This window comes from Dendrobates tinctorius, unplaced genomic scaffold, assembly GCF_039654945.1.
Source record: "Dendrobates tinctorius isolate UK_male_01 unplaced genomic scaffold, ASM3965494v1 ptg000208l, whole genome shotgun sequence".
NCBI lineage: Eukaryota > Metazoa > Chordata > Amphibia > Anura > Dendrobatidae > Dendrobates > Dendrobates tinctorius.
In genome coordinates, this window is record NW_027361875.1 from 4,408,308 (window position 1) to 4,696,665 (window position 288,358).

Below are 288,358 nucleotides of genomic sequence, written 5' to 3' on the forward strand. Positions count from 1 at the left end.
GATCTACCATTATGATTCCCCAGATCACTACGAGCTCCTAGATAGCAAACATGTATAGGTTCTTTTTTATTTTTAAGTGGTGAAAAATAAAATTCAAAGTTTGTCCAAAAAAGGGTGAGGGCCTATTTTTTGTGCGCCCAGCTGACGTTTTTATTGATACCATTTTGGGATGGATACAATGTTTTGATCGCCCATTATTGCATTTTTTTTGCAATGTTGCAACAACCAAAAAAAACGTAATTCTGGCATTTTGATTTTTTATTTTAATAGAGTATAATTTAATAGAGAAGATGACATAGATTATAAGCAGCTCATTCCATCGTGTGTGCAAACAGGAAAAATACTTGTTTCAATAGATTCCTTGTGTGATAGGCTGGTGGTGGGGGAAGGGTATAGAATTGTCATTTTTGCTTGGAGATCTATGCTCCCCTTGTGGATTCCATACTGGATACATGTAGCACTTGTTGCCTAGGAGATAAGTGACTACTGTTCGTATAAAGGTCACTTTATTTTTATGCATTTACGTGTTATATAAAACTTTGTTCTGATATAATATATTTCCTGTAATAACTTTGTACTGCCGCAACTCAGTTTGCTTTTTCTTCTCTATTTCTCTTTACCAAGCTTAATTACAGAGAAGGAACAAACTGCCGTATATAAATGGTCACCTACAGAATGTCTATACAAGTTACATTTACATTATCACAGGCTGGAAGTTATTTCTATGGTTTCTATGGTACCACAGTATACTGAACTCGCTGCTTGTAAGTGTTTAAGACATTTGTGAATTGGTAAAAAAAAAAGATACAGCAAAAATATAGCAATAAAAGTGCAGTATTAAGCCACAAAGTTACATATAATATTACTCACTGTATTGTTCACAGTCATTGCCTTGTGGTTACCACTATAAATATAAGACATGTATTATTCTTACTAAAATAGTGCCATCATATTCTGCAGCGCTTTACAGACAACAGCATCACTGTACCCATTGGACAATCTAAATTCTATGTCATAGGTCTTTGGAGTGTGGGAGGAAACTCACACAAACAATTGGAAAACATACAAACTCCTTGCAGATATTGTCCTTGGTGGGATTTGAAACCAGGATCCCAGTGCTGCAAAGCAACAGTGCTAACCACCGAGACACCATGCTGACCTGATGTACAAATGACAGGTGCCACCCTCTCATACATAAAGCTCAGAGCCATGTCCCAGCTATGGGTGGCTATAAGGACTTGCACAAAATCAGGGGTATCGTGGATGTGTACCTGCAAACAATCCTGATTTTGCTGGGGCAATTCCACTGGTCGAACTGCAAAAGAGGAATGGCTTATGCATACCCCACCCAAAAGTGGTAATTCAGCTGCATTCTTTGACATTTTTACGATTTTTCTCAGTGATCTTAAGGATGGAATTTAAAAAATCTGATATTGGGCAGTAAAACTTTGGTAATTAAATGTTGATGTATATTGATTTCCACTTACAACCATAGGCCACATCTTCTCTTACTTATAGAAGTGCTGCACACTGTCTGGATCAATTTTGGCACTGGCCCCTTGACAAATAGCCTACCCTCCCACTAACGTATAAAAAAATAGAATTTAGACCTACCAGTAATTCGGTTTCTAGGAACCTTCCACGACAGCATAGGAGGTTGTCTCCACACCCTAATGGGGGACAGGAAGCACAAAGAAGTTAAAAGCCCCTCCCACCTCCTACTCGCCAGTGACTTACAACTAACACTATAGCACACTATAGTTACCTTTAGGGTGAGTGCACACAGTCCGGAATCATCTGCGGATTTTTCTGCGCGGATTTGCAGGTAAAACCGCAGGTAAAGTGATCTGCGGTTTGCCTGCGGATTTGCCTGAGGTTTTCCCCTGCGGTTTGACACTTGGACAATGGAACAGGTGTCAAACCGCTGCGGAATCCACAGAAAGAATTGAAATGCTGCGATGTAAAACCACAGCACATCCGCGCAGAAAAATCTCCAGCATGTTGCACTGCGGTTTTTAAATCCCATTGATTTGCATTGTACTGTACAATGCCTGCGGATCTGCAGCGGATCCGCAGAGGCAAATCCGCTGCGGATCCGCAGCAGAATCCGCAACGTGTGCACATACCCTTAGGCTGTGTGCAGACGTACTTTTTGGCCCTGTGGATTTTTCCACGCAGAATGGAAGAAATCCGCAGGTCAAATGACCTGCATTTTTCCTGTGGACTTCTTCCATTTTTCATGCGGTTTTCTTGCGGTTTTTGTGCGGTTTTCCACTGCGGTTTTCTCCCTGCGGATTTGGTGACAGGGGAGATGGAAAACCGCACAAAAGAAGTAACATGCTGCAGATTTTGTACCGCAGGAAAACCGCACGGAAAAATCCGCAGCGTCTGCACAGCGGTTTTTTTTCCATTGATTTTAATGCTACTGTACATCACAATGCGGATATGCAACGTTTCTGCGCAGTAAAATCCGCTGCAAATCTGCATCGTGTGCACACAGCCTTAGACTCTCAGGAATTATCTAAGAACATAGGGAGGGAATTAGTGCTGTCATGGAAGGTTCCTAGAAATTAAATTACTGGTAGGTCTAATTCTATTTTCTCTAGTCACCTTCCACGACAGCATAGGAGGAATACCAACCAATTCTGCACTAGGTGGGGACAACGGCCTGGAGAACTTTCCGGCCAAAGGCTACATTCCTATTGGACAATAAGTCCACTCTATATTGTCTGGTAAAGGTAAGATTTGAAGACCAGGTTGCAGCCCTGCATATCTGCTCGGTGGATGCGCCTGCTCTCTCAGCTCAGGAGACTGAGGAAGACCTTGTCGAATGAGCCTTTGATTCCTGGTGGGGGGGTGTCATGTTCTGGACCAGATATGTCTCAGGTATGGCCCTTTTGATCAAATTAGCGATGGTACTCATTGCCACTTTTTCCCTTTATTTTTACCCGATGGATGTACAAATAAATTTTGGTCAACTTTCCATGGTTTGGTTTGTTCTAAGAAGTGCAAAATTGTACGCTGAACATCGAGAGTATGGAATTCCTCCTCCTTTGGATTTGTTGGATTATGGCAAAAGGAGGCGAGGACGATGTCCTGCGAACTGTGAAAATCGGACACTACCTTAGGAAGAAAGGATGGATCAAGAAGAAGAACTATAGAGTCATCTCTAATTATTAAATAAGTTTCATTTATGGATAAAGCCTGCAATTCTCCTACACGTCTTGCTGTAGTTATGGCGACAAGGAAGGCTGCCTTGAATGAAAGGTGCTAAGGAGTACAGGAAGACAGAGGTTCAAACGGTGGCTGTGTGAGACCTTTGAGGACCAAATTTAGATCTCAAGAAGGGACATCAGTTTGCTTCCTGGGATGTAATCTAAGAGCTGACACCATGAACCTTTTAATGCAACGATGGTTGGCTAAGTACTGATCAAATACATAGCTCAGGGCAGACCTGAACCCTCATGGTACTGAGTTTAAGGCCTAATTCTAGCCCTTTTTGTAGATAGTCCAATATGTGAGAAATATTGGGGTGGAAAGTGTAATATCCACACGTTATGAAGAATTGAAGAATTCAAGGTATTAAACTTTAGATATGTTTTATTCTTCGTCCTCCAGCACACAGCATAACAGTTGCATTCCCATGCTACACAGAAGTGAAACTGAAACTTCCCTTCTCTTCCCTCTTGTCTCCACCCCCCAAGTCCCATAAGTCTGGCTTGCTTAAAGAGACAGATCTAATTATTATACATTACATCATCCCCTTTTTTTTTTTTTTTTTCTATAAATAACCCATATTACTGATAAATGCAACAACATGAAAACGTCCAAAGAAATCATATGTCCGTTTTGTCTTATTTGTTCAATTCCAAAACCAGAGAAAACAAACAAAAAAAACAAAAAACAAAACTGTAATTACACTTCTTCAATAAGCCTCGATGGAGCTCTTCTCTCTCGTGTAGGATAACGTCTGGGCTCATTGAGAGGGTTCATTATTGATGGACCAGCTACCTCTTGTTGGTCCTCTCCACCATCGGATACCAAATCTTCCACCAAAGAGAGTTCATTGTCATCATTCTGCGGTATGACTTTAAAATATGAAGAATTTCGCGTTATGGAGTGTCCATCTCGTTCAGCTGTGATCATGCTGCCTTTCCTTTTAGTAACATAATATTTTGCAGGACCATATACAGGTGAGGTCTTGTTGGTTGGTCTTTGGCGTACCACCACGACATCCCCTCTTTCGATGGCACTTGACTGTGTCCTTCGCCTTCTGTCTGCATAACGTTTCATGGCTTGTTTGTTGGAGAAATCTGTGGATCTCACTGAGGAGTCACTCGGTCGGGGATGGCTGGTCACATCAGGGAGACGTATACGCAGGGTTCTGCTGAACATTAAATGAGCTGGAGCAGCATTAGTAGTGGAGTGTGGCGTATTGCGGTAATTACGCATGAATTTGTATAATGACTGTTTCAGTGGGATGTGCTCCAGACTCGCTGCCTTGATACTTTTCCCCAGAGTGCGCATAAAACGTTCCACAATTCCATTGGCTTGCGGCCAGCAAGGTGTGATTTTCCTGTGATTGAATCCCAAGTATTCAGAAAATTGTGTAAACACATGTCCATTGAATGGAGGTCCATTGTCTGTTTTGACCACTCTTGGAATACCATATGCCGAGAAAATGTCGTCCAGCTCTGGTATAACATTATTAGCAGATGTTGAAGATATAAATGAAATGACAGGGTATCGAGAATATTCATCAATTGTTACGAGAATGTATTGGCCATTTGGCAATGGTCCATATATATCGACTGCCACTTCCTCCCAGACAGCAGTGGGTAATGGAGACATTTGTAATGGCTCTAAGGTTGATGATGGAGTGATTAATTGACAAGTAGAACAGCGTCTAATCTTTTCTTTCACCAAGTGATCCAAGGAAACCAGGGGAAGAGTCTTGAGGAGATCATTTGCATATTCCCAGTGCCTTCTGGGATAAGTGAAGAGTCTCCGTGAGCTCAACGATCACTGGGTTTTGGCCGTTGCAGCTGAAAAGAGGAAATCGGAGAAACCGCGCGCCAACAGAAATCTCAAGATGGAAGAGGCCAGGAGCCATTTGGTGAGCTGCATTTCTTGCTACATGTTCACAGATTTACCAGTGGAAAAGCCAAACTTCACATGCCACAAATGCAAGCTTGTGACCCTGTTGGAGGAAAAGTTGCAAAATCTCGAAGAGAGGTTAGCTACGTTGAAGATCATTAAGGAAGGTGAAGAGTTCTTGGACAGAGCAGAATTATCTCTTCATGTTACAGAAAGAGAAGAAATTCGAAGTGCACCTGAAGAAACAGAGGAATGGAGACATGTGACCCAGAGAAGCAGGAGGATCAGGAGGCAGTCAGCACCCATACTGCTCAGGAACCAGTACCAGGCTCTCACGCAGGAAAACGATGAAGAAATACATCAGGATAAGACTTTGCCAACAAACAGCAACCTTGTACGCCTTCAGAGTCCTCCTGGATGGAGAAAGAAAAATGTTGTGAAGAAGAAACGGAGAGTGGTGGTCATGGGGGATTCCCTGTTGAGAGGAACAGAGGCCGCTATCTGCAGACCGGATATAACTTCAAGAGAAATGTGCTGTCTTCCAGGTGCAAAAATTAAAGATGTGTCTGACAGGATATCAGGACTCTTCAGACCTACAGATGACTACCCATTCCTGCTACTACATGTGGGGACAAATGACACCGCAAGAAACGACCTGGAAACCATCTGCAGAGACTTTGAAGACTTAGGCAAGAAAGTGAAAGAACTAGGAGCGCAGGTGGTCTTCTCTTCCATCCTCCCAGTGGATGGCCATGGAACAAGGAGGTGGAATAAGATTCTGCAGGTGAACAACTGGCTACGTCGATGGTGCCGTCAGCAACGATTTGGATTTCTGGATCACGGAGTGAACTACTTATACGATGGACTACTTGCTAGAGATGGGGTGCACCTTACGAAGACTGGAAAGCAGGTATTTGGAAGTCGCCTTGCTACACTTGTAAGGAGAGCTTTAAACTAGAACAACATGGGAAGGGAAGCAAAAGACCAGAAAAAGCCATACACCTGACAAATGCTACTGAGAACTCTGCTATTAGAAGTGGAAAGGAAGAACAAAGACGAAAGAATCTAATTAAAAAAAATATTGGAGAAGGAGAAACCAATCACAAACTAAAATGTTTCTATACTAATGCACAAAGCATGGGCAACAAACAAGGAGAATTGGAACTACTAACACAGGAAAAGAAATATGATGTCATTGGAATCACTGAAACTTGGTGGGACAATACACATGATTGGAATACAAGACTAGAAGGATACAACTTATTTGCAAGAAACAGACTTGATAAACGAGGAGGGGGTGTCGCATTGTATGTTAGAAATGCGTATATCTGCACAGAGATTGAAGCTTCAGAGACTGGGAGTTCTGTGGAAACTGTTTGGGTAAGAATACAAGGACAGAACAATGGAAAGGACACCATTGTAGGCATTTACTACAGGCCGCCTGTGCAAGCTGAAGATATGGATGAACTCTTTATGCATCAAATGGCCAAGTTCTCCAAAAAATATGACATAGTTGTCATGGGAGATTTCAACTATCCAGACATTTGTTGGGAATCTCTCTCAGGCAAAACTAACAGGTCAAGGAAATTCTTATCCTCTCTTGCTGACAACTTTATCTTCCAAAAGGTAAAGGAGAAAACAAGGGGAACTGCTACCTTGGATCTAATCCTTATAAACAGGGAGGAAATGGTTGAGGAGGTAAAAGTGGCTGGGACCCTAGGAGGTAGCGACCATGCTATTTTAGAATTTTGGATAACTAGAGGCGGAAGACCTGTGAAGACTCAGACGTCAAGGTTAGATTTCAGAAAGGCAGATTTTAAGGGATTCAGAAAGAGAATTGGAGGGATCCAATGGCTGGATATCCTTAAAGACAAAAATGTCCAGGAAGGATGGGAAATCTTGAAAAATGAAATTCTCAAAGCACAGTTGTTAACAATTCCGAAAAGAGGGAAGAATAGGAAGCATTTAAGGAAACCAGGATGGATGAACACAGAACTTAAGCACATGCTAAAAAGGAAGCAAAAAATGTTTATAAAATGGAAAGAAGGAGGCATATCTAAAGAAGAATATAATGCTGTCTGCAGAACCTGCAAGGCACAAATCAGATTATCTAAAGCTGAAAATGAATTGAGGCTTGCAAGAGATGTCAAAAGCAATAATAAAGGATTTTGGGGATATGTCAAAAGTAAAAGAAAAGTCAAAGATGCTATAGGATTTTTACAGGATGAAAATGATGAAATGGTAAGACAGGATGTTGAGAAGGCTGAACTTTTAAATTCCTATTTTGCATCTGTTTTCTCTCAGAAAGGAAATGTAACATCAACTGTTATTCACTGTCCTATTAAGGGAATAGAAGAATCCAGGATATCTATAAACAGAAAGATAGTGAGGAAACACTTAGCTAACCTAAATGTATTCAAGTCTCCAGGTCCAGATGAATTACACCCCAGAGTACTGAAGGAGATAGCAGAAGAAATTTTTGAACCCCTCTCCATAATCTTTGAAAATTCTTGGAGAACAGGAGAAGTGCCAGAAGACTGGAGAAGAGCAAATGTTGTTCCTATCTTCAAAAAGGGGAAGAAGGTGGACCCAGGCAACTATAGGCCGGTGAGTCTGACTTCTATACCAGGAAAGATCTTTGAACAAATTATTAAACAACATGTATGTCAATACCTGGATAAGAATGAAGTGATTAAACAGAGTCAGCATGGGTTTGTAACTAATAAGTCATGTCAGACTAATTTAATTTCCTTCTATGATGGTATTACTGATTGGGTGGATCAAGGAAATGCTGTAGATATAGTATATCTTGACTTCAGCAAAGCATTTGACAAAGTCTCTCATACAATCCTTATTGAAAAAATGACTAAGTATGGAATGGACAAGGCAACTGTTAGGTGGATTCATAACTGGCTTAGTGATCGGACCCAAAGAGTGGTCGTAAATGGCTGCACATCCAGTTGGAAGAATGTCTCAAGTGGGGTACCACAGGGCTCTGTCCTGGGCCCTGTATTGTTCAACATCTTTATCAACGATTTAGATGAAGGAATTGAGGGTAAACTGATTAAATTTGCTGATGACACAAAGCTAGGAGGGATAGCTAATACTAGAGAAGAGAGAGAGAGGATTCAAAAAGATTTAAATAAACTGGAGAAGTGGGCAGCAACTAACAGAATGGTTTTTAACAGGGAGAAATGCAAAGTACTACATCTGGGCAATAAAAATGAAAAAAGCATATATAGAATGGGAGGAATAGGGCTAAGTGACAGCACATGTGAAAAAGACTTGGGTATACTAATAGATCACAGACTGAATATGAGTCAACAGTGTGATGCAGCAGCAAAAAAGGCAAATGCAATTCTAGGATGTATTAACAGAAGCATACAGTCTAGATCACGTGAAGTAATTATTTCCCTCTACTCCTCTTTGGTCAGACCTCATCTGGAATATTGTGTCCAATTTTGGGCACCACATTTTAAAAAAGACATCAACAACTGGAGCAAGTTCAGAAAAGAGCGACCAGAATGGTGACCGGTCTGCAAACCCTGTCTTATGAGGAAAGGTTGCAGGATTTGGGAATGTTTAGTTTGCAAAAGAGAAGACTGAGAGGAGACTTAGTAGCTGTCTACAAATATCTAAAGGGCTGTCACATTGTAGAAGGATCAACTTTATTCTCATTTGCACAAGGAAAGACTAGAAGCAATGGGATGAAGCTGAATGGGAGGAGACACAGATTAGATATTAGAAAAAACTTTTTGACAGTTAGAGTGATCAATGAGTGGAACAGGCTGCCACGAGAAGTGGTGAGTTCTCCTTCAATGGAAGTCTTCAAACAGAGGCTGGACAGACATCTAACTGGGATGATTTAGCGAATCCTGCTTTGAGCAGGGGGTTGGACCAGATGGCCCAGGAGGTCCCTTCCAACTCTACGATTCTATGATTCTATGATTCTATGATTTGGGAACCACACTTTTTCTCTGAGTAACTTCTTTGTGCCAACAATTCCTAAATGACCTTCATGTGCTATCTGTATGACTAAGTTACGCAAAGTCTTAGGTACAACTAGTTTGGTACCTCGAAGAATGAGGTGTTCTTCAGTGACTGATAATTCCTCACGTACGTTTGAGAATAGTTTTAACTCTTTCAGATCAATCTCAGAATCAGGAAATTTTTCCTTTTGAATTTCATGCCACCTTCGATTTTGGATGATTTGTATTAGGGCACAGAGTGTCTTGTCTTTTGTTGTTTCATTTATAAATTGATCAAGAGAAAGTGCTTTTGGCACGGCATGATCTGTAACAAAACGTAGGTATTCTTCAATGGAGGAATGCACAGGTATATCATCATTAGTAGGATGTCTTGAAAGATAATCAGCCGGATTGCTGTATTTTCCAGGTTTGTGAACAGTGTTATAGTTGTAGTCCTGTAGACGTAGGCCCCATCGTTCAATTCAGAAAGATAGTGAGGAAACACTTAGCTAACCTAAATGAATTCAAGTCTCCAGGTCCAGATGAATTACACCCCAGAGTACTGAAGGAGATAGCAGAAGAAATTTTTGAACCCCTCTCCATAATCTTTGAAAATTCTTGGAGAACAGGAGAAGTGCCAGAAGACTGGAGAAGAGCAAATGTTGTTCCTATCTTCAAAAAGGGGAAGAAGGTGGACCCAGGCAACTATAGGCCGGTGAGTCTGACTTCTATACCAGGAAAGATCTTTGAACAAATTATTAAACAACATGTATGTCAATACCTGGATAAGAATGAAGTGATTAAACAGAGTCAGCATGGGTTTGTAACTGATAAGTCATGTCAGACTAACTTAATTTCCTTCTATGACGGTATCACTGATTGGGTGGATCAAGGAAATGCTGTAGATATAGTATATCTTGACTTCAGCAAAGCATTTGACAAAGTCTCTCATACAATCCTTATTGAAAAAATGACTAAGTATGGAATGGACAAGGCAACTGTTAGGTGGATTCATAACTGGCTTAGTGATCGGACCCAAAGAGTGGTCGTAAATGGCTGCACATCCAGTTGGAAGAATGTCTCAAGTGGGGTACCACAGGGCTCTGTCCTGGGCCCTGTATTGTTCAACATCTTTATCAACGATTTAGATGAAGGAATTGAGGGTAAACTGATTAAATTTGCTGATGACACAAAGCTAGGAGGGATAGCTAATACTAGAGAGGAGAGAGAGAGGATTCAAAAAGATTTAAATAAACTGGAGAAGTGGGCAGCAACTAACAGAATGGTTTTTAACAGGGAGAAATGCAAAGTACTACATCTGGGCAATAAAAATGAAAAAAGCATATATAGAATGGGAGGAATAGGGCTAAGTGACAGCACATGTGAAAAAGACTTGGGTATACTAATAGATCACAGACTGAATATGAGTCAACAGTGTGATGCAGCAGCAAAAAAGGCAAATGCAATTCTAGGATGTATTAACAGAAGCATACAGTCTAGATCACGTGAAGTCATTATTTCCCTCTACTCCTCTTTGGTCAGACCTCATCTGGAATATTGTGTCCAGTTTTGGGCACCACATTTTAAAAAAGACATCAACAAACTGGAGCAAGTTCAGAAAAGAGCGACCAGAATGGTGACCGGTCTGCAAACCCTGTCTTATGAGGAAAGGTTGCAGGATTTGGGAATGTTTAGTTTGCAAAAGAGAAGACTGAGAGGAGACTTAATAGCTGTCTACAAATATCTAATGGGCTGTCACATTGTAGAAGGATCAACTTTATTCTCATTTGCACAAGGAAAGACTAGAAGCAATGGGATGAAACTGAATGGGAAGAGACACAGATTAGATATTAGAAAAAACTTTTTGACAGTTAGAGTGATCAATGAGTGGAACAGGCTGCCACGAGAAGTGGTGAGTTCTCCTTCAATGGAAGTCTTCAAACAGAGGCTGGACAGACATCTGACTGGGATGATTTAGCGAATCCTGCTTTGAGCAGGGGGTTGGACCAGATGGCCCAGGAGGTCCCTTCCAACTCTATGATTCTATGATTCTATGATTCTAATTCGTGCAGGCATTTTAGCTCTGGGATTTCCAAAAATTGTAAGAAGTGCTTGATGATCTGTGACAATGGTGAAGGGAGCTCCATAGAGAAATAAGTGAAAGTGTTCACATCCCCAGACAACTGCCAAGCTTTCTTTTTCAGGTTGAGAATATTTTCTTTCAGTGTTTGTTAAGCTCTTGCTTGCATAAGAAATGATGTGAGGATTTTGATTGTTATCCTTGTACTGCGCTAGAATAGCACCCAGTCCCACGGGACTGGCGTCCACAATCAGTTCAGTTCGAAGAGCTGGATCAAAATAAGCCATAGTAGTTGTCGAGCAGAGTTCATTTTTAATTGTTTCAAAAGAGGCCTGACAGTCTTGGGACCATTGAAAAATACAACTTTGTTTTGTAAGTTCCCGTAGTGGATTGCTGATTGTTGAAAAATTCGGAATATATCTAGCACAGTAACTTGCCATTCCAAGGAAAGAACGCACTTCACTGGCATCCTGTGGAATTGAGGCTGTTCTGATAGCTTCCACTTTCTTGGGGTCTGGTTGTACTCCTTTTGCCGAGAAGATGTGACCATAGAATTCTAATGAACCCTTGTCAAACTCGCACTTCTCTTTGTTTAAAGTGAATCCAGCAGAAAGCAGACATTCGAAGATAGCATATAGAGCACGATTATGCTCAGCTTGAGTTTTACCAAAAACCAATATGTCATCACTGTAATTAAAGGCATTTGGGATGTGTTGAATGACACTCCTTATTGCATCCTGAAAAATTTCTGCTGCTGAGCAGACTCCAAAAGTCAATCTTTTGTATCTTCTGAGGCCCACATGGGTGGAAAATGTGGTCAAGTATCGGGACTCTGGACTCAGTTCTAATTGATGATATCCCTTATTGAGGTCGAGCTTTGAGAAGACGGTGGCTCCATTTAATAAATGAATGATGTCATCAATCGTAGGTGAGATATGTCTTTCCCTCTGGATAGCGGTGTTGGGCAGGCGCATGTCAACACACAGTCTCACTTGATCAGGAGTCTTTGGTTTTGGAACTACCACAAGAGGAGAGACCCACGGAGTGGGACCAGTAACAGTTTCAATAACGTCCTCATCCATGAGTAATTGGAGTTCCTTTTCTACCTACTGTCTCAGGTGAAATGGAATACGCCTGTGAGACTGGGCTACTGGACGAACATTGTCATCCACATGAAGGTGTACTTGAGAGTCCTTTAGTTTTCCCAAACCACTAAATAGGGAGGGAAAGCTGTTCACCATAGTTTGTACATCCATATCCGCAGGGTCAGTTATGGTATGAATAATCTGGATGAGCCCTAGCTCCAAGGCAGTATGATAGCTGAGAAGACAGCCTCCCGATCCTTGTAATGTGTGGAAAGTGGTTTTCTGCCTGTTTTCTTTATATCTAATTTCAGCATCAAATTGTCCCATTATAGCTAGAGGTGTTTTAGATCCATAAGGAAAGATTTTAGTCTGCACTTGTTGTAAGACTGGCCTTGTTTTCAATTGTTCATATGTAGTGCCATCTATGATATCCACTGAAGCTCCTGTATCTATTGTAAAGGTAATGTCAGTGTTGCAGATTGAGAGTGTAACACAGGGAGACTGTACTGAACCAGTGACAGAGGTAGTGAACACATAGTTCTCAGTCGCAGACATTTCTTCTGTGTCCTGATTTATCACTTTTACCTCTGCAGATTTTGTCATAGGCAGCGGAGGCTTGTAGTGCGCTGATTTGCAAACAGCTGCAAAATGATTCCCTTTTCCACATTTACTGGAGGTTTGTCCCATAGCTGGACATTTGTTCTGGTGGTGAGGGAAATCCTGTCCACATCTATAACATTTCTTCTGTTTCTGGGCTTGTTTGTCTGGTAAATTTTTCTGTTTGAGATTATGCACATGTAATTTATCCCCATTCTCCATTACAGTAGCCTGATGATCTGCTATTTCTATAGCACGGGCCATTTTGAGTAAATCATGTAGAGAGATATCCTGCTGCAGAGCCTTACGCCTTAGGTTATTAGACGAGCAGGTGACAATTATTTGAGTTAGGATTTCATCATCTACATCTGTAAAGGCACATCCATGTGCTAACTCTTTCAGTCGTGTGACATAAGTGTCTATGGACTCTTCTGGAAGCTGTTTGGCAATCCTGAATTTATATCTTTCATATCTGATGTTCTGTTTGGGGTTGAAGTAGCCAGTGAGAGCTTTAGTGCAGTTGCTGTATGTGTCTGTTTCTGCTGCAGGTAACGTACTGTATATGTCATAGACTCCTGTGCCTGCACAATGCAGGAGCAAAGCTCTCTTTCTTTTCTCCTCCTTTATGTCCATGGCTTCTAGGAAATTCTCAAATCTGTTTAGCCATTTTCTCCAGTTATGGGAGAGATTAATGACATCAGTCATATCAAATTGTGGGAATGTGTGCAAGTAGTCAGCCATGATAGAGTCTCTCAGTGGTGCTGGCGTGTGAAGCGGTAAAATATAGTCTGTACTCACAGCAGTAGGTGATTATATCCCATCCTCGTCGCCAGTTGTAATATCCACACGTTATGAAGAATTCAAGGTATTAAACTTTAGATATGTTTTATTCTTCGTCCTCCAGCACACAGCATAACAGATGCATTCCCATGCTACACAGAAGTGAAACTGAAACTTCCCTTCTCTTCCCTCTTGTCTCCACCCCCCAAGTCCCATAAGTCTGGCTTGCTTAAAGAGACAGATCTAATTATTATACATTACAGAAAGGGTCAGGTAGATTAGGAATACACCAGGATGAAAACCTCTTCCACACCTTATTATAAATAGCATTGGTGACTGGTTTCCTGGACTTTTGTAAAGTAGTACTTTGTCCGAAAGCCCTCATGCATGCAAGACCTGAGCTTCAGCAACCAGGCAGCTAAATTCAGACTTTGAGGATTCGGATGATGAAGAAGTCCCTGCAAAAGAAGGTTGGTGTTATGATCACCTACCCAGCCAACACTCCCATGTCGTCGAACTATAACGACGACGGGGTATGCATCCCAGGTGATCGTGGAATGTGGACCGACTGAACCACAGGGGGGGCCTGGGCTAGGGAAGGGTAGCGACCAGGGTCTGTGGCAGCTGAGCTTGTGGACAAGATGGCCATATGCAGGACTAAAAGACACCGCACAACTTTAGGTATGAAGAAACAAAATTTACTGAAATAAAGCAAAAGACATGTAAACACCAGGTTCTGGAATATGCACATCCTGAAGGAAACACATTTCCGGTTGACAGGCGAAGCAAGAGGTCATCACGGGTTGATGCAGTCCAGGGTCATCTGGCACAGGCATACTAGGATGGCCTCTCTCAGGCCTTAGGCGTAGCACAGGCACAGCAGGAAAACATCAGACACCGACCTTGGACTAGCTTCAAACGATGGCAGGAGGTCATCACGGGTTCACTCAGTCCAGGGTTATCTGGCATGGGCATACTAGGATGGCCTCTCTCTCAGGCCTCGGGAGTAGCACAGGCTCAGCAGGAGAACATCTGACACCGACCTCAGGCAGACTTCAGATGATGGCTAGGGTCATCACGGGTTGATGCAGTCCAGAGTTATCTGGCTCGGGCATACTAGGATGGCCTCGCTCTAAATGTCCCGTCACACCTAGCGACGCTATAACGATCCCGACAGCGATACGACACGACAGGGATCGTTGCCGCATCGCTATGTGGTCGCTATTGAGATGTCAGACAGTCCAATCTACCTAACAACGGAGCAACGATCTAGCGTGTCATAGCGACCTTTGTAACGATGTCGGGAACGCTAATCCCCACCTTGTCTTGCTTCTGAGTCGCTAGCGAGGTCGTTAGGCTAGGTGTCAAACGTGACGATACAAGCGACTCAGCGGGACATGAGCGACCAAAGAAATGTCCAGACATTTCAGGCACGATCAGTGATACCCGGCAGGGGGGCTGGTCGCTGGTCACTGTCACACACAGCGATCTCGCTGGTAAGATCACTATAACGTCACAGTTCTAGTGACTCAGCAGCGATCTCGCTAGCGATCTCGCTTAGTGTGACAGGGCCTTTAGGCCTCAGGCGTAGCACTGGCACAGCAGGAAAGCATCAGACACTGACCTCAGGCAGACTTCAGACAATGGCAGGAGCCATCATGGCTAAGTCCCCAGGGAACCGGCAGGTCATTAGAACATAAGCAAGACACGGATAGCACAGGTCCAGGAATGTTGGCACTACAGAACCGGGCATCGCTGGTCAGGTCCAGGACTCGCTGGCGGGATCGTCACCGGGGAAACAGAGCTGGAGACTCCTGGAAACCACGGAGGAGGAATCCATCCAGGAACAGGAGCGGGATCTGCTCAAGAGCACAACTTGGGCCACCGGAACCACGGACTGGACATCTGGACACAGGCTAGACATCGGAACACGGACAGACATCCAAACTCAGGCAGGACATCGGAACACAGGCTGGACATCGGAACACAGGCTGGACATCGGAACACAGGCTGGACATCGGAACACAGGCTGGACATCGGAACACGGACTGGACATCAGGACATCAAAGCACAAGCCGGACATCAGGTCATGAGGAAGGACATCTAGATATCAGGACATCAAGGCACTAGGCGGACATCAGGTCTCAGACAGGACATCAGGACACCAGGCGGACTTCAGGACATCAGGTCTCAGGCAGGACATCAGGACTCAGATCTCAAACAGAACATCAGAACACTGGCATCAGACTCCAGACATCTGGCAGCGATCGACAGGCTCGGACATCAGGCTGTGGACATCAGGCTCCAGACATGAAGCAGCAGTCATCAGGCTCAGGACATCTGGCAGCGATCGACAGGCTCCAGGCATCGGGCAGGGAAGGATATGATCCGGACATCAGGCCGCGGTCATCTGGCGGAGGACAAAAGGCCACGGCCATCAGGCTCCGGACATATGGCAGCGACCTAAAAAGGAACTCAAGCGGTCTGGTGCAAGCCCCGCCGGGTTGGACTGGAACCGGCCAGGGATTGCACTGAATAACAAGCTGAGGACAGAGTAGCAGAAAATCAGCAGACACACGACTCCTACTTCCAAGATGAACCCAGGTTAGAGCACAGAAAGTCAGTTAGCAAAAAGTCACAGCAGGAATCAGGACTAGGACTTCATACCACAGCAGAAATCAGGACAAGGACTTTGGTACCAACGCATAAACGGGATAAGTCCAGGAACTCAGACATCAGCTGTCCCAAAGCTGATAACAGACTGAACAGAGACGGATCTGAGTATTTTGCCCCCAGAGCAGGTGGAAGACAACCATCAGCTCACCTAGAACTGCAGGCAGGACAGGTGCTGAACGCCAAACAAACATAGCAAGACTCAGAAACTTGATGCGAAGCTCTGGCAACACCCCACAGGGCAGGGAAACTTTATATAGGAGCTGCCTCACAGCGATAGGCTGGAGCAGCAATTCTAGCACACACCCATTCCTCATAAAAGCAGGGGAGGTGTGGCCGCGGTCACCGTAAGCACAGCCAGACACAAATCAGCATTGCAAAGGACACCTGGCAGGGGCTACAAACCTGAACACACTTGGTAAATCATGCACAAGTGCAGAGGATGTTGCAACCCAAGGATAGTTTTCCACAGCGGCAGCCAGGGACCGCACAAGCGGGTGGTCATGCAGCACACCAGAGCCACACACGCATGTACGGCTATGCAGTGGAGCCGGGAACTGAGCAGCATCCACACAGGTAACTGACAACAGCATTCCAGCTCATTAGGGGGAAAGGAGGGAAGGGTTAAAGCAGAGATATGCAGAGTAATGCCGGGTAAACAGAATGCAAACATAGCGGCGTTACAGTTGGCGTCTGTGGTTGGAGGACACCTTTAGGTGGCCAGAAGAGCCTCCTCCACCACTTTTAGCTCCCTGAAGTTGGAGGACCTAGCACATATCTCTGGAACCCAGTGTCCCTGGAATGGGGTATGGGATACTATGACACCCCAGCCTCTCTTGCTGGCGTCAGATGTTATCATGACCAGAGTTGATTGAGACCAGGTTACACCTGTGCGAAGATTTTTGGGGCTCAACCACCAAGCTAGGGAAACCTTTACACGGCCTGGAGTCTGAACCCTCCTGTTCAATGAGTTGGGGTTACCGTTCCAGTTCTCCAGAATATTAGCTTGTAGAACCCTGGAGTGGGCCTGAGCCCAAGACACTGACTAAATACAAGCGGTCACATAGCCTAGGACAGACATGGCCAGTGTTGGACTGGGGTGCCACCTGCATACAAATTTTACACCACCCTCAATCACAAATTTACCTATATTTCTATATAATAAAAAAACTGGGTAGTTTGGTTAATGAATGAGATGCTGTTTTTTTTCTTTTCAGAGTGAATAAATTAAATTTTGCCAAATACTGCCCTTACATTGTGGTCGGGTGCCCAGATCTGCACAGGGGCCCAACGGGAGATTCCCTTGTTCCTCTATGGGCCAGTCCGAGCCTAGACATGGCTTCCCGAATGGCCTATGACTAGGAGATCATCCAGGTAATGTACAATGCAGATGCTCTGTCCCCAGATGTATGACACTGCCTCTGACGCCGCTGAGGAGATGCCAAAAGGGAGCACATTGTACTGATAGTGCCTCATTTACTGGTTCTGTTGGACTGCAAACCTTAAATATTTCCTGTGCCGTGGATGGATTGGCACATGAACTACTAACCCTAATCTCAGCCCTAACCCTAACCATAGCTCTAGTCCTAACCCTAGCCCTAGTCCTAACCCTAACCCTAATGGGAAAATGGAGGAGATGCCAAAAGGAAGCACGTTGTACTGATAGTGCCTCATTTACTGGTTCTGTTGGACTGCAAACCTCAAATATTTCCTGTGCCGTGGATGGATTGGCACATGAACGACTAACCCTAATCTCAGCCCTAACCCTAACCGTAACCCTAGTCCTAACCCTAGCCCTAACCCTAACTGGAAAATGGAAATAAATACATTTTTTTTATTTTATTATTTTTCCCTAACTATGGGGGTGATAAAGGGGGGTTTGATTTACTATTTATGGCGGGTTTTTATGTTTGGCAGCTGGCAGCTGTCACACGCTAAAAAAAGCTTTTTATTGTAAAAATAGTTTTTGCATCACCACATTTTGAGAGCTCTAATTTTTCCATATTTTGACCCACAGAGTCATTTGAGGTCTTATTTTTTTTTTTATTTGTAATTCTTTATTTATTGATTTTTAAAGAAACACTACAAATTATGATTACTGACACTTAAATCATATATGGTAAAAGTCCTTAAGTACCTGTGGGATAGATAGGACATAAAATTTGCAGTGTTGAGTTTACATAAAATGAAAATAAGATTTTTAAAGAAACGGAATAACAAAGTAACGTTCAGGTGCAACTAACTGGAACAGACTGGCGACATGTCGAACTATGCGTAATATGAACGAAATTGGTTTTCTACCTAGAGAATAGAAAAAATTCAAGGCTGAAAAGCTTCTATGTTTTTTAGCTCAATGGGGCTCGAAGGAGCCCGACCACCGTGAACCCCCAAGTCATTGCAGAAAAAATCAGAACCTGGAATCTAGTTCCTGCCATTCCATTTAATCCAGGGATCCCAAATCTTCAGAAATCGGTCGTGGGAAAAGGTTTCCCAGCTCGAGAGTTCCTCTAGTCGAAAGATCTCTCAGACTTTCACTAACCAGTCCCTGTGTGTTGGTGGAGATTTTTGCTTCCATCTTAAAGCTATTAAGTGTTTTGCGGCACCCAGCAACAAGGGCAGAAGATCATGTTTTTTAGGTTTGAAATTGGTGGAGGGGAGAGATAAAAACACCTCAGAGGCAACACAATCCAAATGCAACACACCCAAGGCCTTCAAGACATCATTGATATCCCTCCAGAACTTTAAGATTTTCTGGCAGGTCCAAAAAATGTGAGTAATAGTACCTCTCGATTTTTCACGTCTCCAACACATCGGAGAATCAGATAGGCCTAAATGAAAGAGCCTCTCTGGGGTGTAATACCACCTTGATAAAATTTTGTATGCCGATTCCTGTAACAGGATGCATCTCGAGAAGCCATGGGAGTAAGAACAAATCAATTGTTTCTCTCTTGGTGGCAGAGTAATGTTAAGTTCTCGTTTCCAGGAATAGAGAAATAATGGGGTGTAGTTGTTTTTAGATTGAAGGAGATTATCATATATTTTAGAGGTGAAATAGGTAGTTTTATTTTCGTCAGTAAGTCTAACCAGTGCCAATTAGGTGAGGGAGTGGTTACTTTTCTGATATGTTTCATATAGTGGGAGACATGGATCTGTTGAAGGAAATTATTTGGGTGCTTTTTGGCTTCTTGAGGCCAGAAGTTTTTACAGAGAATCTTGTTATTCAAAAGGTGGGAGATTGGTTTATTTGGTAGAGATTCCCATAAGTCATAGGGATCCGTAAAGTCTGGGTTGTAAATATATGGGATTATCCCTATTGGCATTCTATTGGCATTTTATCAAGAAAATGGCAATCTGGCGGGAGGTTTGGGACCAACAAATGCCTGGTCAAAATGGACGTCAGAAGAATGTCATCAAAATTAATTTTTGAGGTGGAGTAATTTGTCCATATTAGTTTTTTCGCATCTATACCCAATAAGTCGATGTGAGTTTAATACATCTGATAGATCAGGATTCCCAGTTTTATCCATCTGGTCAAGTGTATGGCTTGATAATAAGACACCAAATCTGGTAAACCCAACCCCCCGCCCGTCTCGGTAAGATTAAAGTCCTAAAAGGGAGCCGAGCTTTTTTGGATTTCCAGACGAATCTGGCTGTAATTTGATTTAGCGATTTGAAGAAAGATTTCGGTAGGGATATTGGGACCATATTCATCACATAGAAAATTTTAGGTAAAACATATGATTTAATTACGTTGACCCTACCCATCCAGGAAATAAAGGGAAGGTCATAGGAACTATGGAGGTTTTTGATTTTCCCCAGTAAGGGGGTGAAATTATGTTGGAAAAGGGAATGTGGATCTTCCATAATGAAACCCCCTAGATATTTAATTTTTTCCTTAGGCCACTTGAAGGGGGTAGTCCTTTTAAGTACAGAAATAACCTATGTCTCAGTTGAAACATTGAGGGCCTCAGACTTATCCAGGTTTATGTTAAAGTTAGAGTTCTCCAAATAAAAAGAAGATTTCAAGAAGCTTTGGGATGGCGGTCCCTGGGTTTGAGAGCATCAACAATAGATCATCTGCAAAGGCTGCCGCCTTCACTTCAATTCGATTAATCCTGATACCCTCAATGTCTTTGTCTTGTCGGATGGCCTGAATCAACGTCTCCATAACTAGGACGAATAAGGAGGGGGAGAGAGGGCAACCCTGCCTGGAACCGTTCCTAATTTTGAAGGAGTCGGATAGAATTCCGTTCACCCTGACCCTGGCTGTCGGGTAAGCATATAGCGAAAATATAGTTTCAATAAATGATGGTGGAAAGGCAAATTTTTGCAGAACACAGTTCATATATTGCCAGCCAACCCGGTCAAAGGCCTTCTCAGCATCAGTAGAAAGGACTGTGAGGGCCTGTATGTTTTGCATATGAGATAGTCTGCAGAACTCTTGTAGAGTTGTCTTTGTCCTCTCTTCCACGTATAAACCCGGCCTGGTCAGGGTGCACTAGATCTGCCAACACCAAATTAATTCTGGAGGCCAGAATTTTGGCCCACAACTTAATATCCGTATTAAGAAGTGATATAGGATGGTAATTACTGCACTGCATTCCGTCTCTCCCCTCCTTGGGTATAACTGATGTATGCTTCTAGTGATTGTGGTGGGGGAACTGCACCTTTTAAAAAAGAGTTGAAAATTTCTACTAAACGAGGGATTAGCGTGTCTGCGAATCTTTTATAATATATTATCGGGAAGCCATTGGGGCCTGGAGTTTTTCCATTTGGAATTTCTGCCAGTGTGTCCTTAACCTCTTGTGCTGTAACTTCTTTCGTAAGTAACGATTGCCCCAGGGGGGAAATCTTAGGTAGCGAAAGCTGGGCTAGGAAATTATGGATGTTCTCTAGCCACAATAGGATCTTTCATGGACTCTGGTGGGGCCAAGTTATATAAAGAATCGTAGTAATTCTGAAAAGCGTCTGCTATTTCGCTTGACTTATCCACCCTTGCGCCACCACCCGTATCCACCTGCTTAATAAAGTGTTTCTCCTTTTGTTTCTTTAGTAGTCGGGACATAAGTTTGCTCCCTTTGTTCCCATGCATGTAAACCTTTTGTCTACATCGGTCAAATACTTTAGCTGAGGTTAAGTTGAGTAGATCTTTGAGTTTGCAGCGCAGGGTGGACAACTCTGTTAGGTCACGGTCGGCCCCCCTTTTCATGAATCCGTTCCAGAGTGCTAATTTGGTGTAGGAGAGAAGAAATTTCTTTCTCTCTTTCTCGTTTAACATGAGTCCCTAATGCAATCAACTATCCCCTGAGGACCGCTTTATGTGTTTCCCTAATTATGAGGTTAGTTTCTCCATCTAGAGTGTTCTCCCTGAAGAATCTAGCAATGTGAAAGTTTAGTTGGAGCAGATGCTCCAGTTTTCCTAAAAGAGACTCATTCAGTCGCCAGGTTGTAGGAGGCCGGGGTAACGAAGCAATTCGTAACTTCATGAAAATCGGTGCATTGTCTGAAAGTGTTATGGAGCCTATAGAGGTGTTTAGGATCAGTGAGATTGCTGAGGTTTGAATCAGCAGGTAATCTAATCTGTGGTAAGAATTGTGTGGTTTTGAATAAAAGGAGTAATCCTTTGTTGTAGGATGAGCAATTCTCCATGGATCGATCAGGCCAAGTGTATTTAATTTATTCAGAAGGACTCTCCTTTCATTTTTTGGAATTGAGGATTTACCGTTAGATGCATCTAGGTTCGGGTGTAAGGTTAGGTTAAAATCACCCCCCAGGACCAAGAGGCCCTCCTTGAACAATGCAAGTGTATCCAAAGCCCCAGACAGCCATCTCGCCTGTCCAGTATTTGGAACATAGAGATTCCCAAAAGTAATTAGTGTGTTTGCTAGGAGTCCGTTTACAAATACATATCTTCCCTCTGCAACAGTAAGACAGTCCTTCAAAGTGAAGGGCAGTCCCCTCTTAAATGCAATACTAACCCCTTTTGAGGACGAATGAGAGCAACTGTTAAACCAAATTGGATATGGGGAGAAGGAAGTGTTTGGTACTCTGCCTGCGTTGAAATGTGTCTCTTGTAGGAACAATACCTGAGCATGATTCTTCCTTAACAGAGAGAGAATCTGGCTATGTTTTGCTGGAACATTAAAACCCTTCACGTTAAAGGAGGCCACGGTGATTGAGTGTCCCAAAGCCTGTTCAGCTCTTGACATAGATAATATAAAAGTCTGTCGCCGTCATTAAGCACCTGTGGAAATATAACATAAAAATCAACACAAAACTATTAACAAAAAACTTTCTCATCTTCAGCCGGGGGGGTAGTAGGAACTCTATTTTGAAGACGAGACATAACGGGCCCAAACAGTGACTTAGAATAATTGTGAAAGATCAGAGTACACTGGGGAAATATCCTAAAACCAGTACAATTTTGCATAACTGTAGAAAAACGATACAATTGACAAGAAAAATTTGACCACCAAAACTCAGGTAATCCCCGAGTCCCTTCATAGAGAGCAAACCAAAGAGTTCTGAGGCATTTCAGGTTAAGCCATGTAGGTCGCCCTCACACCCAGGGTTGTGGGGTACTCGGTACCAGGCCCGATGGTCCTCAATGGGAGATGTCACGGTAGCTGGAACCCGGCCCGTGGCCCTGAGCGCCCATTGTAAATGTTCAGTGTCAATGTGTAAGTCGTGACGCCACCTGTGGTGTTCGGCAAGGTAGATGTTAAGCCAACGCTGCAGACAGTTCCTCTGGGACAGATGGTGTGGTGCAGCAGTGATGGTATAGCCCTCCACAGGCAGGGCTGTAGTCCCAGGGCAGAGTGAATGTAGCGACACTTAGATGGTGTAGTGTCGGGCGCAAGGGATGTAGCAGTGCTGGGCGAGATGACGCAGGAATAATTGGAGGACACCAGGGCATGTAGTTCCAAAGCTTTACTCACAGTCTGTGGTGGCTCGAGAGCCCACATCGGTGCCGTGTCCTCTGGGTCAGGAGCTCAGTCAACCTCCAGGCAAGATAAAGTACTCCGTTCCAACACTCCACCAACATAAGTGCCTTTTCTGAACGTCTCCTTTTGCGCTGAGTTACACTGGAGTTCTTTCTGTCAGATGTTCCTATGAACTCTACTTGTACAGACAGCTGTAACCTGCTTCGGGGACTCTCTGCTACCAAGCCCCGGCTCTCTATCTCGTTACTGTTGTGCCCCCAAGTCTGATGTGGGAATAAAGTGATGACAAACTTCTATTCCTCCGGTGTCTGTTGCGGGACCATAAGTATACAAACAACCTCGGGGACCGGACCCCGGCTTTGCGCCTAGAACTTGAGAGGGATTCTTGCTATGATTGAGTCCGTAGGAGGCAAAAACAGAAATGCTAGCTAAGTCCAGAAAACCAGAGAGGTTGGCAGCTATCGGATTACAGACCCCTGAACCTATCAACACAACTAGCAGTAGCCGTGGGGGGTTCCTACGATGCCCTAGACCCCTCGATCACAGCCGGAGGACTAAATAGCCTAAAGACAGAAAGGGAAATCTAAACTGCCCCAGAGCAGACCCCAAAGCAAAAGGCAGCCCCCCACATATAATGACAGTGAAGCAAGAAGAAAGAACACAACACAGACAGAAAGAGAGACTGAGCAAAGACGGGGCCCAAGCTAACTAGATAGGAAAGGACAGGAAGGCTGCTGTCTGCAATCCGTGAAAAACCCTATGAAAATAAGAGCCAACAGACTGACAGTGAAAAAGGCCCTGAAGACGCTAGGCTTCAAAAAGACTATGTCAGTACTCAGGAATATTCTGAAGACAGAGCAATCGGCAAAAGGAGATTCAGCTCACCCCAGCAGGGAATGGCAGAATCCAGAAAAGCAAGGCAAACAAAAACAAAACACAAATGCTAAAAGGCAAAGCAGAAAAACTTAGCTTTAGAGGAGCAGGAATCAGACTGGTCTCCTAGAAGTCCACGGAGAAATCACCCGCAGGGCAGAAGGGCGTCGGCAGCCTTATATCCAGTCCGTGACTCCACTCAGCCAGTCATCATCATTAGGCTCAGGTGCCTGATAATCAGGCTCATTACCTTCCTTCACCAGAATAGGGAGTTCACCTGACCTCAGTGACGAAGGGGAAAATGAACTCACAACAGTACCTCCCCCTTGAGGAGGGGTCACCGAACCTTCAACCACGCCACCAGGGCGATCAGGGTGAGCCCGATGTAAGGCACGCATCAATCTTTTGGCATGAATATCAGAGGCAGAGACCCAGGAATTATCCTCCTGACCATAACCCTTCCACTTAACCAAATACTGGAGTCTCCGTCTAGCCAGACGGGAATCCAGTATTTTCTCTACCTCATATTCCATGTTACCTTCAACCAATACAGGGTCCGGAGGTGCCACCCCAGGAACAACTGGTTCAACAAACCTCTTCAACAAGGACTTATGGAACACATTATGGATTTTAAATGTGACAGGAAGAGCCAAACGAAAAGAGACCGGATTAATAATCTCCAAAATCTTGTAAGGTCCAATAAATCTAGGCTTAAACTTAGGAGAAGCCACCTTCATAGCAATATTTTTTGATGATAGCCACACCATATCACCAATCTTAAACTGGGGACCAATGGTCCTATGTCGATTGGAAAACCGCTGGGCCTTTTCCTGGGAGAGAGATAACTTATCCACCACTTGGTCCCAGATCTGGTGCATTCTCTCCACCACAGTGTCAACACCTGGACAGGCAGAAGGCTCCACCTGCCCTGAAGAAAATCGAGGATGAAACCCAAAGTTACAAAAAAAAGGTGACATCAAAGTGGCAGAACTAGCTCTATTATTTAAAGCAAATTCGGCCAAGGGCAAAAATGAAACCCAATCATCCTGATCAGCGGAAATAAAACATCTCAAATACGACTCCAAGGTCTGGTTTGTTCTCTCTGTCTGCCCATTGGTCTGAGGGTGAAAAGCAGAGGAGAAGGACAACTGAATTCCCAGCTTGGAACAGAAAGTCCTCCAAAATCTATGCACAAACTGAACTCCTCTGTCAGATACAATGTTCTCAGGAATCCCGTGCAAGCGAACCACCTGTTGCAAAAACAGGGGCACCAACTCAGAGGAAGACGGCAACTTAGGGAGTGGTACAAGATGAACTATCTTAGAGAACCTATCACAAATCACCCAAATAACAGTCATTCTTTGAGAGACCGGCATATCAGAGATGAAATCCATTGAAATATGGGTCCATGGCCTCCTGGGGACCAGCAAAGGCATCAACAACCCACTAGAGCGAGAACAAGATTTAGACCGGGAGCAAGTCCCACAGGACTGCACAAAATTCCTGACATCATGAGACAAGGTGGGCCACCAAAAAGAGCGACTCACCAGATCTCTAGTACCAAAAATACCTGGATGACCAGCCAATGCAGAGCAATGAACTTCAGACATCACTCTCTTCTTCCACTGGTCAGGAACATACAACTTTCCACTGGGACAACGCTCAGGTTTGTCCTCCTGGAACTCTTGCAGAGCAAGTCTCAAATCGGGCGAGATGGCAGAAAGAACTACCCCTTCGCCTAAGATGGTAGCAGGCTTGGTCACCACAGGAGAATCAGCAAAGAAGCTCCTAGAGAGGGCGTCTGCCTTGACATTCTTAGGCTAATTTCACACTTGCTTTTTTTTGCAGCGTGTTTTTCCCGCAAAAAAACGCATTGAAAAAACGCATACAAAAGCATACAACTGCTGCGTTTTTTTCAAGCATTTTTATGAGCATGCATGAAAAAAACGCAGCGTTTTTATGCGTTTGTATGCGTTTTTAGTGAGTTTTTACCGCGTTTGCGTTTTTTCCAAACATTAGGTGGCCCCTCACACTAACCCAAACCATGACTTTACTAACCCTAACCCTGACCCTAACCCTAACCCTAACCCTGACCCTAACCCTAACCCTGACCCTAACCCTTAACCAAACCATACTTAACCCTAACCCTAACCCTGACCCTAACCCTATCCCTAACCCTGACCCTAACCCTGACCCTAACCCTAACCCTAACCCTGACCCTAACCCTTAACCAAACCATACTTAACCCTAACCCTAACCCTAACCCTAACCCTGACCCTAACCCTTAACCAAACCATACTTAACCCTAACCCTAACCCTAACCCTGACCCTAACCCTAACCCTAACCCTGACCCTAACCCTGACCCTAACCCTGACCCTAACCCTGAACCTAACCCTAACCCTAACCCTGACCCTAACCCTAACCCTGACCCTAACCCTTAATCAAACCATACTTAACCCTAACCCAAACCCTAAACCCTGAACCTAACCCTAACCCTAACCCTGACCCTAACCCTAACCCTGACCCTAACCCTTAATCAAACCATACTTAACCCTAACCCAAACCCTAAACCCTAACTAACCCTAACCCTAACCCTAACCCTGACCCTGACCCTAACCCTAACCCTAAACCCCCTTAACTAACCCTAACTCTAACCCAAACCCCTAAATTCCATGGTTAACAAAAAAAACGCATGTGCAAAAAAACGCATACATAAGCATGCCAATGCGCACATATGCGCACCCATAGACTTATAATGGGTGTCTTGCATTTTGTGCGCCCGAGCGCATACCGCAAAAAAACGCATGCGCGGAAAAACGCATACAAACGCATGTGTATGCGCACATAAGCGCATCCCATGCAAAGTATAGGAAAAAAAAACGCATGCGCTATTTAGCGCTAAAATACCGTGAAAAAAAACGCAAGTGTGAAACCAGCCTTAGTTCCAGGAAGAAAAGAGACCACAAAATCAAAACGTGTAAAAAACAAGGCCCACCTAGCCTGTCTAGGGTTCAAGCGTTTAGCCGACTCTAGGTAAATCAAATTCTTGTGGTCAGTGAGGACCACAACTTGATGTTTAGCTCCCTCCAACCAATGTCTCCACTCCTCAAATGCCCATTTCATGGCCAACAGTTCCCGATTCCCCACATCATAGTTACGTTCAGATGGAGAGAACTTTCAAGAAAAGAAAGCACAGGGATTCATTTTAGATGTTACAGGATCCTTTTGGGACAAAACAGCTCCTGCCCCAATCTCAGAAGCATCCACCTCTACCTGGAACGGGAGTGAGACATCAGGTTGCCACAAAACCGGGGCGGAGGTAAATCTTCTCTTCAGCTCCTGAAAGGAAGAAACAGCCTCCGGAGACCAATTCAACACATCAGCACCCTTCTTAGTCAGATCAGTCAATGGCTTGACAATACTAGAAAATTTTGCTATAAATTTCCGATAAAAATTAGCAAAACCCAAAAACTTCTGGAGGGCCTTCAAAGAAGTGGGCTGAACCCAATCATAAATGGCCTGTACCTTGGCCGGGTCCATTTCAATAGTTGACGGAGACAAAATAAATCCCAAAAATGAAATCCTCTGTACTCCAAAAAGGCATTTCGATCCTTTGACATACAGGGAATTCTCCCTCAAGATCCGGAACACAGTCCGAATATGTTCCACATGAGAATCCCAATCCTTGGAGAAGATCAAAATATCATCCAGATAGATAATCAAAAATTTATCGACAAAGTCTCGGAAAATATCGTTCATGAAGCACTGGAAGACAGAAGGGGCATTAGTGAGCCCAAAAGGCATCACCAGGTACTCAAAATGTCCCTCCGGAGTATTAAACGCCGTCTTCCATTCATCCCCCTGCTTAATACGGATAAGATTATACGCCGCCCTGAGGTCAAGCTTGGTAAACCAGCAAGCACTTCTAACTCTAGAGAATAGATCCGAAATCAGGGGTAACGGATACTGATATTTAATAGTAATTTTGTTGAGGGCACGATGATCAATACAAGGCCTTAAAGAACCATCCTTTTTGGCCACAAAAAAAAACCGGCACCTAAGGGTGAAGAGGATGGTCTAATATGACCCTTCTCCAACGCCTCCTTAATATAGGACCGCATAGCCTCGTGCTTGGGTACAGATAAATTGAAGAGCTGACCCTTGGGAAATTTACACCCCGGGCTCAGTTCAATTGCACAGTCATAACTCCTATGAGGAGGCAAGGACGCAGACTCATTCTCACTAAATACATCATAAAAGTCCGCCAAATAGTCAGGAACATCATGCGACTGAGGAGAGGTGGAAAAAACCGGAGCCTCACTAAAGGCACACCGACAACCCCAACTCACCACAGACACAGATTTCCAATCCAAAACTGGATTATGAATTTGCAACCAGGGAAACCACAGAACAACGGCATCATGCAGACCATGCAACACCAAAAATCTGCAATTTTCTTGATGGTCTGGGGCGACCCGCAAGACCACCTGGGTCCAAAACTGAGGTTTATTTTTCGCCAAAGGAGTAGCATCAATCCCCCTCAAAGGGATAGGCGTCCGCAGAGGTGTCATCGGAAATCCACAACGTTTAGCAAAATCCAAGTCCATTAGGTTTAGCGCTGCTCCCGAATCCACAAAAGCCTTGGCGGAAAATGTGGACAGGGAGCAGATCAGAGTAATTGCCAGAAGAAACTTAGGTTGAACACCACCAACAGAAAACGTGTGTGCAAAGCGTTTCTCTCGTATAGGACAAACAGAAATAATATGCGAGGCATCTCCACAGAAAAAACACAGCTTATTACACCTTCTGAACTCCTGACTAGAGTTGAGCGAAACGGGTCGAAAAAATTCAAAAGTCGCCGACATTTGGCAAAGTCGGGTTTCATGAAACGAAACCCGACCCTAGGATGAGGTCGGCCACGAGGTCGGCGACTTACGCGCCAAAGTCGCGTTTCAAAAGTTTGTTTTGCGCTCTTTTTCAGCCAATCAGGATCCACGGACACTGTGGGCAACGTGATGACATAGGCACGGGTCACCACCATCTTTCAGAAGGGCATGCAAGTGATTGGCTTGCTTTGGTGGGCGTCACAGGGGGTATAAAAGGGCGTGCACGCCGACCGCCATCTTACTTCTGCCGATCTTAGTATAGGGAGAGGTTGCTGCTGATTCTGTAGGGAGAGCGTTAGGCAGGGAAGAAGACAAAAAAACTGCTTCTGCTGCTAGCGATTTGGCCTGCACAACACACAAGTCACTGTGTGTGCAGTGCAAGGGGAGGCTATATTGTGGTGTATCAGTGGTGTTGGTTGTTGGGCTGCCTTCTAAGGCTTCCTGACACGATGGCATTGCTGTTTACCCACTGCTCCGCAAACTGCTTTTTTAAAAGCAATCCAATCTCCCTTATCCTCTCGTCACTTTGGTCACAGGCAGCTGTGCCATCGAGCGTGTCACATAGCGCTCAGATATCAGTGGGCCGCACACAATCCACAAGTGTCCACAAGTGTACGCAGAGATTCAAAATCTCCATTATCCTCTCATCACTTTGGTCACAGGCAGCTGTGCCATCGAGCGTGTCACATAGCGCTCAGATATCAGTGGGCCGCACACAATCCACAAGTGTCCAGTGTCCAAAAGTGTACGCAGAGATTCAAAATCTCCATTATCCTCTCGTCACTTTGGTCACAGGCAGCTGTGCCATCGAGCGTGTCACATAGCGCTCAGATATCAGTGGGCCGCACACAATCCACAAGTGTCCAGTGTCCAAAAGTGTACGCAGAGATTCAAAATCTCCATTATCCTCTCGTCACTTTGGTCACAGGCAGCTGTGCCATCGAGCGTGTCACATAGCGCTCAGATATCAGTGGGCCGCACACAATCCACAAGTGTCCAGTGTCCAAAAGTGTACGCAGAGATTCAAAATCTCCATTATCCTCTCGTCACTTTGGTCACAGGCAGCTGTGCCATCGAGCGTGTCACATAGCGCTCAGATATCAGTGGGCCGCACACAATCCACAAGTGTCCAGTGTCCAAAAGTGTACGCAGAGATTCAAAATCTCCATTATCCTCTCGTCACTTTGGTCACAGGCAGCTGTGCCATCGAGCGTGTCACATAGCGCTCAGATATCAGTGGGCCGCACACAATCCACAAGTGTCCAGTGTCCAAAAGTGTACGCAGAGATTCAAAATCTCCATTATCCTCTCGTCACTTTGGTCACAGGCAGCTGTGCCATCGAGCGTGTCACATAGCGCTCAGATATCAGTGGGCCGCACACAATCCACAAGTGTCCAGTGTCCAAAAGTGTACGCAGAGATTCAAAATCTCCATTATCCTCTCGTCACTTTGGTCACAGGCAGCTGTGCCATCGAGCGTGTCACATAGCGCTCAGATATCAGTGGGCCGCACACAATCCACAAGTGTCCAGTGTCCAAAAGTGTACGCAGAGATTCAAAATCTCCATTATCCTCTCGTCACTTTGGTCACAGGCAGCTGTGCCATCAAGCGTGTCACATAGCGCTCAGATATCAGTGGGCCGCACACAATCCACAAGTGTCCAGTGTCCAAAAGTGTACGCAGAGATTCAAAATCTCCATTATCCTCTCGTCACTTTGGTCACAGGCAGCTGTGCCATCGAGCGTGTCACATAGCGCTCAGATATCAGTGGGCCGCACACAATCCACAAGTGTCCAGTGTCCAAAAGTGTACGCAGAGATTCAAAATCTCCATTATCCTCTCGTCACTTTGGTCACAGGCAGCTGTGCCATCGAGCGTGTCACATAGCGCTCAGATATCAGTGGGCCGCACACAATCCACAAGTGTCCAGTGTCCAAAAGTGTACGCAGAGATTCAAAATCTCCATTATCCTCTCGTCACTTTGGTCACAGGCAGCTGTGCCATCGAGCGTGTCACATAGCGCTCAGATATCAGTGGGCCGCACACAATCCACAAGTGTCCAGTGTCCAAAAGTGTACGCAGAGATTCAAAATCTCCATTATCCTCTCGTCACTTTGGTCACAGGCAGCTGTGCCATCGAGCGTGTCACATAGCGCTCAGATATCAGTGGGCCGCACACCATCCACAAGTGTCCAGTGTCCAAAAGTGTACGCAGAGATTCAAAATCTCCATTATCCTCTCGTCACTTTGGTCACAGGCAGCTGTGCCATCGAGCGTGTCACATAGCGCTCAGATATCAGTGGGCCGCACACAATCCACAAGTGTCCAGTGTCCAAAAGTGTACGCAGAGATTCAAAATCTCCATTATCCTCTCGTCACTTTGGTCACAGGCAGCTGTGCCATCGAGCGTGTCACATAGCGCTCAGATATCAGTGGGCCGCACACAATCCACAAGTGTCCAGTGTCCAAAAGTGTACGCAGAGATTCAAAATCTCCATTATCCTCTCGTCACTTTGGTCACAGGCAGCTGTGCCATCGAGCGTGTCACATAGCGCTCAGATATCAGTGGGCCGCACACAATCCACAAGTGTCCAGTGTCCAAAAGTGTACGCAGAGATTCAAAATCTCCATTATCCTCTCGTCACTTTGGTCACAGGCAGCTGTGCCATCGAGCGTGTCACATAGCGCTCAGATATCAGTGGGCCGCACACAATCCACAAGTGTCCACTGTCCACAAGTGTGTGCAGAAATTCTAAAACTCCCCTGTCCTATAGACACCTTGTACCTTGTTTTACATTACTATATAGTTTGTTGGATTTTGTCTACATTTCTACCAAAAATGAGGAAGGCTGGTGGAAGAGGCCGTGGAATTGGGCGGGGGTTGGCAGCTGGTAATGATGTTGTTGGTGGTGGATCTGATGGTAGTGGCAAGAGCAAAATAGGACCAAATGCAGGAGGTGCTGACCCTGCGTCATCTTCTGTCTACATAAGGCCTCGAACGCTTAGTTTTCTAGGAGTTGGCAAACCGCTTTTAAAGGCAGAGCATCAGGAAAAAGTTTTGTCTTACATTGCTGACTCAGCCTCCAGCTCTATCGCCTCCTCTTCTTCAGTTGTAAAAAGTAAAAGCACTGAGTCGTCATTGGAGGCTCATGTTCATGAACCACACCTTTCCCTGTGTCCTTCACCCCAACCAAGATTGAAGGATGACGCAGGCCATACTACTGATTACTCCATGGAGCTGTTTTCACATACCATGCCTGGATTATCAAGTCAAATGGTGAATTACCCAGGTCAAGATGAATCTGACATGGAGTGCACTGATGCACAGCCGCTGATGGATGATTCTGCTGGTACATTCACTCAGAGCACTACATTGTCCTCGCAGTGTACAGAGCCAGATTTTGACCCTGATGAGACTCAGGTGCCCCTTCCCGCACACTATACCACCATACACGGTGACACAGAGAAAGGTGCACATGACATAGAAGAGGAGGTGATGGATGACCCAGTTGTTGACCCAGATTGGCATCCATTGGGGGAAGAGGGTGCTGCTTCCAATAGCTCAGATGAGGAGCATCCACAGCAGACATCGACATCGCAACAGCTGTTATCTGGCAGGCCCGGAGCACTCCAAAGACAGGTTCCAAACATCAAAAGAGTTGCTGGACAGCTTGTCCAGAGGGTCAAAAGATCACAGCGTGCTAGGCCGCAAAATGTCTGCCAAAGTAGGAAGAGTGCAGTGTGGCAGTTTTTTGAACAAAATCCTCATGATCAGGCCAAGGTTATCTGTTAGAAGTGCGCAAAGACCTTTAGCCGAGGGAAAAATCTGAAAAATTTGAATACTAGTTGCATGCTTAGACATTTAACCAGCATGCACTTGCAAGCGTGGACACAACACCAAACCTCAAGTGCCACATGTGCAACTGATCACAACGAAGGTAGTCAGCAACGCTACATTGTTTCCCCCACTGTAAGCACACCGGTTAGCACAGCAGCAAATGTTGAGGTGTCGTTGCAAGGCCACAGCAGTCAGGGAATCCCACTGTTATATCAACGAAAGACTGATTCTAGGCCATCAGAAAGAACACCAACTCCATCACCATCATCAACCCTCTCTCAGTCCGCCCTGTCCACCGCTACTTCCACCATATGCAGCTCTCAAGTCCAGCTCACCCTCCCAGACACTATGAGTAGGTCAAGAAAGTACTCAGTCTCTCATCCGCGTACACTGGGTTTGAACGCCCAAACTAATCTCGTTTGAGATGATGCCCTTTCGGTTGGTGGAAAGCACAGCTTTCCGCGAACTCATGGCCTATGCAGTACCACGCTATGACCTACCCAGTCGCCACTTCTTCTCTCGCAAAGCCATCCCAGCCCTCCACCATCATGTGAAAGACCGCATTGTCCATGCACTCAATCAGTCAGTGAGCGGAAAGGTGCACCTCACAACTGATGCATGGTCCAGTCGGCATGGCCAGGGCCGTTACGTGTCCATCACTGCGCACTGGGTTAATGTGGTGGATGCAGGGTCCACAGGGGACAGCGGTGGTGGGACAGTGCTGCCTAGCCCACGGTCTAGGAAACAGTTGGCTGTAGGCGTTCGACCCTCCTCCTCCTCCTCCTCCTCCTCCAGAAGCGACAGCTCGTCCACAGAGCGCAGTCGTACGAGCACTAGATCTGCAGCTGCCACTGTTGCACACGATGTGTCCCCCTATCGAGCAGCTAGTGGAAAGCGTCAGCAGGCTGTGTTGCAGATGATGTGTTTGGGCGACAGACACACCGCCGAGGTGCTGGCCGAGTACTTGAAGCGACAAACTGAGTCATGGCTGGGCAGTGTACATCTTGAGGCAGGCAAGGTAGTTAGTGATAACGGCCGTAATTTTGTGGCAGCCATAGCCCTTTCAAAACTCAGCCACATACCTTGCTTGGCTCACACCTTGAACCTGGTGGTGCAGTGCTTCCTCAAAAATTATCCGGAGTTAACAGCCCTGCTCCAGAAGGTGCGAAGACTGTGCGCGCACATCCGCCGGTCGCCTGTACACTCCGTTCGTATGCAGAAGCTGCAGCGATTGCTCCACCTTCCCAACCACCGCCTCATTATCGACATTGCAACAAGGTGGAACTCCACCCTGCACATGGTGGAGCGGCTGTGCGAGCAGAGGCAGGCCATAATGCATTTGTGGGAGGATACACGGCCAGGCACTTTGAGAGCAGACATGGAGTTGACAGGCGTGCAGTGGTCGAAGCTGAAAGACCTTTGTAAAGTCCTTCAGTGTTTTGAGGAATGCACACGGCTGGTAAGCGCAGATGACGCCATCCTAAGCATGAGCATCCCACTTATGCATCTGCTCATGCAAACTTTGACGCACCTTAAGGAGCAGGCGTCTGCAGCCAATGTTGATGAGGAGGAAGAGGAGGAGGGAATCCTTGATGACATTCAGCCATTGTCTGCTCAGGGACCTCTCCTGGACGAGGTGGAGGAAGAAGAGGAGGAGGAGGAGGAGGATGATGGGGATGATTACTTAGGGGAGGAGGATGCATCTCGTGGGGCAAGTGAAAATGTTGGCGTGGCAAGGTCTGGTACAGGGTTTGTGCGTGACTGGAGGGATGTGGATTTGCCAGAAAGTGCTCCTCCACCCAGCACTCGCAGTGCATCATTGACACCGGGAACATTGGCCCACATGTCAGATTATGCCTTGCGGATCCTAAAAAGGGACCCCCGCATTGCCAAAATGATGAACGATGACGACTACTGGTTGGCCAGCATCCTGGATCCACGCTATAAAGGCAAATTCCAAAACATCATGCCACAGGAGAACCTTGACCTAATATTGGCTAATAAACAAGCAACTCTGGTAAATCGGTTGCTTGAGGCATTCCCAGCACACAGCAGCGGTGATGGTTCTCACACGAGCCGTACGGGCCGGGGGCAGCTTGGCAGAGGTGTTCGTGGTGCACACAGCAGAAGTGGCGTTGGAGACAGGGGTTTCATGACAATGTTGTGGACTGATTTTTCAAATACCGCTCACACAACTGGTAATACTGCATCGATGAAAAGTGACAGGAGACAGCAGTTGTCAACTATGGTTACAAACTACTTTTCCTCCCATATCGATGTTCTCCCACACAGGTCATTCCCCTTTGACTATTGGGCCGCTAAACTGGACACCTGGCCTGAATTGGCCCAATATGCCTTACAGGAGCTCGCTTGCCCAGCTGCAAGTGTGCTATCGGAAAGAGTCTTCAGTGCAGCTGGATCAATCCTGACAGAAAAAAGGACCCGTCTGTCAACCCAAAATGTGGATGATCTAACCTTCATTAAAATGAACCACGCATGGGTTTCCAAGGATTTTGTCCCACCTTCCCCTGATGACACATAGGGTGACAGAAAAATGGCTTGCTTTGGTCCACCTCTTCCTGGTACTTCACCTATTTCGCCTTTTGCATCAGTTGAATGTCCAACATCAACATATGCCACTTTCTAAAACTCCCTAACTGTGCTGCCCCCCCCCCCCATGGCCGGGGTCACCACCTAGCACACGACACCGTGCGAGTGCCGTTGCCCTGGACAGGTGGGTAGGCCGACTCTTGGGCGCGGGCACTGGCACAGGGTCCCTCATAGTGCAATCAAGTGTCTCTGACGGTGGTGGTGCACACCCGCCGTCAGACACACCGCTGTACTATGAGGGGCCCAGTGCCAGTACCGACGCCCACGAGTGTGCCCCCCTTACTTGGCCAGGGCCCCAGCATTTGCAATCTTTACCTCTCCCTGCTCCTCCGCTGTGTAATCTGGGCCGTCAAATCCATACTGTGCCTGACACCGTCTGAGCCTGCCTCCTGATGTATAGACATATATTTTGAATGTGTACGCTATCCATACATGTTATCCGGGGATACGGTACCCCTTCTAACCTTTGTGCAATGACGTGCAATCCATACTGGGCATAACACCGTCTGAGCCTGCCTCATGCTGTATAGACATATATTTTGAATGTGTACGCTATCCATACATGTTATCCAGGGATACGGTACCCTTTCTAACCTTTGTGCAATGAAGTGCAATCCATACTGGGCCTAACACCGTCTGAGCCTGCCTCATGCTGTATAGACATATATTTTGAATGTGTACGCTATCCATACATGTTATCCGGGGATACGGTACCCCTTCTAACCTTTGTGCAATGACGTGCAATCCATACTGGGCCTAACACCGTCTGAGCCTGCCTCATGCTGTATAGACATATATTTTGAATGTGTACGCTATCCATACATGTTATCCGGGGATACGGTACCCCTTCTAACCTTTGTGCAATGACGTGCAATCCATACTGGGCCTAACACCGTCTGAGCCTGCCTCATGCTGTATAGACATATATTTTGAATGTGTACGCTATCCATACATGTTATCCGGGGATACGGTACCCCTTCTAACCTTTGTGCAATGACGTGCAATCCATACTGGGCCTAACACCATCTGAGCCTGCCTCATGCTGTATAGACATATATTTTGAATGTGTACGCTATCCATACATGTTATGCGGGGATACGGTACCCCTTCTAACCTTTGTGCAATGACGTGCAATCCATACTGGGCCTAACACCATCTGAGCCTGCCTCATGCTGTATAGACATATATTTTGAATGTGTACGCTATCCATACATGTTATCCGGGGATACGGTACCCCTTCTAACCTTTGTGCAATGACGTGCAATCCATACTGGGCCTAACACCGTCTGAGCCTGCCTCATGCTGTATAGACATATATTTTGAATGTGTACGCTATCCATACATGTTATCCGGGGATACGGTACCCCTTCTAACCTTTGTGCAATGACGTGCAATCCATACTGGGCCTAACACCGTCTGAGCCTGCCTCATGCTGTATAGACATATATTTTTAATGTGTACGCTATCCATACATGTTATCCGGGGATACGGTACCCCTTCTAACCTTTGTGCAATGACGTGCAATCCATACTGGGCCTAACACCGTCTGAGCCTGCCTCATGCTGTATAGACATATATTTTGAATGTGTACGCTATCCATACATGTTATCCGGGGATACGGTACCCTTTCTAACCTTTGTGCAATGACTTGCAATCCATACTGGGCCTAACACCGTCTGAGCCTGCCTCATGCTGTATAGACATATATTTTGAATGTGTACGCTATCCATACATGTTATCCGGGGATACGGTACCCTTTCTAACATTTGTGCAATGACGTGCAATCCATACTGGGCCTAACACCGTCTGAGCCTGCCTCATGCTGTATAGACATATATTTTGAATGTGTACACTATCCATACATGTTATCCGGGGATACGGTACCCCTTCTAACCTTTGTGCAATGACGTGCAATCCATACTGGGCCTAACACCGTCTGAGCCTGCCTCATGCTGTATAGACATATATTTTGAATGTGTACGCTATCCATACATGTTATCCGGGGATACGGTACCCCTTCTAACCTTTGTGCAATGACGTGCAATCCATACTGGGCCTAACACCGTCTGAGCCTGCCTCATGCTGTATAGACATATATTTTGAATGTGTACGCTATCCATACATGTTATCCGGGGATACGGTACCCCTTCTAACCTTTGTGCAATGACGTGCAATCCATACTGGGCCTAACACTGTCTGAGCCTGCCTCATGCTGTATAGACATATATTTTGAATGTGTACGCTATCCATACATGTTATCCAAGGATACGGTACCCTTTCTAACCTTTGTGCAATGACGTGCAATCCATACTGGGCCTAACACCGTCTGAGCCTGCCTCATGCTGTATAGACATATATTTTGAATGTGTACGCTATCCATACATGTTATCCGGGGATACGGTACCCCTTCTAACCTTTGTGCAATGACGTGCAATCCATACTGGGCCTAACACCGTCTGAGCCTGCCTCATGCTGTATAGACATATATTTTGAATGTGTACGCTATCCATACATGTTATCCGGGGATACGGTACCCCTTCTAACCTTTGTGCAATGACGTGCAATTCATACTGGGCCTAACACTGTCTGAGCCTGCCTCATGCTGTATAGACATATATTTTGAATGTGTACGCTATCCATACATGTTATCCAGGGATACGGTACCCTTTCTAACCTTTGTGCAATGACGTGCAATCCATACTGGGCCTAACACCGTCTGAGCCTGCCTCATGCTGTATAGACATATATTTTGAATGTGTACGCTATCCATACATGTTATCCGGGGATACGGTACCCCTTCTAACCTTTGTGCAATGACGTGCAATCCATACTGGGCCTAACACCGTCTGAGCCTGCCTCATGCTGTATAGACATATATTTTGAATGTGTACGCTATCCATACATGTTATCCGGGGATACGGTACCCCTTCTAACCTTTGTGCAATGACGTGCAATCCATACTGGGCCTAACACCGTCTGAGCCTGCCTCATGCTGTATAGACCTATATTTTGAATGTGTACGCTATCCATACATGTTATCCGGGGATACGGTACCCCTTCTAACCTTTGTGCAATGACGTGCAATCCATACTGGGCCTAACACCGTCTGAGCCTGCCTCATGCTGTATAGACATATATTTTGAATGTGTACGCTATCCATACATGTTATCCGGGGATACGGTACCCCTTCTAACCTTTGTGCAATGACGTGCAATCCATACTGGGCCTAACACCGTCTGAGCCTGCCTCATGCTGTATAGACATATATTTTGAATGTGTACGCTATCCATACATGTTATCCGGGGATACGGTACCCCTTCTAACCTTTGTGCAATGACGTGCAATCCATACTGGGCCTAACACCGTCTGAGCCTGCCTCATGCTGTATAGACATATATTTTGAATGTGTACGCTATCCATACATGTTATCCGGGGATACGGTACCCCTTCTAACCTTTGTGCAATGACGTGCAATCCATACTGGGCCTAACACCGTCTGAGCCTGCCTCATGCTGTATAGACATATATTTTGAATGTGTACGCTATCCATACATGTTATCCAGGGATACGGTACCCTTTCTAACCTTTGTGCAATGACGTGCAATCCATACTGGGCCTAACACCGTCTGAGCCTGCCTCATGCTGTATAGACATATATTTTGAATGTGTACGCTATCCATACATGTTATCCAGGGATACGGTACCCTTTCTAACCTTTGTGCAATCACATGCAATCCATACTGGACGTGAGAACGGCTGGCGAGCTGTTAAGCAAGCTACCGCACCTGTCCAGACAAGTACAGGGATTCCCTAGCGAGGAGACTTATTTGATTGTTTTCTATGTTGGGACAGCAATTTTTGGGGAGCACTATACTCTTGAGAATGATAGATGGGGCCCACCATACACTGGAACATTCCAAAGGTGGACATCAGACACTGGAGCAGCATTTACAGGGCCCATTATACACTAGAGCATTAGAAATGGGTCCCATTATGTTTGGAGCATTATTTGGGCCCATAAGACAGTGGAGCTTCATCCATGGGGACCAACATATACTGTAGCATTATGTGGAGCTCATCATATACTGTTTCAAACATTATATGGGACCAATGATTTTGTATGGAGAAATAGATGGGCCTCGTCATGAGATGTAAAAAGTGAGGTATTTTTCATTGTACTATACCGCTATTTCTCTGCCGTATCGGAGCATGATGAGTTGTGGTATGTGTTAAAGGGGCGCTCTTTCGCCCAGGGCACATGAAAACCTGCAGCCAGCCCTCCCCCCCCACAAATTTAGCCAAATAACCCCCATTTTTCAGTGCATAACTTGTATTATGAAGTTAATTAAGGTTGACAAGCTTAAGTAAGAAGAATTGATGCTTTTGGCATTCAAATGGGCACTGTAGGTGTGTTTCCTGTCCTCCTCTCACTGCCGACTTTTATTCCCCATTGACTTACATTGGGTTTCGTGTTTTGGGACGACCCCGACTTTTCCCTATAATCGGACGATCTTGCTCGACCCGACTTTTGGAAAAGTCGGGTTTCACGAAACGAAACGCGACCCTAAAAAAGCAAAAGTCGCTCAACTCTACTCCTGACGTTGCGCCTTAGACAAAGCTCTATCACATTGCATAGGTTCAGACGTCTGTTCAACCGGTGGCAACACCTCTCGTGCAATCCTGCGTTCACGTAAACGCCGATCAACCTGAATGGCTAATGAAATAGAATCGTCCAGACCAGAGGGAACAGGAAATCCCACCATAGTATTTTTTACGGCTTCTGACAAACCCTTCCGAAAGAGAGCAGCCAAGGCATTATCATTCCAGGTAGTAAGGACCGCCCACTTTCGGAACTTTTGACAGTACAACTCTGCAGAATCTCGACCCTGGTTCAATGCCAACAGGGTCTTTTCAGCCTGATCAATAGCATTAGGTTCGTCATACAACAACCCCAAGGCTTGAAAGAATGCGTTCACATTAGTCAGAATAGGATCATCTGGTTTCAAAGAAAACACCCATTCCTGGGGATCGCCACGCAGCAAAGAGATCACAATTTTAACCTGCTGCGCGGAGCTCCCTGACGAGTTAGGCTTCAAGGCAAAAAATAATTTACAATTATTTTTGAAACTCAAAAATTTAGATCGATCCCCAAAAAATACATCAGGTGTAGGGATCTTTGGTTCAACAGCATGCGAACGAGCAAGGTAGGTGGAAATTCCCCGCACTTCCACAGCGAGCTGCTCCACACGATCAGGCAATTGCTTTATCTCCATTGAGAGAAAAAAAAAAATTCCCCCTGCGGCCTCAGAGATATAGAGGAAAGAGTATACACACTCTTTTTTTTCAAACACAATTCTTTCCTGCTATTGAGTACCCTAGGATCTGCGGTATGGCCTGTGATTCTGTTATGATTGAGTCCGTAGGAGGCAAAAACAGAAATGCTAGCTAAGTCCAGAAAACCAGAGAGGTTGGCAGCTATCAGATTGCAGACCCCTGAACCTATCAACACAACTAGCAGTAGCCGTGGGGGGTTCCTACGATGCCTTAGACCCCTCAATCACAGCCGGAGGACTAAATAGCCTAAAGACAGAAAGGGAAATCTAAACTGCCCCAGAGCAGACCCCAAAGCAAAAGGCAGCCCCCCACATATAATGACAGTGAAGCAAGAAGAAAGAACACAACACAGACAGAAAGATAGACTGAGCAAAGACGGGGCCCAAGCTAACTAGATAGGAAAGGACAGGAAGGCTGCTGTCTGCAATCTGTGAAAAACCCTATGGAAATAAGAGCCAATAGACTGACAGTGAAAAAGGCCCTGAAGATGCTAGGCTTCAAAAAGACTATGTCAGTACTCAGGAATATTCTGAAGACAGAGCAACCAGCAAAAGGAGATTCAGCTCACCCCAGCAGGGAATGGCAGAATCCAGAAAAGCAAGGCAAACAAAAACAAAACACAAATGCTAAAAGGCAAAGCAGAAAAACTTAGCTTTAGAGGAGCAGGAATCAGACTGGTCTCCTAGAAGTCCACGGAGAAATCACCCGCAGGGCAGAAGGGCGTCGGCAGCCTTATATCCAGTCCGTGACTCCACTCAGCCTGTCATCATGATTAGGCTCAGGTGCCTGATAATCAGGCTCATTACCTTCCTTTACCAGAATAGGGAGTTCACCAGACCTCAGTGACGAAGGGGAAAATGAACTCACAACAGATTCTCTTCTAACCCTCAATCCTCTGTTCTCTTTCTCTCCTCACGTTCCGTACTAATCCTTTCCTTCTTATGGAGAGTCGGGCTTTCTTTTAGTGTTCCTTTCCTGTGCCAGCGGACCCAGATCACTGAGGTCGGCTGCAGCACTTTCCTTCCTTCATCCCTATCAGGGGATCTCCTTACACACACAGGTCAGACCTCGTCAAACTCCTATGACCAACTCCTATCCTCTTCCCGCTCTTTAGTGCAAACTAAACTCCACCCGCCTCCCAGCACGCTTCGTGTTCCAAGCAGGGAGCCACCAAAGGGTGCTTTGCTACACTACTGTGTTGTGTGGGATGCAGGTGTTGGAGCGTGGTCAGGGTCTCCACCTTACCTGAATGGTGGGGTACCACACCTCAGAAGGAGGTGCAGTACCTCTGTGGCGACTGAACCCTCGGGGCGCCACACATGTTTGGAGGAGGTCTTCTTAGCCTTTGGAGAAGCTGTTCTCTTTCTGACAGACCAGTCTGCTGGTCTAGTGATCTTCGGGATTCCTGCAAGTTTCAGTGCATTCGCTCCCAGGTCCAGGGGTAACCAGGAGGGAACTGATATAGGATCCATTTGTAGGATTTCCCATGAGTTCTCCAAGTCCTCTCCGGATGGTGACCTGACGACCCTCGTAATTAATCCCTACACCAAACGGAAAAAGCCATTTGAATCTTAGGCCCTTGGCCACTAATGCATCCGTCAGAGGTTTCAGCACTCTCCTCTTGGCCAGTATAGAAGGGGAAATGTCTTGGAAAATTTGGATGGTGGTATCTCTATATATCAGTGGGGAGTGCTCTCTGGCTCCCCTCAGAATTGCCGCAGTGTCGAGGTAACTGAGGAGTCCACAGATTATATCCCTCGGAGGCTCAGAGGACTTAGGTTTCGGTCTCAGAGCTCTATGGACCCTTTCAATAATGATGTTGTTTGCTCGGTCTTGTCCCAGAATAGCCAAGATCTCTTTGGAGACTTTGTTTAGAGACTCGGGAGCAAAAGACTCCGGAATCCCTCTCAGTCTTATATTTTTCCTTCTGCTCCTGTTCTCTTGATCCTCTATTGCAAGGAAGGCAGCGTTGAGCTGTTTTTGATGAGCAAGCAGATGATCGCCTAATGAGTTAGAAGCTTCAATCAGTTCAGTCTGGGAGCTTTCTAGTGCCTCCACTCTGTGGCCTATATGTTTCATGTCGGATCTTAGGCCTGCGATCTCCCTGGTCAAGGGTTTCATACTAGTAGCCAAAAGTTTCTTCATAAAATTTCGTGAAATGGGTGCCTGGTCACCCGTGTTCGATTCACCCTCCGACTCAGACTCATCTGGGCTTATGTCTGAAATTTCTGGTAGTTTAGTAGAGTCCATTTTAGAGTCCTGTAAGTTGTCTGAAGGCCACATTGACCTTGTTTTTTTGGTTAAGAATTTCTCTAAATCTCCCCCAGGTGTGTGTTTCAGATTCTCCCCGGTATTTCTTGGTAAACTTTTCGCCCGTATATTTTTTGAACGAACCATTATGAATGCAAATGAATATGGGCAATCTCCTTTCACTGTTCGGGCATTCCAGTATAATTAAGCAATCATTTCTAAGAAGTCAGCATAGTTCAATAGTGGCCAGCAGGTGGAGCTCTACAATCAAAAGTGTGCTCAATGTTTAACCCCTTCCTGACATGAGACGTACTATACCGTCCATGGGACCCGGGCCCCGATGCCCATGGATGGGATAGTACGTCTAGCGCGATCAGCGGCGCCCACGTGGTGAGCGCCGCTGATCGCGGCCGGGTGTCAGCTGATTATCACAGCTGACACCCGGCACAATGTGTCAGGGGCGGTCACGGACCGCCCCGACACGTTAACCCCTTGCACACCGCGATCAAACATGATCGCGGAGTACCGGGGGTTAAAGGGAAGCATCGGCAGGGAGGGGGCTCCCTCCGTGCTTCCCTGAGCCCCCCACGGCAGCGCAATGTGCAGCGTTGCTGCGGGGGGCTCCTTTCCTCCAGGCCCCCGAATCCAAGATGGCGACGGGGGCCTTCGGGGGCCTGAGGAAGCTGGCTTCCTCAGTGCCTGCAAAGCGCAGGCATGAGGAAGCCTTCTGCAGTGCCTGTGTCAGATCGCTGATCTGTCACAGTGATCTGTGATATGACAGATCAGCGATCTGTCACAGGACAGTGATGTCCCACCTGGGACTATTTAATAAAGTAAAAAAAAAAATAAAAAAAAGTGTTAAAATAATTTAAAAAAAAATCGCCAAATAAATTAGAAAAAAAAAAAAAAAATTCCCCCAATAAATCTATTTTTTGGAAATAATAAAAAAAAAACAATAAAAGTACACATATTAGGTATCGCCGCGTCCGTAATGACCCGCCCTATAAAACTGTCCCATTAGTTAACCCCTTTAGCGAACCCCTTTAAAAATAAAAATAAAAAACGAAGCAAAAAATAATGATTTATTATCATACTGCCAAACAAAAAGTGTAATAACGCGCGATCAAAAAGATGCATATAAATATCCATGGTACCGCTGAAAACATCATCTTGTCCCGCAAAAAACGAGCTGCAACACAGCATCATCAGCGAAAAAATAAAAAAGTTATAGCTCGCAGAATAAAGCGATGCAAAAATAATTATTTTTTATATAAAATAGTTTTCATTGCATAAAACCGACAAAAACATAAAAAAATGACATAAATGAGGTCTCGCCGTAACCTTACTGACCCGAAGAATAAAACCGCTTTATCAATTTTACCGCAAGCGGAACGGTGTAAACGCACCCCCCCAAAAGAAATTCATGAAACGCTGGTTTTTGTTCATTCTGTGTCCCAAAAATAGGAATAAAAAGCGCTCAAAAAATGTCACGTGCCCGAAAATGGTACCAATAAAAACGTCAACTCGTCCCGCAAAAAATAAGACCTCACATGACTCAGTGGGTCAAAATACGGAAAAATTATAGCTCTCAATATGTGGTGATGCAAAAACTATTTTTACAATAAAAAGCGTCTTTTAGCGTGCGACAGCTGTCAAATATAAAAACCGCCATAAATAGTAAATCAAACCCCCCGTCATCACCCCCTTAGTTAGGGAAAAATAATAAAATTAAAAAAAAAGTATTTATCTCCATTTTCCCGTTAGGGTTAGGGTTAGGGCTAGGGTTAGGGCTAGGGTTAGGGTTAGGGCTAGGGTTAGGGCTAGGGTTAGGGCTAGGGTTAGGGCTCAGATTAGGGTTAGGGGTGTGTTGGGGTTAGGGTTGGAGTTATAATTGGGGGGTTTCCACTCTTTGGGCACATCAGGGGCTCTCCAAATGCAACATGGCGTCTGATCTCAATTCCAGCCAATTCTGAGTTGAAAAAGTCAAATGTTGCTCCTTCCCTTCCAAGCTCTGCCATGCGCCCAAACAGTGTTTTACCCCACATGTAGGGTATCAACCTACTCAGGACAAATTGCAAAACAATTTTTGGGGTCCAATTTCTCCTGTTACCCTTAGGAAAATAAAAAATTGGGGGCAAAAATATCATTTTTGTGGAAAAAAATGATTTTTTTATTTTCACGTCCGAGTGTTATAAACTTCTGTGAAGCACTTGGGGGTTCAAAGTGCTCACCACACATCTAAATAAGTTCCGTGGGGGGTCTAGTGTCCAAAATGGGGTCACTTGTGGGGAGTTTCAATAGTTTAGGTACATCAGGGGCTCTCCAAACGCACATGACACCGCAGACCATTCCATCAAAGTCTGCATTCCAAAACGTCACTGCTTCCCTTCCGAGCCCCGACGTGTGTCCATACAGTAGTTTTCTCCCACATATGGGGTGTCAGCGTACTCAGGCCAAATTGGACAACAACTTTTGGGGGTCCAATTTCTCCTGTTACCCTTGGGAAAATGAAAAAATTGGGGACTAATTGATCATGTTTCTGGAAAAAATACGATTTTTTTATTTTCATGCCCTGGCATTATAAACTTCTGTGAAGCTCTAGGGGGTTCAAAGTGCTCACCTCACATCTAGATAAGTTCCTTAGTGGGTCTAGTTTTCAAAATGGGGTCATTTGTGGGGGGTTTCCACTGTTTAGGTACATTAGGGGCTCTCCAAAGGCAACATGACACCCGCAGACCATTCCATCAAAGTCTGCATTCCAAAACGTCACTACTTCCCTTCCGAGCCCCGACGTGTGCCCATACAGTAGTTTTCTCCCACATATGGGGTATCAGCATACTCAGGACAAATTGGACAACAACTTTTGGGGTCCAATTTCTCCTGGTACCCTTGGGAAAATAAAAAAATGGTGACTAAAAGATCATGTTTGTGGAAAAAATATGAATTTTTTATTTTCACGCCCGGGCGTTATAAACTTCTGTGAAGCACTGGGGGGTTCAAAGTGCTCACCACACATCTAGATAAGTTCCTTGGGGGGTCTAGTTTACAAAATGGTGTCATTTGTGGGGGGTTTCCACTGTTTAGGTACATTAGGGGCTCTCCAAAGGCAACATGACACCCGCAGACCATTCCATCAAAGTCTGCATTCCAAAACGTCACTACTTCCCTTCCGAGCCCCGACGTGTGCCCATACAGTAGTTTTCTCCCACATTTGGGGTATCAGCATACTCAGGACAAATTGGACAACAACTTTTGGGGTCCAATTTCTCCTGGTACCCTTGGGAAAATAAAAAAATGGTGACTAAAAGATCATGTTTATGGAAAAAATATGAATTTTTTATTTTCACGCCCGGGCGTTATAAACTTCTGTGAAGCACTGGGGGGTTCAAAGTGCTCACCACACATCTAGATAAGTTCCTTGGGGGGTTTAGTTTACAAAATGGTGTCATTTGTGGGGGGTTTCCACTGTTTAGGTACATTAGGGGCTCTCCAAAGGCAACATGACACCCGCAGACCATTCCATCAAAGTCTGCATTCCAAAACGTCACTACTTCCCTTCCGAGCCCTGACGTGTGCCCATACAGTAGTTTTCTCCCACATATGGGGTATCAGCATACTCAGGACAAATTGGACAACAACTTTTGGGGTCCAATTTCTCCTGGTACCCTTGGGAAAATAAAAAAATGGTGACTAAAAGATCATGTTTGTGGAAAAAATACGAATTTTTTATTTTCACGCCCGGGCGTTATAAACTTCTGTGAAGCACTGGGGGGTTCAAAGTGCTCACCACACATCTAGATAAGTTCCTTGGGGGGTCTAGTTTACAAAATGGTGTCATTTGTGGGGGGTTTCCACTGTTTAGGTACATTAGGGGCTCTCCAAAGGCAACATGACACCCGCAGACCATTCCATCAAGGTCTGCATTCCAAAACGTCACTACTTCCCTTCCGAGCCCCGACGTGTGCCCATACAGTAGTTTTCTCCCACATATGGGGTATCAGCATACTCAGGACAAATTGGACAACAACTTTTGGGGTCCAATTTCTCCTGGTACCCTTGGGAAAATAAAAAAATGGTGACTAAAAGATCATGTTTGTGGAAAAAATACGAATTTTTTATTTTCACGCCCGGGCGTTATAAACTTCTGTGAAGCACTGGGGGGTTCAAAGTGCTCACCACACATCTAGATAAGTTCCTTGGGGGGTCTAGTTTACAAAATGGTGTCATTTGTGGGGGGTTTCCACTGTTTAGGTACATTAGGGGCTCTCCAAAGGCAACATGACACCCGCAGACCATTCCATCAAAGTCTGCATTCCAAAACGTCACTACTTCCCTTCCGAGCCCCGACGTGTGCCCATACAGTAGTTTTCTCCCACATTTGGGGTATCAGCATACTCAGGACAAATTGGACAACAACTTTTGGGGTCCAATTTCTCCTGGTACCCTTGGGAAAATAAAAAAATGGTGACTAAAAGATCATGTTTATGGAAAAAATATGAATTTTTTATTTTCACGCCCGGGCGTTATAAACTTCTGTGAAGCACTGGGGGGTTCAAAGTGCTCACCACACATCTAGATAAGTTCCTTGGGGGGTCTAGTTTACAAAATGGTGTCATTTGTGGGGGGTTTCCACTGTTTAGGTACATTAGGGGCTCTCCAAAGGCAACATGACACCCGCAGACCATTCCATCAAAGTCTGCATTCCAAAACGTCACTACTTCCCTTCCGAGCCCTGACGTGTGCCCATACAGTAGTTTTCTCCCACATATGGGGTATCAGCATACTCAGGACAAATTGGACAACAACTTTTGGGGTCCAATTTCTCCTGGTACCCTTGGGAAAATAAAAAAATGGTGACTAAAAGATCATGTTTGTGGAAAAAATACGAATTTTTTATTTTCACGCCCGGGCGTTATAAACTTCTGTGAAGCACTGGGGGGTTCAAAGTGCTCACCACACATCTAGATAAGTTCCTTGGGGGGTCTAGTTTACAAAATGGTGTCATTTGTGGGGGGTTTCCACTGTTTAGGTACATTAGGGGCTCTCCAAAGGCAACATGACACCCGCAGACCATTCCATCAAAGTCTGCATTCCAAAACGTCACTACTTCCCTTCCGAGCCCCGACGTGTGCCCATACAGTAGTTTTCTCCCACATATGGGGTATCAGCATACTCAGGACAAATTGGACAACAACTTTTGGGGTCCAATTTCTCCTGGTACCCTTGGGAAAATAAAAAAATGGTGACTAAAAGATCATGTTTGTGGAAAAAATACGAATTTTTTATTTTCACGCCCGGGCGTTATAAACTTCTGTGAAGCACTGGGGGGTTCAAAGTGCTCACCACACATCTAGATAAGTTCCTTGGGGGGTCTAGTTTACAAAATGGTGTCATTTGTGGGGGGTTTCCACTGTTTAGGTACATTAGGGGCTCTCCAAAGGCAACATGACACCCGCAGACCATTCCATCAAAGTCTGCATTCCAAAACATCACTACTTCCCTTCCGAGCCCCGACGTGTGCCCATACAGTAGTTTTCTCCCACATATGGGGTATCAGCATACTCAGGACAAATTGGACAACAACTTTTGGGGTCCAATTTCTCCTGGTACCCTTGGGAAAATAAAAAATGGTGACTAAAAGATCATGTTTGTGGAAAAAATACGAATTTTTTATTTTCACGCCCGGGCATTATAAACTTCTGTGAAGCACTGGGGGGGTCAAAGTGCTCACCACACATCTAGATAAGTTCCTTAGTGGGTCTAGTTTACAAAATGGTGTCATTTGTGGGGGGTTTCCACTGTTTAGGTACATTAGGGGCTCTCCAAAGGCAACATGACACCCGCAGACCATTCCATCAAAGTCTGCATTCCAAAACGTCACTACTTCCCTTCCGAGCCCCGACGTGTGCCCATACAGTAGTTTTCTCCCACATATGGGGTATCAGCATACTCAGGACAAATTGGTCAACAACTTTTGGGGTCCAATTTCTCCTGGTACCCTTGGGAAAATAAAAAAATGGTGACTAAAAGATCATGTTTGTGGAAAAAATACGAATTTTTTATTTTCACGCCCGGGCATTATAAACTTCTGTGAAGCACTGGGGGGGTCAAAGTGCTCACCACACATCTCGATAAGTTCCTTATGGGGTCTAGTTTCCAAAATGGTGTCATTTGTGGGGGGTTTCCACTGTTTTGGTACATCAGGAGTTTTCCAAACGCGACATGGTGTCCGATCTCAATTCCAGCCAAAAACGTCAAATGGCACTGCTTCCCTTCCGAGCTCTGCCATGCGCCCAAATAGTGGTTTACCCCCACATGTGGGGTATCAGCATACTCAGGACAAATTGCACAATAACTTTTACGGTCTGTTACCCTTGGAAATATAAGAATTGAGGGTGAAAAGATCATTTTTGTGGAAAAAATATGATTTTTTAATTGTATGGCTTTATGTTATAAACTTCTGTGAAGCCCATGGGGGTTCAAAGTTCTCACCACACATCTAGATAAGTTCCTTAGGGGGTCTAGTTTCCAAAATGGTGTCATTTGTGGGGGGTTTCCACTGTTTTGGTACATCAGGGGTTTTCCAAACGCGACATGGTGTCCGATCTCAATTCCAGCCAAAAACGTCAAATGGAGCTGCTTCCCTTCCGAGCTCTGCCATGCGCCCAAATAGTGGTTTACCCCCACATGTGGGGTATCAGCGTACTCAGGACAAATTGCACAATAACTTTTAGGGTCCTGTTACCCTTGGAAAAATAAGAATTGAGGGTGAAAAGATCATTTTTGTGGAAAAAATATGATTTTTTAATTGTATGGCTTTATATTATAAACTTCTGTGAAGCCCATGGGGGTTCAAAGTTCTCACCACACATCTAGATAAGTTCCTTAGGGGGTCTAGTTTCCAAAATGGTGTCATTTGTGGGGGTTTCCACTGTTTTGGTACATCAGGGGTTTTCCAAACGCGACATGGTGTCCGATCTCAATTCCAGCCAAAAACGTCAAATGGCGCTGCTTCCCTTCCGAGCTCTGCCATGCGCCCAAATAGTGGTTTACCCTCACATGTGGGGTATCAGCGTACTCAGGACAAATTGCACAATAACTTTTAGGGTCCTGTTACCCTTGGGAAAATAAAAATTGGGGTGAAAAGATCATTTTTGTGGAAAAAATATGATTTTTTAATTGTACCGCTGTACGTTATAAACTTCTGTAAAGCCCTTGTCTGTTCAAAGTTCTCACCACATATCTAGATAAGTTCCTTGGGGGGTCTAGTTTCCAAAATGGGGTCACTTGTAGGGGGTTTCCACTGTTTAGGTACATCAGGGACTCTCCAAACGTGACATGGCGTCCAATCTGAATTCCAGCCAATTTTGCATTGAAAAAGTCAAACGGCGCTCCTTCCATTCTGAGCTCTGCCATGCACCGAAACAGTGGTTCCCCCCCACATATCAGGTATCTGCGTACTCAGGACAAATTGCACAATAACTTTTGCAGTCCAATTTCTCCTGTTACCCTTGGTAAAATAAAAAAAATTGAACCTGAAGTATTTTTTTTATAAAAAAAAGTTAGATGTTCATTTTTTTTAAAATATTCACAAAAATTCCTGTGACGCACCTAAAGAGTTAATAAACTTCTTGAATGTGGTTTTGAGCACTTTAAGGGGTGCAGTTTTTAGAATGGTGTCACTTTTGGGTATTTTCTATCATATAGACCCCTCAAAGTGGCTTCAAATGTGATGTGGTCCTAAAAATAAAATGGTGTTGTAAAAATGAGAAATCGCTGGTCAACTTTTAACCCTTATAACTTCCTAACAAAAAAAAATTTTGGTTCCAAAATTGTGCTGATGTAAAGTAAACATGTGGGAAATGTTAGTTATCAAGTTTTTTGTGTGCCGTATCTCTGTGATTTAAGGGCATAAAAATTCAAAGTTGGAAAATTGCGAAATTTTCAAAATTTTCGCCAAATTTCCATTTTTCTCACAAATAAACGCAAGTTATTTGAATGAAATTTTACCACTAACATGAAGTACAATATGTCACGAGAAAACAGTGTCAGAATCACCGGGATCCATGGAAGCGTTCCAGAGTTATGACCTCATAAAGGTACAGTGGTCAGAATTGTAAAAATTGGCCCGGTCATGAACGTGCAAACCACCCTTGGGGGTGAAGGGGTTAAAAAGAGAAAGTGGTGGCTCTATTTTTATGTCCATCAGACAGAGGATCCATCTGGATTTTGCTAGATCAGTTCAATTCAGCCCACTAGGGGATCAGCATACTGTATTTATTGCTGTAGTGCCTGTGTTATCTCAAGCCTGCCTTTTAGCTTGTGCTTCTAATAAAACGGGCTCCAGGTGTGTCACAGAGCTTTCCGACTCGCAGCGTGCGTGGGGCAGCCTGGAGCTGTTATGGTGTTAATATGCAGAGGATCAGAGTAGCGCTCTTATCTTTAAAGATGTTAAGTTGGCAGTGGATTAAAAGACAGCTGTTGGTGCAGGCCGACAGGCGGCGAGCTTTTCCTGCCAGTTCCGGGGCCTACCACGAGGCCTTCCCCTCCACCCCGTCCGTCACACCAATACGCCTCAGGAAGCCTCCCCCGGGTCTGTCCGCGAGGACGACCGCTGCAACTCCGCTGAACACAAAGCTCGCTGCAATGTCGGTAAGTGAGGGAGTGGGAAAGTAGGTAATGGAGGGTGGCGGGAGCCCCGCTGACCAGGTCCCAGGCTTCTCTTCGGCCTTAAATCTCTTCAGTGCCACGGGCGTCAGCAGCGCGTCCGGATTACGACTCACCAATATACCGTCCAGGTGGGGGGTAGAAGACTCTCTTTGTAATCTCCCTCTGGCCTCCGGCAGTCCTTTAGTGTGAGGGTAAGCTGTCCTCCAGGGAGCAAGATGGCGGACGGGAAGCACCTCTGCTAGGCCTCAGCTATCTCCCTCCACGCCGTGCCCCAGGGGATCAAGGCACTCCTCTAAATTTGATCTTCCTCAGCTTAATCCTCTGTCAGGGGACCGTTTGTGATTCAGATGGGCCACCAGGATTGGGATAAATGGCAGATTCTCTCTCTGTGAAAGCAGAGCCCAGAGGAGACACGTCTTGCTCCCTAGGCTGCTGGACACACCCCGAGGTCTAATTTTTTTGAAGGACGAGTTGACGTTTTTATTGGTACCATTTTCTGGCACGTTACATTTTTTGATCGCTTTTATTCCGATTTTTTGAACGCAGAATGAACAAAAACCAGCATTTCATGAATTTCTTTTTTTTTGGGGGGGGGGCGCTTACACCACTCCGCATGTGGTAAAATTGATAAAGCAGTTTTATTCTTCGGGTCAGTACGATTACAGCGATACCTCATTTATATAATTTTTTATGTTTTGGCGCTTTTATATAATAAAAACAATATTATATCAAAAATAATTATTTTTGCATCGCTTTATTCTGCGAGCTAAAACATTTTTATTTTTTTTGCTGATGACGCTGTATGGTGGCTCATTTTTTGTGGGACAAGAGGACGTATCATGATTATTTATATACGTCTTTTTGATCGCGTGTTATTGCACTTTTTGTTCGGCGGTATGATAATAAAGCATTTGCTTTTTGCCTTTTTTTAAGGGGTTCACTAAAGGTGTTAACTAGTGGGACATTTTTATAGGGCGGGTCGTTACGGATGATACTAAATATGTGTATTTTTATTGTTTTATTATTCACAAATAAAAAGAATTAGTGAATTTTTTTATTTATTTAGGATTTTTTTTTAAATTATTTTTACACATGAATTTTTTTTTATTTAACTTTATTATATTGTCCCAGGGGGACATTACTACATATTGTCAGATCACTGACAGGAACAGCAGGAGGCTTTCTCAGCGCCTACTCTCATATGTGATCGCGCTGTTCCAAGGGCCTCCTCCCTGCAGGACCCCGAAGGCCCCCGCAGCCATATTGGATCCGGGGGCCTGCAGGGAGGAGGCCCTCGGAACAGCGCGATCACATCATGCTGTTCTGAGGGTCTCAGGGAAGCACACAGGGAGCCCCCTCCCTGCGTGATGCTTCCCTATGCCCCTGGTACACTGTGATCATGTTTGATCGCAGTGTCAGGGGTTAATGTGCTGGGGGTGGTCCTTGACCGCCCCTGGCACATAGTGCCTGGTGTCAGCTATGATAATCAGCTGACACCGGGCTGCAACCAGCGGCGCTCCCCCCGTGAGCGCTGCTGATCGCATATGACGTATTATCCCGTCCATGGGAATTAAGTACCAGGGCACATGGGCGGGATAGTACATCATATGGCAGAAAGGGGTTAAGTAGTAAGTAAACTCTACCCCCAGCGTCATTTGAATTTCCCTCCTCCCCCTCAGTGTCGGCACGCCATTAGGGAGCCAAGAGGCACCGGAAGCGCCTGCGTTCCACCCTCGAATGCAAACCCCGGAAGTGACTCGCGTGGGGTCTGATGTCAATTTCGGGTCGCGATGAATGACATATGTGGCACCCCTGAGGCTCGTTCGCCACAGAGGTACTGCACCTCCTCCTGAGGTGTGGTACCTCACCATCCAGGTGAGTTGGTGGCTCCTGACCACGCTCCAACACTCACATCCCACACAACACGGTAGTTCATCAAAGCCACATTGTGGCTCCCTGCTTGGAGTGTAGCAGAGCACCTTTGGTGACTCCCTGCTTGGAACATGAAACGTGCTGGGAGGCGGGTGGAGTTGAGAATACATAAAAGAGCGGGAAGGTTTAGGATTACAGTTCAGTCAGTCGGAGAGTCACTCAGAGAGGAGTGAGGGAAGAAGATCCCTGAGAGAGGGATGGAGGAAGGAGTGCTGCAGCTGCCTCAGTGATCTGAGCCAGCTGGCACAGGAAAGGAAGGAAGGAGAAAGACATTGAACTGAAACCTGATCTTCCAGGAGAAGGAGAGATTAGTACAGAACGAAGGATTAAAAGGGAACAGAGGACGTGGGTTAGAGGAAGAACCCTGCCTAGAAGTTCTAAGCGCAAGGCTGGGGCCCGGTCCCCGAGGTTGTATGGACACTAATGGTTCTGCAGCAGACACCGTTGGAGTAGTGGACTGTAAATGCACTACTCCCATCTAAGACTTGGGGGCACAACAGCAACATTGATAGTGAGCCGGCATTCAGGAGAAGGAGTCCCCGAAGCAGGCTACAGCTGTCTGCCGTACAAGTAGAGTTCTTGGCAACATCTATCAGGAGGCACTCCAGTGTAACTCAGTACTGGGAGTACTTCACACCAAAGGCGCTATATGAGGAGACGTTCAGAAAGGTACATGTTGGCGGAACGTTGGAAGGGAGTATTCCATCTGGCCTGGATGTTGACTGAGTCTCTGACCCGGAGGACAGGGTACAGAGGCAGGCACCTGTGTGTACTACAGACTGTGAGTAAAGCTTTGGAACTACAAGCCCTGGTGTCCTCCACTGATTCTTGCGCCAACACACCCAGCACTGCTACACCTGGGTACCAGCTACTACCCCGCTTGTGCCTCTACCCCAACATCTACACTGCACTGGGACTACAGCTCCACCTGTGGGGAGCTTCACCATCTTGGCTGCACCACACCACCAGTCCCAGAGGATCTGCATGCAGCGTCGGCTTAACATCTCCCTTGCCGAACACAACAGGTGGCGTCATGAATAGAGTTGAGCGATACCATCCGATACTTCAAAGTATCGTATCGGATGGTATCGGCCGATCTTTAAAAAAAGTATCAGTATCGCAGATTCCGATACCGGAAGTCCCATTCAAGTCTATGGGACTTCCGGTATCGGAATAAGAAAAACCCTTTCCTGCCCTTGTACAGCCTCTCTGGGGTCTGTACGGGCCTTTCGGGGGGCTGTGCCGGCCTGCCAGGGGGTCTGTGCAGGCTCCGGTGGTCTGTGCAGGCTCCGGGGGGCTGTGCCGGCCTGCCGGGGGGCTGTGCCGGCCTGCCGGGGGGCTGTGCCGGCCTGCCGGGGGGCTGTGCAGGCTCCGGGGGGCTGTGCCGGCCTGCCGGGGGACTGTGCAGGCTCCGGGGGCTGTGCCGGCCTGCCGGGGGGCTGTGCCGGCCTGCCGGGGGGCTGTGCCGGCCTGCCGGTGGTCTGTGCAGGCTCCGGGGGTCTGTGCAGGCATCGTCTGGAATTTCCCACACAGCAATGGCATAAAGTGAGACTAGGGACTTTTTTTTTTTTAAGTGGCGGAGGAATACAGTGCGGAAGGATACCTACCTTCCGTCATTGGATTCCTGCAGCCCGTAGAGAACGGCAGCATCATCTGATGCTGCAGTTCTCTACCCAAGATCGTCGTGGGACACACTCGTGGACTGCTTCGGATCGTGGGTGAGTATTTTTGTGGTTTGTTATGTTAATATTTATTCCGGAAAGACAATGGCTTCGGGGAACAATGTGACAAGTATTGGTAAGTATGTTACTCTATGTTATATGTACTGTATGTCTATGTATGTATTGTATGAATGTATTGTATGTATGTAGTATATATGTGGTATGTATGTAGCATGTAGTATGTATGTAGTATGTATGTAGCATGCATGTAGCATGTAGTATGTATGTAGCATGCATGTAGTATATATGTAGTATGTATGTAGCATGCATGTAGTATATATGTAGCATGTATGTAGTATGTATGTGGTATGTATGTAGCATGTAGTATGTATGTAGCATGCATGTAGTATGTATGTAGTATATATGTGGTATGTATGTAGTATGTATGTAGTATATATGTAGTATGTATGTAGTATATATGTAGTATGTATGTAGCATGTAGTATGTATGTAGCATGCATGTAGCATGCATGTAGTATGTATGTAGTATGTATGTAGCATGCATGTAGTATGTATGTAGTATGTATGTAGCATGTATGTAGTATGTATGTGGTATGTATGTAGCATGTAGTATATATGTAGCATGTATGTAGTATGTATGTGGTATGTATGTAGCATGTAGTATATATGTAGCATGCATGTAGTATGTATGTGGTATGTATGTAGCATGTAGTATATATGTAGCATGCATGTAGTATGTATGTAGTATGTATGTAGTATGTATGTAGCATGCAGTATGTATGTAGTATGTATGTAGTATATATGTAGTATGTATGTAGCATGCATGTAGTATGTATGTAGCATGTATGTAGTATGTATGTAGTATATATGTAGTATGTATGTAGCATGTAGTATGTATGTAGTATTTTTTTTTTTTTTAACATTTAACACATTAGCCGGATGATGGGACTACTACTGTCCCATCATTGGCTAATGTGTCAATCACTGTCATGGTAGCAGGCATCGCCCGATGGGACTTGTAGTCCCATCGGACGATGCTTGCACAGACCCCCGGACATCAGCACAGCCCCCCGGCAGGCCGGCACAGCCCCCCGGCAGGCCGGCACAGCCCCCCGGCAGGCCGGTACAGACCCCCACAGGGTGCACAGACCACCGGCAGGCCGGCACAGCCCCCCGGCAGGCCGGTACAGACCCCGGGCAGTCCACACAGCCCCCCGGCAGGCCGGCACAGCCCCCCGGCAGGCCGGCAGAGACCCCCGGAAGGCCCGAAATGACGGCGCATCATGATGCGCACACACCGCGCATCATGATGACGTCAGGCCGTCAATCAACTGAACTTCCGATTCCGATGCCGAATTCCGATATTGAAAAAATATCGGAAGTCGGTATCGGAATTCCGATACAGCAAGTATCGGCCGATACCCGATACTTGCGGTATCGGAATGCTCAACACTAGTCATGAACTATTTATCAATTCTATTTCATTGTTCTTTCACCCCCCTTTTGCAATGGAACCCCAGGGCCACGTACCGGGCCACAGCTTCCGTGACAACTCCTATTGAGATCAACGGGCCCGGTGTTGAGTACCCCCACAGCCCTGGGAGGGCGATCCATCTTTCGCGTCACGAACAGGATGACGAGACCCGATGCCATCGGGTTCTGTGTGCCTAAGATTTGTTGGACTTGAAACTTTTGAGAATGTGCAGAAGACCCATTTGATAGACTGTGAAATGAACACTAAAAATGGCGACAGCCTGGAGAAGAAGGGCGTGATCATATGGGTGGTCCTAAGAAAAGAGCGCGAACTGTCCTGGGCCTTCCCTGTCTAAACTTCTATGCGACAGCAACTTGGCCCACCCCCCGAGGGGTTCGTCTACTGGCTTGGTATGGAGGAGCTGGAAGGAGACGCCGCCCCAAGAAGGAGGAGCGGAAGCCTGTGGCGGGAAAAGAGCCGAGACAGGAAGAACGCCAGAACACCATGATGGAAGAAGAGGAAAGGAGGCCTGCGGAGCGCAGGGAGGTTGAGCTGGATCTCCCTGGCGCCATGGCTGAAGGCTCAGACCCTGCTTCTAGGATGAATCAACGGCAGCTGGAGGAGATTGCCCGGCTGACCCAATGTTTGCGGCTGAGGCAGGAGGTCTTGTGGAGGCTGAACTGGCAGCACGCCTGGGAGAGGCCTACACCTGCGGTAACTGCCGCTGCTGCACCGGAGCTTCCCCAGGTAGATTCCACGAAGCCTGCAGCCACCATCACACCATCGGCAGCATCCGGAGCCCCTTCGCTGCCTCCACAGGAGGAATTGTATGAGGCCCCGGGAGCCGAAGCGGAGGAAGAAGAGCTCCCACCTGGACCTGACGCGGCTAAGCAGGTCCCACTAGAGACCCCTGCGGACCCGGAGCCGCCATTAGCTCCACCGCCATCCCCGGCCTCCCGACGAACGGCATCCACCGCCACTGTGCCTGCACTGGAGCAGAGACCGCGCCGCCGGGAGGCACCAGGTATATACCCCGGCCCTCCTAATGGGTTGCCCTCCGAATTCACGTTATCAGAGGCTGGCTTGCGGGAACTCGAAATGAGGCAGTTGGAAGAGTCAGCTGGGGCACTAGACTGTCGGAAATGGGGAGGTGGAAGAGGTCCTTACCGAGAAGGGTACGGCTGGAACAGGCGCGCACGATTCGGCATCTCCGGGGATTGGAGGAGTCCAGGCCGCTTTGGGATAGTGACCTCAGGATCCCTTGGCTGCCGAGTCCCCATGTGGTCGCCCATAAGCGCCAACAAGCTGCGGCATCCCTCGGTGCTAGCCCACGCACCAGTGCAACAGAGCCACCCACCAATGATGAACAGTTGATGGGTATCGATATGCATCATGGGTTCCCTTTACCACAGCTGCAAGACCCTAGGCGGCAGTCACACCAGCTGCCACAACCATGCCCTATGGCAAGCAACCAGCAACAGGATGAAAACACCCAAAGCTTCACCCCGTGTTGCGGTTCCAGTCCAGAAACCCCAGGAGGGGACAATCACTAGTTAATACACTCTTCACTTTAACTCTCATTACCCAGGAGGGTATTTGCACAGTTGTGCTTTGTTTCCTATTTTTGTACCAGTTTCTATTTTTTGGCTATCATGTTTAAGTTCTGTTTTTTTCCAGTGTTGCCCAGCTGTATTGGCAGCCTTCACATTTGAACTGTGGAGATCACGAACGTTGAATGGTCCAGAACTGTTGTTGTACATAGTTTGTGCCTCTTTAGGTGCTCTCTCTTGGTTTTACATAGGACTCTCTTCGTAAAAGAAGACCTACCTCGTTATAGGGACATTTCCAGACGCGATGGCCGGACCAGAGTCTACTTTTGCACTTATTGATAATGTTTGATGTTATCTCCTGAATAGAAACTAGAAAGTATTAGTATATGATGAGAATCCTGATGACAGATTTTATGGAAGTATCTTGAGAAAAAGACATAGTGAATGTTTACAGAACTTTGAATAAAGATGTTGAGGATGTGAATATAGAATTGAAAAGTACAGGTGACGAACCAGGTATTCATGGTTGTCGTCCTACGTTTAGAAGAGACAGTAGAAAGAGGAAAATGTGAAAGATAGAGGAAAGGAGATGTGTTGCTAGCAAATGTGAATTGATATTGAGTTTGCTTATATAGCACTTTAAATTAGGTAGCATAATTTAAAATTTAGACAGTTAAGTTGTTTCTAACGTTCAAGAAACCATGCCTCCTATATTCGGAAGTTTAGTATAAGACATGTTTATTCAGCATTACAAAATTTTGCATGTTCCTGTATTGTTAACTCTGTTTAACTTGCAGCCCACGGACGTGCTGTGTTTAATGGGGGGGTATGTGGAGCCCCTGAGGCTCGGTCGCCACAGAGGTACTGCACCTCCTCCTGAGGTGTGGTACCCCACCATCCAGGTGAGTTGGAGGCTCCTGACCATGCTCCAACACTCGCATCCCACACAACACAGTAGTTCAGCAAAGCCACATTGCGGCTCCCTGCTTGGAGTGTAGCAGAGCACCTTTGGTGGCTCCTTGCTTGGAACACGAAACGTGCTGGGAGGCGGGTGGAGTTGAGAATACATAAAAGAGCGAGAAGGTTTAGAATTACAGTTCAGTCAGTCGGAGAGTCACTCAGAGAGGAGTGAGGGAAGAAGATCCCTGAGCGAGGGATGGAGGAAGGAGTGCTGCAGCTGCCTCAGTGATCTGAGCCAGCTGGCACAGGAAAGGAAGGAAGGAGAAAGACATTGAACTGAAACCTGATCTTCTAGAAGGAGAGATTAGTACGGAACGAAGGAGTAAAAGGGAACAGAGGACGTGGGTTAGAGGAAGAACCCTGCCTAGAAGTTCTAAGCGCAAGGCCGGGGCCCGGTCCCCGAGGTTGTATGGACACTAATGGTTCTGCAGCAGACACTGGTGGAGTAGTGGGCTGTAAATGCACTACTCCCATCTAAGACTTGGGGGCACAACAGCAACATTGATAGTGAGCCAGGATTCAGGAGGAGTCCCCGAAGCAGGCTACAGCTGTCTGCCGTACAAGTAGAGTTCTTGGGAACATCTGTCAGGAAGCACTCCAGTGTAACTCAGTACTGGGAGTACTTCACACCAAAGGCGCTATATGAGGAGACGTTCAGAAAGGTACATGTTGGCGGAGCGTTGGAAGGGAGCATTCCATCTGGCCTGGAGGTTGACTGAGTCTCTGACCCGGAGGACACGGTACGGAGGCAGGCACCTGTGTGTACTACAGACTGTGAGTAAAGCTTTGGAACTACAAGCCCTGGTGTCCTCCACTGATTCTTGTGCCAACACACCCAGCACTGCTACACCTGGGTACCAGCTACTACCCTGCTTGTGCCTCTCTTATAACCCTACATCTACACTGCCCTGGGACTACAGCTCCATCTGTGGGGAGCTTCACCATCTTGGCTGCACCACACCACCAGTCCCAGAGGATCTGCATGCAGCGTCGGCTTAACATCTCCCTTGCCGAACACCACAGGTGGCGTCACAAACTATTCATCAATTCTATTTCATTGTTCTTTCCCCCCCTTTTGCAATGGAGCCCCAGGGCCACGGACCGGGCCACAGCTTCCGTGACAACTCCCATTGAGATCAACGGGCCCGGTGCCGAGTACCCCCACAGCCCTGGGAGGACGATCCACATGCGTGAGGGGAAGGAAGCAGGGGAGCTCAGGGAGGGCCCCGGCTATAGGGATCACTGGCCTGCTTTACCCCCGACGTGAAAGCAGGTGGGTCAGGAGGTCCCAAATTCACTACAGCAGGGTGATGGGAGCAGTACGGAGGAAGAGAGCGAAGCCCACAGACACCACTGCGCGGCTACAGAACACAGGTATACCGCATCGCCTACCACGCAGCATAACACAAAAAACCTCTCCATGCCCTATGGGGGACAGGAAAGACACTGGCGAGTAGGAGGTGGGAGGGGCTTTTAACCTCTTTGTGCTTCCTGTCCCCCATTAGAGTGTGGAGACAACCTCCTATGCTGTCGTGGAAGTTGGCTACAGAAAAATGTAAAAAAAATAGATGATCTTTCATATACATTCCATCTGTTTTTATACAGCAGCAATTATTAAAGGGAATCTGTCATCAAATTTTTGCCACCCAGTTTGAAGTTAGCTTGATATAAGAGCAGAGACCCTAATTCCAGTGATGTGTCACTTAGGCCACATGCACACATTCAGTATTTGGTGAGTTTTTTACCCCAGTATTTGTAAGCCAAAAACAGAAGTGGTGCAAATGTTTCTATTATGCTTTTTCTCTGATCGTTCCACTCCTGGTTTTGGCTTACAAATACTGGGGTAAAAAACTCACCAAATACTGAATGTGTGTATGTGGCATTACTGGGCTGCTTAGTGTAGTTTGCATAAAATCAGTGTTTTACTAGGAGATTATCACTAGAGGACCGGTAAATCTGCTACCCAGTAATCCTCCGTTTTCATGAGCTCAGTATAACCCTGCCCTTACCACTGATTGGCAGCATTCTGCTTATGCACAGTGAACACAAACATCAGCCAATGAGTGCTGTGGGCGGGGTTATACAGGGTTCAGCATTCAGAAGACTGCTAGATCTGCAAAATAGATCAAAAATACAACACACAGCCTAGTAAGTGACACATTGCTGGAATCAGAGTCTCTGCCCCTACATTGTACTGAGGCATTGATAGAGTGGTGGCCCTGAGGTGGCTAGTAAGTCCAATAGTACAGTGTATAGTACTTGTTAGTGAAGGATTGAGATGCAGCACCAAAAGGAATCCTTGAAACAAGATTGAACAGTGGGAGATAAAACAATGAAACATTATGTTTGCGCGCTGCCACTGGAAGTAGTGAGAATGCGGTACTTAAGAATAAATACCTTTAATTTAGTGTTTTCAAAATCACAAACTAGTTTTCGGCCTGATGAAGCCTTCGGTCCGGAGCTGCAAACCTTCTTGTGACCAAGACCAAATACAGCTTCCTAAAGAAATACATTGTATCCATAAAACTGAGATGCAAGACGGTTGATCCGTATGAATTTTTTTCTTGTGCTCCCATTAACATGAATAGGCGACTCTCATCCGAAATGTGGAAGAGAATAGTGGATGCTACAATTTATTTTACACAGAGATTCGGCCAGTATAAAACGATGGTCATCTGAATAGCTGTATTAAACAACATCGGTCCAAGTAATGAAAATTTTTTTTTCACAGACACCACCCGGACTGAAAATATGGACATGTGAATGTAGCGTGAAGCCGAGTTCAGATGGTCAGGTATTTCACAGTCCGTATAAGGCTGCAATGCAGGCCCAGCCTTCCTGTCCATATACAGTCCATGGAATTCACCAGTCTGACTGTGTCATATAATGCGTTGCTTAATTAAGGCTACTATACACATATAGCCAGGGCCAGCATTAGGGGCAGGCAGACTATGCAGCTGCCTAGAGCCCCCACTATCTGCTTGCCGCTAATTGCCACATAAATGCCTATACAATTGAAAGCCATGATGGAGGAGTGAGCGTCACGTGACGCTCCCTCTCCCATCATCCCCCTCTGTGTCTGACACAGAGAGCGCGATAATGTCATCACGCACCAAGCTGTGTCAGGCAGTGGAGCTGCTGAGGTGAGGAGATGCGCTGCAGAGGGGGACGAGGAGAGGTGATTATTGTATTTATTTATGGGGGCTGCATTATATTCTGTGGGGGCCGCATTACGTGGATTACATTCTATGGGGGCTGCATTACATTATATGGGGTCTAGCTGCATTACATTCTATGGGGTCTGGATGCATTACATTCTATGGGGGGCTGAATTACATTTTATGGGGGCTGAAATACATTCTGTGGGGGCTGGCTGCATTACATTCTCTGGGGGCTGCATTACATACGAGGGGCGATCCAAAAGTAATGATAATCAATAATAAACACAATGAATATAGTAAAAAAACATTTTTATTTTTCTACATTGTCTCCTAACAAGTCTATCCATTTAGTCCATCTCTTTTCTAAACTTAGAATTCCCTTCGAAAAAAATTCTTGATCTTGACCCTCAAAAAACTCCCCAACAGCGGTTATCACATTGCTATTGTCATCAAATTTCTTGCCCCGAAGGTGTTACTTGAGCCGAGGAAAGAGAAAGTAGTCACTGGGGGCTAGATCTGGCCAATAGGGGGGGTGTTCCACCAGTTCAAAGCCCGCTTCTTGAATGGTAGCCATGGCAACTGCAGCTTTGTGAGCCGGTGCGTTATCTTGGTGAAACAGCACTCCAGCCCGCAGTTTGCCACGCCTTTTCTCCTTGATAGCCTCCCGCAATCTTTTTATTTGTTCTGCGTAGTAGGAGCCCATAATAGTGGCTCCCTTCTCCAAATAGTCCACCATAATAATTCCTTCAGTGTCCCAAAAAACGGACGTCATAACCTTCCCTGCTGAGCTTGACACTTTGAATTTCTTCGGCGTCGGTTCGTCGGCTCGTTTCCATGTCATCGATTGTTGTTTAGTTTCGGGATCAAAGTGGTGGATCCAGGTCTCATCCATGGTCAAAAAACGTGACAAAAAATTCTCCTTGTCTGCTTGGAACTTTTCGACATTTGCTATTGAAATGTCAACTCGTTTCTTCTTTTGCTCGTCGGTTATCATTTTTGGCACCCAACGCGCGGAGACCTTTCTCATATGCAATTCTTTTGCAAGGATTCTTTGAATACTGCCATATGAGATCCCTGTGACCTCAGCTACATGCCTGATAGTCACTCTTCGATCTGCCAACACAACTTCTTCAACTTTTTTCACGTTTTCTTCATTGAGGCACGTGGATGGGCGTCCTTCGCGATGTTCATCTTCCGTCGATGTTCTTCCCAGCTTAATTTCCTTGGCCCAGCGTGCAACTGTGGAATATGGAGGAGAAGAGTCCCCCAATGTTTCCACCAAGTCGCTGTGTATGTCTTTGGTAGACATTTTTTTCAAGCAGAGGTATTTGATGACAGGTCTGAGCTCGTTTTTTTCCATTTTGATGTTCACTCCTTGGCAGTTCATATTCAAATGAATGTAGCTCCCGGGAATCGTGGCCTATTTAAGTGATTTTTTAGTGGGTACCTAAGAGAGAAGAAAACATTTTATTTTAATTTCTGTGTGCAATAGAAATAACCGATTATCATTACTTTTGGATCGCCCCTCGTACATTACATTCTTTGTGGCTTCATTACATTCTATGGGGGCTGCATTACATGAATTACATTCTATGGAGCTGCATTACATTCTTAGGGACTGCATTACATTCTATGGGGGCTGCATTACATGAATTACATTCTATGGAGCTGCATTACATTTGATAGGGGCTGCATTACATTCTATGGGGCTGCGTTATATGCATTACATTCATGGGGCTGCATTACATTCTATGGGGGCTGCATTACATGAATTACATTCTATGGAGCTGCAATACATTCTATAGGGCTTCATTACATTCTATAGGGGCTGGATGCATTAAATTCTATGGGGGCTGCATTACATTCTATAGGGGCCGCATTACATTTTATTGGGGCTGTCTGCATTACATTCTATGGGGGCTGGTTGCATTTCATTCTATGGGGGCTGGTTGCATTTCATTCTATGGGGGCTGGTTGCATTACATTCTGTGGGGGCTGGTTGCATTACATTCTGTGGGGGCTGGTTGTATTACATTCTACGGGGCTGCATGCATTACATGATATGAGAGCTGAATTACATTCTATTAATGGCTGCATTACATTCTATGGTGGCTGGCTCCAGTGAATTCTATGGGAACTGCATTACATTCTATTGGGGCTGGCTGCATTACATTCTATGGGGGCTGCATTACATTCCATGGGGTCTGACTGCATTGCATTATGTGGGGGCTGGCTGCATTACATTCTGTAGCGCCATAGCATGCAAATATGAAATATGAAATTGAATTGCATTACTGCACTAGAAATATGAAAAATTGAGAATGCTTAGCGCATAAATTGACCAATTCATGTGTACCTGGCAGCCACAAAAAGGGGATTCTGGTTTCCAGGACCTAACCTAATGCCAATCCTCTCTAAGACTAAAGTCTTCATCTGTATATGGAACCTAATGTGAATCCTCACTTCGACTGAAATCTGTCTCTGTGGAGGGGTACTGTCTTGCTGTAAGGATTCACATTAGGTTCCCATACAGATGAAGACTTTAGTCTAAGAGAGGATTGGCATTAGGTTAGGTCCTGTGTTATGAATGGGCCACCGAGGATGGCAGGAACAGGCTAAGCCACCAGAAAACCAGAGAGGTTGGTAACTAAGCAGATTGCAGACCCCTGATCCTATCAACACAACTAGCAGTAGCCGTGGAGCATTCCTACGATGCCCTAGATGCCTCAGCACAGCCAGAGAACTAACTAAGCCTAAAGCCAGAAAGATGAAATCTAAACTGCCCCGGAGCAGATCCCCAAAGGAATAGACAGCCCCCAAACATATATTGTCGGTGAGACAAGATGAGACACAAACACAGGCAGAGAACAGACTGAGCAAACAGTGGGGCCCAAGCTGTCTAGACAGGACAGGACAGAAAAGATACTGTCTGCAATCACACACAAAACCCTAAAAAAATCCAACACATCTGATATACAAAAAACCTGAGGCCACACGACCTCACCCCCGCTAGATCAGCACTTTGGTATGAACTGGAAGCAAAGCAAGAGATAACATAACAGGGGACTAAACAAACTGACACAAGCTCTAACATATAAGCGGGGCCCAGCACTGCCCCCAGCAGGGGGTACGCTGAACCCTAGCAACAAAGCAGAAAGCAAAAAAAAGGCACAACCAGATTAGATGCAAAGGAATAGCAAAAGAATCACTTAACTGAACCATGCAGATCAGGCAGGAGACAAAAGAACTCCAAATGCACAAGGAGGAAATCACCAGCAACCACCAAGGGAAGCCTGCTCAATTATATGCTCCCATCCAGTAATCCCAGATTCCCAATTATCGTCATCAGGTGGCAAACTTCCATCAAGCTGGCCAGCTCCACTACTCCCAGTAACCACCAGAGGGAGCTCCGGCTCAGAAGTCCGAGCAAGGGAATTCACAACAGTCCTGGAAATGAGAATTGCCTTATTGTGGCGGCCAGGTACACATGAGTTGACCAGTTTATGCGCTAAGAATTCTCAATTTTTCATATTTCTAGTGCAGTAATGCAATTCAATTTCATATTTTATATTTGCATGCTATGGCGCTACAGAATGTAATGCAACGAGCCCCCATAAAATATAATGCAGCCCCAATAGAATGTAATGCAGCTCCCACAGAATTCACTGCAGTCAGCCACCATAGAATGTAATGCAGCCCCCATAGAATGTAATGCGGCCCCCATAGAATGTAATGCAACCAGCCCCCATAGAATGTAATGCAGACAGCCCCGCTACAAAGTGCTGCTTTGATTTCTAAAATCCTAACCACTTTGCTGGAACTGTAAGGCCAGGTTCACCTAACATTAATGCAGTCCGTTCAACGCATAGCGTTGGCGGACTGCGTTAACGCTACTGGAACGCCTGCCAGGGCAATGGGGATTACTCGGTACCAGGCCGCTTTCTTAATGGGGCAGTATCACAGCGGCGGTGACCCGGTCCGTGGCCCTGGGCGTCCGATAAAAGGGGAGTATTTACAAGGGAATGAAAAATAAAGAGTTTTTTGTATTAAGTGTTTGTGACGCCACCTGTGGCATCTGATTGGAAGGGATCAGCCATGCAGTGCAGATACTCTGGGACTGATGCTGTGAGGCAGCAGAGTTGGAATAGGTCTCCACAGGCAGAGCTGTTGTCCCAGGGCAGTTGTGGTTGGTAAGGATGCAATGGTTGCTGATGATAGATGCAGCAGTGCTGAGTGAGTGTTGAGGCAAGAATTCAAAGGACACAGTGGTGTGCAGTTCCAAAGCTTTACTCACAGTTCTGGTGCACATAGATGCCATGTTCTTCAGGTGAGGGGCCCAGTCAACTCCCAGGCAGATAAAGTGCACCTTTCCAGTACTCCCTTCAGTATGTGCCTTCCCTGGCCGTCTCACAGTGCTGATTTCTACTCCTCTTCCTTCCAGCACCTCACAGTCACTGTCCCAGGCCAGCAGCCGCAAACCCTGTCGGATAACGTGACCCACAATATTTAGTTGATCCTTTCTGGCTGCCTTTCCGGAGAAGATAACTGTGGTAGTTGGCTGCGGCCCCTAAAGTTGCCACAGCTGTCGGCTTGCTAGCTGAGTATAGATACAAAACATTGGCACAATTCTATATCTGTGATGCACAGGTAGGATCCCAATCTGTGAATTTATATATACAGTGCCTTGCGAAAGTATTTGGCCCCCTGGAACTTTTCAAACTTTTCCCACATATCATGCTTCAAACATAAAGATACCAAATGTAAATTTTTGGTGAAGAATGAACAACAATTGGGACACAATTGTGAAGTTGAACAAAATTTATTGGTTATTTTAAATTTTTTTTGAAATTCTAAAACTGAAAAGTGGGGCGTGCAATATTATTCAGCCTCTTTACTTTCAGTGCAGCAAACTCACTCCAGAAGTTCATTGTGGATCTCTGAATGATCCAATGTTGTCCTAAATGACTAATGATGATAAATATAATCCACCTGTGTGCAATCAAGTCTCCATATAAATGCACCTGCTCTGTGATAGTCTCAGGGTTCTGTTTGATGCACAGAGAGCATCATGAAGACCAAAGAACACAACAGGCAGGTCCGTGATACTGTTGTGGAGAAGTTTAAAGCTGGATTTGGATACAAAATGATTTCCAAAACTTTAAACATCCCAAGGAGCACTGTGCAAGCAATCATATTGAAATGGAAGGAGTATCATACCACTGCAAATCTACCAAGACCCGGCCGTCCCTCTAAACTTTCATCTCAAACAAGGAGAAGACTGATCAGAGATGCAGCTAAGAGGCCCATGATCACTCTGGATGAACTGCAGAGATCTACAGCTGAGGTGGGACAGTCTATCCATAGGATAACAATCAGTCGTACACTGCACAAATCTGGCCTTTATGGAAGAGTGGCAAGAAGAAAGCCATTTCTCAAAGATATCCATAAAAAGTGTCGTTTAAAGTTTGCAACAAGCCACGTGGGAGACACAACAAACATGTGGAAGAAGGTGCTCTGGTCAGATTAAACCAAAATCGAACTTTTTGGCAACAATGCCAAACGATATGTTTGGCGTAAAGGCCACACAGCTCATCACCCTGAACACACCATCCCAACTGTCAAATATGGTGGTGGCAGCATCATGGTTTGGGCCTGCTTTTCTTCAGCAGGGACAGGGAAGATGGCTAAAATTGATGGGAAGATGGATGAAGCCAAATACAGGACCATTCTTGAAGAAAACCTGATGGACTCTGGAAAAGACCTGAGACTGGGATGGAGATTTGTCTTCCAACAAGATAATGATCCCAAACATAAAGCAAAATCTACAATGGAATGGTTCACAAATAAACGTATCCAGGTGTTGGAATGGCCAAGTCAAAGTCCAGACCTGGATCCAATCGAGAATCTGTGGAAAGAGCTGAAAACTGCTGTTCACAAATGATCTCCATCAAACCTCACTGAGCTCGAGCTGTTTGCCAAGGAAGAACGGGCAAGAATTTCAGCCTATCGATGTACAAAACTGATAGAGACCTACCCCAAGCGACTTGCAGCTGTAATCACAGCAAAAGGTGGCACAACAAAGTATTAAGTTAAAGGGGCCGAATAATATTGCACGCCCCACTTTTCAGTTTTTGAATTTCCACAAAAATTTAAAATAACCAATAAATTTTGTTTAACTTCACAATTGTGTCCCACTTGTTGTTGATTCTACACCAAAATTTACATTTGGTGTCTTTATGTTTGAAGCATGATATGTGGGAAAAGGTTGAAAAGTTCCAGGGGGCTGAATACTTTCGCAAGGCCCTGTATATATAAACTTGGCGCACACACGTGGATGCCAATGCAAATAGTGGCTTTAATAAGGTACAGTACATACAGTGACGTTTCGGTCTGTATTACCTTCATCAATGTACCCTAAAATGCACTGTGGACTAATGGCGGATGCCGCGTCTATGCTGGTACCTGCACTGCGCACTTCAGGACGCAAAACGGCTCCAAGCTGTCTCCTACGTTATCCAGGACATCACTGCCCTTATATTGAGAATCCATAGTGCATTTTATGGTACTTTGATGAAGGTCATACAGACCGAAACATCACTGTATGTACTGTACCTTACTAAAACCACTATTTGCATTGGAATCCACGTGTGTGTGCCAAGTTTATATATATATATATATATATATATATATATATAAATTCATGGCTTGCTAGCTGAGTCCTGATGTCCACTCTACTAGGCTAAGATGTCGAGACCCTTCAGCGATCTGATCCCTCCTCCTGACGTCCGTCAACGAGGACTGAGCCCCACGGGTGGCCTACGCTCTGCCTGTGCCTCTGGGATCCCTTCCCTCTTCAGGGAGTTCCTTCGAACAGTTTCCTTCCCAGCAACTCCTGCGGATAGGGAGCTGCTGTCCACACGTCCTCTCACTTCCTCCCCTAATGGGAACCATCTTAACTTCCTACAGTTCTCCCGCTCTGAACCTAATCTCCACCCACCTCCCAACCCCTTCATGAACCAAGCAGGGGTCATATAGGGTGCCCTGCTGCCATAAGTGTGTGTTGTATGTAGGTGATAGAGTGCGGTCAGGTGCCTCCACCTTACCTGGGTAGTGGGATACTACACTTCAGAATGAGGTGCAGTACCTCTGTGGTGACTGAGCCCTCAGGGGCGCCACACTACTCCATAACGCGATCGTGTTATGCGATCCCGCTAGCGCAGATGCTTCATCTGCGCTAGCAGTGACAGAGCCTTGGACGCTGCAGCCCGCGTCTGAGGGTCCTTCACAGAATGACGGCACATCGCTAACGCATGCCGATTATGACATGCGTTAGAGATGCGCTCGTCTATAGCAGTCTATGGGTGCGTTAATGCATCCGTTACATAGCGTTAAGGCCGCTATGTAACAAATGAGTTAAACACACCCCCCTAACGCAGTATGAACCCAGCCTAATACGCTGCTTTTTTATGCAGCGAAAATTCAAAAACTTATCAACACGCAGCCTAAAGGCTTCTCCACACATCCTGGCAATTCCTGTACAGGAAAACAAGTACTGGTGAGATCCATGGTCTGTGTACGTGTGACACATACGTGTGCCACCCATGTTTCACATACGTGTACCATGCGTGTGTCCGTGGGTAATGTACTGGCACCTGAGAAATAAAGTACAGTTCATACTGGGAATAGGACGAACTGTACCGCTTCTTCCCAGGTGCCGGTATGTGTCATGCTGACGCCTGTTCTGTGGTTTGGATACACTCCTGGTTTTGGCATACAAATACAAATCAACAATACTGATGTGTGACTAAAGCCTTAAACTTGGACCATACTCTGATGACACCCTGTTGATACCCTCAGGCTATGTTTCCACAATAAACTTTTGGTGAGTTTTTGATGCCGCATATTTTTGCTACTGTTCCAGCAAAGTAGATGGGACTTATAGAAATTGCCCTGCCCGCTGTGCTTCTTTTAAATGCGTAAATTGACCGGCATTGCCTCTTTCAAATCCACAACCTGTCAATTTCTCTTGCGGGTACACGAAGTTTTCTGTGCAGAACTTCCTTACAAGTAGAGTTGAGCGAAACGGGTCGAAAAAATTCAAAAGTCGCCGACTTTTGGCAAAGTCGGGTTTCATGAAACGAAACCCGACCCTAGGATGAGGGCGGCCACGAGGTCGGCGACTTACGCGCCAAAGTCGCGTTTCAAAAGTTTGTTTTGCGCTCTTTTTCAGCCAATCAGGATCCACGGACACTGTGGGCAACGTGATGACATAGGCACGGGTCACCACCATCTTTCAGAAGGGCATGCAAGTGATTGGCTTGCTTTGGTGGGCGTCACAGGGGGTATAAAAGGGCGTGCACGCCGACCGCCATCTTACTTCTGCCGATCTTAGTATAGGGAGAGGTTGCTGCTGATTCTGTAGGGAGAGCGTTAGGCAGGGAAGAAGACAAAAAAACTGCTTCTGCTGCTAGCGATTTGGCCTGCACAACACACCAGTCACTGTGTGTGCAGTGCAAGGGGAGGCTATATAGTGGTGTATCAGTGGTGTTGGTTGTTGGGCTGCCTTCTAAGGCTTCCTGACATTCCTGCATTGCTGTTTACCCACTGCTCCGCAAATTGCTTTTTTAAAAGCAATCCCAATTTTTTTTTTTGTCCTGCTGAGAAGAAAAAAAAACTGCTTCTGCTGCTAGCAATTTGGCCTGCACAACACACCAGTCACTGTGTGTGCAGTGCAAGGGGAGGCTATGTAGTGGTGTATCAGTGGTGTTGGTTGTTGGGCTGCCTTCTAAGGCTTCCTGACATTCCTGCATTGCTGTTTACCCACTGCTCCGCAAACTGCTTTTTTAAAAGCAATCCAATCTCCCTTATCCTCTAGTCACTTTGGTCACAGCTGTGCCATCGAGCCTGTCACATAGCGCTCAGATATCAGTGGGCCTCACACAATCCAAAAGTGTCCATCCAGTGTCCAAAAGTGTGTGCAGAGATTCAAAATCTCCCTTATCCTCTAGTCACTTTGGTCACAGCTGTGCCATCGAGCCTGTCACATAGCGCTCAGATATCAGTGGGCCTCACACAATCCAAAAGTGTCCATCCAGTGTCCAAAAGTGTGTGCAGAGATTCAAAATCTCCCTTATCCTCTAGTCACTTTGGTCACAGCTGTGCCATCGAGCCTGTCACATAGCGCTCAGATATCAGTGGGCCTCACACAATCCAAAAGTGTTCATCCAGTGTCCAAAAGTGTGTGCAGAGATTCAAAATCTCCCTTATCCTCTAGTCACTTTGGTCACAGCTGTGCCATCGAGCCTGTCACATAGCGCTCAGATATTCATTGGGCCTCACACAATCCAAAAGTGTCCAGTGTCCAAAAGTGTGTGCAGAGATTCAAAATCTCCCTTATCCTCTAGTCACTTTGGTCACAGCTGTGCCATCAAGCCTGTCACATAGCGCTCAGATATCAGTGGGCCTCACACAATCCAAAAGTGTCCAGTGTCCAAAAGTGTGTGCAGAGATTCAAAATCTCCCTTATCCTCTAGTCACTTTGGTCACAGCTGTGCCATCGAGCCTGTCACATAGCGCTCAGATATCAGTGGGCCTCACACAATCCAAAAGTGTCCATCCAGTGTCCAAAAGTGTGTGCAGAGATTCAAAATCTCCCTTATCCTCTAGTCACTTTGGTCACAGCTGTGCCATCGAGCCTGTCACATAGCGCTCAGATATCAGTGGGCCTCACACAATCCAAAAGTGTCCAGTGTCCAAAAGTGTGTGCAGAGATTCAAAATCTCCCTTATCCTCTAGTCACTTTGGTAACAGCTGTGCCATCGAGCCTGTCACATAGCGCTCAGATATCAGTGGGCCTCACACAATCCAAAAGTGTCCATCCAGTGTCCAAAAGTGTGTGCAGAGATTCAAAATCTCCCTTATCCTCTAGTCACTTTGGTCACAGCTGTGCCATCGAGCCTGTCACATAGCGCTCAGATATCAGTGGGCCTCACACAATCCAAAAGTGTCCATCCAGTGTCCAAAAGTGTGTGCAGAGATTCAAAATCTCCCTTATCCTCTAGTCACTTTGGTCACAGCTGTGCCATCGAGCCTGTCACATAGCGCTCAGATATCAGTGGGCCTCACACAATCCAAAAGTGTCCATCCAGTGTCCAAAAGTGTGTGCAGAGATTCAAAATCTCCCTTATCCTCTAGTCACTTTGGTCACAGCTGTGCCATCGAGCCTGTCACATAGCGCTCAGATATTCATTGGGCCTCACACAATCCAAAAGTGTCCAGTGTCCAAAAGTGTGTGCAGAGATTCAAAATCTCCCTTATCCTCTAGTCACTTTGGTCACAGCTGTGCCATCGAGCCTGTCACATAGCGCTCAGATATCAGTGGGCCTCACACAATCCAAAAGTGTCCAGTGTCCAAAAGTGTGTGCAGAGATTCAAAATCTCCCTTATCCTCTAGTCACTTTGGTCACAGCTGTGCCATCGAGCCTGTCACATAGCGCTCAGATATCAGTGGGCCTCACACAATCCAAAAGTGTCCATCCAGTGTCCAAAAGTGTGTGCAGAGATTCAAAATCTCCCTTATCCTCTAGTCACTTTGGTCACAGCTGTGCCATCGAGCCTGTCACATAGCGCTCAGATATCAGTGGGCCTCACACAATCCAAAAGTGTCCAGTGTCCAAAAGTGTGTGCAGAGATTCAAAATCTCCCTTATCCTCTAGTCACTTTGGTCACAGCTGTGCCATCGAGCCTGTCACATAGCGCTCAGATATCAGTGGGCCTCACACAATCCAAAAGTGTTCATCCAGTGTCCACAAGTGTCTGCAGAAATTCAAAATCTCCCCTGTCCTATAGACACCTTGTACCTTGTTTTACATTACTATATAGTTTGTTGGATTTTGTCTACATTTCTACCAAAAATGAGGAAGGCTGGTGGAAGAGGCCGTGGAATTGGGCGGGGGTTGGCAGCTGGTAATGATGGTGTTGGTGGTGGATCTGATGGTAGTGGCAAGAGCAAAATAGGACCGAATGCAGGAGGTGCTGACCCTGCGTCATCGTCTGGCTACATAAGGCCTCGAACGCTTAGTTTTCTAGGAGTTGGCAAACCGCTTTTAAAGCCAGAGCATCAGGAAAAAGTTTTGTCTAACATTGCTGACTCAGCCTCCAGCTCTATCGCCTCCTCTTCTTCAGTTGTAAAAAGTAAAAGCACTGAGTCGTCATTGGAGGCTCATGTTCATGAACCACACCTTTCCTTGTGTCCTTCACCCCAACCAAGATTGAAGGATGACGCAGGCCATACTACTGATTACTCCATGGAGCTGTTTTCACATACCATGCCTGGATTATCAAGTGAAATGGTGAATTACCCAGGCCAAGATGAATCTGACATGGAGTGCACTGATGCACAGCCGCTGATGGATGATTCTGCTGGTACATTCACTCAGAGCACTACATTGTCCTCGCAGTGTACAGAGCCAGATTCTGACCCTGATGAGACTCAGGTGCCCCTTCCCGCACACTATACCACCATACACGGTGACACAGAGGAAGGTGCACATGACATAGAAGAGGAGGTGATGGATGACCCAGTTGTTGACCCAGATTGGCATCCATTGGGGGAAGAGGGTGCTGCTTCCAATAGCTCAGATGAGGAGCATCCACAGCAGACATCGACATCGCAACAGCTGTTATCTGGCAGGCCCGGAGCACTCCAAAGACAGGTTCCAAACATCAAAAGAGTTGCTGGACAGCTTGTCCAGAGGGTCAAAAGATCACAGCGTGCTAGGCCGCAAAATGTCTGCCAAAGTAGGAAGAGTGCAGTGTGGCACTTTTTTGACCAAAATCCTCATGATCAGGCCAAGGTTATCTGTAAGAAGTGCGCAAAGACCTTTAGCCGAGGGAAAAATCTGAAAAATTTGAATACCAGTTGCATGCTTAGACATTTAACCAGCATGCACTTGCAAGCGTGGACACAACACCAAACCTCAAGTGCCACATGTGCAACTGATCACAACGAAGGTAGTTAGCAACGCTACATTGTTTCCCCCACTGTAAGCCCACCGGTTAGCACAGCAGCAAATGTTGAGGTGTCGTTGCAAGACCACAGCAGTCAGGGAATCCCACTGTTATATCAATGAAAGACTGATTCTAGGCCATCAGAAAGAACACCAACTCCATCACCATCATCAACCCTCTCTCAGTCCGCCCTGTCCACTGCTACTTCCACCATATGCAGCTCTCAAGTCCAGCTCACCCTCCCAGACACTATGAGTAGGTCAAGAAAGTACTCAGTCTCTCATCCGCGTACACTGGGTTTGAACGCCCACATTGCCAAACTAATCTCGTTTGAGATGATGCCCTTTCGGTTGGTGGAAAGCACAGCTTTCCGCGAACTCATGGCCTATGCAGTACCACGCTATGACCTACCCAGTCGCCACTTCTTCTCTCGCAAAGCCATCCCAGCCCTCCACCATCATGTGAAAGACCGCATTGTCCATGCACTCAAGCAGTCAGTGAGCGGAAAGGTGCACCTCACAACTGATGCATGGTCCAGTCGCCATGGCCAGGGCCGTTACGTGTCCATCACTGCGCACTGGGTTAATGTGGTGGATGCAGGGTCCACAGGGGACAGCGGTGGTGGGACAGTGCTGCCTAGCCCACGGTATAGGAAACAGTTGGCTGTAGGCGTTCGACCCTCCTCCTCCTCCTCCTCCAGAAGCGAAAGCTCGTCCACAGAGCGCAGTCATACGAGCACTCCATCTGCAGCTGCCACTGTTGCACACGATGTGTCCCCCTATCGAGCAGCTAGTGGAAAGCGTCAGCAGGCTGTGTTGCAGATGATGTGTTTGGGCGACAGACACACCGCCGAGGTGCTGGCCGAGTACTTGAAGCGACAAACTGAGTCATGGCTGGGCAGTGTACATCTTGAGGCAGGCAAGGTAGTTAGTGATAACGGCCGTAATTTTGTGGCAGCCATAGCCCTTTCAAAACTCAGCCACATACCTTGCTTGGCTCACACTTTGAACCTGGTGGTGCAGTGCTTCCTCAAAAATTATCCGGAGTTAACAGCCCTGCTCCAGAAGGTGCGAAGACTGTGCGCGCACATCCGCCGGTCGCCTGTACACTCCATTCGTATGCAGAAGCTGCAGCGATTGCTCCACCTTCCCAACCACCGCCTCATTATCGACATTGCAACAAGGTGGAACTCCACCCTGCACATGGTGGAGCGGCTGTGCGAGCAGAGGCAGGCCATAATGCATTTGTGGGAGGATACACGGCCAGGCACTTTGAGAGCAGACATGGAGTTGACAGGTGTGCAGTGGTTGAAGCTGAAAGACCTTTGTAAAGTCCTTCAGTGTTTTGAGGAATGCACACGGCTGGTAAGCGCAGACGACGCCATCCTAAGCATGAGCATCCCACTTATGCGTCTGCTCATGCAAACTTTGACGCACCTTAAGGAGCAGGCGTCTGCAGCCAATGTTGACGAGGAGGAAGAGGAGGAGGGAATCCTTGATGACATTCAGCCATTGTCTGCTCAGGGACCTCTCCTGGACGAGGTGGAGGAAGAAGAGGAGGAGGATGATGATGGGGATGATTACTTAGGGGAGGAGGATGCATCTCGTGGGGCAAGTGAAAATGTTGGCGTGGCAAGGTCTGGTACAGGGTTTGTGCGTGACTGGAGGGATGTGGATTTGCCAGAAAGTGCTCCTCCACCCAGCACTCGCAGTGCATCATTGACACCGGGAACATTGGCCCACATGTCAGATTATGCCTTGCGGATCCTAAAAAGGGACCCCCGCATTGCCAAAATGATGAACGATGACGACTACTGGTTGGCCAGCATCCTGGATCCACGCTATAAAGGCAAATTACAAAACATCATGCCACAGGAGAACCTTGACCTAATATTGGCTAATAAACAAGCAACTCTGGTAAATCGGTTGCTTGAGGCATTCCCAGCACACAGCAGCAGTGATGGTTCTCACACGAGCCGTACGGGCCGGGGGCAGCTTGGCAGAGGTGTTCGTGGTGCACACAGCAGAAGTGGCGTTGGAGACAGGGGTTTCATGACAATGTTGTGGACTGATTTTTCAAATACCACTCACACAACTGGTAATACTGCATCGATGGAAAGTGACAGGAGACAGCAGTTGTCAACTATGGTTACAAACTACTTTTCCTCCCATATCGATGTTCTCCCACACAGGTCATTCCCCTTTGACTATTGGGCCGCTAAACTGGACACCTGGCCTGAATTGGCCCAATATGCCTTACAGGAGCTCGCTTGCCCAGCTGCAAGTGTGCTATCGGAAAGAGTCTTCAGTGCAGCTGGATCAATCCTGACAGAAAAAAGGACCCGTCTGTCAACCCAAATTGTGGATGATCTAACCTTCATTAAAATGAACCACGCATGGATTTCCAAGGATTTTGTCCCACCTTCCCCTGATGACACATAGGGTGACAGAAAAATGGCTTGCTTTGGTCCACCTCTTCCTGGTACTTCACCTATTTCGCCTTTTGCATCAGCTGAATGTCCAACATCAACATATGCCACTTTCTAAAACTCCCTAACTGTGCTGCCTCCCCCCCCATGGCCGGGGTCACCACCTAGCGCACGACACCGTGCGAGTGCCGTTGCCCTGGACAGGTGGGTAGGGCGACTCTTGGGCGCGGGCACTGGCACAGGGTCCCTCATAGTGCAATCAAGTGTCTCTGACGGTGGTGGTGCACACCCGCCGTCAGACACACCGCTGTACTATGAGGGGCCCAGTGCCAGTACCGACGCCCACGAGTGGGCCCCCCTTGCTTGGCCAGGGCCCCAGCATTTGCAATCTTTACCTCTCCCTGCTCCTCCGCTGTGTAATCTGGGCCGTCAAATCCATACTGTGCCTGACACCATCTGAGCCTGCCTCCTGATGTATAGACATATATTTTGAATGTGTACGCTATCCATACATGTTATCCGGGGAAACGGTACCCTTTCTAACCTTTGTGCAATTACGTGCAATCCATACTGGGCCTAACACCGTCTGAGCCTGCCTCCTGAGACTTATATTTTGAATGTGTACGCTATCCATACATGTTATCTGGGGATACGGTACCCTTTCTAACCTTTGTGCAATCACGTGCAATCCATACTGGGCCTAACACCGTCTGAGCCTGCCTCCTGAGACATATATTTTGAATGTGTACGCTATCCATACATGTTATCCGGGGATACGGTACCCTTTCTAACCTTTGTGCAATCACGTGCAATCCATACTGGGCCTAACACCGTCTGAGCCTGCCTCCTGAGACATATATTTTGAATGTGTACACTATCCATACATGTTATCTGGGGATACGGTACCCTTTCTAACCTTTGTGCAATCACATGCAATCCATACTGGGCCTAACACCGTCTGAGCCTGCCTCCTGAGACATATATTTTGAATGTGTACGCTATCCATACATGTTATCCGGGGATACGGTACCCTTTCTAACCTTTGTGCAATCACGTGCAATCCATACTGGGCCTAACACCGTCTGAGCCTGCCTCCTGAGACATATATTTTGAATGTGTACGCTATCCATACATGTTATCTGGGGATACGGTACCCTTTCTAACCTTTGTGCAATCACGTGCAATCCATACTGGGCCTAACACCGTCTGAACCTGCCTCCTGATGTATAGACATATATTTTGAATGTGTACGCTATCCATACATGTTATCTGGGGATACGGTACCCTTTCTCACCTTTGTGCAATCACGTGTAATCCATACTGGGCGTGAGAACGGCTGGCGAGCTGTTAAGCAAGCTACAGCACCTGTGGTTTGCACACGTAAGTTTTTCATTTTTTCAGGAATGACGGTTAGGCCTAATTCCGGAACTGCGGTTGACCTGCACTTACTGGGAAATCATTGTTCGCGGGTAATAATTGTAATCAGTGATCCCCATCACTAACGTTGTTCAGCGGGTTATCTGCACCTGTAAGCGACAAACGCTGGCCTTTTCAGTGTAGCGCACATGCAGCCACGGACATGTAAGGGCATGACACACCAGTTATTGGCCAATCTCATGTGCCAGAGCCTCACGTGTCCCTCTAGTAAGCCAGACTCGGACCGCGGGGCATGACGGAGTCTCGTTCGTTAACGGAATTAAGCTTGCAATGTGTGCATCTGTTCTGTAGCTGGCATGGTTGAGGTTTCCCAGGTGGAGTCGAATTTAACCGTAGGCTCTACTCCTGGTGGTGCCCTTCTGGACATTCCTTTAAGGTTCAGCTTTGCAACCATACTGCCCACGTAAAACAAACACTTTGCCTTCATGAACGCTGTTTGGAGGGTCATGACTCGTGGGAATAACGCCTCCCAATCAGTTAACCTGCTAGAGAGATCCTTCGTTGCTCCCAAGCATGACATCACACTCCCTAGGAAGAAGGTAATGCCACTGTGGCGACCGTACTCCTGGGGGCGACACAAGTGCACTGATGCCCAGCCATTGCTCGATGAATCTGCTGGTACATTGACCCAGACCACTACATTCCCCTCGCACGCTACACGACCTGAATCTGACCCTGATGAAACTCAGGTTACCCTTCCCATATACAGTTCCATCTTACACGGTGACAAAGAGGAAGCTGCAGATGAAAGTGCAGGTTCGGCCCACCCGCCATCAGACACACCACCGTACTATCAGGGGCCCTGTGCCAGTGCCGTCGCCAACGAGTGGGCCCCCCCTGCTTGCCCAGGATCACAGCACTTGCAAAGTTGAAATACTGTGCAGTGAGATGGAAGATGGGGACGACGAGGAGTCCAGACAAGTACAGGGATTCCCTAGCGAGGAGACTTATTTGATTGTTTTCAATGTTGGGACAGCAATTTTTGGGGAGCACTATACTCTGGAGAATGATAGATGGGGCCCACCATACACTGGAACATTCCAAAGGTGGACATCAGACACTGGAGCAGCATTTACAGGGCCCATTATACACTAGAGCATTAGAAATGGGGCCCATTATGCTTGGAGCATTATTTGGGCCCATAAGACAGTGGAGCTTCATCCATGGGGACCAACATATACTGTAGCATTATGTGGAGCTCATCATATACTGTTTCAAACATTATATGGGACCAATGATTCTGTATGGAGAAATAGATGGGCCTCGTCATGAGATGTAAAAAGTGAAGTATTTTTCATTGTACTATACCGCTATTTCTCTGCCGTATCGGAGCATGATGAGTTGTGGTATGTGTTAAAGGGGCGCTCTTTCGCCCAGGGCACATGAAAACCTGGAGCCAGCCCTCCCCCCCCACAGTCTGTAGCCAAATAACCCCCATTTTTCAGTGCGTAACTTGTATTATTTAGTTAATTAAGGTTGACAAGCTTAAGTAAGAAGAATTGATGCTTTTGGCATTCAAATGGGCACTGTAGGTGTGTTTCCTGTCCTCCTCTCAGTGCCGACTTTTATTCCCAATTGACTTACATTGGGTTTCGTGTTTTGGGACGACCCCGACTTTTCCCTATAATCGGACGATCTTGCTCGACCCGACTTTTGGAAAAGTCGGGTTTCACGAAACGAAACGCGACCCTAAAAAACCAAAAGTCGCTCAACTCTACTTACAAGACTTTCATTAAGGGTGGAAATTCCGCAGGTAGAAAAAATGCACGTGTGTTTTGGGTGTGGAAACGCATCAAAAACGCATCTAATCCGCACCTTAGTATGTCAATAAAGTTATCAAAGCCAGTGCCAGGATGTATCAAAAACAAAAGCAGCTTTATGATACACCAAAAAGAATATAAAAGAACGCACACAAACACAATGTAAGTAACCTACTTTAAATAGGTGTAGAAATTCTGCAACATCAAAATCTCATCCTTATCAAACTTGGATCAAAAACACTGAAGAAATTCGGTTTGTTTTTCTCATACATATATATATATATATAAACAAAAAAAAAAGAGAATGAGCCGTAAGAATTCTGATAAGCAATCAAGGAAAGAAAAGCAGAAATGAAAGAGGCATTAAACCCTGGCCCAATACATATATCAGTTTCCAGTAACAATTTCTTTCCTTATGTGAGGTCTAATCAATATCATTTTACTAAATTTCTAACCCTGGAAACCAGCTTGACAGGTTCTCAGCATGACTCAGTCATTGAAACCTATGATGTAAAAAAGCAGGAATGTGTGAGCAGCAGGAAATAGCTCAGTACCACTTGCTGGCAACAGAAGACAGCTCCATCATCATTCCACCTGTCTGGCCATTCCTCCACACCCCCCCAGCAGTTGTGTCTGGGGAGCTGGAGGTGTGCACATCAGCCTCTCCTAATTCAGGCTACTGCATAAGGTGGAGCCTGGCTGCTTCTCCCTCCTCCTCCAAAACCATTTTGATAGCAGATCTACCATCTGGTTATTTCACACAAGTCTCTGTGCATTTTGTAAAGACTCAGAGAAGCAGGAATAAAAAAAAAAAATCCACATCCTGCTTCTCTTTATGATTTAAGGAGAGGTTCCAGGGCTAATCCCTTTAAGAAGAAACATCAGCCATGGAGGGAGAGCAGGGAACCTCCTGATTGACTCCAGCCTCCTCCCTTCCCTTGCTACTCACTGTCTATGTGCACAGGCTGCTAGCAGACACACAATGGCCAAACAATATGATGTGCTATTCAGATTACTTCTCATTGGGGACTCTGGGGTTGGAAAAACATGTTTGCTCTGCAGATTCACAGACAATGAATTTCACCCTTCTCATATCTCAACAATAGGTAAGATGTTTGTTTTTTGTCCTTCTGGGAAGCATCAGATGGTGATGAGCAGGGTTATAGTGTTTATGTTCAGACCTGCATCCATCGCACGCTATGACATATACCCTTCTAGACCAATCCTAATTTTTTTAATGTATTGCATTCAGTAATAATATATAATTTTATATTTTTGCATGCCTGTTTTTATGTCTGGAAGTCTTTTCTTGCAATGATTTTATTGATTGTTCCAAAATAAAGAACTCCCTTGTACAAAGTGCAGGGAAATGTTTATGTCTGTAGATACAATTGTTTTATTCATTGTTTCAATCCTGACAATGAATGTAGCGCAAACAGTGACTGTTCCTGTAAACCCCATTTTGGAGAATAGCAGTTTAGTTTTTGTTACAAGAATTTTATTTATTTTTTCCTGTGAAATTTAGTTCATGTCTTTAGTAAATTATCTCCTTCATGTAAAAGAACGGCTCAGACGATCGCCCCCACAGTAAATGAATTGGACTTTAGTCTGATAGGAGAACCTAGTTTAATAATACGGCTGCTAATAACAAGGCTTGTTTAAATCCAGACACTAATCAACAATTGTATTGTAACTGGGCTAATTGTGTACATTGAGGGCTGAGACCTTACTATTGATCACCTCCTGCCTGTGCCTGGAATTCCTCCTCCATGACATCATGTACTTTACCCTTAAGAACCCGGATAGAAAGGAATAGGATTTATGGCTTAAACTATTCCCCCAATATGTTAGGATGAGAATCTTTACTATTAGTAGAACCAATTTGTTAATTTACATCTCTCTCATTGCCATAGAAATCCGTCTACAGACAGATGTAATCTCTAGGTGGAGTCTATAATTTTACTACTCATAAGGTTATGGTTAAAGAGACTATCAGAAAAGGAAGACCCTTCTAAGGCTGCTTTCACACTTGCGTCGGTACGGGCCCGTCGCAATGCGTCGCTAATGTAAGTCTAAGGAGAAAAACGCATCCTGCGGGCAACTTTGCACGATGCGTTTTTTCTCCAAAACGGCGCATTGCGACGTACGTCACACGACGCTAGTGTGAAAGTAGCCTAAGACACCCTAAAATTGTGCATACACCTTTTTTTAATCGCTGCCAGCCAATGGCTCACTCAGCCAACCAACAGGTCAGACTTCTCCATAGACCTGCATGGTGAAAGGGAAGCCACTGGCAAAAGCTTGTAACTAGAGATGAGCGACTTTGCCTTTCTTAGGGTCTAGTCGGGTTTCATGAAACCCGACTTTCTCAAAAGTCGAGTCGAACGAAATCGGCAGACTATAGGGAAAAGTCGTGAAACCCAATGCAAGTCAATGGGGAGAAAAGTCGGCAGTGAATGGAGGACTGTAAACACACCTGGCATGAATTTTAACCCCAGAGGCGGCAAAATCTCTCTCTCCCTCTCCCGCTACGCTACGCTTCTCTCATTGGCTGAAAAAAGTCACGTGCAAGCATTCGGCGAAACCCGACTTTGACGCTTGGGTCGCCAACCGCATAGCCAACTTCACACTGTGGTCGGGTTTCGTTTCATGAAACCAGACTTTGGCAAAAGTCGGCGACTTTTGAATCTGACCGACCTGTTTCGCTCAACTCTACTTGTAACAGTGACTCCTTTCAAATTGAGCCTGTTGAAATTGCACATACCCGGTCCTTTTTATTTTTTGCTTTTACTCTGTTGGCTACTTGCCAAAAGAATGTCATAAAATCTAGTAGACATTTGATGGTGGACTAATCCCTCTCAAAACAACAGGTTTGGACGACCGTTTAAGGCTACGTTTCCACGATGAGTATTTGATGTTGCTGATTTTTCTGCACCCGTTAAATAGAAGTTTACTTGAATTTTTTTTTCCAAAAATATGCAGCTTAAGAAATCTCACCAAAAATTAAACGTGGGCACATAGCCTAAGGCTGAGTTCACACTGCGTTAGGGGGCAATGCGCTGACGGATCCGTTACATAGCGGCACTAACGCTATGTAACGGATCCATTAACGCACCCATTGCCCGCAATGATACTAACGCATGCCAAAATCGGCATGCGTTAGAAAGTATGCGTTAATTCATGACGCACCCTCGGGCGCTGCATGCAGTGTTTTTGGGTGTGTTGGCAGTAACGCACAGCGAACGGACCCGTTCGCTGTGCATAGAACTGTATGGGCTAACGCTAGGTAGCGCATGGTACCTGAGCGCTACCTAGCGTTAACGCATACCGTAAGCGCTAGGTCACTAAAGATGTCAAAATGTAACGGATCCGTTAAACGGATGCCCTAACGCAATGTGAACCTAGCCTAATGCATATGGCAGTTTTACTTCTGAGACACCGGAGAAAGATTCGCCGTTCACGACCCTCATCTAGAAGTGTAGAAAGAGGCTGCAAAGAGTCTTTCGCTATGGCAGACCGGGCGTTGTCAGACGGCCATATAAATCGGGCCGAGATTGGATCACCGAGCACGGACTGGAAGGCGGCTCTACCAATCAGAGCGTGACAGCTGCATAGAAATAAATGAAGCTGTCAAGGTTGGGTCAGGCGAGCCGCCGGCCAGTCCGAGCATTGTGTTCCCATCTCCATCCAATTTCTAAGATCATCTGACTGCACCCTTACCCAGAGCATTGATCTAAATTTGCAAAAATGTTAGGGATTGAGAGTCCTCAGTGGTTGATACCTTTTAATGGCTAACTGAAAACATGGTAACAAATTGCAAGCTTTCGAGACTACTCGGGTCTCTTCATCAGGCTAGACTAATACAAAATCTGAAGTCACATATTTATGCACAATACAGCCTAGAAAAAATGCAATAGATAAGACAAGTGATGTGAAGCAGAACTATCAATATGGGAGAGGGAGAAACATAAATATAAACATTGGACCAGTTCATAGATAAGGAGTCCGGACTCCTTATCTATGAACTGGTCCAATGTTTATATTTATGTTTCTCCCTCTCCCATATTGATAGTTCTGCTTCACATCACTTGTCTTATCTATTGCATTTTTTCTGTGTTGTATTGTGCATAAATGTGACTTCAGATTTTGTATTAGTCTAGCCTGATGAAGAGACCTGAGTAGTCTCGAAAGCTTGCAATGTGTTACCATGTTTTCAGTTAGCCATTAAAAGGTATCAACCACTGAGGACTCTCAATCCTGAATATTTTTCTGTCTACTGGCTAACACCGTACAAAGATATACATCTTTCCTGTATCAAAAATGTTAATGCTTTCTTTCTCTTGTGGCGCTACAGAAGAATATATCGCTAGCTGATTCATGCTGCCCAAACTGCAGGCAACATGGAACAGATCCTCTCTGCGTGATTTGCAGCCAGGTATATTTTTTTTCTGAAACGCTTTGGAATTTGAGTGGTTTAGCCTTAAAGATCCGGCTGGGGACCATATCCGGAAACCAGATTAGTTGGTCTACGCCCCCGTCCAACTCTTTGCAGAACTTCTGCATGTGATTGACAGGTTTATCCCTTATGTGCATGCGAGTCTCTGGCTATGATCCCCAGACAGATTTTTTTAAAGTTTTTCTCTAAAACAGTGTTTTGGAGAAAAATAGATAATCGTGCAGCCAGGAGTATCTAATTCATGCTGTTGGAAGTTTGAGCTGCACAAATCAGAAAAAAGGTTTCCCATATATTCTCACACAGAATAACACACAGACTGGCCATGGGACTCTCAACCCAAACTCGAGCCTCGTAGGCATATGTTTGTTTAGGTCCAGACATCCATGGTCAGTCCTTGCATCACGGCCCGTATTCAAACCAGGACTCGCAGATGAGTGAATCTGGCCTGAATCTGATCACTAAAGTTTCTAGGGCTTTCAAACCAAGTCTTAGGCTAGTTTCACACTAGCGTTTATGAGTGCAGCGACGGCCTGCGCACGGCCGCCGCTAAGCCCCGCCCCTGCCGCGCCTCCGCCGGTAGCTCCGCCCACCGGCGCATGACGCTGCATGCGCCCTGCGTCCCCTATCTTTATCACAGGGGGCGCAGGCCGTGCGCAGTAGGCGTTTGGCGGCGCATGCGCCTTTTTAACGGTGCGCTGACGCAACCAAACTGCAGCAGGTTGCGTTTGGCGCAGGTCGGCGCACCGTCAAAAGGACGCATGCGCCGCCAAACGCATACTGCGCATGGCCTGCGCCCCCAGTGATAAAGATAGGGGGCGCATGCAGCGTCATGCGCCGGTGGGCGGAGCTACCGGCGGAGGCGCGGCAGGGGGCGGGGCTTAGCGGCGGCCGTGCGCAGGCCGTCGCTGCGCTCATAAACGCTAGTGTGAAACTAGCCTTATGCATACCTGTCAGGACAATTATATAAAATAGGTCTAATTGTTACTGTATTACTAGGACTTGTACAACCATACCCCTATTTTCAGTAGTAACATTGTCTCTTGCCAGGTTTGGTGCAAACCGGCAATTATTTATTCACACTGACCGTTTTTATTAGGAGCCACTTTTTTTTTCTCCCCTCCGGGGTTCTTTTTGGCGACGTGTTCCCTTTTTTTTCTTAATTTTTTTTTTTTTTAATCTTTTAAGTCTGCTAAAAAAAAAGCGTGCTGGAAATATAAATTGAAGCTCTGAGAACTTGATCATTTGCTAACAAGAAGACTCATATAATTTAGCCAAATGCCGTCACTACGTGTCTTTGCAAGAGAGGTCTTCATTAGTGTCTGTGCTATGGCAAAAAGGTATTTGATTAACAGGCCATGTTCCAGAAAATCATCAGTGAATACCGTTGAAAAAGTTTTCACATCTAGGACTTGTTTAAACAAGTAATATGTGCTGTCCATGCTAAAACTGGATAGCGCTGACCAAGTTATTTTAATAGGACTGTTCAGATGGAAAATTTGTCTTCACGTGGACTGAGTCCTTGTGATGAAAAACACAGAATGCTCCAGTGTCTTCTGTATTTTGGATGAGATTAGCCCATTCAAATCTGAGCGCAGAAAACAAATCTGATTGCATCTGTATGGCATCCATTTTTTACGGATAAATTGCAATTAACATGCAAGGATTGCCTAACAAATGGGCTATCCCTGCATGTGTTTTTCGGCTGTTGAACAGCTATGAGACATGCAGCCGCGGCAACTAGAGCATAGTACTCGAGCACGCGGAAATGCTCAATTACTCCTCGAGCATGCTTGGATCACACTTTATCCGAGCCTGTTCGCTAATCACTAAATTGCTTATCTGAATCCAGTCTTAATAGGTATTCCCATCCGATAATTGATGCCATATACATCACATGGTGGAGGTCCAACCTCGGTGGGCCTTAATGATTTCCATAATATGTTGGTACAGAGCATTGGTTTTGGTATTGTATCCCTTGGGCCACGTTCACATGCTCAGTATGTGGTCAGTATTTTCCAGCAGTATGTGTAAGCCAAAACCAGTTGTGGGTGATAAATCCAGAAGTGCAGATGTGTTTCTATTATACTTTTCCTCTGATTGTTCCACTCCTGGTTTCGGCTTACAGATACTGCTGTGAGATACTGAATGTGGCCTTATACCGTTATCTCTGCTTAATAACTGTCTCATTCACCTGCTGTGCAGGAATAAAGAGTGCAGTCATGCAGAACTATAGCAAGATGCATTTCTGCAAAAAAATAAATTTATACTTTTAGAAATATACTGCTACCAAGTATTCGAAAAATGCTTTTTCAAGGAGGTTGCGGGGTTTTGTGCCACACCATCATAGTTTAGATTTATAGTTTTTCTGTTAAATTCATATAGTAATAACAAAATAGAACTCAGAATGCAGAATCTTGAGGCCCGCATACATATGCAAATGTCAGCTGATCTCGCCGATATCAACTGTTTCGCTGATGGTCTGATGTGTGTGGCGGCGCCAGCCGACTGATGGTTGGGAGTGATATCGAAATCGAGCATCTCCAATTTCAGACTGCCGATCGCATTGTTCTTCCCGAAATAAGCCACCGGCCAAAGTATCAGTCGGCAGCTTTCTCAGAGGGAACACAGATTTGCTCGGCCGAATGAGCGCTCCTGTGTATGGGAGAGTCGGCTGAGATGACTGTCAACCAAAAGATCAGCCAAAGCATCATTCGGCCGACAGCCATCCTAATGTGTATGGCCGGCTTAGAATACTGCCCAATTAAGACTATACAGTTTGGAGGTTGTTCACCCATATCAGATTTGCTGCAGACTTTTCAACAAATCTGGATGGTGTGATTTCTGCACCACGTGCTCCCATTTTCACAAAGGTGATTCAGATCTGGAACGGTCACTGAAACTACTGAAATAAATCTGTCATATGGGATCCATATTGTCGGAATGGCTGCCTGGGTAGTTTGCTTCACAATCAATAAGTTTATACAGGCTGTATTTTTTACAGCAGCCTCTGAATGGACTCTGGACTATCGCAAACAGCAAAGTATAGCTTTTCGTACAGAGATGAGGTCACCACACCAGGTGGTTATGTGAGTTGGCAGGAAGGATCCATTGTTTTCAGCAACTGCCAATATCAATATGTCAAGTTGGTGATGTCAACGTAACATCTGAAATTTGTAGTTTTTGTGACTTCACTTCAGTTTTACCAGGGTTAGATGAAGGAATAAAAAAAAAATAGACCTTGAATCGGGTATCAGATATTTGTTGTTGTTCATTAATGCATTATACAATATGTGGAGTAAATGTAGTAATAGTATCACTGACTGCATGTGAAGAATCTTTTAACAATTGAGCCTCATCATAAAACATATGTTGACCCAAGTTGGATGAGACAATATACAGTGGGGAAAATGCGGTAAGTATTTGATACACTGTTGATTTTGCAAGTTTTCCCAACTACAAAGAATGGAGAGGTCTGTAATTTTTATCGTAGGTTCATTTCAACTGTGAGAGACTGAATCTAAGAATAAATTGTACAATTTTTAAATAATTAAACTGTATTTTTATTGCGTGAAATAAGTATTTGATACAATAGAAAAACATAACTTAGGCTAGTTTCACACAAGCGTTTCTGCGTCTGCGCACGGCCGACGATAAACCCCGCCCCCTCCTGACATCACCGCCTATTATCGCACATGGCCACATGCGATCTGCGCACCCTATCTTTAATATAGGGTGCGCAGACTGTGCGCTGCCCGTGCGCTAGTAGGATTTTTGAGTGCGCTGTGCACTTTTGTAGGTGCACCGGTGTGCGCCGAACGCAGCATGTTGCATTTTGGCGCGCTCGGCGCATCCTTCAAAAGTGCGCAGCACTCTCAAAAATCCTACTAGCGCACGGTCAGCTCACGGTCTGCGCACCCTATATTAAAGATGGGATGCGCAGATTGCATGCGGCCATGTGCGATAATAGGCGTTGATGTCAGGAGAGGCGCGGCAGAGGGCGGGGCTTATCAGCGGCCATGCGCAGACGGCAGAAACGCTAGTGTGAAACTAGCCTTATTAGGTACAGAAACCTTTGTTTGCAATTACAGAGGTCAGACGTTTCCTGTGGCTCGTGACCAAGTTTGCACACACTGCAGTAGGGATTTTGGCCCACTCCTCCATACAGATCTTCTCCAGATCTTTCAGGTTTTGGGACTGTTGCTGGGCAACATTGAGTTTCAGCTCCCTCACAAACTTTTATGTTGGGTTCAGGTCTGGAGACTGGTTAGGCCGCTCCAGGACCTTGAAATGCTTCTTAGGCCGTGGTCACACTTGCGAGAAACTCGCACGAGTCTCGCATCTCAATATCCGGCACTGCCACCGTCACTTGGGACCAGAGTGTGCGTCTGCATGTATTTCTATGCCTACTGAAAGCTACTCCGGTCCGAGTGCTGGGTGTTGAGATGCGAGACTCGTGCGAGTTCCTCGCAAGTGTGACCCCCGACCTTTCAGAGCCACTCCTTAGTTGCTATGGCCGTGTGTTTCGGGTCATTGTCATGATGGAAGACCCAATCACGACCCATCTTCAATGCTCTTACTGAAGGAAGGAGGTTGTTGGCCAAAATCTCGCCATACATGACCGCATTCATCCTCTCTAAAATATGGTGCAGTCATCCTGTCCCCTTTGCAGAAAACACCACCAAAGTATAATGCTTCACGATTAGGACAGTGTTGTTGGGGTTACTCCAGACACGTTGAGTTGATAACAAAAATTATATTTTGACCCTCTTCCATGCCTCCTCTGGATCATCCAGATGGTCACTGTTGAACTTCAAAAGGGTCTGGACATGTGCTGGCACGAGCAGGGGGACTTAGTGTGCTCTGCATGATTTTAATCCATGACAGTGTAGTGTGATACAAATGTCTAAGTTTGAGACTGTGGTCTCAGCTCTCCTCAGGTAATTGATCAGGTCCTCCCATGTAGTTCTGGGCTGATTCCTGACCATTCTCAGAATCATCCTTACCTCACGAGGTGAGATCTTGCATGGAGTCCCAGACCAAGGAAACTTGACAGTCGTCTTGTGTTTCTTCCATTTTCTAATAGTTATGCCAACAGTTGTTGCCTTCTCACCAAGCTGCTTGACTATTGTCCTGTAGCCCATCCCAGCCTTGTGCAGGTCTACAATTTTTGTCCCTGGTATCCGCAGCTGAATCCGCAGGTAAAATGACCGGCGTTTTACCTGTGGATTTAGTGAAGATTTCCTGCGGATTTTGTGCGGATTTCACCTGCGTTTTTACACTTGAGGACTCTAGAGATGAGTGACTTTGGCTTTTTTCGGGTCGAGTCGGGTTTCATGAAACCCGACTTTCGCAAAAGTCGGGTCGAACGCAATCGGCCGATTATCGTGAAAAGTCGAAGGTCCGACTGAAACACGAAACCCAATGCAAGTCAATGGGGAAGAAAAGTCGGCAGTGAGTGGAGAACAGGAAACACACCTGCAGTGCCCATTTTAATGCCAAAAACATCAATTCTTATTACTTAAGCTTGTCAACCTTAATTTACTTTATAATAATAGGCATTGTTAGGCATTGAAAATTGGGGGTTTTGGCTAAACTTGTGGGGGGAGGGGTAGGGCTGGCTCCAGATTTTCGTGGGCCCAGGGCCAAAGAGTGTCAATGGGCTCCTTTAACAAATGCCACAGTTCATCATCCTCTGATACAGCAGAGAAATAGCGGTATAGTACAATGAAAAATACTTCACTACTTACATCACATGACTGATATCCATTATAAATTCTCCAATAGCTCCAAAAACGGACAGTATATTACTCCATACACTATTATGGCCACTGTCTAGTGCGCTATACAGAGTAATGAGGCCCATATATTTCTCCATACAGAATCATTGGTCCCATATATTGTTCAGTACATTACATGATGTGCTCCACATAATGCTACAGTATATGTTGGTCCCCATGGTTGAAGCTCCACTGTGTTATGGGCCCAAATAGTGCTCCAAATATAATGGGCCCCATTTCTAATGCTCCAGTGTATAATGGGCCCTGTAAATGCTGCTCCAGTGTCTGATGTCCACCTTTGGAATACTCCAGTGTATGGTGGGCCCCATATATCATTCTCCAGAGTATAGTGCTCCCCAAAAATTGCTCCCAACCTTTAAAACAATTGTCTCCTCGCTAGGGAATCCCTGTACTCTGGACTCCTCCTCGTCCCCATCTTCCATCTCTCTGCACTTGGACTGTTTAGGCAGAGGGCGTACAGACGTCATGTCGTCGCGCTCTCTGACCAGAATGTCACTGTCAGGAAACGCGGAAGACGTCACGGCGGTGGAGCAGGGAGAGGTAAGTATTTCAACTTTGCAAGTGCTGTGATCCTGAGCAAGCGGGGGGGCCCACTCGTTGGCACTGGCACAGGGCCCCTCATAGTACGGCGGTGTGTCTGACGGTGGGTGGGCCCTCCCACTGGCAGACACTTTTGCGTACTATGAGGGGCCCTGTGCCAGTGCCGTCGCCCATGAGTATGCCCCCACCTGCTCAAGGAACCTGCACTTTCATCTGTATCTTCCTCTTTGTCACCGTGTAAGGTGGTATAGTATGCGGGAAGGGGAACCTGAGTTTCATCAGGGTCCGATTCTGGCTGTGTAGAGTGCGAGGGGAATGTTGTGGTCTGGGTCAATGTACCAGCAGAATCATCTAGCAGTGGCTGGGCATCAGTACACTTGTGGCGCCCTCAGGAGTACGGTCGCCACAGTGGCATTACCTTCCCCCTAGGGAGTGTGATGTCATGCTTGGGAGCAAAGAAGGATCTCTCTAGCAGTTAAACCAACACACAACACAGTTCCCACTCCACGCCAGCAGGGAGAACTCTGAACCTGACTGCTGAGGAGCTGCTCTCTGTGGTCGGGAGGAGGGAAGTTAGGGCAGTGTCTGAAGGGAATGGGAAGTGTGTGGTCGTGAGAAGGGGAGCTGGAGGATGAGCAGAGTTAAGGCTCACTCCTAGCTGGAGCGCATGGTCCGGATTCCGGTCTCAGAGTTTGTAGGGACACTGACGGTCCTGCAGCAGAAACCGGAGGAAGTAGCAGCTGTAAATGCTCTGTTCCCAACTAAGGCTCGGAGGCCCCAGCAGCGACGTGTGTGAGCCAGAAGGAAAAGGCTACGGCTGCCTGCCATACGAGAAAGTTCCAAAAGAGAGTCAACCGGGGAACTTCAGTGAAATCAGTACTGCGAGTACCTCAGATAAGCACTAGAACGGAGGCCACACTACCTATCTGCAGAGAGAGAATTCCTAATTTGCTTCCAGGCTGACCAACTCCTCCATCTGTACTCTGGGTCCTGGACGGCACTTGCCAAGTACAGGTAAAGGAAATGCACGACTGTGTCTGTCAACTTTCTCCTGCGCCTGGCGCACGGCTCTGCTACATCCTGCACTGCACACCATCTACCAACTCTTTCATCTGCCCTGCGACTACGCCCTACCTGTGCAGGTCTTCTACATCTTGGCTGCACCACAACATCTGTCCCAGAGAAGCGACACTGCAGCGCTGGTCAATCTGATCAGAAACCACAGGTGGCGTCGCGTATCATTCACCTATAAACGTTATTCACCCCTTTGCATGGATGCCCAGGGCCACGGACCGGGTCACCACCACCGTGACACATCCCTCTGAGACACCGGCCCGGTACCGATTAACCCCACTGCCCTGGCTGGCGACCCACACTCCATGTCAGATCCATCTTGGACTGGGGAATTCACGATTTGACTTGATAACCCAGGCATGGTATGTGTGAGAGAGCTACATGGACTAATGTGAAGTGTGGCCTGCTGCATCATTCACTTTTGTTGGGGGTGAAGGACACAAGGAAAGAGGTTCTTCCTGATCAGGAGCCAGCACTTAACGACTCAGTGCTTGCATTTTTTTAAACTTCAGAAGAGGAGGGCATATTGGCTGGAGTCTCTTTCGGCAATATAAGCCAAAACCAGTTCCTGATGCTCCGGCTTTAAAAGCGGTTTGCCTACTCCCAGTAAAGGGAGCCTTCGCGGCCTTGTGGAGCCAGATGATGACGCAGGCTCAACACCTGCCTTAGGTGCTATTGCCACTACCAGCAGATGCACCACCACCATCAGAACCAGCTGGAAACCCCCACCCATGTTCACGGCCTCTTCCACCATACTTCCTCTTCATTTTTGGGAAAATGTACCCAAAATACCACCAGCTATATGGTACTGTAAAACGAGGTACAAGGTGTATATAGTGTTGGGGAGAATTTGAATCTCCCTAGAGATTTTAGGAGGCTGACAATGATGCTCTCAGTCCAAGTATGGCAGCAGGCAGCCTAATAAGCAGGACTGCTGCACACAAAAGTGTGGAAAAATGAATGCTTGGTAACTGTGCAGAAAAGAGGAAGAAAAGTATTTTTGCTTTTAAAAAAGCAGTATGCACAGCAGTGTGCAAACAGCAATGCAGCTATCAGGGAGCCTTATAAGGCAGCCTAATAACCAACAGAGCTGATGCACATAAATATAGCCTCCCCTGTCACTGCACACAAACTGTTGTGTTGTACAGTGAAAATCGCTACCAGCAGAAGCTGTATTTTTTTTTTTTTTTTTTGTTCTTCTTCCCTGCCTAACGCTCTCCCTTATTCAGAATCAGCAGCAGCAACCTCTTCCCTAATGCTAAGATCGGCAGAAGTAAGATGGCGGTCGGTGTTCACGCCCTTTTATAGCCCCTGTGACGCCACACAAAGCAAGCCAATCACTTGCATGCCCTTCTAAAAGATGGTGGTGACCGCTGCCCATGTCATCGCGCTGCCCACAGTGTGCGTCCTCCATCATTGGCTGAAAAAGGGTGCTGGAAGCATCATTTGAAACGCAACTTTGGCGCTCTGGTCGCCGACCTCACGCTATGGTCGGGTTTCGTTTCATGAAACCAGACTTTAGCGAAAGTCGGCGACTTATGAATTTGACCGACCCGTTTCGCACAACTCTAGTGGACTCCTATAATGGAAGAGGTGTAAAAACGCTGCGGATTCCGCACAAAGAATTGACAAACCGCAGCAAATCTGCGTGGAATTTTCTGCAGCATGTGCACAGCAGATTTGGTTTTCCATAGGTTTACATTGTACTGTACACCGCATGGAAAACTGCTGCAGATCCGCAGGGCCAAATCCGCTGCTGATCCACAGCCAAATTCGCAACGTGTGCATATACTCTTTAGACAGCTCTTTGATCTTGGCCATAGTGGAGAGGTTGGAGTGTGATTGAGTTTGTGGATAGGTGTCTTTTATATAGATAATGACTTCAAACAGATGCAATGTTAATGAGTACAAATTAGGAGGGTTCTTAAAGGAAAACTAACAGGTCGTCAGAGCCACAATTCTTGCTGGTTGGCAGGAGATCAAATACGTACTTCATGCAATATAATGCATTGAATTATGTAAAAATCATACAATGTATATTACTAGAGAGCAAGAGGTTCATACTTTGCAAAGAAGCATCCAATTGGACAAATCCTTAAAGGGGTTATCTACTATTGGACAACTCATTTTCAATCTGCCTAGGAGAAAAATAAATAAAAATTATGCTTGTCTCAAAGACAGCTGCTGCTTCTCAGCGCTGAATGCTGTGTCCCGCTGATGGGCTGCAGCCTCCAGAACTCTGTCAAACGGAACTGTTCCTGCTGATGGAGGCTTTAACACCAGTGAACATAAACCTCTTGCTCCTGTTGTATGTATTTTATGGCAGCCAGCTCCATACATTTTTGATGAGGACCTTCTGGCATCTCTGAGGAGATCAGGATGTATTATTTAAAAAAAAATGAGTTCCTTTCCAATGGATGAAAACAGACATTAACTACAGATCTGTAACTGTCACTTATTGCAGCCCAATAAATAAGGTGAATGTTTATCTAACTGCACTAATTACTGCTAGGTATGTTAGACCACCTAAACTACTTCATGCAGCACACTCCTTATGTTCCTGCCCCTACAATTGTTGTGCAGGACTAGAAAAACTTAGTGGCTTGTAAATGGCCTCCAAAATGACATTAATCAGGTGCTATGTTTTCTTGACACTATAAAATTTTTCAATACATTAACCTTACCTAAGATTGTGGATGTAGACCTTGGAAATGGAATTCCCGGCCCTTGAGCACTCAGCAGAGCCATCTCCGCAGGTCTGCTTGGTAGCTCTTCACTACCTTTTACAAAAAAAACCCAAAGGTTTGATGGAGCTGCTGTATTTTAGCCGCATCAACAATATTCTGGCCGCCGTCAGTCAAAGCTGATTGGCAGGAGCATCCAGTGTCCCACCCCTACTGATCAGATAGTAAAGGCTTGTGCACATGGCCATATTTTTGGTTTTAGTGCGATCCGACTAAACATTGGATCACACTCAGACCAATGTTGTTCTATGGCACCGTGCACAAGTAAAAATTTTTTTTCCTCTGATCAAGCCGGGACGAGGAAAAAAATTGCATGAGTTGTGTAGTCCGATGTTCGAATCGCACTCAGCCAAGTCAATGAATCTGCAGAAGCCGTCTGAGTGAAGTCCGATTTCCACGCACTGATAGTGGATTTTTTCTTCTCCATCTTCTCCTTGTCAGGAACACCGCATTGCTCTTGCTCACTGAGCCAGTGCGCGTGTCCTGAGTACAAAACAGTGCTCAAAGATACCTGTGGAGCGGGCAGCAGCGGTGATGATGCATGCTCCAGGACCTGAAGCACGTGACTACTGGGGGCATGGCCTAAGCTCCACAGAGCTAGGAGCTGCAGGGAAACTCCTAGAAAGTTAACTACAGGACAATGTTACCAAAGGGCATAGACAGAGACAGAAACCAGATCAAGCCTGGTCAAAACACGAGATAGCAGGGCAGTACCAAAGGGTTAGACAGAGCGAATAGTCAGGACGTAGCAATAGATCAGAAAACCGGAACGGGCAATGGACAGTACAATAGGGACAAACTGTAATGGAGTAACAATAATCAAGCCAGGAGGTCAGAACCGGAGAAGACAATAGTACCAAAACGAGAGGCGGAGTACAGAGTGAGGGAACAGACCGGGTCATACACGGGAAGCAAACAAGCAATGCAGAATACACGCACACCAGGGGGGTTGGTCAGACACACAGCCAGAATAACAGTATAGCTGACAGAGAATGCTAGTCTGGAGTGAGTATAAATACCCCTCCCAGATCCAAAGAGAGGCGGGCAAAAGTTAACCCTGTGAGAACAGGACATTAACCATGTCCTAACCATGGCACTCCTCATCCGAGAGCAACTGATCACACTATCCTCACACTGTGATCGACCTCTGATCAGTGTGATTTGCATAATCTGGCCGATTCTCTTGGTTGAGAGTATAAACGGTCATCTGCACTTGCCCCAAGGATAGGCCAGCAATAAAAAAGTAGTGGCCAAGCTCTTTAATGTTAAGTGTTCATAACCTGCAATACCAAAACTGTCAGTCACGTGTAGCGCTTTCTCTAGGAGAAAGTCTACATTTCTAAGTATAGTCAACCACTTTGTGTTGGATAAATCCACTGTAGCACCATTACTATTCTATAGCCTGCAACGTAGAAAGCCTCAAAATACAACATAAAGGTTCTTTATATCAGTGATGATTGCTCGCGCACTAATTATGCAAAAGAGAATGCCAAATATAACCATTACAGATTTTGTAACTGGAGTCTCGGCTGTCGAGCTATAACATGACATGTTCTTCTTGTTGGGTGTTATTACCATAAAATATAAGTATTATCTTGCGCTTAGAAACATGAATCATAGGAAGTATGACAAAGACTTTCTCTAATAACTCTTGGATAAGGGCATTGCACTCACGTCAACAAATAACTGACATTTACTAAGTAACTTAATGCTCTCTTCTTACAAGGAGAATATAGAGCCTTAAGTGTTAAGATTATAATATGGTTTCTGCCTTGAGTTGTACATCATAGCAGGCGTTGTCTTTACAAGCAAAGCTAATGTTGGCAATAAGTTCTGTAATTGGTGACAACTCCACAGAGGTATTGCGAAGGGTCCATTTACAGTAGACTATTTTGCAGCAGTAAACGACCCCTGATCGGTAAATATTGACCAATGTTCTTGTGTTTTTCATCAATTTTTGAGGGATTTCAAGTCCTAGGTAATGTCAATGTTGTGCCAAATTTAAGCCAATTTCTCATGATGGATTCCCAGTGCTCCATGGTTTATCTAATGCCGTGGAAATATATTCGTACCCTTCTTCACAGTTCATGTGCAGAGTTTATAACACATTTCTAGCATAATTTCCAACCTATTTTTCAACATACATAAACTTCCCAACCTTCTGCCACTAATAACTTTGCTTATTGCTGTCTACTGTGCCCCATCGCTACTTGAAAGATTGTGTAATTACTATTAACCCCCCCCCCCTTAAAAAAAAAAAAAAAAAAAAAAAAAAAATCCTAACCATAAAGTGAACCTAAAAACAATTGTGCCAGATGGCTGTCCCTATAAATAATGGTGCACCAGACAATAAATGGCAACTTTTGCACCCTAAATATTACAATTGACATCTTTTGTCCCTATTGCCCTGTAGATAATAATAATATAATAAATTTTATTTTTATAGCGCCGACATATTCCGCAGCACTTTACATTTCAGAGGGGATTTGTACAGACAATAGACATTACAGCATAAAAATAATCACATACAGTAGATTATAACAAATACCAAGAGGAGTGAGGGCCCTGCTCGCAAGCTTACAGTCTATGAGGAAAGAGGTAGACACGAAAGGTGGGTGGTAACAGTTGCCCTGATTGTATGGACCAGCCATAATGTTAAGTGTGTAACAGTACAGACACAGAGGGCTAATGGATGCATAAAGCATGTGGGAACATGATGCTGGGAACCTGGTTATGGTAAAACTTTTGGCTCTGCCACACAGGGATATGTTAGGTTAATGTGTTGAGGCGATAGGCCAGTCTGAATAAATGCGTTTTCAGGACACGCTTAAAATTGTGGGGATTGGGGACTAATCGTATTGACCTGGGAAGTGCATTCCAAAGAATTGGCGCGGCACGTGTAAAGTCTTGGAGACGGGAGTGGGAGGTTCTGACTATTGAGGATGCCAACCTCAGGTCATCAGCAGAACGGAGGGCGCGGGTAGGGTGGTATACTGAAACAAGGGAGGAGATGTAGGGTGGTGCTGAGCCATGGAGGGCTTTGTGGGTGAGGGTAATAAGTTTATACTGAATTCTGGAGTGGATAGGTAGCCAGTGTAATGACTGGCACAAGGTAGAGGCATCGGTGTAACGATTGGTGAGGAATATGATCCTGGCTGCAGCATTCAAGACAGATTGGAGAGGGGAGAGTTTTGTAAGAGGGAGACCGATTAGAAGAGAGTTACAATAGTCGAGACGAGAATGAATAAGAGAAACAGTAAGAGTTTTTGCAGAGTCAAAAGTAAGAAAAGGTCGAATTCTAGAAATGTTTTTGAGGTGCAGATGACAAGAGCGAGCCAGTGATCGAATGTGGGGGGCAAAGGAAAGCTCGGAATCAAGTATGACCCCAAGACAGCGGGCATGTTGCTGGGGAGTAATAGTGGAACCACAGACGGAAATGGCAATGTCGGGTATAGGTACATTAGTAGCGGGAGGAAACACAAGGAGTTCAGTCTTTGACAGGTTCAGTTTCAGATATAGTGAGGACATGATATTAGACACAGCGTTTAGACAATCGCCAGTGTTTTCTAGAAAGGCTGGCGTGATGTCAGGAGAAGAAGCGTATAATTGGGTGTCATCAGTATAGAGATGGTACTGGAAACCAAATCTACTGATTGTTTGACCAATAGGGGCAGTGTACAAGGAGAAGAGGAGGGGGCCTAGAACCGATCCTTGAGGAACCCCAACAGTAAGGGGAAGGTGAGAGGAGGAGGAACCGGCAAAAGAAACAGTAAAGGAGCGGTCGGAGAGATAGGAGGAGAACCAGGAGAGAACGGTGTCCTTGAGGCCAATGGAATGGAGCATAGTGAGGAGGAGCTGATGATCCACAGTGTCGAATGCTGCAGAGAGATCCAAGAGAATTAGCATGGAGTAATGACCATTTGATTTAGCTGTTAGCAGATCATTAGAGACTTTAGTGAGGGCAGTTTCAGTGGAGTGTAAAGAGCGGAAACCGGATTGGAGAGGGTCGAGAACAGAGTTTTCTGAGAGATAGCGGATAAGACGGGAGTGGACCAGGCGTTCCAGGAGTTTAGAGATGAAGGGAAGATTAGAGACAGGTCTATAGTTAGCGGCACAGTTTTGGTCGAGGGATGTTTTTTAAGTAGTGGATGTATGATGGCATGCTTAAATGAGGAGGGAAAAATACCAGAAGAGAGAGAGAGGTTAAATATTTTAGTTAGGTGAGGGGTGACAGCAGGGGAAAGGGACTGGAGGAGATGTGACGGAAATGGGTCACTGGTGCAAGTAGTTGGGTGAGAAGATGCAAGTAGCCTGCTTACTTCTTCTTCTGTGACTGGTTCAAAATCAGAGAGTGAGTTAGATGCAGTGGGGGAGGGAGGACAGTGCATGGTATGAGGGGATTTGGAGATAATTTCCTGTCGGATCTGGTCAATTTTTTCTTTGAAGTAATTGGCCAGATCGTCAGCTCGGAGCTCCGTGGTTGGGGCCTGTACTCTTGGGTTGAGTAGAGAATGAAAAGTGTCAGAGACGTTTCGGGTTATTGGACAGTGAGATGATGAGGGTGTTGAAATAGGTTTGTTTGGAGAGGTGAAGGGCAGTGTTGTATGTTCTAAGCATAAACTTAAAATGGATGAAATCTTCGTGTAGATTGGATTTTCTCAACAGACGTTCGGCGCACCTGGAGCACCGCTGCAGGAAACGTGTTTGCACCGTGTGCCAGGGTTGTCGCCGTCTGCGTTGTGGTGTTCTATTTATAGGGGGTGCAAATTCCCTGTAGATGAGTAATAATGATCCCTTGTGCCTCATAGAAGGTAATGATGCCCACACCGTTTTCCCTAGAAAGTAGTAAGGCCCCATGTGTGCATTCTAGAAAATAATGGTGCCCCCAGACAGTAAGGGTGTGTGCAAAACAGAAGCCTCGGAGACACCATCACATGTTTCTCAACGCAAGCAATGACTAGCCAGGTCTTTCCCCGGGAAGGAACAACCAAGGGAAGGGCAGTCTCCAATGAAGGAACCCACCTATGCCAAAACATGGTATCCATCCATAGACAGCTGTTTCGGGGTATTTGCTCCTACTAGCCAGTTTCCTACTCCACACTGATGAAGGGCAAATACCATGAGGTCAGTAAGGGTGTGTGCACACGCTGCGGTTCCGCAGTGGTTTTGGCCGCTTCGGGTCCAGTACCATTATTCCCTATGGGAATAAAAAACCGCAGTGCAGACGGTGCGGATTTTTCAGCGCGGTTTTTCTGCGGTTTTGAAACCGCAGAAAGAATTGACACGTCAATTCTTTCTGTGGATTTCGTTGCGGTTTGCCATCTCCTCCATTGTGGAGAAGAAAAACCGCAGAGCAATCCGCAGGTAAAACCACAGGTCTTTTGACCTGCAGATTTTACAAAATCCACGTGGCCAAATCTGCACTGCAATCCGCAGCGTGTGCACATACCCTTAGAATGCTTCTTAAAAGCCGCTTTATGCTGTTTTGAATGTTATACTGCACTTTAAGGTAATAATGCACCCTGATTACTCTTTCAAATTTTGCCCAATTACTGTCCATTTACAGTAAGATTTGACCTACCTACCCCCTTAAAAGTTTGTCTATCGTTAAAGTTTTTTTTTTTTTTTTCTTAGGCATTGGTTGGTATAATATAAGGGCATTCTTGCCTGTTGCCCCCTCAACTATCCAGCACTGGCTACTAGGGTTTGTAGTGCTGGCTCTGGAAGTGATGACTATGCAGTCTGGATCTTGTAGAGCCCCTAAAACCTGTAACTGAATCAACATATCATGGAAATATTTTGCCTGAATCCATGGGAGTAACAGCAAGGGGGTATGCCTCCAGTTGTTGTTTTTATAACAAACTCTGGCTAAAGGGAAAAAAAAAACCCTGAATAAAATTAACTAAACCTCAGAATAAAAGTAAAATAACACCGGTTCAGCCTGGAGTGGGATGATGCGCTCTACTGTAAATTCCCTTGGGGCCCCAAGCAATAGTGTATTGTCTAAATGTCATACAATCCAGTGCCACATTTTAGAGTGCTTAAAGAGGACTTGTTGCTTGCTCAAAAGATTGAGTTAAACAACTTTGCAAAAAATCCCTGAGCGCTCTTGATTTTGCCACTTATTTCTGTTTTGTGCTACGTCACTCCATTGCAGAGATATATATATTTGTTTATTCTGGAGAGCAGTATGTGAAATTTCTGCTTTTCAGTCCAACTGCGTGTTTCATACAGTCAGAATTGCTGGTGACAGTGGGCAAGGCGCTGGATCGCCGCTTTTATCCTAATCAACAGCCAACCACAACGTCCCTAATGAACTGAGGACTATACAGCTCTACCCGCACATCTCACATTGTGGGGACTGTCCCTTTACAAACCATGGTTACCTTTATCTCCAGCGTTATACAACGACGTAAAGAATAAGACTTAAAACGTCTACAATTGAGTATAGTCAGTCTGTAGCTTTTTTTTCCTGCACTGTGCCCGTTTTTTTTTCTGTTTTCACTGACTATAATATGATTTTCTTGTATCACCTAAACAATAGAGTGTGCAGTGAATTCTGACTGTATGGACTAAGGGTTATCGGGCCCATTACACCAGCACCTCGCTACATGACGAGTGCAAGCCAAAACCTCTTCAACTGCGTGCTCTTCAAAGTGTTCTCTGGGGGCGTATTCATTCACTCACTCTCTCCCAGACACTGCCAATTGAAGATGATCAAGCAGTGTCAGGCATACTGTGATTGGCAGCACCTGGGAGGGGTGAAGGCACACGCCCCCACGGAGCAGAGATTTCCTATGCCTCCTAGAAGAAACAAAGTTGAATTTCTCTGCAACAGAGTGACGCAGCTCAAAACAGAAAATAGATACAGAATCAGGGGAGCGCAAGATATTTAAAGCAATGTTTTTTTTCTTTAAGTGACAGGTTTTCTTGAAATACTAATAACATACAGAATGTAACAAATGTTGCTGGTCGCAAGCCTTGGTTGATAGACATTAGTTGCAGTACCTTTTTTAAGCCGGTTTCACACGTTCATTTATTTCCAGTACTGGAAAAACTGGTACCGGAGATGTCAGTGTGTTTGTAATACTTGTGGCATCCGTGTGCCGCTTCAGTACCACATGGATGGCCTCCGGGGAAGAAGCGCTACAGTAAGCACTGTTCCCCGGTGGCGGATGCTTAAGATGGCTCTAATCATTTTCCCCTGCTTTGCCGACGATCAGCGCGACCAGGGGAGAATGATGAGTTACATTAAAGTCAGAATGATGACCACAGGTGGGGGCTTTTGGGACTACTCCCATCATCCGACACGTGCTGCCGCTAATAACAGTGACAGCAGGAGCGGATGATCGGGGTATCCCTCACCCACCGTTTGCGATCTAAATAAATGAATGAAAAACCCGGCGTGGATTCCCCCCTATTTTCTTTAACCAAGAGGGCACAACTTACAGCTGGGGACTGCAACCCTCAGCTGTCAGCTTCAGCAAGGTTGGTTATCAAGAATAGAGGGGTCCCTATGCTGTTTTTTTTGATTATTTAATTAAATCATTTTAAAAACTGCTTGGGGGGGGGCCCCCTCATTTTTGACAACCAGCCTTGCTAAAGCTCACAGCTGGGGGCTGGTATTCTCAGGCTGGTAAGAGGCCAATGATATAGGCCCCCCCAGCCTAAAAAACAGCTGCCCAGAAATGGCACATCTGGTGCTTTGCCCGACTCTTCCCAATTGCCCTGTAGTGGTGGCAAGTGGGGTTCATATTTGTGGTGTGAGGTAGCGCTGTCATTCAGTTAGGGGATTCTCGCTTAGCCGCCACAAAACCAGATCCAGCATGGACTGTTATGGTTTGATTAGGCATCATAAACCATGACCAGCAACATAAAGATCATATAAATGGCATAGCGTCCATGACAGAGCTTCACTCTGTTAGCAATGTCCAAAACACAGGCTTTTCAGCCTCAGTTATATCTCACCCCGTCAGGGTTCTCTCATGGCTGCTTCTCCACACTGCAGACATTCATTCCCTCCAGGGAACTCTCAGGCACTTGCAGCCATTAAACAGTGTCCACATGCTGTCAGGAAGGTAGCCACACGAGACCTTCCAAACGGACCAATCAGGTCCCTGCATTCACCCCATGTGACCTACCCTGTCTACATTATATGGTCCATAGCCACGCCCACCGGGTCACATAACTATGACCTCATCACAGGTCCTTCACACACACATATACTTTAGAATAGCGTTATTAAACCTACCCCCTGGGTGGGTTTGTAGGTAACTAGTCCCTGACACATTGAACCAGCACCTCAGCAGTATCACTGCTGATTAACACACACCTAAATCTCCATCTCAAGGCCACCCACCTTGAGATACATAATGGTCATTCAGTATCTTGCCATTCATCCACTCTCCTGGGACATCCATACAGTGCCCCCTAGTGGACACAGTGGTCACTACACCACAGTGGGGTTGATGTCATGTATGAATTGTCAGGTGACATCAAGCCCCGAGGTTAATAATGGAGAGGCGTCAATAAGATGCCCCATTACTAACCACAGAGCCACATTGTAGAAAACACAGACACCCAGAAAAAATGACAAAATTGAAAAATGACAGACTCCTTTAATTTTCTCAATTAAACCATACTTACGACCTTGCCTAATTCCACCGAAGCTCTCGATCTCCTGTAATAAAAATGAAATAAGAAAATAACAATATACCATACCTGTCTGTCGTTCTGTTCCTCGCCGTAATCCATGTCTGGGGGGATAAATAGTTTTCAACCTGGACGGTGCCAAGATGCGACTGTCCCTGCTGAGAACTACTGGTGAATGAGCTGCTGCGAGAGCAGCATCATTGACCAGCGGTGACATCATCAAGGTTCCCAGCCGGCCTGAACTGCGGTGACCTCAGGACCGTGGGAAAAAGTCAGTGATGAGTTCACTGCAGGTCAAGGTCCGTGTCTTCACAGCAGATTACCAGAAAATATAGGTGCAGATAATATAAAATCAGTACAGATGGAATGGTGGGGGAAAATTGACTAAAAGTAAGACTTGCCTGCCATTGAAACACTGCAGAAGCCTAAGAATAACCACTGCACACATTAAAGGCAGAGTCATAGCTAGGCTCTCCTCTCTCCTTTATCCATTGTAAAGCTGCAGGTTTTTTGCCCCAGTCCTATATTGAAATGCCATTGACAAGACAATGTGGCTTGTTGGCGCCTCGTTGGTACTCAGCATCAGAGGCACATGGGTCGCCCTCCCAGGGCCGTGGGGTACTCGGTACCGGGCCGGCGTCAGCGGGATGTGTCACATCAGTAGTGACCTGGTTCGTGGCCCTGGGCGCCCAATGTAAACAGGGAGATTGAATGGTGGAATGTAGTTAATGGAATAGTTCGTGACGCCACCTGTGGTGTTCGGCAAGTGAGATGTTGAGCCAACGCTGCAGGCAGATCCTCTGGGGCTGGTGGTGTGTTGCAGCCAAGATGTTGAAGCTCCCCACAGGTGGAGCTGTAGCCCCAGGCCAGTGTAGATGTTGGGGTAGAGGAGAGGCACAAGCGGTGTAGAAGCTGGTACCCAGATGTAGCGATGCTGGGTGCGTTGGCGCAAGAATAATTGGAGGACACCCGGGCATGTAGTTCCAAAGCTTTACTCAGTCTGTAGTACACACAGGTGCCTGCCTCCATGCTGTGTCCTCCAGGTCAGGGACTCAATCTACCTCCAGGCCAGATGGAATGCTCCCTTCCAATACTCAGCCAACATGTGCCTTTCTGAACGTCTCCTCTTATAGCGCCTTTGGTGTGAAGTACTCCTAGTACTGAGTTACACTAGAGTGCCTCCTGACAGATGTTCCCAAGACCTCTACTTGTACGGCAGACAGCTGTAGCCTGCTTCGGGGACTCCTTACTCCTGAGTCCCGGCTCACTATCAATGTTGTTGTTGTGCCCCCAAGTCTTAGATGGGAGTAGTGCATTTACAGCCCACTACTCCACCGGTGTCTGCTGTAGAACCATTCGTGTCCATACAACCTCGGGGACCGGGCCCCGGCCTTGCGCTTAGAACTTCTAGGCAGGGTTCTCTCCTAACCCACGTCCTCTGTTCCCTTTTACTCGTACGTTCTGTACTAGTCTTTCCTTCTTATGGAAGATCAGGTTTCGGTTCAATGTCTTTCTCCTTCTTTTCTTTCCCATGCCAGCAGACCCAGGTCACTGAGATCTGCTGCAGCACCTCCTTCCTCCATCCCTCTCTCAGGGATCTTCTTTCCTCACTCCAATCGGAGTGACTGACCTACTAACTGACTGACTTACTGACTGAAATCCTAAACCTTCTAACACCACCCGCCTCCCAGCACGTTTCGTGTTCCAAGCAGGGAGCCACCAAAGTTGCTCTGCTACACTCCAAGCAGGGAGCCGCAATGTGGCTTTTCTGAACTACTGTGTTGTGTGGGATGCAGGTGTTGGAGCGTGGTCAGGAGCCTCCAACTTACCTGGATGGTGGGGCACCACACCTCAGGAGGAGGTGCAGTACCTCTGTGGCAACTGAATCCTCAGGGGCGCCACACACATACTGTAGGTCCTTCCAAGCTGCACATAGACCAACACTGGAGCAGAATTAAAATTCCCCTTTTATTCACATAGCAAAATCTGGTAGACCTTGTTTGGTCGGTGTGTGGTACAAGTGGTGTAGGAACACACCAGGCTGATATCCAGGTCAGAAATGGAAGAAAAGGTCCACAAGGACTGGTCTGCAGCACCAATGGGCACGTATTAAAAATTTACTTTTTCTGTGCAGCAGAGGCGTAGCTAGGGTTTCGGTTCGGGGGGGGACGAAACTTCTGAGTGGGCCCCTAACTAGGTAACTTGGATTACAACTCGGTGGCGCACCCTAATAGTGGATGTAGGAGATGACTGCGCTGTTACTGAAAATAATCCCTATATAAAGACCAACATGGATATTACCGCAATATGGTCAGTGGTAAATACCAGTCCTACAAAACATATGTGATTACTGCACAGATATAGTTGGTGTCTTACCGCTGACGTTCTTTCTGATGGAATCGGTCACTTTTCACGTCTTTTCCATCTGGCCCAGACCGACATGACAACTCCTCCAGCCAGGACTTGGCTACAGAGAATACAACAACGACACGTTTCACTTCTCATATTCCAACCCCATCACCATGTATCCCCAACCTGCAAAAACCCATCATCCTGCTGATACCCCAATGCTGAGCCGCTGCTGCCGTATGTGTCCCTATTACAGCACCTGATATCCCAATGCTGAGCCGCTGCTGCCGTATGTGTCCCTATTACAGCACCTGATATCCCAATGCTGAGCTGCTGCTACCGTATGTGTCCCTATTACTGCACCTGATACCCCAATGCTGAGCTGCTGCTACCGTATGTGTCCCTATTACAGCACCTGATATCCCAATGCTGAGCTGCTGCTACCGTATGTGTCCCTATTACTGCACCTGATACCCTCTATACACACGGCTCTGCTCCGCATCCCCTATACACACACGGCTCTGCTCCGTACACGCTGTACACACCTGGCTCCGCTCTGTACACCCTGTACACACGTGGCTCCGCACCATACACCTCGTACACATACGGCTCAAATCCGTACACCTTACACACACGGCCCTGCTCTGTACACCCCATACATACTTGGCTCCGCTCTGCACAAACAGCTCTGCTCACCCCATACACACACGGCTCCGCTCTGTACACCCCGTACACACTTGGCTCCGCTCCGTACACAAACAGCTCTGCTCACCCCATACACACAAGGCTCCGCTCCTCTGTACACCTCATACATGCATATCTCTGCTCCGTACACCTTCTACACACACGGCTCCGCTCTGTACACCGCATACTCACACAGCTCTGCTACATCCACCCTGTAAACCAATCCTGAGCCCACACAGAAACTCACATAACCTCATCCAGCACCATGACAACCAGCACAGCAGAGCCCTGTGCTGAAGCCCCTGATCATGTGATTCTATTTATATCACAATCTGTGTATATATTGGGAATCAGTCTGTCGATTGCTGCTAATGTTTGTCAATTTCCTGAAAGAACAGGAAGTATGAGTCTTGACTAGTACTAGTGGCCAGTGTAAAAAATTCAAGGTCTTCAATGTTGTATAACCTTGCTTTTAGTTCACACTGGCCACTAGGGCTATTCCAGACTCATACTTCCTGTTCTTTCAGGAACTTGACACAAACATTAGCAGCAAATCAGCAGACTCGTACCCTATGTCTTGCGTTGAGGCATTCAATAAATGTGGGTACAGGTTACTGTACAGGAGGGGGAGCAGGATCAGCGGTGACATTGCCTATTGTGAATGGTGGATGCTGTGAATAGAAAAGTGTTACAATGAAAAGTAAGAGAGTCTGCGATGACACTGAGACTACTGAAAAATCTTCTGTAAAGAACAGGAAGTTATGAGCATAAAACTACCCCGGAGAGCAGTGTACAAATTCCAAGACTTCCATTTTTTTTTCTTTTAATATAGATTGTGAAACACAAAAATCCCATACATTTAAAAAAAAAAAAAATGCATATTACTCTAAAACCCGATTATTGTTTTTTTTTTTTTGATAATACATTTCCTCTAAGGAGAATGTGGAACATTAATTCCGTTATATACTGTACATTACAATATCCCAGAAGGATTTAATTGAAATTCTCACTTTTCGTGTGATTTTGTTCAAAGGAATGCCTTTTGATTTCCCAAAGCACATTGTAATATGTGAAGAAAAAAAAAGTGCAAAGTAAAAAAAAAAGTGCAAAGTATGTAATATGATTATACAATGCACTGATGTCAGTACAAAACTAGAGAAAAGAGAGGTGACGCACTAAGCAAGTTATCTCGTGCTAGAACACGGTGTGAAGTGTTCATCACTTGGGGAGAAATGTTCCAATTAATACGAACAGAACACTTCTTAGCTAATGTAAGGGGGTTGTAAACTAACAGTTATGTATGTAACTCTTACTGTGTATATATAATGTTTGATGCTGAAGATTAAGGAAAGCATAGTATCCCGAATTGGACACTAGATGGGGCACATTAGTATAGTCGTTATTTAGGAGGAGCCAACTGTGGATAATATAGAGCAGACCTGGCCAAAGTGCGGCCCGCGGGCCTCACTCGGCCCTCTGCCTTTCTCTGTCCGGTCCGCGGACCAAGACGGCCGTGCCTGCCTGCTTACTGTCTCCTCTGTCTCCATCTGCACTGATTGCGTTGGTGGAGGAGGGGCCTCCGGCCACTTCCTCCGCCAATCCGCATGTAAAACAGCTGACGCGATGACCTAATTTCACCATGTCAGCTGTGTTCTGCAGAGAGTCAGCGCACCGAAGGCAGGGAGAGAAGCAGAGTGCCGGGGAGCGGGGTGAGTATGTACTGTTTGTTTTTGGTTTTTTTCATGTCTATGGCTTGTTTGGGTGGGCATTGGGAGGTTATGCAGCTGCACATGGTGCTGGCTATGGGGGCAACATGCTGCTGCACATGCTGCTGGCTATGGGGGTGACATGCTGCTGCACATGGGGAGGCTGTGTGGGGTTCCTGCAGCTTATATAGGGAGGCTGTGTGGGGCTCCTGCAGCGTATATAGGGAGGCTGTTTAGAGCTCATGCCACATGTGGGAGAGGCTGATGTGGGTCTCATGCAGCATATGGGAGAGGCTGATGTGGGTCTCATGCAGCATATGGGAGAGGCTGGTGTGGGGCTCATGCAGCATATGGGAGAGGCTGGTGTGGGGCTCATGCAGCATATGGGAGAGGCTGGTGTGGGGCTCATGCAGCATATGGGAGAGGCTGGTGTGGGGCTCATGCAGCGTATATAGGGAGGCTGTGTGGGGCTCCTGCAGCGTATATAGGGAGGCTGTGTGGGGCTCTTGCAGCGTATATAGGGAGGCTGTTTAGAGCTCATGCCACATGTGGGAGAGGCTGATGTGGGTCTCATGCAGCATATGGGAGAGGCTGGTGTGGGGCTCATGCAGCATATGGGAGAGGCTGGTGTGGGGCTCATGCAGCATATGGGAGAGGCTGGTGTGGGGCTCATGCAGCATATGGGAGAGGCTGGTGTGGGGCTCATGCTTCATGTGGGAGAGGCTGGTTTGGGGCTCATGCTGCATGTGGGAGAGGCTGGTTTGGGGCTCATGCTGCATGTGGGAGAGGCTGGTTTGGGGCTCATGCTGCATGTGGGAGAGGCTGGTTTGGGGCTCAAGCCGCATATGGGGGAGACTGGTGTGGGGCTCATGCCGCATATACAGAAGGGGCTGTACTCAGGTTCAAACGATATATAGGGGGATGTTGGGATATCAGCATACTTAATTCTGCTCCATATTAAGTGATACAATTAATATTAATATAGTTATCATTAATATAATAATTATAATTTACTGATATTAATATTGAGTAGAATTAATTTTGACCTATTGGTTCGGCCCTCCACAACAGTCAGTCTCTCATGTGGCCCCTCTGGAAAATTAATTGCCCACCCCTGATAGTGTTTTCCTAATCCTGGTTAGTAGGGCCATAGAGCCTGTATAGGGTGGACAGCTTCGTAACATTCAAAGCAAGGAACCCAGCCGTCCATCGCCAGTGGGCCCGAAGTGCAGCCGAGGCAGCAGCAGTGACAGAGTGGTGGGAAGAGAAGCTACAGCAGAGGTCACAACAGGATGCGCAGACATTGTGGAGAGAAAACACTTCAAGGAGATAAAGGATGATTCTATTGTCTGCAACATTGGCCACTTTGATGTTGAACTTGATGTGAAGAAAGTGAATATAAAACAACAGGTGAACAAATACCTCTGGATACAATGGACGACACATTATTTTTCTTGCTGAGGGCCGACTGGTGAATTTGGGATGTGCTATGGGTCACCCGAGCTTTGTAATGAGTAACTCTTTTACTAATCAAGTGATGGCTCAGATTGAACTTTGGACCAACACTGACAATGAGATGTCCTTTGTATGTGACGGGAGACCAGGGTGCGTTAAAGCATTTACTTTCAGCCATAACTACGGCCCTGGCTCTCCCTCACACTAGTAATAAAGTTTTAGCTATGAAAACCTTTTAAAATTAAAAGGGAATCAGTGAGTGGATGGCTCAATAAGAAGCCCTAGCAAACACAAGTCATTGGATGAAACCACCTGTCGGCCACTAATTATTTAATTGTGGATGGGTACAAAATTGTTGTGCACTGAAGTGTATGCAAAACCTTAATGTTGGGAAATCTGATTCTCTAAGTAAGCTTGTGTGGAGGCCGAGGCTCCCTGTGCCAACATAGACCTCTACAATTGTTGGCAGCGGATTATTCAGGATACTTTACAAGCATGTGACAACAGAGCTTCTTTATTCAGGAACAATATATGATAAGCTTAATAGATCAAAAATAAGTAATTTCTGTGTATCTGTGCATCATCTACAGCAGGCTGCTTCTCTCATACAGACACAGGAAACACAATCACATGCTCTCCCTGTGCGAGCCTCTGAGTTTTTTTTTTTTTTTTGTTTGTTTTTTTTTTTAACTTTATAAACCGCACACAAATCTAGCAACTGAACACTCATAGACAGGAATGGAGTTGTTGCACCAAACATATTCCAACACCCCCACTCAACAAGTACTTATCCTGTTAGTCCCATTATGGTTCTGAAGTCCACAAACTTGGCTCTTGATAATGGCTTTGTCATACCATCAGCTGTCATCTTGCCAGACTCGCAAAAAACAAATTCGAGTACAACACGTTCTACTAAGTCACGTAAGTGGTGATATTTTACATCAATGTGCTTAGTACTTGCACTAATCTTCTCACTGCTGGCAAGTTTAATGCATCCTTGGCTGTCCTCATAGATAACTGTTGGTTGAGCTAATGGCTTTCCAAAATCTTCTAAAAGTTGTTTCAACCAAATTACTTCTTGACTTGCGTAAGCAGCAGATATATATTCTGCTTCTGTAGAAGATAATGCGACTGACACTTGTTTTCTGATGGACTAAGAATTTTCCCCTAACTTGAACAAGTAACCACTTGTTGATTTCCGATCACTTTAATGTCCAGTCCAATCTGCATCCACATAACCTCTGAGAGTGAGATCTCCTGATGCAAATATCTTAAGATTTAGTCCTTGAGTTTCTTTAAGATATTGAAGAATTCTCTTAATTGCATTTCAGTCTCTTTGGCGTGGCTTGCTTACACGTTGGCAGAGAATTCCGACAGTGGCTGTGATATCCGGATGAGTTGTGGTTGCTATGTACAGAAGCGCCCCCACTGCTTGTCTGTAACTCTCATTGCTGGGTAGCAGATCTTCTTCTCCTTCCAACTTTACTTAGGATGGATCCATTGGTGTTGACTCACCTTTGGCTTCTGACATTCCAAACTGGTTTAGGATTGTGAAAATTTTAGAACTTTGGTTGAGAAGAAAACTTCCATCTTCCTCTCTCTCTCTCTCTCTCTCTCTCTCTCTCTCTCTCTCTCTCTCTCTCTCTCTCTCTCTCTCTCTCTCTCTCTCTCTCTGGATTTGGATTCCCAAATATGTCACATTTCAAAGGTCCTTAGTCTCAAAGTGCTGGTTGAGAATTTCACCTAGCTTTGCAATTTCTTTTTCATTGTGGTAGCTCAGTAAGGTCCCATGTCTGGAGTTGGTGAAGGGACTCCATATCCTCATTAGCAGCATTTACCCACTTCTGCTTGTCGTGGACAGGCAGTTTTTGCATCTCTTGCCATGACACTGGCTCGGGTTCAGGAAGTGTTCTGACCATAGAAGGAAGGTGTTTAGCTGGGATACCTTTTTGTTTGGCCTTTCTGATCTCCTGATTGGGGGTTGACTTGGTTCTTCTGTGTCTTCCTTTGTGGCATCAGAGCTTATCCACACTTCAGTGTTTTCCGGTTCAGTGTCTGGGTTTGGTGATTGAGATTCTTGTTCTTGCTTCTTAAGTTGAATATCTGGTGTAACTTCATGGAATTTGAGCGATACAGAGTTTTCATCAATCACTACATCTCTGCTACTGTGTTGGTCATTGGGTGTAGGATTCTGTATGCCTTTTTGAGTTTCCCTATAGCCCACTAGGACTCCTTGCTTTGCATGTGATTTTTCACTTGGAACATTTTTTTTCTTTGGGAACATACAGAACCGTTTTGCTTCCAAATATCCTGGGGTGCTTCAGGTTAGGTTTCTCACAGTTTCATAGCTCATATGGAGTTTTATTTGTGGCTTTACCTGGCACTCTGTTTTGCAGATAGCAAGCTGTAATGATGGCTTCTCCCCAAAATTTTGTAGGTAAATTTGCATCAAACATGCTTCCACTTTCAAAGAGAGTATGGTTCTTTCTCTCTGCAATGCCATTTTGTTCTGGGTTGTATGGAATTTTAGTCTGGAACACGATTGCATCCTTTTTCAAAATGGTTTGCACCTTACCACTTGTCTATTTGGTTCCATTATCTGCACACAGGGCTTTTGGCATTCTTCCAAATTTGTTAAACACTACAGAAAGATATTCAAGTTTCTGTGGAACTTCATCCTCACTGTGAAGCAGGTAGATGACTGTATACCTGGAGTAGTCATCAATAAATGTGAGAAAATATCTATTCTTGCTAGGCGTTTGAACACTCATCGGACCACACGCATCTGTATGTATCAGATCCAGTGGCTGTGCAGATCTAGTAGTGCTTACTTTAGTAAAAGATTTTCTGGACATTTTCCCCTTAAGACAGCTAGTGCACTTCATTATTTGACTACACTGGTTGTTTTCAATACCATTTGCAAGTTGAGCTAGCTTTCTTACTGCTTCTGGGTCTCTGTGCCCAAGATGTCTGTGCCATACATGGATACAGTTCTTATGTAGCTCTTGTCTGGCACTATACACTCTTTCTTTGCATTTTAGCTGATAAAGTTCATCTTGGATTTTTCCTTCTGCAAGAGTGTGACCCTTTTTTTGAGATGAAGCAGCTATTATCTTTAAAAGTAACTACATTCCCCTTTTGTGTGAGCGTCTTTAGTGACAGAAGATTGCTTTCAAGGCTGGGAACATAGAGAACATCCTTTATTGGGATCTTTCTGCTTTGTGCTGAGGAAACTGAACAGTAGAGGTAGCTGTCTCTGTTATGAACGGGTAGCCGTGGAGGAAATAAAAAAAACAAGGTGGTCCTAGACACCTCGCCACAACCGGAGAACTAAATAAGCCTAAAGCAGGAAAACTAACTGCCCCAGAGCAGACCCCAAAGGAGAGACAGCCCCCCACATGTATTGACGGTGAAAAAAGATGAAAACACAAACAAAGGCAGGAAAATAGGCTGCGCAAACAATGGGGCCAAGCTAACTAGAAAGGACAGGAAAGGAAAGACACTGTCTGCAGTCTGCCAAAAATCCCTACAAATTGTCCAACACAACTGATAGAAAAATTAACCCTGAAGTCACTAGACTTCTCCCACTATATCAGCACTCTGAAATATTCTGAGACAGAGAAAAAAGAGGCCAATCTAATAAGGGACAAAAAAAGGCAATTTGGCAAATAAGAGTGGAAATTCAGCACAGCCCAGCCGGGCTGGCTGACCACACAAAATACTGAAAAGACCAACAAGAGCAAGTGTGAACATTAGCAAAAAACAAACTTATCTTGGGAAGACTGGAACAGAGCTGAGTCCTAGACCTGAGAAACAGACTGAATCACCAGCACTAGGATAGGGCGTCGGCTGTCTTATATCCAGTCTGACACTCCAGAGATCCAATCATTATCTTCCTCACCAGGTGGCAGATCACTACCACTTAAACCAACCTCACTACCTCCCGTCACCACCAGAGGGAGAACGGAAGGGGAACTCTCAACTGGTGGAGCAGAAAATGAGCTCATAACACGTTTCATACTCCTTCTGAAGTCATATAATGACCAATAGCTAAGATGACCTTTTCTGACTTGCTTTCATTAAGGTCAGTGAAGAAATCCTTGTTTGTCATATGAGTGCTTGCACCAGAATCTATACACCATATATGGTTTGCAGATGGGCCTGTACTGGCATTAAATGCATCTTCAACACATGCAGAATCTTCCTTTAAAGTTGTTTAACCCTTTTTTGACCTGCCTTTTAAGCTGACTCATTCTTGCTTTCCAAATTCTGCAGTCTGCTGTAAGGTGGCCAGGCTTTTTACAGACAAAACATTCACCAGTTTCTCTTAGATTGCTCTTATATTTAGGTAAATCCTGTGTCTTTAATGCTGTTTCTGCTCTGGATTCATGACTGCTGCTTACATGCTGTGTTTTCTCTTGAATTCATCCACATGTTTGCCTTTAACATATTCTAGTGTCAGCTCATCTGGCCGTACATCTAGTGCAGTCACAAGTGTCATAAGTCTCTGGAAGACCACTTAAGGCTACTTTCACACTTCAGGTTTTCGGCGTCAGGCGCGATCCGGCGTTGTGCCGGAACGCCGGATCCGGCAAATGTTTCTGAAAACCGGATGTGACGGATCCGGTTTTCTGCCGGATCCGTCTTTTTCTGGACAGACAAAACCGGATCCGTCTCATCCGGTTCATCCGTTTTTCTATCCGTTTTTTCGACGGATTACGCCGGATCCGGTTTTTAAAATTGACCCTTGTGGCCTTCCGAACGGGATTGGCTACTGGAAAACTATATATAGCGTGTTCCTACAGCCCTTCTTTGACAGGTTGTAGAGGAGAAAGTGCAGGTTGGAGAGAAGAGCAAGTTACTGGCGAAGATGGATGTTGTGATTGGAAATATTTTGAAGAATTTGGCGGATTTTACAGCGGAGGCGAATCGTTTGAGGGTGATTGTTCTGGAGAAGGAGAGAGCGAGACAGCAGCGCATCAGGCATCGTAGACGACGTTTGTGGATCCACCCCATCACAGCCAAGAGAATGACGCGTGGGGTCTATTCTACACTATGCATGGACCTTTGACGAAACCCGGATAAATTTTTTGGATATGTTAGGATGAAAATGGAGAATTTTGATTACTTGGTGGAGCGCATTGCACACCTCATAAGAAAAGCGGACACCTATTGCCGCTTCTCTGTTTCACCCGCAGAGCGTCTGATGGTGACTTTAAGGTAAGCCACATTTATTGGATGTGATCGCATCAGAGCACACTTTCACTGCAATCTTGTTGGTGGTAATTTGTATCTCCAAGTGTTATAGGTCAGTTTTGGTATGTAATGCTGTGATTTAAAACTAATTTATTGTTTTTTAATTCCCCACAGATTTCTTGCAACTGGAGAATCCCTTTCGTCACTGCATTTCCAGTACAGACTCGGGATTTCCACCATATCTGGAATTGTGAAGTACACATGCCGTGCACTGTGGGACTCCTTAGCTGAAGAGTTTTTACCAGAGCCCACAACAGAGAGGTGGATTGAAATTGCTGACAAGTTTCAACAGATGTCAGTTTCCAAACTGCTTGGGCGCTGTGGACGGGAAACATATCCGCATTGTAAAGCCAGCTGGATCGGGATCGGAATATTTCAATTACAAGAAATATTTTTCAATTGTCCTCATGGCCATCGCTGACGCGGAATACAAATTTATTGCGGTTGATATTGGGGCCTATGGCCGCTCCAATGACTCTCAAGTTTTCAAACTGTCTGCCATGGGGCGTAAACTGTATGGAAACACCTTCCAGTTCCCACCACCTAGACCGTTGCCGCAAACATCTGGTCCACCTATGCCATTTGTCTGTGTAGGGGATGAAGCCTTCCAGCTGTCAGAACACCTTTTGAAACCGTACTCTAGCAGAGGATTGACAAGACCAAAACGCATTTTTAATTACCGCCTCACAAGAGCAAGAAGAATGGTTGAATGTACCTTTGGTATTCTGACAGCCAAATGGCGGGTCCTATTGACTGCGATCAACCTCAAGACAGAAACTGTGGACGAGGTGATCAAAGCGTGCGTGGTACTCCATAATTTTGTTATCTGCAAGGAACCCATTTCCATTGAGGACACCTCTGAAGAAACCACCTTGCAAGATTACCATGACATTACCACTAGAAGTTCTGTGACGGTTTCAGTAATGAGGGACAATTTTGCACTATACTTTATGTCACCTCAAGGCAGAGTACACTGGCAGGATGACAGAGTGTGAAAGATTTGTGCCCTAACCAAACTTGTGTACCTTCTGGACCAACAGTATATACCTTTGCCAACCAAAGTTGGCTATCTTGTCATGGTCTCTATTTTTAGCTTTAGGCCACAGGTGTGTACCTGGTTGTGTTTTATGCAAAGTATTTCACCTTTTAACAAAAGTTGTGTACATTGTTAGGAAATCACCAACAATAAACACAACTTTTTAGGTGAAATACTTTGCTTCAAACACAACCAGGAACACAACTGTGGCAAAAAGCTAAAATTTACCCACAGTTATATACCTAGTTTTGAATACCATTTCACCTTTTAAATACCCTGTATTTAACCTTTTTCGCCGCAGAAAGAAATGACAGACAACCAGTGTAAAATAATTTAACTTTTATTGAAAAATGTTTTTTTTAGTAAACTTTTTTAAAATTTTAATAAACTTGTTTAATAAAACTTTGAAACTATAAAACTGAAACCATAAAACTGGTCATTTTTATTTAAATACACACATTATAATTCTGTGTAGTGTGTGGTGGAAATACTGCTGTAGGGGCTGCGGGACACTTCGACACTGGGAGTGTGGAGAGAGGACTGGGATCGTGGTGGGGAAGGAACAGTTAGAGGTGAAGGTGTGGAAAAAACTACAGAATGGGTGGACATGTGGGAAGCAGAAGAGGTGGTGGGTGGTGGAGTGGAGGGTTGGGCAGGGACTGTAGGAGCAGATGATGTTGATGGCAAGTTGTATGGGGAAGGAGTTTGGTACGGGGCAGGTTGCTGGAAGTGGGGAGATGTCTGGTACGGGGCAGGTTGCTGGAAGTGGGGAGATGTCTGGTATGGGGCAGGTTGCTGGAAGTGGGGAGATGTCTGGTACGGGGCAGGTTGCTGGAAGTGGGGAGATGTCTGGTACGGGGCAGGTTGCTGGAAGTGGGGAGATGTCTGGTACTGGGGAGGTTGCTGGTACTGGTGAGGTTGCTGGTGCTGGGGAGGTTGCTGGTGCTGGGGAGGTTGCTGGTGCTGGGGAGGTTGCTGGTGCTGGGGAGGTTGCTGGTGCTGGGGAGGTGGATGGTATGTAATAGGAGGGGGAGGATGGAAAGTGGCTGGAGGTGGATGGTATGTAATAGGAGGGGGAGGATGGAAAGTGGCTGGAGGTGGATGGTATGTAATAGGAGGGGGAGGATGGAAAGTGGCTGGAGGGGGTGTAGATGTAATAGGAGGGGGAGGATGGAAAGTGGCTGGAGGGGGTGTAGATGTAATAGGAGGGGGAGGATGGAAAGTGGCTGGAGGGGGTGTAGATGTAATAGGAGGGGGAGGATGGAAAGTGGCTGGAGGGGGTGCAGGTGCAGGAACTACTGTGGTGGGAGGAGGAGGAGGTTGGGAGGTAACTTGCTGGAGAGCAGCGTGGCATGAATGCATTACATGCATCTGCTGGGCAGGAGAGAGCGTTTCCATGCGCTCCACAACAGACCTGAAAAAGGTGTGGTTTGGCGAAGATCTTGCTTCTGAATGCATGGTTTGCAGAAGTGTCTTCACCTCCAGAATGCTGGAGTTGATCTGCTGATAGCCTGCGGATATTTGCTCTGACAAGACTTTGAGACAGTTCTGGAAAGATGCATTCAGATGCAAGAACTCTGGCGCATAAGTCTTTTCCTGACCCCTCTGCCGCTGCCGCCCAGTACCCGCAGGTGTACTAGAGGTGGCAGGGGCAGAAGGGTGGGGTAAAGGGAAAGCGATCTCCTCACCAGCAGCTTCATGTAATGTAGGCGGCCACGATGCTCCTGTGCTGGTGGATGGGACAGATGGGTCGAATGTGTGGGAAGGTGCAGATGTACCGGGGCGGTCGAAGTGTCCCTCGGTGCCGGTCTCTTCAGGGATCGCCTCAGAAGGGTCCAATCGTGCCGGCTCCCGAGTGCTGCTCACCGTGCTGTGGAATAAAGAGAAAAAAAAACAATTAAAATACTGACATGGTATGGCCCTGGCTGAAAAAATTTTTTACATATAACATTTTTTTTCACATGTGGTGTGTAATATTTACCTTCTGGTGACCATTGTTTCCCGGAGGAACGACAGGGCTTCTGCGTACTTGTACTTGCTCCTGCGTCCTCCAGATCCACTCGGGGCCCGCATCTCTTTATTGAACTCCTTCTTGAAACGATCCCTCACAGACCGCCACCGATTCACAATTCTGTTCCCTGAAACAAGAAAGGAGTGGTTAGTATACAACATCAGTGTTTCCCAAACTCCAGTCCTCATGGTCCCCAGGGGTCATGTTTTCATGATTTCTATAGTAAATAGAAATCCTGAACACATGATCCGTGGGGACCACGAGGACTGGAGTTCGGGAAACACTGGTTTACATCAAGCAACCGGTACTGTATATACTTACGCTCTTTAATCTGGGCCCGAGCTTCGAGGTCCTCCCAGCGGCCCACAAGGAGAGAACAGATTTCCTCCCAGAGTCGTCGGGTAACAATCAGGTCAGCGTGGCGGCGGTCAGCCATATTCCAGAGCGGCTCCCTTTCTCTGACGAGATCGATGAGGCGGTCGACATCAATCCCTCCATCCTCACCGTCAGAGTCGGGAGCACGCTGAGAAGACTGTTAAAGAAAAAGACAAAAATAACATAATTAGCCTCCACAAAAGAAATGAAATAAAAAGTGCAAAAAAAACAAAGCAAAAATATTTATACTTACACGCTGGTGACCGCCGCGTTGCTGTCGCCGACGACCCTGGGAGGCACTGCGAGGACCTCTTGGCCAAGCACCAGATTGGGAAGACTAGAGAAGAAAACAAAAAAGTTATGTCTTTGGATGTAGGCATTTGTTTGCTGTGTGTGGTCTGCAGAACATTGTTTTCTATGTGTTGTGTGTAGTGTGATGTTGTGTTTCTGCGTTTGATGCAAAAAACTTACGAATTGTGAGCCCACTCCAAGTGTCTGTCCACCCCTTCCTTCTTCTTCTGGGAGCTCCTCTTCATCTTGTGATTCCTGTTTTGAAATAAAAGGCAATGAATAGACATATATTACAGAGAAGATGGATTTTGGAAATAAAAACTTACCGTCAAACGCTGACGATGCGAGGGAGGGCTCCCAGAAGATGTGCTGTCCTCTTGCTGGCCAGACTCCATGGCTGTGGGTGGTGTTACAGCTGCTGCCAGTGAAGCCAGTGCTGCTGCTGCTGCATCTCTTGGGCGGCTGTTGAATAAAGAGAAACAAAGGGCCAATGAATATCTTGATATTCAATAGCCCTAGTTTGGAGGAATGGGGGATTTGATAATTACCGTCTCTCATCTGCTGCTGGCCTCCCCTCCTCAGCATGTTCTATTTGCTGCTCCATTTGGGGTGGTGGTGGTGCGGATGGTGCTGCAGTGGTCTCCTGCCTTCTCCTGCGCCTGGTTGCTGTCTTGGGTGGCATGTTGGGTGTGGCTGTGGGTCCCACTGTCTTGCTTTTATATATGTCTTGTGGGCAGAGCTACTGAGCATGCTCAGACCAAAAAACCGGATCCGGCCGACGGATCCGGCTTTAGCCGGATCCGGTGCATTGCGGCGCTCATAGGCTTTCATTGTGTGAAAAAGCCGGACGCGCCGGATCCGGCGTGTCCGGCTTTTTCGACGGAGACAAAAAACGTTACAGTCACCGTTTTTTCCAGACGCCGGATCGCGACACATTGCCGGATCCGGCGAAAACCGGATGAAACGCATGGCCATCCGGCGCGATCCGGCGCAAATGCAAGGCAATGGGGGGGAAAACGGATCCGGCATTGCATTTCGCCGGATCCGGTTTCTGTCAAAAGCGCCGGATCGCGCCTGACGGCGAAAACCTGATGTGTGAAAGAGGCCTAATAGAAGTGCAGCAACAAGAAAATATTTAATTTCTTCTCCAATACCCGAGACACTCCATAATCTCTAGGGTGTTTCTTATATAGTCCTGCATATTCTGTCCATCACTTAGGTTAGGCTGATACAGCTTTCTCATGAGATAAAGCTTATTGCTGAGATTTGATCTTTCATTAACATTCTGTAACTCATCCCACATTTCCTTTGCAGTTGCACACTTGCATATATATATATATATATATATATATATATATATATATATATATATATATATATATATGCATCTAATTATCATCTACGCTATGGGAGATCGTGCTTTGTGATTTCTGATTCTTCTCTAGCCAATCATCTGGTAATGGATGAGGCACTTGTTCCTGAGTATAATTCCACGTACATTCTCTTATGAGCAGCATCTTCACCTTGAATTTCCAGGACTGGTAGCTCTGGTTAGTGAGGCTTGGCACTGAGAACTTGACAGGATTGCTGCTAGTTGACATCTTTTCTGTTGCTCTGGGCTTCTATTGCTGTTACTCTGGGGTTCTGTGTCACTTTGGGCCCATAACCTGTTGGCAGCGAATTATTCAGGATACTCTCTAAGGGTATGTGCACACTTTGCGGTTTCTGCTGCGGTTCTGGCTCTGCAGAAACGCAGCAGATTCTGCTGCGTTGTACAGTACCTTTATTTCCTATGGAAATAAAAAAAAAGCTTTGCACATGCTGCGTTTTTTTCCGTGCGGTTTTGCTGCGGTTTTCAAAACGCAGCATGTCAATTGTTTGGTGCAGAAACGCTGCAGATTTACACGTCATCCATTATGAGGTGTAAAACCGCAGGGAAAAACCGCAGATAAGGATTTACCTGCGGTTTTCTCTACAAAATCCGCAGAGCCAAAAAACTACGTGTGCACATACCCTAAGCGTGTGACAACAGAGCTTCTTTATTCAGGAACAAACAGGAATAATATGATTGGGAATAAATCACTTGTGTGTCTGTATCTATCTGTGCAGCATCTACAGCATGCTGCTTCTCTCATACAGACAGAGGAAAAACCGGAAACAGTCACATGCTCTGTGTGAGCGTCTGGGAGTTTTTTTTTTTTTTTTTCTTTTTATACTTTATAAACCACATACAAATCTAGCAACTGAACACTCATAGACAGGAAAGGAGTAGTTGCACCAAACCTATTCCAACAACAATATACTACATATACACAGCACTGTCACCTGTCGTCGCTTCACAGCTATACCCGAGTGATGTCTGCAGTGAGGAGAGAATGATGTGTGCACTTGCTCCTGTATAGTGTAAATTTGGGACTGCAGACTTCCCTTAAAAAAAAAAAAAAGAAACCTAGACCTCTATACCATATTATAGTAATATATATTCTATAGTATGTCATAGAGGTCTTACACTTTAGAGAAGCGTGTACACACATCACTCTATCCTCACTGCTGACATTGCTCTGGTATATCTATGTAGCAATGACAGCAGAGAGGATATGGTGATGTATATACTCTTTCGCCAGCACAGGGACAGTGCTCACATAATAAGGGTTAATCTTCAAACAGCAAAGGCTCTGGGAAAGCCAGCACTGTCAATCAACAGTGAAGGAGTGGACATTAAATAAGGAGGTGGAACAGTGCACCAAGGCTTTCAGCCATTTACATATTGCAATGTCATTCATGGGGGTAGATATAGACAGTTTTGTAATGTGATTATTATTTGCAGCTGTTCTTGAGATATTAGGCTGTGTGGCCACGTAGCGATTTTTAAGCGTTTTTGCCGCGATTTTCGGTGCGAAAATGTTTAAAAATCGTGCACAGAACGCCCCTCATGCATTCCTATGGCATTCTGCACATTCCGCACATGCTGTGCTAATGCTGCGCTTTTTTCCGCGGCGGAATCGCATCGCGGAAAAAAGCAGGATCGCGATTTTGCTGCGATTTTCGTGTGCGATATTCAAGCACTTTCCAAGCGATGCTTCAAATCGCTTGGAAAGTGCTTGAATATCGCACACGAAAATCGCAGCAAAATCGCTATCATAATCGCGGTAAAATCGCGCTGAAAAAAAACGTGCAATTTCTGGGAAGGAGTCCGGTTTTTGGTGTGCGTTTTAACACGCACCGTGGGCACATAGCCTTAATATTTTTCTCTTGTTTACCAACTGTTGCCTTGGAGACTAACCACCAGTGATGGACAGCAGGACATTCACAATGCTAACAAGCTCTTTTCTGTTGATCTTGTAAGTGCTGTTTTTTTTTAACTGGCCAGGATCCCTTGAGCGTACTGTTGCTCCTAATCCCAGTCAACTTTAGTACAGTGCTTGCAAGCTAGACAGCAGCAGAGGTCAGTCTCCTAGGCAACTAGGTAGTAACAAAAGGGTCAATATTTCAAGAACAACTGCAAATTTTAAGAAGCAGTAAATTGCAAAAGTGTATCTTTTCATAAGCACTATCTAATCTATGAAGATGGGGCCAGCCCCCTTTAATATCATCATACACTTTTTTGGATGGATTGGAATGTTGCGTGCAAACCAAATGTTCTCTTTAATTGTCAGCGACTGACCTCACAAATGTTCTTTTGGCCAAACTGACACATTTTTTTCAGAAACACTATAGAATTTTGGAGAAAGTCTTCACAAAAGAATGGAGGCTGTTGTAGCCACAGAAAGTCCAACGCCATATAAATTCCTGTAGTTTTGGAAAGGAATAAACCCATATAGATGGTTGGCTCTACATTGACTTTGGGGCTACATGTACAGATCGTTTTCGTACCATATGTTTACGAACTATAAACTTCTACATATGACTAATATACCAAGGCAATTAGTGATAGGGATTTTGTATTGTAACGGGAAGCTTTCATTTGGGAAGTTGGGTTTTAATTGACTAAGATTAATATTTAAATGCATAACACTGTTGTCGTAAAAGCTGATCTTTCCTTGTTATCAGAATTAACAACCGAAAATTATATATATAAAAAAAAAAAATTTAAAAATACAAAGAAAAATAATCCTTACAGAAATTTTTATCTGTTAGTGCATTAATTGTGTGGGGTCTTGTAACACCTACAAATTAATTTAGGAGCATAAAAATGAGATATAGAAGGCAAAAATAATAGCTAGTCTTTTTTTAATTTTTTTTTTTTCTGCTTTTCTATAACATTCAGCATTTCTTTTTTTATTTTTGCAATTCTTCAGCGTATTTCTGTTTTAGAGCTGCAAATCCCTATAGTCTCAGCTACATCCTGCTGGATGTACTTCAAGGACAGCCGGGAGCCTTCTGACATTGATTTACTTGTGCATTCTTAATAATGTTGAAAGGTCTTGATGCTCCATTGTCAGGATTCCTCTAAGTCTGTGGCATTATTGAAAGCAAAAAGCTCACCTTGTTAGAAAAACGTCATTGGGTAAAACACATATGTATATTGTATAGCAATGTTTCGTTTTTTTTTTTTTCCTTTTTAGGGTGATTTCACATTTGCAATTAGGTACCTGTTCAGTGGCTCATGTTGTAGCTTGCATCCGAACTCCGCACAAAACTGGATTCGGACGTACGTGCCGATGGGGCCATAGACAACGTACGCTCTACCGTGCATAATTTTCGGGCGTGTACTGGATTTGGCCACTCGGACGCAGTCTACTTTATTAATCCCGTTTTGCATGGAGTTTGGACATAAGCCCCGACGGGCCCACTAACCGGGTGCCTGAATGTAATGTGAAAGCACCCTTAGGTGCAGGTCTATTCTGTAGGGCCTGGTTGGCTGTATGTTGTTATGGTCCCATGAGTGACGGTCAGAAGGATCCCATGACTAGATAACGCTCAAAGTGCAGTTGTGGCGTGCCCAGAAGTTTATCTATTCTGCACATACTACTTTTTGGAGACTTGGATGAAAATTTTTAAAATGTTGTGTAGGAGGGTTAATTTTGCCCCTAATCTTGAATGATACAATGACCTCCTTGGCTGACTGTTTATTTTGGATAAATAATTTATCAAATTAAAAGTACAAAAATGCAGTTAATTTACAAAATAGCTTGTTACTTGACTTGCGCATGTAACGCCTTCATATTTGATAATATGACCACGTTTTGTTCGTTCATTTTTTTTTTTTTTTTTAATTTCAGGAGTGGATTTTAAAATGAAAACCATAGATGTTGATGGCATCAAAGTACGGATACAGATCTGGTAAGTTACAACTGCAGAGGAGCATGTATTGTGGTTTCCATCAGGTTGAGTTTAGCCAGGTGTTGCCCTTAAGGGTACATTTACACTTAATAATAATAATAATCTTTATATAGCGCCAACATATTTCGCAGCGCTTTACAGGTTAACAGTTTCAAAACACAAGTCATGAGTAACAACGTTAACAATACACTAAAGCAAAATAAGATGACCCTGCTCATGAGAGCTTACAATCTACAATGAGGTGGGGGAGATACAAAGTACAGGTGTGTATTTACAATGATGGTCCAGCCATCATGAAGGAGTGAGGGATGGATGTAGATAGCCCATTCACTAAACATGCACACTTACACATAGAATGACTGATTAGTGAACGTGATAGGCTGCTCTGAACAAATGTGTTTTGAGGGAGCGCCTGAAACTATGCAAATTGTGGATAGTTCTACTTTCTTGGGGTAGAGCATTCCAGAGGATTAGCGCAGCATGGGAGAAGTCTTTGAGTCGGGAGTGGGAGGTACGGATTAGTGCAGAAGTTAGTAGAATGTCGTTTGCAGAGTGCAGCGGTCGGTTAGGCCGATAGACAGAAATGAGGGAGGAGATGTAGGGGGGTGCTGCACAGTGGAGAGCTTTGTGGGTGAGAACAAGTACTTTGAATTGGATCCTATAATGAATGGGCAGCCAATGTAAGGACTGGCGAAGAGCGGACGTGTCCGAGTACCGATTAGCCAGATAGATGACCTTGGCTGCTGCATTAAGTATGGACTGGAGAGGGGATAGTAGAGTAATGGGGAGGTCAATTAATTAAGCGTTGCAGTAGTCCAGACAGGAGTGGATCAATGCTACAGTGAGGGTTTTTGTTGTTTCCATGGTGAGAAAAGGGCGGATTCTAGAGATGTTCTTTAGGTGTAAGCGGCAAGAATGGGCAAGAGATTGTATATGGAATGTGAAGGAGAGATTGGTGTCAAACATAACACCCAGACAGCGCATCTGCTGCCGTGGTGTTATTGTGGTGCCACCCACAGAGAGAGAAATGTCAGATTTAGGGAGGTTAGTAGACGGCGGGAGCAGAAGTTGTTCAGTTTTGGAGAGGTTGAGTTTCAGATAGGGAGCGGACTTGATGTTGGAGACTGTGGACAGACAGTCACTGGCGTTCTGTAGTACAGCGGGGGTAAGGTCGGGGGATGACGTATATAGTTGTGTCATAGATAGGAAGAGAACCAGGAGAGAGTGGTGTCCTTAATGCCTAGTGACTGGAGCCTAGAGAGTAGGAGATGGTGGTCAACAGTGTTGAAAGCTGCAGATAGGTCAAGAAGAATGAGCAGAGAGTGGTCACCGTTACGTTTTGGTGTCAGAAGGTCATTGGTCACTTTGAGTGCAGTTTCAGTCGAATGTAGGGGGCGGAAGCCGGACTGTGAACGGTCTAGAAGGGAGTGAGTGGAGAAGTAACGGGTAAGGCGGGAGTAAACTAGGCGCTCCAAAAGTTCACTTCAGTTTTACAGGTTGTATATTAGCAATTAATCTATGTAAAGTTATAGGGGATATCCAGTTTTAAGAACAAAGTCTGCAGTCACTCTATATGACTATAGACTTCTGCATCATGAGAAGGTGTGGAGCACACACTGTCATGATTCCCCGGCTTTGGGGATGTGCGTGAGTGTTCAAATGACAGTATGCATGCGATCAGCATACGTGGTATCACTTAATGAATAGATATGTTCGGCTTCTCTCAATTCACTTCTATTGAGAGAAGTGTAATGGGACAAGTCAGTACGTAAGTGCATAATTGCGGATCATAGATGTGAGCTGACTCCGGCACCGTTTTATTGAAGACTAGACGTAGAATCTCACACAGCGCACTCGCCGACTCACCCAATGATGGTGGTGTGAAGAAATGTAAAAACTAAAGCAGGTCACTGAATAATTACAAAAATTAGAGGAATCCCTCGCTCTAAAAGATTAATTTTTATCAAGGAATAGTGTATAAAAGTCATAACGTTTCGGTCTAATCGACCTTTCTCAGATATACACTAGAGACATATAATTTCATAAATGCGGATGGAAATTGGAATCCGGCTGCATAAATTTTAAATGGCAGCCCCTGTGCTCATGAACCTAAGGTTAGACGCTTTTCGCAGTGGTTGCTGGTTCATGAATAATTAGTGACCTGTAGAAACACAGGAGGCAGGCGGAGGGGCTGGAGAAGATGACCCAACACCCCCAGTCCTGCCCCGATGTACAGACGACGTCCTCAGAAGAAAACTTAAAACCATAATTAAAAAAGAACCTGTGATTGCATTCCTTAAACAAAAGTATCAATTTAATCAGTGTGTTAGCGCCATTATGGCCATACCTTGTTACTTTGTGATAGTGATAAATCCTGCTGAGGGGTTCCCTTTAAATTTGATGAGTTTTACAAGAAGATGACACTACAGTAAACTCTGGAGTTAATTTTTACTGAAGTGTCTTTTTTCTTCTTTTGTTATGAAGTCTTTTTACTGTCGTTTCACTTGGGTGAATAACGAATAAACTGCTAGGGTTTTTTTTTTTTAAAGCCAGAAAACGTCCGGTCGTCTTTTGAGCTCTCCTGTTGACTTATATTGTAAAAGAACAGTTCATCTTCTGAGTAGACAAAGCCAGAACAATGGAAATGTACTTTTTTAAAAGCCTGAACATATGTGCAGTGAGTCGTTTTTTATATAGTTATGCACATGTTCTTTCTTTTGAACGTGTTTAATTTTTTCTGTGACCAGAATCCGCCTGAAAAGATGTTGGTGTGCACTTAGCCGCTGAGCGGAAATGCAACGTTGTTAAGGAGGAGTTTTGAGATTTGAAGGAGGATTTAGAGAGTTCCTGCTCCAAAAACTCCTCGCATATCTCTTTGCCCATGTGCCATTTTGATGCAGTAATTGAAGCCATAGCAGAGAAGAATTGTACATAAAATCGACTTCTTTTCTATATAATCCACTCCAAATTTAGAGGTCAAACAGCATCAAAATGGCACGTGAAGGCGTTCTTAAATAATATGTGAAAGTACAGGCCTGTAATACAAGCTGTAACTGTGGATCACTGCAAAGAACCTAACAATAAATGTACCGAGTTAATTAACGTTCCTTGTGCAGATGAATTCTTGATGTAATCCATAATAGGTTGTTCGGAGGTGGATCCTTTAGTAGTGGCAGAGAGTCTACCTATAACTTATATACTGGGTATTTGTTGCTGTGTATCAGGGAGCTTCCAGGTGACTTGGTGAGATGGGTGGGACCAGTCACCTACAAACCCACCCAGGCGAGTGTGTCTGAACGCCCAAAGTAAAGCCTGTGTGTGTGGCTGTATGTGTGGAATAGGACCTGTAGTGAGGTCATGACCATGTGATCCATACCTCACCTGTGGGTGTGGTTATGTACCATATAATGTGCCTGAGGTCTGGTCACAAGGGAGGGAGAGTGTGTACTTGAATGGTTCAGGGTGCAAGGTCCTGGAGGGTCAGTGTTGGGAGAAGGATCAGATCCCTGGAGCACGTGCTGCGACCTTGGACCTGGTGAGGCGTGAGTGTTGGACGGTCTCAGGAGGGGATGGACGTCCTGAATAGCACCCTCTGAGGCCCTGGACCTGGTGGCCAGTGTGTTGGGAAACCCTGGGAGGAGGGTTGGATCCCTGAGTAGCACCCGGTGTGGCCTGTGTGTTGGGCGGTTTCAAAGTGGGGACGGATGTCCTGAATAGCACACAGACAGGCCACGTGCGTTTGCAGAGTCAGTGACGGCACTGCATTGGGGGAGCTACCGTCCGTCTGTGGATCTTGACTGTCAGGTGGCCCGGTGAGCAAGGCGTTGTCCGGGATGGTGATCCCAATTCGGCAGCTTCCCTGAGAGAGAGGATTACCAAAGATTCAGCATCTGGAGCAGGAGCTCCTAAGAGGTAACCCCGGACAGGGGGAAATAACTGTTGGTGCTTGGGAGGTTCTATGAATGTTAATGATCTGTTTGGCGTGCGGTCGCCCATGGTCACTGGACAGTGAGGTCCAGCGTGTTTAGGGACTGCAAGGAAAAGCCATAACCTGTGAATCTTCTGGACTATGTTAAGCCTGTGAAGTGTAACATGGCCTTCAGCGGTTTATGATGCTTGAATAAACCAAAATGGACTGTTTATGTGAAAAAACCTGTGCCTGACCCTATTAATCAGCTGCCAAGTGAGAGTTCCCCAACACTACCATAAGCACTGCATTACAGTATTGATTTTCTGACTTTACAGACAGCTTTTATTTGCATTTATTATAGTGCTTTGAAAAAAGCACTATATTGTAATCCGAACGCTGCTAACTTATTATAGTGCTTTTGAAAAAAGCATTATATTGTAATCCGAACGCTGCTAACTTCTTTCTCCTTCTTTCTCCTTCTTTCTTCTCCTTCTTTCTTCTTCCTTCTTCCTTCTCCTCGCAATTAATGCGGCCCGAACCGCTACACGCACAGACTCCGTTGAGGTGTCATTTCGAAGCCAGCGTCCACGAGTGGTGTGCTAAGTATTTTTCGCGTCGATCGGATTTGTAGTTTTTGCACAATTTGCGTTTGAAATTTTTTTTTCTCCCAGCATTGGAATGTATTGTCTCAATGCATTTCAATGGGAAAATTTTGCCATAGTGAAAACATGCCCTGAGGCGATTCAAATGGCAGTTAAGCTCATTGATATGCGCAGCCAGACCCAGTTACTATACCAACGCCTACGAACTTTACATGACCCCCCCAGGACACAGTTTCTGCCAGATAATATCAGCTCTAAAAGTGAAACCCAAAGCACAATTGCAAATCTAGCTTCATCACATGACGCATGCCCCTGAGAGAGAATGTGCGCCAAAGTGGATTTGCAAGCCCAGTGTGCCAAACTGGCTATTAAAGGGCCGACGCACCAAAATGAGTCTTAAAGGGTCGGCACGCCAAATCGAAATCTGAGTGACCCCAGGCTGCAAATTGGAGGCTGTTTGACCCCGGCCTACAAATCGGACCCAGGGGGCCCCGCCCACCAAATCGGACCCAGGGGGGGCCCCGCCCGCCAATTCAAGCCCTGAGGAGTCCAGGCCACAAAATCAGACCCTGAGGGGCCCCACCCACCAATTCAGACCCTGAGGCCAAAGTGGCCCCTGAGAGGCACCCACAGTTAAAACAGATCCTGAGTTGAAAGTCTTGCAGAGGCAGAAGGCAAGTCTCTCTTAAAGGGGCAGCCCGGGCACCATTTCAAAGCACTATCTGTACTTCCTTCAGGAAATACACATCCAGTTCTTCTTCTGCTTCTTATTATTCAGTTGATTTTCCGCAATTAATGCGGCCCGAACACGCACAGACTCCGTTGAGGTGTTGTTTCGAAGCCAGCGTCCACGAGTGGTGTGCTAAGTAATTTTCATGTCGATCGGATTTGTAGTTTTTGCGCAATTTGCATTTGAAAAAACATTTTCCTCAATGCATTTCAATGGGAAAATGTTGCCACAGGGAAAACATACCTGAGATGATTCAAATGGCAGTTAAGATCATTGATATGCGCAGGCAGACCCAGTTACTATGCCAATGCCTACGAACTTCACATGACTCCCCCAGGACACAGTTTCTGCCAGATAATTTCAGCTCTTAAAGCGAAACCCACACCCCGGCCTCCTTATCGGAGACTGATCGACCCTGGCCTACAAATCAGAGGCAGAGCCATCCTGGCCGCCAAATGGGAGCCAGAGTGGCCCCGCCCGCCAAATGGGAGCCAGAGTGGCCCCGCCCGCCAAATGGGAGCCAGAGTGGCCCAAGTGGCCCCTGAGAGGCACCCACAGTTAAAACGGATCCTGAGTTGAAAGTCTTGCAGGGGCAGCAGGCAAGTCTCTCTTAAAGGGGCAGCCCGGGCACCATTTCAAAGCACTATCTGTACTTCCTCAGGAAATTCACATCGTTTATTATTGTTCACCAATAGCTCGGTCAGCCGTATGTCACTGGATATGTTGTTCTGATATACGAGTATGCTGAATGAACAGATATGAGTTTCCATGCAGCCCTGTGTGTACACCACTCTACGGTACATAACAGAGGAAAGCAAATTTCTTATTTGTGCAAAAGATCTTGTCTAGATGGAGAATTGGACTGGAAAAAAAAGAAAAATCAACCTTCATGCTTATCCATAGAATGAGATGAGACCTCATGCATATAAAGCCGCATGACTTGGTGTCAGAGGGTCTGAATCATCACAACGTGATCACCCGTCTTGGCAGAACTTAGCGGAACTGACATAATTATGACCATATCACACGCTTTAGTAGAAATGATTTGATGCTTGTAACATTTGATCTATTAACTCCAGAATATTATTTTTTCATAGGGACACGGCTGGTCAAGAGCGATACCAGACAATAACGAAACAGTACTACAGAAGAGCACAGGTAATTTCTTCCTGCAAATCTGATGAAGCTGGGATTTTTTTTTTTTTTTTAAAGTTATTTATGATATTGCTTCTTGTGTGCCCTGAAAAATATATGATTGCTTAGCTGGTAGATAACATGCTTATTTTTTTTTTTTTTTTTGCACTAGCGGATGTCATTTGTGGTCTAAAGGGTGTCTGACAGCAGGTTTTTGCTTCCCCACCTGAGTGCAGTATGATGTAGTGGCAGAGACCCTGATTCCAATGATATCACTTACTGGGCTGCTTGCTGTGGTTTTGATAAAATCACTGATTAATCTGCTGCAGATCTAATGATGGCTGAATCCCCCCCATGTGCAAGTCCTAGGCCGGGGTCACACTGGTGAGGAATACGGCCGAGTGAGAGGCGCTAAAAGCACGCATTACACACGGACCAATGATTCTCTATGGGGTCCCTCGCACCAGCCGTATATTTCTCATCCGTATTCTACGGTCCGTGCCAATCGCAGCATGCTGCGATTGTCAGCGTACTACGGCCGTAGTACACCAATGCAAGTCTGTGGGTGCGCAAAAAATACGGATTACACACGGACCACACGTGTGACTTGCGAGAAATACGCACCCGGTGTCTTTTAGCAAAGTCGGCAATTCAGTGCGCTATACAGTAAACTCACACTGACAGGTTTAATAAAGAAACGAAAGAATAGATATAGACACATATATATATATATATATATATATATATTATTTTTTTTTTTTTTTTTTTTTTTTTTTTCTATGTGTCTATATCTAATCTTTGGTTTCTGTTAGAAACCCTGTTATAGGGCTCCATTATATGTCCATTTTGCAAGCCTGCGAGAAAATCCTCGCCATACGGATTGCATACGGATTACATACGGATGCTCACATGCGCAAAATACGCGACCACACCTTGATTACGGATGACATAGGGAGCACTATTTAGGGGCCATTCATCCGTATTACGCATGTAAAATACTGACCGTATTTTGCATCGGTTAGTGTGACCCCGGCCTAACACAAGTCTTCTAAGCACCATGATATGACTTCATAGGACTTTTCAGATCTCTGTGAACATATGGTTACAAAATGTTTGCTTCTCTTAGAACATTTTTGAAGATGGAATTGGGATTTCGGCAAAAGTTATACTGCAACATTTGTTTACATGCAAACCCATAGTAAAATGACATAACTGGAATGCCACCTCACTGATTTGCTATGGGAAGAAGGTTTTAGGTGATCTTTTAAACAAATGCAAATAAAAAAAAATAAAAAAATCAGATTCGGTAACCAAATGGTGTTGTGTAATTCCTGCTAGTGAGGGGTGGTGCAGGTTCTATTTTTGGAAAGGTATATCTGGCACTAATTTAATGTATTAAAGGGTTATTCCCATTTTGGACTTTTTTGGCTGAGAAAGGAATAACTGCTCCTAGATCCACGCCACCAGAGGTGGGGTTAGGTAGACAGTGGGGCGCAGGTGCTCTACAATGTATGAGTAACTTCTATGGCGAAGAGTGGTAACATTATAGCTATGCTGTGTAATTGCGAAGCTACAGACACAGCTGTGCTGCGCTGTTTACATAACTCCCATTAATGTCTATGGAAGTTATGCAAGTTGCTTAGGGCAGCTGCACGTGGCTGTTACAGCGATGAAAGGCAGAGAGGGTAATAACCCGTTAACCATTTTAGCTACTGCCATTATTTGGGCTCTGGATGGTAACGATGAATACAGTCTAAAAACACCGTGGTTTGATTCTCGGCCTTATAGTTAAGTGTAGTGTCTCTGGGTTTGGCCTCGCAAACCCAACGGCAAAGGCAGACATAGTAATGTGCATTGGGTGGAAGCTTTGGTCGAATTATATAGTCATCCAAGTACATGACACTATTGAGGTCAGGTTAAGTTTGGAAACCCAAAGTACACAAGTGCCCCAGGAGTGGTCACCATAACGTTAATAGTTAATTACGCTTGCAAAATGCTAGTGTTGAGCGGGAATACAAATGCCAATTCCGCATACGTATTTCCCACGGCAGGGAGTTGCGGAATTGCCGTGGAACTTTCCACAGCAGTTCCTAACGTGTGCACATAACTTCACTGTGGCCTTCTGGCCTAAAGGGCTAGGGAAAGGTTTATTTGGAGCCCCTTCTACTTTGGGAGTAGACTGTAATTTTTTTTTTTTTTGTGCCGTCACATTTTAACTGTGAGACATGCAGCCACGGGGACTCAAACATATTTTTTTTGAGCACGCCGAAGTCACTCAGCACCTGAGAATGCTCGGATAACACTGTATTCGAGCACATTCGCTCATCACTTTTTAATTATTGCAACTACTGTAGTTATGTGTGCACTGTATGGTCATGCTGAATACAGTATATTGACACCCTGGTTGGATTCTATTGTGAAAAACGATCCTCATCAGGACACAGCAGAATTGCAAATATTGAGGGCATTTATATTTTATTACAAAAGACAAAAAATAGTTTTATGTAGCCATACCTGAAGATGGGGCACTGAACTCTTCCCCAGGCAACTTGGCTTTGAACAGTATTCTTAATAATGCGCGCAGCCTCTGCAGCAGAGATGTGTACCAGTGCTGGATATATAATTGGCCACGCTAACATTTTGCCAAAGGGTACCTAGAAGAAATAGCAACACAAGGCTATGCTATCTCTACCTCTGGGTAATTTCAAGGTCGTAGCATTTGTCCTTTATTTAATGCTACATATTTCTACTGTGATTTTTTTTTTTTTCTATTATTGTAAAAATTCTAAGCTTTCCTTTCTTAGCGGGAAAAATTTACAGAAGTGTTCTGTCTCATCTCGTCTCGGATCTTGCAAGAGAAGTTAATCTAGACCCCCAGCAGGATTCACTGCACTGTCCCTGTTTTTTTTTTTCCTGTTCTAAGTGGCCACAGAAGACCCCATAATTTTGCTTGCATTTTAAGACAACTGTAAAAAAAAATAAGCAATAAAATGTCCCATGCGGTTTTGGACAAAATTGGGCTGGTGGGGAATTTCAAAAATTTTATTAAAGCCCTGTATGCTAACCCCGCAGCAAGAATTCAAACCCTGGGTCATCTATCGGCAAATTTTCCACTTGAAAAGGGAACACGTCAGGGATGTCCTTTGTCCCCACTTATATTTGACCTGCCACTAGAACCCTTGGCACAATACATAGAACAACGTGAAGTATTTGAAGGGATATCAATAGGGGACATGAAGCTTGGGGCCTCGTACTTTGCCGATCTAATAATCTACATGGCTGAGATATGCCACGGATCCTTGATCTTATGGAAAATATTGGTAGGTTTTCGGGATTCACTCTAAATAAAAACAAATGTGAAATTCTCCACTTAAGAGATAAAGACAGCCGTAATATGGTAGAAACAGAAATATGCAGTATTCTGATATCCAAAACACAAATAACATATTTAGGTATCAAGCTGGGTAGAAAACCAGAGTCAATATAATTTAAACTTCCCTCCAAAATCCAACAGGAATTAGAAAGGTGGCAAAACTTGCCGTTGAGTTTTTGGGCAGGATTACCTTTTAAAAATGATGAGTTTCTCAACTCATGTATCCATTACAGACTATCCCTGTTCTCCAAAAGCATGTGGACATGATAAAAATACATACAGCTATTAGGAAATTTATCTGGAGAGGTCAGAGACCTTGTATAAACTGATGGCATCCAAGAAAAAAGGGGGGGGGGGGTAGACTTGCCAGACATAAGAGGATATAATCTGGCGTGTGTTTCCCATCACATAGTAGATTGGTTTAAAGACACTAATGGGTTTTCTGACATTGCCCTGGAAAAATCGTATGCATAAACGTTGCACTTAGTCGCCTTATTACATATGCCACAAAACCTAATGCCTAAAATAAATTAAAAATTCAATAGTGTACCGAGACACAATAGCCACATGGAAGGAACTTAGGAGAAAATTCAAATTATCATGGAGAATCTCAAGAGAGTTACCCATAGGTCGGGGTCAGACTTGTGAGAAACTTGCACCTTAATACCCGGCACTGCCGCCGGCACTCGGAACTGGAGTGCGCGGCTGCATGTATTTCTATGCAGCTGAGCTCTCCGGTTCCGAGTGCCGGCAGCAGTGCCGGGTATTAAGATGCGAGGCTCATGCAAGTTTCTCGCAAGCCTGACCCCGGCCATATGGGGAAACCCAGCCATACAACAATTGGTAGAGAACAAACTATTTCAGGAATGGAGGGTGAACGGGATTCACAAAATTGCTAATCTACTGCTTGAAGAAGAAAATAGGTGGCTGAATAGGGAAGAAATGATATCAAATTCAAGCTAAGTGAACTGCAATTCCTACAATTTGGACAAATAAAAGGAAAGATTGACACATTTGATAAATGTGAGGAAAGAAATGAGAAGGAATTAAATGGATTATCTATTATTTGACCGAGCAGGCACACACACTATATCCACAATATACTGAGGTGTAAAAGACATCCTTGGGAAAATAGACATAGAGCAAACATTTAGATCCTGGGCTAAACAAATAAAGGGTGAGGCAATTGGGGTAAAAAATACTAGCAGGTTGGCAGGCAGTACAGAAAAATATTTTGAGTGAAGTTTGGAGAGACACACAATTTAGGATTATGCATAGAGCCTTACTAGCCTTCAACATACCAGCATCTAGAACAATGAGAGTTCGCATGGTACTTTGGCCAAAATGTAAGCTTAGAGAGTCCGATTTACTACATGGACTCTTGGGCTGCCATAAAGTACAAGAATTCTGGAAAGACATAAAGCAGATGATGGAAAATATGGGCATTTGGCGTATATCATGGCACCTGACATCGTTCCTTTTCCATTACTGGAAGGGAGATGGAGACACACAACAAAAAGGGAAGAAAACATTAACTCCAATGTTCCACTTAAATTGCCTGATAGCCAAAAGAAGCTTATTAAAGGATTGGTTGAGTGATTCCATTCCAAATCAGAATGCTATAATAGGTCAAATGAAGACATTATTTCACTTAGAATGGCTAGAAGCAGAATGTAACAAGGAAGAGAGTATAAAATCACTCATGACTAGTGTTGAGCATTCCGATACAGCGAATATCGGCTGATACCCGATATTTGCAGTATCGGAATTCCGATACCGATATTTTTACAATATCGGATACCGGAATCGGAAGTTCCCATAATGCAATGAGCCACTGTTGTGGCTGTGATTGGCTGCTGAAATGATGTCATCATGATGCGCGGGCCTGCCGGGGGTCTGTGCGGGCCTGCCGGGGGTCTTTGTGTCTGTGTGCAGGCATCGTCCGATGGGACTACAAGTCCAATAGGGCTATGCCTGCTACAATGACAGTGATTGACACATTTGCCAATGATGGGACAGTAGTAGTCCCATCATCCGGCTAATGTGTTGAATGTAAAAAAAAAAAAAAAAAAAGAGAAAATATACATATACAATATTCATACAACATACTACATACATATATACAACATACATATATACTATATACTACATTCATACATACATACATACATACATACATACATGCTACAGACATACAAAATACATACTACATACAATACATTCATACAATACATACATATAACATAGAGTACATACTCACCATTACTTGTCACTTTGTTCCCCGAAGCCAGTGTCATCTGTGAGAAAAATTAGAAAATAACAAACAAGCGATATACTCCCTGATCTGCAGAAATCCAAGAGTGTCCCACGACGATCTGCTGCACTGCATCACTGAGAGGTTACTATGGTTCACTGGTCTCACTTTATGGCAAAAGCTGTGTGGGAACTTTCTCACACAGCAATGCCAAAAGTGAGACTAGGGACTATTTTTTTACAGTGGCGGAGGAATACAGTGCGGAAGGATACCTACCTCCCGTCATTGTATGCCTGGGGCCCCTAGAGAGCGGTCGCATCAGCTGATGCTGCTATTCTCCACGGGAGATTCCCAATATTTTTGTCCCATTGACTTGAATGGGACTTCCGGTATCGGAATCGGCGATATCCGATACTTTTTGGGTATCGGCCCATCCAATCCGATCCCGATATTTCTAAATATCGGATGGTATCGCTCAACACTACTCATGACAAAGTGGAAAAGCTTTTTACTTAAACATTATACAAACAAAGAACTTGGGAATTGTGAAACCCTTTGAACAGACCAGCTGGTACATATTGGAGGACATGGGTGGAACATTGGGGAAGTTGAAAATAGCTGATCTGAATGTTGATGAAATAGGTGGTAGGGACACTGGTTAAGAAGTAATATAAATTATGGATGCAAACTATGCAAATTGCCTCTTCAGACAGGAAGAGGACTTTTACTCTATAGCGCCACCTGTTGGTAGTAGCGATCCTACAAGTCACAATCAACCCTTTAACGAGTCTTGCAATATGACTCAATTTGCAGACACGGTGTTTCGGGCTACTGGACCTGCATGCAAATTAAATATTCTAGAACGGTTTGGGATTAAGAAGACGTACGATATACAACTGTTTCCTGCATGTCTGGAAAAGAGGGAGGGTGGGGGGAGTTTTTGTGTTTATTCTGTCTTTTGACCTTACAAATTCTAATGTGATGATCAAATACTGAAATTAGGAATCAGTAAGCTAAGAAGATGCTTTTGAATATACATTTCCATATGTTTGTGTGTGTGTGTATATATATATATATATATATATATATATATATATATATATATATATATATATATATATAGCTCTGCTCCCCTTTAGCCCTCCTAGACACACAGGCTGTGCTTCATCTAGCCAGCAGGCTATACAGTCTCTCAGTAGCAGTCCCATTTCCGGGTTACCTTGCATGCTGCTTTACACTGCAAACGTTCCTTCCCTCTCCCTGGGAACGGTCAGGCACACATCGCCATTAGTCACAGCGTCCACACGTGCTGTTGGTGAGGAGATCCTTCTCCACACGGGACTGTTGTGAGTTCATTTTTCCCTTCACCATTGAGGTCTGATGAACTCCCTCCTCTGGTGAAGGAAGGTAGTGAGGCTGATTACCAAACACATGGGCAGCTAGATGATGACTGGGTGGCTGGAATTGAGGACTGGATATAAGGCTGCCGACGCCCTTCTTCCTGGCTGGTGATTTTCCTGCTGCATTCTAGGAGACCAGTCTGATTCCTGCATCTCAAAGCTAAGTTTTCTGCTCTTCTTTGTAGTCTTCAGTTTTGTTTTTGTTTTGCCTTGTTTTTTGGGAGTTCTGCCATCCCCGGCCGGGGGTGAGCTGAACTCCATTTTTGTCTCTGATCTGTTGATCTTTTGCTCTGTCTTCAGAATATACCTGAGTGCTGATATAGTCTTTTGAAGCCTAGCGTCTTCAGGGCCTGTTTTTCCTATCAGTCGGTTGGCTCATTTTGATAGGGTTTTTGCGGATGGCAGACAGCAGCTTTCCTATCCTGTCCTATGTAGTTAGCTTGGGCCCCATCATTTGCTCAACCTATCTTTCTATCTGTGTTAGTGTTTTCATCTTGCTTCACCGTCATTATATGTTGGGGGCTGCCTATTGCTTTGGGGTCTGCTCTGGGGCAGTTTAGTTTTTCCCCTTTCTGTCTTTAGGCTATATAGTTCTCAGGCTGTGATCGAGGGGTCTAGGGCACCGTAGGAACCCCCCACGGCTACTGCTAGTTGTTGTGGATAGGTTCAGGGGTCTGCAATCCGATAGCTGCCTACCTCTCTGGTTTTTCTGGACTTAGCTGGTATTTTGTTTTTTCCTCCTTCGGTGACTCATCATAACACGGGACCTTCCAAACTGGACCAATCGGGTCCCAGCATTCACCCACATGTGACCAGACCTCAGGTACCTTATATATGGTCCATAACCACACCCACAGGTGATCACATGGCTATGACCTCACCCAAGGTCCTATTGCACACAGCCACACACAGACTTCCCTGACACATTGTAACAGAACGTCCTAGTCAGCAGTACCTCTGCTGATCATTATGATCTTTCAGTATCCTACACCTATCAGGGCAATGGAAATGTTTATACGGCTGTCCTGGGACACCCACACAGCGCCGCCTAGTGGACACAGCGGTCACTGCACCACAATATATAATGTTAAAAATTATTATTAAAAAAAAAATCCTACACGAGCTTGGTTTGAAGACTGCAAAAATAAAATACAAGGTTCAATAAAATGTGAATTTGGTTTGTAAAGAGTGGTTGTAACACTACTTTGTGCTGTAGTAAAATGCTTTTAGAGAAAATATTTTGTTAATTCACAATCGGTCAAGGCAGGTGGAAAAGGAAATTAAAGCAGAAAACTATAATTTCATCAAATTATCCCCAGTGTTTCACCACGGCTTACCTATTAAATTGCCAAGATGTGTAAGGTTTTTTTTTTTCCTTACCTTTATTTGTTATGTAATAACAGTACAAGGAATGCAAAATTATCACGATGGTGTAATACATTTATCATAGTCAGATATGTATGTATGGGGTCACATATATTATTACGCTGGAAATCTAGAAGTAGTAGCTTAGCTTCCACCATTGTGCATTTGATATGATGTCCTCTGTCTTTATATGATTATGAAAGGTTAAGCTAGAGATCAAAGCCTGCTTTGATATCTCGTCTAAACCATGGTTTATGAAGAAAATATTTATGAGCATAGTAAAAGGTCTGAGGCTAGGTTCACATTAATACAGTGCTCTCCGTAGAACACTATGTTGTGGTTTCTGTTGGAGTCACCCCAAAAACGGGGTCCGGGCCTCGTTTGTTTGTGTTTTAAATGTCTGAAAAGGACGCATACTGCCAGGTCAGAGGTCAGACAGTGTCCACAGTGACTCCTTTGGCTGCTTCATTCAAGTGAATGGCTTCATCAAGGTTCCAGTTGGAATACAGTTTTAGGGGGTTCTGACAGAAACTCCAATGTAGTTCTCACTGGAGAGCACTATATTCATTTGAACCTAGCCTTCCATATTCCAAATTATTGGTACCATGGGTTTCCAAAAAATTCTCAAGAAAGAAGTGTCCTACTATTCTTTATTTCCCTATCCTGGGTGCTATGATCAGTAGCAGAGAATAGCTTCTGCACAGGTAGGCAGATTTCCCATTAATTAGTTTTCTGGTGTCATCCTGAAATATGCCAAACAATTTCTTGAGACCCTTTTGAAGAAACCCGTACAAGGGTTTTTAGGTGGATTCCACATACTCAGTCACATGCCTGCCCAGAGGTGACTGTGGTAACCATTATGATGAATCAGAAGTGACTGTGATAACCACAACGATGTATCAGAGGTGACTGTGATGACCACAATGAAGGATCAGAGGTGACTATGGTGACCATAAGGATAGATCAGAGATGATGCTGGTGACTAGAAAAATGACATCTGATCCATCGTTCTGGAGTGGTTTGCAAAATTAAAGTTGAATCATGATTGCCAACATGTCACTTTTTTATTAGCAGGATCTGCTTTTATAATGCTAGATGAGCATTCTAGTTTAGTGTTCCCCTATAATTTTGTTACTTGTCCAGTATTCCTGTATATTCTGAAAAAGGAGGTGAAGCCCTAAAAATTCTATTGATTTTACAGTATAAATTCCTTTACCTAGAAGTGACTGGCAATCAGTAATCCTGTTTAATGATGCGTCTACTTTTAAAGGGGCTTTCCAATCAAACACGTTTATCATCTATCCACACAATTGGTGATAAATGTTTGACTGCTAGAAGCCTTCCCGCTGGGATTCCTACAATAAGTAGAATGGCGGTGCCTTATTATTCGCACTACTGCACTAAGTAATTTAAATGGATCAGAGGCTGAGTATGCACGCTGCCTTCACAGACTGAATGGGAAGAACTAAGATAACATCAGAACACAGATGGGCGCTCTAGTGGTGGGACCACCAGTAATCAAGTATTGGTCACCTATCCTGTCCACCAATTTCTAGTTAGACCTAAGGCCTGTTTCACACATCAATTTTTTCCCATTAGTCAAGATCCGCCAATTTTTTTTTTTTAAAAACGGATCTGCCAAAAAAGGGGCGGATCCGTTTTTTTACACCCATAGACTTACATTATTGGCGCATCCTGACTGACAGTCGTCCGTCACACCCGTTATTGTACGGATCCACCAAGATTTCAGCGTTTTTTTGCAGTGATGGTCCGCTATTTTCTCTCCGGGAAGCATTTTAACCCTTAACTACCGCCCGCCCGAGAGCCGCTATAATCTCTCCCTCGCGATAATCATGATTGCGTGAGTTGGGCGGGATTGTGCTCCAACTCCCGAAATGATCGGGCGGGATTGCGCTCCAACTCCCACGATGATCGGGCGGGATTGCGCTCCAACTCCCGCGATGCTCCGGCGGGATTGCGCTCCAACTCCCGCGATGCTCTGGCGGGATTGCGCTCCTACTCCTGCGATGCTCTGGCGGGATTGCGCTCCAACTCCCGCGATGCTCTGGCGGGATTGCGCTCCAACTCCCGCGATGCTCCGGCGGGATAGCGCTCCAACTCCCGCGATGCTCCGGCGGGATAGCGCTCCAACTCCCGCGATGCTCCGGCGGGATCGCGCTCCAACTCCCGCGATGCTCCGGTGGGATCGCGCTCCAACTCCCGCGATGCTCCGGTGGGATCGCGCTCCAACTCCCGCGATGATCGGGCAGGATTGAGCTCCAACTCACGCGCGATCGCGCTCCGTATCTTGGCCACGATCTACATCCAAATCGCGATCGCTGGATCATGCCCGCGAGTGCTCCGCTCTCTTCTCGCGGCCTCGCTACATCGCCGGTAAAAATTTTTTACAGGACCGCGATTCCTTTAACGCTCCTAGATTGGCGGATCCCATCACACCAACGGTCCGGTGGCTCCCGTTGGGATTTCAATGGTCACGGATCCGTTCTCCGCCTTTTTGGCGGCTGGCAACTGACTGCAGAAACGTAAGTGTGAAACAGGCCTAAGAAACACAATGACAGTCGTAATGCATATATAGCAGGGGTGGGCAATTAATTTTCCCAAGGGGCCACATGAGTCCATGACTGTTGGTGGGCCGAACCAATAGCTTGACATTAATTCTTCTCAATATTAATATAGTAATTGTATCACTTAATATTGAGCAGAAATAAGTATGCTGACACCCCCCGCAGCCCCTTACTGTATATACAGCATGAGCCTCACACAGCCTACTACATATGCGGCATGAGCCTCACACAGCCTCCCCCCGTATATGGTATGAGCCTTACACAGCCTCCCCCATGTACGGCATGAGCCCTACCTCCTCCTGTTTTGGCAGAGCTGGCTAAACCTTTAAACGCTCTTTTACATATTTACCAGTACACCTTTAGAAAAACATGTATTTTGGTTACTGGTACATGAAACATTCTAGTATAAATTTTACTTTATCCACTTGCGGATTATCCTGAAATTTTGTGTTCACTCATTAATAGAAATGGTATGCAGTAGTTTGTAATTAGTAATTTAATGATGCCTAACCCATTCTTCATTTATTACCATTAATTTAATGGGGTATGCTGTACATAAATGTTACCACTTGTTAGGCCTCTTTCACACATCCGGTTTTTGTAATCCGGCACGATGCGGCGAAATTTTTAATAACCGGATCCGGTTTTGTCCCATAAGCTTTCATGGTCGCCGCATCGTGCCGGATGGTTATGCGTCGTGTCCGGTTGTTGCCGGACACGGCATAAATTAGCCGTCCGGCATCTGCAAAAACGTTCCCTGCAACGTTTTTTGTCAGCGCCGGACCGGCTTTTTCCACAGCGCATGCCCGGACTCTGTGAATGTTAACCCCACAAGTGCCCAGCGAGAGAGAGAGATATCTCTCTCTGTCACCCGGACACTTGTGAGAGATCTCTCTCGCCGGGCACTTGTGGGGTTAACACTCAGTGTCTGGGTGAGAGAGAGAGATCTCTCTGTGGGGTTAACCCCACAAGTGCCCGGCAAGAGAGAGAGATTCTCTCGCCTGGACACTAAGTGTTAACCCCCCATGTCTCTCTCCAACCCCCTCTCCCCTCCCCTCCCCTCCCCTCTCCTATCCTCTCCTCCCCTCCCCTCACCTCCCTTTCAGCAGCTGTCTCTCATCGGCTGCCTCTGTCCACCTCGTCCTGCGACTCCTTTAAATAATGTCCGAGCTGTATCTCTCGCCGCACACACATCCGGTGTCACGGCTGCAGGCCAGATCCGGCGGCCCGGCTTTTCGCCGCACGCCGCCGGACCCCACACACCGGATGTGTGAAAGTAGCCTTAGGCCTGTTTCACACATCAGTTTTTGAGGTCAGTTGAAATCCGCCAACATGGCGGAAAAAGGATCCGCGGGCGACGAAACACCAACGGGAGCCACTGGTCCGTTGGTGCACTGGGATCCACTGTTAAAGGAACCGCGCCTGGGGGAAAAAAAAAACAAAACCTCATACCGGCAATGTAGCGGTATCCGGGAGCCGAAAGAAGAGAGCGGGTATCTGCTTGTCGAGCGGGCACGGAGATCTCGTGGGAGCAGTGAGGTTGCGGGCACGGAGATCTCGTGGGAGCAGTGAGGTCGCGGGCACGGAGATCTCGCGGGAGCGGTGAGGTCGCGGGCACGGAGATCTCGCGGGAGCAGTGAGGTCGCGGGCACGGAGATCTCGCGGGAGCGGGGACGGCATGGAGATGTTGCGGGAGCGGTGATGTCGGGCACAGAGATGTCGCGGGAGCGGTGAGGAGAGAGAGAGATTTTATCGGCTCCCGGAAGGGTTAATGGTGAAATTAACGGACCGTCCGTTTCATCCGCCCGGGAGCCGCTAAAATCTTGGCGGATCCGTACAAAACCGGGTGTGACGAACGACCATCAGTCAAGATCAGCCAATAATGTAAGTCTATGGGTGAAAAAAACGGATCCGCCCCTTTTTTGGCGGATCCCTTTTTTAAAAAAATTGGCGGATCTTGACTGATGGTAAAAAACTGATGTGTGAAACAGGTCTTATGGCCGATAAAAATGCAATGAGTTCCTGTGTGTCTCTTACAAGCCTCTGCTGCCTGCACTGGTTTAACCCTTAATGCCCAACGTGGCTGATTGGTCCTAAGGTTAGAAAATCTATTGGATGAATTTCGTTGTTTAAAAGGCAGAAACAAAAGCATTGTGACTATTACGACATATTACTGCAATGTTACATATGCAAGGAAACCTAATAAAGTATACATTTGTTTTATAATAAATGCAGCCCATCAGTGGTTGTTCACATGACGTAACTGTCCTTCAATTGTCGGCAGACTTTGCTGGAACGATGACTGTTTGGGAGGTGAATGTTTTTGTTTTTTTTTTGTCTTTTTTTTAGGGTTTAAAAAAAAATAAAAAAATCAAAGGGCAGTCCACTTGCTGGACAACCCCTTTAAATGGGTTTTCAAATCTCAGAAAGTGATGGCTTATCGCTAGGACGTCATTGCTTTCTGATAAGTGTGGGGGTCTATACTGAATGCAGCTGTGCTGCAGTTCCTGTAAAGTCAGAGGCCAGGAGAATGCAGTGCAGCCACAGAAGGACCCAGGAGGTAGAGGCGCCACATCCACCTTCAAAGTCGGTGGACTAGTGCATTGTACTGAGCTACTAGACCCCTAAGGGCCAATGTACTTTTTTATTTTTTCGCACAGTGGCCTTCTGTCTGAGGTCACCACTGATGCAGTGCTAGGTAAGCACTGCAGCCCCTGCATTCTAATAATCGGTGGGGGTCCCTGCAGTCAGACCTTATACCAAGTATTAGTATTTCACGGTATTATCAGCAGCCCCCACATCATAACATAAAACATTCATACAAGCTAAAACTTGTATTTGGAATATTGTATTAATACATTTTTTTGCATTTCAGTTGTTTTTTTTTTTTTTTTATTTCCAAAGGGTATATTTCTAGTATATGACATCACAAGCGAACGCTCCTATCAGCATATAATGAAGTGGGCCAGCGATGTAGATGAGGTACGTCTATTTTAACGCTTATTTCTGTCGTAACATTCTAAATCTTAAAAATGCAATATCTTAAAATTACTGTACGGGTCTGTTCACATGGCTCATAAATTCCTTAGCACGAAATTTTCAGCAAACTCTGCAAGTGTAAAATGCATGGTGATTTCTGTAGCATAAATCAACATGCTGTGGATATCAGATCTGTAATTTCCACCCCGCATATTCCCAGCAGCAAGTGAAGTGTCACTCAGAATACTTATGCTGTATGTTCCCACGGTCAGTAACCACAGATGTTACAGCATAATGGATGGGATTTCAAGACATTTCATCTCCACTGTGTGTTCGGAAACACCCGCGGCATCCCTGCGTAAACGGACATGCGGTGCGTCTTTCCAGACCGCAGCATGTCTATTTAGGTTGCGGAGATGCTCAGTGTAAATTTCCAATAGACTATCATTACATGCCGTAAAACCACATTATCTTTAGTCAAATGCGTATTAAGTGCGGGAAATCAGCTTAATACGCATGTCAACTAATTTAAATAAAGCTGTACCTAGTGCCATAGCCGGAAGTTCGCGTCCACTGCAGTTCTCGTGATGAGCTGAGCTGATCGCGAGAACTGCTGTGCACGTGACCACCAGAGACAAGGTTATCTCTGGTCACTTGCCAAGTTCTCATGGTCAGCTGATCGTGAGAACTGCAGTGCAGGTGACCGGCAGAGACAGAGTTATCTCCGGTGGTCAGCTACAAGCTCCGCTGTATCTGAATATCAGGCTGGATGTTGGCATAATGCCACCTTTCAGGCAAAGGCATTCAGATGTAGCAGAGCTGGACTTGTCGTGAGACAATATGTATGTCTTCTTGGCGAACAGGTATGGTATACTGTTGCTTTTTTAATTTATTTCTCTTACAGGAGATCGAGGGCTTTCGTGGATTAGGCGATGCAGTAAGTATGGTTTAATTAAGATTTTTAAAGGAGTCTGTGTCATTATCTCAATTACAGGACTTTATTCTGGCTGCGTCTTTATTTACCATGTAACTGTAGGATTAGTAATGGATAGGTGTCTCATAGACTCCTCTCCATTTCTAAGCCGTGGGCTTGATGTCACCGGACAATACAAAGGTGACATCAACCCCCAAAATATTACCCCATTTGCCACCACTACAGGAAAAGTGGGAAGAGCCGGGTAAAGTGCCACTGTTGGCGCATCTTTGGATGTGCCAATTGTGGGGCGGCTGCGGGCTGCTATTTTTAGGCTGCTGAGGGCCAAAATCCATTGGCCTCGGCAGCCTGAGAATACCAGGCCGCAGCTGTCTGCTTTTTCCTTGGCTGGTTTCAAAAATAGGGGGACCCTACGCCATTTTTTTTTTTTGGAGTGGATCCCACTATTTTTGTTAACCATCTGAGGTAAGCCGACTGCTGTGGCCTGGTATTATCAGGCTGGTAAGGTTCATGGATATTGAATCCTTACCAGCCTAAAATACCAGCCCCAGTAGTCTGCTTTACTCTGGCTGGTTAAAAAAAATATAGGGTGACCAAACGCTATTTTTTTATTTTTTTTTTAAATTATTTATTAAAAAGGAGAGAACCCCTTCCTGTGTTGTGTACTTCCGGCTATATCACAAGATTCACCAATTTGTAAATTGGTACACATGCGTAGTAAGCTGCGTTCCCGCACTTAATACACATGTGAGTAGGAAGATAATGCGGTTTTACCGTATCTAATGAAAGTGTATGTATAATTTACGCAGTGGAGACGGGATCATCTCCATTACATAAAGTGACATGCTGTCCGTCTCCGCGGGTGAGCCACGGGCATCGGTGCGCACATAGTGGGTATGGGATTTATTGAAATCCCATCCACTATGCTTTAACAGCTGGATTCTGCAGTTTGGACATTACGGATGTACGCAGCGTCCAACCCCCCAGCGTTTACTGACTGTGGGAACATACCCCAATATACTGTATCTGCAAACAGGAAATCACTTTTTCTTTTTTTCTATTTCAGAAGCCAACATTCAATTGGCTTTATTTGAAGTGACAAAAAAAGCATGCAATGAAAAAACGCATGTGAAAAAAGCATAAAAAACGCAGGTGACTTGCCAGTGATCTCAGATGCAGATTTCACCTGCGTCAAATCCTGAGCAAATAGTGAGCCATTCCTGACCGTGGGAACATACCCTATAGACGACAGACTTTCTATTGATGAAACCTGCAGCATGCACTTAAAGAATAATCGTCATTTTAGTTTTTTTTTTTTTTTTTTTTTCTGTAAATCAATTAAAATAAGCAACTTTATAATACATTTTATCAGACTAATCTGCTTCTATCTCTTCCTGGACTGATCATTCTCAATTCATGGGTAAAATTAGTGAAATCTTCTTTCAATGAAGACAAATCTTCCCATTACTGAGATAGGAGACAGTTGGTGTTTTTTTAATTCTATGGAGAGAGGAGGGTGGAAGAGTAAGGCTAAGTGCACACGTACCGGAACTCTCGCGGAAATTACCGCGAGAATTCCAGTCCGCGGGAAAATCGCATTTTAAATTCCCGCGATTTTCCCGCGGAAAAACTAGCATTTTGCAAGCGTATTTAGCTTGCAAAATGCTAGCGTTTTCCAAGCGATCTGTAGCATCGCTGGGAGAACTGATTGACAGATTGGTCACACTCGTCAAACATAGTGTTTGACGAGTGTGACCAACTTTTTACTATTGAGGCCGCCTATGCAGCATCAGTAGTAAAAGATAAAATGTAAAAAAAAATAAAAAACTGTGTTATTCTTACCCTCCGACGTCCCGCGCATCCGTTCCCAGTAGTCCTTTGCGAAAATGCCCACGATGACGTCAGTTCTCGCGGGATTGCGACGTCTCGCGGTAATTCGCGATGACGTCGCGCGAATGATCGTGAGACTTCGCGATCCCGCGAGAACTGATGCCATCGCGGGCATTTTCGCAAAGGACTACTGGGAACGGGAGCGTGGAGAGAAGCGGGAAGACTGCGCGGGACGTCGGAGGGTGAGAATAACAATATTTTTTATTTTTTATTCTATTTTTTACAGGAATATGGTACCCAAAGCCCGGAGGACAGTCTCCTCTCCTCCGGACCGTGGGTACCATCCGCAATTGTTCTGCTTACTTTCCGCATGGTGTGCACAGCCACATGCGGGAAATAAGCGGAACAATGCATTCCTATGGGTGCGGGATCGCCGCGATTCCGCAAATTAATGAGCATGCTGCGGTTTTTACCGCGAAGCGATTCCGCCGCGGTAAAAACCACAGCATTAGCACAGCATTGCGGAATCCCATAGGAATGCATGGGATGCTTATTTTTCGCGGCAAAATCGCGCGGTTAAAACCGCCGCGGAAACGCGAAAAAAACGCCACGTGTGAACTCAGCCTAAAGCCCCCGTTACACATAACGATGTCCCAGTTATCCCACCAATGATCCGACGTGATGGGATCGCTGGGACACTGTTAGGACCAGCGACGCTGGTTTCTAATGTAAACATCGTTGGGACCAGCTACACTGGTTTCCAAGGTAAACATTGGGTATCTAAGAGCCGCGCGACTCCTGGATACCCGCTGTTTACCTTGGAATCCAGCATGTACGCCGGTTTCCAAGGTAAACAGCGGGTATCCAGGAATCGCGGCCCCTGGATACTCAATGTTTATGTTAGAAACCAGCATTGCTGATCGCTGGTCTCTCGCTGCCATACGCAGCGATGCGCGCTGGCCAGCGGGAGACCAGCGATCGCACGATCAGCAATAACCGGCAGGGGGGCGGTCGCTGATCCCTGTTAGACACAGCGATCTCGCTGGTGAGATCGCTGTGGCGTCACAAAATCAGCGATCTCGCTAGCGTGTGTGACGGGGCCTTTAGTTTGCTCACACTGGCAAGCAGCCAACATGTCAATCGGACGATTGCTATCCGATCTTTCATCGGATAGCGCTCGCTCCACTGTTATACTATGCAGCAGTGCCAACTAATGTTGTTGTTGTTTCTTTTTCTATCTCCTGCCGAGTTGGCATGAGAAAAGAAAATTGCTGTATGCTGTGAATGGCAGCGTATATTGGACGGCACGCACCCATACAAGTCTGTGGGTGTTTACAAAACATTGGATTGCACTCAAATGTCATCAGAGTGCAGTCTGATATACGCCAACTCGCACAATGGAGAAATTTAAGTTTTACATCTTCTCTGCACCTGTACGTCGCTATGTATGGTCGCAGTGATCAAATCGTAGCTTCAAGTCTCCAAAGGGTTCTAACAAGTGCAATTTTTTTTTTTTTAAATATACAAACAAACAAAAATTCAAATTGCCCCTTTTGCCCCATAAAAAATACACATTTGGTATCAATGCATTCGTAAAAGTTAAAACTATCAGATGGTTAATTAATCAGATGGAAAACAGCGTAACGAGGAAAAAAAAAATCTAAATTATAAAATGTTTTTTTTCTGGCCACCGCAACATTGCAATAACAGGTGATCAAAACATTTTATCTACCTTATCATGGTATCAGTAAAAATGTCAAGTCAGGGCGCAAAGCTTTCACAGGCCACCACATCCTGAAAATTGAAAATGTTACAGATCTCAGAAAATGGCATCAAAAGCAATTTTTTTTATTTTTTATTTATGTACAAATTTCCAAGTTTGTCACCACTTAAAATACAAACTATACACGTTTGGTATCTGCGTACTTGTACTGACCTGGAGAATTCTGTTGCAAGGTCAGTTTTACCATATAGTGAACACTGTAAATAATAAAAAAAAATAAAAAAAATTGCACTATTTCTTTGTAATTTCAACACACTTGGAACTTTTTTTTCCATTTTTACACTATCTGGTAGAATGAATGGTGCCATTCAAATGTACAAATTGTCCTTCAAAAAACAAACCCTCATACTGCTATGTGCACGGAAAAAATAAAAAACTTATGGCTGTTTGAAGAAGGGTAAAAAAACAAAAACTGAAAATCATCATATCATGAAGGGGTTAAGCTGGCCATGAAAATAAAGTAGCTGCCGGCTGATCGTGGATTCAACAGTCCGCTATCTCTTCCGACTTCCCTGTATACCTGAGCATACGGCTCACCAGAGCATATATGAATTTTCCTTGTCCAGAGTGGTGAAAGCCGCTACTAGACTCCTTTGCAGTGACTTATCGCTGTTAAGCAAAAGTATCAGGTGTTGAAATTAGAACTGCCCTGTCCATTTATCCCCTTCAACATCGACATCAACCATTGGGAAAAATCAAGAAGCCCCCCCCATACGGTGCAGCTATTTCCAGTCATTGTGCGGTGACCGTTAAGATGGCTGACAATTGGTAGACAATCTTGTACCGATATTTCACCATGTAGGCCACCGATCATTGTTCAAAGACTCCAATTTTTCATTTTCCAGGTGGGCGAGGGGATTATTGTCCATCTGCACTAGGACTTCCAACCCGGACAGGTACTTCTCAAATATCTCTGTCTTTACCTACACCAGTGCCAGCAGTTCCAGCTTGAAAGAGCTACAATTGTCTGGGTTCCGTTCCAAGTCCTGAAGAGACTGGCTCGCGTAGGCTATTACTCGTTATTTCTCCCCTGGCATTTGTGACAGGACTGCCCCTAGACCATGTAAACTTCCATCAGTATGGAGGATGAAGTGCTATGAAAATCTGCATAGTCAAGTATTGGTGCCTCCGTCAGGGCCATTTTCAAAGCTCGGAAAGCTTCTTCTTGACGGCTTCCCCACTGAATGATTCGGTTCCTCAAGCCGGCCAGTACTCTTTAGCAGCTCCAGCAATGAGTTGGCTATGCAGGTGAAATTTTTCACAAGTCTTCAGTAGTACCCGGTAAGTCCCAGAAAGGCCTGAACGTCTTTAACCATTGTGGGGGTGGGCCACTCTTGCACAGCCAGCACCTTCTCACGTGCAGGTCTTACTCCTTCACCAGACACAACATGCCCCAAATATTCAATCTGTTTGTGAAAGAGATGACATTTTTGTGGCTTCACCTTCAGACTGTGGATCTGTAACCGACTTAGCGCTTGTTCCAGCGCTGGAAATGTTCTTCAAAGGTGGGCACGTAGACGATAACATCAAGTTAGATCAGTGTGGCCTCAAAATTCAATTCCCCCAGGTATCTCTCCATCAAGCGCTGGAACGTCCCAGGAGGTTTAGTCAGGCAAAAGGGCATACGGTTGAACTCGAATAGTCCCATGGGCAATACAAACGCCGTCTTTGGCCAGTCATGTTCCTCCATGGGCACCTGCCAGTACCCGCTGGCCAGATCAAGGGAAGAAAAGTACCTTGCCTGTGCCAAAGCAGATAGGGACTCCTCAATTCTTGGCAACAGATAGGAGTCCTTCACCGTACAGGCATTCACAGCCGTGAGGTCCATCTTTTTTTCCAACCAGTACAATGGGAGCCTTAAATGGACTCTGACTTTCTCGTATCACTCCACTCTTCAACATGTGAGCTAACATCTCCCTCACTCACCTATGGAGAGGTATCTGTCTGTATCTTTCCCTAACTGGCGCGGCACACCCCATAGGGATTTCATGGGCGATGGTCTGCATGCAACCAAAGTCATCTTCATGGTGGGCAAAGACCTCTTGATAATGCTCTAGCACATCTTCCACTTTCTGCACCTACTGGGGTGATAGCCGTGTCAGTTCAGCCCACATCTGCTCTAAGATCCTACGTCCCACCTTTCTGCTGCCAGGCGGGGTTCTGATGTCATTGTAATAGCTAAAGTCCAGGGATCTTTTTGCACGACAGCCTGTTGTACTGCTTTGGGTCACATTACCTTTTCTGGCATTCCCAGGATCTTTGCCACTTCCCTCTTGGGTAGGAGGGTCGAGACTGTCTTTCCCCAGGTTGACGCACCATACTACAATGTTGCCGTTGTGGACTGTGGCTAATGTCTGGGCTACGAGCAGTACAGGGGCACTTGATCCATTGATGTTGGCTCTATTTGCACTTCCACCCCCTAACGGGATGTACAAGCTCTTACTGGTAACGTGAGCACTGTCTGGCTGGGAAGTAGGGTAAGTATCACAGAAGCAGGAACCATCACCTCCTCCAAGACTTTTCCTTCATTACGGGCACGCAGCCGACATTTACAGCAACTAAAACGACCACTTTACACCCTACATACTTTACGCACACTCTGATTTCCATCCAGACCACCCCGGCGACCGGAATGGGCAATTGGTTGGCTACTGTCTATCTAATTACTGGCCCCCACTCAGGCTGTGATACTTCTTGGAAATGTCTGAAGTAAGCTTCCAGCAGGGTGGTCTCCTGCGACCCAGTGTCAATCAAGCAGTGAACAGCTCGCCCATTTACTTCAGCCTGGACTGTAGGGCTTGCAGAAACGATGCCTTCGGGACTTTTCTCCTTTCCTTTGTTTTTCATGCTTCAGGCTGTGTCCGCCAGCCAAGGAGCCTACTAGTTTTACGGCTGCCGTGGCAAGGACCGAACCCGGCTCACACAGCCTCAAGCGTATTGTCCTGTTTTTCCACATCCATAGCAAGTCAGGTACCCTTCTGCTCTAAGTGGTCTTGCTCCCTGATGGGGTCTGATGGAAGGGCAGGACCCTACATCACTCCTATCTCTTGGTAAGGGGGCTGCTCTCGACGGTTCTTGGGCCGGAGCAGTGGCTCTTCTGACGCTGGACCATTCACTCAGCATTTCTTGTATTTCCCTCCAGATCTCTCAGGCCCACTCCGGCTTGGCTGCGGGTGGGGTAGGTACTTCATTGCTCTGGACCATCCATGCTAGGGCCATCACCCCCTGTTTCTGCTCTCTCACGCGCATCTCTGCCCCTACTTCTAGGAATGTCATATGTGGGCTAGTGCACAGGCGTTCTTGCAAAGTCTGCTTAAGCAGCGTGTCCCTGAGACCCAACACAAACTGATCTCTCAATATCCTATCAGGGGGCCTTACTCCCATCCCTCTGTGATTTGTGCATGTACCTCCCGCAACACATTGATATACTCAGTCAGTCTCTCCCTCTCTTTGAACGCGGTGAAACAATCGCATCCGCAACTCTCCCACATTAGTGGGATCACCATGCATTTCTTCTAGGATCTGTACCACCTTGTCAATGTATCCTACTCATGGGGGGTGGAGCATAAGAGTACCGGGCCTCACCATCCAAGGTCATTAACGCTTTCTTAACCTGCATAGCAGGGGACATGGGGTACATCCGCAACATGCTCTTAACCCTCTCAGTCCAGTCCCGCAACATCATATTACTCCCCGTGCACTTTGGGAAATTGCTAAGCCTGGCCTCCAATGGCAAGCTAGACCTCGGGGTACTCATGGTGGACTGGTCTGCAGCGTCTGTGTTCTGCCAACTACACCAAATGTAACACAGGTATCTGGATGCAGTGACACAGAAGCATAGAGCAGGGGTTAACAATTACTCTGTTTATCAATACAGGGGTAACCTCCTTCAGGGAGCAACAGGAAATAAACAGGTAAAGGCTGAGGGATAAACAGGGAAAGATTAATTCAAAATGGCAGTCTACACATTAATTCTACTTAGCGTGACTCGGTTGTCTTTTTTTTTTTTTTCCTGAGTCAGATGGTTGGTTGGCAACTGGCTGAGGTCGGTGCTGAGTTCTTCCGGCTCCCCTGTCTAACAAGTCGGTCTCATTTCTGGTGGGTCGTCACTGGTCTTACCCGCTGAGCCCCTAGTCTGTTATACTACAGTAGAGTGTAGTCCACCGCAATCCTCCATTTGCATGCCCTCTGAAATCTGGGAGTCCTCGCTGCACCCGACCGTGATCACTACTGTACGGCCTATCTTTCCCCACAGCCCGGAGCCGGTTCTCAGACTCCTCTCTCTGGCGGGAGCCTCCATCTTTTCCCGCACAAACCATTTACCTCCCTGGCTTGCCACACCCCTTCTACACAGATTAAGGGTCCATTCGATTCCTCCCCCCCCCTGCAACAGTAGGTTCGGCCCCAGCAGTTCCGGACTCGGTGCCCTGTCAGCACCCACAGCCCGATGTTCTCCTCTACATAACAATAAGGTAAAAAAAAAAAAGCCATGTGACATGCTGTGATTGGTGCTGTGTGAGATGGCACCAGTCACAGCTGTCAATATGGGTGGGGTGATCACTACGTCACCTCTCCTGATTAACCCCTTTGTCGCTGATTTAGTCAATAACTATTAGCCAGTCCGCACCAAAGGGGTTAATTTAAAATATCATTCACCACTCTGCACACCATCTTTCCCTCAGAGTATACCCCCTTTGTGTTACCTCAGAGGGAGAAAAAAATAATTGGTGGCCAGCAGGGCCGGTTTTAGGCAAAGTGGGGGCCTAGGCAAAGTTTAAAATGGGGCCCCAAATGCTAACATATTGCACATCACACAAGCATTTTGATTGTATTTCAGCCGCTAAATGGGTGTGATCGACAATATTGAAATCATTCAACACTTGTTTCCCGGCCTCTTTCCACCGGCTGAGAAAGAATGATGGGGACAGAATGATCAGTAATGGGTCAATCTGTCCCCATACAGTATCCTGTTATCAGCAGCACATCTACAGTTTACACTGCATATTCCTCCATATAATATAATGTGCCCCATAGTCTTCCATATAGTATAATACACTCCTCAGTCCTCCATATAGTATAATACACTCCCCATATATTAAAATACACTGCTCAGTCCTCCATATAGTATAATACACTCCTCATAGTGCTCCATATAGTATAATACACCGCCAGTCATCCATGTAGTACAATTCACTTTCCGTAGTATAATGCACCCCATAGTTCTTCATATAGTATAATGTATTCTCCATAGTCCTTGATACAGTATAATGCAGCCACCCCATAGAGCATAATGCAGCCACCCCAGAGTATAATGCAGCCCCACCATACAATATAATGTAACCCCCATAGAATGTAGTGCAGACCCCCTCTTATAGTATAATGCAGCCACCACTTAGAGCATAATGCAGCTACCCCACAGAGTATAATGCAACCTCGCCACAGAATATAATTTAACCCTCCCATAGAATATAATGCAGCCCCCCTCATATAGTATAATGCAGCCCCTCCATAGAATATAATGCAGCCCCTTATATAGTATAATGTAGCCCTCCATAGAATACAATGTAGCCCTCCTCATAAAGTATAATGAAGCCCCAATAGAATACAATGTAGCCCCCTCATAAAGTATAATGAAGCCCCCATACAATATAGTCTAGCCTCACATAGAATATAATGCAGCCCCCCATAGAATACAATGTGGCCTCCTCATAGAGTATGATGCGGTCACCCCCCCATAGAATATAATAAAATAGAGCCCCCCACAGAATCTAATGTAGCCCCAAATAGATTATAATACAGCCCACCTCCCATTAGAATATAATGTAGCCCCCCATATTATATAACACAGCCTCCCCATAGAGTATAATGTACCCACCCATGGTATATAACACAGCCCCACATGGTATACAGACAGCACTGCCCCATTGTATACAGACGGCACAGCCCCATGGTATACAGCACTGCCCACATTCCCCCCCCCCCAAGAATGGCCCCACAGTCACTGTTGCATTAAAAAAACACTCCACCTTCTCCTCGTGCCCGCGCTGCTTCGGGCTCCTGTCCCCTGCCCTGCCTGGTACATAGAGCGTGATGACCTCATCACGCACCTGCTGTGTCTGAGGCTGAGCGGGGAATGATGGGATAGGGAGTGTCAGCTGATGCGCTCTCCTCCATCATTGCTGTGAACTCTACCGGCATCTATGACGCTAGTATAGCCCCCCTGCCTCACAGGGGCCCCATAGCGGCTGTGTGATGTGCCGCTAGCTGGGGGCTCCTGGGGGAGCAGGGGCCCTAGGCAGCTGCCTGGTCTGCCGGCCCTGGTGGTCAGTGCTGTGTCTCCTGCACTGTGTGACTTGTCTGTTATCGCAGCAGCAGCAGTTCTTCAATCCCTGTTCAAGTTTTACCCCCAATCCCCCCACCACAAATTGTTTTTGGCACACTTTGAGCTTTTTTTTCCCACAGTGTTTTGCACTGAGCATTTGTACTCTTCCCCTGGCCGCAGCGCTCTGATCAGTATCGCTGCGGATCACACTCTGCACCAATGGAATATTTCTTTTTTTAGCTAGTGTAAGTGACGTTTGATTTTCTTTTTAGAAATGAAAAAATAATAGTACACAGTGGATTTATAGGTAGGAAGGTAGTGTTTTTTTCTGTTGCAAAACCAAAATCACGGGGTAATTTCTTAGCTAGTGCATTAGGGGAGCGTACATGATAGTGACGTCTGTTTTTCTTTGCAAAAAATAAAGAATAGTTAGCGCGTAGTAACTATATAGGTAGGGCATTAGTGTTTGAATAAAAAAAAAAGTTCACTAAGTTTTTTTCTACTGATTTTTCTCTTCATTTTTCTTCTAAGTGTTTCTTCTAAATTTTTCCTTTTTTTTTATAATAAAGACCCTTCACAAGCCCCACACATTATACGTGTAAAAGCGCCACTTAAACACACATCCCCAGTGTTTTGAAGAACAAAATAAAAATGACCAATTCGTCAAGAAGACACTATTCACTAGAGGAGTGTAAGATGGCCGCCGGACGAATCCTTGAGGGGAGATATGTGTAGTCACTGCTGTTGGCTGCGGTGATGTGAGCTCGGAAGTATACTCCAGCACATACATTGCTGAGAGAGTATTTAGCCATTCCAGGGCCGGATTTTACAAGCGGTCATTAGAGATGGATGGGAATGACCGCTCACCTATCCCAACCCCAGGGGTGTGGTTTGGCAGATAAAATGGAGGCCAAGTCTCTCATTCAGTGTCTGTGCCTGGAGGTGTGGAGACCTCCAGTGTGTGTTGCTAAAGACACTGACCTGAGCAGGTGGAACCACAGTGCTATATAGACTATTTACTTGCAGCTCGTGTTCACCTTCAGTGTGTGTTGCTAAAGGCACTGACCTGAGCGGGCGGACCCGAAATACCATACGGACTATTTGTTTTCAGTTTGTTTTCACTTTGTGGCAGAAAAGGCTGTTTTGTTTTGCCTCCTGGAGTGGTTTATGAAGTTAAATAAACTTGCCAGGACTTTGCATGAAAACCGCCTTCTGTGCCTGCCTCAAGAGCAGCTGAGCGAGTACAATTGGTGGAGAATATGGGCAACAAATCTCAAGGGGCAGTGTGACTGTCGCACAGATATCGCATGTCCTGGCTAAAAGCGGCTGCATGACCGAAATCTGACAACATGGAGCTTGTGATAAAGCAGCTGGTGCAGGCTAATCTCTAGCAGCAACAGATGGGGCAGCAGCAGTGGCAGCAGCAGATGCAGCACCACCAGAAGCAGATGAAACTCCTAGCCGAGGCAGTCCATGGCAGGGTGACTGCTTCGTGATAACTCTCACGTGAGGAAGAAGGTAAGAAGAGTATTACAAAAGATGACCCCAGGTGATGACGTCGAGGCGTTCCTGGCGGTGTTGGAAAAGGGTGGCAGAGCGAGAGAAATTGCCTCCTGATCAGTGGGCGGAGACTCTGGTGCAATATTTGGCAGGTGAAATGCAGAAGGCGTATTATAACTTGGTGTTGCAGGACGCAAAAGAATACGCCAAGTTGAAGGCTAAGATCTTGGCAAACTTAGGAGTGACTCTGTCAGGGTGCACGAGTGTGCATATCGCAGTGACAAACCTCCCCTGTCCCAAATGTTCGATCTCCTACACCTGGTCCAAAAATGGTTGCAACCTAAATCCTCCTCCTCAGCACAAATGGTGGAGAAGGTTGTCATGGACAGGTAAGTACACTCCCTACCAAGGTCAGTGCAATCCTGGGTTGGCCAGTGAGATCCCTGTAATGCTAATGACCTATTGAGGCTGGTGGAGAGATACCAAGCGGTTGAAAGGTCCTTCGGAAGAAAGGAGGTGAAGCGGATGCTAAGCCTGGGAATCATCGAGGACTCCAGGAGTGGCTGATCCAGTCCAATAGTCCTAGTGAAGAAACTAGATGGGGAATGGTGATTTTTGCAATGACTATCAGAAGCTAAACGAGGTTTCTAAGACCAATGAATTAATTGAGGCTAGAGCCAGCTCGGTACATTACTACCTTTGACCTCACAAAAGGATATTGGCAAATCCCCATGTCCTAAGGCACCAAAGAAATGACTGCGTTCTCAACCCCCAATGGATGCTTCCAATTCGCAAGGATGCTATTTAGGTTGCAGTTGCAGGGCGCTCCAGTAACATTCCAGAGAGCCATGGACCAGATCCTAGCTCCCCACAATAGGTATGCAGCTGCCTACCTGGACGATATTGTGATCTCCAACCATGATTGGGGAAGCCATCTGAGCAAGGTCCAGGCAATATTTGATGCTATATGGAAGGCGGGGTTTTGTGAGTTCATTTTCCCCTTCACTACTGAGGCCCGAGGAACTCCCTCTTCTGGTGAAGAAAGGTAGTGAGCCTGATTGTCAAACACCTGGGGCTGATGATGATGACTGGCTGAGTGGAGTTAATGACTGGATATAAGGCTGCCGACGCCCTTCTGGCTTGTGGGTGATTTCTCTGTGGACTTCTAGGAAACCAGTCTGATTCCTGCTCATCTAAAGCTAAGATTTCTGCTTTGCCTTTTTGCATTAGTATTTTGTTTTCCTTGCTTTTCTGGATTCTGCCATTCCCTGCTGGGGTGAGCTGAATCTCCTTTTGCCTGTTGCTCTGTCTTCAGAATATTCCTGAGTACTGACATAGCTTTTTTGACGCCTAGCGTCTTCAGGGCCTTTTTACTGTCAGTTGGTTGGCTCTTATTTTCATAGGGTTTTTCACGGATTGCAGACAGCAGCCTTCCTGTCCTTTCCTATCTAAGCTAGCGTGGGCCCCATCTTTGCTCAGTCTATCTTTCTGTCTGTGTTTTGTTCTTTCTTCTTGCTTCACCGTCATTATATGTGGAGGGCTGCCTTTTGCTTTGGGGACTGCTCTGGGGCAGTTTAGATTTCCCTTTCTGTCTTTAGGCTATGTAGTCCTCCGGCTGTGATCGAGGGGCCTAGGGCATCGTAGGACCCTCCACAGCTACTGCTAGTTGTGTTGATAGGTTCAGGGGTCTGCAATCCGATAGCTGCCAACTTCTCTGGTTTTCTGGACTTAGCTAGCATTTCTATTTTTGCCTCCTTCGGTGACTCAATCATAACAGCGGGGTTTTCCATAAACCCGAAGAAGCGTGCCTTGCGAATGGAGGAAGCGCGATACTTGGGCTATGTTGTAGGCAGGGGCAAAATACAGCCCCAGATAAAAGTGAGGCAATCCAAGGCTGGTCACCACCCCTCTCAAAGAAGCAGGTCAGGGCGTTCCTGGGCATTGTAGGCTATTATTGCTGGTTTATCCCAAACTTTGCCATGGTAGCTGCTTCTCTGACAGACCTCCTTAAAGGGGAAAAGTCGGCTATGGCTAAATGGTCTCCAGAAGCTGAGATGGCCTTCCAGATACTGAAGCTGGCCCAGTGCAAACAGCCGGTGATGTTGGCACCTGATTTTCTCCAAGGAGTTTGTGGTCCAGACGGATGCATCATATGACGGGCTGGGCGCTGTCTTATCTCGAGGTGAACAGGGAAGAGCACCCCAATATAATAATAATATACCTTAGCCGGAAGTTGTCATCCTGCGAGAAAAACTTTTTCACATAGTGGAGAAGGAATGTTTAGCCATCAAATGGGCGTTGGACTCTCTTAGGTACTATATCGTAGGCAGGAGGTTCAGACTAGTGTCATACCATGCCCCAATGATGTGGATGAGAAAGAAGAAAGGGAACAATGCCTGCGTGACCAGGTGGTTTCTAGCACTTCAGGATTTTAACTTCCATGTGGAATATAGGCCAGGGAAACGGCATGGCAATTCTGATGCTCTGTCGAGGATCCACTGTTTGTGGGCAGAAGGTGCCAAGCCCCTGGCTTTGGGCAGAGGGGGAGGGTATGTAAGATGGCCGCTGTAGGAATCCTTGAGGGTTGCGGCTATTAGCTGCCATGATCTGAGCTTGGAAGCATGCTCCAGCAGGAAGCATGCTCCAGCACATATAGTGCTGAGAGTTTTGGCCATTCCAGGCCCGGATTTTATGAGCAGTCATAAGAGATGGGTAGGAATGACCACTTGCCTATTCCAACCCCAGGGGTGTGGTTTGGCAGATAAAATGGAGGCCAAGCCTCTCATTCAGTGTCTGTGGTTGGGGAGTTGGATACATCCAGTGTGTGTGTTGCTAAAAACACTGACCTGAACGGGAAGAACTACAGTATATATGGACTATTTACTTGCAGTTCGTATTCACCTTCAGTGTGTGTTGCTAAAGGCATTGACCTGAACGGGCGGACCCAAATACCATACGACTATTTATTTTCACTTTGTGCCAGAAAAGGCTTGGTTTTGTTTTACCTCACAGAGCAATTTAAGAAGTTAAATAAACTTGCCTGGTCTTTGCATGAAAACTGCTTCCTGTGCCTGCCTCAAGAGCAGCTGAATGAGTACAATCCTCTACAGGAGGCATACACTTTCCTTGCCTTGGACATGGATTCAGGCAGTTAGGAAGATCCTACATTGCTCTATTTCTCTCCTTTGTGCTCCTCATCTAGTGAGGCCAGACCCCCCCCCCATCAATGCACCCTAGGACCCAGGCAACTGCTTCAGCGATCCCATATGGACTCCACCCCCCGAAAAGTATCAGCCTGTTATTCCGGGTTTCATTGGCAGCTCACGAATCTAATTTGGTGTTACAGGCCTACCTGAAACTGGCTCTTTCAAATTCTTTTTCAGTGAGGAAATAATGTTATGGCCCAGACAAATTTGTATGCCCATCAATTTTTCACACCACATCCCACGTCGACATACGCCAGATGGACGCCTTTAAATGCACCAGAGATTGACATTTTGGGGCATTGTGCTGTATATGTGCATATTCAGAAAAACAGAGCTTTGCAATACTGGGGTACAAGGATGCGATTTGAAGCAACCCAAATTTATTCGGTCGTCCATGACAGCACCACCTGAGAGAGGGGATCCGCCCTTCAGGAACAGAAAACCTACAGACACAAAAGGGCAGCACCTCTCCCACGCATCAGTGGTTTTCCTGTTCCTAGAGGACAGGACTTCCTACAGATCGTCCGTCATGGATCATCGAGGATATTCCCAGGCCGGCTGACTAACCCAGGAGCGGGGGGATCGCCTACCTCGGTCAGCGCGGGGTCCCTGGAAGCACCACGGTGGGGCCGGGTAGGTCGCCACAGCAGTGGACGGAGCAGGTGAATCAAGGGGTCCGGTGGACAGTCGCCTCCAGAGTGCCAGCACCAGGAGGTATGTATGCCCCGGGCCCCTCCTGGTGCGTTCCCCCGGGGTCCGGTCCTCTCCTCATCCGGGCCGGCATTGGCACCCGGTCGGCGGGCGCAGGGCGATGCACGTGGGGGCTGGAGGCATTCCGGGCCGGGAGCGCCGTGCCGGCTCCTTTCCACGCGCTCCTGCGGTCTCAGGTGAGCGGCGGAAGTGACACGGTGGAAGGGGCGGGCCCGGGAACGCAGAAACCGGAAGTCGGGTGTCGGCCGGCTTTCCGGTGTGCGCCGCGGATGCGCGCCTGTCCTGGGGCGGTGGCCGGGGCGTGGGTGGGGAGGTCGCTGGAGGGTCCCAGGTGGGAGGTGCCACGGCCAGAACCCTGCTGACCCGGACATCAGGAGGCCTTATAAGGCAGGCGGGGACGCTGCTGGGGTGCTTCTGAAGGCCCAGCAAAGGATACAACGGAAGCATAGACCATAGACCCCCATAGACCAGCTGGACGAGGTGCAGGAGCGCACGCAGAAACAGGCCACAGTGAAGCCTCATACGAGTGGCCAGCAAAAGAAGCAAGGAAAAACTAGCGGACAGAGCCGCAGAAGTTCCTCCAGACTAAAAGATCCCCCCGCCTCCCTCCATGATTCGGTATCTGCTTCATCTGCATGGGTAAGAGATCTCCGTGAATGTACCCTGATGCAGTGTTCCCTTATGTTTTTTCGCAGGGAAGGAAAGCTATGGGAAAACAGAAGCACAGGGAATGTGCCCTCTGTAGTTGCCCCTTGCCAGATGGCCACCCTAAAAAGTTATGTCAGCCATGTGTGCGACAGACGGTAGGGGTTGATAGGGAACGATAGTCCATGGGTAGATTGACAGGCTCTTACACTCTCCCCCGTTTATACAGGTAGCGGAAGAGATGCCTGACTTCAGCCTGAGGTAGATAATCAGGACAGAGATGAAAGCCCTATCTCAAGGGGAATCTTCAAGGAGAAGAGAGGCTAGTTTTTCAGGCTCGCAGTCCTCGGTCGCCCCTAGGAAAGACGATAACTCCTCAGACTCCCCGACCTCCTCTTAGTCTTCTTCGGATGAAGACTCTAGTCGGTTCTGCTTCCCCTTAGACCAAATGGATAGGCTAGTCAAAGCAATAAGGTCCACCATGGGGGTAGCAGACACAAAGCCGAAACTCTCAGCACAGGACATGATGTTCTGGGGTCTAGATCCCAGGAAGCGCGGGGCTTTTCCATTAAATGATAAAGTCCAGAGCCTGATAGAGAATGGAAGAGGCTTGAAAAAAGGGGCACCATGCCACCAGCCTTCAAGTCGAGGTACCCTTTTGATGACCCAGTGGTAAGCAGATGGGATAAGGCCCCCTAAGCTGGACGTGGCAGTAGCCAAAGCCTCCAAAAATCCTCCATACCTTTTGACGACATGGCCTCCTTGAAAGATCTGCTGGATAAAAAAGCGGATTCTTTTCTAAAGGGAACATGGGAGATGTCAGCGGGCGCGCTAAGACCAGCGATAGCTGCCACTTGTGCAGCCAGATCCATAATGGTCTGGCTAGATCAACTGGATTCCCAGCTGAAAGATGGAGCCTCGAGAGCATCCATTCGGAAAACTCTACCGATCATCCAGAATGCCGCTGCTTTTTTAGCCGATGCTTCGGCGGACTCTGCAAGGATGGCGGCTAGGACCGCGGGATTGTCTAATGCAGCTCGAAGGGCGCTCTGGATAAAGTGCTGGCGGGGAGATATTCAGGCCAGGTCCCGACACTGTTCCATTTCGTGTGAGGGGGAATATCTATTCGGCCCCGTCCTGGACGAACTATTATAAAAAGCTGGGGATGATAAAAAGAAATTCCCCAGTCTGCCGAACCCTTCTTATTGACGTCCCTATACCAGGAAAGGATATTTCCGTAGAAGGCCGTCCAGAGATCAGGGCAGATGGGATGAGAAAAGAAGAAAAGGTACAGGATTTATGTTTGGAGGAGGGGGCGCCAGGAAGGTCCAGCACGCGACACTAAAAAGCCGCCCCAATGACTCGTTGCCCTGGTAGGAGGGGAGACTAGCTGCCTTCTACCCAGCCTGGTCGCGGTCGCTGATCTCTAGTAGCAACTGGATACTGGGGGTGATAGCTGCGGGACTACGGCTAGAATTCTCCTGGGTTCCCCAAGATCGATTTAAGGTCACCCCACTCAGGTCTTCCACATCAGAACAAGCTGCCCTGGAGGCCGAGGTTCGTGATCTATACAGCAAGAAGGTCCTAACAGAGGTTCCAGAGGGAGCAAGGGGGAAAGGTTTCTACTCCCCTCTGTTCCTAGTCCGCAAGCCAGACAGCTCCTTTAGCACTATAATAAATTTTAAGGCCCTCAACGAGTTTCTGGTCATACGTCCGTTCAAAATGGAAACAATCAATTCCACAATAAAATTGCTGTTTCAAAACTGCTTTATGGTGTTAGATTTAAAAGACGCCTACTACCATATACCCATTCATGCAGCTCATCAGCGTTTCCTCAGAGTGGCAGTTCAGTTAGATGGGTCAGTTTGACATTTCCAATATGCGGCCCTCCCCTTTGGGATGGCAGTCGCTCCCCGGGTGTTTACTAAAGTGGCTGCGGAAGTTATGGCCCATCTACGTGAATCAGACATTCTAGTAGTCCCCTACTTGGATGACTTCCTTATTGTAGGCAAAACGGCAGATCGTTGTTTGGAACAGCTACAGAGGGCAATGTCTGCCCTAGAGCGGTTAGGATGGTTGCTGAACATCAAAAAATCTCAGTTAGGCTGGTTTCACATTTGCGTTTTTTTGCGCTGCGCTTTTGCGCATACGTTTTTTCCCCTATATTTAACATGGGTGCGCGTTGGCATGCGCACGTATGCGTTTTTCGTGCGCTGCGTTTTTTTAAGGTGTGCGTCCATAAAGTCCAGACTCTACATGTTGCATTTTTTGGTCTGCCCGACTGCTTAAAAAAAAGCATGCGCAGGTTTTTGCCCAAAAATTAACATTACAGTCTATGGGTGCACATACGTGCGCGTTCGCATGCGCACGTATGCGTTTTTTTAAGCATGCGTTTTTTAAGTCAACATTAGTGATGAGCTTTACTATATTGACTACTAACCCTAAACCATAACCCTACCCCTAACCCTACTAACCCTAACACTAACCCTACTAACTCTAAGCATAACTCTAACCCTAACCCTACTAAACATAACCATAACCCCTACCCCTAATCCTAACCCTAATTCTAACCCTACCCCTAACCCTAACCATACTAACCCTAAGCATAACCCTAACCCTACTAACCATAACCATAACCCTTACCCTACTAACCCTAACCCTACCCCTAACCCTACCCCAAATCCTTTTTTGGGTGAAGACAAACAATGTGGAAAAAAACGCAAACGCATAAAAACGCTGCATTTTTTTTCCTGCATGGGCATAAAAATGCTTGGAAAAAACGCAGCTTTTGTTTGCGTTTGTATGTGTTTTTTCCATGCGTTTTTTGGCGCAAAAAACTCACTACAAAATAAAGCAAGTGTGAAAGTAGCCTTACAGCCGATGAGAGTCCAGCAATTCTTAGGCCTAATCCTAGATTCTGAGAAACAGGAATGCCGTCTGCCTCCGGAGAAGCTTGTTCACCTACACTACCAGGTCCTGAACGCTTCCAATAACCCCACCATGTCTCTCAGGAAAGCCATGTCCCTTCTAGGTTCTCTCTCGTCCTGTATCCCGGCAGTCCAGTGGGCCCAGTTTCATGCAAGGAAACTACAGGGCAAGGTTTTATTACATCAAAGAGTCCTTGGGGGTTACTTGGAGGGCCAGCTAACCTTGTCCTGAAACACAAGGGAGTCCCTAGAGTGGTGGCTAGACATGGATAATTTATCGAGAGGGGTACCCTGGGAGTATAACATAACCCGCATAGTCACCACAGATGCAAGCCCTTCCGGTTGGGGGGCTCATATGGGTGAGATTCTGGTCCATGGCCTATGGGAGCATCATCAGATAGAAATGTCATCTAACCTGAAAGAATTGACAGCAGTGGAGCAGGCGGCTAAAAAGCTCCTTGTGTATCTACAGGGCCATCACGTACGAGTGTTCTCCGACAATTAGGTCACCGTGGCTTATATCAACCACCAAGGCGGGACTCGTTCCAAGCCCCTGATGAATGTAGCAGAGCGTTTGTTCCATCTAACAGAGCAGCATTTTCTATCTTTAACAGCTCTACATATAAAAGGGAAAGAAAACATCACGGCAGATTTCTTAAGCCGCAATCTGCTAAAGCAAGGAGAATGGTCCCTAAAAACCTCCATCTTCAACCTGATTGTACAAAAGTGGGGACAACCAGAGGTAGATCTCTTCGCCTCCAAAGAAAACAGGAAATTAAGACAATTCTGCTCCCTAAATCCCAGAGAGAATCCTCTGGCGGTAGATGCCTTTCTGATATAGTGGGACTTCAGGCTAGCCTACGCCTTCCCTCCCCTATCTCTACTACCCCTGGTGATGAGGAAAATCAGAAAAGACAGAGCAAGGGTTATAGTTATCGCTCCATTTTGGCCCAGGAGGGCATGGTTCTCATGCCTCAGGACCATGTCGGTGTCCGATCCTTGGGTTCTTCTGGACATCCCGGATCTCCTATCCCAGGGCCCAGTTTTCCATCCTCAGGTGGCTGGCCTACATCTGACGGCATGGAGTTTGAACGGTCACTGCTAAAAGATAAAGGTTTCTCCCCAGACCTGATTAACACCCTACTTAAAAGTAGAAAAATCATTACTACCAAAATTTACGTCAGAATTTGGAAAAAATTCCTTCAGACCTCAGGAGTAGTCGCTGGGGATTCAGCGCCTATATTTCAAATCTTAGAGTTTCTGGGGGCCCTCTTTAGCTGCAACATCGCGGGTAATTACTGGGTCAGTAGATTCATTAAGGCGGCAGGTAGATCCAGGCCAATAGTGAAGGGTAGATTCATGCCGTGGGACTTGAACCTAGTCCTCACGGCTATGACGGAAGCTCCATTTGAACCTATCTCATCAGCTTCCATAAAAAAACCTGTCCCTCAAAGTAGCCTTCCTTGTAGCTCTGACGTCAGCTCGTAAAGTAAACGACATCTAGGCATTATCTAGGCGTCCTCCTTATATACAGTTTAAAGGCGATAGGGTAATACTTAGGCCTGATCCAGCGTACTTACCTAAGGTAGTTTCTAGCTTTCATAGGACACAGGAAATAGTCCTTCCATCTTTCCTCCCTAATCCAGCTAACGAGAAGGAAGAGAAACTGCACACCCTGGATGTTAGGAGAAGCCTTATAGAATATCTGGCAGTTACAGATCCCTGGAAGAAAGATAATGCCCTGTTTGTCTCCCATCAAGGCCCTAGGAAAGGTTTTAGAGCGTTAAAAAATACACTAGCCAGGTGGATTAGAGAGGCAATTTCAATAGCATACACCTCAAAAGGCAGGTCGGCACCTGGGAAGCTGAGGGCGCATTCCACCAGAGCCATGGCGACCTCGTGACCAGATATGTAAGGCGGCTACTTGGTCCTCTCCAACCACCTTTTATAGTCATTATAGGCTAGACCTGGGTGCTTCTGCAGACCTCTCCTTTGGCATAAGGGTACTGCAGGCTGTAGTCCCTCCCTAAAGTAGTTATTACTCTCTGTAATTCTCTCAGGTGGTGCTGTCATGGACGACCGAATAAAGTCTTAGTTACTCACCGGTTAACGGTATTTTTCAGAGTCCATGACAGCACCTGTATATTCCCTCCCTTTAGTTTAATTTGGGTGCGCACTTCTTCCTCTTGTTTATGTCCACTGGTGATAAATAATTAGATAATAATAGTACTGTACATAAATCATGCATTAACCTTGGAGGTCCTCTGTAATCCAACTGATGCGTGGAAGAGGTGCAGCCCATTTGTATCTGTAGGTTTCCTGTTCCTGAAGGGCGGATCCCCTCTCTCAGGTGGTGCTGTCATGGACTCCGAAAAATACCGTTAACCGGTGAGTAACTATAGTGATAATGTGCAGTGTCCTCCTCGAGACTATCCTAACTTTGATAGTCTATATAAAATTTGACAATAGTTTATACCACTTCAGCAGGGAATTTACTGAGGCGTACAATCTCCAAAGGGACATCTCTATAGATGACTCTCTAGTTCATTTGAAAGGGAGGTTAAAATTCCAACAGTACCTGCCCAGTAGGCCATGTATGGAATTGAACTGTACAAGCTGTTCGAGAGTACCTCAGGGTACTCACACAGAATTTGGGGTCTACAAAGGGAAGGGACACAAAGATTGACACCCCTTAATAACTTCCTGTCCTGGGGGGGAGTGGGAAAATTGTGTTTCAATTGTTGCACCCATTGCTGGATTTGGGTTATCACCTCTACATAGATAACTGTCACATCAGTATCCCACTTCTCAAGACCCTCTCTGTCAGAGGTACAGTTGCATGTGGCACCATGTGAAAAAATAGAAGCCGCCCTAAGCTGCTAATTGGGCAACTGCTGAGGAAGGGCAACAACAGAGCACAATGCAGCGACATGCTGGTGATCAAGTATAAGGCAACTGCAAAATGTTCACCAAATTTCCGATATTTTCACAAGCACAAAAAATATCAAACAAATTTTACCACGATCCTGAATTACAATATGTCATGAGAAAACAGTATCAGAATTGAAGGGATCCATTGAAGCGAACCAGAGTTATTACCTCATAAAGTGACACTGCTCAGAATTGAAAAAATTGGCCTGCTCAGGAAGGTAAAAACAGGTCTTTGGAGTGAATTTCTCCAGTATGCCCATACCCCATATGTGGGGGAAAACTACTGTTTGAGCGCACAGCCGAGCTTGGGAAGCAAAGGAGCGCCAATTGCTGGAATTAGTGGATGCCATGTCGCGTTTGGAGAACCCCTAATGTGCCTAACGAGTGGAAATCCACACGTGACACTATTTTGGAAACTAGACCCCTCAGGGAACTTATCTAGATGTGTGGTGAGCACCTTGAACGCTCAGGTGCTTCACAGAAGTTTATAATAGAGCCGTGAAAATAAAGAAATCTAATTTTTTCTCATAAAAATGTTTAGTCCAAAAATTTTTTATTTTCACAAGGTAACAGGAGAAAATGGACCTGAACATTTGTTCTGCAATTTCTTCTGAGTACCCCGATACCCCATATGCGGTCGAAAACTACTTTTGAGCCACAGTGCAAAGCTCAGATGGAAGAAATGTCATACTGAAGTTCAAATGTAGCTGGACTCATTTGAGGGTGACATGTCACTTTGGCAAAGCCCCTGAGGTGCCAGAACAGCATCACTCCCTCATAAGAAATACCATTTTACAAACTGCACCTCTCAATTAATTCATCTATGGGTGCAATGATTATAATGACACCACAAGAGTGAAAAATAATTTTATTACATTGGGCTGTGAATAAAAAAAAATACCATTTTTACCACCACAAATTTTATTTTGGCCCCAGGTTACATTTTCACACTGGGAAATGGGTAAAAATGGCAACAAAATTTGTCCCACAATTTCTGCTGAATGTAGAAATACCCCATATGTGGCTGTACAGGACTGCTTTTCCGCACTGCGAGACTCTGGAGGGATGGAGCGCTATTTGCCTCCTGAAGCGCAGATTTTGTTATAATAGTTTGTGGACTCCATATACAGGGACCCTAAATGCTAGAAGAGCAGAATTCCCCTTCAAGTAACCCCATTTTGGAAATGATACCCCTTTGGAAATTTTTCTAGGGTGAGTTCACACTGGGCGTTTTTGCTGCGTTTTTTTCTGCAGCAAAACCTGATTTCTTGGCAGGAAAGAAGCTACGGCAAAAAACGCATGTTTTGATGCATTTTTTTTATGCGTTTTTGGGGCTAATGTGTGTCTCTTTGTGCATGCTAATAAAGTTGAGTGCCCCCAGAGAAAAAAAACTACTTTCTGTAGAACCATAACTCTAGATCCTTTGAAGAGCTACAGTAATGTCCCACTGACAGGTTAAAATAGAATAGATATAAACACATAGAATGCAGAGAGATATTGATGTCAGTGACCTGGAATAAAGTCTTTTTAATTGAAAGAAAGACACAGAATCCTTTAACCCCTTCCCGACCCAGCCTATTTTGACCTTAATGACCTGGCCATTTTTTGCAATTCTGACCAGTGTCCCTTTATGAGGTACAGGAAAGATGTATATCTTTGTACCGTGTTAGCCAGTAGATAGAAAAATATTCAGGATTGAGAGTCCTCAGTAGTTGATACCTTTTAATGGCTAACTGAAAAGATGGTAACACATTGCAAGCTTTCGAGACTACTCAGGTCTCTTCATCAGGCTAGACGAATACAAAATCTGAGGTCACATATTTATGCACAATACAGCCTAGAAAAAATGCTTTGACACTCTCAGTGCTGGAATGAATGTGTCGCATGGATTTATGTCTTTTTACATCAATTAAGGAACTTCCTTTTAAAACCTTGTGGGGGCATCACAACACAGAACTAGACCCCAATCAGAGGACCATAAAACATCTGGACTCCTTATCTATGAACTGGTCCAATGTTTATATTTATGTTTCTCCCTCTCCCATATTGATAGTTCTGCTTCACGTCACTTGTCTCATCTATTGCATTTTTTCTAGGCTGTATTGTGCATAAATATGTGACTTCAGATTTTGTATTAGTCTAGCCTGATGAAGAGACCCGAGTAGTCTCGAAAACTTGCAATGTGTTACCATCTTTTCAGTTAGCCATTAAAAGGTATCAACTACTGAGGACTCTCAATCCTGAATATTTTTCCTTCATGAGGTAATAACTCAGGAACGCATCCCATCAATTCTGAGATTATTTTTTTTTTCTTGACATATTGGGCTTCATGTTAGTGTTAAATTTAAGTCGATAATTTTTGCGTTTATTTGTGAAAAAAACGGAAATTTGGCAAAAATTTTGACAATGTCGCAATTTTCAAATTTTTATTCTGTTAAACCAGAGAGTTATGTGACACAAAATGGTTAATAAATAATATTTCCCACATGTCTACTTTACATCAGCACAATTTTGAAACTAAATTTTTTTGTTTGGAAGTTATAAGGGTTAAAAGCGATTTCTCATTTTTACAACAAAATTTATAAAACCTTTTTTTTTTTTTTTTTTTAGGGAACACCTCACATTTGAAGTCACTTTGAGGGGTCTATATGGCAGAAAATACCCAAAAGTGACACCATACTAAAAACTGCATCCCTCAAGCTACTCAAAACTACATTCAAGAAGATTATTAACCCTTCAGGTGCTTCACAGGAACTAAAGCAACGTGGAAGGAAAAAATGGACATTTAAATTTTTCCAACAAAAATTTTCTTTTAGCATCAATTTTTTTCATTTTTACATGGGTAACAGGATAAAATGGATCCTAAAATTTGTTGGGCAATTTCTCCTGAGTACGCCGATACCTCATAAGTGGTCATAAACCACTGTTTGGGCGCACGGCAGGGCTCGGAATGGAAGGAGCACCATTTGACTTTTTGAATGGAAAATTGGCTCCAATCGCTAGCGGACGCCATGTCGCAGTTGGAGGGCCCCTGTGTACCTAAACATTGGAGCTCCCCCACAAGTACCCCATTTTTGGAAACTAGACCCCCCAAGGAACTTATCTAGATGTGTGGTGAGCAGTTTGAACCCCCAAGTGCTTCAGAGAAGTTTATAACGCAGAGCAGTGAAAATAAAAAATCATTTTTTTCCTCAATTTTTTTTTTCCCGCTATTTTTTAATTTTCACAAGGATAACAGGAGAAATTGGACCACAAAAGTTGTTGTGCAATTTGTCCTGAGTACACCAATACCCCATATGTGGGGGGGGGAACCACTGTTTGGGTGCATGGGAGAGCTCAGAAGGGAAGGAGCGCCATTTTGGAATGCAGACTTCGATGGGATGTTCTGCGGGCATTATGTTGCATTTGCAGAGCACCTGATGTGCCTAAACAGTAGAAACCCCCCCCAGAGGGACCCCATTTTGGAAACTAGACCCTCCAAGGAGCTTATCTAGATGTGTAGTGAGCACTTTGAACCCCCAAGTGCTTCACAGAAGTTTATAAACGCAGATCCATGAAAATAAAATAATTTTTTTCTTCCTCAAAAATAATTTTTTTTTAGCCTGCTATTTTTTATTTTCCCAATGGTAACAGGACCCCTAAAGTTGTTGTCCAGTTTGACCTGAGTATGCTGGTACCCCATATGTGGGGGGAGCCACTGATTGGGCGCACGGCAGGGCTCAGAAGTGAAGGAGCGCCATTTGACTTTTTGAATGGAAAACTAGCTCCAATCATTAGCAGACACCATGTTGTGTTTGGAGAGCCCCTGTGTGTCTAAACTTTGGAGCTCTCCCACAAATGACCCCATTTTGGAAACTAGACCCCCTAAGGAACTTATCTGGATGTGTAGTGAGCACTTTGAACCCCCAAGTGCTTCACAGAAGTTTATAAACGCAGAGCCGTGAAAATAAAAATGTTTTTCCTCAAAAAATGATTTTTTAGACTATTTTTTTATTTTTGCCATGGTAACATGAGAAATTGGACCCCAAAAGTTGTTGTCCAGTTTGTTCTGAGTACGCTGGTACCCCATATGTGGGGGAACCACTATTTGTGCACACGTCGGGGCTCGGAAGGGAAGTAGTGACGTTTTGAAATGCCGACTTGATGGAATGGTTTGCGGGCGTCATGTTACGTTTGCAGAGCCCCTGATGTGCCTAAACAGTAGAAACCCCCCACAAGTGACCCCATTTTGGAAAATAGACCCCCCAAGGAACTTATCTAGATGTGTGGTGAGCACTTTGAACCCCCAAGTGTTTCACAGAAGTTTATAACGCAGAGCCCTGAAAACTTTTTTTTCCGCAAAAATAATTTATTTAGCCCCAATTTTGTTATTTTCCCAAAGGTAACAGGAGAAATTAGACCCCCAAAATTGTTGTGCAATTTTTCCTGAGTACGCTGATACTCCATATGTGGGGGTAAACCACTGTTTGGGCACATGTCAGGGCTCAGAATGGAGGGAGCACTGTTTGACTTTTTGAAAGCAAAATTGGCTGGAATAAATGGTGGCGCCATGTCGCGTTTGGAGACCCCGTGATGTGCCTAAACAGTGGAAACCCCTCAATTCTAACGCCAACTCTAACCCAGACACACCCCTAACCCTAATCCCAACCCTAATCCTAACCCTAACCCTAATCCCAACTGTAACCTTAACCACAAGACTAACCCTAATCCCAACCCTAACCCTAATTCCAACCCTAATGGAAAAATATTTTTTTTTAAATTTTATTATTTGTGCCTACCTATGGGGGTGATAAAGGGGGGTGTATTTACGTTTTCTTTTATTTTGATCACTGTGAGAGTTTGTCACAGTGATCAAAGTAAATGAATCTGCAGGTTTGCAGATTCCAGCAGGCGCACTGCGCATGCGCCCGCCATTTTTCAAGATGGCGGCACCCATAATCCGGGATGGCGGGACACCGGGATGGCCAGAGGGACTTTCTAGGTACCGTGCGGGGTGAGGGGGGATCAGAAAGCGGGGGGAGCTGAGGGAAGGGGGAGGGGAGCTGATGTTAACGGCAGATAGCCGCTGTCCGTCGGTGGTGGGGGCTGATCGACCCCACTAGTCGGTGTGGGGGGGGTCAGGTCTTGGTCTCCAGCCATGGCCGATGCTATTGCAGCATCGGCCATGGCTGGATTGTAATATTTCACCAAGTTTCTTTGGTGAAATATTACAAATCGCTCTGATTGGCTGTTTCACTTGTAACAGCCAATCAGAGCCATCGTAGGCACGTGGGTGCTAAGCCATGCCCCCTGGGGTTAACTATAAAGGGTCCTCTGTGTGCGGGTTGGGTGACCTTTCAGTGACCCCGGTCACCTGACCCGTAGGGGGGCAATCAATTCATGACGCCACATAGGTGTCATGGGTCGCATTGGCATGACTTTTCATGACTCCTATGTGGCGTCAAAGGTCGGGAAGGGGTTAATAATAATTAAACCATACTTACAACCTCGCTTAATTCCACCGGTGCCCTCGATCTCCTGTAATAAACCAAAAATAAAAACAACATCCCTCACCTCTCCGTCGTTCTGTCCCAGACCATAATCCATGTCTGGGGGAGAAATAGTTTTCAACTTGGTCGGTGCCAAGATGGGACCGTCCAGGCTGAGAACCACTGGTGAATGAGCTGCTGGGAATGCAACCTCAGTGACTAGCGGTTACAGCCTCCAGCTGTAAGTTTTGCCTGGCTTGTTATCAAAACTAGGGGGGAACCCAAGCAGGTTTTTTTTTTTTTTTTTTTTATTTATCTACAGCGCATGAGTGGTTGATGAATACCCCCATCATCCACTCCTGCTCTCACTGTTATTAGCAGCAGCAGGTGTCGGATGATGGGAGCTGTAGCCCCATCAGCTGACACCAGTGACCTGAGGTAAACTTTATACCCCCTCGATCACAGCTGAGCGCTCACACTGTCTTTTGATGATTTCACCGCCGATCAGAAGCGGTGTTTGCCTCACTGTCATGCATATGACAGCGTGTCAAACACTGTATTGTCGGACCCCCCATTCAAGTGAATGGGGTCAGGGTCTGCTCTGCTGGATGACAGGCTGTATGGACACATCATGCAGCCTGCCATCTAGATATAGTAGAGCTGACTGTGAGGACACATCCTGCTGTCCTTGACTTTTCTGCAGCACATATGTTGCAAGTAAAGTCAACCTGCATATTTACAGCGTTTTTTCACCATCCATTCAAGTCAATGGGTGAAAAACGCTGGAAAAAACACTAAAAAGTGGCATGTTCTATGTAAAAAAAAAAAAAAAAAAAAATGATGCAAAGCACAAAATCCTGTTGACAAAAAATGTGTGTGCATGAGATTTCTGAAATCAAAGGCAAAAAAAAAAAAAAAAGCAAAAACGCCCAGTGTGAACATACCCTTACAGGTGTAGTGACAGTTTTGACTCCATGGCTGTTTTGCAGAAGGAAGCAGCAGTGGATGTTGAGTGAAAATTGCAGACTGCCGTTGCAGTGTCAGTACATTGTGCCCAGCACATGCTTCTGGAGACATGCACCCGTAAAATAAGCTGGCTCTCATTGCTACACAAATGCCAAACATGTGGATGCTAAATGTGGTTTATACACACTGGGGCTCAGAAGGGAGAGGGACATTTGGATTTGGGAGCACAAAATTTGCTGGATTTATTTTGGGGTGCGAGGAGCTCTGTATTCACTGGAAACAGGTTTTACCCATGAATTCAGAATGATCAGTCCAGGAGAAGGAATCCGATTTTCTTTAAGAAAAAATATTGCAAAGTTTACTATTTCCAGATCTAATTTTGATTTATGGAAAAAAAAATATAACTAAACTTACTCTAGTACTACATGCATGAAGCTTGGAATTTAGCATTAAGTTAAAGGTGATCTATCACCAGATTTCACAATACATGCTGCATACATTATTAAAGATTTTTTTTAAAGCCTGATGAAGCTGTTGGATTTGCTTTGAATGTCCATGTCAGAATAGCTGTATAAACCTTTTGGAAAAACAGTGTATGAGTTCATCCATAGCTTTAGGATTATACAATTCAAAAATTGAAATTTGTGATCGATTCCCCATACAATGTTTTGAGGTCATTTAGAAAGCAATAGTGTGCTATAGGAATATATCACCATCAGGCATATTTTGCATTGAATAAAACATGCTTGTGATCTTGTTCTGTTCTATTATTGTCATCATTTTCAAGGTAATAAAATTCACTTTTCTTTTAGTATGCACCTGATGGCGTCCAGAAAATATTGATTGGAAACAAAGCTGACGAAGAACAAAAAAGGCAAGTTGGGAAGCACCAGGGGATGAAGGTATGTTCTCTGTAAAATATATGTAAAATGTCAACCACTGGAACAGCAAGAAAGGGGTATGCATTACTCGTACAATTACCAGAATAATGGATCATTTCCAAGCCTCACGTTACCATACCTCTCCCTACTATGGCATAGCTTGGGGCAAGGCAAGTATTACACCCCCCTAACCCAGGTATAATGCCTCAGGAGTGCACCTTTAATATAATTCATGCCCCCTTCAAAAAGTAATAATGCCCCCTTCCTCCATAAGTAATATTTTTACTTGCTGAATCCAAGAGACAGTCCTTTTTTCTGCAAGCAGAGGGGCCGGCACAGGCGGTCATTGTGTCACCTGCACCAGGGGCCTAGCTTACAGGATGGAGAGTGGCAAAGCACCGAGCCTATGGCTCTCTGCTCTACCACAGGACCCAACTGTATGGGCATCATGTTATCGCCAATAAAGTTCAAAGTGGCGCCACTATTACTGTCTTGTAATTTTGCACAACTAAGATATTTTTTGTCCCCCACCCCAGGCTGCAATGATTCGTCTATATAAGTTAGGTTATCAATCTAAAGTGGGGCTTGCAATCTTACCAGCTATGCGCTTCCCTTGTTTATAGTCACTTGTCAGAAAAAAATCCCGAGCATGGTAATAATGGATCACATGGTGTCCACTTTATACCTAGAAGGTAATTTTAAAAAAATCTGATTTATTAAAGTATTTATGCAAGTTTTCTGGTGTAGGGACATTAAAAGAAAATATGGTGTTCAGACAGAACTATATTTATGAAGGGCTGATACCCCAATTCTTACAAAGCAAATATTCATGGCAGATTCTCTAGAAATCCTTCTCCAAGGTTGATGTGATCACTTCTCGACACTTCTAGCACATAGACATCGAATAACCATTTCAAGTAGCAAAATGGTTAACCTGTCTAGTAATGATGCTCCAAAAGTGGCCTTGAAATCCCTGTATTAGTGGATACTGTTCCCATGGCAACAAATACTCATCTCTCAAAGAGGATGAAATGTGTTGTAAGTTCACGGCACGTTTCATAGCTGTCAGGAGTAGTGATGAGTGAACGTGCTCGGATAAGGCATTATCCGCACACGCTCGTGTGCTAACCGAGAGACTTTGGCGTGCTCAATTAATACCGTATGTTCGAGCCCCCGCGGCTGCATGTCTCACAGATTTTAGACAGCTGCGAGACATGCAGGCATTGCCTAACAGCCACATGACATGCTGGCATTGCCCAACATCTGCGAGACATGCAGCCAAAAGAACGCGAACATATTATTCGAGCGCGCCGAAGATTCTTGGTTAGCACCCGAACATGGTGGCTAACACCTTATCCAAGTATGTTCTCTCCTCACTAGTCAGCTGTAGTAGGGAAATCGCATTCTCCCCAATAGTCAGTGAAAAAATATAATAAGGAACTGTTTGAGTTAGGAAAGGGCTAATGTCTTCAGGCTTGCCAAATCTCCTGTGGTGTGGTAATAAATAGGCAGCATATGCAGGCAGTATATACACTATAAGGGCACTGTATTGGGACACCTCTTAAACATTGAGTTTAGGTTTTTTATTCAGTTCCATTGCCCCCAATCTATAATAATAAATGCCCTAAGCAACTTCCGGTTGTAACAACTTCCGTCCAGTTGTAACCGGTGACGTCACCGCACACCTCTTTCCATGTTAACCCTAAACACACACTCCACTCACCTTTCACCATCTCCACTCACGTCCACTTACTCTTTCACTCCACATACGACCCTTTCTCTCACTCCGTCTCTCATACTCACGCCGTCATCGCCGCTGATCCACGATCCCCGACATCTTCTTCCGCCGGCGCCATCCTGGATCCAGACGTCCTCCACGCCGGCGACATGTTCTTGCGGCGACGCCATTTTGGATCGGCAAAATCCCGCGATAGTCAAGATGGCGTCGCCACAAGAACATGTCGCCGGCGAGGACGACGTCGGGATCCAAAATGGCGTCGGCGAAAACTCGCGAGATTTCGCCGACGCCATTTTGGATCCCGACGTCGTTTACGCCGGCGACATGTTCTTCCGGCGACGCCATCTTGACTATCGCGGGATTTCACGATACTCAAGATGGCGTCGCCGTAAGAACATGTCGCCGGCGTGGACAACGTCTGGATCCAGGATGGCGCCGGCGGAAGAAGATGTCGGGGATCGTGGACCAGCGGCGATGACGGCGTGAGTATGAGAGACGGAGTGAGAGAAGGGGTCGTATGTGGAGTGAAAAAGTGAGTGGAGATGGTGAAAGGTGAGAGGAGTGTGTGTTGAGGAATGTGTGTGTTGAGGGTTAACATGGCAAGAGGTGTGATGCTATCGCATCCTCCCGATGCGATAGCATCGGGCCATAATCTAGTGTATAATATCTGGCCCCTCGTCATGTAGTCTGCCTTTACGAACATGCAACAGAATGGCTCATTCTATAGAGCATGGTTCTGTAATAGGAAATCACCAGTGTAACAAGTCCACCATCACTTGTATGTGGTATTAATGAAAATGAGAGGAAACGTAGCAAATCAGCCACATAGTGGAGATCATGTGAAGTTACAGATTGGGGTCACCAAGTAAGTGCTGAGGAGTAGAGGTCATAAAGACCACCAATGCTCAGCACAGTCCAAACCTCCTCTGACAGTGATAGTACCAAAACTTTGCACCAGGAGCTTTTATCCTATGGGTTTCTCTAGCTGAGAAACTGAAAAAAAGTCTTACATCGCCAAGCTTTGGATGAAGTGATGTAAAGCACAAATGCACTGAATTCTGAATCGGTAGAAATGTGTTCTGTGGAGTGTCGGATATACTTCTCTATGTGGCATCTAAAGGATGAGTCTGGGTTTGGTGAATATCAAGACAACGTTACCGCCTGATTGCATCATGTCTCCTGTAAGGTTGGATGGAGGAGGGATAATGTGATGGGGTTGTGTCTCAGGGGTAAGCCTAGGTTGCGTACGTCCAGTAATTCTTTAGCATAAGACATTCCCATCTTTGTGGGAAAAGACTTTTTCTGTACCCCATGAAAGTGTCCAGTGCACAAAGCAAGGTCCATACAGACCTGGTTGAGGGATTTTGGTGTGGAAGAACATGACCGGTCATGCAGAACCCTGACCTCAACCCCATCCAACACCTTTTCAGATAAACTAGAATGAAGATTGTGAGCCCGACCATCTCTTCTAACATCTGTGTCAGGCATTAAAAATGCTCTTCTGGATGAATAGCACAAATTACCACAGACCCCTCCAAAATTTTGTATAAAACCTTCCCAGAGAAGTGGAAGCTTTCATATCTGAAAATGGGACCAACTTCATATTAATACCTATAGGCGAGAAATGGGATGTCATTAAAGCTCCTGTTGATGTCCCAATACTTACAGTCCATAGTGTGAAGATTGTTTTGCTGTACTGGGGGATCCTAGTTGGGCAGATGATAGGATTTGTAAGAACTCCCCAATTCAGGTAAGGGGTGATCCTGGCGGTGTTGCATTTTTGCAACTTGAATGGCATAGAATCAATTACTCAATTCAAGGTAAGTTACAAAAATCAACATACATGTCATCAAATGATCCTATAAATGAAATTTTCTAGATTAAAAAGGTTCTGTCTGTAATTAATTTTTTTGTTGTTGAAAAGAAAAATTGTGAAGTGTATTTTTTGTGTTTGTGGTCCCATTTTCAATTCTGTTATTTTATAAAGTCTGTCTGTAAAATAAAATAGGGAAAAAGCAATATATATCTACTTGAGATGCATCTTGGTGTTCAAAATAGAAACTCCCCATATAAAATATTATTCATTTTATAGAAATAAACCTATTTGTAGTGATTGTTTGCTCCAGATATTACAAAATGTAGTATTTGGTGTATAAAGGAATATATTGGATATTAATAACAGATTTGCACTAATTTCTCATTTTTCTGCATAGATGTGGTTTTGGTAATCGTTTTCTTATCAAAATTAGCACAGGTGAAGAACTATTGCTTATAGCAAGTGAGCCGAATCCAGACATTAGTCGTCATTATGCACAGGGCCATATTTCAGTATTTTACAATAGCCATAAAATTCTATGGGTCCATATTGTACCCCCTTGTGCTGACCTGTGCTATGTGCAGTCTCCTTTGTTTTACCATGTACATGAGACTTTTTAGAAAATGAAGTCATCTGAACAGTTTATAGAAACGCGTGTTGAGTGTTCTCAACTTTTTACAAGAAAAAGTGACATAAGAGTGGATCATTTCTGTTTTGACCGTATCACACTGAATCATAGGGCTCAAGAATACGTTAAAGCAGATACTGTGCCCATTACCTCAGGTTTACCGACACTTACTATATGGTTGTCATGTTTTTCAAATATTGATTTCTGGAACTGAGGTTTTCTTTAAATTCTGATAAGACTGCATAATAATGTAATAAACAGTGAGTCATATAATAAATGTATTTTTTTTTCTTATCAAAACTTTGTAAAGTAAAAAGTTAAGAAAGGGAGGTTCTTAGATTACTTATAATCCTGCTGACCAGTGCCATTCTATATACTCCTTGAGTAGACTTTGAAAGTAATAGTCTCTACAGTCACATTACAGACAGTATAGCCGTAGTTACATCTTAGATGGCTGTAAGCCTAGAGATCGTTTGGCCAGCGGCTATTTCGGCCAACTCACTCCGAACACAGGAGCACTCATTCGGCTAAGCACGCCTGTGTTCTCCATGAGAAAGTGGCCGTTTAACATATTGGCTGGCAGCTTATTTCAGGGAGAACACTGCGATCAGCAGTCTGAAATCGGACATGCACAATGAAAATCTGTACCAACTATAATTCGGCTGGCGCCCCCATGCACATTAGACCATTAGCCAAACCTGTTGATATCCGCAAGTTTGGTCAACATAAGTCTAATGTGCATTGTCAGCTTAAGGGTATGTGCACAGCAGGAGTGGACACAGACAGAAGAGTGCAAGGGCAATATATGGGCTCTTTGCAGGCCAAAAGCACATCTTAATGCAAAATGACACCTGCTGTGGAAATGGACCCTCTTATCTTTTGGGCTCCTTGCCCCAATGGTATGTCCTCCCAGTGCACACAGTGTCTTATATAGATGCTGGAATACCACCATAGTTTTTGAAACAGTAGACACTTTAGGAAAATGCAGGCATTTTTTTCCTGAGGCATCTTCTTTGTCATCTCTTTAGCCATTTTTTATGGCTTTAAATCTTATACATTTAAAAGAGTTGACATCCAAGTGGAAATCTTCTGAAGAATGATCAGGTCACTCCTTTTAGCCACTCCTTGGCTTTCAAAGCTGTTAAATGAAGTTGAAAAAGACAAAGCATAAACGGCAAGTCATTTTGACATTGTTGTGCATAGGTTTATAATTTTTAAAGTTGATTGAGCACTTTTTCATCCGGGTTCAAGGAGGTATTGGCCTATTTAAGATGCTGTGTGCACATACCCTAAAGCTTGATAGCCATGTAGTTCTGACCAGTATGTTACTGCACAGACCATTGCCTCGCTGACGGCTTGAAGAGAACAAGAAGAATTTTAGACAGCTGTATTTTAACTCAAAGATTGAACATTTAGAGCTAAGGACATGAAATGATCTAGTCCTGATACAGAGATCCTCTCAGTAGATCCATGCTGCCCAAACCACGTTCAGCAGGATACCAGACATGACTGCATGATTGTAGCCAGTTTTTCCTCTCTTGTTACAGTTTTTATTATGCATTTATATAGCGCCATTTATTCCATGGCGCTTTACATGTGAAAAGGGGAAATAGACAAGTATAATAAACATGTGTAAGACAAAGAACACACAAGTATAAGGAGAGGGGACCCTGCCCACGAGGGCTCACAGGCTACAGGGATGGGTGAGGATACAGTAGGAGAGGGTACAGCAGGTCGTGCGGTGGTTCAGTAGACCGAGGATCATTGCGAGCTGTAGGCTTGTCGGAACAGGTTGGTCTTCAGGGTCTTCTTGAAGGTTTCCGTTGATGGTGAGAGTCTGATGTATTGCGGCAGAGCGTTCCAGAGTATGGGGGAAGCACGGGAGAAGTCTTGTATGCGGTTGTGGGAGGAGGAGATAAGGGGAGAGTAGAGAATGAGATCTTGAGATGATCGAAGGTTGCGTTGTGGGTAGGTACCTTGAGACCATGTCACAGATGTATGGAGGAGACAGGTTGTGGATGGCTCTGTATGTGATGGTTAGGGTTTTGAATTGGAGCCTCTGGGCAATAGGAAGCCAGTGAAGGGTCTGGCATAGGGGGGAGGCTGGGGAATAGCGGGGAGACAGGTGGATTAGTCGGGCAGCAGAGTGTAGGATGGACTGGAGTGGTGCCAGAGTGCTAGAGTGGAGGCCAGAGAGTAGGAGGTTGCAGTAGTCGAGGCGGGAGATAAGAGCATGCACTAGTGTTTTTATGGTTTCGTGGTTGAGGAATGAGCGGATCCGGGAAATATTTTTGAGTTTGAGGCGGCAGGAGGAGGCGAGGGCTTGGATATGTGGTTTGATAGAAAGCGCAGAGTCGAGGATCACTCCGAGGCACCGAGCGTGCGGGACTGGGGATAGAGAGCAGCCATTGACATTGATGGATAGGTCTGGTGGAGGGGTGGAGTGAGATGGGGGGAAAGATGATGAATTCTGTTTTGTTCATGTTCAGTTTGAGAAAGCGAGCAGAGAAGAAGGCTGAGATAGCAGACAGACATTGTGGGATTTCAGTCAGTAAGGAGGCGAGGTTGGGTCCAGATAGGTAGATCTGCGTGTCATCGGCGTAGAGGTGATACTGCAAACCATGGGATTCTATGAGCTGTCCCAAGCCGAAGGTGTAGATGGAGAATAATAGGGGTCCTAGGACAGAGCCTTGAGGAACACCGACAGACAGGGGGCAAGGTGAGGAGGTGGTGTGTGAGAGGGAGACACTAAATGTTCGGTCTGTTAGGTATGATGAGATCCAGGATAGGGCCAAGTCTGTGATGCCAAGAGATGAGAGAGTCTGTAGCAGGAGGGAATGGTCTACGGTGTCGAAGGCAGAAGACAAGTCCAGGAGAAGGAGGACAGAGTAGTCTCGCTTGCTCTTGGCGGTTAGTAAGTCGTTAGTGACCTTAGTTAGGGCAGTTTCAGTTGAGTGATGCGGGCGGAAGCCAGATTGTAACCGGTCAAAGAGGGAACAGGAGGAGAGGTGGGAGGACAGTTCAAGATATACATGCTGTTCCAGTAGTGTTCAGGCGTAAGGGAGAAGAGATATCGGGCGATAGTTAGACACAGAGGATGGGTCAAGGGAGGGCTTTTTTGAGGATGGGTGTGATTGAGGCATGTTTGAAGGATGAGGGAAAGACACCATTTGTAAGTGAAAGGTTGAAGAGGTGTGTTAGAGATGGGATGAAGACTGGGGCCAAGTTAGGGATGAGGTGAGATGGGAGTGGGTCCAGGGCACAAGTGGTGAGGTGTGATCTTGACAGAAGGGTGGAGAGCTGATCTGTTTTTCAGAGAAAACATAGTTTAAAGAAACGTCCTGGGACTATAGCCAGAGACTAGAGCAGCGACACCCTTGGATGACTTCTTCCTGCATTGCTCCAGATGATTAGATACCAGTCGAACTATGTTGTCCCTGGAACGTCGGAAAGATTCACAGAAAAACCTATTTGGCTATAATCGTGCAGCCAGGCTCTGATTCATGCTGCTGTGGGGTTTGGAGTCATCATGAGTAGCAAAAGTCTACTGGAGTAAGATATGAAAAATAAATTAAGATATATGCCCCCTTAATAAAAAAATAGTTCTAAATAAATAGGCATATATCTCTGGAACCGTGGAAGATTTAAAAAAAAAAAAAAAAAAAATCACCATACTCATGAGAGCAGCGGGAATAAAATAAGAGCAAGAATTGACCACTTTTGACCTGGTGACAGGTCATCTTTAATGGAACTTCCCATTATAAACCATTCACAAATGAATTTGTATGACCTGTAAATGCTCAGAATATACAGATTTTAGTGGCATAGACATTTTACAAGGATGGCTGCGTCTTTTATTAATAGTCCTGGTGTTTAGTCACTGGAATTTGAATAATAAAATGGACTTGGAGGAAGTTTTTGCATATTTTTTTGCGTGCATAATGTTGCATTTCAAACTATACCCCTGGTTCCCATTATCCATCTAGGCCATGACCCCCACCTTGTCAAGTAAGGCGAAAAGTATCTCAAACAATAAGTGTGGTGCCAGGCATGTTAGCCAATTTTTTTGGTGAAAATTGCATTGGAATTACAGTGCATTTTTCCCATTTTGTAAATTTCCAACATTTTGTCTGTAGCCAACTTTAGAGATATTGCCTGAGGCTAGATTAAAAGGCGGGCACATATTATGGGTTCACTATAATGTACACCTAGTGGAGCCTCTACTACTTGTCTTCTTTGGCCAGCAGTAGCCCTACTGATACTCTCCTGCCACAGAGAGGTGACTATAGATGCGTGTGACCGTGCTTAGACTTTATAGAAGGCCACATACCTGCACAGACACCTCTTCTATGTATGACTGTGATAGGAAATCAAGTGTGGGTCAGATCCCTACATTTCTTCTTTCCTTATTGACCCGCCGCCAACCTTCATCTAGTCCTGAATAATCCCGCTAGTCCAAACTGTCTAACCTCCTCATAAATATTACTACAAACTTGTAATTTATTATTGCAAAAAATGGTTTTCTCAATCCAAAAATAAAATTGGTTCGTGGGGGGTAAAACCGATCATGTACCTGCTTTGAAACATCAATGTGCCGAGTTCATCTTGCAAATCTGTTATCAATATGAAATTTCCAGGGGCACTTGAATCTCCTTTATAGGTTGAGGCAGTTAAACCCATTTCAGACCCACCACTCTCTCCTAAACTCCATCCGTGAGAGACCAATATTTTGAACACTAAGAAGTTTCTGGTGACGTAGATATATATTAATCCTGTATTTTATTTTACAGGCAGTGTTCAAACATTGAACAGCATTTTCAGTGGACCATGAACTAAGGAGAAAATGTATGTACTGCAGATAAGTATGTATTAACCTGACAGTGTCTTTTTATTTTATTGTATCTTGTGCATGATTTATTTATTATAAGCCCAGAGATGTATGGTTTACTGTGACAACTAAATTGTTTTCTTTTCTCTGGGGGAATAGTCTACAACCAGAGTATGATATAATAAAATATACACAAACTAAACCAAAATATAAAAACTTCAGAGATTCAGGCAATGTGTCAATAGGAACGTCTAGAGAGACATGGGAAGACCAAGAGCAATAGGACAAAATAGTTAAGGTGAGGAGTATGGTAACTACTCCCTTTTTGGGGTTGTTTAACTGAGGAATCAGCTGCTGCAGTACCCTGAGGTTGGGAAATCCCACCATGTGAAACAAGAAGTAGGATAGGAGTGTTGGTCTGTGCTGATGATGATAAAATCAAGAAGTCCAGAAGACATTGTACAAAAATGACCATGCGGTTTATTCAGCGCATTTCGAAGTTGGATCAACTTCTTCATCATGAGAACCTATACTGCGGCTCTAATACTGAGCAGCTGTCAGTGCTGGGGGCACGGTTACAGCCATCGCCCTCTATAGACTGGGCGGTTACTCAACCTGAGTTGGTGCCACCACTAATGACTGGAGTCAGAACGCTGATAAAGGGATAAAGTTCATTTCCTCCCGGCAGCGGGTGTCTAAGTGCCAATACCAGGCAGGTTTAGAACATTATTTATTAACCTGCAGATTTACCCCACATCTGCAGGATAATGGCATCTATTTTTTTTTTCCACATGATCGGTTCCCTTTAAAAACCTTTTAACCTTGGCCAGATCTGTGCCTTGCCACAATTCTGTCTCTGAGCTCCTTGGCCAGTTACTTTGACCTCATGATTGTCATTTGGTCTGACATGCACTGTGAGCTGTGAGGTCTTATATAGACAGGTGTGTGCCTTTACAAATCAAGTCCGATCAGTTTAAACACAGCTGGACTCCAATGAAGGAGTAGAACCATCTCAAGGAGGATCATGAGGAAATGGACAGCATGTGACTTAAATATGAGCGTCTGAGCAAAGGGTCTGAATACTTATGACCATGTGATATTTCAGTTTTTCTTTTTTTTAATAAATTTGAAAAAATTTCTATTTTTTTTTTTTTCAGTCAAGATTGGGTGCAGAGTGTGCATTAATGAGAAAAACAATGAACTTTTTTGATTTACCAAATGGCTGCAATTAAGCAGAGTGAAAAATTTAAAGGGGTCTGAATACTTTCCGTACCCACTGTATATGCAATTAAACATCACTGCCGCAATTTCTTGCATGATGCACTTTAGCAGTGAGATTTATTTTACTTACCCAACCATGGATGTTTAATAGGGTCCCTAGCCTTATGTGTCCCTTGCATTAGAGGCATCTGTTTTATTCTCTCTATATTTTTTGAGTAAATTTGTACAAACAATAAAGATTGTCAATATATTTCTATTACTGTTTCTTTTTGTGCTTTTTCCGGTCACTTTGGATCCCTCCCTACATTTAAGGGACTTGGTGACTTGGACGGGTTTATTATTTACGTATTTCACGATTTTAACATGGATCGCATTCCTTATTGATTTAATTAAAAGTCATCATGCCTGATCCTTCTTCTTCCTGAGCCTTTACTAGTATGATAATTGTCTGGTACTGCAGAAATTGTCAGGTTCACATGATTTTCCTGCAATGTGTATTTCTTCTGTAAATGGCAAAACCAAAGAAATGAGCTGGAGCATAACTTGGTGTACATGCAAAGTGGCCTTTTAACAGATGAAAACCTAAAACATAAACCTAAATGAGCATATACCCTGCTGTAAGCAAATAGTAAAGGCACATATAAATAACATGGGGGAATTGGTAGACATTAGTTTTTGATCAAAAAAGTGTAAAAGCCATCCCAACGCGACAAGGTGTACTTAGCCGGGACAGTCCTATCCTATGATATTAAAACCTAACTTTGTGTCAGAGGACCTAATTGTAGATGGGAGCAGAGCAGGACCAAGGCTAGGCTGGTTCAGACACCTGCCATTGGGAAGCTATATAGATGAAATGCCTAGCTCAATGCCTAGGCATATTTGTACAGAGTACAAGAAACTACAGCAAAACCAAAGAAATGAGCCGGAGCATAAGTTGTTATAAATCCAAAGTGTAGGCACATGTTCATACTGTGGCTGTTTAAAAGAGAAACAGTCTGGTCCCAGATTTGCCCTGTTCTCATCTACATTGAGGTCAATTGACGCAAGGGAAGATTTTAATGCTAGAGACAGGGTATGACTGGCTTGATTGGGATATACCTTGTCGCGGTGGGTTGGCTTCTATACGCTTTTTTTTATTCAAAACAGTGTTTACGAAGTACCCCATGATTGATAGATATATATAGATATATAATATATATATATATATATATATATAATATATAATATACTGTATGTGTGTATGTATTATTACAATTTTTACCTACTGCAGGGTGTATGCTCATTTTGTTTTGCATTTTTTCCCTGTAAACTGTGTATTAAATAGCTTTGCATATGAGCCAATTTCCTCAGTAAAGTCTGAAAATGTTCCTCTTATCTTTCTCTATGTATAATCCTAATATCCTTGACAGATGAGGAACTTCACACCCCTAAATTACACTTGGTGGTTTAATATTAACTACAGTGTTTACTGTGCAAACATTAAACTGCCGGCTATGTAAGCGCTGCCCTTGCCTTCTCTATACCATTATGTAAAAACTTGCATCACACAATCAAGCATCATCCTAGTTTCAATCTGTATAATTTGTGTTTGAAACCAATATAGCTATTTCTTTTGGATCTTAAATTGTAACATGAAATTTAAATATATCATTTTAACAGTGAGAATGGATTATGTAAGAGGTTTTAATAATAATAATAATAATAAATGTTATTTCTATAGCGCCGACATATTCCGCAGCACTTTACATTTCACTTGTACAGACGATAGACATTATAGCATAACAATGATCACATAGATCATAGCAGATACCAAGAGGAATGAGGGCCCTGCTCGCAAGCTTACAATCTATTTTCATTGCTGTTAGATAAACATTGCATTTATCAGCTACTCATGCACCTCACCAGCTGGTTACACATCCAGCTGCATTGTATCAACTCCGAACACATGGCTGTGTAAACATCGAAAACTACATTATGACATTCTGACATAAGTGAAACAGCCGCACCTGTCTTTAGTTCCTGGACTGTTCTGTTTTAGGACAGGACTGTAAACAAAACTGCATAAACTTGAGGACGCTGCCATTTTTAAATTTTTTTTTTTTATTGCTCTCCATCTTTCAAAGAGCCTAAACATTTATTTTTCCATTTAAATATCCATATGAGAGCTCACTTGCAGGATGAATGTGCTTAAAATTGGGAGCTCATTATCATTAATTTCCATTAATTTGAACAAATAATGTGCTTAAAATTGGGGGGGGGGGAAATGTCAAGTGAGGTGATATGGAGAAAAAATATGCAAATCTACTGTTTTGGGTTGAGTTTTTATGGTGTTCATTATGTGGGAATAAAGTCTGTTACTTACCGGTAACAGAATTTTTCGGAACCCATGACCGCACCATGACAGAGGGTATCCATTCACCAAGACAGGAAACCTACACTCAAAAAAGGGCGGCACCTCTCCCACGAATCAGTTGGAATACAAAGCATGAGAGGACCTCCAATGGTTACTACAATAAAAACAAAAAACAACCGACACCACGTAACAAAAAACTTAAGGTCTGGAATCATAACCATAGAAAAACAAGTGCTCATCCACACGTGGCGGGAGGGAATATAAGGGTGCTGTCATGAGTTTTGAAAAATCCTGTTGCCAAAAATTAACGAAGACTTTATTGTTCACCCATGACAGTACCACGAGAGAGAGAATTACAGGGAAAATAAGAATTCAGGGAGGGACCACAGCCTAGAGCTACCTTCTCTCAAAAATGAGATCAGAAGATGCACCCACATCTAATCCATAATGCCTATAGAAAGTTGGAGAAGACCAGATTGCTGCATCAGTATTCTGTGTCCCGTTACCGACATGGCTAGTTTTCTGTCCTGCCTGACCTCTCCGCTCCTGATCTTGTCTTTGTTTACTGATACTGTGCTGCCTGCTCCAACCTTGGACTACCTGACTATGCCTCTGTTTTGTCCCTCTGCACCTCTTACCATGTCTCTTGACCTTCTGGTCATCTGTTGCAGACATGTGGAATGCCTTTGAGTGGTACCTGGTGACTATCAGGCAGCCAAGCCTATCCTCGCCATCAGAAGCTCTAACAAACATCTGGTAGTCACTTAGATGTTCAAACAGAGGCTGGACAGACATCTGTCTGGGATGATTTAGTGAATCCTGCTTTGAGCAGGGGGTTGGACCAGATGACCCAGGAGGTCCCTTCCAACTCTACCAGTCTATGATTCTATGATTGTAGTTAGGTCCCTCTTAGGTAAGCCTGGCCCATGGAGCAGAGGGTCCACACACTAGCGTTATAAGTGCTTGGAGGTATAATGGCATGGACTGGCTTGTCGTTTAAATGGTCATGAGGTTTAATAAATTTTTTTGAGGGAATCGAGATCAGCAGGTTCCTGTTAAGAAAATACCTTATTATAGTGGTTTGCAGAATAGCTTTTTCATTTTTAGTTTTGTTATTTTTAATGTAATGTTGCCTCAAAATTGCTGATGAATTCTTTTTCTTTTGTAGCTTGCAGAAGAATATGGCATGGACTTCTATGAAACAAGTGCCTGTACCAACTATAATATAAAGGAGGTAATAAAATGTGGCATATTCATGGTCATATTATGGTTCATTTTTATGAATTATGCTTTACATCACCTTGCTGCAGGGTTGGACTGGGGTGTCTGGGGTCCACAGCGGGAATTGACCCTAGGGACCCACCCTACAGCTATATGCAAATAAAGTAACCGTTATCCCCGATATAGTGGAACGTCGACTGTAAAACACAGGCGGCTGCTGCACATCTACTGTGCGCCACCATAGCTGGAATGTACAATTACGGTAATTTGCATTAAAGGGTGCTATCCACAGGCTAGGTAGGTGATAACTTATTGATCGGTGGAATCCGACCACTGGAAACCGCACCAATCTGAAGAATGAGGAACTTTTATCCATGACAGGACACTCTTATCCCCATTTTAAAATGGAGCAGCAGAAGGGGTGTCTGACCGCAGCTTCATTCATCCTCTTTTGTGGCTTCCGGAAAAAGCCAAGTGCATCCACTTGGGGAATGAATAGATCAGTAAAACAGCCCTTGCTCACATTGCAAACTCTATTTCTCCAGCGATGCTCTAGGTGTGCTGAACACTTATGGAGGAAAACATGCACACCACAAGACTTCATCCACTTCAAATTTATGTTAAGAACCTATAATTCGGCCCTTCACCTCGCCAAACAGACCTACTTCACCACCATAATCTCCTCACTATCCAGCAACCCCAAGAAACTTTTTGACACCTTTCACTCCCTCCTCAGGCAAAAAGCACAAGCCCCTATCACAGACCTTTTTGCTGATGACCTGGCCTCCCACTTTATATAGAAAATAGATAATATCCATCAGGAAATCCACTCTCAGCCACCAGGTGCCGTGACTCCCATCCCTCCTTGCATTTCCCCTGGCTCACTCTCCACATTTGATCCCATCACAGAAGAAGTCTCCAGGCTACTTTCTTCTTCTTGTCTGACTACATGCACTACTGACCCCATTCCCTCACATTTCCTCCAGTCTCTCTCTACAGTCATCACAACTTGCCTAACTACAATTTTTAATCTCTCCCTCTCCTCGGGCATTTTCCCCTCCTCCTTCAAACACTCTCCTTACTCCATTATTAAAGGACCCATCCTGCACAAACTACAGACCAGTCTCCAATCTCCCCTTCATCTCTAATCTCTTGAAGCGCCTGGTCTACTCCCGCCTTACCCGTTACCTCTCCACTCACTCCCTCCTAGACCCTTCACAGTCCGGCTTCCACTCCCTACATTCGATAGAAACTGCACTCATCAAAGTGACCAACGACCTTTTGACAGCAAAATTTAACGGTGACCACTCTCTGCTTTTTCTTCTCGACCTTTCTGCAGCTTTCGACACTGTTGACCACCATCTCCTACGCTCCAGTCACTAGGCATTAATTTCACTGCTCTCTCCAGGTTCTCTTCCTATCTTTCTGACTGCTTCTTCAGTGTCTTGTTCGCTGGCTCCACTTCATCTCCTCTTCCTCTCACTGTTGGGGTACCTCAGGGCTCAGTCCTTGGCCCCTTCTCGTCTTCCTCTACATGGCCCCAATTGGACAGACCATCAGCAGATTTGGCTTTCAGTGCCATCTTTATGCTGATAACACACAACTATACACATCATCCCCAGACCTTACCCCCTGCTGTGCTACAGAATGCCATTGACTGTCCGCTGTCTCCAACATCATGTCCACTCTCTATCTGAAACTCAACCTTTACAAAACTGAACTTCTGCTCCCGCCGTCTACTAACATCCCTAAACCTTTCCATGGGTGGCACCATAATAACACCCCGGCAGCAGGCACGTTGTCTGGGTAGTTATGTTTGACACCAATCTCTCCTTCACCTCCCATATACAATATTTTGCCCGCTCTTGCCGCTTACACCTAAAGAACATCTCTAGAATCTGCCCTTTTCCCACCATGGAAACAACAAAAACCCTCACTGTCGCCCTGATCCACTCCCACCTGGACTACTGTAACGCTTTAGTAATTGGCCTCCCCCTCACTCGATTTTCCCCTCTCCAGTCCATCCTTAATGCAGCAGCCAGGGTCATCCATCTGGCTAATCGATACTCGAACGCGTCTGCTCTTTGCCAGACGTTACACTGGCTGGCCATTCATTATAGGATCCAATTCAAAGTACTTTTTCTCACCCACAAAGCTCTCCACAGTCCGACACCCCATTACATCTCCTACCTCATTTCTGTCTATCAGCCTAGCTGATCGCTGCACTCTGCAAACAACTTTCGACTAACCTCTGCACTAATCCGTACCTCCCACTCCCGACTCCAAGACTTTTCCCACATTGCGCCAATCCTCTAGAATGCAAGTTGTAGCTGGTCCTAATTTCTTGGGGTAGAGCACAGTTTTAGGCACTCCCTCAAAACACATTTGTTCAGAGCCAGAGGCGTAGCTAGGGTTTTGGCTCAGGGGGGGGGGGCGAAACTTCAGTGGGCACCTAACCAGGTAACCTTGATTACAGCTGGGTGATGCACCGTAATAGTGGAGTAGAACCTCAGTAGATGACCGCGATGTTACGGAAAATGAACTATATAAAGACCAACATGAATATTACCGACATATTGTCAGTGGTAGATATCAGTCCTAGAGAACATGTAAGATCACAGCAGAGTTACAGATATGACTTACCGCTGACGTTGTTTCTGATGGAATCCGTTCATTTTTCATGTCTTTTCCATCTGGCCCAGACCGACATTACAACTTCTTCCAGCCAGGACTCGGCTGCAGAGAATACACAAAGACACGTTTCTCTTCTCATATTTTCAGCATGGTCACAAATGGGACTATTCCCAACCTGCACAAGCTTCTCATCCTACTGATACCCCAATGCTGAGCCTCTGCTGCCATATGTACCTACTGTGTGGTTCTGTGTGATCTTTAAAGCAACCCTCTAGAACATAGTAATGCCCGGGTGTAAGTGTCCTAGAAAACAGTGCCCACATTTTGTCCCCTAAAAAGTAATATTGCCCTGTGTGTGCCCCTTTGACAGTCACAGTCACCTAAGTTCCCCTATATCAATAGGTGCCCACTTTATATTTAATAATGTCCCAAGTCTCCCCCCTGTACAGCTCCTCTATACACAGTATGATGCTCTTATACACAGTATAATGCCCCCTCACTGTATATACTGACTCCTTAATATCCCCTAACTGTTAAATAGCTCCAACACTGTATGATGGCCACATCACTGTAATCTCCACACTGTTTGATGACCCCCTAGATAGCCTCCATATAGCATAATACTCCAGATAGTCCTCAATATAGTATAATGTACTCCCCATAGGCAGACTCTATAGTGTAATGCACTTCACATAGGTAGACTATAGTATTATGCACTTCCCATAGGAATACTATATAGTATAATGCAGCCCCCCATAGGCAACCTCTATAGCGTAATGCAGCCGCATAGGCAGCCTCTATAGCGTAATGCATCCCCTTTGGCAGCGTCTATATGGAAGACTGTAAATCTGTCCCCAATCCCCCTGCAAGGCATAAAAATGACCTCTCATTATACTCACCAACGGCGCTCACATAGCTGGTCTTGACTTAAGATTGCCATCCTCCATTACTGCTTCATCTGGATGACACGTCCTATTTTATCCACACAGTGTCACCCATTGTGCTCCTGTGCAGGTGTACTTTTCTCTGGGCTGCTGAAAGCAGAGGTAAGTACTGTAGTGTGTATGCGCTGGGAAAGGCCAAAGGGAGATGATGACCTGGAAGTAAAGCCGGCGCATGCACACTACAATACTGTGCTCTGACTTCAGTAGGGCAAAGATAAGCCTGCACAGGAGTGCGATAGAGGACACTGAATGCATGATGTAGGATGAATTTTCCACACAAAGCGGGACAGCGATCACAAGAAGAGGGTAGGCGCCGGATCAAGACTAGAGACGCCCAGACTGCGCCGTCTGTGAGTATAATAAAAGCTCTTTTTTTGTGCCTTGCATAGAGGATTGGGGACATACAGAGAGCATTCTAGAATATTGTATGTGAGGGCGTACAGATGCTGGCCAGACCTTATGTGGGGACAGCCTGCTGAAAGGCTCCCTTTAATCTGTATGACCTGTAGCTACTGTCTTTTAGCCACATTTAAAAGCCATCCTGCAAGATTCCAGTCACTTGCAAACTTAAGAAAATAATCATTCTCCTTCTTGTAAGCTAATCAGCAGCATCCAGTCGGATGAGTGTCTATGGTCCCTGCTCAGCACCTCCTCTGACCCCACCATTGCCATCCTCCTGCCTTGACTGACGTCTATGTCATCCAGTCTGTTGCGCTGCGCAGCTCCTGTTCCCTCCTGTGCAGGTGCGAGAGCTGGACAGACAGTGGATGACATAGGAGATGTCAGCCATGTCAATAAAGGCAGGAGAGATGGTGAATCAGGCCCATAGTGAGCAACTGTTGACCACACAACCCCATGATGTCCCCGTGTCATTTGAGCAGTGTTTCCATCATTTTCTGACATTTTTAGACCCTAAAAGGACTCCCGGGGGATAGCGGTAAAAATGCTCGGGTCTCCCATAGACTTACATTGGGCTCGCTGTTCTGTCCGAGTACCCGATTATTACAATTTGCTCGACCTGAACAACGAGCACCCGAGCATTTTAGTGCTTGCTCATCACTAGAAATAAATAGACTTTTTCTTCCTGCTGGATGTACGGTATTTCTCGCTATGTGCTCCGTGTACTCCAAAACCAACAACTGCATGTGTTTAAAAAAAGAAAAATCCTATGGACGACTGCATTTCTTATGTCAAGCTTTTTATCAAGCTAACTGAAGAAAGGTACAAGTTCATTTAGTGCATCTTTAGTAAATTTGCCACCCCCCATCACGCTAGTAAATGACATGTGCTAAGATACTCATAAGTCCTCATGCTGTGTCCAGTGTGTCCTCTGGTCCTGGCTGCTGCTCCTAGCCTCCTTGGCTGTCAGGCTTCTTCCAGGCACAAGCAGATGAGAGCAGACAGTGAGCTCAGCTCACAGGCAGAGGCAGAGTCCCGCTGCTTCCAGGCTGCTGCTGGAGCTGATCACTTCTCTGCAGCAGGGAGCTTTGAAGGAGAGTGTGCTCAGCCAGGATACCACAGGAGACCAATACTACCACACCACGACCAGACAACATATTACTACCACATTATGACTGAATAATACCACATACAGGTGGTTAATACAATCACCTCATGACCAGACCATATAGTGACCGAATAATACTAAATACAGGGGTTTAATGCAGTCACATCATGACCAGACCACATAGTGACCAAATACTACCACATACAAAAGAAATGCCACCAAATTAAGACCAGATCACATATTACCACCATATAGTGAGAGTACTACAATACTAATCATTAATAAAAATCACAATGCTAATAACATTACCACTGGTGACATTATACACAGGGGCTCGGTATATACTGTATAGTGTAAGGCAATACAGGGATCACCACTGCCATTATACACAGGAGCTCTGTATATAGTGTCAGTCTAAAGGTAATACAGTGATCACCGGTGACATTATACAGAGTAGCTGTGTATATAGTGTAAGTATACAAGTAACACACTGACTCACCGATGACATCTCTAGTTGAAGTCTTTCATCTTCATCCAGTGCAGACCGCCATCACTTCTTCCAGCCAGGACTTGTCTTTGCAGAAAATAAGTTATCTATAGCTGATTGCTTTCAGAGCACATTTCCAAATATTTCCCAGACTTCTACACTGTCAGATGAAGGAAAAAAAGACATAGTGCCGCCCTGCACAGTAGCAGACCCCCCTTTTGTTCTCCCCCATGGAAGACAGTAACCTCAAAAGTAAACTAAATTACAGCAGTAATAATGTCCCCTGATTGACCCCCTACAGTAATTTTGTCTCCACTTGCCATCATAAATCAGTAATGTATGTTCCTCATCCTGACCTCCATACAATAGTTATGCCACCCCTTTATTTAATAAGGTGCCAGATTCTGGGCCCCTTTATTTAATGTCCCCATCCAGGACCCCTTCATAACCAGAGGTATTTTTGGTTTTGCGTTTTCGTTTTTTGCTACCCTTTTTCCCAGAGCCATAACTTTTTTTATTTTTCCATCAATATGGCCCTGTGAGGGCTCGTTTTTTGCGAGACGAGTTGTACTTTTGAACGACACCATTGGTTAACATATCGTGCAAAAAAGTGCAATCCCACAGTTTTTGATTTTTTACTAGGGTCACTAAATGCTAAAACTGACCTGCCATTATGATTCTGCAGGTCATTATGGGTTCATCAAACATGTCTAGGATGTTTGTGATAAGTGGTGAAGCAAAAAATCCAAACTTTGTTTAAAAAAAAAAATTGCACCATTTTCTGATACCCGTACCGTCTCCATTTTTCGTGATCTTGGCTCAGGTGAGGGCTTATTTTTTGCATGCCAAGCTGATGTTTTTAATGATACCATTTTGGCGCAGATACGATCTTTTGATCACCCATTATTGCATTTTATTTTTTTTATTGATTGGGCAATTCTGAACGCATCGATACAAAATATGTGTATGTTTGATTTTTTTTTTTTGTTTTACTGTTTTATTTTGAATGGGGCAAAAGGGGGGTGATTTAACCTGATTTTTCACTTTTTTTACCACTTTTGGCACGCTTCAATAGTCTCCATAGGAGACTAGAAGCAGCCATAACCCGATCGGCTCTTCTACATGCAGGCGATGATCAGATCACCTGCATGTAGCAGAATACCTCATTTGCTATGAGCAATGACCACCGGGTGGCGCTCATAGCAATCCGGAAGTGACAACCTTGGAGGTCTCCAGGAGAACTCTGGTTGTCATGCCAACCCATCGGTGACCCACGATCACGTTACAGAGGTCACTGATGGGCGGATTTCCGACGAGATTGCCGGAAATGCATGTTAAATGCCATTGTCATCACTTGACAGCGGCATTTAACAGGTTAACAGCCTTGGGAGGATTGCGATTCCTCCCACAGCTGTTGCTGCACATGTCAGCTGATCAGATCAGCTGTCCTGTGCCGGAAAAGGTGCGGGCTCCGTCGATGAGAAGGAGGCATCCAATGATGGATAGATCAGTCATTGGTCATAAAGAGGTTAATAAGGTCTCCATCCTGAGCCCCTTTATTGAAGTGGACATGGGGGGGCTAGGATGGGGACATTGAATAATTTTCCTCCCTGGGCCCCTATGTCCGCCCCTATGGCCACTACCTTGCCCAATCACATCGGGAGGATTCTCCTCACCTTCTTGCGCTCCCCGTCATCCTCTTGTGGCTTCATATTTTGCATGGTCATTAAAATGGCTGTCAGCTGCTGCTGTGACAGAGTGCTCTGCTCTGTGACAGGCCGCACGCTGACATCACATAGCAGTAACTTTGAAAGACCGCCAGCCTATCAAAGGCTGCAGGATTCATTTAACATAACTGCTATGTGATGTCGACGCATGGCCTGTCACAGAGCAGAGTGCCCTGTCACAGCTGCAGCCAGCATTCATCTTGATGTGCGTCGTCGCCAGGGTCAGCTCCAGGCTTTCATGAGGTTCGGGCAAAATAGTATCAGTGGGCCCCTTTAACACATGCCATGATTCCTGATGCACAGATAAATAATACAGGTATAGTACAATATATGGGCATCACATAGTCCTCTACACAGTATAATGGGCAACCACACAGTCCTCCATACAGTATATCACGGACCGCATACAATGCTCCTCCATGCAGTACATCATGGACCCCCTGTAATGCTCCTCCATATAGCCCATCACGGGGCTCATGTAATGCTCCTCCATATAGCACATCTCGGGCCCTATGTAATGCTCCTCCATACAGCACATCATGGGTTCCATGCTCCTCCATACAGTATTAAGGGCCCCATGTAATGCTCCTCCATACAGCACATCAGGAGCCCCATGTAATGCTCCTCCATATAGCGCATCATGGACCCCATGTAATGCACCTCCATACAGCACATCACGGGCCCCATGTAATGCTTTTCCATACAGCGCATCATGGGCCCCATGTAATGCTCCTCCATACAGCACATCAGAGGCCCCATATAATGCTCCGCCATATGGCACATCATGGGCCCCATGTAATACTCCTCCATGCAGCACATCACAGGCCCCATGCTCCTCCATACAGTATTATGAACCCAATGTATTGCTCCTCCATACAGTATTATGGGCCCCATGTAATGCTCCTCCATACAGTATTATGGGCCCCATGTAATGCTGCATACATACAAAAAATAAAAGATAGTCAAACACTCATCTTCCTGTTCCCGCCGCAGGTCCAGTATACTCGGCGTCTCTCCCAGCTCTGCATTGCTCAAGACAGAGAAGCTGAGTGCGCAGTGATGACATCAGCATGCCCTCTGCCCTGAGACATTGCAGTCAGAGGGCACTGAAGACACTATAGCTGCCAGGAGCGAGGAGAGGTGAGTATTAGAGGGGGCCTGTGCTAGCACTGGGCTCCCTTGACTCACGGACCCCATAGCGTGTGACCCACCCCCTGTTTGCCCATTGCTTACCTAAGTTCGCCGGGTGGTGCCGCCTGCACTGGACGTGATGGTGGGTCGAGACTGTGTGCACCCGCATGCACGTCTCTGCCTCCTGCAGTTTTAAAGGACCTCATCCTCCTGTCTGGGGCCCACCGGGTATTTCTACAGTGTCTGTCTGCCACAGTTTTGTGCACTTCTGAATAGGACACCGCTGAACAGAGGTCAGACGGAGTCCAGAGTAAAGGCCCCATCTCACATAACGAGATCGTTAGCGAGATCGCTGAAATGTCACCGATTTTGTGATTCAATAGTGACCTCGCCACGTGTGACACATAGCGGCCACCGCCCCCCCCGCTGGATATCGCTGATTGTGCTCGAATGTCCCAGGCCATTTTTTGATCATTGGCATCCCGCTGGTCAGCATGCATCGTTGTTTGACGCCAACGAGCGACCTTGGCGATGCAGGACTCACGGACGAAGGCGTGAATCATCAGAATAGCTGCTGTGTGACAGATCGACGTATCATTGCTGCGTCATTGAGTATATCTGCCTGTTTGATGGCTTACTAGCGACCATGTAGCGATGCACCAGCGATCCTTACCAGGTCGTATCGTTGTAGGGATCGCTGGAGTGTCTCTAAGTGTAACGGTACCCTTACTCTGCTGCCTCATTATAGTGAATGGATTCCTCGGGGGTTTCTTTTGAATCACATCACTCAGAGATTTAGATGGAAACCCCAAATTAAGTGGTCAGCGGAAAGTGCTGGATAAATGTGATCACAAACGTTATATAAAATGTTCCCAATAAAAGCTTCAAATCAATAAAAAAAAAAAAAAAAAGCAAGTCCCCACTCAGATCCATCATCTGTTAACAGAAATATAGGGGACTTCCACGTTACTGGTAGCACAAAGGCTCTGGAAAAGTGAAATGGCTTCTCACCCGCCAAAAGAAATTTAGCAAATTCTCTGCTCCCAAATCCAAATGCCCCCCTCCCTTCTGAGCCCCACAGTGTACTTAAACCACATACAGTGTCCACGTGTTTGGCATTTCGGAAGCGATATGAGCCAGCCTAACTTAGGGGTGCATGTCTCTAGAAGACATTCATCCACTCAATGCCGACTTTTATTCCCCATTGACTTGCATTGGGGTCGGGTTTCGGACGAAACTCCGACTTTTTTTGCCCTAGTCGGACCAGTTTCATTCGACTCAAATTTTGTTTCATGAAACCCGATCCGACCAAAGTCGCTCAACTCTAACTGGGAGTACTGGTCACTACAGCATATTGGTCACTACAACAGCAGTTTGCAATTTTCACTCGGCAAGATTCATTCTTTGCTGCTTGTTTGTGGAAAATACACATGGAGTCAAAATCATCACTACAATTGTAGATAAATTCCCAAAGGGGTACAATTTCCAAACTGGGGTCACTTGAGGGGGATTCTGGTCTTCTATCAATTAGAAGCTCTGTATATGGAGTCCGTAAACGATTCTCGGAAAATCTGAGCTCCAGGAGGCAAATAGCGCTCCGTTTCTCTGTATGGCTAAGTAGTACTGTACACCCACATATGTGGTTGTGCAACTGTCAATAGAAATTGTGGGACAAATTATGGTGACATTTTTACCCACTTCTTGTGTAAAAAATGTAAAATTTGGGGCTAAAACAAAAATGTGGTGAAAAAGATGTAGTTATTTTTTTCTTCACTGCCCAATGGTATAAAATTCTGTGATGAACCCGTGGTATCAATATGATCACTGCTCCCCTAGATGAATTAATTGAGAGGTGTAGTTTCTAAAATGGCATCACTTATGGAGGCTCTGTTGTTCTGGTACCTCATGGGCTCTCCCAGTGGGTCATGGCACCTGCAAACCATAACAGTAAAATCTGGTGCGCCTTGCCTTCTGAGCTTTGCACTCTGCCTGAAAAATATTTCCCGATTTACATGTAGGGTATTGGTGCACTCAGGAAAAAAATGGACCTCAGTTTGTTGCAAAGAAAAAATCCTATTAACCCTTAAAGTAAAAATTTGGGGCTAAACAATATTTTAGTTGGAAGAATGTCATTTTTTTTTTTTTCTTCACCGCTCAATGGTATAAAATTCTGTAAGGCACATGTGGTGTCAATATATATGATCACTGCACACCCTAGATGAATTCATTGGGGAGTGTAGTTTGTAAAATGAACTTCACATATAAGGGGTTTCTGATGTTCTGGCACCTCAGGGGCACTGCAAAAGTGACATGGCACCCTCAAACTATTCCAGCAAAATTTGAACTCCTATATGGCACCTCTTCCCTTCTGAGGTTTGCACTGTGCCTCAGAAGCAGTATTCCCCCACATATGGGGTATCAGTGTACTCAGGAGAAATTGCACCATACAATTTGTTGTGCAATTTCTCCTGTTGCCCTTATGAAAATGCAACATTTGGGGCTAAAATCATGTGTGGAAAATGTAATTTTTTTTAAATTTTTTTTTTTTATTTTACGGCGCAACGTTATAAACTTATCTGACATACCTGAGGGTACAGTGTGCTCATCACACATCTAGGTCAGTTCCCTGAGGGATCTAGTTTACAAAATAGGATCACTTGTGGGGGATTTTCACTCTTTAGGCACATCAGAGGCTCTACAAACGCGTTATTGCATCCACCAATTGTTCCAGCAAATTTTGCATTCAAAAAGTCAAATGGCGCTCCTTCCCTTCCGAGCTCTGCTGTGCGCTCAAATAGTGGTTTTCTTCCTGATTATACAATAACTGCATGCTTAGGAGAAATTACACAACAAATTTCGGCATCCATTTTTAACTATTACCCTTGTCAAAATATAAAAATTTGGATCTGAAGTAATTTTTTTGTGTGAAAAAAGTTACGCACTTGAAGGGTTAATAAACTTATTGAATGTGATTTTGAGCACCTTGAGGCGTGCAGTTTTTAGAATGGTGTCACTTTAAGGTATCTTATATCATATAGACCCTCAATGATGTGATCCCTAAAAAAAAAATATAAATAAAGTTTTTTGGAAAAATAAAAATCGCTGGTCAACTTTTAACCATTATAAACTTCCTAACAAAAAAAAAAATTTGGTTCCAAAATTGTGCTGATGTAAAGTGCACATGTGGGAAATGTTATTTATTAATTATTTTGTGACATATCTGTGATTTAGGGGCATGAAAAATCAAAGTTTGAAAATTGCAAAATTTTCACCAATTTTCCTTGTGTTTATTTGTGAAAAAAAAAAAGTCTTAACAAAGAAATGTTACCACTATCATGAAGTACAATATGTCACAAAAAACATTTTCAGAATCACCAGGATCCATTAAAGCGTTCCAGAGTCTTTACCTCACAAAGTGACAGTGGTCAGAATTGTAAAAATTGGGCCCGGTCATTAACGTGCAAACCACATTCGCGGGTAAAGGCGTTAAAAAAAGTTTTTCTTCACAATCCTTAATCTTTTCCATTTTAAAAATACCTAAGAACTGTGAGCTGTGGGGATCTGGGGTGTAAGTGAATGTTTAAATCTTTTTGAACATTACCTGCCATTTCTGCCCTATTTAAAAAAAAAAAAAAATAAAAAAAATTCCATAAAATTCATTTAATGTCACTTAGTTATTTAGTTTGGAATTATGTATTTCGTTAGTTGCAAAATTATTCCAATTATAATCTGACAGGCTGCAGTAACTGCAAATTGGTGATCCATCAACTAGTTGCCTGTTTTTTTGGAGAAAAGTCAGCATAAACCATATTGTATGAACAAGCTAAGAAGTCCAAGAAGATGACCCTGACACAATCAAGGACCCCAAAAGTCAAGTCATCAACCTCATTTGTAGATGACTGTCCTTTGCTTCCATGTAGTCCTCCATATTCATGAGCTCTGAATAACCCCACCTCCAATTAGATTGGCAGCTTTCTGGCTATGCACAGTATACTGCCAATCAGTGGTGGGGCGGAGCTTTACACAGCTCGGCATTGGAGAACTGATAGATCTGCAGCCGAGAAAACTGTGATTTTATTAAAACCACAGCAAGCAGATCATTAAGTGATACATCACTGGAATCAGGGTCTCTGCTCTCAGAAGGGCTAGGAAAAACCTGGTGACAGATTCCATTAAAGCCTTTTTAACATGAATGTAGCCTGGTTTATTGCCTACTATTGTACTAATAAAATGATTGTGATTTCATTGAATGTGCACAGATGTGTGTGATCTTGATGTTTATGATGCAATGGAAGGTGGATGCACACATGTTCCATATGGTTGTTGGGTGGGTTTTGAATCATTTTACTCTTTTATGTTTACTATTGTTTTTTACTGTCCATAATAATTTTGGTCTGTTTTTTCTTCTTTAGTCCTTCACTCGACTGACAGAGTTGGTCTTAATGGCTCATAAGAAAGAATTAGATGGCTTACGTATGGCATCCAATGATGAACTGAACCTAGCTGAACTTGAAGAGGATGGTCGCAAATCTGATGGAATGCCAAATTCCAAGTCCTGTTGGTGCTAGGTTGTATCTGCTGGAGACAGAGATATAGGTGAAAGCCTCATCGGAGAAAAGAGCATTTGAGATGTTCTATTCTGAAAGTGCTGAGGGGGTTGGCTGATATCAAGAATATCAATGACGATGGCCCCAGTTTTGGCTAGAGATTTTTATTATTTTTTGCGCATATGCAATGAAGAAAAGAAAATTGCATCAATTTCCAGAACTAAATAACATAAATAGTTGACAGCGGGTTCATGAAATTTACAGAGACACTAATGGGTATAAACTTATGCAGGAACATAAACTTACTAAGAAAACATAAAAAATACTTTAAAAATATATATAAAATACCATGTTGGCTTTAATTTAAACAAAAATGTATTCTAAAAAGAATTCTTTAAAAATTTCTATTTTCCTCTTTGATGTACGCAAAGCAATTTTGGGTCAGTACTCCCCATTTTTCTTGCTGGCAAACCAGTTAAAGGAGGTGTAATTAGAAAAAAAGGGTCTGCTTATTTTCCTCAGTAAGTGTCTCTCCTAACTTGCCAATCTAGAATAGCAAGTTTTTTTGAGAATATGGAATTGTCTCTGAAAATTTGATGCAGTTGGCAACTAGGGATTATCTCAAATTTAGAAGTTCATTCTTGGCATAGGAGAAAATTTGCCAATCAATGGGGTACCGACCGCTAGGAATCCTACCAATCTGAAGAGCCCCATGTAATTTGAGCGGTGGTCGATCATGAGCACCTCAGCTTCATTAATTCTTAATCGGACCGCCGGAGCTAGCCGAGTGCAGCACTCTGTTGTTCTTTGGCACGACACTCCCATAATAATGAATGGAGAGGTAGGACACAACTTTGGTTTTTGTGATAATCTCTCTTACACTAGGTCATTTTGGAAATCTTCAAAAGTAGAATATAGCGGATTGCGTAGTGCAAACCTGATTCACAGTCCAGGTCAGGTGATTTCTGGCAATGGACAAGGAGCAACACAAATTTCATTACCCTTTGGGATCCCAGGCCTATGATTAGCCAGGCTGGTTAGATATAACCTATGTGTGCCACACAAATTACGTCATGCCAGGCTGGTTGAATTGAATGCGGCCACAGGGAACCTGGAGACTCAGGAGATTCGCGCAGCTCCTGTCCACAGCCAGAGAGCACTGACCTCTACTGTGGACCAGGGTTACTCGGTGACCTGCACTTCTCTATTCAAGAGTTTTCCACCCAAAACCTAAAATTTTACCTTATTTTGTAAATCCGACTTGAAACCATAGTATATTCTTGTTTTAAGGAGGCTGGGTTCATATGGCTGTAATATGTATGTATTCCGATTGCAACTTCCGGCACAATTGGTAGGTCGGTCTCCTGATCCGAACTAACTACCTCATATATGAATCTGTTAGTTCAGGTCAGGAGACCCACCAGTTTGACTAAGGATTCCTATTTGAGCACTTGGTGAATATCATGGCCTTATTAACCCAGTCTTGGAGAAATATTTTACTTTTCTATGTTTTGTTTTGCCAGCATTTTTTCTAACCAAAAACTGACATGTTGATCAAATTATTTTGTAAGCACATTCAATGTAAAAACAAAAATCAGTCACTTAAAGTAATCTTCCAGTCGACCCAGGAACCTCCACCTGTCAGCAGTATGGAAGAATTGGGTGCATTAGGTTGTACTTGACTACCATGCATATCTGCATGTACAGACAAGACCCTGCTCCTGAACACCACAAAGAGGTCCCTTCATTTTGTTGATTGGTGGAGTACTTGGGGGTTGTTTTCCCCACAAGTCACACATCGATGGTCGATCTTTAGTACAGGTTGTCCAAGGGTATTTCCAGAAAATCCTTTTAATACTTATACAACGTAGCACCAATATATTAAATAAAATTATTTATAGAACTAACATTTAAAACACTTTTTTTTTTCTATCTGTACTTGGGCAAGTTGCAATTAAAAGCTTTGCATAATGGGATCCATTTGGGAAAGAAAGTTGGAAACATTTTTCAGTAGCTGGCTTTTACATGGCTGACGAGCGCTCTTTTTTCACATTCTTATTGTATTACTAGCTTCTGGCCCGATTCTAAAGCATCGGGTACTCTAGAATATGGCCAGCGGCAGATTAAAATAAAAAATGTGATATACTTACCATCCGACGGCCCCCGGAATCTGTCCCTCCTCTCCACTCTGCCGGCATGTTCCGTTCCCAGTACTGCTTTGCGCCAAAGACCGCTGCTGACGTCCTCTCACGAGAGCGCAACGTCATCAGTGGTATTTCGCGCAAAGCAGTACTGGGAACGGAAGATGCCGGCAGCGTAGAGAGGAGGGACAGATTACGGGGGCCGTCGCAAGGTGAGTAGATCACTATTTTTTATCCTAATTGTATTTTTTTACACGTTTATGGTACCGAGGGTCCGAAGGAGTCTCTTCTCCTCCGGACCCTGGGTACCGGCTAGCGCCGGGCAACTCCGGTTGCGTTGCTGCTGACACCCGTGCGCCCGGAGATGACCCGCGGCAACCATCGAGAGATCAGCAGCTAGTGCCGCTGATATCCGACGGCACGGTAGCGGTGGCATGCGTCCTGCCAATTGTGGACTGCGCCTGTTGCCGATTGGTTGCGGTCTGGCGGCCGCGACCAATCCGCGCAGCGGGATTTCGGTTACAGACATGATAAGGCGTATATAGATGGATGGATGGATAGATAGATGAGAAGTGCCCATTTATTTTCTTAGACTTTTCCAAGTCACATACCACTGGTCTTTCTTTACCAAATATTCTAAGGGTAGAAAAGCAGATTTGTTTTTCAAATAAAGATGAAGCCTAAACTCTACTATAGTCTATTAATAATTTTGTATTAATATCCATAAATGCATCATATGGCACAGCTATGGATTTTCATGGTACCTTTGTGGATAAATGACGAGGCTTTTATATGATTGGCCCTAATAAGTATTTTTTTGATCTTTAGGTGCCAAGACACAATTAAAATGCACCGTAATTGGTGGACCATAAGAGCATTAAGGGGTACCCAGTATTTGAACATGTAGCATATGTCTGGTCTGTCTTCATAGACCAGACTCTACTAATCGTTCATGGAAATCAGTGCTCTAAAGAAAATGTTTTTTGTTTTTTTTTTTTCTTTTAATTCATGCAACTACTTTAGAGCGGCACAAAAATGTAAAATTCATAACAAAATTATTGCAATGAGTATAAATGATAGTTAATATTTAAAGGCTGTGCACACTTTTGTATTGAATAACTTTTATTGTTTATTCTTTAGTGCAAAATTTGGCAAATAATCTTCATTAAAAATTTTCTACTGTTTCATTGCAGCAGAGTCCTTTTACCTAGCTTGCAGGACTACAGAATATGACAAAGCCCTCAGAGCTCCTGCTCCTGGCATTGATGGCGTTCCCTTCTCTTCTCCATCCTTCTCTCACTGCAAAGTCGATCTAACATCCATGGTCTGACTAAACACACACCACTATGGCCAGAACGCCTGTGGGTTTCTTAAATCCAGCTTTTTTCTTTTTAAACTGTAAATTTTTAACCAACATAATTCAGGACACACTTTTACAATACAGAAAATAAGAAATAAGACCCTCTCCAACCAATATAGAACAAAGGCATATACAAGTTATCTTAAATGTAGCCTTAAATATACAGTGGCATGCAAAAGTTTAGGCACCCCTGGTCAAAATTACTGTTATTGTGAACATTTAAGCAAGTTGAAGATAAAATGATCTCTAAAAGGCCTAAAGTTAAAGATGACACATTTGTTTTGTATTTTAGGACAAAAAGTAATACACATTGTCATTTTTTTCACATTTTAAAAATTACAAAAAGAAAAATGGTCCGATGCTAAAGTTTGGGCACCTTTGGAGATTTGTGTGTTCAGATAACTTTGACCAAGGTTTCAGACCTTAATTAGCCTGTAAGGGATATGGCTTGTTCACCCTCAATGTTAGGAAAGGCCAGCTGATGCAGATTCCACAGGTTTAGAAACACATAGCCTCCTCTAACCTTGTGCGAAAAAACAGCCACCATGGGTTCTTTTAAGCAGCTGCCTAGCACTCTGAAAATGAAAATGGTGGAGGCCCACAAAGCAGGAGAAGGCTATAAGAAGATAGCAAAGCGTTTTCAAGTTGTCCTTTCCTCAGTTCAATATGTAATTCAGAAATAGCAGTTTACAGGAACAGTGGAGGTCAAGATAAGGTCTGGAAGGCCAAGCAAAATTTCAGAGAGAGCTGCTTGTAGGATTGCTAGAAAGGCATATCAGAACCCCCACTTGACTGCAAAAGACCTTCAGAAAGATTTAGCATATTCTGGAGTTGTGGTAATTGTTCTACTGTTCAGAGACACCTTATCAAATATGGCCTTCATGGAAGAGTCATCAGAAGAAAACCTCTCCTGCACCCTCACCATAAAATTCAGCATCAGAGGTATGCAAAAGAACATCTAAACAAGCCCAATGCATTTTAGAAACAAGTCCTTTGAATCGTTGAAGTTAAAATGAAACTCTTTGGTCGCAATGATCAAAGGTATGTGCAGAGAAAAAATTGCATAGAATTTCAGGAAAAGAACATCTCTCCAACCATTAAGCATGGGGATGGATCAATCATGCTTTGGAGTTGTGTTGCAGACAATGGCACAGGGAACATTTCACAGGTAGAGGGAAGAATGGAGTCAATGAAATTTCAACAAATTCTTGATGCAAACATAACACCATGTGTAAAAAAGCTGAATTTGAAAACCGGATGCCTTCTACAAATGGATAATGATCACACACATCAAAATCCACAATAGACTACCTCAAAAGGCGATAGCTAGAGGTTTTTCAATGGCCCTCACAGTCCCCCGATTCGATCATCATTGAAAATCTGTGGCTAGTCCTTAAAATAGCAGTGCATGCAAGACGACCCAGGAATCTCACAGAAATGGAAGAATTTTCCAAGGAAGAATGGATGAAAATCCATCAAACAAGAATTGAAAGACTCTTGGCTGGCTGCTAAAAGCGTTTACAAGCTGTGATATTTTTAAAAGGGAGTGCTACTAGGTACTAACTATGCAGGGTGCCCAAACTTTTGCATCAGCCTATTTTCCTTATTGTAATTTTTAAAATGTAAAAATTGACAATATAATTTTTTTGGCCTAAAATACAGAGAAAATGTGTCATCTTTAACTTTAGCCCTTTTAGAGATCATTCCATCTTCAACTTGCTTAACTGGTCACAATAACAGTAATTTTGACCAGGGGTGCCCAAACTTTTACATGTCACTGTACAAACATAAAGACAAGACACACATCACAAGGAAGGGAAGGGGACAGGGTGAGCTCCAATAGAAGGGGGGACCCAGAGTACAAGGAGTGGCCTATTTGGCTCTCTGAGCCCAAAAGTAATCCCAAGGAGCCCAAACTGAATCACAACTCTCCACACTTGCATTTAGAATCACCCTCATGTATTTGATCCTTCAGATGCCATTAACTCTGTATAGTAAGTGTCGGTGTGAAGATGGGGAGATCTGCTTCCAGTTGAGGGCGATCAGACACCTAGCTGCTGTGAGAATGTGTAGGAGCAATTTTTCCAACTTTTTACCCATCCCTTTAGGGGTAAGATTTAACAGGTATATAGGGGTAAGATTTAACAGGTATATGATCGGGTCTAGCCCCACTTCCCCATAAAGAACCTTGGAGATCAACCATCTCACTTCCCTCCAAAAACACTCAATCTCTGGACACGACCAGAAAATATGATAAAACATGCCCACATCAGAGCCACAACGCCAACACACATTTGGTATTGAGGGGTTCAGTCTGTTAATGAGGTCAGGAGTGTGATACCAGAACATTAGTATCTTATACTGGTTTTCCTTATAAAAGGTGCAAATAGAAGACTTAGCCACCTTTTCCCAGATGATATGCCAGCTTTGGGGTGAGAGTTCTCTTCCCAGAATAGACTCCCATTTGCACATGTAGGAATGTTTTAATTGTCGGCCCTCTTGGAGAGAGCACAAAATTTTATATATTTCCGATATTAAACCTTTGGTCGATGACCCTCTCCTACAATTCCTCTCAAAGTCAGTCACTAAGGAGAAACTCGGCAATTTAATGTATGCATATGAGGCTCTTCACTTCAGGTCAGGAGACTTGCTGTAGGTCCAGACATCACGGTCGGACTTGGAAAACAGACCTCAAAGATGGCAGAAGTGGAGTAGGTTGTACGGAGCACATCAGAGAGGCAAAAAAGATTCAAGTTCTTGGACAAGGAAGCTCACTAAGGGTAGCACATCACTCTTTATGAACTGTAGAAGGGATAGTCAGTCCAAGAATGAATTTGCACTGGTACATGAGAGCTAGTGAAGGGAGAAGTCGCTTCGACTCAAACTTGAAGCAACTTTTATAACTAAAGGTAGCTACTAACCTATGAAACTTTTTTCATGTCAAATGTGTCCATAGCCTTTAAGTTTAGGTAGTCCAATATTTCCAATACAGATATCCAGAAAATGGTAGGTTTTTCTTTAAACCACTAAAGTCATTGGTGGTTCCCCCAACTACCAAATAACTGGTATTGTTCAGCATTTTTGGTCTACATAGTCAAAGGATAAAACTGTGGCTGCCAAATAGCTCCTGAGCAGTATTCTCTCATTTGAAGTCTAAGTGCTTTCGTATAGACATGGCCCAAGATTCTGTCAGTTGGAGTTCCTGATCAGGATACTCAGTCATGGTTTTGAATTAAGGCGGTCCTGAAAATTAAGATGGCTATACACTTTAGATATCTGTTGGTTTAAAGTGACATTCTGCTCAGCAGTTTGAATGCTAAGCAAAATGTTAGTCTATTATTAGTGGGTGTCATTATAGCCCTCTCACTGTGTAAAGCACTAACTAATCATAGCCCCCAGTTAAGTTATATCCTCTCTCCCGTCACTTGGCTAATTTTCTACTATTACCCGCAGGTTAGCACTATGGATGTAGGTAAAAAAAAGTCATAAAAAATGTGATATAATTATTCTTTAACATACAAGAAGGATATTATGGCATAAAAAGCTGGAGTTGTCCACTTCTGGGGATAATTTTTGCAATTGTGTCTTGTTAAACATGTTGCACCGATTGACATCTATAGCCTCTGTGTTGAGCTGACTGTTGCTGGCTGCAGAATTCTTCAATCAGCTCACTTTGATGGTTTGACAGGACACTTGTCAACTTTATCTGTCTTTCTGAGCTCCTCTCAGTTAATTTAAGACCACAGACCAAATCAACGTACTGTGTAATATCTGTGTCTGAACATGCAGAAACATGGCCTGATGATACCACAACTCCTGGCAGAGGAGGATGCAAAAGAGTATACAGACAGGACAGCAGGGGATCACAAATGATTCTTTCTTTGAAGTAAAACACTGCCTCACAAAAACAATCAGCTGTGATCCCATGCTATAATGTCAGTATACTCTCCTTTTGCTTTCTCCCCTGCCCAGAAGCTGTGGTCTGATCAGACTATGTTCATGTACGGTCAGACCCAGACATTACACAGTACACAGCATAGACACATTTATAAGATTATCTCAGCACAGGAACATTTTATTTACATCCAATTGTGGAATTTATTATTCCAAGATCTATTGATTAAAATTAACTCTATTTATGGAAAAACTCTTAAGTATCACAAATAATTGTCCCCCAACATGGACAACCGTGTGTGTGTGTATGTATGTATGAATGAATATATTCGCATTCATACATAAAAGCACTTGAAGGGGAGCTTTTAAAACATAGTATGGACCACCAGTCACGAATAATATAATGGACCACTATCGTGGAACAAGCAACCATAATATGTTGGCTCAATAATGGATCATACAGGGTCAAAATGCTGGCGATAGAGGCAACAATAATATATAAATACAGATCAAGTAAGCCATCCTAATGGTGGAAGGTAGTCGAGCTTAAGGCCTTGTGCACATGGCTTTATTTTTTGGTCCAAGTGTGATCCGAGAAAGCATCGGGTTGCACTTGGACCAATGTTGTTTTATGGGGTCGTGCACATGTCAGATTTATTCCTCTGAGTACACTGGTCCAGGGAAAAAAAATCTCTGCTTGCACGTGTTGGATACAATATTTGGATCACACTTGCCATGCAAGTCAAGGAGTCTGTGGAAGTCATCGGACTGTACTGGGATGACATCAGTCAGATTTCCATGGACTGACTGAGTGGGGAAGATGGAGACCTTGTTTTCTCCATGTTCTCCTCACCCGAGAAGTCACATCACACTGTGCTGACATTCTGATCAGAGTGTGAGTTGCATATATGATCCAATTCTCTTGGATGAAAGAATACACAGTCTGCAGTTGCCCAGAGGCTCAGAAATGAAATACAAATGTAGGTATCCAAATCTAAAGTTGTGATGAGCGAATGTGCTCTGACGATGAGTTATCTGAGCATGCTCGTGTGCTAATCGGCTTTGGCGTGATCAAAAAGTATGTTCGTGTCTCCGCAACTGAATGTCTCTTGGCTGTTTGACTGCCGCAACACATGCAGGGATTGTATAACGTATGTTGCAGCTGTCGAATAGCCATGAGCCATGCAGCCGCAGGGACTCTAAGATATTTTTCAAGCACACCGAAGACACTCGGTTAGCACCTGAACATGGTCGGATGACACTAGCTATAATAGTATCAGACCCAGCAGTGACAAGGTCCGTCCAGGTTTATGTAATGAATGCCATGGGCAAAGCCATAATGTCTTTTCATGGGCGTTCCCATATGGTTATTGATAAGGAAACTAGACATACTGGACATCATCCCTGCTGGATAAGACCAATATGTAATATCTTAAACAAATATAACTTGTTTAGAAAACATTGAAAATTCTCAACACGACAATGTGTTGATGTCCTTTTGTTCCTCTCCATGGCCAAGAAGAGTCACATAAAAATAAGTAATACAAATGTGTTTTCACTTGCAAAAAAAAGAAAAGAATTACATATATATATTTATTTTTGTTCAATGTTTAGCATCTGGGGTTAAAAAGTCATCTGCATTACACATGGCCAAATTCCAGTACTGACAAAGGCTTTTACAAAACATTACAGTATTTGTGGTCTGTATTGTATATAAATGTTTCCCTTTATTAGTCTTATTAACATGTCATTTGTACTTGCTGTGCTTTGACGCTGAATTAAATATTGTTTTCTACCATGTTGATGTAGATCATTTTGAACAGAGACAATCGTTTTGTGTATCGGCATGTTTACAGACTGTTTTATGTTTATGGTGTTTGGAAACGGAAACGCCACAGACTGACGTCAAACCTAACATTACCAAAAGCGAATACTGCTCTTTAAGAATAAATATCTATTTTACATCAATTGTCTCCTGCTATTTTTATTTTTTTATTTTGCACTGTAAAATACATTTGACTAAAGTAAACTATATAGGTGTTATGTGGGCTAAGAATATATTCATCAAATTACTATGTGTATACCTGTCTATAGCAGTAACTAAGTTTTTAGGGTGAAAAAAGCTGTATACAGGTTTCCTGTAACTACAAAAATATAAAGGGGACCAGCAGCTCCCATAAAGACGCTCTTGAAAACTTGGACATCCATCCAATAAAATCAGTTAACTTTATTTATATTCCCAGTCAAGTTTAATTAAAGTTTACTGATTTTATTGTATGGATGTGCCGGGATCTTTCTTCTTTTTTTTTTTTAATTGTAAGCCACAAAAAGATTGGAACGCAAGGATTATCATACAATGAGGGGGTATCTATGCCTAACAAGTGGCGGTCTTTCATAACATCTTTCGTACCCATTGTCGATGCTTCTTCTAATGTTGGAAACATTTTAGGAATCGAGATGAAAACTATTTAATTAGTGCCCAATTGGTGCTTGGTGTGGAGAAAATGGTACTTAGGTTCCATTTAAGTGTTTTTTTACTCTGTCAGCTGATCCATACTGCCCAAACCATGTGCAGCATTAATCAGACACTGGCTACATTACGGCAGCCGTGTAATTTTTACTTAGGAATGCTGCATCATGCAGGCACTCAGGGAGAGACCTGCTGGTGTAGGGGAGCAAGGCCGGGAGCAGCCGCTGCTGACCTGCCTCTTGGACTAGTCATATGAGTCAGATAGTCCCCGGACGGCTTCGTGAAGAGTAACACCTATACGGCTGCAACAACAGAGCCGATGCCGAATTCATGCCCGTGGTTCAGGAAGCATGAATCTCCTGTCACGTTCCCTATTTTCTGTGGAAAATAGTGAATGTCAAACAAAAAAGCTGCATTGTAGGCAAGAAGAGATGTTCAAGAGACACAACAGACACCAAGACAGAGAAAAAGTCACCAAAAACACTACATTGACTTTTCAAGATGCATTCTAAACACATATTGCAGGGCTCGTTAAGAGTCGATGTTGAATTTTCTTCCTCTCTGAAGAGACAATTTGCATTTTTAATTTTCCAGAGGAGTATGCACGGTTTATAAGTCTCCTCACTCTGACATGCCAGGCTTGGTTTGTCACTCTCCACAAGGAGATAAATTACCCCTTAGACCCAAAACTACAAAAAGAAGAACCTGGGTGATGACAACTGCCAATAGAAATCCAAACGACAAAAAAAAAGATTAATAGCTACTGGGGAAAAAAAACTGGAGGAGAAGGTGGAGTTTTTGCAAATGTGCAACAAATTACGGTAAATGACATTTCTGGAATGTTTTGTGGGCTCTCGTGGTCCAGCTTTAAACATGTACCACAAATCGAAATTCAACCCCTTTCCAACCTGTGACATGACCGGGCATAAGTTCAAAAGGTGCGCTGTCTCCATAGACTAATAGTGCAACAAGTCGTGTACAGCTGGGAAATATTGATCCTTTCCAATCACCCCCCCAAGCTCAAAAAATGCCAGAAATATATTTCCCAAACTTTCATAAATAAAACTACTGTGTACCTTGCTCCCAATCCCAAAAAAAATCAACTCTCCCACACGTCTGTGAATGGAAAAATGATAATAAAAATAAAGTTAGGCATCTGATAATTTGTATCAGCATTAAGTTTTATTTTACTTTTAAACATCTTTTCTCTAATAAAAACGTATGTTTTTACAGCACAATGAAGGTTTTTATTTATATAAATAAAGGGGTACTTCACACTAGGCGAGATCGCTGATGCGTCACCGATTTTGTGATGCATCAGCGATCTCTCCAGCGATCTCACTGGGTGTGGCACGCATCAGTGACCGGCCCCCCTGCCGGGTATCGCTGATCATGCAGGAATGTCCTGGGCCATTTTTTGATCATTGGTCTCACGCTGGCCAGCACACATCGCGTGTGGCAGCAGGAGACCAACGATCAGCGAGCTCCCAGCGCTGTAAGCAGACGCTGGGGGCTGGTGTCCAAGGTAAATAGCGGGTAACTAAGCGCTCGCGTGGCTTAGTTACCCGCTGGGAGCTGGTATCCAAGGTAAACAGCGGGTAACTAAGTGCCGCGTGCGCTGTTACCCGCTGTTTACCCTGGATACCAGCTCCCAGCGCTGGTATCCAGGGTACACAGTGCGTAACTAAGACTGGTTTCACACTAGCGTTTTATCGCGCAGCGCATCGTGCGCTATCGGGCGCACGTGCAATGTTCCCCTATCTCTAACATGGTGGTCGCAGGGTCTTGCGATTGCACGCATCAGCGCTTAGTGTGCGCTGCACATTTTACAGATGTGCGCCCAGACGCGCCATACGCTACATGTTGCATTTTTTGTTCCACCTACATTGTTAAAAGATTGTTTTAACAATGTTAAAACATTGTTTTTACATTGTTGCCTTCCCTTGCCCGCCTGTTTGTGCCTCAGCCATGCCACGCTATACGTGCCCGCCTGTCTGTGCCTCAGCCGTGCTCGTCGGCCAGTGACTATGCTGTGTCTGCCTGTTGTGCTTCAGCCGTGCTTGCCTCGGTCGTGCCCGCCGGTCTGAGCCTCAGCCCGACCAGCTAGCCAGTGCCCCAGCCGTGCTTTGTGCTTCCTTACACCCACGCTGCCCCGCACTGTGCATTGCCTGCTTCTCTAATAGCACTCGCAGGCCCTAGCCTGCTCCTTGGCATAGCTCTCCGTGCTTCTGTAAAAGTACGCGCAGGTTTTGCCATGTACCCTGTCGTGCCCTCTTGCACGCACAGGCCCTAGCTTGTACCCTGTCGTGCCCTCTTGCACGCACAGGCCTTAGCCTGAACCCTGGCGTGCCTCCTAGCATGCACAAGGCCCTTGCCTTAGCCTGAACCCTGGCATGTCTCCTAACACGCACAGGCCTCTGACTTGAACCTGACCCTGGCGTGCTCCTCTGCACGCGCAGGACTATGCCTTGTACCCTGACCCTGGCGTGTCCCTCGGCATGCGCAGGACCTTGCCTTGGACCTAGAACCCTGGCGTGTCCCTACACACGCACCATGTCTTGTCCTTTGGACCCTGGCCTGTCCCCTACACACACACACCGTGTTTTGTACTTTGAACCTGGCATGTCCCCTACACACGCACCTTGCCCTGGACCCTGGTGTGCCCCTAGCACGCACCCTGCCTGGAACCTTGCCTTGGACCTTGGCGTATTCCCTAACACGCACCATGTCTGGAGCTCTGTCGTGCCTCCTTGCCTGAACCCTGCTTTGCCTGCCGGATGCCCGGAACCTGCCGATCGCTGCCAGAGATCGTAAGCCTGACGACTGCGGCCTGATGTCCGGAGCTGATGTCCGCAGCCTAATGCCCTGATCCTGTCGATCGTTGCCAGCTGGCCGGAGTCCGATGCCATCAAGCCTTGCTTGTACCTAGGCGTGCCATCTAGCACGTACCATGCCATGGACCTTGGCGTGCCCTCGCACGCACCTTGCTGTGTTTTCCCTGTTATCACGTCTTGCACCTGATGTGATCCTGAGTTTGCCTTAATGAAGATACCTTGAATTCACGTCTTGTCTTGTTTCCTGCACGTCCTTTGTCGTCAGATACTCGTATTTAGTGGCTACCTGAGCCGGCCGTCTGGTTCCAGCAGTCTTGGTGGCTCACCCCCTTACCCCTGACACTCCCTGTATAGGGGGTGGTTCCTCCCAAGGTCAGCTCGCCCTAGGTGGGTGGGTGCCACGACCCAGAGGGTCCACTCTAATGAAAACGACTCGGCGTAAGCTGACTCTGTCACACAGGGTCAGCAAAAAATAGGGGAACACCCTTTAGAATTTTTTTATTTTTTTTTAATTAGCTCCTGTCAGTGGCAGGCATTTGCTTCACGCTACCGCATCCTTAGAAGGGCTCTGTGAACTCTTGCTCTGTGGCACATAATCTGCAATCCACACCTTCGGTCTAAACCAGGACTGGTATAAAATTATAAGTCACAGCCCCCATATACCTTAGATAGCTGTCCACCAAAGTGATAGTTTGGTCGATATGCAACCTACTTAAAAAGTACTGGTTTATTTTAGAGGGTGATCCAGTTCTGTCGGCACATACACCGGCACAGCCTATGACCATCTTTAGGAAAAACCGAACTCTTCGTAACTTTGTGGCTCCTAGCAACACATCCACTAGGCATTCACCCTTACCAACCACACAGGGTTTGCTCAACCCAGGGTGTTTTGCATGCAGGGCCCCAAAATGCCTCTGTTGCACATCCATTTTGAATGGGGTGCAACACTTTAAATCCCGTACTACTGGTACGACATTTAAAGTCAATTGCCATGTCACTTGTTAGTCAAGTTATGTCATTTACCTAATCGAATGTGATTGTGGGTTACAGTACGTGGGCAGGATGATACAGACCATGCACAATAGACTTAATAAACACCGTCAAAATATCAAGAACGGATTTCTGATGCATAGTCTCTCTAAACATTTCTTGCTTGTACATAACAAAAATCCAAGCTCGCTGAAACTCACTATCATAGATCACATTCGAGATGATGTGACAAACCGTTATGAGAATCTAATTACAAGAGAGAGCTTTTGGATTTTTAAACTTGGCACCTTGGCTCCAGAGGGGTTAAACCTTACAATTGAGAAAGCTAATTGAGGTCCGTTGGTTATTTACCTTTTATGATGCATTTTATATATTTTTAGCTATCAATATCTTTTCATCCGCATTTCCTAACCAAATTGTGATTGTTTTTATCTGTTATGCAATTATGCTTATTTTTACTTATAAATACTATGTTTTAATAATTTATGATGTAATTAATTGCTTATCACTCCCCATTGGTCACTGCCCCTTTAAATACCTGCCCCCTGTGTATTTTTGTACATTGCTACCTGAGGAAGACAGAATTATCTGTCGAAACGCGTTGTGGATTACTTATAATAAAAAGATTTTCTAAAAATTCATCTCCTGTCCTTGCGCTCCTGCTGACCGGGTTTCACCAAGCTCTGCAACTACTCTTCCTCGTCTGAGGCACCTGGCTGGAGCTGCATCTTACTGCCCAAAGCTACGCATGGCTGGCGCTCCTTTCTGACCGTCCTAATCATTGCCTGAAGTTATTACTTATTATCATTGAATGTGCTGTCAGTTCATTACTGTTGTTTTAGCTTATTTTGTCTTATGTTATAGGCTGTTTCATGGAAAATCTTCCCTCAGTTTCCTCCCTGCATGGAGAATTCGCTGTAAATAAACCCCTGTTACCCTTGGTCTGCATACGGTCCGTTAAGTTATTAAGTACAGGGTGGGCCATTTATATTGATACACCTGGGTGGGCCATTTATAAAGATGCAATCCAAAATGGCCAACTTCAAAAGGCCACCATGGTCACCACCCATCTTGAAAAGTTTCCCCCTCCCATATACTAATGTGCCACAAACAGGAAGTTGATATCACCAACCATTCCCATTTTATTTAGGTTTATCCATATAAATAGCCCACCCTGTATATCACTCAATGGTTCTCAAAAGCATGAAAAATCTGATCTACAGCTGCTGGGGTATAATCTGACATGGACGGATATAATCTGGCCTAGGCCAAACTATACATAATATACCCGGTGTATATTCTGGCCCAGAGGGGTATAAACTGGCCTAGGCCAATTTATACCCCGCGTATATTCTGGGCGGGGGGGTTAATCTGGCCGGTTACACCGGAAATATTCGGCGAGCACCTAGTGACGAGCGTGCTCACTCATCACTACACCTACTATATATAATCCACACCACTGTAAATTTATATATCACAGTTGGTGAAACCAATAAAATCATGTGTGGTTTTCATACGGTGTGTTAAATAGTTTTATAATAGTGCAGCTACCTACTATACAGTATAATCAAAATACACGCTGTGGATAGATTCAACACATGGGTAGATTCCAGTGTATATGCGGCTAGCACAGGAGACTGCTGTCTATATATGTAGTATAATAATACAATACTGTCAGTGCCACTGCACTGGACATCGCAGCTGTTATTTCACCACGCAAGCCCCAACAATGTATATACCTTCAGCATGAGCAATCTCCTATGGATACAACAACTCATCGCTGCAGGCACAGTCTCAATAGATAGCCGTACCAGCTTGGGTTTTGAACAGCGTGCTGTTAGGCGAGGTTCACATTTGCAGATGGCCGAGCTGCGGACTTCCTCCGTGAAGCTACGCCCACTGCCGCACCGCCTCTGGTCAGCTCCGCCTACGTCCGCATGCAGCCTGCGTACCTATGTAGGGAGTGGACTGACCTATGGACCTGTCTGGTGAAGAAGGAAATGTAACTTGTGATGTGTACAGTGCTTTTTTCTGTCTTGAATGCATATATGTGGAACAACAGCTATAATTGGAGAAAGACTGTGTAGTACCGGGTTTTGGCCACAAGATGGAGACATACAGTTGTGGCAAAAAGTATTGACACCCCTGCAATTCTGTCAGACAATACTCAGTTTCTTCCTGAAAATGATTGTAAACACAAATTCTTTGGTATTATCTTCATTTAATTTGTCTTAAATGAAAAAACACAAAAAGAATGGTCCTAAAGCCAAATTGGATTCCACACCAAACATAAAAAAGAGGGTGGACAAATGTATTGGCACTGTTCGAAAAATCATGTGATGCGTCTCTAATTTGTGTAATTAACAGCACCTGTAACTTACCTGTGGCACCTAACAGGTGTTGGCGATAACTAAATCACACTTGCAGCCAGTTGACATGGATTAAAGTTGACTCAACCTGTGTCCTGTGTCCTTGTGTGTACCACATTGAGCATGGAGAAAAGAAAGAAGACCAAAGAACTGTCTGAGGACTTGAGAAACCAAATTGTGAGGAAGCAAGAGCAATCTCAAGGCTACAAGTCCATCTCCAAAGACCGGAATGTTCCTGTGTCTACCGTGCGCAGTGTTATCAAGAAGTTTAAAGCCCATGGCACTGTGGCTAACCTCCCTAGATGTGGACAGAAAAGAAAAATTGACAAGAGATTTCAACGCAAGATTGTGCGGATGTTGGATAAAGAACCTCGACTAATATCCAAACAAAGTTCAAGCTGCCCTGCAGTCCGAGGGTACAACAGTGTCAACCTGTACTATCCGTCAGCGTCTGAATGAAAAGGGACTGTATGGTAGGAGACTCAGGAAGACCCCACTTCTTACCCCGACACATAAAAAAGCCAGGCTGGAGTTTGCCAAAACTTACCTGAAAAAGCCTAAAACATTTTGGAAGAATGTTCTCTGGTCAGATGAGACAAAAGTAGAGCTTTTTGGGCAAAGGCATCAACATAGAGTTTACAGGAGAAAAAAAAGAGGCATTCAAAGAAAAAAACACGGTCCCTACAGTCAAACATGGCGGAATCTCCCTGATGTTTTGAGGTTGCTTTGCTGCCTCTGGCACTGGACTGCTTGACCTTGTGCGTGGCATTATGAAGTCTGAAGACTACCAACAAATTTTGCAGCATAATGTAGGGCCCAGTGTGAGAAAGCTGGGTCTCCCTCAGAGGTCATGGGTCTTCCAGCAGGACAATGACCCAAAACACACTTCAAAAAGCACTAGAAAATGGTTTGAGAGAAATCACTGGAGACTTCAAAAGGTGGCCAGCAATGAGTCCAGACCTGAATCCCATAGAACACCTTTGGAGAGATCTAAAAATGGCAGTTTGGAGAAGGCACCCTTCTAATATCAGGGACCTGGAGCAGTTTGCCAAAGAAGAATGGTCTAAAATTCCAGCAGAGCATTGTAAGAAACTCATTGATGGTTACCGGAAGTGGTTGGTCACAGTTATTTTGGCTAAAGTTTGTGCAACCAAGTATTAGGCTGAGGGTGCCAATACTTTTGTCTGGCCCATTTTTGGAGTTTTGTGTGAAATGATCGATGTTTTGCTTTTCGCTTCATTCTCTTTTGTGTTTTTTCATTTAAGACAAATTAAATGAAGATAATACCAAAGAATTTGTGTTTGCAATCATTTTCAGGAAGAAACGGAGTATTATCTGACAGAATTGCAGGGGTGTCAATACTTTTGGCCACAACTGTATACTATATGGGATTATTATTGAAAACCTTATATATATAATTTATATGGAACTATAATAACAGCCTGACCAATTATTATTTTACAGGGATCATGGTCAGGAACCCTATTTAAAAACATATATCACTCTCACACCTATCACAAATCAGGATTTAGTGGATCACACCTGTGATGCAGTCCTTATTGCTGTGATCTTGTATACATTGGTAATAGATGTATTGAATTTTGTGGTTTTTAGTATTAATAAAAGTTACATTTTATTCTATTCACACATCCTTTTCCCCTTCCTTCCCCACTCCCAATTAGTCATTGTGAAAATAAAACACTTGGGGCTAAAAGAAAAGTTATGTGGTAAAAAATGTGTTTTTTTATTTTCATGGCTCTACTTTAGAAACTTCTGTAACGCACCTGGGGTTTCATGGAGCTCATCACACATCTAGATATATTCTTTAAAGGGTCTAATTTCCAAAATGAGGTCAATTGTGGGCAGGGCTGCCACTAGGAATTTCGGGGCCCCATACTGGCAACATTTTCGGGGTCTCCTTGAGACTCCGCGCAGGCTCAACCCCAGCCCCGCTTCCTCCCCTCAAACTGTCCACAGTCCCAACGCTCTCTCTTGGAAAAACTCCACTTCTCACCAATCACACATTAACAGTTCCCATCACCAGATCACACATATAGCCAGCAGCTTTTCTTTTGGCCCAAAGATTTTTTAAGCCGCCAACACAACATGGTAGACACTTTTGGCCGGGTACTACTCTACTGTAACCTATTAAATATTTGTTAAAATATCCAATACAATTTAAGTATATTTTTATTTATTTTTCAATTTTTAAAATGAGCAATAATATCACATACAAGGAACAAATACCGCCACACCATGTCCAGACCACATATTACCACCACAGTGACAGAATAATATCATATACAAGGAACAAATACCGCCACACCATGCCCAGACCACATATTACCACCACAGCGACTGAATAATATTACATACAAGGAAAAAATAACACCGCACCATGACCAGACCACATATTACCACCACAAAGTAACCAAATAATAGCACATACAAAGGAGAAATACCGCAACACCATGTCCAGACCACATATTACCACCACATAGTAGTGACTGAATACTACAATACTGTAATAAAAAAACACAATACTCTCACCTTAAGTGCCATTATGCACAGGAGATCTGTGCTTAGTATGCAGTGTCTGCGAACAGGTAATACAGGGATTAATGACATTATACACAGGAGCTCTGTATATAATGTATAGGTAATACAGTGATCACTGGTGACATTATACACAGGACCTCTGTATATAGTATACAGTGTATAGTGTCAGTGTATAGGTAACACACTGACTCACCAGTGACGTCTCTAGGTGAAGTCCTTCATCTTCGCTTTTCATCTTTCATCCAGCACTGACCGTCATAACTTCTTCCAGCCAGGGCTCGTCTCTGCAGGAAATAACACAGTTATCTAGAGCACAGCTTGCAGAACACATTACTTAATTTTATTCCAAATTTTAAACTACACCACATGAATAAAAAAAAGGGACATAGTATCACTCTGCACAGTAACAGGACCGTTCCCCATTTAAAACAGTATACTCAAAAAATAAAATAAATACATCACTGCAATAATAATATCCCTTAATTAGCCCCTATGGTAATAATATCTCCCATCCTGAACCCGTGTGTCTCATTCCTGGCTTCAGCCATATGTTCTCCCATCCTGCCCTCATGAGTATCCATTCTGCCCCATATGATCTCCCCATCCTGCCCCATCTGTGTCCATCATATCCATCCTGCCCCATGATCCTGCATGATTTGTCTACATCCTGCCCCATCTGTCTCCAACCCTTCCCCATCTATCTCCAACCCTGCTCCCATATCTTTCATCCTGCCTCCATGTCTCCAATCCTGCCCCATGATCCTGCACAATCTGTCTCCATCCTGCCCCATGATCCTGCACAATCTGTCTCCATCCTGCCCCATGATCCTGCCCCATCTGTCTCCATCCCACACCATGTCTCAATCCTGCCCCCCTCTGTCTCCAATCATGCCCCAGTGTCTCCAATCCTGCCCCCAGTGTCTCCAATCCTGTTCCAGTGTCTCCATTCCTGCCCCCTGTGTCTGCTATCCTGTCCCCATGTCTTTCATCTTACCCCGTTTCTCCAATCCTGCCCCCAGTGTCTCCAATCCTGCCCCCAGTGTCTCCAATCCTGCCCCCAGTGTCTCCAATTCTGCCCCAGTGTCTGCAATCCTGCCCCGTGTCTGCAATCCTGCCCCATGTCTGCAATAAAGCCCCATATCTGCAATCAAGCCCCCTGTGTGTCCAATCCTGCCCCCAGTGTCTTTAATTTTGCCCCCATGTCTTTAATCCTGCCCTCAGTGTCTCCTATCCTGCCCCCAGTGTCTCCAATTCTGCCCCCTGTGTCTACAATCCTGCCCCATGTCTGCAATCAAGCCCTCATATCTGCAATCAAGCCCCCTGTGTCTACAATCATGCCCCCCGTGTCTCCAATCCTATCCCCAGTGTCTCCAATCATGCCCCCAGTGTCTCCAATCCTGCCTCCATATCTGCAATCAAGCCCCCATATCTGCAATCATGCCCCCAGTGTCTCCAATCATGCCCCCAGTGTCTCCAATCATGCCCCCTGTGACTCCAATCATGCCCTGCCTCCATCCTACCCCATGTTTCCAATCCTGCCTGTCTCCATCCTTCTTCATCTTCATCTTGCCCCCAGTGTCTCCAATCCTGCCCTGTCTTCATCCTGCCCCATCTCCATCCTGCCTCCAGTGTCTCCATCCTGCCCCGTCTCCATCCTGCTGGGCCCGGCTTGCCACTTTCAATACTAATTAAAAAAAATGATAATTACTTACCGGTAATTTGTGTCACGGTCACGTGTGTCCGGACGCAGCGAGTACCGCAAGGCGAACCCATATGACACACATGACCCTGGATACACCGCCTCCAGTGGGGCGAATTTAAATAACAACACGTGCAGCTGGATACGCCGCCTCCAACTGGCGAATTTAGATATTACACGTGTATATAAAGTAGTCTGGAAACCCCGCCTCCAGTAAGGCGAATTTAAATAATAAAGGGGAACCTGGGTAACATTAACAATGGTGGGCCCTGCAATAGGGAATGGGGAAGTGGAGACCTCCTGTACTCCCCTGAGCCAGTGTCCCTGCACTCCTAACGTTCCCTACGCCGGTTCCACACCAGACGACACACAGGAACCTAAAAACCCTAGCTCGCCCTGAACCTAAACCCTCACTAGGAAATTGGTCGGAGCGGAAACTAATCCCACCACTGCACTAAACACACATGAGGGAAAATGACAATACAGAGGAAACACCACTTAGGTTTGCTCTGTTGCGTACGCTCCTAGCAACAGAGCCCACCACCTGTGTGCATCTTCTCCTCCACCCGGATCCAACACCATAACTGGATCCTTCACCATAGTGCAGCCTTGGAGCAGAGTCCACCACCAGTTGCAGATGCCCAGTAAACAGAGTCCCAAAGATGAGTCCAGCTTCTGCCAAAAAGTCCAGCATGCTTGAGTCCAGTTTTCAGCAACCAAGTCCAGCATGCTGAGTGCAACTCTCACCATCGTCGCCACTCCACCAAGCCATGCAAGCACCTCCTGCTGACACCGTAAACTGCGACTCCACCACGCCATGCCAGCCCTTCCTGCAGACCACATAGCTGCCACTCGTCCCTTCTTTCTGGGCTGCGCAGGACTCATGTTCAGCTCCTTCTTTCACCCAGGCTTCCTTGTGTATGACTAACACACGATATCACCAACAGTCATCAAACCCACCTGAACTCTTTTAAAGAGCCTCACACCTGATTTATAATTACGTGCACTAAACCAAAGAAACTAAAGTGCACTACCACTCACCACCACCGGGGCAACTTAGAATGAATGACACCACGTGTAATAATTCTAATGGCCACTGGGGGCAATCACATCACTTTGGCACCTAGCCAAAGGAAAAAAGTTCACTTATCCATTTAAACTGTCAGATCCACGCTGGATCATGACAATTTGATTTTCCAGAGCCATGACAGCACCGCAGACATGAGAGATGGTATCCGCACCCAGGAAATAGGAAACCTGTAGCAGAAACAAAAGGGGGCGGCACCTCTCTTCAGTTTGTTTCAGAGTATGCAAGGTAACCACCTTATTAGTTTACATACATGTTATATGACAAGTTACGAATATCCACCTTCTTTTTTTTTTATATACACTATATATATAATCTATTTAGCTATAGGCTTAAAAATTTTCTGGTGCACCACACAACCATCACCAAGATAGGGCGGGAACAATACGGTGCTGTCATGGCTCTGGAAAATCAAATTACCGGTAAGTAATTATCATTTTTTCCCTTCACCATGACAGCACCACAGACATGAGAGGAAAGATAGAAGAGACTCCAAGGGTGGGACAACAGCAGATAACACTTTTCTTCCAAAGGCAAGATTTGAGAGCCCTAGGTCTACCCTATAGTGTCGGAAGAAAGTGGATGGTTAAGACCATACTGCTGCTTTACAAATCTGTTCTACAGATGTGGATGTGGCTATGGCTCTTGTAGAGTGAGCCGTTACACCCAGTGGGGGAGTCTGACCTAATGAAAAGTAAGCCAGTTCAATATCCATACGTAGCCATCGTGCAATCGTTGATTTTGAAGCTTTTTTACCCCTGTTTGTCCCCTGGAAGGAGACAAAAAGAGCTGATGACTGTCACCATGACTTTGAGGCTTCTATGTATTGAAGCAGGCAACGTCTGACATCCAGACAATGAAAGGTTTTCTCTCCCTGGGATTTAGGGTTTGGACAAAACGAGGGAAAAATTATTTCCTGGTCCCTGTGGAATTTGGAATTAACCTTTCGGTAGGAAGGCCGGATCAGTTTTAATGATTACTCAGGGCCACCAGGAGTACTGTTTTTAAAGTTAGCGCCTTTACTGAGATGGAAGTAATAGCTTCAAAAGTAGAAGATGACAGTGCATTTAAAACTAAATTTAGATCCCAGGGAGCTACCTTAGTTAGTAATTTTGAGGGCCTGGATGTGAAGGAGGCTCGAATGAACCTATAGACCCAGGAGTAGTCGGCAAATTTTTGATCAAACAACGCACCCAGGGCAGATACCTGCACCTTTAAGGTGCTTGTTGACAATCCTTTTTCTAGTCCTTTCTGGAGGAATTCTAGGATCTCTTTTATTGGGACTTCCTGGGCTGTCCCAGATAGCTGCCGACCCGTGAACTGTAAGAATTTTTCCCAAATTTTTTGGTGTTTACGTGACGTTACCTCTTTCCTGCTAGCGAGCAGGGTGGTCACTAATGAAGCTGAGAAACCCTTTTGCTAGAAGGAGTCCCCTCTCAAGTTCCATGCAGTGAGATGAAGTCTGTGAACCTGGGGATGCTCTACTGGGCCCTGGTATAGCAGATTTGGGGTATCTGGGAGGATCCATGGGTCCGAGATAGACATGCATCTGAGCCATGTGAACCATGCCTTTTTCAGCCATAGGGTGCTACCAGGATTATTCAAGTTTTGTCTTCTCGGATCTTTTTTAAGACTACCGGGATCAATGGAATCGGGGGGAACGCATAAGCTAGACGAAATTTCCAGCGGTGTAGTAGTGCATCCACCCCTTTTGGGCGTTCTCTTGGATTTAGAGAGTAGAACCTGTTTACTTTCCGATTTTCTCTTGTAGCAAACAGGTCTACCTCCGGTGTGCCCAGGGCAGCACAGATTTCCCCAAATATTTTTTGATTTAGGGATCATTCTCCCTGGTGTAACACATGACGGCTTAAATAATCAGCTAGATAATTGTCTGCCCCCTTCAAATGTGTACCCGACAAGGACAGGAGGTTGTTTTCTGCCCATGCGAATAATTCTCTGACTTCTGTTTATGAAGGCTATGGCCGTATTGTTGTCGGATAATATTGTGACATGCTTCCCTTGAACTTCTTTTACTTAGAGAAGGGCTCGTCTTACAGTTGCCAATTCTTTTAGGTTTGAGGATGCATCCCTTATTGAGGGCTTCCACTGCTCCTGTAGGGTTCGTTTCCCTATGTGTTCCCCCCAACCTATTGGACTTGCGTCCGTGGTCAGCACCACCGTGTTTTGAATAGTCCAGGGCACTGGTCTGTTTAAGTTTTCGGTGCTCAGCCACCATTTTAAGGACTCCTGCACCTGAAGTGAGAGAATGATGTTCCGATTTAAATTGTAAGGATCCCTCCCTTGCTCGGATAGGATCTGCCACTGTAGTTCTCTTGTGTGGGCTTGTGCCCAACGGACCGCTGGGATTGTTGCTGTCAAGGTGCCCAGGAGTGACATTGCCTCTCTTATTGATATGGCTTGACCGGGTTGTATCTGTTGTATCTTTTGTTGGATAGCCCTAACTTTTCTTTCTGGAAGAATGCATTGTTGCTTTAATGAATCCAACTGAATCCCAAGGAATTCTTGTGTCTGAACTGGAGCTAATCTGGACTTTTTTAGATTGATTATCCAGCCTAACCTGGTTAATATTTTCAGAACCTCCGAGACTGCTTTCTCGCAACTTTGTTTGTTTGCTATGACGAGGAAATCCGTCTAAATAGGGCACCAGTAGAATGTTTTGCCTTCTTACAAAGGATGCTACTTCCCCGATAATTTTTGTAAATATGTGAGGGGCTACTGACACCCCGAAGGGGAGGCACTGATATTGGAGATGAGTGGGGATTTGAGCAATCTCCACTACCAATCTTAGATATTGCTGATGTTCCCCCATATTGGCACATGGTAATAGGCATTGGTGAGATCTATTACTGCCATGTAGCAGCCAGGGTCGAGTAGCTTCACTGCTGACCCCAAGGTCTCCATTTTGAATTTTTCCGTCCTGATGTATTGGTTCAAGTGCTGTAGAACTCCTTCCCTATTTGCTGGTATGGTACCTCTTTTTGTATGAGGAGTTGAACCTCCTTTTCTAGTGTGGCCTGATTCTTTTTGGCCACCCAGGTCATTTTTATTCGTTGCGGCGGAAGGCTCAGAAACTTTAGTTGTACGTAGACCCTCGGTTAACAGGTCGGTTACCCACTTTGAGGCGGGTAATGCTACCCACTGATGGACAAAGAACCGGAGCCTTCCCCCACACCGGTATCCTGGCGTCATTGTTTAGTATCGGATCTCGGGGGGGTCTTACTGAAGAGGAATCCTTTTTCCTTCCCTTCCCTCCAGGGTCTGCCCCGTATGGCCCTATCTTCCAGCCGCCCTCGGCTCCCTCTATTCCCTGATCCATGAAAGGACGAGCGAGCTTCAGTCCACCGGCGCCTAGGGAAGGAGGGTGGGAACAGTTTATTTCTATCTGATGCCTTCTCTAAAATTTCGTCCAATGCTTTACCAAACAGTTATTGACCCTCACAAGGGACGGCACAGAGTTTGACTTTTGATTAGTTAAAAAACTGGACTGCAGACTTCCAAAGTGCTCTGCGACCTAAATTTGAAAGGGCGCATGCACGGGCGGCACCTCGGACGGAATCTACTGCGGCGTCAGCCAGGAATCCCGCCGCCTTCTGTAGGGAAGGTATTGCTTCCAGCAGTCTTTCCCTTGGGCATTTATTTTTTATTTGCTCACTTAATTTTTCCAACCACTTGACCAAAGCACGCGCTGTACAAGTGGCGACTACCCCCAGTTTAAACGACCATGCTGATGCCTCCCAAGCAGATTTTAGAAATGCATCAGCTTTCTTGTCAAGGGGATCTTTTAAGGCGCCCATGTCCTCAAATGGCAGTGCTATTCCTCTGGAAGTACTAGCAAAGGCGACATCCAGTCTGGGAACTTTTTCCCATTTTTCGCATACCTTTTTGTCGAACGGGTATTACGTTTGAGTGCCTGTGGTATGGACATCTTTTTATTGGGCTTTTTCCATTCCCTTTTAATTAGATTTAGTAGGTTATCATGAAAGGGAAAAACTCTATGTTTTTTCCCCTCGAGATTACTAAACATGGAATCTTGAATTGACCTTGGCTCTTTAGGCGTCTCCAGCCCCATTGTGGACCTTACAGGTTTGAGTAACTTTCCGATGCCCTCGGATAGAAAATAAGGACGACCTTCTTCCTCGTCTGAGGAGTCCAGATCCGAGTTATAAGAGGGGCCTACCTTCTCCCTGTTCTTCCTCTGAATCTATATTGGTAGTAATTTCTGTAGGAGGAAGAGGAGGAGGTGGGGCTGTTCTCTTAATGCAAGAGCGACAGAGTCGCTTCTCATAAGTTTTAGCTAGGGCCTTTTTGCATAAAGCACATTACTTATTTTTTTTGCTTTGATGTGGTATTCTTAGGGAATAAGAGAGACATGACATAGGCAGTCATTAATACAATGTGTTGCCCTAAGAGAGACCTGACATAGGCAGTCGTTAATACAATGTGTTGCCTTACAAAGGCACTCACCTGAACACTCTGGGTACCCCTGTAGCCTGCGGTTCTTCTTCTGGTGTGCGCATCTCGGCTTCTGGGTCTGCCATCTGAGGGCTTGCTGCCGATCGGCTGCTGATACTGGCTCTGCTGCTCTCCAGAGCAGTCATACACAGCCTGCAGGGACCGGTGGCACCCTGTGCCTTATTTCCATATATATGGAGGAGCAGTGCGTGCTTCTGGGACCGCTCCCTCCCGGAAGTGTCCAGCACACCGTCTCCCCGGCGTGTGAAGTCACTTCTGGTGCGACCCGGAAGTGGTCTCCACTCAGCGGCGCCAGCGTTGTGGTGGACACGCCTCCACCGGCCCAGCCTCCCGAAAGGAGCAGCCGCCGGGGAGTCCAGCGAGGAGGAATCACCGCTGCAGCTCCCAAACACCAGGCTGACAGGCACGCGTTACCGCGCCTTGCTGCTCCTTCCTTCCCTGTGGACCTCAGTGTTATGAATGAGTCACCGGAGGAGGAAAAAACAAAAACACAAGCTAAGTCCAGAAAACCGGAGAGGTTGGTAGCTAGCGGATTGCAGACCCCTGATCCTATTCACCACTAACTAACAGTAGCCGTGGGGGGGTTCCTACGGTGCCCTAGACCCCTCGTCACAGCCGGAGAGCTAAATAAGCCTAAAGAAAGAAAGGGGAAATCTAAACTGCCCCAGAGCAGACCCCAAAGCAATAGACAGCCCCCAACATGTATTGTCGTTGAAAAACAGATGAAAACACAAACGCAGACAGAAAGACAGGCTGAGCAAATGATGGGGCCCAACTAACTAGATAGGAAAGGACAGAAAAGATGCTGGCAGCAATCACGCAAAAACCCTGCCAAAAATAATGTCCAACACGTCTGATAGAAAAGGCCCTGAAGTCACTAGACTTCAAAATCTCTATATCAGCACTCAGGTATATTCTGAAGACAGAGCAAAGAGATCAACTGATCAAAGACAAAAATGGAGTTCAGCCCGTCCCAACCAGGGCAGGCTGAACACAAACACTAAGTAAACAGACAAAATCTCATGGAAAAATAGCAGAGCAAAAACTTAGCTTTTAGTACACAGGAACTAAACTGGATGCCAGAGTTCAGAGCAGAAAGGATCACCAGCAATCCCTGCAGGGCGTCGGCTGCCTTATATCCACTCAGAAATTCCGGATGTCCAATCACACTCCACCTGTTCAGATGACAGGTTCTTCCCATTCAGATCAATTTCACTACCTCCTTTCACCAGCAGAGGGAGTTCATCAGACATCAGAGGTGAAGGAGAAAATGAACTCATAACAGTACCTCCCCTTTGAGGAGGGGTCACCGAACCCTCATCCATGCCACCAGGGCGATCAGGATGGGCCCGATGAAAAGCACGAACCAATCTTTCGGCATGAATATCAGATGCAGAGACCCAAGAATTATCCTCCTGGCCATAACCCTTCCATTTAACCAAATATTGGAGTCTCCGTCTAGCCAGACGAGAGTCCAGTATCTTCTCAACCTCGTATTCCACATTACCTTCAACCAATACAGGGTCAGGAGGTGCCACCACAGGAACTACTGGCTCAACAAACCTCTTTAACAGAGACTTATGAAACACGTTATGGATCTTGAATGTAACAGGAAGAGCCAATCGCAAAGAGACTGGATTAAGAATCTCCAAAATCTTGTAAGGTCCAATAAATCTAGGTTTAAACTTTGGAGAAGCCACCTTCATAGAGATATTCTTTGATGACAACCAAGCCATATCACCCACCTTAAACCGGGGACCAATGGTCCTATGCCGGTTGGAAAACCGCTGGGCCATTTCCTGGGAAAGAGACAACTTATCCACCACTTGGTCCCAGATCTGGTGCATTCTCTCCACCACAGTGTCAACACCTGGGCAGGCAGAAGACTCCACCTGCCCTGAAGAGAATCGAGGATGAAACCCAAAGTTACAAAAAAAAGGTGACATCAAAGTGGCTCTATTATTTAAAGCAAATTCGGCCAAGGGCAAAAATGAAACCCAATCATCCTGATCAGCAGAAATAAAACATCTCAAATACGACTCCAAAGTCTGGTTTGTTCTCGCCGTCTGCCCATTGGTCTGAGGGTGAAACGCAGAGGAGGACAGCTGAATGCCAAGCGTGGAACAGAAAGTCCTCCAAAATCTAGAAACAAACTGAACTCCTCTGTCAGATACAATGTTCTCAGGAATCCCGTGCAAGCGAACCACCTGTTGCAAAAACAAGGGCACTAACTCAGAGGAAGATGGCAACTTAGGGAGTGGTACAAGATGGACCATCTTAGAGAATCTATCACAAATCACCCAAATAACAGTCATTCTCTGAGAGACAGGCATATCAGAGATAAGCTCCATTGAAATATGGGTCCATGGCCTCCTGGGCACCGGCAAAGGCATCAACAACCCACTAGAGCGAGAACAAGGTTTGGACCGGGAGCAAGTCCCACAGGACTGCACAATATTCCTGACATCACGAGACAAGGCAGGCCACCAAAAAGACCGACTCACCAAATCTCTAGTACCAAAAATACCTGGATGACCAGCCAATGCGGAGCAATGAACTTCAGTCATTACTCTCTTCCTCCACTGGTCAGGAAAATACAATTTTCCAATGGGACAACGCTCAGGTTTGTCCTCCTGAAACTCTTCCAGAGCACGTCTCAAATCGGGCGAGATGGCAGAAAGAACTACCCCCTCACCTAAGATGGTAGCAGGCTTGGTCACAATAGGAGAATCAGCAAAGAAACTCCTAGAGAGGGCGTCTGCCTTGACATTCTTAGTGCCTGGAAGAAAAGAGACCACAAAATCAAAATGTGTGAAAAACAAGGCCCACCTAGCCTGTCTAGGATTCAAGCGTTTGGCCGACTCCAGGTAAATCAAATTCTTGTGGTCAGTAAGGACCACGACTTGATGTTTAGCTCCCTCCAACCAATGTCTCCACTCCTCAAATGCCCATGGGATGATTTAGCGAATCCTGCTTTGAGCAGGGGGTTGGACCAGATGGCCCAGGAGGTCCCTTCCAACTCTACGATTCTATGATTCTATGATTCTATGATTTCATGGCTAACAGTTCCCGATTCCCCACATCATAGTTACGTTCGGATGGGGAGAACTTTCGGGAAAAGAAAGCACAGGGATTCATTCTAGATGTTACAGGATCTTTTTGGGACAAAACAGCTCCTGCACCAATCTCAGAAGCGTCCACCTCTACCTGAAACGGGAGTGAGACATCAGGTTGCCGCAAAACCGGAGCAGAAGTGAACCTTTGCTTCAGCTCCTGAAAGGAAGAAACAGCCTCCGGAGACCAATGCAGCACATCAGCACCCTTCCTAGTCAAATCAGTCAATGGTTTGGCAATACCAGAAAAATTAGCTATAAATTTACGATAAAAATTAGCAAAACCCAAAAACTTCTGGAGGGCCTTCAAAGAAGTGGGCTGAACCCAATCATAAATGGCTTGTACCTTGGCCGGGTCCATTTCAATAGTTGACGGAGACAAATTAAATCCCAAAAATGAAATCCTCTGTACCCCAAAAAGGCATTTCGATCCCTTGACATGCGGGGAATTCTCCCTCAAAATCCGGAACACAGTCCGAACCTGCTCCACATGAGAGTCCCAATCCTTGGAAAAGATCAAAATATCATCCAGATAGATGATCAAAAATTTATCCACAAAGTCTCTGAAAATATCATTCATGAAGCACTAGAAGACAGAAGGGGCATTAGTGAGCCCAAAAGGCATCACCAGGTACTCAAAATGTCCCTCTGGAGTATTAAACGCCATCTTCCATTCATCCCCATGCTTAATGCGAATAAGATTATACGCCCCCCTGAGGTCAAGCTTGGTAAACCAGCAAGCACCTTTAACTCTGGAGAATAGATCAGAAATCAGGGGTAACGGATACTGATATTTACCAGTAATTTTGTTGAGGGAACGATAGTCAATACAAGGCCTTAATGAACCATCTTTCTTGGCCGCGAAAAAACCCCCAGCACCTAAGGGTGAAGAGGATGGTCTAATATGACCCTTCTCCAACGACTCCTTAATATAGGATCGCATAGCCTCGTGCTCGGGTACATATAAATTGAAAAGTCGACCCTTGGGAAATTTACACCCAGGGCTCAGCTCAATTGCACAGTCATAACTCCTATGAGGAGGCAAAGACGCAGAGTCATTCTCACTAAATACATCATAAAAATCAGCCAAATAGTCAGGAACATCATGCGACTGGGGAGAGGTGGAGAAAACAGGAGCGTCACTAAGGGCACACCGACAACCCCAACTCACCACAGACAAAGATTTCCAATCCAAAACTGGATTATGGATTTGCAACCAGGGAAACCCCAGAACAATGGTATCATGCAAATTATGCAACACCAAAAATCTGCAATTTTCTTGATGGTCTGGGGCGACCCGCATTACCACCTGGTTCCAAAACTGAGGTTTATTCTTCGCCAAAGGAGTAGCATCAATACCCCTCAAAGGGATAGGCGTCCACAGAGGTGTCATAGGAAACCCACAACGTTTAGCAAAATCCAATTCCATCAGATTCAGAGCTGCTCCCGAATCCACAAAAGCCTTAGCGGAAAATGTGGACAGGGAGCAGATCAGATTAATTGCCAGAAGAAACTTAGGTTGAACACCACCCACAGCAAATGTGTGTGCAAAACGTTTCTCTCGTTTAGGGCAGACAGAAATAATATGGGAGGCATCTCCACAAAAAAAACACAGCTTATTATGCCTTCTGAACTCCTGACGTTGCGCCCTAGACAAAACTCTATCACATTGCATAAGTTCAGACATTTGTTCAACAGGTGGCAACACCTCTCGTGCAGTTTTGCGTTCACGCAAACGCCGATCAACCTGAATGGTTAATGACATAGAATCATCAAGACCAGAGGGAACAGGAAATCCCACCATAGTATCTTTTACGGTTTCTGACAAACCCTTCCGAAAGAGAGCTGCCAAGGCACCATCATTCCAGGTAGTAAGGACCGCCCACGTTCAGAATTTTTGACAGTACAATTCTGCAGAATCCCAACCCTGGCTCAATGCCAACAGGGCCTTTTCAGCCTGATCAATAGCATTAGGTTCATCATACAACAACCCCAAGGCTTGAAAAAATGCATTCACATTAGTTAGAATAGGATTATCAGGTTTTAAAGAAAACGCCCAATCCTGGGGATCGCCGCGCAGCAAAGAGATGACAATTTTAACCTGCTGCGCGGAGCTCCCTGATGAGTTAGGCTTCAAGGCAAAAAATAATTTACAATTATTCTTAAAATTCAAAAATTTAGACCGATCCCCAAAAAACACATCAGGAGTAGAGATCTTTGGTTCAGCAGCATGTGAATGAGCAAGATAGGCAGAAATTCCCCGCACTTCAGCAGTGAGCTGCTCCACACGATCAGACAATTGCTTAATCTCCATTGAGAAAAAAATTCCCCCTATGGCCTCAGAGAAATAGAGGAAAAAAATATACACAAAAAAAAATTCTGACACATTTTTTTTTACAATTCTTTCCTGCTATTGAGTACCCTAGAATCTGCGGTATGGCTGGTGATTCTGTTATGAATGAGTCACCGGAAAAGTAAAAAACAAAAACACAAGCTAAGTCCAGAAAACTGGAGAGGTTGGTAGCTAGCGGATTGCAGACCCCTGATCCTATTCACCACAACTAACAGTAGTCGTGGGGGGTTCCTACGGTGCCCTAGACCCCTCGTCACAGCCGGAGAGCTAAATAAGCCTAAAGAAAGAAAGGGGAAATCTAAACTGCCCCAGAGCAGACCCCAAAGCAATAGACAGCCCCCAACATGTATTGTCATTGAAAAACAGATGAAAACACAAACGCAGACAGAAAGACAGGCTGAGCAAATGATGGGGCCCAACTAACTAGATAGGAAAGGACAGAAAAGATGCTGGCTGCAATCACGCAAAAACCCTGCCAAAAATAATGTCCAACACGTCTGATAGAAAAGACCCTGAAGTCACTAGACTTCAAAATCTCTATATCAGCACTCAGGTATATTCTGAAGACAGAGCAAAGAGATCAACTGATCAGAGACAAAAATGGAGTTCAGCCCGTCCCAACCAGGGCAGGCTGAACACAAACACTAAGTAAACAGACAAAATCTCATGGAAAAATAGCAGAGCAAAAACTTAGCTTTTAGTACACAGGAACTAAACTGGATGCCAGAGCTCAGAGCAGAAAGGATCACCAGCAATCCCTGCAGGGCGTCGGCTGCCTTATATCCACTCAGAAATTCCGGATGTCCAATCACACTCCACCTGTTCAGATGACAGGTTCTTCCCATCCAGATCAATTTCACTACCTCCTTTCACCAGCAGAGGGAGTTCATCAGACATCAGAGGTGAAGGAGAAAATGAACTCATAACACCTCGGCCTCCGGGCCAGCTCTCATGAGAGGGGGATCCCTCTGGAGGTACGTGCTCTGCCCACGCATCCACCTGCAGGAAACAGGAAACCAAACTGGGGAGAGAGGTGCCACCCCCTTCTTTTATTTCTGCTACAGGTTTCCTGTTTCCTGGGGGCAGATACCATCTCTCATGTCTGCAGTGCTGTCATGGTGAAGGGAAAAACTCTTTCCTCTCACCTTGCTGTGCTCCTGCGGCGAGCGATCTTCACTCCAACCTGAAAACGCACACTTGCCGGCAACTGACAATAATGTCTCTGATTGGCTGGCAGCTTTAACTATTGCTTTGTGGGCCCACACGGCAATAGAGTAACGGAACCTGCGTCCTGGACACAGGTTCAGTTACTTGATTGGCAGAATCCTGTCTCTGGGGATGGGGCAGTGGAGCCTGATGGGTAGAAGTGATGGGGCCTGATGCGGGCCTCCTCTACTGATCAGGCCCCATACGCCAGTCAGGGCAGTAATGCCCTGATGGCGACCCTGCTTGTGGGTTTTTCCACTATTTATACACATCAGGGGCTCTCCAAATGTGACATAGTGTTTAAAAAGTCAAATAACGCTCCTTCACTTCCGAGTCCGGCCGTGCGCCCAAACAGTGGTTTCCCCCACATATGGGGTATTGCGCACTTTAAGAGAAATTGAACAACAAATTTTGGGATCCATTTTTTTCTGTTACCCTTGTGAAATTAAAAACAATTGGGGCTAAAGTAAAATTTTTCTGAAAAAAAGTGAAAAGTTCATTGTTTTTAAAAATTTTCACCAAATTTATGATATTTTGTAAGCAGATTGGGGATGCAGTGACGAACGAGAGGCAGAACAAGGGTTAACAATTTAATTTAACAATGGGATATTCCATGCAGGGAGGCAAGCAGTAAAATGAGGAAATAAGCAGTTAAATTGTAACGGATATGCAGAGTTAATGAACAATGAATGAGGTAACGGCAGTTCTTTCAAACACTTATCTGGTCAGATGTTCCATAGGCTGCAGATGATGTTGGGAGTCAGCAGCGCTAATAACGGCCAGTGCGGTTCTTGTCCAATGAGGTCCTGCAGGCAACTGTATTCCGTCTTATGGCGGCAGCGGTCGGTCTCCGGTACCTTCCGCTGAGCCCTCAGTCCATAAATGGATGCGTCAACGCAAACAAGGCCGCAGTACTGCCAGGGTCCTGGTCAAACAGCGTGGCAATGTCTGGCAGCGAGAGCAGCGGCGTACAGTCCAGCACTCTGCCCTGGCCCTCAGGCTCATGTGCGGCGCTCAGCTGTACAGGGCTCTCGGCTCTCTCCCTGTTACTGCGATGGGCCCCGGCAGTGTCCTGGTGTCAGGTCAGCCGTGTTTCATTACGGTCTTGCTGCGCACCCCGCGGAGCACACCGCGCATGCACCTTGCCTCTGTCACTGCTGGCTGGAAACTGGCTGACACTGCGCGTGCTTTCACTTTTAACCGCAGCCCTGGCTTCAGGGTCAGGGCACCTGTCCAAGCCATTTTGCCATCCCCCGGACAACATGGGACGCAGCCTCGACAGTTACGGGCCCAGTTTAGTACAGGTAACTGCGGTCCGATCTCCCCCTCACACTTTCACAAATAAACGCATGTCGAATCGAACAAATTTTACTACTATCATGAAGTACAATATGTCATGAAAAAGCAGTCATAGAATTAGTGGGATCCATTGAAGCGTTCAAGAGTTATTACTAGAGTTGAGCGATACCGTCCGATACTTCAAAATATCGGATCGGAATGGATCGGCCGATCTTTATAAAAAGTATCGGTATCGCCGATGCCGATACCGGAAGTCCCATTCAAGTCTATGAGACTTCCGATATCGGAATTGGAAAAACCCTTTCCTGCCCTTGTACAGCCTCTCGGGGGTCTGTACGGGCCTTCCGGGGGTCTCTGCCGGCCTGCCGGGGGGCTGTGCCGGCCTGCCGGTGGGCTGTGCGGACTGCCCGGGGTCTGTACCGGCCTGCCGGGGGGCTGTGCCGGCCTGCCGGGGGGGCTGTGCACCCTGTGGGGGTCTGTACCGGCCTGCCGGGGGGCTGTGCCGGCCTGCCGGGGGGCTGCGCTGATGTCCGGGGGTCCGTGCAGGCTCTCAAACCTATTCCGAGACACTTTCGGCTGAAACATAAATGTGATCCGAGTGGACTCCAAGCTTGGGGTATTGACAGGATCCGTGCGGGAATAAGGGGGGGTCTTAGCTCAAAGGGAGTGCCGGTGGATCACAGTTCTTGATACCATCACACCGGCTGGACTCAATGAGCAGTTGAGTTTTAGCTCATATCTGTAATTTTTGTGTTGTGATATGGTTTTGTTTTTATTATATATGTTTGTATGTTTACTGTATTGGTTTGTTTCCCTTCAGTCATCTTTAATGGAACACCGTAATTTCTAGGACGTTTAGTGGGGAAGATCTGGAGGGACCTTTGGTGTTATATCCTGGCTCAAGTACATCACATCAAGTTAGGCTTATGGGACTATTTTTAATTAACAAGAAAAAGAAGAAAAAAGATGAATAATAAAAAGAAAAGAAGATAAATACTTTTATTCACGTTGGTGCATCATTTTATATATGTCACATGTATTATGTGTGCACCCTTTTTTGAAGCATTTCACATGCACCATTTTTCCTTTATATATAAAAGGAATACATAGTTGATAGTATAATCACATTTATGTGTGCACCTTTTTTTAAGCATTTTGCATGCACCATCTCTCTTTTATATATAAAAGGAATACATAGTTGATAGTATAATCACATTAATGTCTATTGTAAGGGATTATACATTTTTTATTTTTTTATTTTTTATTTTTTATTTTCACTATTATTAATGATATAGTTGTTATTAGCTAGTATTCATTAATTTCTTGGATTTGTTCATATACAGTCATGGCCAAATGTATTGACACCCCTGCAATTCTGTTAGATAATACTCAGTTTCTTCCTGAAAATGATTGCAAACACAAATTCTTTGGTATTATTATCTTCATTTAATTTGTCTTAAATGAAAAAACACAAAAAGAATTGTCCTAAAGCCAAATTGGATATAATTCCACACCAAACATAACAAAGAGGGTGGACAAAAGTATTGGCACTGTTCGAAAAATCATGTGATGCTTCTCTAATTTGTGTAATTAACAGCACCTATAACTTACCTGTGGCACCTAACAGGTGTTGGCAATAACTAAATCACACTTGCAGCCAGTTGACATGGATTAAAGTTGACTCAACCTCTGTCCTGTGTCCTTGTGTGTATCACATTGAGCATGGAGAAAAGAAAGAAGACCAAAGAACTGTCTGAGGACTTGAGAAACCAAATTGTGAGGAAGCATGAGCAATATCAAGGCTACAAGTCCATCTCCAAAGACCGGAATGTTCCTGTGTCTACCGTGCGCAGTGTCATCAAGAAGTTTAAAGCCCATGGCACTGTGGCTAACCTCTCTAGATGTGGCCGGAAAAGAAAAATTGATAAGAGATTTCAATGCAAGATTGTGCGGATGTTGGATAAAGAACCTCCACTAACATCCAGTTCAAGCTGCCCTGCAGTCCGAGGGTACAACGGTGTCAACCCGTACTATCCGTCGGCATCTGAATGAAAAGGGACTGTATGGTAGGAGACCCAGGAAGACTCCACTTCTTACCCCGAGACATAAAAAAGCCAGGCTGGAGTTTGCCAAAACTTACCTGAAAAAGCCTAAAACATTTTGGAAGAATGTTCTCTGGTCAGATGAGACAAAAGTAGAGCTTTTAGGGCAAAAGCATCAACATAGAGTTTACAGGAGAAAAAAGAGGCATTCAAAGAAAAGTACACGGTCCCTACAGTCAAACATGGCGGAGGTTCCCTGATGTTTTGGGGTTGCTTTGCTGCCTCTGGCACTGGACTGCTTGACTGTGTGCTTGGCATTATGAAGTCATAAGACTACCAACAAATTTTGCAGCATAATATAGGGCCCAGTGTGAGAAAGCTGGGTCTACTTCAGAGGTCATAGATCTTCCAGCAGGACAATAACCCAAAACACACTTCAAAAAGCACTAGAAAATGGTTTGAGAGAAAGCACTGGAGACTTCTAAGGTGGCCAGCAATGAGTCCAGACCTGAATCCCATAGAACACCTGTGGAGAGATCTAAAAATGGCAGTTTGGAGAAGGCACCCTTCAAATATCAGGGACCTGGAGTAGTTTGCCAAAGAAGAATGGTCTAAAATTCCAGCAGAGCATTGTAAGAAACTCATTGATGGTTACCGGAAGCGGTTGGTCGCAGTTATTTTGGCTAAAGGTTGTGCAACCAAGTATTAGGCTGAGGGTGCCAATACTTTTGTCCGGCCCATTTTTGGAGTTTTGTGTGAAATGATCAATGTTTTGCTTTTTGCTTCATTCTCTTTTGTGTTTTTTCATTTAAGACAAATTAAATGAAGATAATAATACCAAAGAATTTGTGTTTGCAATCATTTTCAGGAAGAAACTGAATATTATCTGACAGAATTGCAGGGGTGTCAATACTTTTGGCCATGACTGTATATATCCACTTTGCACACTCTGTTATATTTAGGACCCATTTGCCTTTTCTTGGATGTATTACCTAGATTGTTGGCTCCAGTGCGCATGTCTGCGGTGTGTGCCCATGGAGCATTTCTGAGGCGCATCAGTGGCGTCTGCGGGTCAGTGACGTCATAGTGACGTCGTCTGAGACGCGACGCCGCGCTGTCGCCGGTGGTGATGCAGCTTCCGGGGCAGGACCCCGGACACACGCGCCGCTTGATTGGAGCACCTGGTAACAGGATATATAACTCGGCCGCTTACACAACACAGTACGGCACCTTGAAAAAGAGGCGAAACGCGCGTCGGTGGCGGCGCTGCTTGTGGTCCTTGGCAGAGTTCAATATGGGTAAGCACTATGGCTTGGGATAGTGATTTTTTCAGGATGCGCACCTGTTAGGATCTCTCTTACTTTTATATCCCTCAAGTATGGCCCATATTTGTTACAGGCACTAAGCACTTTATTTTGTCAATTCTTAGGACTAACAAGCAGCAGATACTTATCTGATCCTTTATATATCTTCTGTCATTTATGTAATTGTCAGTACTACATGTTTAATAAACTTTGCTTATTATTTTTATGTTATTGGACTTGTACTCCCCTTTTTTCTCTGTTTAATATGTTATGCTGGAGTGTCCATTTCCCATTGAGACGGCACTACATAGTGGGTGACTCTACTGGGATATACATTTGGTTCCGTATGGTTTTGTTTTATATACATACTACATGCTACATACATACTACATATATACTACATGCATGGTACATACATACTACATGCTACATATATACTACATACATACTACATATATACTACATGCATGCTACATACATACTACATGCTACATACATACTACATACATGCTACATACATACTACATACATACTACATGCTACATACATGCTACATACATGCTACATACATGCTACATACATACTACATGCATGCTACATACAATACATTCATACAATACATACATAGACATACAGTACATATAACATAGAGTAACATACTTACCAATACTTGTCACATTGTTCCCCGAAGCCATTGTCTTTTACGGAATAAATATTAACATACCAAACCACAAAAATACTCACCCATGATCCGAAGCAGTCCACGAGTGTGTCCCACGACGATCTTGGGTAGAGAACTGCAGCATCAGCTGATGCTGCCACTCTCTACGGGCTGCAGGAATCCAATGACGGAAGGTAGGTATCCTTCCGCACTGTATTTCTCTGCCACTTAAAAAAAAAAAAAGTCCCTAGTGTCACTTTATGGTAAAAGCTGTGTGGGAATTTCTACAGTTCTCTACCCAAGATCGTCGTGGAACACACTCGTGGACTGCTTCGGATCATGGGTGAGTATTTTTGTGGTTTGTTATGTTAATATTTATTCCGTAAAAGACAATGACTTTGGGGAACAATGTGACAAGTATTGGTAAGTATGTTACTCTATGTTATATGTACTGTATGTCTATGTATGCATTGTATGAATGTATTGTATGTAGCATGTATGTAGTATGTATGTAGCATGTATGTAGTATGTATGTAGCATGTAGTATGTATGTAGCATGCATGTAGTATATATGTAGTATGTATGTAGTATGTATGTAGCATGTAGTATGTATGTAGCATGCATGTAGTATATATGTAGTATGTATGTAGCATGTAGTATATATGTAGTATGTATGTAGTATGTATGTAGCATGTAGTATGTATGTAGCATGCATGTAGTATATATGTAGTATGTATGTAGCATGTAGTATATATGTAGTATGTATGTAGTATGTATGTAGCATGTAGTATGTATGTAGCATGCATGTAGTATATATGTAGTATGTATGTAGCATGTAGTATGTATGTAGCATGCATGTAGTATATATGTAGTATGTATGTAGCATGTAGTATGTATGTAGCATGCATGTAGTATGTATGTAGTATGTATGTAGCATGCATGTAGTATGTATGTAGTATGTATGTAGCATGTATGTAGCATGCATGTAGTATGTATGTAGTATGTATGTAGCATGTAGTATGCATGTAGCATGTAGTATGTATGTAGCATGCATGTAGTATATATGTGGTATGTATGTAGCATGTAGTATGTATGTGGCATGCATGTAGTATATATGTAGTATGTATGTAGCATGTAGTATGTATGTAGCATGCATGTATTATATATGTAGTATGTATGTAGCATGTAGTATGTATGTAGCATGCATGTAGTATATATGTAGTATGTAGCATGTAGTATGTATGTAGCATGCATGTAGTATGTATGTAGCATGCATGTAGTATGTAGTATACATGTAGCAAGTAGTATGTATGTAGCATGCATGTAGTATATATGTAGTATGTATGTAGCATGTAGCATGCATGTAGTATGTATGTAGCATGTAGTATGTATGTAGCATGCATGTAGCATGTAGTATGTATGTAGCATGCATGTAGTATATATGTGGTATGTATGTAGCATGCATGGAGTATGTATGTAGTATGTATGTAGCATGCATTTAGTATGTATGTAGTATGTATGTAGCATGTAGTATGCATGTAGCAAGTAGTATGTATGTAGCATGCATGTAGTATATATGTAGTATGTATGTAGCATGTAGCATGCATGTAGTATGTATGTAGCATGTAGTATGTATGTAGCATGCATGTAGCATGTAGTATGTATGTAGCATGCATGTAGTATATATGTAGTATGTATGTAGCATGTAGTATGTATGTAGCATGCATGTAGTATATATGTAGTATGTATGTAGCATGTAGTATGTATGTAGCATGCATGTAGTATGTATGTAGTATGTATGTAGCATGCATGTAGTATGTATGTAGTATGTATGTAGCATGTATGTAGCATGCATGTAGTATGTATGTAGTATGTATGTAGCATGTAGTATGCATGTAGCATGTAGTATGTATGTAGCATGCATGTAGTATATATGTGGTATGTATGTAGCATGTAGTATGTATGTGGCATGCATGTAGTATATATGTAGTATGTATGTAGCATGTAGTATGTATGTAGCATGCATGTAGTATATATGTAGTATGTATGTAGCATGTAGTATGTATGTAGCATGCATGTAGTATATATGTAGTATGTAGCATGTAGTATGTATGTAGCATGCATGTAGTATGTATGTAGCATGCATGTAGTATGTATGTAGTATGTATGTAGCATGCATTTAGTATGTATGTAGTATGTATGTAGCATGTAGTATGCATGTAGCAAGTAGTATGTATGTAGCATGCATGTAGTATACAGTATATGTAGTATGTATGTAGCATGTAGCATGCATGTAGTATGTATGTAGCATGTAGTATGTATGTAGCATGCATGTAGCATGTAGTATGTATGTAGCATGCATGTAGTATATATGTGGTATGTATGTAGCATGCATGTAGTATGTATGTAGTATGTATGTAGTATTTTTTTTTTTTTTTAACATTTAACACATTAGCCGGATGATGGGACTACTACTGTCCCATCATTGGCTAATGTGTCAATCACTGTCATGGTAGCAGGCATCGCCCGATGGGACTTGTAGTCCCATCGGACGATGCCTGCACAGAGCCCCGGACATCAGCACAGCCCCCCGGCAGGCCGGCACAGCCCCCCGGCAGGCCGGTACAGACCCCCACAGGATGCACAGCCCCCCGGCAGGCCGGCACAGCCCCCCGGCAGGCCGGTACAGACCCCCACAGGGTGCACAGACCACCGGCAGGCCGGCACAGCCCCCCGCATTGCGGTATCGGAATGCTCAACTCTAGTTATTACCTTATAAAGAGACAGTGGTCAGATTTAAAAAATGAGGGCTGATTATAAACCCAAAAATTGGCTCAGTCCTTAAGGGGTTAAGTAAATAGGTCAAAGTAACAAGAAGCAAGGTATCCAGAACTTGAAATATTATTTGTTAACTTTACAAAAAAGGATGTTAACAGTGAGCAATTCCAGAATATATGTGGAACAGTTCCCACATATCTAAAACATGTCCAGCATTGATCTGACGAAGATGGGGGGAAAAAATATATTTAGAAGGTCTGGAGTGTGATACCAGTATATTTTTGTTTTGTATTTTTTTTTCCTTATAAAGTGTTGTTTTAGCTACTCGAGACCAATGATTTACTAGAGCAGAAAAGGTAGTTCCTTGTCTAAATACGATTCCAATTTTGTGATGTATGTATGTTTAAGTGGGCAATCAGAAGATGGAGAATATGGTAAATGTCTGTAAAAAAACACTTCATCAAAAGGAATTATTACAAAGATGTTTAAATGGAACAAAATTGTTTTCTTTTGTAGGCTGTACCCCAAGCTGCCACCAGGAATTTCAAGTCCCTAAACTAGCAAAATTTTCGGACCCCCTTGAGACTCCCCCATGCTCCACCCCTGCTCCTTTTCCACCCCTCAAACCTTCCACAGTCCCACCGCCCACTCTTGGAAAAACTCCACATCTGCACCTAGTCTGACTCCTCACCAATCACACAACAGTTCCCATCGAACACCATATCATAGCCAACTTTTGTGTTTGGCGAAAAGATTTTTTAAGCCTGCCACCATAACTAGGTAGACGCTTTTGGGCAGGCCCTATTCTACTCTAACCTATTAAACATTTCTTAAAATATTCAATTGACTTTTTAGGTATATTTTTATTTATTTTTCTTTCAGTGAATGTGTGACATACATTTTTTTTTAAAAGACTAATAATACCATATACAAGGGACAAATACTGCCACATCATGACCAGACTACATATTACCTGTCACGGGGTTACTGCGACGGAGCGTCTGGTTGCTCCTAGTCCGGTGCTGAGAAGAAGCACTTCTCCGGCTTATTAAACATGTTTGTTTCTTCTAGCAGATTAGGGGTTAAACGGCCATGTTGGAAATCCCTGTGTGCAGCTGTGCTCTGTTAGCAACTCCATTTCCCTATATAATCTGTGCTCTAATACTAATCCTCATCATAGTTAGCTTTGGCTGCATGGTTAAAGAAGGGAGAGAAGTTGGTATGAGAAGGAGTGCTGGAGGAATTATAAGCGACTGTTGTTTGGTTTGTACACTTGGTAATTTCTTATCATTCCCTATTTTAGTTTCTTCTCCTTCCAGCACACCTCAGTGGATTCCTCTGTTATATGTGAGTGAATATTTTGTGTGTGGAGTTTTCAGTTACCCCTTGTCTTTGTTGCCCTGTTTGTCGGATTGGTGTACTGTGGTTTACAGTAGTGCCCACTCTTCCCTGGGTGGGGGAAGGGAACAGACAGAGGGCTAACTTGGAGATAAGGCAAGGGCGGAGGCCCCGGCGTCTTTGCCATCTGAAGTATCCTGGGGCGAACTAAGGCGCTACCTAGTGTTAGGGCCAGAAAAGGAGCTCCTTGTCCTGGGTCACCTGACAACTGTGTTGTGACATTACCACCACATAGTGACTGAATAATATCATGTACAAGGAACAAATACTTGCACACCATGACCAGACCACATATTACTAGCACATAGTGACTGAATAATACATACAAGGAACAAATCCTGCCACATCATGACCAGACCATATATTACTACAACATAGTGACCAAATACTACAACACTGATCATTAATAAAAAGCACAATTATATACATAAGCTCTGTATGTTGTGTCAGTGTATATGTAATACAGTGATCACTGGTGACATATACAGAAGCGCTGTATGATGTGTCAGTGTATATGTAATACAGTGATCACCAATAACATTTTATACAGGAGCTCTGTATATAGTGTACAGGTAATACAGTGATCATCAGTGACATTATATACAGGACCTCTGTATATAGTGTCAGTGTACAGGTAAAATAGTAATCACTAGTGACATTATACCCAGGAGCTCTGTATATATATCAGTGTACAGACAGTGATCACCAGTTACATTATACATAGGAGTTCTCTATATAGTATACAGTGTCTAGTGTCAGTGTACAGGTAACACACTGACTCACCGTTGATGTCTCTAGTTGAAGTCCATCTTCGTTTTTTTTCTGACATTACATACAGGCCCTCTGTATATAGTGTCAGTGATCACTAGTGACATTATACACAGGAGCTCTGTATATAGTGTCAGTGTACAGACAGTGATCATCAGTGACGTTCTACACAGGAGCTCTATATAGTATACAGTGTCAGTGTACAGGTAACACACTGACTCACTGGTGTCCTCTCTAGTTGAAGTCCATCTTCACTTTTCTTCCTCATCCAGAGCAGAGCGCCATCAGGTTTTCAAACCAGGACTCGTCTCTGTAGAAAATAGCACAGTTATCTAGAGCACCGCTTTCACAGTACATTTCCCAATTTTTCCCCAACTGCTGCACTATGCAGTTGAATACAGATGTGCACCCATCATTCTAAATATAAACTGTAATTCACTACTACTGTTCCCCCACTAACTATAAATAGCAACTTTTCCCACCCAATGCATACATAAATTAATTAGAACCTGTACTCTTTTCCCCAATTCATTGCCAGTCATACTTTTGCATCCTCAATGCCCCCCCACTCTGTACCTTCTGCTTCCCATTTCATTATATTTACATTCCCACTCCACCCCAAATTATTTGTATTTATTTGTTTATTTTTCTAATTTTATATAGCACTATTAATTCCACCACGCTTTACAGACATTATTTGCACTGTCCCCGATGGGGCTCACAATCTATGTTCCCTACCATTGAGCCACCGTGCCTCCCATTTTCATTGTCATGCCCTCTCTCTCTCCCACTACTGTTCCCCCACTAACTATAAATAGCAATTTTTCCCACCCAATGCATACATAAATTAATTAGAACCTGTACTCTTTTCCCCAATTCATTGCCAGTCATACTTTTGCATCCTCAATGCCCCCCACTCTGTACCTTCTGCTTCCCATTTCATTATATTTACATTCCCACTCCACCCCAAATTATTTGTATTTATTTGTTTATTTTACTAATTTTATATAGCACTATTAATTCCACCATGCTTTACAGACATTATTTGCACTGTCCCCGATGGGGCTCACAATCTATGTTCCCTACCATTGAGCCACCGTGCCTCCCATTTTCATTGTCATGCCCTCTCTCTCTCCCAACCTCAATTCATCATGTGGTCTCCCCATTTTCTATACAGCATAACTTGCCCTCCCTACCTTCAATTCATTATCATTTACTGTCCCTCATGCCCCAATCTCAATTCATAATCATTTGCTTCTCAGCACCCTATATTCATTATGATTTGCTGTACCCCACCCTCATTTAATCATTATTTGATCTCCCCACCCCATGTCATTTGCTGTCCCCCATACCCAATTCATTATTATTTACACTACCCCTGGAGGAGACACAGGGTCAGTGGGTGCTCTCGTCTGCTGACTTGACTGTCTTTAGAAAGACTGTATGGACCAGGTATCATACAACTGAACGCCAGCGCTCTCGTCTCATGGACAGAACACTACTCAGACAACACAGGTTAAGGTGACCTGATTGACCATGACTGAACTCTCAGAAGAAGAATTGAGGTTGGGACAACAAAGCAGTTCTGTGTTCTAAAACCTGGGGTTATGTTCCTCTAAGCTGACATCCTGTCTCTTGGTACAGAGGAAAAATTTTCCTTTATAGTTCCCAATTGTCTTACAACCTGGCGTCCAGAGGTAAAGAGAAAGATGTGATGAGATAAACTAAAAATAAACAAACAATGAGAGTTAATCTTTCAATGTTTGAAAGTCAACAAACTGCATGGCTCGGTACAAGGTGTAATCAACATATCCGCAAACATCATTGTTCAGTGACCTGCATCCCTATTTTGCAAAGATAGCATTACAATAAACTGTAGGAGCACATATAGGAAGTAAATAACCATTCATCCATTTGCAAATATCAATTGAACCTACAAGAAGAGTCAATACTAGAGTTGAGCGATACCGTCCGATACTTCAAAGTATCGGATCGGAATGGATCGGCCGATCTTAAAAAAAAGTATCGGTATCGCCGATTCCGATACCGGAAGTCCCATTCAAGTCTATGGGACTTCCGGTATCGGAATAAGAAAAACCCTTTCCTGCCCTTGTACAGCCTCTCTGGGGTCTGTACGGGCCTTTCGGGGGGCTGTGCCGGCCTGCCAGGGGGTCTGTGCAGGCTCCGGTGGTCTGTGCCGGCCTGCCGGGGGGCTGTGCCGGCCTGCCGGGGGGGCTGTGCAGGCTCCGGTGGGCTGTGCCGGCCTGCCGGGGGCCTGTGCAGGCTCCGGTGGGCTGTGCCGGCCTGCCGGGGGGCTGTGCCGGCCTGCCGGTGGTCTGTGCAGGCTCCGGTGGGCTGTGCCGGCCTGCCGGGGGGCTGTGCAGGCTTCGGGGGTCTGTGCAGGCATCGTCCGATGGGACTACAAGTCCCATCGGGGGATGCCTGCTACCATGACAGTGATTGACACATTAGCCAATGATGGGACAGTAGTAGTCCCATCATCCGGCTAATGTGTTGAATGTAAAAAAAAAAAAAAAAATTACATGCTACATACATGCTACATTCATACTACATACATGCTACATTCATACTACATATATACTACATGCAACATACATACTACATATATACTACATGCATGCAACATGCATACTACATATATACTACATGCATGCAACATGCATACTACATATATACTACATGCTACATACATACTACATATATGCTACATATATACTACATGCATGCTACATACATACTGCATGCTACATACATACTACATATATACTACATGCATGCTACATACATACTACATATATACTACATACATACTACATGCATGCTACATGCTACATACATACCACATACATACTACATACATACTACATACATACTACATGCTACATACATACTACATATATACTACATGCATGCTACATACATACTACATGCTACATATATACTACATGCTACATATATACTACATGCATGCTACATACATACTACATACATACTACATGCATGCTACATACATACTACATGCTACATACATACTACATATATACTACATGCATGCTACATACATACTACATGCTACATATATACTACATGCTACATACATACTACATGCATGCTACATACATACTACATACATACTACATGCATGCTACATACATACTACATGCTACATACATACCACATACATACTACATATATACTACATGCATGCTACATACATACTGCATGCTACATGCATGCTACATACATACTACATACATACTACATGCTACATACATACCACATATATACTACATACATACTACATACAATACATTCATACAATACATACATAGACATACAGTACATATAACATAGAGTAACATACTTACCAATACTTGTCACATTGTTCCCCGAAGCCATTGTCTTTTAAAGGAATAAATATTAACATAACAAACCACAAAAATACTCACCCACGATCCGAAGCATTCCACGAGTGTGTCCCACGACGATCTTGGGTAGAGAACTGCAGCATCAGCTGATGCCGCCGTTCTCTACGGGCTGCAGGAATCCAATGACGGAAGGTAGGTATCCTTCCGCACTGTATTCCTCCGCCACTTAAAAAAAAAAAAAGTCCCTAGTCTCACTTTATGCCATTGCTGCGTGGGAAATTCCCACACAGCAATGGCATAAAGTGAGACTAGGGACTTTTTTTTTTTAAGTGGCGGAGGAATACAGTGCGGAAGGATACCTACCTTCCGTCATTGGATTCCTGCAGCCCGTAGAGAATGGCGGCATCAGCTGATGCTGCAGTTCTCTACCCAAGATCGTCGTGGGACACACTCGTGGACTGCTTCGGATCGTGGGTGAGTATTTTTGTGGTTTGTTATGTTAATATTTATTCCTTTAAAAGACAATGGCTTCGGGGAACAATGTGACAAGTATTGGTAAGTATGTTACTCTATGTTATATGTACTGTATGTCTATGTATGTATTGTATGAATGTATTGTATGTAGTATGTATGTAGTATATATGTGGTATGTATGTAGCATGTAGTATGTATGTAGTATGTATGTAGCATGCATGTAGCATGCAGTATGTATGTAGCATGCATGTAGTATATATGTAGTATGTATGTGGTATGTATGTAGCATGTAGTATGTATGTAGCATGCATGTAGTATGTATGTAGTATGTATGTAGCATGCATGTAGTATGTATGTAGCATGTAGTATATATGTAGCATGTAGTATGTATGTAGCATGCATGTAGTATATATGTAGTATGTATGTAGCATGTAGTATGTATGTAGTATGTATGTAGTATGTATGTAGCATGCATGTAGTATATATGTAGCATGTAGTATATATGTAGCATGTAGTATATATGTAGCATGTAGTATGTATGTAGCATGCATGTAGTATATATGTAGTATGTATGTAGCATGTAGTATGTATGTAGCATGCATGTAGTATGTATGTAGTATGTATGTAGTATGTATGTGGTATGTATGTAGCATGTAGTATGTATGTAGCATGCATGTATTATATGTGTTATGTATGTAGCATTCATGTAGTATGTATGTAGTATGCATGTAGTATGTATGTAGTATATATGTGGTATGTATGTAGTATGTATGTAGCATGCAGTATGTATGTAGCATGCATGTAGTATATATGTAGTATGTATGTATGTAGCATGTAGTATGTATGTAGCATGCATGTAGTATATGTGTTATGTATGTAGCATGCATGTAGTATGTATGTAGTATATATGTAGTATGTATGAAGTATATATGTGGTATGTATGTAGTATGTATGTAGCATGCAGTATGTATGTAGCATGCATGTAGTATATATGTAGTATGTATGTATGTAGCATGTAGTATGTATGTAGCATGCATGTAGTATGTATGTAGTATGTATGTAGTATTTTTTTTTTTTTTTTTAACATTTAACACATTAGCCGGATGATGGGACTACTACTGTCCCATCATTGGCTAATGTGTCAATCACTGTCATGGTAGCAGGCATCACCAGATGGGACTTATAGTCCCATCGGACGATGCTTGCACAGACCCCCGGACATCAGCACAGCCCCCCGGCAGGCCGGCACAGCCCCCCGGCAGGCCGGTACAGACCCCCACAGGGTGCACAGACCGCCGGCAGGCCGGCACAGCCCCCCGGCAGGCCGGTACAGACCCCGGGCAGTCCACACAGCCCCCCGGCAGGCCGGCAGAGACCCCCGGAAGGCCCGAAATGACGGCGCATCATGATGCGCACACACCGCGCATCATGATGACGTCAGGCTGTCAATCAACTTTGAACTTCCGATTCCGATGCCGATTTCCGATATTGAAAAAATATCGGAAGTCTGTATCGGAATTCCGATACAGCAAGTATCGGCCGATACCCGATACTTGCGGTATCGGAATGCTCAACACTAGTCAATACTCCAGACAACAGTTTATGATTCTGGGCCTACTGAATTTATGTTTGGAATAATTAAGAAGAAAGACTGCTGGATCCTGTAGTAGGTCGCTGTCACGGCTCTGTTGTCGGGTGTCCCAGGACCAGGGGCTCCTTCCCTGTCTGTAATGCTAGGGGCGCCCTAGCTCACTCTGCTCCCCAGATTACTTCTTCTAAAGAATATGCTTGTCACACGTACCTTGCCTTAGCTCCTGAATATGCTCTGTCTGTACCCTTCACCCACCCAGAGAAGTGGGGAGTAGTAGTGTACCATAGTACACCAACCACAATAACAAGGTAATACAAACAGGGGTAACCAAAAATACCAAACATACAAATATTCTCACACATATAACAGAGGAATGCACTGGGGAGTGGAGGATGGGGTTAAAACAAAGTAGGTGAAGAAAGGGAATTATCACACACTCAAAACCTAGCAACAATCACAAATAAATCCACCAAATGCCTTCTCCAGTATTAACCAACAGCAACCTCCAGCCATGCAGCATAAGCTTGTTCTGAAAATGAGGGCTAGCAAGGACCCAGTTTATATAGGAGATGGGAGTGGCTAACTGTGCACAACTGAGAATAAAATGCTCAACTGAGCAGATTAACCCCTACATTGCTAAAAAAAAATTACACTCTTTAATAAGATGGTGAAGTGCTTCTATTCAGTGCAGGAGTAGGAGAAATAAGATGCAGGGGACTTCTGGCTCCTCTCTGTCGTGGTAAATCCATGACAGTCGCTGCTGACGGGGATTTCAGGCGTGATAGGCTACAGGTCATCCCTCTACTTGTTGGGACAGGCCATCAACATTTCTATGATCTTTGCACTTTTTATGGGAGACATAAAAATTGTAGAACTGTAAGGCCAGACTATCTGAGTAAACATCCGTTGTTGTCCCCAGCAGTCCGATTTAGCAAACTTAAAGGATTGTGGTCAGTTATAACCATGAATTCCTTGCCGTAGAGGTAGGGTTGCAATTTTTTTTAGTTCCCAGACTATGGCCAAGCATTCTTTTTCTATTGTGGTATATGCCATCTATTGGTCCAACAGCTTCTGGGAGACATAGGCTATTGGGTGTTCTTCACCATCGTCCCCCACTTTACTGAGCATGGCTCCCGATCTGGTGTCCGATGCGCCTGTTTGGCCAATGAAGTGGCGGCAGAAGTCAGAGACTGTAAGGACTGGACTTTGGGCTAGCTGGGTTTTCAACTGGAGGAATGCAGACTCGCATTCTGAGGTCCAGATGAGATTGTCGGTATATCATTTGGTGGTAAGGACAGTGAGGGGCTTTGCTACTGTACTGTAATTGGGGAAAAACTTTCGATAATAGCTTGCGGTCCCTAGGAATGTGCAGACCTGTTTTTGGCTGACTGGGCAAGGCACTGGGTAATGGCTTCTACTTTTGCAGGTTTGGGACAAATTCACACACTTCCCACCCAATGACCCAGGTGTAGTACCTCGGCAAACCCCATCTGGCACTTGTCGGGTCGTATGGTAAGCTGATCTATTACTACCCTCTGCAGTATCTGGGATATATGCTGAAGATGCTCCTCCCAGGTATTGTTGATGATAGCGATGTCATCCAGATAGTCCTGGGCATACCCCTGAGATCTCTCTAGTAACTGGACAACCATTCTTTGGAAGGTAGCTGGAGCGCTCTTCATTAGAGTTGAGCGATACCGTCCGATACTTCAAAGTATCGTATCGGATGGTATCGGCCGATCTTTAAAAAAAGTATCGGTATCGCCGATTCCGATACCGGAAGTCCCATTCAAGTCTATGGGACTTCCGGTATCGGAATAAGAAAAACCCTTTCCTGCCCTTGTACAGCCTCTCTGGGGTCTGTACGGGCCTTTCGGGGGGCTGTGCCGGCCTGCCAGGGGGTCTGTGCAGGCTCCGGTGGTCTGTGCCGGCCTGCCGGTAGTCTGTGCAGGCTCCGGGGGGCTGTGCCGGCCTGCCGGGGGGCTGTGCCGGCCTGCCGGGGGGCTGTGCAGGCTCCGGGGGGCTGTGCCGGCCTGCCGGGGGGCTGTGCCGGCCTGCCGGGGGGCTGTGCAGGCTCCGGGGGTCTGTGCAGGCATCGTCCGATGGGACTACAAGTCCCATCGGGCGATGCCTGCTACCATGACAGTGATTGACACATTAGCCAATGATGGGACAGTAGTAGTCCCATCATCCGGCTAATGTGTTAAATGTAAAAAAAAAAAAAAAAAAAAAAAAAATTACATGCTACATACATACAACATGCATACTACATACATGCTACATTCATACTACATACTACATACATGCTACATTCATACTACATAAATACTACATGCAACATACATACTACATATATACTACATGCATGCTACATACATACTGCATGCTACATACATACCACATATATACTACATACATACTACATGCATGCTACATGCATGCTACATGCTACATACATAACACATATATACTACATGCATGCTACATACATACTACATGCTACATACTACATATATACTACATGCATGCTACATACTACATGCTACATACATACTACATATATACTACATGCATGCTACATACATACTGCATGCTACATGCATGCTACATACATACTACATACTACATACATACTACATATATACTACATACATACTACATACATACTACATGCATGCTACATGCATGCTACATACATAACACATATATACTACATGCATGCTACATACATACTACATGCTACATACATACCATATACATACTACATGCATGCTACATACATACTACATGCATGCTACATACATACTACATGCTACATACATACTACATATACACTCACTGGCCACTTTATTAGGTACACCATGCTAGTAACGGGTTGGACCCCCTTTTGCCTTCAGAACTGCCTCAATTCTTCGTGGCAGAGATTCAACAAGGTGCTGGAAGCATTCCTCAGAGATTTTGGACCATATTGACATGATGGCATCACACAGTTGGCGCAGATTTGTCGGCTGCACATCCCTGATGCGAATCTCCCGTTCCACCACATCCCAAAGATGCTCTATTGGATTGAGATCTGGTGACTGAGGAGGCCATTTGAGTACAGTGAACTAATTGTCATGTTCAAGAAACCAATCTGAGATGATTCGAGCTTTATGACATGGCGCATTATCCTGCTGAAAGTAGCCATCAGATGTTGGGTACATTGTGGTCATAAAGGGATGGACATGGTCAGCAACAATACTCAGGTAGGCTGTGGCGTTGCAACGATGCTCAATTGATACCAAGGGGCCCAAAGAGTGCCAAGAAAAAATTCCCCACACCATGACACCACCACCACCAGCCTGAACCGTTGATACAAGGCAGGATGGATCCATGCTTTCATGTTGTTTACGCCAAATTCTGACCCTACCATCCGAATGTCGCAGCAGAAATCGAGACTCATCAGACCAGGCAACGTTTTTCCGATCTTCTACTGTCCAATTTCGATGAGCTTGTGCAAATTGTAGCCTCAGTTTCCTGTTCTTAGCTGAGAGGAGTGGTACCCAGTGTGGTCTTCTGCTGCTGTAGCCCATCTGCCTCAAAGTTCGACGCACTGTGCGTTCAGAGATGCTCTTCTGCCTACCTTGGTTGTAACGGGTGGCAATTTGAGTCACTGTTGCCTTTCTATCAGCTCGAACCAGTCTGCCCATTCTCCTCTGACCTCTGGCATCAACAAGGCATTTCCGGCCACAGAACTGCCGCTCACTGGATTTTTTTTCGTTTTCGGACCATTCTCTGTAAACCCTAGAGATGGTTGTGCGTGAAAATCCCAGTAGATCAGCAGTTTCTGAAATACTCAGACCAGCCCTTCTGGCACCAACAATCATGCCACGTTCAAAGGCACTCAAATCACCTTTCTTCCCCATACTGATGCTCGGTTTGAACTGCAGGAGATTGTCTTGACCATGTCTACATGCCTAAATGCACTGAGTTGCCGCCATGTGATTGGCTGATTAGAAATTAAGTCTTAACACACAGTTGGACAGGTGTACCTAATAAAGTGGCCAGTGAGTGTATACTACATGCATGCTACATACATACTACATGCTACATACATACTACATATATACTACATGCATGCTACATACTACATGCTACATACATACTACATATATACTACATGCATGCTACATACATACTACATGCTACATACATACCACATACATACTACATATATACTACATGCATGCTACATACATACTGCATGCTACATGCATGCTACATACATACTACATACATACTACATGCTACATACATACCACATATATACTACATACATACAATACATTCATACAATACATACATAGACATACAGTACATATAACATAGAGTAACATACTTACCAATACTTGTCACATTGTTCCCCGAAGCCATTGTCTTTTCCGGAATAAATATTAACATAACAAACCACAAAAATACTCACCCACGATCCGAAGCAGTCCACGAGTGTGTCCCACGACGATCTTGGGTAGAGAACTGCAGCATCAGCTGTTGCTGCCGTTCTCTACGGGCTGCAGGAATCCAATGACGGAAGGTAGGTATCCTTCCGCACTGTATTCCTCCGCCACTTAAAAAAAAAAAAAGTCCCTAGTCTCACTTTATGCCATTGCTGTGTGGGAAATTCCCACGCAGCAATGGCATAAAGTGAGACTAGGGACTTTTTTTTTTTAAGTGGCGGAGGAATACAGTGCGGAAGGATACCTACCTTCCGTCATTGGATTCCTGCAGCCCGTAGAGAACGGCAGCATCATCTGATGCTGCAGTTCTCTACCCAAGATCCTCGTGGGACACACTCGTGGACTGCTTCGGATCGTGGGTGAGTATTTTTGTGGTTTGTTATGTTAATATTTATTCCGGAAAAGACAATGGCTTCGGGGAACAATGTGACAAGTATTGGTAAGTATGTTACTCTATGTTATATGTACTGTATGTCTATGTATGTATTGTATGAATGTATTGTATGTATGTAGTATATATGTGGTATGTATGTAGCATGTAGTATGTATGTAGTATGTATGTAGCATGCATGTAGCATGTAGTATGTATGTAGCATGCATGTAGTATATATGTAGTATGTATGTAGCATGCATGTAGTATATATGTAGCATGTATGTAGTATGTATGTGGTATGTATGTAGCATGTAGTATGTATGTAGCATGCATGTAGTATATATGTAGTATGTATGTAGCATGTAGTATGTATGTAGCATGCATGTAGTATGTATGTAGCATGCATGTAGTATGTATGTAGTATGTATGTAGTATGTATGTAGTATATATGTAGTATGTATGTAGCATGTAGTATGTATGTAGCATGCATGTAGTATATATGTAGTATGTATGTAGCATGCATGTAGTATGTATGTAGCATGCATGCAGTATGTATGTAGCATGTATGTAGTATGTATGTAGTATATATGTAGTATGTATGTAGCATGTAGTATGTATGTAGCATGCATGTAGTATATATGTAGTATGTATGTAGCATGCATGTAGTATGTATGTAGTATGTATGTAGCATGCAGTATGTATGTAGCATGTATGTAGTATGTATGTAGTATATATGTAGTATGTATGTAGCATGCATGTAGTATGTATGTAGTATATATGTAGTATGTATGTAGCATGTAGTATGTATGTAGCATGCATGTAGTATGTATGTAGTATATATGTAGTATGTATGTAGCATGTAGTATGTATGTAGCATGCATGTAGTATATATGTAGTATGTATGTAGCATGCATGTAGTATGTATGTAGTATGTATGTAGCATGCAGTATGTATGTAGCATGTATGTAGTATGTATGTAGTATATATGTAGTATGTATGTAGCATGCATGTAGTATGTATGTAGCATGTAGTATGTATGTAGCATGCATGTAGTATGTATGTAGCATGTATGTAGTATGTATGTAGCATGTATGTAGTATGTATGTAGCATGTAGTATGTATGTAGCATGCATGTAGTATGTATGTAGTTTTTTTTTTTTTTTAACATTTAACACATTAGCCGGATGATGGGACTACTACTGTCCCATCATTGGCTAATGTGTCAATCACTGTCATGGTAGCAGGCATCGCCCGATGGGACTTGTAGTCCCATCGGACGATGCTTGCACAGACCCCCGGACATCAGCACAGCCCCCCGGCAGGCCGGCACAGCCCCCCGGCAGGCCGGTACAGACCCCCACAGGGTGCACAGACCACCGGCAGGCCGGTACAGACCCCGGGCAGTCCACACAGCCCCCCGGCAGGCCGGCACAGCCCCCCGGCAGGCCGGCAGAGACCCCCGGAAGGCCCGAAATGACGGCGCATCATGATGCGCACACACCGCGCATCATGATGACGTCAGGCCGTCAATCAACTGAACTTCCGATTCCGATGCCGAATTCCGATATTGAAAAAATATCGGAAGTCGGTATCGGAATTCCGATACAGCAAGTATCGGCCGATACCTGATACTTGCGGTATCGGAATGCTCAACACTACTCTTCATCTCAAATGGCATGCTGATAAATTCATACAGGCCAAAAGGGGTGAAGAATGCAGACTTCTCTTGAGCCTCTTTTGTGAGTGGGATCTGCCAGTATTCTTAGCTCAAATCAATGGTAGATATGAAGAGAGATCTTCTTATTCTGTCTAGTAGTTCATCCACCCGAGTCTGTAACAGTGACCTCATTAAATTCAACTATGGGCCACACAGAAGCGAGTATTCGTCTTTCTTGGGCATCAACAATACACTGGCTGCCCATGGGCTTTGGGATGGAGCTGTGACCCCCATATTCAACATGTCATCCACCTCGGCCTTGATCATTGCCAACAATGGAGGTGTCAATCGGTAGGCGGGTTGTCCAAGTGGAGTGTCTACCCGTGTTAACATGATGCTGGATCAAGGGGGTTCGCCAAGGTCGACTTGTGAACAGGGAGCCATATGTTCCAAGCAGTTTTGTAGTTTTTTTAACTGCTGCTTCTGTGATGGACCAAGCCGCTCCCCTAATGGGACATCCATTACCCCATTTCTCTTTTGGATTCTACCAATAAGTCCAGGATCTGGTCCATATTTGGGTTATTTAAAGGGGGACAACAAACTGCTAAGTTGTTAACTTCCCTTTCCTCATAAGCTATTATCCTGATAACATGATAGGTCTGTTCTTGAACACCTGCTCAATCCAAGGCCACGGTGTAGTCTGTCTTCTCGCATTTCCTGTTAATGGTGAATGGACACACCCACATGGCTTGCAGCTTGTTTTTGCATACTGGTACTAGTACTAGAACCTTCTGTCCATAGGTAAATTCTTGGAGTCTGGCAGCATGGCTGTTAAACCATTGTTGCCTTTCCTGAGCAACTTCTAAATTCCCATGGGCTAAGGCCATGAGGTGCCTCATCTTCTCCCTAAACTTTTGGACATCCTCCAGAATGGGAACCTCTTCTGTTGGAAAAGTGCCCTCCCAACTCTCTCTTACTAGCTTCAAATGCCCTTGTACTTTTCGGCTGTACCGCAATTCAAAAGGAGAGAACATGCAAGAATCCTGCGGCACCTCCCGGCAGGCGAACAGGAGCTACTGCAGGTTTTTCTCCCAGTCTCGCCCCTCAGACTCCAGATACCAACTAATGAACTACTTGAGGGTTTCGTTGAAAGGCTCACACAACCCGCTAGTTTCGGAATGGTAGGTGGTTGTATGCATGGGGCAAACACCATATTTCTCCCAGAGGGTCTGAATCAGCTCATTTTGGAAGTGGGTCTGCTGGTAGGTCAATACCTCCTGTGGAAACACTACGCAACTAAAAATGTGCAGTAGACCTTGAGCCACATGCTCAGTGTCTATGGATGATGGGGCAATGGCCCTGGGAACAATCTTTGGCAATGTGTCCAAGGCATCCGCATGTATAACAGTGCCGTGGGTTGGGCAAATCATGGGTACTATTGGTAACCCTTTGCTCTGGTGGGTTTTCTGCTGGGTAGCAAGATAATTCTGCAGGAGTGACTGGTGGATGGTCGAATCTTTGGTTGAGTGGATGTCTAGGTTCGGTCGGCATATCTGTTGATTGTAAACTCATCAGTCAATTGGGCTGCTCGCTCTGTGGTTTTGAGCTTCTGGTCTGCTACCCACTCTTGTATTTCTGGGGCCATTTTCTCCATAAGTTGTTTGAGCACAATCATGTCCTGAAGGGCAGCAATGGAGTAGGCAGCCCTACCGTTCAGCCAGCAGATGCAGTGTCGCCAGAGTTGACTGCCAAATTCTAAATAGGAGACCCCATGGCAAGACAATGTCCGCAACTTGGTGCGATATCTCTCGGGGGTGATGATTAAAATGGCCAGCAGGGTGTCCTTAATAGTTTCAAAGTCCAGGCAGTTTTAAAGCCCAAGTGATTGAGCAGCATCCCATGCCTGACCAGTCAAACTATTCCACAGGTATTTAGCTCAATCAGCTGTGGGCACATGGTGCATCAGCATTAGAACCTCAAAATCTTGCAGATGTTCATCAACTTCAGTGTTGAGCTCATTAACCCCTTCACCCCCAAGGGTGGTTTGCACGTTCATGACCGGGCCAATTTTTACAATTCTGACCACTGTACCTTTATGAGGTCATAACTCTGGAACGCTTCCATGGATCCTGGTGATTCTGACATTGTTTTCTCATGACATATTGTACTTCATGGTAGTGGTAAAATTTCATTCAAATAACTTGCGTTTATTTGTGAAAAAAAAGGAAATTTGGCAAAAATTTAGAAAATTTCGCAATTTTCCAACTTTTAATTTTTATGCCCTTAAATCACAGAGATACAGCACACAAAAAACTTGATAACTAACATTTCCCACATGTTTACTTTACATCAGCACAATTTTGGAACCAAAATTTTTTTTTGTTAGGAAGTTATAAGGGTTAAAAGTTGACCAGCAATTTCTCATTTTTACAGCACCATTTTATTTTTAGGACCACATCACATTTGAAGCCATTTTGAGGGGTCTATATGATAGAAAATACCCAAAAGTGACAACATTCTAAAAACTGCACCCCTTAAGGTGCTCAAAACCACATTCAAGAAGTTTATTAACCCTTTAGGTACGTCACAGGAATTTTTTTGAATATTTAAAAAAAAAAATGAACATCTAACTTTTTTTCACAAAAAAAATACTTCAGGTTCAATTTTGTTTATTTTTCCAAGGGTAACAGGAGAAATTGGACTGCAAAAGTTATTGTGCAATTTGTCCTGAGTACGCTGATACCTGATTTGTGGGGGGGAACGACTGTTTTGGCGCATGGCAGAGCTCAGAATGGAAGGAGCGCTGTTTGACTTTTTCAATGCACAATTGGCTGGAATTCAGATCAGACGCCATGTCACGTTTGGAGAGTCCCTGATGTACCTAAACAGTGGAAACCCCCTACAAGTGACCCCATTTTGGAAACTAGACCCCCAAAGAAACTTATCTAGATATGTGGTGAGAACTTTGAACCCACAAGGGCTTTACAGAAATTTATAACGTACAGCGGTACAATTAAAAAATCATATTTTTTCCACAAAAATGATCTTTTCACCCCAATTTTTATTTTCCCAAGGGTAATAGGACCCTAAAAGTTATTGTGCAATTTGTCCTGAGTACGCTGAAACCCAACATGTGGGGGTAAACCACTATTTGGGCGCATGGCAGAGCTTGGAAGGGAAGCAGCGCCATTTGACGTTTTTGGCTGGAATTGAGATCAGACACCATGTCGCGATTGGAAAACCCCTGATGTACCAAAACAGTGGAAACCCCTCACAAATGACACCATTTTGGAAACTAGACCCCCTAAGGAACTTATCTAGATGTGTGGTGAGCACTTTGAACCCCCAAAGGCTTCACAGAAGTTTATAGCATAAAGCCGTACAATTAAAAAAACATATTTTTTCGACAAAAATGATCTTTTCACCCTCAACTCTTATTTTTCCAAGGGTAACAGCACCCTAAAAGTTATTGTGCAATTTGTCCTGAGTACGCTGATACCCCACATGTGGGGGTAAACCACTATTTGGGAGCATGGCAGAGCTCGGAAGGGAAGCAGCGCCATTTGACGTTTTTGGCTGGAATTGAGATCGGACACCATGTCGCGATTGGAAAACCCCTGATATACCTAAACAGTGGAAACCACCCACAAATGACACCATTTTGTAAACTAGACCCCCCATGGAACTTATATAGATGTGTGGTGAGCACTTTGAACCCCCCAGTGCTTCACAGAAGTTTATAACGCCCGGGCGTGAAAATAAAAAATTCGTATTTTTTCCACAAACATGATCTTTTAGTCACCATTTTTTTATTTTCCCAAGGGTAACAGGAGAAATTGGACCCCAAAAATTGTTTTACAAGCTTGGAAGGGAAGGAGCACCATTTGACTTTTTCAACTGATGGCGTGAAAATAAAAAATTCGTATTTTTTCCACACACATGATCTTTTAGTCACCATTTTTTTATTTTCCCAAGGGTAACATTTGAAATTGGACCCCAAAAGCTGTTGTCCAATTTGTCCTGAGTATGCTGATACCCCATATGTGGGAGAAAACTACTGTATGGGCACACGTCGGGGCTCGGAAGGGAAGTAGTGACGTTTTGGAATGCAGACATTGATGGAATGGTCTGCGGGTGTCATGTTGCCTTTGGAGAGCCCCTAATGTACCTAAACAGTGGAAACCCCCCACAAATGACCCTATTTTGAAAACTAGACCCCCTATGGAACTTATCTAGATGTGAGGTGAGCACTTTGAACCCCCAAGGGCTTCACAGAAGTTTATAATGCCAGGGCATGAAAATAAAAAATTCGTATTTTTTCCACAAACATGATCTTTTAGTCACCATTTTTTTATTTTCCCAAGGGTAACATTTGAAATTGGACCCCAAAAGTTGTTGTCCAATTTGTCCTGAGTATGCTGATACCCCATATGTGGGAGAAAACTACTGTATGGGCACACGTCGGGGCTCGGAAGGGAAGTAGTGACGTTTTGGAATGCAGACATTGATGGAATGGTCTGCGGGTGTCATGTTGCCTTTGGAGAGCCCCTAATGTACCTAAACAGTGGAAACCCCCCACAAATGACCCCATTTTGAAAACTAGACCCCCTATGGAACTTATCTAGATGTGAGGTGAGCACTTTGAACCCCCAAGGGCTTCACAGAAGTTTATAATGCCAGGGCATGAAAATAAAAAATTCGTATTTTTTCCACAAACATGATCAATTAGTCCCCAATTTTTTTATTTTCCCAAGGGTAAAAGGAGAAATTGAACCCCAAAAGTTGTTGTCCAATTTGTCCTGAGTACGCTGACACCCCACATGTGGGAGAAAACTACTGTATGGGCACACGTCGGGGCTCGAAAGGGAAGCAGTGACGTTTTGGAATGCAGACTTTGAGGGAATGTTCTGCGGGTGTCATGTTGCCTTTGGAGAGCCCCTAATGTACCTAAACAGTGGAAACCCCCCACAAATGACCCCATTTTGGAAACGAGACCCCCTAAGGAACTTATCTAGATGTGTGGTGAGCACTTTGAACCCCCAAGGGCTTCACAGAAGTTTATAATGCCCGGGCATGAAAATAAAAAAATCGTATTTTTTCCACAAACATGATCAATTAGTCCCCAATTTTTTCATTTTCCCAAGGGTAACAGGAGAAATTGGACCCCAAAAGTTGTTGTCCAATTTGTCATGAGTACGCTGACACCCCATATGTGGGAGAAAACTACTGTATGGACACACGTCGGGGGTCTGAAGGGAAGCAGTGACGTTTTAGAATGCAGACTCTGATGGATTCGTCTGCGGGTGTCATGTGCGTTTGGAGAGCCCCTGATGTACCTAAACTATTGAAACTCCCCAAAAGTGACCCCATTTTGGACACTAGACCCCCCACGGAACTTATCTAGATGTGTGGTGAGCACTTTGAACCCCCAAGTGCTTCACAGAAGTTTATAACGCTCGGACGTGAAAATAAAAAAATCATTTTTTTCCACAAAAATGATATTTTTTCCCCCAATTTTTTATTTTCCTAAGGGTAACAGGAGAAATTGGACCCCAAAAATGTTTTTACAATTTGTCCTGAGTAGGCTGATACCCTACATTTGGGGGTAAAACACTGTTTGGGTGCATGGCAGAGCTTGGAAGGGAAGGAGCACCATTTGACTTTTTCAACTCAGAATTGGCTGGAATTGAGATCAGACGCAATGTTGCATTTGGAGAGCCCCTGATGTGCCCAAACAGTGGAAACCCCCAATTCTAACTCCAACCCGAACCCCAACACACTCCTAACCCTAACCTCAGCCCTAACCCTAGCCCTAACCCTAACCCTAACCCTAGCCCTAATGGAAAAATGGAAATAAATACATTTTTTTTATTTTATTATTTTTCCCTAACTAAGGGGGTGATAACGGGGGGTTTGATTTACTATTTATGGCGGTTTTTATGTTTGGCAGCTGTCGCACGCTAAAAGACGCTTTTTATTGTAAAAATAGTTTTTGCATCACCACATATTGAGAGCTATAATTTTTCCGTATTTTGACCCACCGAGTCATGTGAGGTCTTATTTTTTGCGGGACGAGTTGACGTTTTTATTGGTACCATTTTCGGGCATGTGACTTTTTTGATCGCTTTTTATTGAATGAACAAAAACCAGCGTTTCATGAATTTCTTTTGCGGGAGTGCATTTACACCGTTCCGCGTGCGGTAAAATTGATAAAGCGGTTTTATTCTTCGGGTCGGTACGGTTACAGCGATACCTCATTTAGGTCGTTTTTTTATGTTTTGTCGGTTTTATGCAATGAAAACTATTTTATATAAAAAAAAATTATTTTTGCATCGCTTTATTCTGCGAGCTATAACTTTTTTATTTTTTCGCTGATGATGCTCGTTTTTTGCGGAACAAGATGACGTTTTCAGCGGTACCATGGATATTTATATGCGTCTTTTTGATCGTGCGTTATTACACTTTTTGTTTGGCGGTATGATAATAAATCATTATTTTTTGCTTCGTTTTTTATTTTTATTTTTTAAGGGGTTCGCTAAAGGGGTTAACTAATGGAACAGTTTTATAGGGCGGGTCATTACGGACGCGGTGATACCTAATATGTGTACTTTTATTGTTTTTTTTTTTTTTATTTCCAAAAAATGGATTTATTTGGGGGAATATTTTTTTTTTTTTCTAATTTATTTGGCGATTTTTTTTAAAATTATTTTAACACTTTTTTTAATTTTTTTTTTAACTTTATTAAATAGTCCCAGGTGGGACATCACTGTCCTGTGACAGATCGCAGATCTGTCACATCACAGATCACTTTGACAGATCAGCAATCTGTCACAGGCATTGAAGAAGACTTCCTCTTGCCTGCGCTTTGCAGGCACTGAGGAAGCCAGCTTCCTGCAGACCCCCGAAGGCCCCCGTCGCCATCTTGGATTCGGGGGCCTGCAGGAAAGGAGCCCCCCACAGCAGCGCTGCACATTGCGCTGCCGTGGGGGGCTCAGGGAAGCACGGAGGGAGCCCCCTCCCTGCCGATGCTTCCCTTTAACCCCCGGTACACCGCGATCGTGTTTGATCGCGGTGTGCAAGGGGTTAACGTGTCGGGGGCGGTCCGTGACCGCCCCTGACACATTGTGCCGGGTGTCAGCTGTGATAATCAGCTGACACCCGGCCGCGATCAGCGGCGCTCACCACGTGGGCGCCGCTGATCGCGGTAGACGTTACTATCCCGTCCATGGGAATAGGGGCCCGGGTCCCATGGACGGGATAGTACGTCTGATATCAGAAAGGGGTTAAACACTGACAAGTCTTTGTAGCGGAGAGGAGTTCCTTAGTGGGGGACTATCAATGGGGTAGGGTCCGGCGCTGGCGGTAGGGTTACTGGAACTCCCAAAACTGATTCCATAACACAATCTCTTTCACCAGTTGAGGCTCCAGGTCCCAATGCAACCAACAACTCTGGCTGCTGGGGACTGGGTTTATTCCAGACCGGCACTGGTTCTTTGCTCTACCAATTGCTCTGGGTCCATTACTGACTACCACATTTTTTGTTCTTGATTTCTTTTAGTGTTTCTTAAAGCCAGAAAGTTGCCATTTGAAATGACTTTAGTTTTGTGCCATGTCTGTGATCTGCTTTTCTTGTACAAAATTAAACAACTGAATGAACATCCTCCAAGGCCGGTGATTCCATAATTTTTGCCAGGGGTTGTAAATCTGTCAAAGCTGGCACAGCTCCTGTAGGTGTTGTTTCTTGTTGCGGCTATACATCCACTCTGGTCCTCTTCCCAAGGCCGAGTTGGTGGGGTGGGACATGTTGGCATCAAAAACCCACTGTGTATGCCTCACCTATGGTTTGCTAGGTCTGTCTATATGCCTCCCTGGATGTGAAGCCCTTAGACGGTGTCTACAGACACCATTCCCCTGCAGCTCCAACGGACTGAGCAGTGTCCTTGTCATGATCTGACAGTTTTAAATAGCACTGGGTGAACTTTTTTTACTTTGGAAAGTTCCAAGGTGTCTTGACTGTCCCCGGTGGTGGTTAGCGGTATTGCACTTTAGGTTTTTGTGCACTTAATTATGTATCAGGTGGGACACCCTATAAAGGTGTGCTAGGGGTGTGCAATCACTGCCTGTGATATTGTGAGTTTGTGTTCACTCTGTTTTTGGAGAGCCTGGAGGAAGGATGGAGCTGGTGAGGAGTCCTGCGCAGCTTAGCCAGGGGGGACGTGTTTCAGCTATGGTGTCTGGACGAAGGGCTGGCATGGCGTGGTGGGGTCGCAGTGATGGTGTCAGCGGGAAGTGTCTGCATGGGCTGGTGGAGTGGCGACTATGGAGAGTGGCACTCACCATGTGGGACTTGGCTGCTGAACTGGACTCAAGCATGCTCGACTTCGTGTCAGAAGCTGAACTCATCCTTGGGACTCTGGTTCTAAGCAGCTGCAACTGGTGGTGGACTCTGCTCCAAGGCTGCACTAAGGGGAAGGATCCTGTTATGGTGATGGATCCGGGTGGAGGAGAAGACGCACGCAGGTGGAGGGCTCTGTTGCTGGGAGCGCACGCAGCAGAGCAAAGCTAAGTGGTGTTTCCCCTGTATTGTCTCTTTCCTCATGTGTGTTATTAGTGCAGTGGTGGGATTAGTCTCCGCACCGACCCATTCCCTAGTGAGGGTTTAGGGTCAGGGTGAGCAAGGGAGTTAAGGTACGTGTGCGGCGACAGGTGCGGAGCCTGTTTAGGGTATGTAAGGAGTGCAGGGACACTGGCTCAGGGGAGCTTAGGAGGTCTCCACGTCCCCCATTCCCTATCGCAGGGCCCACCATTGTTAAAGTTTCCCAGGTTCCCCCTTTATTATTTGATTATTGTATGTATAACGTGTAATACCTAAATTCGCCAGGTGGAGGCGGCGTATCCACCTGCACGTTTTATTATTTAAATTCGCCCCACTGGAGGTGGTGTATCCAGGGTCACGTGTGTTATGGGTCCGCCTTGCGGTATCATCTGCGTCCTGACACACGTGAGCCTGACATTATCACAGGCCCTTCAGTTTTTTTTCTGGTGAGCTTTGGCCATGTGGAGACCGCTGAGTAATTGCTGCCGGGCCTCACTGATGTGAGTGGGGAGCGGCAAGGTGTTTAGAGCCGCTGCAGCAGCAGTTATCACGGTCTGGGGCCTCTGCTCAGGTAACCAGGAAATTAAAATGGCGGCTTTGGCAAATTGCGGGTCTGGCAAAAGCCCCTGGAGTCACTGCTGGGGAGCGGGACTTGCTCATGCACGTGGGCGTACCCAGGCAGGTGGGAGGAATGGTGCCCCACGGAGCTGCTTGGTGTTCCCCGAGGTGAAGGGGTGCGTTCCAGTGATGAGCAGACTGATGAAAAGTCCGCGGGGTTTACGCCAAATCTTCAAATACCACCGTAGAAGCCGCCCCTCCTGGCCGTGTGGAGGCGGCCAGTGAGTGTATATTTCCTCCATATGCGTTCCCTCTCCTCCTGGTGTATGTGCAGCAGGTGTGCTGCGGGGGAGTTGGGACAAATCTCAACCCTCGCCATTAACCAACCCTGGAGGCGCAGACCTCATGGTGGTTAAGGTTGGAGGGTGGTGACCCCTTGGTGAATTGCGGGGGTGTGAGTGTGGTGATGCAGGGGGACGCCTCTGCTGTCTAGTTCAGAATGAGTTCCCCAATTTTTTGACAAACGATTGTGTGTAATAAACGTTCAGGTCCGGACCTGTGTGTGAACGAGCGTGTATGTGTGCCACCAAAAAACATCTTGTGGAAGTGTGTTGTGGAGCCTGATCAGCTCATAACAAACAAACATACACATACATAAACTCGTTCCCCAGGTCGGCGCTGTGGAGATGAGTGGTGCCTCCAAAATGAACATATGTTGCCAATACCAGCAAGGCGTTTGTCATAAACCTGAGGTGTCAGGTAGTGGTGGGGTGAACTCAGGATCTGGGTGTCCCCGCTGTAGGTGTTTCCCTAATGAGGGGTGGTCTTGAGGGTCCAGAGGCCCCTCATTAAGGAGGGGGTACTGTCATGATCTGACAGTTTTAAATAGCACTGGGTGAACTTTTTTTACTTTGGAAAGTTCCAAGGTGTCTTGACTGTCCCCGGTGGTGGTTAGCGGTATTGCACTTTAGGTTTTTGTGCACTTAATTATGTATCAGGTGGGACACCCTATAAAGGTGTGCTAGGGGTGTGCAATCACTGCCTGTGATATTGTGAGTTTGTGTTCACTCTGTTTTTGGAGAGCCTGGAGGAAGGATGGAGCTGGTGTGGAGTCCTGCGCAGCTTAGCCAGGGGGGATGTGTTTCAGCTATGGTGTCTGGACGAAGGGCTGGCATGGCGTGGTGGGGTCGCAGTGATGGTGTCAGCGGGAAGTGTCTGCATGGGCTGGTGGAGTGGCGACTATGGAGAGTGGCACTCACCATGTGGGACTTGGCTGCTGAACTGGACTCAAGCATGCTCGACTTCGTGTCAGAAGCTGAACTCATCCTTGGGACTCTGGTTCTAAGCAGCTGCAACTGGTGGTGGACTCTGCTCCAAGGCTGCACTAAGGTGAAGGATCCTGTTATGGTGATGGATCCGGGTGGAGGAGAAAACGCACGCAGGTGGAGGGCTCTGTTGCTGGGAGTGCACGCAGCAGAGCAAAGCTAAGTGGTGTTTCCCCTGTATTGTCTCTTTCCTCATGTGTGTTATTAGTGCAGTGGTGGGATTAGTCTCCGCACCGACCCATTCCCTAGTGAGGGTTTAGGGTCATGGTGAGCAAGGGTGTTAAGGTACGCGTGCGGCGACAGGTGCGGAGCCTGTTTAGGGTATGTAAGGAGTGCAGGGACACTGGCTCAGGGGAGCTTAGGAGGTCTCCACGTCCCCCATTCCCTATCGCAGGGCCCACCATTGTTAAAGTTTCCCAGGTTCCCCCTTTATTATTTGATTATTGTATGTATAACGTGTAATACCTAAATTCGCCAGGTGGAGGCGGCGTAGCCACCTGCACGTTTTATTATTTAAATTCGCCCCACTGGAGGCGGTGTATCCAGGGTCACGTGTGTTATGGGTCCGCCTTGCGGTATCATCTGCGTCCTAACACACGTGAGCCTGACAGTCCTAGTGCCAGCGTATGTGGAGACACAAGGTCAGTGGATGCTCTCGTCTGCTGACCTGGCTGTCTTTAGAAAGACTGCATGGACCAGGGCTCATACCACTGAATGCCCGCTCTCCCTTCCCCTAGGCAGAGCACTTCTCAGACAACACAAGATGAGGGTAAAACAGTGTGGAAATAATTTATTGAACCACCAACAATCTATAGAACAGTCCTAGCAAATACCCAAGATGATGCAAATTACAGAGTTTCACCCTTCCAATGACTCTGGGATTGGAGCTGCTTTCAGGGTCGACTACCCTCATCAGTGGCACCCCACTTTTGACGGGCCCCCACAGAGAGGAGGTAACAACAAGCATAGGAAGCTAGCCGACGGCAGTGAGGTATGTGGCCAGATGACCAGATTTGTCTCAACTTGGATTCTTCAAGACATCTCTGAGGGTCAATGATGGTCAATAAAGCAGTTCTGTTTTCTTCCAGCTGGGGCCGTGGTCCCCTAAGCTGACATCCTGTAGAGTCTCTTGGAATAGAGGAAAAATTCACCATATATAGTTCACAATAGTCCTTCAAGCTGGCATTCAAAGGTCAAGAGAAAGATGTGAATGTGGTTAACTCGCATTGTTTGTTTATTTATGGTTTATGCTTCAATATTTGCAAATCAACAAACTGCATGGCCCGGTACAATCTGTAATCAACATATCAGCAAATATCATTGATCTCTGACCCTGCATCCCTATTATACAAAGATAGCAGTACAATAAACTGTAGGAGCTGATATAGGAAGTAAATAACCATTCGTCCATTTGCAAATATCAATTCAACCTACAAGAAGAGTCAATACTTCAGACAACAGTTTATGATTCTGGGCCTACTGAATTTACATAATTAAGAAGAAATGCTGTGTCGTCACACCCCGCAAAAAGTGAAGCAGGAAAATTAGAGAGCAGCACACTCATTTCTTGAAAGAAAGGTGAAAAATGATGTCTACAGAAAGATCGATGTTTTGTAACGGATTCAAAGGATTGTAATGAATAAGAAAATGCTCACACAAGAATTGAAAAAAACTAGTTGAATTTACTTAATAAATGATAAGATTAAATAATAAACAGTATAAACAATAAATATATGTGAATCAAAACATACATTACATTCTCAAGGTATAAGTCCACCACTGATCGTCCAGGAAACCAGAGAGAGAGAAGCACATGTCTCCTAGTTCTTTATGTCCAGCTAAAAGCGGTGTGTCCAGCTCCCACAAGTGGGGAATAATGTCACAAGTCTATTGTCCACTGGCTAAAAGTACATCCCCTCAATCCTGAATAAAACCTGTTTTACCAGCACATGGCAGAATACAGCAAGCTGGAGGAGGGGGCCTCATGTGAAACACATGGCAGACTACAGCAGGCTGGAGGAGGGGGCTTATTAAAATAATTAATTGGAGTGTTGAAACCATTTAAAAATAACTCTTACTACAATCGATAAGTAGCCTTTTTGAGTTAAGCATAGAAGGAGGTATAGGAGAACTTGGCATATGGGAAAAAAAATCATCCATTAAGGTTTTGTTATACAAGTATTAAAATTCATTAAGGTCTTGAGTTTTGCCTTGGGGTACTTTAATTATCGTTAACAATACTGCAATTGTAGTTGGGTTATTAAGCGTATACAATGTTGCTGATGATAGGGTCGGCAGATGACATGAACCTGGGTAAGTTTTAAGTAGTCTGGATTGAGGGTTAGAAGGTAGCATAGAAAGTAAAGAAAATAGATGAGAATAATAATCATGAAATATGACTGCTTGTCCTTTTGGGTCATAGTTCGCACTGTATTGACCTTTCCTTCAGCTGGACAGCAGCCAAAAGTGAATGAGCCTTGCTGCATCTTTCATAATATCTCTGCTTATTATATATTATCATCAGTTTTTCTATTTTTGACATGGAACAATCTTTCAGCTGTCCTCACACAACAACAATATATTAAAATGTGTTTGCACCCTACTAGGTATACACTTCATGTTCCAGATCTTTAAAACATGAGGAAAGGCTCACATATTGGTTATCCCTCACCAAATTTCACAGTGGGTGCAAGACACTGTGGCTTGTACGCCTCTTCAGGTCTCCATCTAACCATTAGAAGACCAGGTGTTGGGCAAAGCTGAAAATTAGACACATCAGAGAATATTACCTTACTCCAGTCTTCTATGGTCCAATCCTTACGGTCTTTGGCAAACTTCAGCCTTGCTCTCCTTTGCTTTTCATTGATGAAAGGCTTTTTTCTATTTTTACAAGACTTGAGCCCTGCCTCTAGGAGCCTGTTATGAGCTGTTCTTGCCATGCACTTCACCCCAGCTACCATTTGCCATTCCTTTTGTAGGTTACTTGATGTCATCCTGTCGTTGCTGAGTGAAATTCAAATAAGATGACGGTCATCCCGTCAGTGGAAAGTTGTTTTTGCCCTCTGCTAGTCTGTAGCTTTGTTGTCCCCAATGTCTGCTGCTTGACCTTGTTGTAATGGACTGCTGTCTTTGAAATTTTAAGGATGGACGCAACATGATGCTCACTGTATCCCTCAGCTAGTAAAGCCAGAATTGAGCCCTTCTTTTCCTCACTAAAGACTTTTCTTTTCAACTCATTTGGCGTGGTTAAAAGTTATTTTTTTAATTCCTATTACTTTTGGGATATTACTAGCACTTGTTTTGCCATCCAGCTTCTCCTATTGCAAGAGGATTGTGAACAACACAGCAGGGTTTTTTATACTTTCCTTTGTTAAATAAGATTTGGTTCAGGTGATCACCTAATCAGAAGCAAATTAAGTAGAATGAGGTGTACTCTGGTTGGAATTTAACTGACACTGGAATGGAATGGCTGTCAAACATGTGCATTGGTCTCTTAACTCCTTTACCCCCAAGGGTGGCTTGCATGTTAATAACCGGGCCAATTTTTACAATTCTGACTACTGTCCCTTCAGGAGGTAATAACGCTTCAATGAATCTTGGCGATTCTGACTATGTTTTATCGTGACATATTGTACTTCATGATAGTGGTAAAATTTCTTCGATATAACTTGTGTTTATTTGTGTAAAAACAGAAATTGAGCAAAAATTTGGAAACTTTTGTGATTTTCAAACTTTGAATTTTTATGCCCTTAAAACAGAGAAATATATCACACAAAATATTTAATAAATAACATTTCCCACATGTCTACTTTACATCAGCACAATTTTGTAAACAAATTTTTTTTGTTAGGAAGTTATAAGGGTTAAAAGTTGACCAACGATTTCTCATTTTTACAACAAAATTTACAAAACCATTTTTTAAGGGACCACCTCACACTTGATGTCACTTAGAGGGGTCTATATGGCAGAAAATACCCAAAATTGACACCATTCTAAAAACTGCACCCCTCTAGCTGATCAAAACCACATTCAAAAAGTTTATCAACACTTTAGGTGTGTTAGGGCTAGCGGAACGCACCAAATTATAAAGTAGTAGTAGGAGCGTTCGCAGCCCGGGGTCCTCCGTGCAGAGGTGGTAAACTGCTGCTAGGCAATGGCGGAAGAATAGAGCGGCGTGAAAACAGTCACACGTGGGTTACGTCACCCAGTGTGAACAGGAACGGACTCTGTTAATTCACAGAGCCGCACAACCGCTGAACGTGGATGCCGGAGCCTGTTTAGCTCACAGAGCCCGGCCAAAGAGCGCACAGCAAGTGGCCACAGGACTCAACCTCCAAAGGAGCGGAGTTAGAGTCCCTCTAGGTCCACTGAGTGCGCGGCGTCGCTACCACGAACGCCGCTATAGACGCTGGCTATGGAGTGTGGAGCACTTGCACTGAGGCGTGCTGAGTCACTGATGAAGACTAACGCCTGACTCAGACTCTGACCTACCTACGCCTAAGCCTGGGCGCTAGCAGGCTAGGCTGCACTACACATGCGTACCAAGGGTAGGGGTTTCAGAATGAGTCAGTCACCAGAGACATTCATACGTGCATTCATCACTCACTCCTTATAGTCTGAAAATACAGTCTATCCTAGCGCATGGCCGAGCAGCTATGCTAACCTTTTATAGCCGCGAGTGTCTGGGACCTTCCTGGCTTCTCAGATGGGCCAATCCGAACAGGAGCAGGACCTGAGCACGTGACATTCGATCTCCAATGGTAGATCACTTCACGGGCATGACCAGTGGCCCGACATGGGGACTTAGTCCCTGGAGAATCTCGCTGCTGAGCAGCATGTATTGCCGTAGCTGTGCCAGAGGTGGCAGCAGCAAGCAATCCCACGGAGCTGGTCTGGGCAGACCGCCGGGACCGACGAGTTTGCTGAGCTACCTCCTCTGTGGCTGGAGAGGAATGGGAGACCGCTGGAAGTAAGGCTCAGGATTCCCACTGTGCAGCGACAGGAACCCGACGCCTAACAAGGTGTTTCACAGGAGCAGAAGCAACGTGGAAGGAAAAAATGAAAATTTAACTTTTTAGTCATAAAAATGATCTTTTAGCAACAATTTTTTTAAATTTTTCCCACTGTTTGGGCGCACAGCAGGGTTCGGAAGGGAAGGAGCGCCGTTCGACTTTTTCAAACTAAAATTGGCTGGAATTGAGATCGGATGCCATGTCGCGTTTGACGAGCCCCTCATGTGCCTAAACAATGGAAACCCACCACAAGTGACCCCATTTTGGAAACTAGACCCCCTAAGGAACTTATCTAGATGTGTGGTGAGCACTTTGAACCCCCAAGTGCTTCATAGAAGTTTATAATGCCCGGGCATGAAAATAGCAAATTATATTTTTTCCACAAACATGATCGTTTAGTCCCCAAATTTTTATTTTCCCAAGGGTAGCAGGAGAAATTGGACCCCAAAACTTGTTGGTCAATTTGTCCTGAGTACGCTGATACCCCATATGTGGGGGGAACTACTGTTTGGGCGCACGGCAGGGCTCAGAAGGGAAGGAGCGCCGTTTGACTTTTTCAAACTAAAATTGGCTGGAATTGAGATAGGACACCATGTCACGATTGGCGAGCTCCTGATGTGCCTAAACAGTCGAAACCCCCCAACAAGTGACCCCATTTTGGAAACTAGACCCTCTGTGGAACCCATCTAGATGTGTGGTGAGCACTTTGAAGCCCCAAGTGTTTCACTAAAGTTTATGATGCCCGGGTGTGAAAATAAAAAATCCTATTTTTTGCCCACAAAAATGATCTTTTATTGCCCAATTTTTTATTTTCCCAAGGGTAACAGAAGAAATTGGACCCCAAAAGTTGTTTTTCAATTTGTCCTGAGTATGCTGATGCCCCATATGTGGAGGGAAACTGTTTAGGTGCACGGCAGGGCTCGGAAGGGAAGGAGCGCCTTTTGACTTTTTCAAACTAAAATTGGCTGGGATTGAGATCGGACAACATGTCACGTTTGGCGAACCCCTGATATGCCTAAACAGTGGAAACCCCCCACAAGTGACACCATTTTGGAAACTAGACCATCTAGGGAACTTATCTAGATGTGTGGTGAGAACTTTGAACCTCCAAGTGTTTCACTAAAGTTTATAATGCCCTGGGTGGAAATAAAAAATCCTATTTTTTGCCCACAAAAATGATCTTTTAGTCCCCAATTTTTTATTTTCCCAAGGGTAATAGGAGAAATTGGACCCCAAAACTTGTTGTCCAATATGTCCTGAGTACACTGGTACTTCATATGTGGGAGAAAACTACTGTTTGTGAACATGCTGGGGCTCGGAAGGGAACTAGTGACATTTTGGAATGCACACTATGTTTGCGAGCAGCTTTTTTAGGCTTTAATGACTGCACTATGTTTCTTTCCTTAGCCTGTTTCACTAGCTGCACTTAATTTAAGATCTAATACTCATATTGGCGACTGAGGATCTGATTTTATGGCTGCATGCCATCATTTATGTAGGCTTCTTTAACATTGGTTTTGATACATTTCTATTTTTTGTATAATAAATACTCTGAACAATGTGTATATATATATATGTATTAATGCCACTCCATGAGTATGGCTTTTGTGGGCTTTAGATGCTAATGATATTTGATATAGTCCCTCATTATTCTCATATTTTGGGAATTACATTTTTTCTGTAAGCTGTTGTAGCTCCATATGGACTATTAAATTGCACATAATTTATTGTACCTGTTGTATAGACCGTTCTGTTGCATTCATTGTCTCCTTACATGATTGCATTGTACTTCAATGCTTTTATAAATTTATTTATAATAAAATTCTATTGTTTTTATGGCACATGGTTTTCCTTCTTCTTTTGTATGATTTATGTATTTATTGGAAATGCCGCCTTTATTAGGCAATATATAATATTATGATATTTGGAATTAAAACAGACCTGTAGTAGACCCACATCTGTGATTCCAGGGAAGAGTGAAATCGCTCAGTATGATGAAGGCTCCAGAGTACTTGATGTTGAAGAGCTGGAGTTCTCTGATGTTAACAAGAGTCGAGAGTTACCTAAGAGTGTGGGTGGGCAAGTGAGTCCATCTGAAAATCTAATTAAAGAACTGATGGTGCGACACGTGCTAGCCAAAAAAAAAAAAAATCACGAAATAGAGCTGCTTAAAGAGACAGTCAAACGAGAAATCAAACGAGAAAGGGTCCTGAGACAAGCGGTTGAGCACAGAGTGGTTGAGCTGGAGAAGAAAGTCTCTGAGCTCAGAGGTCTCCTGTCAGCGTGTCAAACCAAGAATAAGGCCATATTGAAAGATTCAGAGGCGCTCAGAGAGGCCCAAGAGAATCATCAGCAGGAGCTTCTCCGGAGAGAGGATGAGCTTCGCTGCCTCATCCGGGAGGCAGTTCTCAGAGAGCTCAATATAGAGAAGGAGGTTAATGCCCAGCTCCAGAAACACACGGATGACCGGGAAATCAAACTGTTGTGATCTCTCTGTCTGATCACAATGAAGGAGAGTGAGCTGAAGAGGCTGACCAAAGAAGGGCCCTCCAGGAAGGAAGAAATCCAGCAGGGGAAGTGCCACGCAGATGGCCACACAAGGGACGTCGATGTCTTGGAAAACTGTGCTGATGCTCAGGACGAGGAGGTCCAACAGTATGTCCAAGAAGGTGAGACTTCGGTTTTCAAGTGCATAATAGAGGCACCCAAAGACATGCGAGATGCTTGTGCTTGTAAGGATGTGCATGAGGCCTTTAGAAAGGCAATAGAAATGTGTAGTGTGTATTGGGCCCCAGAGGCTCAGCAGTTGGTCATACTGTCAACTAGGAAAGTCACAGTGAAGCGGGTGGATATCTTGAGGGATATGCACCTAGAATGACTCCACGCGAAACAGAGGATCCTCTTGAGGAAAAAGGAAGCTGCTCGTTGTTTGAAGTGTGCGAGGAAAGCTCAAAGTCAGCTGGGCATTGTAGAAGACATTGTTCAAGTGCCCATAGGTCTGGTGAGGAAGATCATGGGATGACTTGGGAAAGTGATGCAGGAGATTGTGAATAGATCCGGTGTGATGAGAGTGAGGATTCCGGCTGATGATGAAGCCCAAGTCGTGGGTGAAGTTGGAAAGGTTCCATTTCTCATTGTCGGATCCATGGAGAGCCTTGGGAATATCTGGATGCTCCTGGAGTATCGCGTGGTGTACCTGAAAGAGATAGAGCAGCTAAGACTTGAGAGGGAGCAGATCAATAGAGAGCTGCAAGAAAAGGGAAGAAGATGGCCACCACCTTCAAATTGCAGTATAGAGAGGCAAAGAGGTTCGCTTAAGACTGGAAGTTCTCAAGCTGAAGCTAACGGAGAACATAGAGACAAATGGAAGGGCTGCTCTCCGGGCAATAAAGACCATAGGAGAAATGGCCAGCAGAGAGATAACAGAAGGTGGCCTGATGGAAGAGGTAGAAGTAGTGATGCCTCAGTTAGCTCAGGGCTGAGTGACCTAAGCAGGAGACCCTGTAGCGGATGAGATGACAAAGAGTAAGACCAGACAGGAGGTATGGGTGTGTAGTAATCGCAGGTACGCGGGATGCAGTGACGAGACGGGAGTCGGAATGAAGTAAGAATGTAACTTTTATGTAGATATATAAATATAGCTATGGGAGCTATCTTGAGTAACCAACAAGCTAACAACAGTTATCCTCGCAGGGATTAAAACATCAATACACTGGCACCACGATATTGATTACCCAGTCGGAACCAGTAACTATGAGGCTGCGGTATTGCCGACTATAAGTCAAGAAACTACAATTTATCAACTACAACGTGTCACTTATCCTCCTCTGGCGTCCAGCAGAGTGGTGATCGATGTCTGTTCGGCGTCTCAACCGCTTGGCCCAGCCGATGAGGAGCTGTCGAAGGCTTCTGGCATTCCTACGCCCAGGTGGAGTGAGGGCACAACAGGCCCCTGTAGAGTTCATCTGCGTGGTGCCTCCTGGCGATGGCAATGTGACGGTGGTCTGGGCCCGAAGCGTGCAGTCCTCAGCCGCGGGCTGCAGTGAACGGGCCGCAGCTGAGGGCTGGAGTCAGGCAGAGGCGGCCGCGGGCGACCACGGGTAGGCCGCGTCCGCGGACTGAAGTTGGCCAGCGATGGCCACGGACGGCAGCGGGTAAGCCGCAACCGCGGGCTAGAGCTGGGCAGTGGCGGCCTTGGGCAGCAGCGGGCAGGCTGCAGCCACAGGCTGAAGTCGGGCAGCGACGGCCGGGGATGACAGCTGGCAAGCCACAACCGCAGGTCCAAGTGTCAGGCGTGGGAGCGCGGTTGTCCGGTCGGGGTCCCTCTGCTGGGCTGCTTGGTCCCGTCTGCTCCTTCATGCTGGTGAGTCCCTGTCCAATTTCCCTGGTCGACGCTCACTCCTTCTGGCTCTCTGGCGCCATCTAGGCTTCCTGCTCCTTCTCTCCCGTCCTGTCGTCTGCCCCCTGCTGGCGTTCTCAGTTCCTTTTATATTGGCTCTGCCCCCACTCCTTCTAGAACTGTCTCCAGTCTATCCTCTAATTATGTCCCCCGGAAACAGTCTAGTAAGAGAAAGTGCCAAGCTCAACGGCATTAGGCAGAGGGGGGTATGTAGTGTGACTAATGGCCGCATAATTAATGGGCGGTATAGGTCACAGGAATGGCTGCTCCCTGTGATGTAACCCGAAGTATTTTTTCTTTAGCACCCGTAAGCCCTAAGTGGTTGTAGTTCACAATTGGGTCCGGGTTACGGGTAGCACTGAGAGATGGGAGGGTCAGGATACTCATATACCTCACCCCGAGGTGAGGGTGCTCACTGTACCCCTCTTTCCCTGCAGAAGTCTGTGTGGTTGTGTGTTTGAGGACCAGAGGTGATCTAGCAATTACGTGATTAGCCATGTGATAGGTACCTGGGAGGTGTGCTTGGCACATGGGAGTGAGAGATGGGGAGTCTGTCAGGGTGGACAGATCTCCATGTGTCCAGGCTGGACACTACAGAGTGGTCTGTGTGCAGAGAAGGAAAAGTCTCCCTGAGTGTGTGGCTCAGACCAAACCTGCTTGCTAGACATTGCACAGCCTGGGGGAGCAGTGCTGGCTAGCCTGAGCCAGAGGAAGGAGGTCTGTGAGATACCTCCAGAGTGGACGGTCTGAAAACCATGAGTGATACTGACCGGGGTCAGTGAGAAGTGCTTGTGGGATACCTCTGAGGATAAGAGGCATCCGGGAACCTGTGTGGCTGACACCAAAAGGTATCAGACCGGAATCCATGTTATGCTGACAGGGGTCAGTGAGAGATTGTGTGTATGCTATAGAGCCAAATGTGTAACGGACAGTGTACTGGCTGCTGCATACTACTTGGTTCCTGAGGAAAGGTTTATGCTGTACTTTAATAAACCGAATGGACTTTTTTTTAACCCTGAGTGTCCCAGCATATGCCTCAACGACCAGCAAACTGAGTAATCCCCGTCCATAGATAGTGTGGGACATTATTGTATACTTTATATATATATATATATCTTTACATTTCATAGAGAGATAGCAGAATAGCTGATAATTCATTTGTCGCCTTCAGTAAAATCATTGCAGAACCCGACAGGATAGGAAACCTGGTTTACATACAGTATACCCATGTAGAACAGCTAGATTTATATATGTCAGTCAGTGTCTAATACTGTAAGTAGCATGTGTGTCTAAAATTTGGGACCTGTATTTATTTGCGAAAAGAATTTATTCACGGAAAAAAACTGGCGCCAGAGAGGGAAAGCCAGTGACTGAGGGCAGATATTAATAGCATAGGAAGGGACCATGGTTTATTGGCTCCCTTGGCTAAAAAAATCCAATCCCAGCCACCCCAGTAAAGGTTCATCTGTAGGATGCGCCGAATCCGGCACTTAGCCTCTCTCTTCCCACTGCCCTGTAGTAGTGACATATGGGGTAATAAGGGGTTAATGTTACCTTTGTATTGTAAGGTGACATCAAGACTAGCTTAGTAATGGAGAGGTGTCAATAAGACACCTCTCCATTACTAATCCTAAAGTTTGTAAAGGGCTAAATAAACACACACATGCAGAATAAAGTATTTTAATGAAATGAAAGCACACAAAGTTTTGCCATCTTTATTCTTCTGCTAATCCAAATGATGCCCTCGATCTCCTGTAATAAATAAAAAATAAAAACCAAAAACCAACAATATACCATACCTGTGCAGCGAACACTCCCACGACGTAATTCATATCTGGGGTTTAAATACAGTAGTTTACAACCGGGAGCGGTGCTAATGCTACCGCCCCAGCTGTAAACCACAGAAGAATGAATGAGAAGCTGCCAGCGTCAGCATCAATGACATCAGCGCAGCCTCCCAGCCTGACCCGAGGGGAACTTTTGAGCGTGGGTAAGTGACAGTTCATTTTCCCATGCTGCCGACTTCATCGCAGGTCAGGCTGGAAGGCTGCTTAGCATCAGTGAGTAGTGGTGACGTAAATACATACAGGTCTCAAATTTTACACACACATACTACTAACAGTATTAGACACTGACATATATAAATCTAACTGTTCTGCATGGGTTCACTGTATGTAAACCATGTCTCCTATCCTGTCAGGTACTGCAATGATTTTACAGAAGCCGACAAATGAATTATCGGCTATTCTGCTATCTATCTCTCTATGATATATAAAAATATATACTGTGTATATATATATTTATATATATATATATATATAAAGCTCAATCTGTGTGTGTGAGTATGTTTATATGTATGTGTGTATGTCCGGGATTGGCATCTGCACCATCGCAGCTAGAGCCACAAAATTTTGCACAGTCACACATCTGGACCCCGAGAGCGTCATAGGCTATGTTGTGAGGCGAATTTTTAACCCCACGTATTCCAATTCACCAAACAATTTGGCCTATTATTCTTATCATTTCTATGGTGTTATCGTCCTTCTGTAAAGCTGGAAATAACACAATTTATTACCGTGTCAACATAGACCACCCTCTGACACAGACTGCAGGGGGAGCCCAGTATCACACAGGATAGGATTAGATACACGGATCAGCAGTCAGTATCACACACGATAGGATTAGATACACAGCTCAGCAGTCAGTATCACACAGGATAGGATTAGATACACGGCTGAGCAGTCAGTATCACACATGATAGGATTAGGTACACGGCTCAGCCGGCAGTATCACACAGGATAGGGTTAGATACATGGCTCAGCAGTCAGTATCACACAGGATAGGATTAGATACACTGCTCAGCAGTCAGTATCACACAGGATAGGATTAGACACATGGCTGAGCAGTCAGTAACACACGATAGGATTAGATTCACAGCTCAGCAGAAAGTATCACACAGGAGAGGATTAGGTACACAGCTCAGCAGACATTATCACACAGGATAGGGTTAGATACACAGCTCAGAAACAGGATGTGCCAAAGGAGAGGACATTTTCATTCCAAGAATTCCACTCATTCCATCTGATTTGTTTTTTGATTTTAAACACCTCCAGTTTCCAGTTCAACTGCTATTTGCAATGTCCATTAACAATGCTCAGGGACAGTCCTTGAAAGTAGTAGGGATCGATTTGCAATCTCCATGCTTTTCTCATGGTCAACTTTACGTGGTCTGTTCAAGAGTTGGAACTGCCAAAAATCTGTTCATCTTTGCACCGAAAGGAAAAACCAAAAATCTTGAATGAGTTGAAAATAAAATACTATCAATACTTGAGTTTAGTTAATTTGTGTTGCAAATCTGTAGTGTTGAACATATGATGTGAAATGTTTTTATGTGCAATATAATCATTATAATTTGCTATAACTAACCAGAGTTGGTTACTATGCCCATGCAACGCCTGGCTCTTCAGCTAGTATATATATATATACACCGGGTGAGTCATAAAGGACGGACGTTTTTAAACTAATCATAAAATCGTTAAATATAAAGGACGGATGTATTTGAAGTGGCTATAACTCACCACCAGGTGGAGGTAGAGATGTGCGGGAGGCGGGGTTATGTTTGTGAGGTGAAAGCATTGTTTTTATTTTAGTTTCAGTTTAAGCTATGGTGCCGTGGACGATAGAACATCGCGTTTTTGCGTACGACAGTTTTGTCAAGAATAATGAGTGTATCACAGCCGTTCAGCGTGAGTTTCGGCGTCATTTCAATATTCACAGAAATCAAGCTGTTCCCGCTCGTAACACTATCCTACGTTGGGTTGAAGCACTCCGTACACGAGGTACACTAATGAACAAACGACCACCGGGGGCTCCACGAACGGCACGTACCCCTGAAAATGTGGAACGCGTCAGGCAAGCCATGCTGCGTAGTCCGAGTCGATCTGCTCGGAAACATTCTTTAGAACTTGCCCTCAGTAATCGTACAGTAAGGCGTATTTTGCATTTAGACCTGCATTTCCACCCCTATAAATTGGCCATTGTGCAACAGTTGGAGCGCGGGGATTACGCAGCGCGACTGAAGTTCGCACATGAGATGGAAGCAATTATTGAGCAAAACGACAACCTTATTTTATTCATGAGTGATGAAGCTCATTTCCATGTCAATGGCATGGTTAATCAGCAGAACTGCCGTTATTGGGCCTATGAAAATCCGAAAGAATTACATGAACGACCGCTGCACAGCCCTAAGGTAACGGTGTGGTGCGCTATGGGCAAATATGGCGTGATCGGTCCGTACTTTTTCGAAGGCGATGATGGCAATACTGTTACCGTGAACTCACAACGTTATATCGCCATGATAAATAACTTCTTTGTTCCTGAGTTACGACGGCAACATATCCCCATCTCTAGTGTGTGGTTTCAACAAGATGGGGCAACGGCCCACACAGCCGGAGCAACAATGAACGTTCTTCGCCCTCTCTTCCCTGGTCGCATCATTTCCAGGTTTGGTGATATTAATTGGCCACCTAGGTCCCCAGACCTGTCCATGTGCGATTATTACTTATGGGGTCACCTCAAATCACGTGTATACAAGCTTAAGCCTCGATCATTACAAGAACTGAAGGAAGCTATTCGAGTGGAAGTTGCCCAAATCGACAGAGTTGTGTTGGAACGTGTTGATGCCAACTTCCAAGAACGCCTTTGGAAATGCATCACTGATAATGGCCACCACATGGCAGATGTTGTTTTTCACACTTGAATTTGTCAAATGCTATTAGTATACGTAACCAAATCTGTGAATACATTTATATTTAATAAATATTTAACGATTTTATGATTAGTTTAAAAACGTCCGTCCTTTATGACTCACCCGGTATATATATATATATATATATATATATATATATATATATAATTAAATAAGAAAATAGGCAGCCACCTGAGGATCAGTAAAGTATCCACTTTTTTCACATTTAATTTGGAGTACTGCCTATTTTTTAATTTTATTTTATTAACTCAGCTGTTTGGACACTGCTGAATAGGTTTTGCACCAATTGTATAACTTTGGTAGTGCTGCCCTTTTTATATGTATATATATATATATATATATATATATATATATATATATGTGTCACTGACATATATATATATATATATATATATATATACACCTATACTATAAGTATATTTCTATTCTATCGTAAGCTGTCAGTATGATTTTACTGTACACCGCACTGAATTGCCGGCTTTTCAAGGGACATTGGTGCGAATTTCTCGCAAGTCACACTGAAGGTCCATGTGGTGTGCGAGTTTTCCTCGCACCCATAGACCTGCATTGGTGAGTCTTGACCAATACACGGTGCAAATCGCAGAATGCTGCGATTTCACTCACATGTATAATAGGGCCGAGAAAAAATATGGTGATGGGAGCTGCCTCATAATTTAACAGTGGTCCGAGTGCTATGTGATTTTTTTCTCGCATAGCACTCGTCCATATTCCTCTCTAGTGTGACTCCAGCCTGAGTCTGTGGTCAGGAGTCTTTTATGTCTTTTATAAAGGTGACTATGTAAGACAGCTGTCTTTAATGCAGGTAATGAGTTGATTAGGAGTGTCTAACTGGTCTGTAGGAGCCAGAACGCTTAATGGTTGGTAGAGGATCAAATACTTATTTCTCACTGCAAAATGCAAATAAATTTATATAATTTACACAATGTGATTTTCTGGATTTTTTAGACATTCTATCTCTCAATGTTAAAATTATTCTACCCTTAAAATTATAGACTGTTCATGTCTTTGTCAGTGGGCAAACTTACAAAATCAGCAAGTTTTTTTTTTAAATTATTAGTGTTGAGTGGGCTTAAATAATAATAATAATTATTATTTATTTATATAGCACCATTAATTCCATGGTGCTGTACATGAGAAGGGGGTTACATTCAAAATTATAGATATCATTATCCGTAAACAAATTTACAATGACAGACTGGTGCAGAGGAGAGAGGACCCTGTCCTTGTGAACTTACATTCTACGGGATAATGGGGAAGAGACAGAAGGTCGGGGGTGCAGCAGCTCTGGTGGTGATGAGGCGGCAGCTCGGGCGGTGGTGAGGTGGCAGAATGGTTATTGCAGGCTGTAAGCTTTCCTGAAAAGATGGGTTTTCAGGTTTCGTTTGAAGGATCTGAGGGTGGTAGATAACCGGACTTGTTGAGGCATGGAGTTCCAGAGCATGGGTGATATTCGGGATAAATCTTGGAGGCGGTTGTGTGAGGAATGAATAAGTGTGGAGGAGAGTAGGAGTTCTTGGGAGGACCGAAGATTACGTGAGGGAAGATATTGGGAGATTAGTTCAGAGTTATAGGGAGGGGACAGGTTGTGGATGGCTTTGTAGGTCAGTGTTAGTAGGAGAGGGGAGTAGCGAGGAGAGAGGTGGATTAGTCAGGCAGCAGAGTTGAGGACAGACAGGAGTGGTGCAAGAGAGTTAGCAGGGAGGCCACAGAGGAGAGTGTTGCAGTAGTCAAGGCAGGAGATGATGAGGGAATGTACAAGAGTTTTAGTAGATTGAGGACTGAGGAAGGGACGGATTCTGGAAATATTTTTGAGTTGGAGGCGACAGGAGGTGGCAAGAGTGGACGTGTGGTTTGAAGGACAGGGCAGAGTCGAGTTACTCCAAGGCAGCGGATTTCAGGTGCAGGAGAGAGCGTGATGCCGTTTACCATAATAGATAGATCGGGTAGGGAAGATACGTGAGATGGAGGAAAGGTAAAGAGTTCAGTTTTGTCTACATTGAGTTTTAGAAAGCGAGAGGTGATAGACACTCTGGGATTCTGGACAGCAGAGAGGTGACATCTGGGCCAGAGAGGTAGATCTAAGTGTCATCTGCATACAGGTGGCACTGGAAGCCATGGGACTTCATGAGTTGTCCTAGGCCAAGGGTATAGATGGAAAAAAGTAGGGGCCCTAGGACAGAGCCTTGGGGGACTCCAACAGAGAGAGGGCAGGATGAGGAGGTAGTGTGGGAGTGGAAAACGCTAAATGTCAGAAAGGTATGAGGCAATCCAGGACAGGGCAAGGTCTTTGATGCCAAGGGAAGAAAGTGGTAGTGGTGACTGTGTCGAAGGCAGCTGACAGGTCGAGAAGGAGGAGGATGGAGAACTGTCTGATAGCTTTGGCTGTGAGTAAGTCATTAGTAATTTTGGTCAGGGCAGTTTCAGTGGAGTGGTGGGGGAGGAAGCCAGATTGGAAGATGTCAAGGAGGGAGTTAGATGAGAGGTGGGTGGAAAGTTGAGCATGGACATGCTGTTCAAGGAGTTTCGAAGCAAACGGGAGCAGTGATATAGGGCAATAGCTGGGCAAAGCAGTTGGGTCAAGGTTTGTTTTTTTGAGAATGGGTGTGATGGTGGCATGTTTGAAGGCAGAGGGGAAGGTACCAGAAGATAGCAATAGGTTGAAGAGATGGGTTAGGGCTGGGATGAGCGTGTTAGTGAGGTTGGTGAGCAGGTAGGGAGGGATGGGGTCAAGTACACAGGTGGTGAGGTGTGATTTGGAAAGGAGATGAGTAAGCTCTCCTTCAGTGATGTTGGAGAGGGAGGTTATTAAGGAAGGGCAGAGGTCTGGTATGTGGAGGGGCTAGGGTGGTGGAACAGTAAAGGTTTACCTTGCTTAGTCGATCTTGTTTTTGAAGTAGGTGGCAAAGTCGTCGGCAGAGATGAGGCGAGTTGGAGGTGGCAGTGGTGGGCGGAGGAGAGAGTTAAATGTGCTGAACAGTTGTTTTGGGTTGTAGGATAAAGAAGATACAAGGTTTGTGAAATAGGTCTGTTTAGCAGAGGTGAGGGCTGATCTGAAGGCAAGTGTAGCCTGTTTGAGAGCAGTGAAGTCGTCTGGCAGGCGTGTTTTCTTCCAAAGCCGCTCCACGACCCTGGATGCTTGTCGAAGTTTTTTGGTGAGGTTGTTGTGCCAGGGTTTCCTATTGATTCGTCTCACTTTGCCATGCGTGAGAGGGGCAACTGTTATGATGAGTCACCGAAGGAGGAAAAAAACAAAATACCAGCTAAGTCCAGAAAAAGCCAGAGAGATTGGCAGCTATCGGATTGCAGACCCCTGGACCTATCCACAACAACTAGCAGTAGCCGTGGGGGTTCCTACGGTGCCCTAGACCCCTCGATCACAGCCGGAGAACTAGATAGCCTAAAGACAGAAAGGGGAAAAACTAAACTGCCCCAGAGCAGACCCCAAAGCAACAGGCAGCCCCCAACATATAATGACAGTGAAGCAAGATGAAAACACTAACACAGATAGAAAGATAGGTTGAGCAAATGATGGGGCCAAAGCTAACTACATAGGACAGGATAGGAAAGCTGCTGTCTGCCATCCGCAAAAACCCTATCAAAATGAGCCAACCGACTGATAGGAAAAACAGGCCCTGAAGTCGCTAGGCTTCAAAAGACTATATCAGCACTCAGGTATAGTCTGAAGACAGAGCAAAAGATCAATAGATCAGAGACAAAAATGGAATTCAGCTCACCCCCGGCCGGGGATGGCAGAACTCCCAAAAAACAAGGCAAAACAAAAAACAAAACAGAAGAGTACAAAGCAGAACAGAAAAACTTAGCTTTGAGATGCAGGAATCAGACTGGTCTCCAAGAATCCAGCAGGAAAATCACCAGCCAGGAAGAAGGGCGTCGGCAGCCTTATATCCAGTCCTCAATTCCAGCCACCCAGTCATCATCTAGCTGCCCAGGTGTCTGATAATCAGCCTCACTACCTTCCTTCACCAGAGGATGGAGTTCATCAGACCTCAATAGTGAAGGGAAAAATGAACTCACAACAGTACCTCCCCCTTGAGGAGGGGTCACCGAACCCTCATCCATGCCACCAGGGCGATCCGGGTGAGCCCGATAAAAGGCATGCACCAATCTTTCGGCATGAATATCAGAGGCCGAGACCCAGGAATTATCCTCTGACCATAACCCTTCCACTTAACCAAATACTGGAGTCTCCGTCTAGCCAGATGGGAATCCAGTATCATCTCTACCTCATATTCCATGTTACCTTCAACCAATATAGGGTCAGGAGGTGCCACCACAGGAACTACTGGTTCAACAAACCTCTTCAACAAGGACTTATGAAACACATTATGAATTTTAAATGTGACAGGAAGAGCCAACCGAAAAGAGACCGGATTAATAATCTCCAAAATCTTGTAAGGTCCAATAAATCTAGGCTTAAACTTAGGAGAAGCCACCTTCATAGCGATATTTTTTGATGACAACCAAACCAGATCACCCACATTAAACTGGGGACCAACGGTCCTACGCCGGTTGGAAAACCGCTGGGCCTTTTCCTGGGAGAGAGACAATTTATCCACTACTTGGTCCCAGATCTGGTGCATTCTCTCCACCACAGTGTCAACACCTGGGCAGGCAGAAGGCTCCACCTGCCCTGAAGAAAATCAAGGGTGAAAACCAAAGTTACAAAAAAAAGGTGACATCAGTGGCAGAACTAGCTCTATTATTTAAAGCAAATTCGGCCAAGGGCAAAAATGAAACCCAATCATCCTGATCGGCAGAAATAAAACATCTCAAATACGACTCCAAAGTCTGGTTTGTTCTCTCCGTCTGCCCATTGGTCTGAGGGTGAAACGCAGAGGAGAAGGACAACTGAATTCCCAGCTTGGAACAGAAAGTCCTCCAAAATCTAGACACAAACTGAACTCCTCTGTCAGATACAATGTTCTCAGGAATCCCGTGCAAGCGAACCACCTGTTGCAAAAACAAGGACACCAACTCAGAGGAAGATGGCAACTTAGGGAGTGGTACAAGATGGACCATCTTAGAGAATCTATCACAAATCACCCAAATAACAGTCATTCTCTGAGAGACAGGCATATCAGAGATAAAATCCATTGAAATATGGGTCCATGGCCTCCTGGGCACCGGCAAAGGCATCAACAAGCCACTAGAGCGAGAACAAGGTTTAGACCGGGAGCAAGTCCCACAGGACTGCACAAAATTCCTGACATCACGAGACAAGGCGGGCCACCAAAAAGACCGACTCACCAGATCTCTAGTACCAAAAATACCTGGATGACCAGCCAATGCAGAGCAATGAACTTCAGACATCACTCTCTTCCTCCACTGGTCAAGAACATACAACTTTCCGCTGGGACAACGCTCAGGTTTGTCCTCCTGAAACTCTTCCAGAGCACGTCTCAAATCGGGCGAGATGGCAGAAAGAACTACCCCCTTGCCTAAGATGGTAGCAGGCTTAGTCACAACAGGAGAATCAGCAAGGAAACTCCTAGAGAGGGCATCTGCCTTGACATTCTTAGTGCCCGGAAGAAAAGAGACCACAAAATCAAAACGTGTGAAAAACAAGGCCCACCTAGCCTGTCTAGGATTCAAGCACTTGGCCGACTCCAGGTAAATCAAATTCTTGTGGTCAGTAAGGACCACGACTTGGTGTTTGGCTTCCTCCAACCAATGTCTCCACTCCTCAAATGCCCATTTCATGGCCAACAGTTCCCGATTCCCCACATCATAGTTACGTTCGGATGGGGAGAACTTTCGGGATAAGAAAGCACAAGGATTCATTTTAGATGTCACAGGATCTTTTTGGGACAACACCGCTCCTACAACAATCTCAGAAGCGTCCACCTCCACCTGAAACGGGAGTGAGACATCAGGTTGCCGCAAAACCGGAGCAGAAGTGAATCTTCGCTTCAGCTCCTGAAAGGAAGAAACAGCCTCCGGAGACCAATTCAGCACATCAGCACCCTTCCTAGTCAAATCCGTCAATGGCTTGGCAATACCAGAAAAATTAGCTATAAATTTCCGATAAAAATTAGCAAAACCCAAAAACTTCTGGAGGGCCTTCAAAGAAGTGGGCTGAACCCAATCATAAATGGCCTGTACCTTGGCCGGGTTCATTTCAATAGTTGACGGAGACAAAATAAATCCCAAAAATGAAATCCTCTGTACCCCAAAAAGGCATTTCGATCCCTTGACATACAGGGAATTCTCCCTCAAAATCCAGAACACAGTCCGAACATGTTCCACATGAGTGTCCCAATTCTTGGAGAAGATCAAAATATCATCCAGATAGATAATCAAAAATTTATCCACAAAGTCTCGGAATATATCGTTCATGAAGCACTGGAAGACAGAAGGGGCATTAGTGAGCCCAAAAGGCATCACCAGGTACTCAAAATGTCCCTCCGGAGTATTAAACGCCATCTTCCATTCATCCCCATGCTTAATGCGAATAAGATTATACGCCCCCCTGAGGTCAAGCTTGGTAAACCAGCAAGCACCTTTAACTCTGGAGAATAGATCAGAAATCAGGGGTAACGGATACTGATATTTAACAGTAATTTTGTTGAGGGCACGATAGTCAATACAAGGCCTTAATGAACCATCCTTTTTAGCCACAAAAAAAACCCCAGCACCTAAGGGTGAAGAGGATGGTCTAATATGACCCTTCTCCAATGCCTCCTTAATATAGGATCGCATAGCCTTGTGCTCAGGTACAGATAAATTGAAAAGCTGACCCTTGGGGAATTTACACCCCGGGTTCAGCTCAATTGCACAGTCATAACTCCTATGAGGAGGCAAAGACGCAGACTCATTCTCACTAAATACATCATAAAAGTCAGCCAAATAGTCAGGAACATCATGTGACTGGGGAGAGGTGGAGAAAACAGGAGCATCACTAAGGGCACACCGACAACCACAACTCACCACAGACAAAGATTTCCAATCCAGAACTGGATTATGGATTTGCAACCAGGGAAACCCCAGAACAATGGTATCATGCAAATTATGCAACACCAAAAATCTGCAATTTTCTTGATGGTCTGGGGCGACCCGCATTACCACCTGGGTCCAAAACTGAGGTTTATTCTTCGCCAAAGGAGTAGCATCAGTACCCCTCAAAGGGATAGGCGTCCGCAGAGGTGTCATAGGAAATCCACAACGTTTAGCAAAATCCAAGTCCATCAGGTTAAGAGCTGCTCCTGAATCCACAAGAGCCTTGGCGGAAAATGTGGACAGGGAGCAGATCAGAGTAATTGCCAGAAGAAACTTAGGTTGAACACCACCCACAGAAAACGTGTGTGCACAACGTTTCTCTCGTTTAGGGCAGACAGAAATAATATGCGAGGCATCTCCACAAAAAAAACACAGCTTATTATGCCTTCTGAACTCCTGACGTTGCGCCCTAGACAAAACTCTATCACATTGCATAGGTTCAGACATTTGTTCAACAGGTGGCAACATCTCTCGTGTAGTTTTGCGTTCACGTAAACGCCGATCCACCTGAATGGCTAATGACATAGAATCGTCAAGACCAGAGGGAACAGGAAATCCCACCATAGTATCTTTTACAGTTTCTGACAAACCCTTCCGAAAGAGGGCTGCCAAGGCACCATCATTCCAGGTAGTAAGGACCGCCCACTTTCGGAATTTTTGACAGTACAACTCTGCCGAATCCTGACCCTGGCTTAATGCCAACAGGGTCTTTTCAGCCTGATCAATAGCATTAGGTTCATCATACAACAACCCCAAGGCCTGAAAAAATGCATTCACATTATTCAGAATAGGATCATCAGGTTTCAAAGAAAACGCCCAATCCTGGGGATCGCCGCGCAGCAAAGAGATGACAATT

General features: G+C 44.9%; 1 protein-coding gene across 2 annotated transcripts; it reads left to right on the forward strand.

The window, feature by feature from the left end:
- Nucleotides 1–80,634: 80,634 nt before the first annotated feature.
- RAB15 (RAB15, member RAS oncogene family) lies at nucleotides 80,635–203,201 on the forward strand. Of its 2 annotated transcripts, XM_073554171.1 has the most exons (8): nucleotides 80,635–81,185; nucleotides 123,729–123,789; nucleotides 130,129–130,189; nucleotides 144,047–144,124; nucleotides 145,026–145,058; nucleotides 174,157–174,246; nucleotides 187,978–188,043; nucleotides 200,873–203,201. In XM_073554171.1, exons 1-8 carry the CDS (start codon nucleotides 81,062–81,064, stop codon nucleotides 201,026–201,028), a joined length of 669 nt encoding a protein of 222 aa, XP_073410272.1. In that variant the 5' UTR covers nucleotides 80,635–81,061; the 3' UTR covers nucleotides 201,029–203,201. The 2 variants fall into 2 exon arrangements, with proteins under 2 accessions (XP_073410272.1, XP_073410273.1); XM_073554172.1 differs by lacking the exon at nucleotides 145,026–145,058 and having other exon boundaries at nucleotides 80,637–81,185.
- Nucleotides 203,202–288,358: the final 85,157 nt, after the last annotated feature.

Bases quoted from the DNA above. Each gene is read 5' to 3' on its own strand.
- RAB15 (XM_073554171.1), top strand. From the start codon at position 81,062: ATGGCCAAACAATATGATGTGCTATTCAGATTACTTCTCATTGGGGAC. The intron at 174,247-187,977 runs GTATGTTCTCTG...TTTCTTTTGTAG, and splicing joins GGAAGCACCAGGGGATGAAG to CTTGCAGAAGAATATGGCAT. The intron at 188,044-200,872 runs GTAATAAAATGT...TTTCTTCTTTAG, and splicing joins CCAACTATAATATAAAGGAG to TCCTTCACTCGACTGACAGA.